Source organism: Stegodyphus dumicola, chromosome 9 (assembly GCF_044657685.1).
Source record: "Stegodyphus dumicola isolate Sdum_Otavi_A_Nest chromosome 9, ASM4465768v1".
NCBI lineage: Eukaryota > Metazoa > Arthropoda > Arachnida > Araneae > Eresidae > Stegodyphus > Stegodyphus dumicola.
In genome coordinates, this window is record NC_140776.1 from 5,948,772 (window position 1) to 6,237,129 (window position 288,358).

General features: G+C 33.3%; 3 protein-coding genes across 3 annotated transcripts; 1 reads left to right on the plus strand and 2 right to left on the minus strand.

The window, feature by feature from the left end:
- Nucleotides 1–38,245: 38,245 nt before the first annotated feature.
- LOC118181477 (uncharacterized) lies at nucleotides 38,246–39,230 on the minus strand. The gene has a single exon (XM_035350624.2). It carries the CDS (start codon nucleotides 39,228–39,230, stop codon nucleotides 38,403–38,405), a length of 828 nt encoding a protein of 275 aa, XP_035206515.2. The 3' UTR covers nucleotides 38,246–38,402.
- A 57,969-nt stretch (nucleotides 39,231–97,199) lies between these two features.
- retm (real-time) lies at nucleotides 97,200–208,668 on the minus strand. The gene is made up of 15 exons (XM_085823176.1): nucleotides 208,591–208,668; nucleotides 207,646–207,903; nucleotides 203,550–203,699; nucleotides 202,606–202,737; nucleotides 198,807–198,935; nucleotides 188,128–188,335; nucleotides 179,596–179,714; nucleotides 172,827–173,016; nucleotides 167,934–168,022; nucleotides 154,137–154,207; nucleotides 151,840–152,146; nucleotides 145,250–145,393; nucleotides 136,274–136,558; nucleotides 125,641–125,789; nucleotides 97,200–105,461 (listed from the first exon to the last, which is right to left on the minus strand). The coding sequence occupies exons 2-15, from the start codon at nucleotides 207,706–207,708 to the stop codon at nucleotides 105,368–105,370; spliced, it is 2,130 nt and encodes a 709-aa protein (XP_085679302.1). The 5' UTR covers nucleotides 207,709–207,903; nucleotides 208,591–208,668; the 3' UTR covers nucleotides 97,200–105,367.
- A 333-nt stretch (nucleotides 208,669–209,001) lies between these two features.
- Nucleotides 209,002–230,656, plus strand: LOC118181476 (uncharacterized). The gene is made up of 3 exons (XM_035350623.2): nucleotides 209,002–209,160; nucleotides 220,082–220,329; nucleotides 230,245–230,656. Exons 2-3 carry the CDS (start codon nucleotides 220,089–220,091, stop codon nucleotides 230,460–230,462), a joined length of 459 nt encoding a protein of 152 aa, XP_035206514.1. The 5' UTR covers nucleotides 209,002–209,160; nucleotides 220,082–220,088; the 3' UTR covers nucleotides 230,463–230,656.
- Nucleotides 230,657–288,358: the final 57,702 nt, after the last annotated feature.

A 288,358-nucleotide genomic window follows, 5' to 3' on the forward strand; every position in this document is an offset into this window, starting at 1 on the left:
AGCATCATATAGCGTTATATTTTCTGGGGACACCGTAGCTTCAAAAAGAAATAATTTATGCCGACCAACTTGCGTTTACCTGGCCTATATTGCTTTGTTTCGGGTAAGCCGCACACCTCGATTTGTCCGATTAAAATTACCAAAAAATAAATCTGCGCTTGGTATTCGTGAACATACGGTATATAAAAGCATTTCAAATTTAGATTATTTTTTATTTACTTCATAAATTAAGCAAAACGAAAGGCATAGAAAATGCTGATAAATACCAAAACTTGATAAAAAGTCTTTTATACCCATAAACTGTAACTAAATACTTAACAGCTAAGTAAAAGACTGATCGCATTTCCCCATGAAGCTATGAAATTCCTCCTAGGGGAGAATTGCCTCCCCTACTTCTCCTGCTGCAGAACTTCATTTGGGACTAAAAATAACGAGCAACATATACCTGCGCGGCAACGATTTTTACAGATGTAATAAATTGAAGCCCTTATGTGCTTAATCTAATTTAATGAAAAATTAAATTTATAGAATATTAATTGTTACTGCTGTCTTCCTCTGTTTCTCAATAAATATGGCATATTAACCGACTCATCGTTAGAATGGGGATTAGCACTTATTGTGTGAACAGAAAATTTAACGTGAATTGCCTGTAATACTGCGGAAAGGCATAGGATGTTTAACTGTACAAATAATTGTCAGAATTGTGTAAATATAGAAAATAGACTTCGAATTTCGAAAGGGTAATCTAATGTAAATAAAATGCCTAATCTTCTTGTAATTTATATTAAGGATAAATTGTTGTAATTTATATGAATTACAAAACTGCAACCTGCTTGTTCAAATGAAAGAGTTTACTGAAATTTAATTATTTAACATATTAAATAATTGTTCAAAGACTTCATTGCTAAATTTTCTCGCTTTATTACAACGTTAAGAAAGCCATCCATCCCAAAAGCTAAGCGTGCTTTTACAAAATATATGAGAAATATTTGAAGGATTTTCCTCTTCGGCAGGCGAAATTTCCAAAAGATTAAACAAATAAACAAACTTTCAAATAAGTGGCATGCTAATGCTTGCCAGAATTTCCGACATTTTACCATACTAGTTTATTAATGATAGTTAATTTTCCTAAACTAATGTATCGAATTTTAATAAATGATATATTGAAGATTTCTCCTTTTCTTGCTTGGAATAATTTAAACTAAAATTCCCTAAGTTTATAACATAAAAGCTTTGTAAATAACGAATAAAAGCTTTCGCTTCTTCCCAAAAATCTATTTTGAAGCCTTTACTATTGTTTCAAAATTTCTCGTAAATGCGTTATATTTTATTAAATTTCAGCATCCGTTTGTAATTTTGTAAAGCACTGACTTCATGAACCACCTGTCTATGATGAATCGTTAATTTGCTCAAAAACATTTTAATAACTAATATTTATTCGAATGCTTGTAATTTAACTTATTCTCGCTTATCAAAATATCAACAACAGTAATGATTATTGTAGAATAAATACCTATGAGCATTATGAGAAATGAATGTGGTTAAAATATTTTTCTTTAAAATTAGTTTATTTCAGATGGTAAAATAATAAGTTTTTCATAAAAGGTATTGGCTTTAAATCTGTGCCCTACGTATTTTTTTCCTAAAGTTAATAAATGTATTACTTTAAACGTTGAAAGGAAGTTTTCTAGTGGTTGGTTGTGCTAAAAGTATGAATAAGATTTGTAGGAGATTTCTGCTACATCTAGAAGATTTTATTTTCTGCAGACATTAACTAGACTGGAAGCTAGTTACCGCTTAGCCTAAAACAAATCAGTCTAAAGAACCCTTTTTAGTTTAAAATGGACAGAAAACACTGCTTGTGCAACAGGCTAGCCTTCTCTACTTGCGGGAATTTAAATTAACATAACATAACGTTAAATTCAAAGGTAGATAACATAGTCTCAGACTAAAACACAAAATACATTACTTAACTAGCTCAAGATATTTGGCGGTGCATATTCTTAAACGTCCGCTAACAAGATGCTAAAACCGTAAACTTAGCAGAACTGGCGATACTAAGCAACAGAAAGACGAGGCTGCGGAAAGACACAATTAAAATATTCAAACCCTCAGGTTAAATAACCAAACAATTAGTTTGCATTTTGAAAAAAAGATATTATAGTAAAAGTTCAAATCATAACAACTGGCTAATTAACGTAAAATCTTATACACTAGGAAAATAAAAAGAGCTTATCAAAAAAAAAAAAGCAAATCTACCTTTCTAACATGCCTAAAATTTAGGACTGTATTTAATTTTCATCCACTTTTTACATATTATTTAATTTGTATTAATTCATTAATAATCATGTATTCGTCAGAATTAGCTTCATTTTAATTTAACAATCTGGAATTCTAATATGAAATCTGTCTTACCATTTCATGTTGTCAAATATATCTCCAGGTCATTTGAATAGAAATTTAACTGTAGGATCACAGTCAAGATAAGCATACATTTCTTTCATCAGTATATCTGAACATATTTTGAAATATACACTCGTGTGAAATATTAAGAGAGTTTCAAATTATGTCTATTTTTACGAAAAGTATTGAACCAAAGGTACTAATTATACCGCCGGAAGAACTATGCTAATATTAGAATAAGTAAGACAACGTGGAAACGTTTTTAAGACACTGAATCTATATCGAGAAGACTCGAATAATGCCGACCAAGATCCACAACAACGAATGAGGATCATTATTTGGCATATTCATCGAGGCGGCACAAGCTGCTGCAGCTTCACAGCTCTAACATAAGACGTATGCTTTATGAATTATGTCTTCTTGAGATAAGACTATGTCAGAAGACGTTTTGTTTGCGTCCTGCTCATTGTAGCATATAAGAAAGCATGTTGAGCGTAACATATGTGCCTTGGACCAGACTTTAGTGGAGCACTGTGCTTTTTACAGATAAAGTAGAGATTCAACCTAGACATTGATATCGGCTTACCTGTATCTGGAGAGAGCCTGGAATACAACACAATCCCTCCTTCATCAGGATAAGGATCATTACGATAGTGGAGGTGTAACTGTTTGGGCAGGCACTATGTTGGATGGTCGCACACTTCTTCATGTGTTTGACAAACGTTTCCTAACTGCTATGACATAGAGAGAGGAGATCTTAGAACCTAATTTCGACTTTTCAGAGGCGCAACTTGTCCTGGGTTCCTGTTAATTGACGAAAACGCTCTTCCACATACGGCTCAGCTAGTCGACGATTACCTGGAAAATGAGGATATTCGCTGGGCGGATTGAAAGTTTCAAATGTTAATATTTTATGTGACGACATTTCTAGGCAAATTGTTAGGGAAAATAGTGAACAGTATATGCATATATATATATATTCCCCAAAAGGAGATCTTATTCACAGAATCTTAGAGAATTCGCGTTTTAGAAAACACTGGCAGGCTTAGTGTTTACACGTAGCCAAGTCGTAATGTTACTAAGGCTGGTCTCACATTTTTATGTTTTAAATGTTCTGTTTGATAACCCTTATTCTTCACTATACCTTAATTTCCAAATAAAGCCTTTTGTAGTATCAGGAGAGGTATTCTATCCCATTGCTCTCGAACAGCTTTCCAAAGTCTAAGGAGGTTATAGGTCGACGTTTGGAGAAACCGCTTTTTAAAAGTCTAAAAGCGCAAAAATTCATTGGTGATATAGCAGGATATTAGGGATATGAGTGAAGGGATACCCGTTTCTTGTTCCATTTTTTTTCCACGAAATTAACAGCAGATTTTTTATGTGTGGCTGCTTGCTTTGTTTTGATGCGTTACTACTGCTTGATCATACTGTGTGTAAAGAGAAGGTATTTCGTATTTGAAAATTGAGTATAAAATATGTTTTTAATAGTATGCGGAGTTGATCTTTAAATTTTTCTTCACACTGTTTTTAATTTGGCCTTATGTGAAAAGCCAGCAATTTCACAAATCCCTTAGAAAAACTTCCTTTAAATTTCTTGAACCATGTTTTAAGATATTTTCCCTCCTCTTTGATGATAATAAGTAGATCTCTTTTTACAGTCATTTAAGTACACCCAAGATTCGTCTATAATGAAAACATTTTTCTGTTTTTACCCGGAAAAGTGGAATTCTGCAGCGCGTTCTGCGTTTGGCGATATGTCTTGAAGAAAGAAGTTGCACAGTATGTTTTTTCGTCTTTTTAAAATTCAAACCGGCATTAATCACTTTGCTTACAGTTTACACTGAGCATTTTAATGATTTTTCAACTGGGATTTTCTTAAGATCTTCCCTCTGCAACATTCGACCTTTGATATGTATTTGGAACAATTTTTCCACTTGAAGTTAATTTTGACGTTTTTTTCCTTTGTTGTTGACAACATTATAAAGTATAGCTCCCGCCTTCTTGGCATGCCTTCGTGATGTGGTGGTCTGCACGCTGATTCTATACATCCGCGGTTCGATTCTCGGTGATGGCATTGCTCATTTTTAATGTCTTCTGTTTCCAAATAACCTAATGTTTCTACAACATTACCTTTCACAACTTTAGACATCGAAAACCCATGACGTTTACAGTTTCTTAATAACTAGATATGAATAATTTTCCTCAGACAGAACACAATCAAATACAAACACTTCCATTCACTGCTTCTTTAAAAGCGACATTTGCATGAAAACAAAACTGTCAAGTAGCAGACAATAATTTACACTTTCAAAAATATAGTTGCACCTAAAAGATGCAGCAGAAGATTTTTTTACAGTGAAGCAAAATTTTCTAAATATCTGATGTGTACACCACATGACTTCCTTGTACGGAATATTAAATTATACGCATTTTTCTTGCATGTCATTTAAGCTTATTGGATTGAATTAAATCTACTTCTCGATAGCGCATAAGATTCAATAGAATAAATGCACTCTTTAAAATTCACTGTACTATATGTGCTTACCATAGCGACACTCTGGCGCTAGGCTCGCTTAACAGCGTTATATTTCTTTCATATTATAACTCAGAATGCACAAAATTTATACCATTTGAAGAATTATCTAATCGTTGTCACATGTTCTATTCAAATACTATAATAAATCTAAAATGATGTATAAAAGAAATTAAGCAAACAAAACAAAAAAGAAAGAGTTTTTCACAGACGATTCAGTACTTCTCATTCAATTAATTCAGTTCTCACTTCGCGACAAGGCAAAAATACATAAAAACTCAAAATATCTATATTAAAAATTACGAAGTAAATCTTAAACACTTATCTCCTCGAAAAAATTCCAGAAAGCATTAAGCATGATTTAATCCGCAATAATAAATGAAGGCGTTATCTTTGTTGTTGGCCTAGTCTCTCTAGATTGGCAATAAATCTACTATTCTGCTGTTTCAAATGTAGACAAACATGTCCGCCATGTTATTTAAAAGTTAGGCTTAACTGCAATTAAACAGCTTTTAAATTGTTGACTAATTCTGGAAATATTGCTTGACATTTCCTAAAGGCTGGTTTCCTAAAGGCCCTTGTTCCTAAGGGCTGTTAGCTTATGTTATTGTATGTCAGTTACTATTTACCCTAAAAATATTTTTAAAACTTTATCTTTCTGTTGTCGTTTACTATTTTAAAATATCTATCTTGCCGTGAATACGCGCTTGAAAGCGAGTGAGGTTACAAACTCCCCTTTCTGGTTCGAACGACGTCTAGGCGAAGAGAACGCAATGTATTTGACATTCTTCTGTAAGAGGAGTAAATCAGGAGTCTTTTGATGACGACTTTGGACGCTCCTTCTATGGATTAACTATAGGGGCTTGTTTAAAACCTGCATTTTGATCACCATCACAATATCTTTCGTACAACTTCTCTTGTCCCTATTGAACACTTGAAATCATTTAAAAGAATTCGTATAATAGTAGTAGGAATCTGTACTTTGCTTTGCGTATGCAATCAACCGTATGTTAAAAATTTGTTCTTTAAATAGAATTTCGTAAGAAAACTCTTCGTTCTCTAATTTTTCTCTCGATGAGAATTCCGGTTTTAAAGAAATTGACAGTTCAACTTTAAACAGCACAGAATCAAAATGATTCTCTTCAAACTTAATTCAATCGGGATGATTCTGAAAACTTACTATACGGGGTTGAGTCTCCCTGTGGTTCGAATCAACTCTTTATTATTTTTTAGAAATTTGTAAACACCGATTATTATTTAACTGGATAAATCATTCGGGTCCCTTGTTGTGCTACCAGTTTATAACCAGGAGACAATACATCTAAGCATATTAGCTTCTATTATTTCATGTCAGTTACCGTTTTATCTAAAAATATATTTAAACCTTTATCTTCCTGATGCCATTTAACATTTAAAAAAATCTTTCTTACCGTGACTATGTGATTGATAGCCGTGAGGTTTTCTGGGAGGAAAAAATGCAAAGAAAATTCATCGCAGCTCTGAAACATAATGCTCGAAAGCATATTGGTAGAAAATATAGCGTATTTCATATTTTTGTGTTAATTAATAGATTTTTACTGAAAAAGCAAGAAAGAAACTTCATAATTCATTATTATTTAATATTAACTTCATTTTTATAATCGTATTATTAAATTTTCAAGAAACCCCATAGCATAAAAAAGATTAGGAAGAAGATACATAAGTTTAAAATTCTATGAAATGGATATATGTAACATTAATTTTTACTAATTTCCTGATTTTGAATACTTCTAGCTCTTTTAGTAAACATTTATTGCTTAGTACAAAAATATTAAATAATGCGGTAAAAATATTATTTAATTCTCCTCGTTCTCACAATCATTATGCGAAAATTTACTTGAAATACACGTCTGACGTTATCACCATGGGATAAGTTGTAGATGCTTTATTTCTTACCCCATATGTTTTAAAATCTCCAAAGATTTTGCACAGCTTCATTTTCTCCCACGATGTTTTAGAACTGAGATATTTGTACTTGCTTCTTTTTCTTCTATGATGTGTATATACATCGTGACGACGCCTTCCCCTTGCGTTGCTTTATCCGCAACGTTTTCGTTCGCAAAATGTCTTCCGTGAGGTTTTCACCTGTAATTGAATAGATTGAGAATATGGAGATCAGTGTCAACGTGGGCTATTATTCTCGTCCAACAGCCACGAAAAACAGCATTATATCTGTGGATCGGTGCCCCGCAATCAAAAAAGAGGCATCACTTTGGATATCACAGTTGTAGCAGAGAATCACTTCGTTCATGATGATAGAATTTCAATATGAGACTGATTAAATTCTGCATTTAATCATCACTTCATGTGAGAGGTAGGTATACTTCTGAATGTTCCGAAACGAAGATGAGATTCAGTGAGTGTTGCGTAAGTGACTTCACATACGTCAGAAGAAATTATTTCACGGCATTAATCACACTCTTTTCAAGCGCTAGCTTAAAAGCATTAAACTGTATAAGAACTTATGTTTAATTCTAGAAATTAAATTATTTTAATTTTTTTAACTGATACAGTTCAAAGAAAAAAACAGTTTTACATTAAACCGCTGTAGCTCCAACTACATGATTAGTATTTTTCAATCCTCGATTTTATAATAAGCAAGCCAAGAACTGTAAAACTATTTCATTACGTCCAAACTATTTAACCAGGTTTATCATGATCCATTATAGTCTCATTAAAATTATGGTTCTTTTTCAGTTTCATTTAAGCAGCTTTCTGGACAATCTAACATAGAAGAAATAAGATGGAACTGGGCAAGTCTGTCAAAAAAGAACGAAATGTTAGAAAAATAAAAATAAAAGGCATACTTTATCTTTTCAGAGGAACAACAGATAAAGGATCCCGGGATTCTTCTTTGTTGGAAAAAGAAAAATCTCATAAATCAACTATTTCAAAGCAATGCCATTTTTTAATTCCGTCAGCTTTCGCTTTTTGCTTAAAGCTTTCTTTCTTGTCAAATCAGAATTCTAAAAATAAAACAAATCTTAAATGCTGGGAGAAGCTTGACTGTTTTCTAGACATTTCTGGTTTGTGAAAATATATGAATGGAAATCAAATTTGGAAGCTTTTTTAAAAGCCATTTGATGCATCTGGAAAATCTTTGTTGTGGATGTCTGCTTAAAAATGCATAAGATAAAATTAAAACAAGTTGGGATTGTGCTCGAAAGAAAACCTGAAGTTAAAATGTTTAGCAAACAAAATAAAAATCATTGCTTAAACGAGGTTTTGTAACCTTATTAAAAATTTGGAACCTATTTTATAACCTGTTATAAAGTTTCGAAACGTCCTTATTCTTTTAATGGATAGTAAATATTTGCACGCGGCTTTTTACAGAAAATACATAGCAAAAGGAATCACAAATTATAATGATAAATGCTACTTCATTTGATGATTAATTTGTCCAGAACACATGCTGGTAGAGTTTTGAAATAGATTACAAGTTAATATACTAAAGAATTCCTCTTATATATTAATAAATCTATTTTCTGAAAGGTTATGATTTATTTTTAAAGGCCTCATTATCAAAATCAGGAAAGCATATTTAGAAATTTAGAAGCACTGTAGTAAAATTTCAAAATTTCGTAGCTCAAAACACGAAGGTATCAGCTTATATTTCGCGCAACATCTTTATAATTATTGCCATAATTGCTACATAGTGTATTAAAGTTTGATTATGCAGCTTAACATGATTTCATATATGTTAAACATTCTTCTTTCACTGCCTATTCGATTTAAAAATCATTATTTGTACACAACTTGTTACGTTATAGAAGCAAATTTCCCGCAGATTATGATTAAATACAGAGATACGTCATAAACGGTGGCTATTCTATTTTCACTCATTTTATTATAATATAGAATAGATGTATTTCGAAACTTAAATGTGGCCAATTTCTTTCAATCTGTGTAAGCATATAATATTAAATATTATACATTTTTAAGCTTTCTATTGAGAAAGAGGTTCAGACTGAAAGTTTAGCTAAAGGAGAATAACAAGAGCAAGCATTAGACATATCAGTTAAACCTGGCCAAGTTAATTGAATGTAGAAAGAATGTAAATCTAATTTATTTGAAGAATTTGTTTTAGTAACTTCAGCTGAACAAAATTAATCAAATGTTTATAAATCTATGATCAGATAAAAATTTCATAAGCTATATTCTTCTTTCAGAAAATAGAAATCAATCATTAAAGAATCTCTTCTTGTTCTTCAACATAAAAATATTGTTTAAATTTTGCATCTACTTTTAAATTAGCAAATTTGGAAAAAAATCGATTTTGGGGTCAAAACATTTGAGGAACTAAATCTTCTTTAAAGACAGAACTACTGATCTTATTAATTGAACAAATAATTAAATAAATAATAATTTCGAAGTTTAATTTATTACTTAAATAGGTAACTAATAATTTCGAAGCTGGATCTAGTAATTATTTAATTACTAGCTTTAGCTTCTAAATTATTGATCAATGAATAAAAAAGGAACATCTTCGAAGTTGAATCTATAGCAAATCACGATAATTTTGCCACTGATAAATAAGAATGTTTACCTAAATATGACGAGATTACAGGTAGGATTAAGCAAGCTATAATAGTTCTTTTACAACTATAAATCATACACTACCATGATTTAAAAGAAAATATAGCACAGTGAATCGAAATTTTTTAGTAGCTTGATCAAACAAAGGAGAGAGATTTCTCTTAAAAACAAAATCCCTAAAATAATTTAATTTTCTAGGGAGTCAAAGAATAACTGAATTTTCTAACGGAAATCGAAGCAAACTTTTTTCTCATAAAGAAAAAGAATAAAATAGAATAATAGAGAGTTTTTAACAGACTGAGAAGCAAGTAAATAAAAAAACAATTTCTATCCATATAAAATTATAAAATGCAGTTGCAAAACGTATTATTAATGTATTTTCTTTTGATTACTGAGGCTTCCCTAAACTGGTTTCTGCCCACTTAAAACGCAAATTTTGATTTTTCGTTGAATTTCACTTTACAGCAGCCAGCAATCAACTACACACAATAAGAATCTCAGTCGCTTTGACCAGGTTTCATGATTTCAGCCAATAAGCGTTCAATTTTGATCCTGAAATCAAAGCCAGGCACAGAATATAATGGTGTGATTTTCAAAAAAGTCCTAATTTATCTGTCCTTTCTAGTATTGTTAATGTTATGAACATAGCTTAAGACATTTGAAAAATAATAAATTTAAATTGAGAATCAAAATGAATTTAGTTTTAATCTGCATTTCAAAAACTTAAACTTTTCGATCTCAAATAAAATTTTTTATTGAGTATATTTTATTTCTTGATTAAAAATTTATTTTCTCTTTTCAAAGACACTATTACATAATACGACTTTTGCTTTTTAGGTATTACATATATATGTCAAATATTATATACGTATATCGGCGTAAATGTCAAGTTAATGTTTAGTTTTGCTTTTAGAATCAAAAGAGCGATTTCTGTTCAATTCTCCATTCTAAGTGCTTCCTTACTCCTGAAATGCAGGATTATTGCGATTCCCAAATCAATAATTGGTTTAACTATCGGGAGTCATTTTGAGAATATTGATCATTTAACCATGCTGTATTTAAATTCTTTATCAGCCAACGAATGGCATGTAGCAATAAGTTTTTAGAAATCCTATTAATTTGAATTGGCAAGTATCGATTAAATTTACTTTTCCTTGCTTCTAGGCAATTTAGTTAATTTAGTTAATACACTGGTGGACAGTTGCTAAGGATTAACAACAGTAGCAGCTTTAGCAGCCATAAAATGGAAGCCAGGAACATGTGGAAATTAGCATAAGTGCGGGACACAGTTCGACATGTTGTGCGGGTGCAAAGTTTAGATTGCCGAACCTGTTCATTCCGTGATAGCTCTGATAAGAGATATAAAGGATTTGACGCGCATCCACCATTGTTATTCAAAAGCAAAATTTAAGGGGAAACAATCAGTTGATGAACTTGCAATTTTCTGTATATCATTCCAACATCATTTAGATGATTCTGCGCGTGGCCGTAATACTAGCAGAATTGAAAATGGCGAAAAATAATAGATGTTGCTAGGGGATTCGACGTAAGCTACAGTGTTGTTTCAAGACTTTGGAAATCATTTTAAGCAAATGGAATGTGTACTAAATGAAACGGGAGAGGTCGTGTTTGCGGTACGACGCGTTCATAAGATAGGTGTATAGTGCTGTCGACAAAAAGGAACCGGAGCAGCACAGCTGCTGAGGTAAATAATCAGTAGCTTGCTGTTATTGGCAAGCGAAATCTGACAAAAAAATTGTAGCCAGAGGTCTGCATCGAGGAGGACTATATGCCCGCCGTCCTGCTGTATGCATTCCATTGTCTAGACACCACCGTTCCGCCTGTTTGCAATGGCGTGGTCAACGCAATATGTCATTAAATAGTCGCTGTCCAGAAGTGCCTAGTGAGCTAGGATATTCAACGTTTCGTATAGCCAGGATGTTCTCCAGACCTGAATCTCATTGAAAATATTTAGGATGCTCTGGGGAGAAGATTTGCTGGTCGACAATGCCTTCCAATAAACAAGAACACCCTCATCTGTGCACTGACAGGGGAACGGGTTTTACATATTCAGCACAAAATGACCATTTTGTCCCTTGAAAACTTTTCAAAGCCTTCTGGATTTCAAAACACAATAAATAAATAATCTTTATTATTATGTCCTAAACTTCTGGCATTATTTTATTTCACTTAACATCCAAATTCACTTACTTTTTTATGCGCTATATAGCCGTCTGTGATCCGGTATTAGCAACTGTCCTCCAGTATAATCCAAAACCAAAAGTAGCAAGAAAAGACCCTAAAGCATCAAGACACCAAAAACTTAATACCAAAAGAGAGACTGGCAATCATATAAATTTCTTTGCAGAAATTTCTAAGAGAGAGCCCTCACTTTCAAGCTTTTGCTGCATTCTTAGTAGATGTTTCCAATGCCACTACTACAAATTAATTGGTTTCATGTGAAGAGATTTTAGGTTTTTCGTAGCGGGAGTCTTAATAAAAGTCTTGCTCTCTGTAATTCCAAATGTAGATACTTAATACAATGTCCAATAACTTGACGTATTACCACTTTCACCACAAGAACATACATAGGAGATGATGTAATTCCTTATAAATTAAATAGTTTGTAATCGCTTAAGCTATAGAGTTTGCTGCTTTAAATCACCTCCAGAATTTTTCTTTAAACTGCATGCAAAAAATCAAAAGAGTTGGCTATCTGATTAGAGACAAAGAAGATAGAAATTCCCTAAGAAACTCTATACTGCAAACCAAAAGTAGGTTTGAAGAGCTTTATTACCATGATTAAAGGATTCTTGGGAAATCACAAGAGAAAACTCCATACCTACTTACAGAAAAATCAGTCAAAAGTCTACTCTGAAAATAGCTTTTTAAGGTAAATAATTAAATTTTTTAATTTATGTTTAACATTTTTTAATAATTATAATTTTTAATTTATGTCGAAAATTTTTTAATAATTATGTTTTTGGATTTATGTCGAAATTCTTTTAATAATTATATTTTTAATGCATGTTGAAATTCTTTTAATTCATGATAAAAATTTTTAAATGAATGAAATATTAAAAAACTGCTATAGAATATGATAAACAATTAGTGTTTTTGAGTATTAAATATAGAAATTAACACAGATAAGTAACATGGAAATGCTGTAAGCGACTGTTACAATTAATGAATAATTCCCATAGAATATATTAAGAGAAAACTTTAAAGGCTCTCACCTTTTTTCATAGGATTAGTTCCATTTTTTCATTTTATAGAGCGGTTTTTTTTTTTTTTTTTTTTTTTTTTTTTATGTAATGGAATGTTTTAGTGCAGTTCACAAAGTCGAGTTGGCTTTAAACAAAGAAAGGAGTTTTTTTAAAAGTAACTGTCTAGCATCCCTTGGCCATTGATGACTATTCTTACATCAGTTTTTTTAAATGGATTTGCCCATAAGATGGATGTATCTGTATCTCAGAGGAAGCTCTGAGATCTTTCAATTTGTAAAAAATAAGTGAATTAGATATGTTTTAATAATAATAAATGGAATAATTTCAGTAAAACAACTTTAAGTTATGTTAAACGGAATGAAAATTAAATATATTAAGAAATTTTGAAATTTGTTGTGATTATGTATTAACTGTGTATGTTAACGGATGTGTTCAAAATTTTTATACTGGATGAAAACTTTAAAAAGGCCTTCCCTAAACAAATATCATAATGAAAAATTTAAATCTTAATTGTGACAATTCTAGCCGAAATTTGATACTTTATATCAATCTTGTTTCTTTCTATCTAAAAGTTTTTTCTTTGAAATATTACTGTAGGATAATGTAAAATTATGTTTACTAAATTTCTAAGACATAAATTGGCTATAGAAGTTAGTCGTCTTAAGTTGAATTTAAATTCTTGTACATTTATTTTTTATTACAAGTACGTTTTATAAAGAATTTTATGGTCATACAAAGTAAATACAAACTTTGAAGTTTTTAGTGTATATTTTTATATAGCATGCTAAGAACTAGTTATCTTACTAATTCAGAAATCAAACAACAAAAATCAGCGTTATATTTACAAAGTTTTCACAGGACTACTTTCGATGGTTTTACCGAACCACCATCTTCAGCTGCAAAACCGCAAATGAACAAGATAGGAAATAATGATTAGATAAGATAAGAAAGCCTGGACAAGAATAAGCAAGTGGCGCCATCTGTTGGTAAAACCAGAACTAAAACATAATTTCTTTAAAGGCCGAAGGCAAATTTGGATTGGAATTAGGATCGTTAACTAGAACAGAAAGATTTTTATGAATGTGAAATGCCTCTAGAAAATCCAGTTCTCCAATGGAAGATGTTTTTTGAATAATTTTGGCAGCAGAAAAACTGAAAGTGTGGTTTTCGGACCAACAATGTTGAGCAACAGAAGACTTCTGTGTTTCCTTTTTTCTAACATATGCCTCATGTTCCTTGACGCGAAATTTTAAGGCTCTTTTAGTTTGGCCAATGTAAATTAAACCACACTGGCAAGGAATCCTATAAATACCCCAGGAATTCATATCCGGAATGGGGTCCTTGAGTATGGAACTCGGAATTTTATTGATGGGAGAATAAACAACCCGAAAGTTAAATTTCTGCAAAATATATGCAACTTTATAGCTAATTGATGGAAAGAAGGGAATGACAACAGAATTTTTATAATCTCCTAAAACAAGATTGTGCCTTTTAGTGTGTTGAGATGAGAATTTTTTAACTGCTTGATTAATAATGTTGGGTGGAAAGCCCCTGTCAATAGCTATTGCTTTTAAATACTTTAGTTCTTCATCAAGGGCTAGTTTGGAGGAGCAAACTTGAAGAGCACGGAAAACATAGGAATAAAATGAAGCTAACTTTTGTTTAGTCGGATGACATGATTTAAAGTGTGGTGGAAGGCAAACCGATGAAGGTTTACGGTAAACAGTAGTACTGAAGTTGGATGTGTTACGTGTGACCAGAATGTCGAGAAACGGAAGAGAATTGCAAGTCTCAAGTTCAAAAGTGAACTGAATAGCAGGATCAATAGAATTCACTGTTGAAAGAACTTTATTTAAATCATCTTTATTACCTTCAAACAGAGTAAAAGTATCGTCTACGTAGCGGAACCATGCCGGGAAGTTTAAAGTTTCAAACAATTTTGATTCATAATAATGCATGTAGATATCAGCCAGGATGGGACTGAGGGGGCTTCCCATGGCTAATCCCTCAGTTTGCTTGTAATATTTATTTTGGAAAACAAAATGTGTTTGTTTCAAACAGAGTTGAGTGAGAGAAATTAGCTCATCAATTTCGATGCAAGAGAAATGAAATTCGCGAAGTCTGGTTTCTAGACATCTTAATACACCCTCCACTGGGACATTGGTGAATAATGATTTTACATCAAAAGAAACCATGAGTAAATTACTAGGAGAAATGTTTTTAACTTTTTTTACAAACTCTATTGAATTTTTTATGGTGTAAATATTATTGTCTAATAGAGTTGAAAATCTAGAAACTAAATATTTAGCTAATGGATACGAGGCAGTACCTAAATTTGATACAATAGGGCGGAAAGGAATACCACTTTTATGAATTTTGGGAAAAGCATATAATCTGGCACAATTCGCAACAGATGGGATAAGTGAATGTTTTAAGTTGGCTGAAATGATTTGTGAAGATTTGATCGCAGTTTTTATTTTTGACAAATCCGAAGGTGAAGGATCTTTAGGGATCGGATTATATGGTCCTTCGTTTAAGAGTTCAGTGACACCATCGATGTAAGTGTTCCTATCCATGACGACTATCTGGCCACCTTTGTCGGCCTTTGAAATAATAATATCCGGGTTAGAATGAATTTCACGCAATGTAGCTCTTTCTCTCGCAGTTAGATTTGGTTTCAAATGTTTATTATTGAATTTCACATTATGAGCGATAAGATGCCTAATCATTTCTTTCTGTGAATCTGAAACTTTACTGAACTTGAAAGCTTTTTCGATAGGAGCTAAAATCTTTGGAATCGAGGGTTTACAGGTTTGTGAGAAGTTAAAATTATATTTTAGAATTCTCTCTTGTTCTTCTGAAAGACTAACATTAGAAATATTAACTATTGGCTTGATGTTTACAATGGGAAGATTTTTTGAACTACTTGAACTGGAAGATTGTAAAAGAAGTTTTTCGAATTTAACTGCAAGGGTGTTTTTATGACGGTTAACTGCATTCTCCGTTCTAGACCAAGACTTTTGTTCAAGGGCAGTGAATTTTGGATATGATTTAGCGAGTTCCAGATGAAGCTTATAGAGTTCACGTTCAATTTTGGACAATTGTTGACGTGTATCCCTTATGACGGACCGAAGTAAGGCAAGCTTGCAATTTAACAGAATTCTTGAAACGCGACTCGAAGGTTTTTGATTAGATTTGATTTGAATAAAATTGGGGATCAATTTTCTACATTTACATTTAAGTAAAAAGTCAAGATGATTCAGAAATTTTTGCCGTTTCAGGCGTAATTTAGTGAAACGATTAACGGAAGAAGGCATGATAAACAATACAGAAAATCAAACTAAATTAACTAAACAATAATAAAGCACACACAAAACAGCAGAAAAATCCCTCACTGAAATTAATAGAAAACAAAACGTTTGTAAGCAAAATGCATGAAATCAGACAAGCAAAGCACAATATCCAAATATACAAAATATAAACATAACTTGAAAATTGCAAAAAAGTACTTACCGAAACTCATGCAATCACAAAATGGCGGCCACACCACGTGCAAAAAAGAAAGCAAAAAGTAAGCCTGTTTGGGGCTTCTATAATTAAGACACAATAACACGCCGAATAAATACTAATTCAGAAATCAAACAACAAAAATCAGCGTTATATTTACAAAGTCGAGTTTCGAGTCGCGTTTCAAGAATTCTGTTAAATTGCAAGCTTGCCTTACTTCGGTCCGTCATAAGGGATACACGTCAACAATTGTCCAAAATTGAACGTGAACTCTATAAGCTTCATCTGGAACTCGCTAAATTATATCCAAAATTCACTGCCCTTGAACAAAAGTCTTGGTCTAGAACGGAGAATGCAGTTAACCGTCATAAAAACACCCTTGCAGTTAAATTCGAAAAACTTCTTTTACAATCTTCCAGTTCAAATAGTTCAAAAAATCTTCCCATTGTAAACATCAAGCCAATAGTTAATATTTCTAATGTTAGTCTTTCAGAAGAACAAGAGAGAATTCTAAAATATAATTTTAACTTCTCACAAACCTGTAAACCCTCGATTCCAAAGATTTTGGCTCCTATCGAAAAAGCTTTCAAGTTCAGTAAAGTTTCAGATTCACAGAAAGAAATGATTAGGCATCTTTTCGCTCATAATGTGAAATTCAATAATAAACCTTTGAAACCAAATCTAACTGCGAGAGAAAGAGCTACAATGCGCGAGATTCATTCTAACCCGGATATTGTCATTTCAAAGGCCGACAAAGGTGGCCAGATAGTCGTCATGGATAGGAACACTTACATCGATGGTGTCACTGAACTCTTAAACGAAGGACCATATAATCCGATCCCTAAAGATCCTTCACCTTCGGATTTGTCAAAAATAAAAACTGCGATCAAATCTTCACAAATCATTTCAGCCAACTTAAAACATTCACTTATCCCATCTGTTGCGAATTGTGCCAGATCATATGCTCTTCCCAAAATTCATAAAAGTGGTATTCCTTTCTGCCCTATTGTATCAAATTTAGGTACTGCCTCGTATCCATTAGCTAAATATTTAGTTTCTAGATTTTCAACTCTATTAGACAATAACATTTACACCATAAAAAATTCAATAGAGTTTGTAAAAAAAGTTAAAAACATTTCTCCTAGTAATTTACTCATGGTTTCTTTTGATGTAAAATCATTATTCACCAATGTCCCAGTGGAGGGTGCATTAAGATGTCTAGAAACCAGACTTCGCGAATTTCATTTCTCTTGCATCGAAATTGATGAGCTAATTTCTCTCACCCAACTCTGTTTGAAACAAACACATTTTGTTTTCCAAAATAAATATTACAAGCAAACTGAGGGATTAGCCATGGGAAGCCCCCTCAGTCCCATCCTGGCTGATATCTACATGCATTATTATGAATCAAAATTGTTTGAAACTTTAAACTTCCCGGCATGGTTCCGCTACGTAGACGATACTTTTACTCTGTTTGAAGGTAATAAAGATGATTTAAATAAAGTTCTTTCAACAGTGAATTCTATTGATCCTGCTATTCAGTTCACTTTTGAACTTGAGACTTGCAATTCTCTTCCGTTTCTCGACATTCTGGTCACACGTAACACATCCAACTTCAGTACTACTGTTTACCGTAAACCTTCATCGGTTTGCCTTCCACCACACTTTAAATCATGTCATCCGACTAAACAAAAGTTAGCTTCATTTTATTCCTATGTTTTCCGTGCTCTTCAAGTTTGCTCCTCCAAACTAGCCCTTGATGAAGAACTAAAGTATTTAAAAGCAATAGCTATTGACAGGGGCTTTCCACCCAACATTATTAATCAAGCAGTTAAAAAATTCTCATCTCAACACACTAAAAGGCACAATCTTGTTTTAGGAGATTATAAAAATTCTGTTGTCATTCCCTTCTTTCCATCAATTAGCTATAAAGTTGCATATATTTTGCAGAAATTTAACTTTCGGGTTGTTTATTCTCCCATCAATAAAATTCCGAGTTCCATACTCAAGGACCCCATTCCGGATATGAATTCCTGGGGTATTTATAGGATTCCTTGCCAGTGTGGTTTAATTTACATTGGCCAAACTAAGAGAGCCTTAAAATTTCGCGTCAAGGAACATGAGGCATATGTTAGAAAAAAGGAAACACAGAAGTCTTCTGTTGCTCAACATTGTTGGTCCGAAAACCACACTTTCAGTTTTTCTGCTGCCAAAATTATTCAAAAAACATCTTCCATTGGAGAACTGGATTTTCTAGAGGCATTTCACATTCATAAAAATCTTTCTGTTCTAGTTAACGATCCTAATTCCAATCCAAATTTGCCTTCGGCCTTTAAAGAAATTATGTTTTAGTTCTGGTTTTACCAACAGATGGCGCCACTTGCTTACTCTTGTCCAGGCTTTCTTATCTTATCTAATCATTATTTCCTATCTTGTTCATTTGCGGTTTTGCAGCTGAAGATGGTGGTTCGGTAAAACCATCGAAACTAGTCCTGTGAAAACTTTGTAAATATAACGCTGATTTTTGTTGTTTGATTTCTGAATTATTATTTATTCGGCGTGTTATTGTGTCTTAACTAGTTATCTTGTATAAGAAACGGAATATTTTATGTCAGTTATATTTAAACATCCCATAGCTATCAGCAAGTAGCTGCGCTGATTCGATTTGTGAGGACCCTGCCCTCCAAAACGCCTTTGATCTTAATCAAAGCCCACTTGCCCTTTTGATGCCTCTTGAACCTTTAATTTTAATCCTAGTTTGATATTATAATATAATGTGTTTTTTAATTTTCTGTGTATTAATTATTACATTGCTCTACAATAATAAAATCTTTTTTTTTTTTTTTGTAATAAGTATTAACTTTAACAGAATTTTATAACTATACACTAGAAACATTTGGATTTTACATCGATAACAATATTTACTTTTCATGAAAGATTGTCACAAGACTGCAAGAATTTCTTTTGTGATCTTCCAACCATCTCAAGAAATTTACAAATTTATGTTTTAGACTCTCTCAAACTGCAATCTAAATTTAGTTTACTGATTGATATTTTCTTCTAGTATTTATAAATTGCATCTTGAAGCGATTTATTTGTTTTCTTATTGAAATTATAAATATTGTAAAAACTTTTTCTTTCATCACTGACACTATAATTTTTTTGTCAAAAGGCTTTACTGTGGCCAAGCCTTTTTCTCTTTGGAAGGAATATGTAAAACCTAAAATATTAAATGTACTTAACTGGCAATAGATCTTTAAATTTCTGTTTTGGCATTTAAGTAGATTTCTCTTTTGAGCAACGCCCAAACCACAAAGAGGAATTAAACAGCTATTGGTAATTGAAAGTATAATTCAGAGTTATATATTTCTTATCTCGCATATATATTTACATTAGCTAATGACAAATGCAAACAAAAAAGGGCGTGCACAGCATACAAAGCATAGCAATCCCTCATACAAAATTTCAAGATCCTACGCGTAATCATTTTTGAATTATGCGAAATGCATGCATATATATATATGTATATATATATATATATATATATATAATGTTGTATGAACTTAAATCCATTTAGTGCGAATACAAGTTATTATTACTTGCGCAATTGCTGCAAAGTTAGTTAATAATAATTTATTTCCTAAACAGTATTGATTAATTGATTATATTATCTCCTAAGTTTAATTAAAGTAGAATTATTTTAAAAGTGTGCATCCATACTGGTAAGTTATATTTTGAAAGATGTTTTGAAGTAATTTGAAAGCAAAATGTTAATAATGTTTTAACGGGGACTGGAGTTAAATCATCACGAAGAATAATATTTCAATTGTAAAAGGAAAAATTAAAACATGTAATTATTGTCATTGATCGGAAATTAGTTGACTTTTCAAGGGGAACAAACCAACTCCCGTTCAATGAACAATAATTGATAAAAATACGTAAATATGAAAGTGTTTCGTCTTTACTCGAGTTATAAGTTAAAGCCAAACCCGCAATTCTAGTCAGGCCAAATATTTCCGCGAATAGTTGCTACTCAAAGAACTTATTCTCATGAAGCATTTTAGTCAATTCAATTTGGAGTAAAAATCAATTACTGTAGAGAAATCCTGTAAAACTCGAGTAACCGTCCCCGACACTATCATCTTTATGTATTTGAGTACTATATTATTTGTAGAAATTAAACATTGGAAATTGTGATCATGAAATCGAATTCAAAGTAAAGTTGAAATAAACATAGAAGATTATAAAAAAGATAAATAATGCAAACTTTGTAAAAACAAATCAAAGAAAACATAAAAATAATATAAAAATAATATAGAAAATAATATAAATAAGATCAGTGAATGTACATGAAGATATAAAGGCCAGAAAGGTATTAAGTAACTTACATTCTTTCTAGTGGGGGAGTTGGCAAAGTGTTCTCTTCGTGTCTGACTCAGAAGTGTAGGGTGTCCGAAAATTCTTAGCGGCAGTAGGGGCTTTGAATAATATCAGTCGGTAAGACTTGGGTGAAGTAATTTATGGTAGTGGGTGGGACTTGGAATTCTTGAGGGATGTATTTTGTGGAGTTCTTATCTGAGAGAGACCGTCTGTTAAGATTTTTTTGAAAATACTAGTGAATGGAAATTAATTAATTTCTGGCTAATTGTCGTGTCGCAATGATTAAGAATTTAAGAAAGGAAAAAGGCATTTTCGCTGTCCAAGAGCTAATAGACAGTCTAAAGGCAGGAAATAGGCCCATTTTTTTAGTAACAGTATATGTCTGAAGACAATTAGCTTTTTACAATATATACAATATTCGCGGAAATATTTGGCATGACTAGAATTTCCGGTTTGGCTTTAACTTATAACTCGAGTAAAGACGAAACACTTTCATATTTACGTATTTTTATCAATTATTGTTCATTGAACGGGAGTTGGTTTGTTCCCCTTGAAAGGTCAACTAATTTCCGATCAATGACAATAAGTACATGTTTTAATTTTTCCTTTTACAATTGAAATATTATTCTTCGTGATGATTTAACTCCAGTCCCCGTTAAAACATTATTAACATTTTGCTTTCAAATTACTTCAAAACATCTTTCAAAATATAACTTACCAGTATGGATGCACACTTTTAAAATAATTCTACTTTAATTAAACTTAGGAGATAATATAATCAATTAATCAATACTGTTTAGGAAATAAATTATATATATATATATATATATATATATACGTATGTACGTACAGAAGTCATGGAAAAATCCATTTTGAATCTATTCTATAATCCGTGTTGGGAAAATGTCCTTTATTCTGTTCGTACAGACAAATGCCACTCAAACAATTTGTCCAAATGGATACAGGAACGTTCAAAATTGATATTCCCGTTAAACTATCATACGCGAAATTTTTTTGCCATTAGAATACTTCCTTTACTTCTTACAAGGAAGTAAAAATAATGGATGTGCCTCAAGAAAACAAGATCAACCTTTCCATCAGGGTATCGTTATTAAATATATATATATATATATATATTAATAATATATAAAAGAATAACAAAACGAATAACATATAATAGGATAAAAAAACGAAAGTATGAAGAGAATCTACCTTTTGGGCGTGAGGTTTGACATAAAAGTTATTTATACTACTAGCGTAAAGTTCGAAATTGTTTTAAAAAAAAATCTTACGTATCCATTGCTAGAGGAAATCTGTTAATAATAAAAGTTTTAAAAATAAGCTTGTGTTAGCTGCTTCATTTTAGTCATTATCAATATACATTCTCATTTCTAGTATCCTTACATCAACGTAGCAACTAAAGGTTACCCAAATTTCATTTTAACAAGGTAAATATATGTTTGCATCATCCGGGTAGACAGAATAATTGTTATTTTCTCCGATTCTTAGATTCGAGTAACAAAGCTACTGAGAAACAAGAAAAAGTTCAAATTTCCTTCCTGGTCTTAGTACTGATGATTGCATTGTCTCAAACAGCCTATATCCAAGTAAATAAAGTGTTCACATAGATTTTAATAATGTAACAAAACTTAAATCAGTAATAAACAGAAAACAATAAGTTTTTCAAAAAAATAATTTCATATCTTTCTGTCATGATTTATTTTCATTTCCTCTTTCTAATTATTTAGCTTATTTATTAAAATTTTTAGATTGTTATGTAACATATCATATATTCTTGAACAATTTTTAATTCTCGGGAGAAATCTCAAACACTTAACAGTTTAAATAAAGAAAACCTTTCTTCACTTTATATGTAAAATTATTTGTAGTTTGCTTTGTAGAAAGTTTCCTTAATACTATTTTACCATTAAGTTAATGCTTAACCTTGCTTTCACATGAAATTAAATAAAATAGATTAAAACTATTGAAAAAGACAAAAAAATGCATTTTTCTTCCTGTTTAAAAATAACGCTCTGAAGACATTTTAGAAAATGCTTTTGGTTTTCTATTTCACGTCTAGTAAAAATTCCTTTTCTACATAATAAACTTAGCTATCTTCAATGGAGGACAACCTCAAGTCTTATCTTCTGCGTCTAAGTAAACTAATCTAGTATCATTAAATGCTTTTATGGGTTCAATTATTTGTTTCTTTTATCTAAGCCCTATCGCTTAAATCCTGTCAGGAAGAAAAATAGCAAAATTTAATCAATCAGACTGAATCTCATTGATTTCTTTTCAGATATTTTAGGACTTTTTCAGATAATGAAATCTCTCCAAGAAAGCTGCAATAGAAATAATTCCACTAAATATAGAAAACCGGAAGTTATGGAGTTCTTTTTTTACACAAAGCCTTTTACCTCATTGCTTAACAGAATGACTATATTAACATAGACTGCTGTAACTTTTCTGATTCTTTTATTTGACTGTAAGGTCTGATGATTATAATATAAGGTATTTCTCCCACTTCCCTAGCGTGCCTTCGTGGTGTAACGGTAGCACGCTGGGCCGGTATTCCAGAGGTCCGTGGTTCGATTCCCGGCGAAGGCGGTTGCTAATTTTTCATCTCTCTGGCTTCCAAAAAAAACCTAATGTCTCTACAATATTACTATACATTTATTTTTACTTAATAATTTATTATTTATTTTCTATGGTATAATTTTTTATAACAAGTTATATGCTTCTTTTTCTTAATTTATGTGTACTAATGAGACATTTAAATGTTTAATTAGTTCATTACGTGTGCGTATTTTAAATTAAGTGCGGGTATGCTTAGGAATTTTATAAACAACTTGAATAAAGCCGCAAACATTGCTTGGTAAAATCTTCGGGAATCTGGCGATAAATTTGTTGCTAAGTGAACAACATTTTGATAAATCTTGCCAAGTTTGGCCGTATTTTGGACTTTCCAGAAAAGATGTTTCTTGAATGTATAAGCAGTTCAAGGCATTCCGCTGGAAAAAAAGAAAAATCATATTCTTCTACATCGCCGTCTGGAGACACGGGTGAGCTCATTTTAGATTTACTCAGTAAATACACAGCGAAGTATTATGTTAAAACAGTTGCCACTTTATTACGTTCAAAACGCTCGACGTTATAAATTTTAGACAGAAGATATGGATATTTATGGTATTGTACTTTTAGTATTAGAACTGTACTTTTTGAACGAATTGTGATATTGTTCCTGTGTTAAGGAGAATTTTGGATGATAACTTTCATTGCTGCTAGAGTTATTACACTACTATACTCTACTGTTTTCTTCATCTATGCTGATCATTATCGCTTAGAGTTGATATAAAGCATTAAAGTTTTTATGTGTGTGTGTTCTGCATATTAATGCAAATCGTCTTAACATGTGACAAAATGCAATTTTGATGAATATCAGATTCTAAATATTTTTCTACGCCATTAATGCTATTGTAGTCCTATGGTTCCAAGATTTACGATCGCTTAGTTGTATCAGGCAGAACGTTTCAGGCGAAGTGCCATCAACGGAAGATACCATCATGCGGCATCTTAGGTACGTGGTTGATTCATAAAGATTTAATACAGCAGTGCAGAGGTTGTTATATGACTTGAAAGTCACGAATAGGCCATATAGGAGGGGTATAGGACACGCATGGCCCCAAGTTTAATCCTAAACTATTTCGTAACCGAAATTCTCAAATAATCCTTCAAGAATATGGAGACGTCGTTGTCCTCAAATAGTGGCAATAGCTGTTGCTGCAGGCAGATAATCTGCTGAAGGTGGCGCATATGGAAGACGTTCTCTATCGATCAGAATTAGGCAAAAAATTGGGGAAGTGTAACAGAATTCTCAAAAGAACATCCTCAAACGAATAAAAGTATTTTTCAAAGAAAACGAATCAGCTCTGTCTCCATGATAATGATCCTGAGCATCACTTCCTTCTTACGCAATTTAAGTGTATAATGCATGGAACGACAGTCTTGCTCATCTTTATAGTCCCCTTTATAATGAGTTGTTTCGATTCAATCTAAGAAGTATCAACTATATGGGAGAAATTTCACGTCGTCAGAGGAGATTATTGCCATTGGGGGCCATGTCGTTGATATTAACACATAATTCCAGAAATCTTTCTTGCAGTTGAATGGACGCTGGCAATACGGCATTGCAATACAAAGATTTTACTTCAGATAACTAAAATGGCAATAAAGTTCCAGATATATATTTAGAAAACTCACAGCTTTAGAATTCATTATCTGTTTTAGCATATTTTTCTATTCATTGCGAAAATGTCTAAAATTTTGTAACTGATATTTGTATTTTTAGGAATTTTATTGGTCTCTAAATGGCAAAATAGGGGTTTTCTTATACATAACGTGAATACGCGGCATTTCACTTTAGAAGACTTCCATGGAAGCATTCCTCACCATTGGCAAGTTGCAGGTTTGCATTTCTGTAAACTAATAAATCCGAAACTATTCCATCCGATCGCCAAAATGAATTTACTTACGCACCATTTTTTTTTTAATTTTGTGTTTCATTCGTTATTTTTGCATATTATCATGAGGAGCACAAAAATATCATCATCATAAATACTTTTTCATTTCTTAGCTTATTCTGAATCTGCATGTTGGAGGATTGTTTTCCAATTTAAAGTGTGAATGATTGTACTCATTGTTGTGAAATACATTTTAAGTATATGGAAACCTAATTTTTTTTCGTAAGTGCTTCTGTTGCAAATATTGAAATTGGTCCCAAATAATGTCAATAATTTCGATGTTTATATGTGCTTCTTAACTCTAATTCGAATATCAATTTTAATTGGTTAAAGATTAAAGAATTTCATTTGGCAACCCAAATTTCTTTTACTACCTTCATTATGTGACTGAAAGCATTAAACATAATTAAACTACAAATATGAAGAGAAATTAATGGAATGTGTTCTTTTAAAAAGTTTAGATCCTGCACTTGTCATAGTTTCAAAATCCCATTAAGAAGATCCCCAGCATGATAACTTTAGCTCCCTTTTATGAAACATGCAATATACACTCTTCTTTAAAGCGTCTTACACACATAAAAATTTAATCGTAAATGGGCATTGGTGTTTTGAAAGCTACCGTTTTATGTTTCATTTCTAAATCATACCTTATAGACAGAGATCAGATTTAGTACATACTAATAAAAAGGTACTAACATAAATTCCATCTTCAATGCCATTACTATCAAGGATAGGTTTCGTCCAACTTTTTTCTTGTTTAAAAAAGAGATTTAGAAATGCATAAAAGGATAGGGAAGAAGTAAGCAGTGTATCCAAAAGTACTTTAAGCTTTATTGAAAGTCGAACGAAACCGTAAAGTTCATAAAAAACTATCAGTTTGTATTTTATGGATTGTCAAAGTATTGCTAAAAAACTATCGCAAGTACTTTATAGAATGAAGAAAGGAAATATTTTGTTTTAACAAAATATTTACAACGAATAAGTACATAAAAGGCTCAAAATAGCTATTGAACTGATATTTATATCAAATTGAAAATATATAGCAACTACAGTCAGTAATATTTCGAAACTAAAAATATTTTATCTATCATTTTATTCCTAATTTATCTTGTAACTCGTATTTTTGATTTTTTATGATTTAACATTTATTGCTACTACTCTTTCATCTATTGTCAGGGAAGTTTATTTCAAAATTAGGAGTTTCTCTTTCATTTTTCGTATCAGCTTACAGAGTGCTTATTGACCTCATAAAATGTTTTGTTGGAAGAAGCTGTACTACTTGAAATATCATAAACTTCGCAATGCTTCTTAACTGATTATACCTTAAATTGTTGATATGCCTTTTAAATAATGCCCAGGCAATTTCAGAACTTTTGTATCTTAAATAATATAGGAATTTGATAGTAAATTTAAATCACTAAATCTGACTGGCATTTATATCTGTTTGTTTTATAAAGTAAGATGTATTTATGCACGCACTATATTATTCCTCTGAGGCATTCAAATGAGATATTTTTATATCTGAGTTATTCAAACAGTTGCGCTGTGAAATTATAATGATATCTAATTCAGATAAATAAATCTTAGTACATTTAGAGATATTATCAAACTAGAAGAAAAAATTAGTATAATATTGTTGCGTGCGTACGGGTTCGTTATGAAATGAATGCACAAGTCCGATGAAAAATGAACAAAAATTTATTATTATCACAACAAAAATGCTTAAATTTTCACAAATTATCATGCAGTATTACAATATCTCACAGTAGTTATCTTTTAACTACTCAAATGTCCAATAGAACGTAATTCAAAACAGCTAAAGAACGCGAATTCGCTACAATCAACAAGAGCAGTTTTCTAAGCAACAACAAATTAAGCAACTACTACAAACTGAGATGTTTTCCTCCTTTTATAAGATTTTAAAATCATGCGCTAGAATTTTCCAGTACTTACTCGAAATCAAAAAGAGATATTTATTTATTTAATGCACGCGCTCTTGTATTTTCAATTTTCCGGCTTAGCTTTCTTTTAATATTCGTAACGCGCTGCACTGCGCGAGAAATAAAACCATTTAATTTATAATTGAAGTAACATTAGGTTTTTAAATACCAAATTCGTAACACTGCCCCCTTCCCAAGGACTGAACGTCCCGGGCAGTACAATCCCTGGACAAGAAGCTAAACTTACAACTGTGGCATAAATGCATTAATAAGCATTACATTACAATAATAAACAACGTGAACAATAAATAAAACAAATCAAATGCTATCAAATATAAATCAAATACTAAATGCAAATCAAATACTAAATACAAATCAAATCAAATACACATTTAAAAACAAAATGGACCATGGTCTTATACTATTTACAATTATTTACATTATGTACTATGGCCATAGTAATGAGCTAACCTGTCGTAATGAACGACTTTAGGTTTAGAGTTCAAAGACTTACGAATCCGAACCACGACGTCATTCAGCCTGTTTAGGACTGTGTACGGGCCATCCCAAGGTGACTGTAATTTCGGACAAAGTCCTTTCCGTCGAGTCGGATTCCACAACCACACCTTGTCCCCTTCATGGAATTGATGTTCAGTAGTTCTTGTGTCGTATCGGGTCTTCATCTTCTCCGTCGCCAAGTTGACTCGCTCTCGTGCAAAGTTGTGCATCACTTCAAACCGGGCCTGTAGATCTTGAATATATTCCTCAGACGATGAAGGGGCATCCGGAGGACGACCAAACAAGAGATCACAAGGCAAACGAAGGTCACGACCGAAGAGCATCTGTGATGGGGAATAGCCGGTAGTCTCGTGGACAGCACTGCGGTAAGCCAGTAAAAACAGTGGTAATTTCTTGTCCCAATCCTGTTGGTTTCTGGAAACCACTAATGAGAGGTTATTAAGGATGGTTCGATTGAACCTCTCTACCATGCCGTCCGACTGGGGATGCAATGGCGTCGTTTGAGTTTTGTCAATGCCAAGTAGTTTGCATAGTTCTTTGATTATTGCCGAGGCAAAATTCCTTCCCTGATCGGAATGTAACTGAAGAGGCACTCCGAACCTGGAGATCCAGTGCTGTATCATTACCTCAGCTACTGTGACAGCCTCTTGATCAGGAATAGAATAAGCTTCAGGCCACTTGGTGAAGTAATCAATGACAACGAGTATGTATTTGTTGCCATCAGCAGTTCGTGGCAGAGGTCCCAGGATGTCAAAGGCGATACGTTCAAAAGGCGCCCCTACGTTGTAAAGTTGCAGCTTGCCTCGGCTGCGTTTCCTCGGTCCTTTCCGACCTGCACAGGCATCGCAAGATCGGCACCACTTTTGCACGTCATCCTTTGCATTATTCCAGTAAAAGCGCTCACGAACTCTCTGTAAGGTCTTCATAATTCCAAAGTGACCTCCTGTAGGGCTGTTATGTAGTTCTTTAAGGACATCAGGAATCCGGGATCTTGGAAGTATAAGTTGCCATCGGAACGTCTTCCCATCATCCGATTCGAATTTCCGGTATAAGACGCCGTTTCGAATGTGAAGTGAATCCCAGAGTGCCCAATATTGTTTGGTTGTAGGACTACAGATAGAAATGTCTTGCCAGGTAGGTTTTCTCTTTAATGACTCCATTAAATCAATTATGGGTTTAATGTCGCGGTCTTCCAGCTGGTCTTTCCTGACTTCATCATCACTCCACGGTTCTCAATCAGCCGATGTTGATGTTGTAATTTGTCTTGCGACCGGAGTCAGCAGCTCGTATTTCGCTTCGACCCTGGAACAATATCGGCAGCTTTCCGGGCAAGGTCGTCTAGACAGGGCGTCGGCGTTCCCGTGTGATGATCCCTTACGATGACGGATAGTGATGTCATATTCTTGGAGTCTCTGTATCCACCTGGCTATTTGACCCTCAGGATTCTTGAAATTTAAAAGCCAGGCCAATGAGGCATGGTCCTTGCGGAGGAGGAATTTTCTGCCGTATAGATAATGATGGAAATGTTCTACAGCTTTGACTATGGCTAGCAACTCTTTCCTGGTGACACAGTAATTCCTCTCCGGTTTAGACAGGCACTTGCTCCAGTACGCCACTATACGTTCTTGGCCGTCTATTTCTTGGGACAAAACAGCACCGACACTTTCATTGCTCGCGTCGGTGTCGAGAATAAATGGTCTGTCGAGCTGAGGATATGTCAGGATTGGAGCAGATGTTAAAGCTTCCTTTAAGTTGTTAAATGCATCCTCGCATTCTTTTGTCCACAAGAACGTTCGCTTGCTCTCTGTCAGCTTGTGAAGTGGTCTTGCGATGGAAGAAAAGTTCTTCACGAATCTCCTATAGTAGGTGCAAAGCCCTAGGAAGCTTCTCAGCTGATCGACATTTTCGGGACGCGTCCAGGATTTAACCGCTGATACATTTTCAGGATCCGTGCGCACACCTTCTGCAGAGATGACATGTCCCAGGTAAGTCACTTCCTTTCGAAACAATTTGCATTTAGCGGGAGTCAGCTTCAGATTGGCCTCTTTCAGTTTCTGAAAGAGGCCAATCTCTTTCAGTTTCCTTTCTAAGATTTTCTAGATGCTCTTCAAAACTCTTTCCGACGATGATGATATCGTCCAGGTATATCAGACAGGCTTCGTAGGAAAGGCCTTTCAAAACAGTCTCCATAAGACATTCGAATGTTGCCGGCGCATTACACAGTCCAAACGGCATCAATTTGAACTGCCAAATTCCTTGTCCCGTAGTAAATGCCGTCTTTTCTCGGTCATCAGGATGGATTTCTACCTGCCAATACCCACTCTTTAAATCAAGTGTTGAGAACCACTTGCTTCCAGAAAGAGTGTCTAGAATATCATCAATTCTAGGAAGAGGGTAACTGTCTTTCTTCGTAACCTCATTCAACCGGCGATAGTCAACGCAAAATCTTGTTGAGCCGTCTTTCTTTCTGACGAGAACGATGGGAGATGCCCATGGACTCGCTGAAGGCTCGATGACATCGCCTTCTTCCATATCTTTTAACAGTGTTCGCACCTCTTCCTGTTTAGCAAACGGTAGACGTCTTGGATGTTGCTTGATCGGGGGATGATCGCCAGTATCTATTCTATGTTGTGTCAAACTAGTTCGACCCACGTCAGAAGACGAGCGGGAGAAAACAACTTGAAGATCTTTAATGACGCGATCAGCAGCATTTTTCTCTTTATCGTTTAATTATGCATTCTGCAATAACTCCGATGTAATGCTTTCTGAGGACACGGATTCTGGGATGTTACTCTTTCTTTCAACGCTGGTTACTGGAGTACATGTTGCAACCACTTCAGCTTTCTTAATAACTCTAGACTTTTCAGTTACATTGACGACTCTCACCGGGATAACCGTTCTGGATAGGTCAACGAGTGTTGAGGCTACTAGTACTCCTTTTGGGATATTACAGTTATTAGGATATTCTATGATGCCATAGCGGAAATTTGGATCCAGGAAGTAAAATTTCTGTTCTTGCCGGTATTGTGATATTGTCTTGTGCTATGATTTTATGGACAGATTTAACTTCTTCATCATTAACTAGAAATAACGCTATGTCCTCAGATGTAGAATGCAATTCGTTATTTTTAAAATCCAAGGAAAAATTGTATTTCCTTAGAAAGTCCAATCCGAGTATGCAAGAATCAGTGATCTCTGCTACATATGCCGTGTGATGGTAAGCGGCACTTCCAAACGTGATGTTAACATTTACTTTTCCGTCGATGTCGATCTTCTCACCGGACACAGTCTGGAGGGTAACGCAGGGCGGCGTCCAGATAAGTTTGTTTCCTAGTTGTTGAGCAAAATCTTTTCGAATGATGGTAACGTTGGGTCCTGTATCTATAGTCATATTGCACGCAACTCCATTAATATGTCCTATTATGAAAAGTCCATTACTGCCGCCTCTCACTGCAGAAATCTGAAGCGCTTTGAACGGGGGCTTTTCATTATCTGACAACCTCCGCCCCGCGAGATGGCCACTAATTAGTTTCCCTGCTGCTTGTTAGAAGCGGTCTTAACATCCGTACCCTGGGGTATTCTGCAGTTTCGTCGTATGTGTCCTTCAGCACCGCAGTTCCAGCACTTAACGGTCGGTTTCTTCTTACCAATATTCCGTCTCAAGGCGTTCAGTTGTCTAGTTAAATCGTCTAGACGAGCGGTGACTTGATCCCTTGGCTCCTGGACTTGAGCAGCTATGACTGGGTGGCGGTCTCGACGAGTGGCTTGCTGGGCTGCCTCGAATTTCATGGCGTACACTAGAGCGCTTTTTGAATCTTTTACATCCGCCATTCGTAGAGCTTTCTGTATTTCAGTATCCCGGATGCCGTCGATAAAGTATTGCAAGAACAGGATTTCCCTTGTTTCTGTCGGGCATTCCGAAAAGGCGAGATGGGACAGCCTTTCAACATCCGTGGTGAGCTCCTGAAGTGTTTCGGTAGGCTTCTGTTGACGAGATTTTAATTGGAGCCTGCTGTAGTCTTTTAAACACTTCTCCCCAAAGCGCAGCTCCAAGGCGTCGAACAGAGCTTCGAAATCTAACCTTTTGTTTTCGGGAAGAGTCTGAAAGATATCCGCTGCGTCGGCTCTTAAAGAGATGACAGGCCTTAGCTTGGGAATCCCATCCATTCGCATCCGCAACGATTGAAAATTGTGTTTTATACACCTGCCAGAAGGTCTTCCCATCATATGTAGATAACTTCAGAGAGGGACGAGCAGGCATGGGTAGAAATTTAAAACCATCACTATTGTTCCCTGCCGTAGCTACGAATTTCTTTAAAATATCCACTTCTTTGGCTACTGCAGAAACCCTATCATGAATTTGTTGTTCGATTTGGTGTTGGACGGCACAAACTCTTCCTTCAATTCGTTCTTTCACAGCAGAAACTCTCCCTTCTATGTGTTCTTTAACGGAGGACACTCTTTCTTCAATTTCTCCAAGCTTACTTTCGACAGAGTCTATTCTACCATCTATAGCCTCGAATTTGTTTTCTATTACGCAGGTAATTTCTCTTTTCATTTCCTCTTGACCTGCTTTCATCTCGTCTTTAATATATTTCATCTCGTTTTTAACGGATTCCTGTCCCGCTTCAATCTTTTCCTGATTGGATTTCATCTCCTCTTTCATTTCTTCTTGACCTGTTTTCATTTCCTCTTCAAATGCAGCAAAGGCTGATATCAGCTGTCTTAACTGCTCTTTCATCGCTCTTGTGATTGGCATTCAAATCCCACCGCTGCCACCAAAAATTGTTGCGTGCGTACGGGTTCGTTATGAAATGAATGCACAAGTCCGATGAAAAATGAACAAAAATTTATTATTATCACAACAAAAATGCTTAAATTTTCACAAATTATCATGCAGTATTACAATATCTCACAGTAGTTATCTTTTAACTACTCAAATGTCCAATAGAACGTAATTCAAAGCAGCTAAAGAACGCGAATTCGCTACAATCAACAAGAGCAGTTTTCTAAACAACAACAAACTAAGCAACTACTACGAACTGAGATGTTTTCCTCCTTTTATAACATTTTAAAATCACGCGCTAGAATTTTCCAGTACTTTCTCGAAATGAAAAAGACTTATTTATTTATTTAATGCACGCGCTCTTGTATTTTCAATTTTCCGGCTTAGCTTTCTTTTAATATTCGTCACGCGCTGCACTACGCGAGAAATAAAACCATTTAATTTATAATTGAAGTAGCATTAGGTTTTTAAATACCAAATTCGTAACAATATATTGCGCAACAATAAAAGATGCTTCTGGGTTCATGCCATGCTTTCCAAAATGATGATTAAACTTCCTTCATAAATTTTGATTTTTTGCTCTTAAAAGAGGTACTTTTAATTTATCGTACTTCTTATTAAATCGAATGCGCGAGAAATGATTCCGTAGAGAAATTAATTTTTTACCATAAGGTAGTTAATAATATTTACTTAAGAACTAAAGAATTCCTTTAGTTTATACAGGTGTTCGGAAAATGTATCAGTAGGTTTTATTTCCTTATTCATTAATCCTAGACATGTTCCTACAACATTTCTCAAAATACGAAAAGGAGGCAGTTTTATTTTTATAGTAATAATACATTTACTTTTTGTAAATATAAATTTTGTTATATGAGTACCTTGAAAGAAGTAAATTAATTACACTATTTATGAAGGAAAAAATTAAAACAGGGATTCCCAACCCTTTTCTTGTATCAACCAATTTTAAAAAATAGTTTTCTTCACCGACCTTCTTACATTATCCTCTATAATATGCAGCATAAAATTTATGATACCAATAGTCACACAGAAATAACATAAAGATAGGAATTAAATTACTATAAGTTTTGAAAAAAAAGATTGATTAGTTTTATGTTTTATTATTTTTTGTATTATAGTTATTTTACAAATATAAGTAATTTTTCAGAAAAAAAATCACAGATTTTAATTATGCTTAAGTTCTATTCAATTAACTTGATGGCTGATGTATTCATGCAAGTTTTTTATATTTGGCATTATACAGCTTACCTTAATTCTTGCACTATTTCGTTCAAAAGTAGTCCATCTCTTTATCGTTTTCTGTAATAAATTATTGACGTGACTAAAGCCTGATTTCATTACGTAAAAAACTCTGAAGTGTACACCATATGACTTCCTTGTACGAAATATTAAATTATACTCATTTTTGCTGCATTTCGTTTAAACTTATTTCCTCGAATTTCATTAGAAATATATTTCTCATTCAAGTAATTCAGTTCTCACTTCGCGGCAAGGCAAAAATACATAAAACCTCAAAATATATTTAAAAAATTGAAAATTGTAGAAAAATATAAAACATAATTACCGTTAAAATAATTTAAAGAACAATTTTTACTATTAAAATTAGAGTTCCTACGCAAAAACAAATAATCGGAGATCGGGCAAGAAGGCAGGTTTTTCAGAGCACAAAACTAAATGTTTACTTTTTGGCCTCACGCAGCAAAAAGACACGGAAGGCGTAGAAACTGATTTAATTTTTTGTGGACACTATGCTGAGTCAATGTATAGGATAATTTAATAACTTAAATGATAATTCCAGAATGAATTAAACATGATTTAATTCTCAATAAAAGAAGACGTTACCTTTGTTGAAGCAAAGCTTAGTTTCTCTAGATTGGCAACAAATCCACTATTCTGCTAAGTTTCAAATGTAAACAAATATGGTTGCTGTGTCAAAAAAATTAGGCTTAGCCGCACTTAAACAACTTTTAAATTGTTGATAAATCTACAACTATAGCATGCAGGTTAACTAAAGGCATAAAAACCTTAACCGGAAGATACGAACAACATAATTAAATCATTTTTAAAGCAAAAAAGAGTTCTTTATTCTGTCCTTACGTACAGATGGCACGCAAAAACTTCGTTAATTTGCATTTGATAGCGGTCAAAATGAATATTTTCGTTAGAATAGGATACTCGGAATTTTTAGTGATTACAATACTTCCTTTAATTCGTACAAAGAAGTAAAAGAGAAATATCAATAATGTTTATTCGAAGAAAATTTTTATTTTGGGTTATTTCTATGAAATGCTTTTTAATTTCCAAAACTTAGTGTACCTATGTGTTTGAATATGACTCGTACTTAAACATATTGAAATAATAATTGACAGATGTCAAATACGCACCTCACTATGAAAATCTTTTAATCGCAAAATAGGTATAAATATTTCTTATTTTTATTTCTTTTCAGTCAAACAAGTTACTTCTAACTTCATTTTCTTAATAAATGCTATTGTTACGGTTCTAGGGTTTATATTTATTTTAATAAACATTTATTTTAAGCTATCTTTCCTGTCAAGCCTTTACTTTCCCCTAGAATTGCCAATGCCAGAGTATGTAAATTTTAGTAGAACGCGCAGAGTATTCAAATTTAGCAGAAGTAAGTTGAGTTTAAATAGAAGGGAAACGAGATTGTAAGTGTGCTTCTTGAATCGCGAGCGTGAAGGTTGCTAGGTAGAAATTTTAAGAACCGCGCGTTTCGGCCTGTGTGCCTTTCTCGGCAGTTCGTTGAATCTTTCAACTTCTTAAACAGTAAGTTTGCTGAATCTCAGCTGTATCTTAGAACGCGGTTAAGTTAGTTACGATTATAGAGCCTCGTAGATAGTGACTTCGTTATTTATTCATCCTGTCATTTATTTTTAGTTGTACTTTTCTATTTTTGCTTAACCGCCGGGTCGGCGTAGTTTGTGAGCGTCAAGTGAACTCATCTGTGATTTCTAAAGTGGAATAAAAAGGGATTTAAACTCTTCTTACGAGTTTGTGTAATTTCCAGTTCATAGCAGTCAATACTGTTGCGGACAAGTTGGGGCCACGCAACATCATACGGTGAAACACCGAAATCTAGAGAATGTCGACTTTCACTGGTGAATGTCAACATTCACATAGTCGCTTGGTGTATGTCCGAAATATTTTCCAAATACTCTTATTTCTGACTTACACTGGTAAATGTCGACATCCACCATGTACTAATGGTGAATGTTGAACATATAAGAATATTATATTTTCTTCTCCGTAATTCAGTCGCGAAAAAAAGCACTTGAGACTTAAAATAAGAACTTAAAACACACAATGCATTCAAAATGAGAAAGGAAAATATTTAAAGTTAAAAACTTACTTAATTACACAGTACGTTCTAAATGAGAAAATAAAATAATACTAATAAAAAACTTACTAAATTATGTGATTCAAATCTTATTTATTGCAACAACTTAAACTATTATGACACTTTATGACCTCTCTTTTCGACCTACACCTTAACATATCTGTGATTGTCGACATACACCGGTGAGGGTCCGAATATATAAGAATGTAATGCAATATTCGATCTCTCACCGACATATTTGGTGAATGTTTACATTCTCCGGTGAAAGTCGACATTCTTCAATTTCGGTGTTTCACGGTAACACTATAATGTTAAGTTAAAGAAAGATACTTTTATCTCGACAGAACTTCTCTACTACCTTTCTTTTGAGTTATTATTTTACGTAAAATGTATTCTTACATGCAAAGGCTCACACGCCACAAAAAATCTCTTCTGAATCCATTTTAAATCAATTTTATAATTCTTTCGTGGTAAAAGAGTTCTTTAATCTCTCCTTATGTATAGATGTCGTGCAAAAACATCGTTAAATTGCATTCGATAGCGGCCAGAATGAATATTTTCTTTGAAATATGGTACTCGGAATTTTTCGTGATTACAATACTTCCTTTATTTCGTACAAGGAAGTAAAAATCTGAAAGGTTTTTAGATTTTAACGGTCGCCTAAAAGGATCTGATAAGGTTTTTTAAGTTCTCGTTGAGCTTGCAGTCTAACAGTCTGCCGTTGCACTGACTGCCCCCTTTACTATTTTCCTTTTTGGTCTTTTTTAGCTACTTAAGCATTGTTTTCTTTAAATTTATGCCATATAAAATTCAACAGCAAAATCACAATAATTTTAAAAGCAGCCTAGCGGCATGCGTTTAGAATTCCCGATGTAGTGTTAAGAATTGGCATACATTTTTCTATTATTTTCAGTCTTTTCACCGTTTGCCATATCAATGTTCAGTCTTCTTAGTAAGATTGCTTAAAAAACTTTTATTTTTCTTTATATTATTAACGTTTAGTGTGGTAAATTTATTTATTAAATATCACATTCTTCGCACTTTCGTCACATAAAATTGAATTCAACAGCAAAATTACAAAATACTTAAAAACAACATATCTTTAGAATTTCCGATATATAGTCTCGCTCGCTGGAAATAAAAATTTTTATTTCGTACAGTGTTACCATTGAAAGATTTTGCCATCAAATTGTTACCGTTTTCATATCATTGAGTTTGTTAATCAAAATTCCTTAAAATTTTAAAAAATGTGAAATAAGTAAATAATAAAATAAATCCGAAATTCGGGCTTCCAGTTTCACATATTCATTATTTAATTTATTTAAAAATGATAGAGGGCGATAATGTTTGGTGGGAACAATTTGATTTGTGTACGGCGTTTACAGTGAACTGAAGCAGAATCCCATTTCAAAACTAATACCCCCTTTTGGGCTAATATATAAATATGATGCATCAATAATATTATGATACGTACATGGGGAAGTACAAAAAATATCAATATTTAATTGGAAACGAAATTTGAACCTGAAATAGCACTAATGAAACTGTTTCTGTTTTCCTATACTGCATCCGAATTCTCTGTAGGCTGCCGAATAGCTTAAGATCAACCTAATTAGGAAGAGTGTATTAAGCACAAAGTGCTTGTTTCCTCCAAACAATACGAATCTACAACTTTTAAGAGTTATATATTTAAAAATATGTTGCTAACTATTAATGGTGTAATTGAAGGAAATATGCTAAATCAGGTACAGAGTTATGCACCTTAAAATCTACTTAGAAACAGTTGTTTAAGATGCATCATATAAGTCATTTATAAAGTCATTTGATAACATGTAAAAAAAGACAATTTTTTTATTCTAGTATAGTAAACTGAAAATTTCAGTAACACACTTCACTCGTCTTTTCATTGAGAAAACATTAAAATAACTCCTATTGAGTAGATTTAATCCTAGAAAGCATTTGTGCAGACTCGTACCACAACGTAAAAATTGATCATTCGCCCTTTTGCCGTTTCGAGGCTACGACTTAGGAATAGTATTAGAAATGTCATTTTCTTAAAATTTTTAATTAAAGCTTTTTATGGTCCAGCAAAGATGGCGTATTCAAAATACATCAGTAGGCAGCATAGTACTTGCGGATATAAGTTAGAGAAAACCTGGATTAGAAATTATTGAAATGTTTGTTATTTATGAAATAAATTAGGAGTGAACTTGTAATTCTTAATATAAAAAACTACTTTCATTGCATATTATAAAAACTGCTTGAATAAAATTTTAAAGAGCAGAAAAACAGTCCCGAAATGTCTAATCCTTTCAGGATACAGCTACGGAAGCTTTCATTTACACAGCAGAACCAAGAAAACTGGCTAATTGAGGAGAAGCCATAGTTTGTCTGAATTTCAGCAATAAAACAGAAAACTAATTTTTTTTGCAGAAGCTTTATTAGCTACTGCCAGTTTATTTCGGTTAATTTTTAATATACACATTTATGAATACCAAATTGTTATTTAATTGCATATGTTATTTTGTCTATGCAAAAGCAAAAAAATAATAAAAGGATTTTATTTACAAATATTTAGCCGAAAATGTCCGTGCAAAATACACACTGTTAAATTTTACATTGTTAGTTGCGAATTAAATTTCTAATGTATACCCATCATGCCCAATATCATCATATCCTGTTCTTTTGAAACTCAATGCTATATCACTGACTCCTTTTCCGCCTTTCGTGCCACCATACCTAAAGACGTTGCCTAATCCTAGACCTTTAACTCCCCCGCCATAACCTGACCTACCATGAAGGCTTTTCATTCTATTTCCATATTCAATACCGTCACCATATCCTAGACCTTTTAATCCAGTTCCATATCCAAAATCATTATTAAATGCATGACCTTTCATTCCTCCATTTCCATATCCAAAACCAGCATCAAAACTTTGGCCTTTTATTCCTCCAATTCCATACCCAAATCCATTACCAAATCCTTTATCCATTATTCCTTCAGCTCCATACCCGAAACCATTACTATATCCAAGACCTTTCATTCCTTTGTGACCCAAATAGGTACCCAGTTCCTGGCCTTTCGTTCCATCTTCATATCCTAATCCATCGTCGAAGCCTTGCTTTATTCCTGCAAATTTTCCAACACTAGTTTTTCCTGCATCTTTCTTACTTCCACCAGCTCCATCTCCAAATTCGTATCCGATGCCAAAGTAGGGATGTGCTGAAGATATCATCTGAACAGCAGCTGGATTTTGACTAGCTGTACCAGGCTCATTAGTCTTCACTTCAGCTCTGAATCCATCTTTGTCTGCAATATAGTCTACCTGACGATGCAGACGTTGAGAATCTTGGTAACCATAGCTACCCTTGATAAATTTCTGTCCATCTCCAGTCTCTTGCCTATGCTGATCACCAAATTTATCCTTTACGGTATAACCGAATGAATAAGGATGAATCATATAGGGCTGAAATTAAAAAAATATAGATTATTGTTAAATGAAATGAATTTCATATCTAAACTAGTCAAAGCTAAAAAGTTGATATAATAATAAAAAAAGTGCACAAAAATAGTGAAATTAAAAATAATGTAATTTGTAGTTCACTTTTCATATATTTCATATATTATTTAATGTTGGTTATTTGCTTAATATCAAATTTTAACCTATGGCATCAGAAATATACTTCATTCCCTTAAACTGCTTAAAGGCGATACAAGTTTCTTAGATAGTGCATAATTGTTTTTTCCTTAAAAGAATTTTCACACTAAGTTATAATTTAAAGCTTCAAAAAACATTCACACTTCCAAGAAAATTGTAGACCAAGATATAATGCCGATTATCATGCAACGAGCAAACTTCTTAAATCATCATTTTTATACAAGTATTTTTCAAATTTTGAGTAATTAATATTTGCTTTTAAACTAAAATAGTAGTTCCTCCTCTGACTATTAAAGATGTTTTAACTACGACAACTCCGTAACTATTTACTACCTTATATCGCAGTGAGTAGATAAAGAGCACATATTTAATATAAGAAATTAAGGAAAATGGCTTCACAGCATCAAATCATGAATATAACTCCAGACTGTGAATAAAAGATCAAATATGCAGCGTTTCCAATGGTACTATTTTTAAAAGAAATACGAGTATTTAAGTTGCATTCTTATGCATAATGGTTAGTAAAAAAGAGCTCTTTAGCTTTTACAGACTATAACAAGGCAAACAAAGAAGCATAATGCGAAACTTTCCATTACTCATGTTTTAGATTACATAACGTTTTTTTAGCAATTTCGTCTATTCTTAACTACTATAAAGAAAGAACATATTTTCCTACTTTCCACTCAAATTTACTAAATAAAAATATAAAATCTGAAAAATGAGAAGGTGCACTTATTTTATAACATTATTTGCTGAAACTGCAGTCAATTATTCTAATTTTGTACCAATATCTTGAGTGAGCATACATACCTTTGAATTGTAGTTTTTGGTCTGAAATTATAAGCTGAGTATTCTACATTACTAATTATTTTCGCTCATAAATCATTACATATATAGAAGGAGACTAATCAGTTGCTGTCTCTTTCACTTTAAATGGCTATATTAATTCTTTTGTTTGAAATAGTTCTCTTCTTTAACACTTTTTCTTTTTAATTCTATATTTATATATTTTATGTATTGTATATAAATGTTAATTAATACAATTTATTTTTTGTTTTTGAAATAATAAAAAATAAAAAAGAATGAAACAAGCAAGAAACTTTCAAAACAAAAGAGATTACGGTCAAAAGTGGTGAATCTTTATTTTAGAGATGCCATATTACCCGATTGTATAATCGCAAAATGGCGCAAGATTTGAAGGGTGGGAGGAATTATTGAATACTAACGGAAAAAATGCGTATAGTAATTCTGTAATTATATCAAATAATTCAACTCATAGATAAATACATTTTTTTCATAGTTTCATCATATCTAGTTCAGCTTTCTTTTTTAAATCATCCTTATAGCCAGTTAGATCTTTTCAAATAAAGCTCGAATGTACTTCATTCCCCTTCTATTTTTTTTTAAATCTATCCTAGAATATGAATGTTTATTATTGCTCCAGTGTTGTAGCTTAAGATTTCTTCAGGCAATTTAGCAGCTGTATCTATTGTTCCCTCGGCCTGGCATCAAGTAATTTTGGTTGAGCTTGACGCTAAGTAAATGTTAGTTGGTAACGTTTCGTTTCTACTGATACTTGAGGATTCGACGTCTTCGAATTATGGCCTCGTCGCCTGATTTGCTCATTTTCATCACTTTCAATTTATTCAATGATTTCATTTTCTGAAAGAGTGATTAATGAATTCTTTGTATCAAGGTTCTTTTGTATTAAACTGCACTTGAAAGTTCTTGATGCTACGTTCAAAACATTAATAAATTTTGCTCAAATAAATTGCCTCGTTTATATTTAATGCTTTGAATTACTCCTTGATCCATAGTTGGATCAAAGTTGTTACATTCGATGGATACAGTAGTGTTTGTTGCTGGGATTTAAGAGGCCATAGAATATGCTGATGGCTTTTAAAATTTATTTTAAGCAACTGGTAATAAATGGTGCGAAAACTGCTTTTCGAATAACTCTGTTGTTATTGAAGTGTTTGACTGAACTTTATAATTTATGTACAAACCAAAGAGATCCTTAAGCATGAAACTGCTCCAAGAAATTGGTGTAGCATTACTAGACGGCATAATGAACAATAAAACAAACACACATGTATTACGACCATCACATCGCGAAAGACCAAATGAGTCGGAAGAATGTGCAATGGAGACATCACGCTAATAACGGGTATGATACTCTCTAGCTGAAATGCATGCTTGACTACGCTGAGGCAATCTAGCAATAGTGTAATTGATCGCTTACTACAGCAGTAGTGCTCATTCTTGTAGTAATGCATGTCGGAGCTCGTGAAGTGTGCCTGACGACACACTTTGACCTGATATTCGCCGTTCCAACACGTCCCGCACATGCTTTATGAGATTCAGGTCCGGTGATCTAGCAGGCCACGGCAGATGTTTTCACTTTCCATATATCTCCGCACCACTCGAACTCTATGCGGGCGGGCGTTATCGTCCATAAGTATCCCGTCGGTACTCAGTGCAGCGATAAAAGGACGCACAAGAGAGTTTAGAATTTCATCACGATATCGCGCGGCTCTGTTGGAATCACGTAGAGGTCGGTGCGGCCATTCATTGTTATCCCAGCCAATACAAGTAAGCCTCCTTCTCTGCAGTGATCTCGTTCGACGACATTTAGCTCCCGATATTGTGCCCCTAGCTCTCCCAACATGATTGCCTTTCGGAGATCGCCCTGTGTGTTAAATCTACACTTATCCATAAAGATTACGTGGCCCCACTGCTCTGGTGCCCAAATGCGATGTGCATGGGCCAATTTATCCATGTTGTGACATTCGCTGAGGACAGAGGAACAGAAACCACAGGTCGTCGGGTGTATAGTAAACCTAATAATTTCAAACATCTTATACTTAATCCGCTGTCATTTCAAGTGAACACTTCAAGGAGGTCAAGTTTTCTAATTCATGCAAAATCCGCTACAAGAAAAAGGATCTGCAAAATTAAACCAAAAAAATAAATCTGCTTATTTCTAGTTTTCGTTCTCTTCCCTTAACTCATGTATAAATACAATAAATCTTTCCTAAATTGGTATATGCAGTTGTAGAATTCAGTAATTAAAATAAATACAAGACTCACTACGCTAGTGATTGTTTAAGGATATTGAAATATGCGTATTATCTTATAAATCGCTGTGCTGTATATATTTTTTACATGTTTATGCCTCATAAACTGAAGAAAAAGATAGCAAATTCAACTAAACTGCTTATTATATAAACTATGCAAACTGTTGTGTTGCATAATCCTTAGCAACATAATCCTTAGCATTTCGTTCGTTAAATATTCTGTAATTCTTCTTATTCTTTCAATAAATTGCCAGTTTCCTCCTAATTTAATGCAATCACATTGAATTGTTAAATATTTTGCACTTTTATGTTAATACAGTCAATTCCTATAAATTGCTTAAATAATAACAACATCATAAGGAATTATTGTCTTCTCTTCATTTGGGCTCTCGATGTAAGTCGTAACACTTCCGGCGCCCAGTCGGAAGATCCGTAGCTCAACACTCGGCTGAGATACAGATGATTTTTAGTGTTTCATGCTATGAAGAACCAAATAATTCTACAACCTAGTCAGTTGAAAGTATTTTTAAAAACAGTACTACAGAATTATTAAATCAGTTGAATCTTAGCACTTTATATGTATCTAAATTTCGAATATTACTATGATATGGATAAATCTGGATCCTCGGTTCCATTTATTATGCATAAAATTACACTTAAAAAACGTTTGGCTCCACTGAATAGCTAAGTCACACTCTTTTCCTATTGCCGGGACATCCTCTGGCAGTTTCTTGTTATGTGATTAATTTCTCCATAATACAGAGAAGACTCGTCGCTACTTCTTTGATTTACTGAACAGTTGTCATTATTTAAGTCAAGCAAATCATTTCCATAAATACTAAGTCTTTCAGTTATTTGTTATGTTCCATTGATGGTAAACAATATTTTACACTTCATAGAAAAGAAACAATTTTATTAAATCAAACGTAATGATTAATAGTGTTTAAAAAGCATGCAACTAATACATTAACTTTCTCTGCAAAATAATTAGCCCAAATGGGAGTTAGCCCAGATGGCGTTAGCCCTTTCGTTTCGGCATTTTGTGTTAGTTCACTATTTCACTTTTCAAATTGTTGCCACCAAATATTAGAGCCCTGAATTATATATAAAGAAATTAAATAATGAAGAATCTGCATAAATGTATGCCTGTTTCTGGCACTGTGAAAAGACATCGATACATAGAGACATCAACTTTTGAATAACATAGTCTTCCACTCGAATATGAGCATATGGAAGCCCGAATTTGGAATTTGTTTTATTATCTACTAGCAGAAGTATCCGATGACAGTTAAGTTAAATTGAGAATAATGTATCTGACAACAGAGAGAACGATACCGCGGTAATCCATCTCTAATAACGATCAAAAATACTATTCATAGTCATACATTTTTCAGTCTGATGCGACATGGGACTCACATAAAATATTTCGATAAAAAAAAAGCTAATTCTCTCTCATTATATCAGCAACAATGGCACGCAGTTTTTAATGATTTTCGTCTTTCTAATCAAATGGTCGTAAAAGCCCAAGTTCCATCCAATATTTCACTTATATTCAACTAATGTATATTAAATGTAGGAAACATTTATCATAATTGATCATAAATCAATAACGCGAACAAACAAACATACAAACAGACATTTTTTTATATGTATAGATGTTGTAAAACTTAGAAATTTTTGATTAACAAACTCTACAATTTGAAAGCGAGCAGTAGCAACACTTTTCGAAATAAAGCATTTTTATCTCCAATGCGCGAGACAGTTGCCACTCGGAAAAATGAGTGCGAAAGTTAGCGCTTTCAGAGTTTTTAATTAATATATCGGCTGATTAAAGTCGTAAAAAGATGGAAATAGTCTAAATGGCTTCCCACGAATTTTTGGAATCGAGAATAATGTATTTGATGTTTGGCAATGATATTTTTACTTCATCATAAAACTTAGAAAACTTAGCATTTTTTTAAAGGGGGACCTTGACCTTTTCCAGGATCTAGAAAAGAACTGTAGAAAGTTAGGTGACGATAGCCATAGAAGTGACTGAGTTATTAACGAACAGACTTTCTTCTTTATATATATATATATATATATATATATATATATTACATTTTGTAAAACTTTTACGAATTTTTGATTAACAACCTCAACGATTTCAAAGCGTTGCATTAACATTAACATCGCGTGCAACCTTCAGACACGGATATTTTATGCGCAAGGTTTCATTACATTTCTTACTGATATTATGTTGGTAGCGTAACAGCGCAGACAATATCTAACGGTATTTTGCGTCGAATGACTTTGAATGTCTGTATCACTTTTCAAATCCCCTCTTGAATCCTCGGTGAATAAAACGCCCCTTTGGGCATAATATAAAATTTGAAAGCTTTCAGACGTTTTTATTATTTTATAGTAAGTTAATTTGACTCGAATTGTAATATGAGATGTATAGTAAACACTAATTTAGAAAATGCAGTTATTTTTAATTTACAAAATTTCTAATCAAAAATTTAACTAAAATTTTTATTGTAAACCCCGTATAAAGATGTATACTTTTTAAGGAAACGAATTAATCAGCATTTTTAATTATTATTAGAATTGACTTTAGAGAAATGGAAATGGTTTTCATATTATAAACCGTCAATGGAAAATCGATGTGATGTGTATTTTAAAACTTTCAAAAATACAGGCTACAGTAAATATCTTGTACAGTTAAATCAAATGCTAGTCTATCTTTGACTGCCAGTCTACTTTCTAATTTGAATTTAATTGTTATTTTAGTTACATTGCGTAAGTGCTGGTTGATGCTGTTATCACAAGAAGTGCATTTATGTCGAAAGCTTGTGTTTAAATAAAAAGATTCTTTTAAAACCCTTTCAAAACTTTATAATTAATTTCACACACAACGATAATTCGCTTATCATCTTATTAGGGTTTGGAAGTAGGGTATGCTCACAGAGCAAGCCAAACTCTGTGATATTAAGTAAGAATATGAGTTACAATAAGACATGGGCAGCTTAAATGCAATTGTACTGAACAGCTATTGCTCTATAAAGTTTCGCGTTTCCAGTTACCATATCGAACAGATTTTCAGAAATTTAATAAGTATTTTTTCTCTTTTTGTCGAACCAAAATAGCATATTATTACAATTTCTACAAATCGCCGATCATTCAGTTTGAGTAATGGTATTTTGTGAAGAATGAACTCACGATGAGGTTGCTTTGGCAGATTTTATTCTGTTGTGAACTAGTTTGGCATGATAACTACCACATCAAATAGTACTGACATAACAACTTTAGTACTTTTTTATCATTAGTTCCTGTCCATAATCTCATTAATTTTTCCATAAACTGCTAACATATTATTCTTTCTGTTTAAAAAAATATCAACATTTTTTGGGCTAGAGAGCATTACAATTTCTGAATAGTTGATATATGCTCTTTATCCATTTAACTTGATATTTTGATCTTTAAAGTGGAAAACATACAAAACAATATCAAGTAATTATTTCATATTTTAATGCCATGGCAACGCTATTATGAGCAAAAACAGGTATGAGTGATTCAGGCAGATCTTAAAGCAGGACATTTATATTTTGATATTTAGAAATGTCTATAGTCAAATCTTTCCATTTTCGTGACTTATTACGTTCGCAGCGTGCATTACCCTGCAGTACCAAGAAATATTCATTCACCTTCCTTGGTTAGTTGTTAGTTCTCGCATTTGTTATTAGCCTTAAAGCAGATCATCTTTGAATTTGTTACTAGCCTTAAAGCAGATCATCATATGCTTTCTCACCTCTGAATTGCGAATTTTAGCAGTTCTTTTCTAGCTAGAGCTTGATTGGTTGATTTAATTATGGCAAAGCACTCTAAGATTATCTGCCTAAAGGGAAGCATACCTTCGTGGAGGACTTCCTGTGGAAAAGTGGCTCGTATACATGTAACACATGGGCCTCCTAGCTAACGGAAAAGACTAAAGTATAGTGAAGATTTTTAAATAGATTCACATTAATTAAGACACAATAACACGCCGAATAAATACTGATTCAGAAGTCAAACAACAAAAATCAGCGTTAATTCACAAAATTTTCACAGGACTAGTTTCGATGGTTTTACCGAACCATCATCTCCAGCTGCAAAACCGCAAATGAAAAACCGCAAATTTTTCATTTGCGGTTTTGCAGCTGGAGATGATGGTTCGGTAAAACCATCGAAACTAGTCCTGTGAAAATTTTGTGAATTAACGCTGATTTTTGTTGTTTGACTTCTGAATCAGATTCACATTATTTACGATCAGATAGAACTAACAACACTGCAATTTTTGCTTTGATTTAATTCGGCCTTAAAAAAATGTTTAGCTTGTGTATAAAATGTAAATTCGTAACTAAAATAAATAACGCTGTTCCATCCGTCAAAGAACAACTAATCATATTATTTTTAAATATCCATTTTAATAAAATTTCTGTGTAGTTAGTTATAGTGATATAATTATATATACTTTTTATTGAAAAAGAAATATTTTATGCAAAATACTTACACTCATAGAAACTTGAGCAAAAGAGAAATTTATAATAATAGTAAGGCCTGCCATCTGAAATTTAAAAAGTATGCTGTAAGAATAAATATAAATGCGTATTTTTTATAAAACCAACGCAATGAACTTAAATGAATATTTAGAAACACTGCAACTAAACTTTTGTAGATGCATTAAGGGCAATGGAAATGGATCAAAGATTTTAAGGTTCATTTTCAGTTTCAGTAATATTTTATATTACAGGGTAAATACGTAATTCAGACTGCATTAAAGTTAAGAACTTTTATTTATCGATAAATTTTAAATATCAAGTTTAAACTTAATGTAGTTAAACTGCTGAAAATCTAGACTGTTTTTTATAAAATAAGAAATAAATTCCAAAATAATGTTTTTATTATTTCCAAAATAAAAAAACAATTAATTAAAAGATATATGTTTTATGAATATTCTCATTAAAATGCTCTTAATTAAAGTATTCGGATTCTTAAGGAACTATGCTTAATCGTTCTTACATTTTTCATTAACGAACGTTAATAATTTCTCCGCAAAATTTCCTTTAACTTATTTAAACAATGAGATACATTCCGATGACCTCATTGATCACGTGACTTACGTACACCTTTTGTAAACAAACAATGTGCAGATGACCTCAGAAACCACGTGACTTATGTACAGCTTATGCAAACAAGCAAGGTCATTCTTCCTCTTCTTCTCTTGCGGAATGTATCTCATTACGTAGTATAAATATTTGGTACTTTTCCGTTTTGCCGGCGCAAGCGATAAAGTCGCCAATAATGGTACAACCGATGCCAAGCGGAATTTTCTCGCTGGTAACCTTTTAAGCTTCATTTTCAAAACAAGTCGCAGCTCTTTCTTATCAGATTGATTGTTTCCTTCAATACTGGCATATAATTACATAGAATTTTTATCAGATAGTTCAGTTTTATGCCTAAGGCCATTTTCGATAATTAAGTCAATTAGGATGCAATCACAGCGCTTACCCGAAGCCGAAAATATAGAAAAGGTAAAGTCAAGGGTTAAATTCATCAATTCTAACGAGAATGCATTAGCGAAGTAAAGCTCTGCAATTTTACATAATTTCTGAGTAAGCTATTCGTACGAATTGAAATATTTCTTGCATTTAAACTTATGTTCCAAATTAAGATTTAACTTGAAATTAATGTAGATAATTACTGAGAGCATTAGATTTTTGTAAAGTAGTTTACGTGAGATGAGATCGCTTGGTGTCACGTGATATAAACCGGCGAATCAGGATGTTGAACCAAGAAAGCATAGTAAATTCTTAAATTGTCTTTTTACAAATTTATTGTCTTTATTTACTGGCTTTTTATAAAATTTTGAGCGGTATGAAAATGTTTATGCCTTCAAAAAGGAATTCTTAGAACTAACATTTTTTTAATATTTTTTATGTGTATATTGTATGTTGTCGCCAATAAAGTCTGCTTGGCGAGATTTGCGCCGGCGAAACGGAAAAGTACCAAATATTTCCGTTTTTAATTAAAAACATAAATATTTTAAATGATTTTATTAAATGTTTCATTGGAGTCATTTCATAGACTAAGTAATTAATTACGCTTAATAGTAGCTCCGTATAATTATCCCTTCCTTTTTTCGCTGCTAGTTTGCATGTCATTCCTAGTTTTGAAATCTACAGATTTCTATTCTCAAAATAAAAGCATTCTGTTATTTTTCTCAGTCGTTAATATGGACCGATTCTCAGTAAATTACATCGATTAACTTGTTTACTAATACTGGTTATACTAGCACATGAAAACAAATTAAATGTCTCCTATTACATGAAATAAAATACGAAACTTAATTTCTGAACAAAAATGTAAAAATTTGGAAAATTTTAATTGATATTTTGCTTTGACTTTATAAAAAAAATGTTTTATCTACTTCAAAGAAGTATGGCACAGTGTTTGAGGATAAGTAAACTTCTTTAAAACAAATTTTAATCTGAAGTCTTAAATGAGCAAATATTGAATTCATTATAACATAATTTTGGAAAATATTCTTAAATTTTACTATACAAATTCTAAACTATTCATATATATTCTACGATTTCATTATACGTACCAGGGGACTACTTCCAAAGCAATATTTATAAGTTTTATGAACTGAAAATGAAATAAACTATAAATTTAATGTATAAATACTGTAAAATGAACTATTCATTTAATGTACTGTATACAAAGCTGCTAGCTGCGACCAAATAAAAATTTATGAATTCTATGTACACCTGAAAATAAAGCTCACAAAAACATTTCAGTATGAATGAAGTCAATTCATTCTTTCCAAGCAATAACCAATTCGTAAATATTTTTTTGGGGGGGTGCCAAATCAGGAAACTAAAACTATGGACACTTGAAGTTAAAACGTATGACGTCATGATTTAAATTTATTGGAATATAACAACTTTTTCTCAATATCGATAAAGGAATTAGAGTGGCAATAACATACCGTGTCAATTATCTTAATCTGAAACAAAAATGTTGCCAACAGCAGTTATTTATTTAAAATGCTGACATTAACAAATATTTTCGACATACAGTGACGTCACATGAAATCGCGTGAATATCAGAATATGGCTTTATGTAGTAATAATTTATTTAGTGTTTGGCAGTGCTATTTTTATTTCATATTTTGTAAAAAGTTCTTTATTAATAAACTCTACAATTTGAAAGCGAGCAGTGGTAACACTTTTCGAAATAAAGCAAATTTTTGTCTCCACCGAACGAGACTGTTGCCACTTGGAAAAATGAGGCAAAAATTAGCGTTTTCAGAGTTTTAATTAATATCTACTCTGATTAAAATCGTACGAGGATAAGAATGGTCGGAATGGCTTATCACGAAATTTTGGAATCCAGGGTTACCTCTCTCGAAACTCAACTCCCTGCCTTCCGGAGGAGATAATGCCACAAAAAACGGACAGTCACGAACAGATTTTAATAGTATAGATTCCAGAATATTTTCCCTTTTTGAATAAATGAACTTCTGTCACAAAATTCTGTAAAGCAAACGAATTTTCAAACCCAAAGCCAACCTAAAGGCTATATGCAAAGTTATAAAATAATGTGATTGTAGACATCGGAAGATGTTAACTAGCTTTTAAATAAGCAATTAATTGAAAACTGATCAAATTGATTTCTTCAAATATATATATGAATTGCAAGCAATAGTTTCTTTAAAGGTGTTTTTCTTAAAGATGTTTCTTTCTCCTTCCATGCTTATATTAAAATTTAGAAATTTAAATTCCGTAGATTAGAATTCACAACAAATCTATATCACATCAAATTCTTCTCATAAATTGTATCATAAGCATATTTTTGAAGTTTCAAAGTGCGATAAAATAGAAACTAAACTTACCAAAGGCATCATTTTTGCTATCCTTAATCGTTTTATAGACCAGTAAATTCTATGATTTACTGCAAAATCTTTGAAATGTTTGATTCTTATATATATATATATATTTAACTATTGCTTCATCACAGAATTTCAGGACTCGTTGCATTCAGATGAATGAACTCATTCTTTGTTCATTTATTTGAACACAATAAAACATTAAATCTGTAAATATGTGGAATTTTTAGACTAGGAAACATAAAAAATAAAAATGTGTTGTAAAAGTTGAAAACAAATCAGTAATAATAATAAATTTCAAGATAATAATAAATGGCAAATTTTGTTAAATGAATTAATTTGGGTGTAACTCTAACTTCTTTGTTATGTCATTTAGCTAAGAAACCCATAAACTCTGGGAACACTGAAAACGCATAAAATTAAGAAAGTGGCTAATGGCTTTCTTTACGGTTCATTGGCGTTACACTTTCCGTTGAATTTAAAAAACAAATAAAATTTTACTGTAAGTTTTCATTGTTTCCCAAAGTTAGAAAAAACCGCCTTGTGAAAATTCGTTCGAGTGGGAACAATTAATCACTTTGCTCGGAACACTGGCAATCTGAAAAGTTTCCCAGCACAATTTTGTAGCATATGCACAATCAAAATTCTTTAAAAATAAGTTCGGATTACATGCATAGTCTTACAATATTATTATATTAATTACTGGTTTAAATTTTTTCAAGTCGATTTTCTAAGTAATACATTAAATTGAGTGTTGAAAGTAATTTAACAAGCAGCCTAAAATATTTCAGCAAATGAGTTTCAATAATTAGCTCTTTAAAACATTCTTGTGGTCATCCTCAGGCTCATGGGATTTTTCAATGATACCTACGATGGTTGAAAGACCTACGATAACACCCACGATGGTTGCTGATGTAATTTTATTTCCTTAAAGTATATTTTCACGATTTTGTTATGTGCTTTCTGAACATTGGAATATTGCTTTTGGTGGTTATCGTGATTAAAATTATGAACGGATGCAACTATGGATTTCCCTTTCCCTTTTCTTTCTTTCCTTTAATCGATAGTATAGTGCAAAAAGATCAAGGAATCAAACAGAACTTTTATTTGGATTATCTATGCTTTATTCATACTAAACTTCTGCACTTACACAGCACTGTAAAATTATCTGTTATCTTATAATGATTTGTTATCATATAACAAATTTCTGATATTGTATATCAACGTGAATTCAATTCGCTTCATTTCTGATATCATTTGTAAGCTATAGAATAAAATTTAGCCTTTTACGTATATCAAAGTAAAAGTCTGATGTGAACATCACATTACTTCTTTGTACGTCCTATTAAAATTTATTAAATGTAGTAATAATAATAAATCCAGAATTGTGCAATAAATCCTGATTCCAGTTCGCAACAACCATGAGGTGTCATAAAGCCCATTGGAAATTATAATAATTGTTATACAATATGTTATTTAAAATTTGAGCATCAATGACCCCACGAGTGGTATTTTTATGGCCAGGTTTTATGTTACATAGCTAAAATTATTTAAACATGCAAAAGATAATTAATACTAATAATTTTTAAAATATTGAATAAAAAACATATATGTAAATAGTCAAAATTCCAGCTTTAAAGAAATGTCAGATAATTTTTATACCTTTCTTGGCGCTTTCTGATTACTCGCACCCCCACGATAAGTTGGCTATATGATTTAATGATATGAATTAAAGAAAAATATTTGTTAAGCTATCTTACAACTATTATATACTACTCATAAATAATTTAAGAAAAAAAAATTTTTAAGAGAAAGAAATTTTTTGCAAAAAAATAAAAAAATCTGTATTATTACAGCTATTTATATTTTTTCAGCTGCATATTCTGTTCAGTTTAATCAAAGAGTGCAAATCCACGTGAACCAAGACACGTGTAGGTGTAGGATATGCTCATGTGGAATTGTATGTTGTCTCGTGTATACCATGGAGGTAAGACTAAAAGAAACTGAACTAGTTCTTAACTTCCTAACTTAATAGGTACGGTGTACACTCGAAAATACATCAGGAACAGAGCAGTCCTAGTGAATGTCGAAACCGGAGAGCAGTTAATTAGAAAGTACTTATTTCAATTTACTAATTTTACATGTGCACATTTATTTGAAATTTTAATATATGCAGCATAATGGTTGCGATTAATATTTACTCAGAATGAAAGGAAAAGATGTTATCAGATAAGGGGAAAATATCATTAATAGTTTTTATAAATTATCAGTAATGAAATTCTTGCTCGGGATAATTAAATAATTCTACAACTATAGCATGCAGGTTAACTAAAGGCATAAAAACCTTAACCGGAAGATAATAACACCGTAATTCAATCATTTTTAAAGCAAAAAATGCACAATTCACAAACATATAAGAATAAAGAAACTGAGCTCACTGCGAGCCGAGCAACAGAGTGGACATATTTATATTGGTGCGGCCGATTTCAAGCAAAATAGGAGGTGCACATGTACATGTCATAGCAGCCCTAGGTACAGAATTTCAACGTTCTGAGGCTACTCGTTGAGTTATGCGAGATACATAAATACCTACATACGAACGTACGTATTTACAGACGACACAAAAAAAAATCTCTCTCTGAATCTATTTTAAATCGGTTTTATAACGTTTTTGTGGAAAATGAGTGCTTTAGTCTGTCCTTACGTACAGATGTCATGCAAAAACATCGTTAAACTGCATTCCGTAACGGTCAAAATGGATATTTTCCTTGAAATGTGATACCCGAAATTTTTTCGCAGTTACAATACTTTCTTTTCTCTTCGTACAAGGAAGTAAAAAATGAAAAATATATAATATTTATATTTAAAATCAAAATAATATTGATTTGTTTATTTTCTGTATAAGCAGAACTGTATATTTTACTAAGTTACCTGAATATTTTAAATGAAAAACCTTCCAAACAGGAAAGCGCATTTGAAATAATATAAATTCGGTTATCCAAAACGAAATAATTGTTGTAACAGTAATAAATTTGTTCTCATCTCTACTGTAAGAATTTTCTTATCATCAAGAGAATTTTATATGCCTTTCACGCACTCCAATTACATCGGAGTGATGGAGAACTGCACTTTCGAATCAATAGAGGAAACATACAGGTTTGCATTGGGTCATCAGTTTTCCTCGGGGAAAGATAACAAAGGCGGAACAATATATGTCAGAGAGAAGATATAACCAGCAATAACTAGAAAAGTAAACTCTAATTATCAATCAGCATTTCCCTCAAGGCACCACACAGATGAGATCAGACTCACATAAAAATAAAACCAAAAGGGTAAATTTATTATTATTGCTTACGTACAGACAGATCGCTTTGAATCACTCCAAATTCAAATGAAATAGAATTGTTAAAAGGAAAGGAAGTTAATATATAAATTTAACTTCTGAGTACAGTACGTAGTTCTTTAAACAATAGCTCGTATTTTTTATTTTTTTATCCAGCATGTGTACACTAGTTAGACTTTCTAAAAAAAGTTTATAAAAGACACAAAAATAGAGGATCAAACAATGTGTAAAACAACTGAATATATGCAGAATGTTCGAAAACAGTTGCTACAGGTTTTATTTTCTTGAGCAATACAGTTTTGATTTGAAAGCTATAGCAATCAAATGGCAATATCTCTAAAAACTCACAAATCTGCATGACTGCGTGGATGATAAGTTCACTATGATATTCCTTGCAAAAGGTAAAGCTTACCAGGTTGCATGAATGATCTCGATAATGTGTTGTAGCGTAGCGTAATGGATGGTACTCGAAGTTGGAAAAATTAATTAACAGACTTTTCTAATATGACAATCTCGAAAAAGTATTTTTAGGAAAATAAACCAGCCTGAAATCTAACCACATTTACTTAGCTGAAATCAAGCCATCTCAGGTATGCAAAGTACTGCTTAATTATGCTATCTAATTGTGTCTTACGTATTTTAAGGAAAGAATATTACTTGCTGATTTCTGGATTTTAGGTCTGATTTCACTGAAAATTGTTTCTTATTATGATTTCGAATTGTCATTTGGAGGAGTTGTTGTGATTACAACTGGCGTGATAGCGTCCGTATTTTTTAAATACATAATTTTACATAAATGTAATTGTTTGATTGCTTTTGTCCTATCAATAAGAGCACTCTGTTTAAATCTGTATCAGGATACCACACTCTGTTGGTGCTAACATTGTTTACTTGCATACTCATATTGTTGTGCGGTAATGGTTCATAAAGATTGAATAAACACGCGAAATGAAGAGAAAAACTGAATCTTCACCGTAGCCTTAAGCGATAATAATTTTTAAAAGTACAGAAAAATAGCTACCATACGCTTTCGAATATAAGCCGAGAGGGCGTGTTTTCTTCGAAAATTTACCCGAAATTCAAAACCCGTATATAAACTGAAAAAAAAGGGAGGGACAATCTGAAAGCTTTCAGGTGTTATATTACTCCCAAGGAGGCGTTTTTTCATTTACACACATGTGCAAGTTTCGAGAGCTGTTCTATTTTAACTAACGTCGCTTTGGGTTAAAAACAGAATTTCCAAAAAACAGTCTCGCGCTGGAGATATTAATGTTTTATTCCGTAGAGTGTTGCCACTGCTCGCTTTGAAATCTTTGAGTATTTTAGTCAAAATTTCATTCAAATTTTACAAAATATGAAATAAATAATAAAACAAATTCGAAATTCAAAATTCGGGCTTCCATGTGCCCATATTCGGGTGGAGGACTACGTTGTTCAAAATTTGATGGCTCTGGAAACGTCGTTTTTTCACAATGCGAGAAACATGCATATTTTCATTCAGATTCTTCATTTTAAATTTTTTTAATATAACACAGGGTGATAATATTTGGTGGCAACAATTCGAAAAGTGATTCATCTTTTTTAGTGATTCGACGCAAAAAGCCGCTTCTAGACTAATAGCACTTCTGGGCTAAAAATACTAGAACATTCAAATATGTTTCCATAAGGGCGAAAATGTTGCCAAACATGTAAAACGGATGGAATATTTTTCAATCAAATGGCTGTGAAGTAAAATGTCAGACGCTAATGACGATAATTTTAACTCTGGTAACCCTATCTGAAGTTAGCACATTTTTCCATTGATCTGCTCTCATGTATTTCGTACATGATATGCGGTATCTGAACTAGTATTATTTTCTGCGTCATTTTATTTGTTGTCTGGAACATGAGCGGCAAGAGTAATCCTTTTACAGCAAATTCCAAACTACAGATAATCGCATTTGATGAAAATTCTAATAAGAGTACGATTGCTCGACATTTCTCCGTAAATGAAAAACATGTTCGAGAGCAGAGGTAGACGACCGCAAATTTCACCAATATCAGATTTTTCGTTTTGGCTATAACGCATCAAACTAGAATTATAAACAATTTCGAAAATGAAAAAGCTCGTTTTCATAAAAAGAATAACTTAGTTAATTTTTTTTCATAATCTTAAGAAATATGAACCAAAAAAAGTGCTGGGATAGTTGGGGTTTTAACGCTTGCCGGCTAATGGAAAAGTACTCAGGTTTTTTGCTGAATTAGCGAATATGCATATAAGCCGACCACCCGTAGTTTATTAAAGTTCCAAGGACTCTCGGTTTATACACGGAAATATACGGTGGTGATATTTCAAGCCAAATCAGAGAATTATTGATTTATTCTGCTTAAGGATATTGCAAATTAATAAACCATTCGCACAGTGAAGACTAAAACCATCCAATACTTAACAGCAGTTCATTCAATACCCTTTGACAGATTCCGGAGACCACCAGCGGCCGAGCGCTAAGTCACTGGTACGTATTTTATAACCAAGATAATCTTCGTCATCTGAGAGCATGATCATAGGCCACAATTTATGCCCACAACGAAGAGAAATAATTTCCTTTACAACTTTCTATCAAGGGCTAAAGTACGTCTGGCGCCTTTCAGTGTGACTTATTTGTGAAAATCATGGATTTTACTTTCTAAGTTTGCACATCGAAGCGTAAAAAGTATCTTTATTTTTAATTAATTCCTTGATTCACTGGGTGGATTATTGGCTTGTTACGTTGGACGGCAAAAAAACTAACATATATATTTTCCATACATTTAAATCTTCAAATTGTTAGCGAATTATACATATTTTTTATCTCATACGTCTTGACTTCGGATTTAAATTTAAATTTAAACCTCTAAACTGTCGTTATTTTGATATCGCCAGTAACGAGAGATTTTACTGTATTTTGAAACAGTGGCTTGAAACTGCGACTGTGAACTAAAGTGAATCAAAGCAGTTGTGAAACATTAAATTTACCAAAACATGCTGCAACTTCAAATTTTCGAAACAGTTCTTTAGAAGCTGCAGAGACGTTAGGTTATTTCGAAGCGAGAGACGAAAAATGAGCAATGCCCTCGTAGGGAATCGAACCATGGACCTCTTGCATACACGCCTCTATACCACGAAGGCATGTTAAGAAGGCGGCAGAAATACCTTATAAAATAATTTTGTGAAATGTACACCTATAATATGATTTTGAACTGCATGTCCGCGCATACCCTTAGAAACTTGATCAGTCATAAGTGTGATATTTCGCATTCAATTGTCAGTTTATTGTATAATTACCAAAGGTAATCTGATTTAAAATTTGAATTTTATTTTAATCTTAACAGACTTTAACACCATACGAATGTCTTAATAATTACAGTGTATTCTTCACCTATTAATTTTCAAGGAAATGGAAAGAAATGATGAATGCTCGAAAATAATTTAACTAAAAAACTGTTAGCAATACTAATTCGCGATATAAAGTACGCTGCATTAAAAAATTACTTTTTAACAAAAACAATGTTGGGTAGGGTCTTTCTCTTCTTGGTTGTATTTTACCTTGAATACAACCTAGAACACAACCATATTTTTACCTTAAGCAGTAAAAATATGATTTTTCGAGAATTAAAAAGATTTTCACAGCTCGCTTTACTCTAAACTCATTATCACTTTGCGCGCTGGAAAATACTTTAACTTTTCGTAAAGTTTTTCAAATCTTGTTCTTCATCTGCTCCTGTTCGTTTTTATCTCCTTCACACTTTCCTGCCTTCCTACTATTTGTTATTCAAAATAAAATTAATATTGAAAGCTTTGAGAACTAAAAGGAATAAACTAATAAAATCTTATAAAAACAAATTCACTGCAACTTGCAATGAAATAGCATTTGGAAATGGCGATAAAACGCGGAAGCTGAATTAAGGGCAGATGAAAGCGTTACTGCATTATATTATTGCCAGGTTTGCGTCCAAATGGGAAGGTTACCTAAATGATTAATATACACATCACTTCAAAAACATTTCTTTGGAAGATCCATATAAGAAATCCTACGACAAGCAAATAACAAATGGTTAATTCACAAACAAACGATTAGTGTGGTGAAACGGTATCTTGGGAACAATGGACGTGGGAACAAATTTAATTCGCATAGAATTTCATTCGAAACAAGAAAGGGCGAATGATAGATAAGAAAAAACCATCTCTGCGAGAACGCTAAATCGAAATTCTACTATATTATTTTCATTTCATTTATGTTGAGAGGAAAGGAGAGAAAGGGAAAACAGGATTGTTCTGTTACTGTGGTTAGTTTTGCTGTTAATACAATGGTTTCTCAACCAAAGGGGAATTTTGCAGCTTCGGGGGGGGCGGGTGCAGGAATGAGATCAATCTTTTATTTACCTGTTATGTATTTAGTTTATGGATATAAAAACTAATTTTCTTCAAGTTTTGCTATTTATCAACATTTTCTATATTTTTTCTTATTAAATTTATAAACGCATTAAAAAATAATTTGAATTTTAATAAATGTATATTTATTTTTCAAGTTTTGAAAAGAAAGTAGGCCAGTGGATGTTTGTGGTGAAAATGAAAGTCAATAGTAAAAGGAATGCATGAGGCAATAAAGTTTGAGAACCACTTTGTTAGCACATGCAAAGGTACTAAAATTGAAGTACATATCGTTACGAGTTTTGTACATATGTAATTAATTTTATTAAAATTATATGCGAAATTGTAGTAATTTTTGCATATTGTAATATGAAATGATTGAAAGAGAAGATATTCTGCTGGAAAAATAACAGAACAAGGGCAAGTCTATTTAACATTCAGTAAATGGCTATCGCGATAAACTGGCGAGAAATCGCCAGAAGTTACCAAACTGTGATACCATTTTGGTCTGATGCGCATATAACTGTAATGGTTATTGTAACTGAGCAATTGTAATTCAAACTATATGTAACTGTAACCGCATCCGGTCATCATATGCCTTTGAGTAATTTCTAGAAGTGGAAGGTATTAAAGATTTCTCGTATTTGCAATATCGCCGCAAGTAAGATATTTTCTCATACACGTTAATTTAGGGTAAAGATTAATTATGCTGCTGGGGCCATTGTTAGCTACATATCCATTACTTTTTTTAAAGTGTGGTTAGATAATTAAATTATTTACGTTGCTCACATGTAGTACAATATTGAATAATATTAAAAAAGTAAATAGCTAAAACATTTCAAATTCCTTTTTTTCCCGTATTTAAAAGTCTAATTTCTCCTTTTCAATTTTTACTTTTTTTATTATTTACCCGATTAACCGATTAGTTAGTTTTATGCAATTTTTGACAATTACCAGATTAGCCGATTAGATAAATTTTGCTAGGCACAGTAATTTATTTAAATATCAAACGTAATTTTTATTGATAATGAAATCTTACTCGATATGATAAGAGAATCAACAATCGAGGAAAACATCTTTTTACAATTTTTATGTCGATATGCTTGTTATTACGACCTCTCGCATTCAACAGAAAAAGGCCGTTATTACGTGTGGCCATTAGAGCAAAAATTGTTTTAATCTATCGGGGGTTTTTTGTACCGGAATAATCGATACGGGTATCGACTATGCATTTTATGGACTAGCAGTCACAACGACTATCGACTCCAAATATTTCCAGAATACCGGTCTTCGAATCAAAATACAAAGATATCGTCCAAAATTAGGTAAGTTCAACAATCAACTATTTAAATAAACATTGTAGGTTTCCCTAATATTGAATAGACTGAAGAAATATTTTTTAAATCGAATAATTCATATTTATGCAAATATTAATATCTTTAGAATTTTTACATGATAGCATAGCTTAGAAGAAATTAACACTACTTAGGGCAATATTCACGAATATTTAGAGAATTTCATTTAATAATTTATTGGCTGCATGGTTAATATTAATCCGAAATCAAAGTTTGATATTTTTAAATTAATGAAAAATTATAACAAATATTTTCAGAAAGAAATGCGAGTTCCGTAAATGGGATGGAAATATTTTATTTCGTTTTTTATTAGTTATGATCATAAAAATTTTCGAAAATGTTAAAGTTTCTCCGATTTTCCTTGAGTAAAATGTAAGTACTAATTAAATCTTGAAATTAAAAGCATATTCAAGCAATCAAATAATCGCTAAATTAAAAGCATTTTCAACAGATCGCTAAATTAAAAGCATTTTCAACAGATCGCTAAATTAAAAGCATCTTCCAGACAATCAAATAATTTCCCTCTTCTAATACTACTCTATTTGAGAACTTCTGAATATGTTCTGAGAATTTTATGTTAAATCAAAATCAAGTAGCTCAATTATTTTCGAATCTTACATTTTATTTAGTTAATTTTAACTAATGTTATTGATTTTTATAATTCAAAACGTTTACACATATAATACCATTTTACTGAAGCAAGTCGAGGAAAACTATATGTTTCACAACATAATTGTTTTTGGTTTGATTTTTTTTATTATGGCAAAGCCTCGAGGGCTATCTGTCTAAGAGGAGAGATGCCTTCGTGGAGGACTCTCTAAGGGACTGCCTCGTATACGAGTTACACATGAGGAAAACCACAAAAACTCCCATGCAGCCATCCCGGTCGCAGGATTCGAAACTCGAACCAAACTTCCAGTGTTCAGCGACTTTACCGCTCGGCCTCCGGTGGGTTCACAAGATAATTGAAATTCTTATGTACACTGCGGAAAGAAAAAGGGGCGTTCTATATCACCCGTTCTACTGGGCCGATTGATGAAATTCAACTTGCGTTTTTCACGTCTCTAAAGCGTGGCTAGGATATATATTACATTTATATAAAGCGTTATTCTAATATAGTATTTTGGCACAAAAGTCGAGCTTTCTCTAAAATGACATGCCAATGTTTTTTTATAGTTTGATTCTACGACTCAAATTATGCCTAAATATTAAATTTTGTAAAGTCTGGTGCGAAATTTACGGAAAAACTTAAAATTTTATCTTGACACTTTTTTTTCCCAGTTTCCGCTGAGAGTAATTTGCTCCTCGAACGGATAAATGTCGGTTCACTTTTCAAACTGTTGCCATAAAATGTTAGAGTCCTGCATTATATTTGAAGAAATTAAATAATGAAAATCTGCGTAAATGTATGTATATTTCTCACATTGTCATAAAATAACGGTACATAGAGTCATCGAATTTTGAATAACGTAATCCTCCAACGAATATGAGCATGTGGAAGACCAAATTTGAAATTTGTTTTATGATCGATTTCCTATTTTTTAAAACTTTGACGAATTTTTGATTAACAAACTCAAGGATTTCAAAGCGAGCAATGGCAACGTTGTGCAGAAAAAACATTTTTATCTCCAGCGCGTGAGTCTCTGTATCGGAAATTCTAAAGATATGCTCGTTTTAAAACTATTTTGCAATATTGCTGTTGCACTGGATCTTATGGTTTAAGTGCGAGGAACATGATATTTAATAAAGAAAGGTAACACATAAAATGTAAAAAAACGCCCCTTTGGACGTAATTTAAAATCTGAAACATTTCAGATTTTTTTTTTTTTTTTTGATTGATGGACGAGCGGAAAAAAGCTCCATCATTCATTCTTTCAAATAATTCTAACAAAGTGAGTAAACCATATTTTCGTTATTATCACTTATAATAAATATGCCAAATTTCTAACGCGCCAAAATGTAAATTCACGTATATCTTAGGAAATTTTGAATCAATAACCGAAATTTTTTGCAGGTATGCTTAGAAACGCATATACTTTATGATGGTAAAAATTTTATACTTTATAATTCAAACCGTTTTTCGAAAAATTTATAAAAATTATTTAAAAATACAAATTTTAAAAATAAATTGTAAAAATGGGCGAATTTTGTTTGGAATGATCCTAAATTTTTAAATGTAAAATTAAAAATCAAGTAAGTTTAATAAATAAGGAGATATTAATAAATACTATATTCCAAATTCAATTAACATATAGGAGCTAAAATTTTGAGAGCTAACTTTTTAGAAGCTACTTATATTTGTTCTAAGATTAGACAATACATCTTTTTAAGTTCAAGAACTTATATTCATTTTTATTTTTTTAAATGTAAACTTTTAAAGTTCGTATTTGTTAGTTAAATGAATTAAGGTGCCATCATTTCTTTTTGTATGAGTTTGTTTTACATCATTTCTTTTTGTATCTTTCTTATTATGCTATTTGTTTCTTAATCCGTAATTTAACCAGTCATTTATTTATTTCTTAAAAATAGTAAATAAAAATAATTATGATAAAGAAACCTTAGATTGTGCAAATTTCAGGTAAAATTCAAAATAAAATTTTATATAAAATCTGTTCATCTAGGGCTTCTTTCTTTAACCCTGCGTTTCGCATACTTTCAATTCTGTATTTTACATATAATGCTTCTTTTCTCTATAGAATTATTTATTTGTCCTAACCATTCATTTATTTATTTATTTGTAATCTATTTATACATTCCTGACGAATGGAAAATCTTATAAAAATCTGATCTCTCAAGGCAACAAAACTGGATCAAACCCAACTTTCACTCTTTGTTGACCTAAAAATCAAAAAACAGAAAAGAGAGGGAGGGACACTTCATAATTTTCTTGAAAACAATTTTTTATGCCCTTTTCCACCTCGGTATACTATTATATGCGAGCTTATAGCAAATATAGCTTGATTTTTGTTCCAAAAAAAATGGAAGAAAAATCAAGCGAATCACGGAAACAAAAATCATGAGAAGTGGGACCCAAAAATCTGTTTGTGCATAGGGGCCTACGAACTCTACTTATGCCACTGGCGATATGCCTGCTGTTTGTTTTTATGGTTACATTACTATTGCCTTTCGATGAGGTATCATATAAAACAGAAGATTAACTTGTTTTATTTTTAAGATAGCGTAATTTATTTTCAATGGATGATTTAACAATATTTATATACTGTTATGTTTTTCATCTTACGTTCGTACGGGGTTCGTGGATTTGGAGCGAATAACGACGACACTTGATGAAGTATCGAAACACAATTTATTAGCCAGTATTATTCAAGACAGCTTCAGTAACACGTTTACAGTCGTCGAAGAACTTCTATAATCACGCTGAAACAATCAGCGACACAGCCTTCAGGCTATCAGGCTATAACTGTGAAGACAGCTTCATGGCAAAGCACCAGAGTACACACATTTTTTATCGATTCGGTCGATCTAAGAACTCTACGCAAAGAATCTCTAAGTGATTCTTTGCTCTACGTACTCTCGACAAAGAATCTCTAAGGAGAAGAATGAAAGCTTCCATAGACGCAATGTAAACCTATTTCGCCTCTGTGCCGCTGTACCGAAGAGCCACGGCTATACAGTGAAACACCAGCGCAGGGTGAAATTTAAATAGCGCCGTCCGAGGAGATAGTAATTTTTTTACTTTGAAATAACTCAAAATGTTTTATTTTCATACATTTCTGAGTTTTATGAGCAAAATGATGTTAGTTGGAATTTTGGGTGAATTATAGAAATCCTATCCAAGTTTTACTTTCAATTTAAACAGCGAGCCATACGAAGACAAAATTTAAATGAAATAAATTTCTTAATACTTAACAGGATTCAGGGACTTTTGTTTTAGATAAATTGTGAAGTTGATATTTCATGTTCTTATCTTTAATTGTTTCGCATGGAACATCCTAAAGTTCAATTGCAAAATGAATTTTAAAAAAAAATAAATAAATTTTATATTTTTATATGCCTTATTTTCCCCCCTTAACCCTTCTTTCTGTAAATCCACATAATTGTTTTTCATTTGATATAATATCCAGCATTAATTTATAACTAACATCAGAATTAATAGAAAACAAAATTAACTACGGCTGTGATGTTAAATTTCTAACAAATCTGCAATTAATTACATAAATAACGCTATTTTGCAATTCTTTTCATATCAAGCATATTATTAAATATTAAAATAAAGAATAACGCATTTTAAGTAAAACAATGATATTTATTGAAATTTCTCAAGTTTCATAATATAGGTATGCAAAATAATTTTAAGCATCTTCGCAAATACCAAGGAATTTTTTAGACAATTATTTGGAATGACAATTATGAAAACCATGAGCAATGTTTGCAGCCAAAAGCATATCACTTAAATTAACAAATACAAAATTACACTTAAAAGGTCTTTTAAAGAATTTCACATAAATTATTAAAATAACTGATTTCATTCTTTTTTCGTAAAACATTAAATATTTCTTACATTTATTAATATAAGATTAAACACTTAACTTGAAAATCAAACCTATAGGTATTATTAAAACCTGGGAAGAAATTTTGTAAATAATTTACTGAATCAAATAAATATTGCTATATCAAACAAATATTGTAGCCATTGGGACAAAAATTATTTCAAATTATAAAATTAGGAATAAATTTTTTTAAATAAAAATTACAAAAAATGATTTTCTTTGATGATACAATTTTCTACTTTCGCTATACAACTAATAATTGTAAAATTGCTGTATGGCATGGATTTTTCATAATTTTAATTTTCAAAAAATCTATTTAATCCAAAATTATTCAACAAATGAGTACATTTAATTCGGTAAACTTAAAAAGGGGGTAAAAATACATGCCATACAATAGGTAATAAATTTTTATGAATCCATAGTTAAAATTTTACATTGAAATTTTAAAAGCAAAATTTGCATATAACTAACTGAAACAGAAAAGATAATTAAAGACAATTAAAAGCACCCCAAAATAAACTGAAAAAACTGAAATACATTATAATTATCCGACAACAACTTAAAAAAAAAAATTACCGTGCAAAGTTTTAGACAATTATTTGGAATGACCATTATGAAAACCAAGAGCAAAGTTTGCACCCAATAGGGGAAACCATTTCACTTAACAGCATTACATTTAAAAAGTCTTTTAAAGAATTTCACATAACTAAAACCAAGTACCTCTGACTACAGCAACAAAGAACCTTTTCGAACAACGCGGTAAAAGATTGCTAATATGGCCGACGGCATACTGGATGTTATTTCGCACATGCGCAGTGAGGTACGGAGGGTGGATGGATTTCCCCTTTAAAATAAGCTTCAGGGATATACATAATGTGTCTCTTCGGTCTGACGGAGCCACATTTGCCTCGAGGAACCTTTACTTCTTCTCCTAGAAATTCTTTGCTCTCGAGACTCTTCATGCTACAACTCGCGATGCACTCGACGATACACTAGAGTACAGCTCTCGACTCGGTTCAGTCGTTCTCGGAGCTCAGCACACACTAAGATGAAACTCCACGATGCACTAATTCGCGATACACTAAGAGACTCTCTCGATGCACTCGATGACCAACTCGACACTAGACTGCGAGGCACTCACTGACTCAACTAGGCACTCACGGACCGACTATCAACTCGATGGACTAGACACTGACTGACTCTCCGCGTACCAGCAGGGTTTTTATAGCTTTTGGCTTGTGTTCGAGAACATTCTGAACGAAACTAGTAAGAATTCGTTCCAGAAGGTTCTCCATCCGTCTACGGCATGTCGCCAATTTATCGTCAAAAGGACGATTTCTCGCCAAATGTGAAAAGCTTACATTCCCTTGCCATTTTCTGGCAACCCTAAATCTGCTTTGCAGGGAAGCTATCTTACCGCAGCTGGAATTTTGTAACAATATTAAGGATTCTACTAAATACTACTGAATACTACTGAAATTTATGTTTTCAGTTCAATTAAATAACATACTGGTTACGAATAGAACAACACCCAAATATTGTGACATCGTTTGCTATCACTGCTATCTTACACAATTTTCCTTTTTTAATTTAGTTTTAATCTGAAGATATGTGACAATTTTTCCATAGTTACACAATAAGCAAAGTTTTCTTTTAGTCCAAAGGACCAATTTGCACAGGACTATTAAGTTTCGTTTTCGCATTTTGCGTCGATTCCTGATAAGCGCTGTTTCATTTTTCAAATTGTTGCCACCAAATATCACCGCCCTGTATTATATTTAAAGAAAGTAAATAATGAAGAATCTGCATGAATGTATGTATATTTCTCGCATTGTGATAAAACAACGGTACCTAGAGCCACCAAAATTTGAATAACGTAATCTTCCATAGAATATGGTCATGTAGAAGCCCTAATTTGCATTTGAAATTTGTTTTATTATCGATTTCATATTTTGTAACACTTCAAGGAATTTTTGATTAAAAAACTAAATGATTTCAAAGTGAGCAATGGCAACACTGTACGAAAGAAAAAAAAAATTATCTCTAACGCGCAAGACTCTGTATAGGAAATTCTAAAGATATGCTCACTTTAAAACTATTTTGCGATATTGCCGTTGAACTGAATTTTAGGGTTTGAGTACGTAGAACATGATATTTAACAAATAAAGGTAACACACAAAACTAAAAAAAAAAAAAAAAACTTTGGAATTAATTTAAAATCTGAAATCTTTCGGATTTTTTTAAGACAGTTTTTTTTTAGCCCGGTTAATCTGCCTTCGGATAACCGGGAACTCACTGTTTATTTCTTTAGTTTCGAAATTTATCCTTCTGAAAAATTAAGCTCTTTGATTTGTTGCGTAATAGTTATACCTCTGCTCTGGACTTCTTTAAGGATAATCCTTTGTTTAAGCTCAATACGCAGCTTTACACTTTATTTGGCCGTCCAACCGGGAAAGCGGTTAGCGACTCTGACTACCGTACCGAAGGCCCCGATTTCGAATCCCGGAGAAGGCACTGATGATTGTAACTGTATAGTATATGTGCTGCATGAGGGCACTCTAAATATGCGGCGAGCCGAAAGTCCTCTTGAGAGGTTGTGGTAGGGGAAGAGGGATGAGAACCCTCGAACCTGCCTCCCTCCGAGTTGCTGTCATTCAAAATTGGGGGCGGAACTAAGCAAAGTCGTCCTGACACTGTATGGTGCTTAAGGCTATTGCCAACGACAGGCGCAATCTTGCACTTCTTGCCAAGATGAAATTCCGTGGCCTTGCTCTGATGTTGCTATCAGACAAGTGAGATATGTCACAGCAAGCACACTTCTTTTGCGAATGACTGACTACAAATGTGAACAAAATGACATTCTTTCATTGCTGTATAACTCTTATACTGCAGCATTCGCATCAATATAACAAGTACACGGTGAAAAGAAAGAAGACTGTTTTATGACAGACTAAAGACATGGAAAAGGCCTCAACGCATAAAGAAAAAAGACCAATTTTCCTCGCAAAAATAAAGAAGAAACTATGTGGTCAGAAAGAACTTCAGTGCCAAGACAAAAAAGTAAATAAAAGATACGAATAAGAGAATGATGGATGGTTTTCCCTACTCTTTGCAAGAGAGCATTTAGCTGTTTTGATTGCAGCAAAGATTAAAGGTGTTTAATTAGTATTCTGTCAATCATTCTTGCTGTCTATTTCTCGCTGTTATTTTCGCGAAATATTCCAGTCTCTAAATCCCAGCTTTTCAACTACTTCTTGTTATATATATATATATATATATATGTGTGTGTGTGTGTGTATGGCTGCATTTTTTAATAAGAATTATGTTTGTGCTTTATTCAACGCATAAAGCTAGAATATTAATTTCTAAATTTTGCTTTTAAGCAAATTCAATTTCGTAACTGGTAACCCATAAAATAAACGCACACATGCATGAAAGCAGTTTGATCGTTCTCATTTTTTTAATTATCATAGAACTGTTACCAAAAGTAAGCAAAAGTTAATAAATTGTAAATCCTTTCATTCCATTTATGTAGGAAACCTTTGCTGAAATGAATAGGAATTATAAAAGTGGCTAGATTGAAACACAAATGTTGCATATTAAGAATCCATAAATACCGGTTATTTAAAAAAGTCCCTTGAATAAGATATGCATAGAATCAAATTAAAATAGATCCTCCCCCCCCTCCTGTAAATTTTAAATGGCATATCAGTTTTCTAACAAAAATTTTAGAAGTACCTCTAACTATAAAATAACTTTTAGGAATTAAAGAAGAAAATTCTGCAGTCGAAGTGCATAAATATTCATGCAGAAAATATTTTTTAAATACTTTAATTGCATAATTAGTTAAAATTTTATTTATCTTGTTCTCGTTCAAATGTGTCTAGTTCAATTTATTTAAGCTGAACAACGCTTAATCAGTTTAATTATTTTAATTTTACTAACAAAATTAATAGTTCCGTGCTACCATGAATTATTTTAACAAGCTTACGAACTAGCAGAATTTCTTTTTCCCCATGCGCATTGATGATTATAAACATTTTATTGCCGATATTCATAATACATGAATGGACATTTTTTAACCTAAAAAAATTAATATTATTTCTACGTTTATTTCTACGTATAGCAATGAAATCAGCTCAAAGAAAAACTAGTTTAAGCCAGGGGTGAGCAACCCGCGATCCGGCTCACTTTTCATGCTGAAACTCAGGAACTCATGCCATAAAAACTCAAGCTTGGCAGAGTCTTAGTAGTATTAAGTTCCTGTGTTTAGAGCAGAAACACCGACGGGTATTTAAAATCGAATTAATAGACAAAGCTTAAAAATTATTTTTTATTCTTCAACACTTGCCTCGTTAGCTAATGACAGTCTTACTTATAAATGTCAAAATCTAAACCTTCTATCCGCAATGCCTTAAAATACGTCATCCATGATACGGATTACGTTATTTGGGTACCGCCCATACCTTATCTTCGGTAATTATGTTCCATCAACTGAAAGTACCGCGCTACTCAACTCAAAGAGATATGACACTTCATCATACAAGCTAATCGTCTTTCTCAGCAAGTTAGCCATCTAATTTCCCATGAATCCTCACAAATAATTTTCTGCAGATGTCCCGCAAGAATTAGATTTGAAATAACCTCCATAAAGTCGGCTGTGATCGCATATCGTACGCGGACCATGACCATATACCAACGAGAAGAGACTTATTTGTCATAAGAACATTATGGAACACTGATCTTTTTTCTGTACACTCTATTCCAAAAGTTTATAGACTCAAGTGCATAACATGTTTAAGAAAAATCGAAATGTATAAAATTACCCAATTAAAAAATGTTTATTTAAAACACATGTGCCTTGAATTCGAGCAAATATTTAACAAAAATATAATTTGTCCTTTCGAAAAATAAAAATTAAAAAAAAACGTGTGTCCCAAAAGTTTAGAAGCAAATATAATTTTATGCAAACTGGTTGGCAACAATCATAATGGGAAACTTGAGCCTTTTATATGATAATGCCGTCTCAACTCTCCAGTTTAAAAAGAGAAAAGATCATTTGAACTGCGTTTAAGTATGCCTGTATGTCGATCTGTAATCATGGTTTATTGTGCAATATCTTGTGAAATGCCACATCATTCAAATCACGCTCAGGAATACCTGGAGTGCCGGATAGTCGCAGCGATAGGAGAATACAAAGAATGTCTTCGATACAGAAAATTTCGGTTCACCAAATTATAAGGACTTGTGGATTGCAAATATCTAAAAACACTGTTCATAGGCTAATCAAGGAATCTTGTTATATGATTCACATAAAAATGACTCGACCATTACCGCTCTCAACAGAGCTGTAGCTATGGTTTTCAGCGCCCTATGACAGCTGAAGATTTTGAGTCCCCCTCCTGTTTGCTAAGAATGGAAAAATTATAAAATGTCTTAACATCAGTTTGACGCCTCCTGGGTGCTGCGCCTGGGGACAGAGGTGCCTCCTTGCTCCCCCTAGGGACAGAGGTGCCCCCTTGCTCCCCCTAGCTATGCTTCTGACTCTCGAAGCTTCACAAATGAATGAGATTGCAATGCCATGCAAATTGAAATTGGATCATGTGGCCTGTAACCACATAATATATGGTGAAAATGGATCTCTGTAATTTTCAATGATGGAAAAAAAATGGAATCTAGATGTCCTGAAAGGTGTTTATATTACTGGCTTATAATGAAAAGAACCTCGGAGCTATTTCAGTAGAAACAGGGGAGGTGAATCTATTATGATGTGGACAGCCTTCGTTCTCAATGGGGAAGTGGATTTCACCTTTCTTAGATGGTCAACAAGATTCGTCTAAATACATAGAAACGCTAAGAGGCCATTTTATGCCATTTGCAGAAAACGTCGGAGGACAGAATTGGGGGTACCAACATGACAATGCTCCCATTCATACCTCTAATGCTACAAAAAACTAGTTAGACGTGGAAAATGTCACTGTTCTTGAGTGGCCACCAATGAGCCCCGATCTTAACCCGATAGAGAATGTGTGGGGTATTATGTCTCGGAGATTTCACGAAAATAGATGGCAGTTTTCTCCTGTGAATGCCTTAAAAGCAGCCATCGAGAATGCATGGTAAAACGTGGAACCAGAGTTATTACAAAACTCAGTTCTCTCGATGGAGAAACGCACATTCGAAGTCATACGAAATAATGGGGTGACTTTGAAATATTAAGTAATTTGAAATTGATCACCATAAGTGATTAAAATAATCTATAAACTTTTGGGACGCATATTCTTCTGCGTTTTTATGTTTCCGCGTCATTGTTATAAAAAAGATAAGCGATATTTCAAAATTTAAAAACTAATTCTGTCGCTAGAAAATTAATGTTCTTGGGATTTTTTATAAATACTTACCCTATTTTTACAATTAGAAAAATGTCCGTGAAACAAACAAACAAAAAGAAAAGAAAAGAAAAGTTGGTGATGAAGACATAAGTTTTAATGAAAAATGGAAATTGGATTATTTTCTAGTCTTGCAAAAAACAAAGCGATTTGGCTTTTATGCTCGGATTCAATACCCATATTAAAAGAATATTTATTAAACGGCATGATGAGATGAAACATGACACAAACCATAAAACATCCAATGCCAAATACGGAGAGATAAATCAAATGAATTGGAGAACATCGAAATATTGCTACAAATTTTCTACTTATATGTAAATAATTTTAGTGAAATTGCAGTATCTTTTGTGAAATGTAACATGAAAAGTCTAAAGAGACGAAGTTCTGCCGAAAAAATAAGGTTACAGGAGCAAGTCTATTTAGCATTGAGTAAATGACACTAAATTGGCGGGGTATCGCCAAGCGGGCTATGATTTTTACGACTAATTTTTGAAGCCAAATTTGGCGAGAAATCTCTGAAAGTTGCCAAGCTTGTTGATTATTCGGCGACATTGTGTTCCAATCCCTGTATAACTGTAATTGGTTGCTATGTGTAACTGCAACCGTATCCGGCCCTTATGTGTAGCTTTAACCGTATATGCCTCCCAGTAATTTTCAGAAACGGACCCATATAGCACACTTAGTTGCTGTGACGTTGCAGCGACATCCCAATGTTACATTTTCTTCACATTACATTTGTGACCACGGCACAACGTCGCAGAAATGTCACATTATAATGTGGATGTGAATGTCGCACGAATGTCACATACGTGTCACAGAAAACATTTAATATTACCACAAGAAATTTTTCAGTCTCCCCCACCCTGAAATTTCTTGACCTTGCTTACGTAATTCTTCTTTAATTGGAGTTATTCTGGCGCGCTGACCTTGCCCTCCTAATTCATTTTTAAATGTTTCAGTAAACCTTTCTAATGAAGTTATTTTTATGCTAATTGCTTGCAATCTTAATTATTTCTTTTTTATTAAAAAATCGACAGTTTATAGAGTATTTTTACTGTTGTGATACTTATAAATCGTTGAACTATATTTTGTGGTAAATAAATTCACATTCTACCGTATCCAGTGTTATCAAGAGAGGCTGACCAAAGAGTTTGTCGTCCGCATAGCGTTTATTTGTCTTGAGGATTTTAGCGAGAGTTTTTTTTAGTTCTGTTCCTTCTGTTCGCCGACCATATTGTCAGTGCTACATTTTCAGGTAAGCATAGTTTATTGTAAATTGGTGTGAATGATATCAGTAATAATTAATATAAAGGGTGTCCTAAAATTAACGCAAGATTTGAATTTGCCACTGTTCGTGCAGTAAAGTTTTGGCAACCCTATTAAAAATACCATTTGACAGCTGAAAGGGTTAGTAGAAAAGAAGCATTACATGATAGTACAAACGTGTTTTCATTGCTGAAAATTATCTCAAAAACAATGAAATCTGGCGGCCACAGTTCGTAAATTTCGATGAAGCCCATCTTCACCTTGATGGCTTTGTTAATCGTCAATACTGCTGCATTTGGGATTCAGAGAACCCACATGTGATTGTCGTAAAACAAATGTATCCTTAACATGTCACTGTTGGATGCGGATTTTCGGCTAGAGGCATCATTGGGCCATAATGCTAGTCAAGCATTGAAGTTACTGGTGCTCGATATAGCGACACGATAACACAGTTCTTTTTGTTTGAATTGGATGATATTGATGTGGACGACACGTGGTTTCAACAAGACGGTGCCACATGCCATATTGCCCGTGAAACAATTCAATTACTGCATGAGAAATTTTCTGGCCGTATACTCTCTCATTTTGGTGATGAAAATTGGTCCCCTAGATCGTGTGATTTAACACCATTAGATTTCTGCTTATGGGGTTATTTATAAGTCAAAGGTTTATGCCAACAGGCCGACAAGCACGCGTGCACTGAAGGATAAAATTGAACGCTGCATCAACGAAATTCAGCCATATTTATGCGAAATGGTCATGGAAAATTTCGACAAAAGGGTGAGTATGTGACAGCAAAGCCGTTGAGGCCATTTGCCCGTTTGTTATTCCATACATAACCCTATCCTGTGTACTCTACGATTCAATAGAAAATATCAATTTAAAGAGAAAAAACTGTGTTTTTTACTTAATTCAAATCTTACGTTAATTTTGGGACACCCTTTATAATGATAAAATCGTAATTTAAATGCTATAAACAAAAAGAAATAATGAACTGACAATCGATTAAATTTTATTTGTATCACAAAGAGTGCAGAAGCAAGGGCATTATCAAAAGTTTACTCATTTTTGTCTCATTGCTTAGAAATTTTGATTTAGGCGGTCAGTTTTATTATATTTTATATAATTCACCTTTTGTTGATTTTAATGTTAAGATAATGTAAAAAAGGAATTTAGTTTATGCATTTTATTGCAATACTTTCATCGCGCTCTGCTATTTTTCGAAATTATTCACAAAATAATTATTTACTTCCGTGCATGGTACTTAGCATCACATTATAAATGATGCCATACTTCCATAACCACGTTCTAGTTATATAGAATAAGTGTTTCAATTATTACAACTTTGCAAATGGCGTATTACTTTACAACACTGAACTTTTCTACATGTTTCCTTTATGTAAATTTTTGAGATTATTTTTATACTTCATTATATTAGATCATTTCTTTCCGCAATTTATGTCACACTTTTATGTATAATATATTTATGTTATGTTGTTAAAGTAACCCAATTTCCTCACCAAGAGATTTAGTTAGAGAAAAATATTTCCTAGCTTAGGTTAGTTTATTTTAATATGGCAAAATAAATGAGGGCTGCCTACCTAAGAAAAGGGATGCCTTTGTGGAGGACTTTCTAAGGTAGATTAGCTCGTATTCACTTTACATGTCAAGAAAAGCGTGCATTGCATTATTCAAAAGTATTTCTTACTTGAGAGATTAAGATAATATAATTATGGTATTAATTTTTAAATAGATACATAAATTCAAAATCGCAATAACAACCTTGTATTTGGCATACTTATATGTACGCCAAATACAAGGTTGTTATTGCGATTTTGATTGTCACATTGGCGTGCTTCTCGTCTATTCTAGATATATAAATTATTTAAACGATAACAATATAAAAATAAGGAAATCACGCTTCATCGTTACTTATATATGAAGTTAAAATCTCACTTGTGACAAAAGAGTGTAAATTAATATTAATTTGCCTCCAAAAGTACAAGTTACTTCACTTTATAAAGAAACCGAATTTCAAATTGTATTAAGAAACCTATTGCAGAAAATTTTATAAATGTAATGAAAATTACTATAAATCGAAATGTATAGTTGAGCGTCACCGATAAACTTTATTTGAAATAATAATTTTATTTTAAATTAATGTATTTCACTTCTGCAAAAAAAACTCTATTTTTGTTATTAGAAATTTAAAAATTACATCTGACCCTCTAATTACATCTAATTTAAATATCTAATCTAATTGCATCTAGTTTTGCTTTAACGTATCACTTGAAGAAATAGACGGTGAAAAAATATTTGAAATCGCATTTAAAAAGCTTAGAAAAATTAAGAAAGGAAGGCATCTGAAATATCTCTAATATCTAATACTAATTTCATAACTACTTCTTCTAAACATTTTTATTACCTTCTAAATCCTTATTTATGTATCTTCTAAATCTCTAAATCCTTATTTATCTAATCTTCTAAATCCTTATTTATGTAGTATTTGTGCCTCATTACTGACAAATGCCTAAAAACGGTACGGCTCTGTGTTATACAGATTCATTTAGATTAAATGAACAACTTTTTGAAAGTATGCATTGTAAGATGTATCTTTGTATTATTTAAATCAAATAAAAACACTGAATCATGGTTATATTAAACGAGGAGAATAGCAAGAATGTGTATATCTCATGTTACTTTACCTTTACATCAAAACACATTTTCCGAATCCTCATCTTTGCTCTTAATATCATATCAAAACAATACTAAATACCCAAATCAAAACATGCTTCTAATTTCACTCTGTGTTTGCAGAACTTTGTAGATAGCATAGAATCTTCATTGATTTATCTCGTGTTTCTATAAAGTTCATGCATCTCTGGTACTTTTCTCGTTGATAATCGCTTCATTCTTAATAATAATTTTTAATTTTCACTTCAATTATTATATATTAATTATTACTGCTACTATCATTCATTCAAGTCAATATGCAGTAAGTCTTATTTACTCCTCATATGTGTTGATTAAACAAAGGAACTTGTGAAATTTCCCACATAAATAGCTGAGTTCATTCATTTTACCATATGAGCTAATAACAGTATTTAAGCATTGATATTGTTACAGATTTGGTATTTAAATAGCTTATGTTAGTTGAATTGTAAATTAAATAGTTTTATTTCCCGCGCAGTGCAGCGCGTGACGAATATTAAAAGAAAGCTAAGCCGGAAAATTGAAAATACAAGAGCGCGTGCATGTAAAATTTAATAAATATCTCTTTTTGATTTCGAGAAAGTACTAGAAAATTCTCGTACGCGATTTTAAAATCTTATAAAAGGAGGAAAACCTCTCAGTTCGTGGTAGTTACTTAGTTTGTTGTTGTTTAGAAAACTGCTCTTGTTGACTGTAGCGAATTCGCGGATTAGCTTTCTTTAGCTGTTTTGAATTAAGTTCTATTGAACGTTTAAGTAGTTAAAAGATAACTACTGTGAGATATTGTAATACTGCACGAATACTTTAGGAAATTTAAGCATATTTGTTGTGATAATAATAATTTTTTTTTTTCATTTTTCATCGGACTTCTGCATTTATTTCGTAACGAACCCGTACGCACGCAACAATTTTTGGTGTCAGGAGTGGGGTTTGAATGCCAATAACAAGAACTATGGAAGAATAATTGAGGCAGCTCATCAGTGCTTTTGCTGCGTTCCAAGAAAAGATGAAAGCTGGCCAAACATCTTTTAAAGAAGAAATTAAAGAGGAGATGAAATCTGGTCAGAAAAAGATTGAAGCAGGTCAAGAAAAGATTGAAGCAGGTCAAGAAAAGATTGAAGCAGAAAAGGAAGAGATGAAAAGGGAAATAAAATAAATTTGAGACTATGGAAGGCAGAATAGACGCGGTTGAAAGCAAAGTTGGGCAAATTGAAGAAAACGTTTCTTCTGTCAAACAACATCCTGTGCTACTCTTCAGACTGCGTCTGGTGACAAGATCGAGATAGCTAGGAAGTTAAACGTGAACATGATGGCTCGTTTAGATGATTTAGCTAAGATGATTTCCAAACGTGATTGAGCATCACGTTTGGAAGTGCCGCCTACCATCACACGGCATATGTGGCGGATATTACAGATCCATGCATACTCGGATTGGACTTTTTAAGGAAGTATAATTTTTCCTTAGACTTCAAAAACAACAAACTGCTTTCAGCATCTGATGACATGACTATCCACCTTCAAAAGGGATCATCGCCTGGAAACGCCGACGCCTTGTTTGAAAGACCCAGCTCAGAAAGCTGCCGAAATCATACTAGGGTCGGAAAGAAACATTAGACTATCAGCTATTCTCCATCCCAGATGCTCTTCGGTCGAGACCTTCGTCAGCCTTGTGACAGCCTGTTTGGTCGCCTTACGGATGCGCCTTCATCGCCTGAGGAATACATCCAAGATGCCCAGGCCCGGTTTGAAGTGATGCACCGTTCCGCCCGAAAGCGAGTCAACTTTGCGACGGAGAAAGTGAAGACCAGATACAAAACGAGAGCTACTGGACATAGTTGCAACAGAGGAGACAAGGTGTGGTTGTGGAACCCGATTCGACGAAAAGGAGTCAGGCCTGAATTACAGTGACCTTGGGATGGTCCGTACACAGTCCTAAACAGGCTGAATGACGTCGTGGTTCGGATCCGTAAGTCTTCGAACTCTAAATCTAAAGTCGTTCATTCGGACAGGTTAGCTCATTACTATGACCATAATATCTAATGTAAATAGTGTAAGACCATGGTCCTTTTTGTTTCTAAATGTGTATTTAGTATTTGATTTGTATTTGGTAGCATTTGATTTGTTTTATCTATTGCATTTATTGTTCATGTTGTTTATTATTGTAATGTAATGCTTATTATTGCATTTATGCCACAGTTGTAAGTTTGGCTTCCTGTCCAGGGATTGTACTGCCCGGGACGTTCAGTCCTTGGGAAGGGGGCAGTGCTACGGATTTGGTATTTAAATAGCTTATGTTAGTCGAATTGTAAATTAAATGGTTTTATTTCCCGCTCAGTGCAGCGCGTGACGAATATTAAAACAAAGCCGGAAAATTGAAAGTACAAGAGCGCGTGCATGTAAAATTTAATAAATATCTCTTTTTGATTTCGAGAACGTACCAGAAAATTGTCGCATGCAATTTTAAAATCTTATAAAAGGAGGAAAACCTCTTAGTTCGTGGTAGTTACTTAGTTTGTTGTTGTTTAGAAAACTGCTCTAGTTGACTGCAGCGAATTCGCGGATTAGCTTTCTTTGCGAATTCGCGGATTAGCTTTCTTTAGCTGTTTTGAATTAAGTTCTATTGAACGTTTAAGTAGTTAAAAGATAAATACTGTGAGATATTGTAATACTGCACGAATACTTTAGGAAATTTAAGCATATTTTCTGCGATAATAATAAATTTTTGTTCATTTTTCATCGGACTTGTGCATTTATTTCGTAACGAACCCTTACGCACGCAACAATATGAAGGTTATAGTATAGTGCGGTACTACTTTGGTAGACGGTTGCACGGATTTTTGGCGATTTACATTGGTGCAATTGTTGGCGCGGATTTTACAGTCGTCAGCCATCTTGAAAAATGCTGTTTTTACGTATTTTACGCATATAGTAAAGTATTCGAAACTTTAAAAAAATAAATATCTTTAAAAATAATGGATTAATTTTTTGTTGAAAACATTGTTTTTTAAGATGGCTGGCAAATGTAAATAAATACATTTACTAAGACTATAAAATGCTAAAGTAAGGTTAAATTATTCCTTTCATATAATAGAATAAAAACACTGCTATAAAAACATTGCGCAACATTTAATTGGATTAAAATATTACTTAAATTGAATATCGAATTAAAAACACCATGCCAACTTTTAAAAGAATTAAAATATTACTTAAATACTTCAAAATAAGTTTTATAAGATTTAATTTTTTAACATTAAAACATATGCGGCAATAAATATCTCAGGAATTTTTTAAAACATTGTATTAATTTTTTTTAAAAAATTGAAGTATACAATTATGAGGTAAAAGAAAATTATGTACTCACATTTTTTAACCTGTCGTATATTGATAAGTACCACGAAAAAAAAAACGGTCCGCTAACTATAGAAAATTATGTACTCACATTTTTTAACCTGTCGTATATTGATAAGTACCACGAAAAAAAAACCGGTCCGCTAACTATCTTCATCTGTGTGATCCGCATCTCTCACACTTCATTGAAGAAGCAATTAGCCAGGTTTTCTCCAAAAATTTAAAATAAATTTCCTCTAACGCTATTAATTTATAAATAAATCTTTGATTAGGAAAGCAAGGTTTGCCAAAATAAGGTCTCAAACGGCATTTTTTTTTATTCCGATACCAATAATCTTGCTAATTACCAATAAAAACATTCATATTCGAAACGGACACATCCATTCGGTAATTTTAAATTAATTAATTTTAAAATGGCGCGGTAATACACAAATATTCAGTAACCAATCAAGGAGCTGATTACATCACGCATAGAATTAAAATTATTTAAATAAACATTCATAATAAAATCATATTTTATAAAAATGCAAAATTAAATTGTATTTTAACATTTAACACCCATAAATAGTGCTTAAAACATTAGATTAAATTTATAGATATTAAAACCAATTACTTTTAAAATAATGTGACGTCATTCAATACATCATTCACAACATAAAATTCCATAAAATATCATAAACAATAAAATTTTTATTTCAAATAAAAATGCAAAATTAAATTCGGCTAAATCGCAGAATAGGCTGCATCAGCTGTGTTTACTTCTCTTATGCTTGGACACGCCTTTTTATGACGTAATATTGGTTACGCCTCTCCTTAAAAACAAGTTATAAGTATGCTATAGATTCGTATTTAAAGAAAACTTAAATGAAGTTTTAACTGAGTTTGAAATGGTAGATTAATGTTCTGCGCGAGATTTTTTTAAATTATAAATCTACTTTTGTGTGTTGTGTGGTAGTGTTAGCATTTAACGCAACGAATTATCTCTGACAAATGTATTATTAGGATACCAAACGATTGAAAACGATCATTACCAAACGATTGAAAATATTGAATGCATGAGTTAAAAATTATAATCGTAACTTCTGAAAATACAGAAAAGAATTCTTTTGCTTAAAGAATGTTTTGATTATTGACGAGTGTGTCAAAATTGGTGCTTACTGCAGAATGGATGAGTATCTGAATCTGGATTTTTTTAATCAGTTGGAGCGAAGAGGCAAAAAGAGCGTTATTGAGTGGTGTATGGAGAACGGTTTGACTGCAATATCGTATAAGTGCCCAATTTGTGGAACAAATATGAAACTAGTAGGGAGACGGTTTTCAGACGTATAGACGATTTTGAGTGGTGCGCAATGCCGAGTTGGTGCAACTCTGAGATGTTTTTTTAAGTGAAAATTGATCGATGTGCACATGTGCAAAGCCAATGCTGTGCGCGATGCCGAGTTTGTGCAATTCTGAGATGTTTTTTTAAGTGAAAATAGATCGATGTGCACATGGGCAAAGCCAGTGTGGTGCGCAATGCCGAGTTTGTGCAATTCTGGGATATTTTAAGTGAAAATAGATCGATGTGTACATGGGCAAAGACAATGTGGTACGCAATGCCAAGGTTCTTCGCGATGCCGAGTTTGTGCAATTCTGGGATTTTTTTAAGTGAAAATAGATCAATGTGCAAAAGGGCAAAGCTAATGTGGTGCGCAATGCCGAGGTTGTGCGTGATGCCGAGTTTGTGCAATTCTGGGATTTTTTTAAGTGAAAATTGATCGATGTGCACATGGGCAAAACCAATGCTGTGCGCGAAGCCGAGTTTGTGCAATTCTGGGATTTTTTTAAGTGAAAATAGATCGATGTGCACATGGGCAAAGCCAGTGTGCTGCGCAATGCCGAGTTGTGCAATTCTGGGATTTTTTAAGTGAAAATAGATCGATGTGTACATGGGCAAAGCCAATGTGGTGCGCAATGCCGAGTTTGTGCAATTCTGGGATGTTTTTTTAAGTGAAAATAGATCGATGTGCACATGGACAAAGTCAATGTGGTGCGCAATGCCGAGTTTGAGCAATTCTCTGATTTTTCTTTAAGTGAAAATAAATGGATGAGCACATAGACACCGAGTTTGTGGAATTCTTTGATGTTTTTCGAGCGAATACTGATCGTTGTGTAGAAGAGAAAACGAGGTTGTGTGTGCCGAGCAGTAATGTAACTTTATTTATGTGCAATGTTTAACATATCGTTAGCGTATTTTAAATTTGTATTGTTGTTTTAATTATGAATTATATTTAAGACGTCATTTTTCATTTAAATTGTATTTTTAATTTTTTGGCTTTGATATGTTTATAACGCTTTCCGACTTACGACATATATCGATAGCCCGATTATCTACTCAACAGTAGCAAAATTGTTAACTTTAACTCTTGAAGTAATGTTTACCTCATATTTTAATACGTAGTGTTTGGTATCGTAATTGCACTTGATAATATGAGTTCATTGATAATATGTGTGTGTGTGCGTATGTGAAGCATTGCTTAGTGTTCCAAGTTTGTAGTATTTATTTTATTATATTACTTTCTTTCATTCTGAGAAATTAGATTTTTTTATTTATTAATGCGTAGAATTCTAGCATGCCTACACAGAATATGACGTGATTTAGGAATTTTAGAAACTGATATGAAAGCTGTGTAATGATGTTCATATGCAATAAAAAATATTCTTTTTTTTTATTAATGTAAAGTTTAAAATTTTTAGAAATAATGAAAATTGTCTAATTATTGGTGTGTAAGGAATTATGTCGTTACGTAGCAAGAAGGTAATTTTTAAAAATGAAAAAATTGAAATTTTCCACAATATGAATTTAAATTTTAAAAATATTTTATTTGTATAAATAAAAAATTAATAAAAAAAATAATAATAATTTAATAAAAATCTTTGAAAATATTGAAGCTCTACAAGTATTAGAGACTGCGACGTTGTTTATCGTTTTAATAATTGGTAGAATTCGCTCACTGTATCATGGTAATTTTAAATATAAACAATTTATTATACTTATTATCAGTAACGCCTAAGCTTAAATGTTATAAATGTAAATTAAAAGTAAAGAATTTGATATTAATTTACAATAATAAACAATTTATTATTGTTATTTCTAAGAGAAAATAGAAAGTACACGTAGTGTAAATGCGAGACTACCATGATATGTTCCATGAGACTGTCCATGGAGACTACATTGTGACGTCATAAGCTTAGTCCCACCCATTTAATGACGTCACGCAGCTCCTCCTACTGAACTTTGTTGATGCAGCCTATTCTGCGCTTTTACCTTAAATTCATTTTTATTATTTTGAAGTCATAAATAATATTTAAAACACGGAATTTATGCATAATAAAACGCATTATTTTTTAAATAAAATGACAACAAAGTACAATTTGTCTAGCAATGGGTTTACGATAAGTCGTATTGATCGCCAAAAAAATCGCCAAAAAATAGCCGAAATCCGTGCAACCGTCTACCAAAGTAGCACCTATAGTGCATATTCTCAGAAGTGAGTAATACAGATTTCCTTAATTCAGCTTAACAATAATTGTTTTGTGAATTGAAATTTTTAATTCATGCAAATCTGCTATGCTTTTGCATAATAATCTGCATGAAACTATATTAAATTTAATCTTTAATTATTATGAGAACAGAAAAGTGCGTTTAGGAAATGCGAAAATATTTAAAACACGTGATTCACATTAACCATAAAATGAAACAAATTATACAATATTTCCCCTTAATGCAATTATTTAAAGATATGGAAGCTGTGCAGTGTAAGAGAGTTTATTTAAATTTATAGCTTAAAAATCTCATAAAATTGTAATTTGTCAATGGAGAAGTAATGGTGAAAGAGAATGCCCGTTTTGTATAACTAATATAATTAAATGTAGATATATATTTTCTGTAATTTAGTTTCCATGACTACGTTTTCCAGCAACTGATTTTTGTACTCATAACTGTTCGCTAAGTACTACAGATTAAGCAACAAATCGCTAATTTGAAAACTAAGATTGTAGTTAACTAATTTGGAAACAATGATTGTATTTATTTACAAATGCTTTTAATTCAAAACGAAAAATTTCGTTATATAACAAAATATTCATATAGTTAAATGTCCTATAAATATGAATATAATATTAAAAATAATATAAATATAATATTAAAACAGTTTTTTTTTTTTTTTTCATCAAATTATCAAAATAATTTAGCTCTTTTTCTGGAAGAAAAGCAATTAAGGAAGGAAAAAATGGAGAACGCTAAACAGTATTAAAAACTAAACAATTTAAAAAATCTTCCAAGCCAAAGAGAATTTTAAGTATTTCTACATAGAATGAGGGGGAAAAGGTGTTAAATTAAGAAATATAGTTAAACTTTTAATAAGTTATAATAAGAATTCAGATTTTTAATACAATTTAGAAATTTTGGAACGATACGAAGGGCCTTTAAATATTAATTTTCTAAAGATTGAAAGCAAATTTATGTAGCTTCTGGACAGGTAATAATACTCAAAAGTATTTGCAATATAATACGCTTAGGAAATGTTCATATGATGACATTTGCATAATGTATACTACGTCCTTCATTTTCTGTACACTATAGTTCATACATATCTGTAATAAACATTAATCGATTACAGTTATATAAACCTAATATGGTAAGATACAACCTTAGTACGATGAGAAAATTTTAAATGATTATATTGAATATTTTCAATAATTAAAAATTCCGAATATTAAAAAGACATTTTAATACCCTGAAGAGTATAATTCTTTACTGGATCACTAAAACATTGTTCTTGATATCTGTTCACTAAAATAGGAGTACATCACGCTAATCATTTAGAACGTAGTCTTGTGTTGCGTGACATGCATTTGCATCTTTAGTGACATTACATGGCACTTTATTAGGTTACATTCATGTCACTCTATGGTGTTATAATATTAAAGTCACAATATATTGTTACATGAATGTCGTAGTGTGACTTCACAACAATACCACAGTGCAACTTCGCAACAACGTCGCAGCATGACTACGCATCAACGTCACAGTGTGACTTCACATCAACGTCCCAATGTGACGTCACAAAAAGCGGACATTAAACCATACCTACAACGTTATTGCGACACTGAGATCGTCACAGTGTGTCACGTTTGCAATGTCATAGCGACGTCACCGTGCTCTTGGGGAAAGGTACTAGAGCTTGCTACTCAGCGGCCGGGGTCAAACTATCTTAAGCTCGGAGACAGCATCAATTCTCCAGTTTTTCAGTTCACAGTCGTCATCGGAATATTGAGATATCTCCAAGTGAACTTCGCTGTTTAGATGCGCTTTGCACTGCGTTGCGTTTAACATTCTTAGTAGTTTGAAGTGTAACTACTGGTTGTGCTCTGTGATAGAGAAGAGGGAATGTTTCAGAAGTGAAAAGTGCGTCTTTCGGTAAAATAAATTTTATCAAGCTCTCATCGATTCTATGTGCATTCATTACGTTACGAAACCATACAATGCAACAATTTTTTATGTCAGGAGTGGGGTTAAATGCTGGTGACAACAGCGATGGAGGAGCAAATAAGACAGCTCGTGAGCTTTTAGTGCATTTAAAAAAGAGATGAATGTAGAACAAGAATCCGTTAAAGCAAACATGAAAGCTGTTAAAGAAGAGATGAAATCGAGTGAAGAAGTGATTGAAGTAAGTCAAGAAAAAAATTACTGCAATAATAAGGTACAAATTAAAGGCAAAATAGACACGGTGGAAAAGAAAATTGCAGAAACTGAAAAACAAGTTTCTGCTGTCTAACAGAACAAAGATAGATTTTCTGCTGTCAAAATTAAAAAAGCGACGATAGAATTCCTGCTGCTATTGCCAAGGAAGTTAACTGAAGACATCCACAATGACAGCTGGTCACATTTCTAACACTTTTAAATTCAAACATATCTCGTCCCAACCCTCTGTAAAGCTATCCACATATGATCGAAAGACTTTCAGGCAAGCGTACAAGAGGCAGTTCTCGATAGTGGCAAACTCATAGGGATGGAACTTACATCGGGCGTGCCTTTGCCAAAGGTATGTGTTCGGATCCAGAAAAAGTATCGGCAGTTAAAGACTGGAGAAGCCCCTAAAATGCCCATCAGCTGAGATGTTTCCTGAGGCTTTGCACCTATTATAAGAGATTTGTGAAGGACTTTTCTTGAGGAGCTGTGTCATGAGTGACACATCACAACTAGCTATATTTAAAAGAGCAATCGGTTTCAGTTTTAATAAAGCTGAAGAACCGGGTTCATTAATGCTGATGACAGGAATAACAATAGTTAAAAGTCTGTTAAATTAATAAAACAGCTGCTGAAGATGAATTATGAATTTCCATTCAAAACGATCGTCGACATACCGATGTAGCACGAGCAATGGCAAGCATGAATGTACGAGTGGCGGGAATGCTATTTAGTGATATTAAAAACTTCGCATGGAGAGCAATATTTGTTAATTATTGCATAATTTCATCAACAGAAACTTTATGCAATAGCTTTAAATATGCCAAATGTCACTATGCCTGATACAAAACTTATTGTTGCGTGCGCACGGGTTCGTAATAGATTCAATGCACAAATTTGATAATAGGTTATAAAAGTTTATTCTCATCAAAAGAAACATATCAGAACTCTGGAATTTTCTTCAGAGATATTCGTACAAGTGTTCACTATATCACACAGTAATAATCAGTAGTTATACTTCAAACTAATAAAAACATTAACTAGAACAGCGGTCGTCAAACCTTAGAACTTCACGGACCACTACATATATAATTTTATATTTGGCGGACCATTAATACGAATTTTTTAAAAAAACCCTTAAATCAGACCTTTAATCTGAGGAATTTACAATATTGATTAAATGCATTAAATTATTTTCATATTATGCAATGTTTAACAACATATTAATAGGGAAAAACAATATTCAACTTTCCAATACATTTAATTATAATTTCCATTTCTTAATTTTTCGAAACATTTGGTGTTTAGCACCATGCCCTTATGGAAACTCAGGCTACTCCCCTGATTATCAGTAACAATTAAAACACTATTAACATCTCACTGATACACAGATTTCAAATTGAAAAATGATATGAAAAGTACAAAAATCTTACCTTCTTGTACAGAAAGCTTCACATTTCCATATCACTGAAAAGGAACTTCACAAAAAGCAAGAACAGACTGGCAAACGCAAAGCAATATCGGGTAGAGTAGACTTTAAGGTACCCCTTGTATTATGGCGAAGTTGTTGTTTGATTTATCGCCAGGTTGTTGTTTCATTTATGGTAGCCTGAGTACTTGAATGTTATGGAAACCCTATTGTGACGTAATCGGGTGCATGATTCTGGGAAATTTTGAATCATGGGATGTTTTGTAAGCGTTTTGTGGTGCGTGATGGTTTTATTCTTTAGACGGTAGAATGGCCGAATGTAGTTTCTGTACGATTTGGAGCGAAAGGGGAAAAGAGCTTTAATTGACTGGTGTGTATGAAGGTTTACTTAGTAGCCATTATAAGTGTCCTGTATATAGGAAGGATATGCGTCTAGTCGAGCGTAAAAACCATTTAGATGGATTTGAATGGGTTTGTAGGAAGAAAGGTTCAGATGGTCACCATGTGAAGCGTTCGACCAGAAAGAGTACCTGGTTTGAGTAAAGTCATTTGAGTATGATTGATATTTCGAGTTTTACGTGGCACTGGGTGTATGAAGCGAACTCGAAAGCCATGGTGAGTGGTTTTGGTAGTGCTTAAATGTATAACATGTTTTTCCTTTTTTATGTTATTTTATTGTTTGGTTTAAAATGTATTTCATTGAGATTATGTATTTTTTGCTTGCCTATATTGTAGAATTTGGTGCTCTTTTGACTTTTTAAGTGAAAATATATCGATGTGTACATGGACAAAGTAAAGGGAGTATGCAATGCAAGTTTGTCCAATTCTGGGATTTTTTTTTTAAGTGAAAATAGTTCGACGTGTACATGATAAAGTTAAAAGAGTGCGCAATGCCATTTTTGTGCAATTCGGGGATTTTTTTTAAAGTGAAAATAAGTTGATGTGTACATGGATACCGAGTTTGTGCAATTGTTTGTCTTGTTATTTTGGCTTTGTGTAGCGGCGATTTTTGGCACAAAAACCGCCGCTTCGCAAGCCAAAATAACTAGTTAAAGAATTGCACAAAATTGGTATCCTAGTACCGCCAAAAATCGACAAGTTTTGCCAAGAGGTACCCTAAACTATACTTTTACCGCAATATCAATAAACTGAAAGTGTTATGCTGCCAATTTTTAGTTATTGTAAACATAAAAAGCATTGCTTACTCAGCAATAGCTCCATCGATCAGCAGTTAGACAAAACAAAAACAGAAACTTCCAGTGATGCAATTATAAACAAGAATGCAGATGGTTCTCACAAATTTCCATCAAGATGCCTATTGACACAGAGAAAAACTGTTATTAACGACTACAATAGCATATGTTTGTAATTGAAAAGGAAAGAGAATTTCAGTTCGCGTCATTATTGATAACAGCAGCATATCCATGGATGCCAACTCTCACTTTCAAATGTCGCTAGATACACCCGCAAAAGTCGCTAAATAGGAGTTTCGTTAAAAGTCTCCAAAAACACGGTTTTCGCGAATGCAAAAACCACGTTTTGAACACACAATTTAAGCTAAAAATCCGAAACAAAAACAAAAAATTTAGATAGCAAAACTGTGAAGTTTCTAACCAAAATTATTTGAGAAGAGTCCATGTACACAGCGATATGTTTTAACTTAAAAAAACATCTACGAATGGCACCATCTAGGCAACGAACGAATTTACGATCTACGCACACCTCGCTTTAATAAATTAACATAACAACAATGAATTTCAAAGAATCCATATACACAGCGTTCTGTTTCAACTTTAAAAAACATCTACGAATTGCACAATTTAGACGGTACTCAATAATCAACAAAATAACTAAAATAAATTTCAAACAATTCAAAAAAAAAAACAACAATAACGACAGAAATTCATACTAAAAAAACAATGAACATAACATTCTACAAAATAAGAACAAGAATAAAGTAAAATGCACTTACCACTAATGTTTTTTCGAACAAGAGAAATACCAATTTCAAACCGCCTTTAACATACCGCCACCTAATCACTATCGTATTTATATGACAGCCAGACACACTATCCAGAAAATTCATACTATGGTTCACAAATAAATAAAATGACAAATAATTACAAATTCCTACTTCTATCACGCACAGCCACTAAAACTAATTTCCCATACCTTCTTTCCACACCTCCAAATACCCATTTCCCCTCAACAGAATGGCCACGACGATATTTCCTTATGCCGAACTACAATTCAACAATTTTCACCATTAAATCTTTCCCCCCTAGCTTCTCAGACACAAAGCATAACGGGAACCAACGAACTCCAGCGAAAGATTTTTCAACGTCAACAGGGTTGCCATACAACACGCAATAGCGCCAAAAACCAGCGCAGAACACATATCGCCATATTTGGTGAAATTAGGGCGTATATCAGAGTTGTACCAACTGAATCTTCATAAAAATATAAATAATGCCCTATTTTTTCTGCGGACCATCAAAACGTTTTCACGGACCACCGGTTGGCGACCGTTGAAATAGAACGCAATGCACAGCGCATTTAAAGAGAAAGCTAATCCGATTTCACGCTGAATTCGCAACAATAACAACAATAACAACTGACCTTAAATTTATTAGCACAAAGGGTATTAGCCCATTATTAATTTCGTTTTGGCATTTTGCGTTGATTCACTTTTCAAATTATTGCCACCAACTATTACAGCCCTGTATTATACCTAAAGAAATTAAATAATGAAGAATCTACATAAATGTATATGCTTATGTACGCACTAATGTACACTAATCGAATCAACGAATGGCGCTGCCTACGCATCTAACTGTGAATCTAAATTTCTGCAAGCGGTGGTTCAGTTATAATTCTATGAACAAATATTCAATCTAGTTTTAAAAGATTTATTAAATACTAAACAAATTAATCTAATCTAGAATCGAATCTAATGTTACATCTCATGAGCAGCGTTCGTGCTGCGTCATAACAAATCGAAAGTCAAGTTCTCACTGTTGCCATTCCGAGGCAAAGAAAAGTTTGTTTCTAATCAAACCGGAACATCGGCATAGTGAAAGTTTCTAGTCAAGCCAGAACATCCCGGCCCCGTTGGACGATTGTCCAACATCATTTGGAAATGGGAGTGGACTGGTATTGGAGACAGCTCGACGAAGATTTTATCTGAAGTTCTGACGTCTAAGACTCGTACTAGTCCATCCGGACCAGGAAAGGTTTTCTTAATGCGAGCTAGTGTCCACTTCATGGGTGTCTTGTTTTTATCCTTTAACAAGACCAGTTGTCCTGCCTTGAAATTGGATTTCACTTGATTCCATTTTGAACGGTTCTGCAAATGATTAAGATATTCCACGCTCCAATGGTTCCAGAAGTTAGCTCTAAGTTTTTGAATTAAAGTCCATCAAGGATAAAGACAAGGTCAAAGAATCTACAGAATCATTCGGTTCTCGTATCGACAAAAGTGAAGCTCCCATTAGGAAATGACCTGGAGTCAAAGGCTGAAGATCTGTTGGATCAGCCGAAATAGGTGACAGAGATCGAGAGTTCAAGCAAGCTTCTATTTCTGTAGTTAATGTATACAGCTCTTCAAAGTTTTAAATTGTTGTTTTCGCGACCATTGTTCATTGCTTTTATATTAGCCTCCCATAATTCTCTTCATTGCATATATATTAGCCTCCCATAATCCGCTAAAATGCGGGGAAGAAGGAGGAATAAATCTCCATGTTATACCTTCTTCGGAACTAAAGCATTGAATAGGATCCGATCTACAAATTCTAAGGAGTTTATCAAGAACATTCTTCGTTCCCTTGAAGTTCGTAACATTATCACACCAAACAATGGATGGTTTGGATCGTCTAGCAATAAACCTTCTAAGACATGCTAGAAATGCTTCAGTAGACAAATCCGATACTACTTCTAGATGAATAGCTTTTGTACTAAAGCAAATAAATATCGCGATGTATGATTTTAACGTAACCCTAAATCTTTTCAAATTAGGCTTGGTGATAACTGGACCTGCAAAGTCCAGTCCAATTTTTTCGAATATTCTAGTTATTACAACTCTACCTCTAGGTAAGTCTCCCATCATTTGGTTTATGGTTTGGTTCCTTGTCCGAAAGCACGTCATGCATTTATTTACAACACGTCTAACTCTGTCTTGTCCGGAAGGTATCCAGCATAATTGTCTAATAAGAGAAAGTGTTGTTTGAACGCCCGAATGAAGAGATTTTTTTTGTGATAATAATCTATGAGTAATTCAGTGAAATGATGTCTTTTGCGTAAAAGAAGTTGATGTTTCTGGTCTTCTGAAAGACTGAAGAAACGTAGCCTCCCACCAACTCGTAAAAGTTCATCTTCATCGAGGAATACATTTAAGGATAAAGCCTTACTATTACTTGGAACTGATCGTTTCAACTGCAGGCACTTAATTTCAGGTTGAAATTCAAAATGCTGTACACATTTGACTAGCACCTTTACTGCATTCTTAGCATTCAGAAGCACTCAAAAAACTTTCTTTTCTTAATGGTGGATTGGTTTTACAGTTGTTCGCAAACCTTCACCATGCAGTAGTTCTAATCAATTTGCTAAATGATGAATACCTTTTAATGAATTCGTTCTCAATGAAATTTTCACCTGTGACTGTTGAGTTCACTACAGCTCCCCTTCGAAGGTCAAGCTCTTGAAATCTCTTACTGTTTCTGAAAGTTTAGGCCACGAATCGATGCTCTGTAATAGCCACTTAGGTCCATGCCACCACATGTCACTATTTCGTAGTTCAGATAACATTATTCCTTTCGTGGAATTTGTCTTCGTTTCTCTGGTCAGCATATCAGCCGGATTTTCATCTCCAGGGCAATAATTCCAGGACTCAGGTGATGTTTTATCTGGTATTTCCATTACTGGATGTTGGATGAATGCCTTCCATTTATTTAAATCGCCCTTTATCCAATGTAACGTCACAGAAGAGTCTGACCAAAAATATACATTCATCTGGAGTCTTTCCTCTAACTGTTCTTTCACATTTGAGGCTAATCTTGTTCCGATGAGCGCCCCCATCAGCTCTAATCTAGGAAGGGACAGCTTCTTCAGAGGAGCTACTCTGGTTTTGGAAATGCCAAAACTACTTCCTATTTCACCGTCCATCGTGACGTATCGCAGGTATATCACAGCTCCGTGTGCCTTCTGACTTGCGTCGGTAAAGCAATGCATTTGAATGTATCTCAATTCAGACTTGTTAGTCTTTCGGAAGTAATGTCACGGAATGTTTACATTCTGAATCGCTGACAGTTCATTAGTCCATTTTTTCATTCTGTTTTCGAAGTCCAATCGTAACGGATCATCTCAATCTACCCCAAGTTGCCAATTTCCTGCATTAACATTTTTGCCCTAATAGTGAATGGACTTATGAATCCAGTGGAATCGTAAAGCTTTACAATGGTTTTAAGAACTACTCTTTTTGTCATTAGCCTTGTTTTCCCTTGAGCTTAATTAGTTAGATTTTGTGATTCTATCTTCAAAAGGTCTTCCTTGTAATTCCATTTATATCCCAATACCGTCTGTTCCAGAAATTTCTGGATTTCACCATTTTCGTATTCGTCAAATACTTCCTGCAGATTCGCACAATTTGTTTTCCCTTTTCGCATGATGAAACCAGCAGTATCTTTAAAATATATCTAATATCTTCTTTAAAATAAACTTTAAAATATATCTAATATCTTCATATATGTGTTTAGCTTCGTTTTCGTCTTCATCCCCACCTATTAAATCGTCTATGTATAAACATTCGTTCAATAGTTTAAGTGCTTTCTGATTTGTTTCTTTAAAGGTAATTATGTGATGTTTGATAGTAGCGGCAAACAAAACGCGAGTCATCCTAAGTATTTTCGTGTTAGGTTTCTCATCCTTATCTGTAAGGTTATTTGCCCAGTCATTTAACTGCGTAGCTCTTTCGAGGCTTTCGATTTCTTTACGAATAAATTCCATTAATTCGTTAACGTTCCATGTTTGGTCACTGTTTCTACTGCAACTGTACTCTAATGTAATCTCTGATGGAATTAATTTTAACCATATTGGGCAAAGTAAACCACCGTAAGTTTCTGATACCACGTTCATTGACTTTAAGCATCTAATTTGAGTTTTACACTGATCATATAAATTCCTAAGATTTTCTATATCCCTTACATTTCTAACAGGGTAAAGATTAAATAGTTTATTCATATGAGCATTTATTACCAAATCTTTTCTCCCAAACCTTTTAATTAACAATTCTATAACTGAGTCGTTTATCTCATTTGTAAGCGAAAGTCCGGATACGGCATTATAAGCTACCCCACCTAGTAACGACTTTAAGTAACTGAACTTATTTACTTTCGCTAATGAGTCATTGTTATGGATAGCTGCCTCGAATTGACTCCAAAATTCCTTCCAATTGCTAGAATCACCAAAAAATTTAGAGATAGTCAATTTTGGAAGGCGAATAAATTTATTACTTTCAATTTTGGAATCTATAGCGGTTTTATTAGGAATGTTTATACTTTCCTTATCCGAATTTTCAAGTTTGTGTAATTCCCTCAATTTTTTTCTTGCTCTAAATTGCAACACTTGTATTTTTTCTTCATATTCTAGGGCGGATGAAACTTCAAGTTCAAATTCATCCTCTGCGACCTTCAAATCCCGTTCTATTTGAGTGTTTAAATCACTCAGAGATTTTGCTTTTTCGTTTAATATGTCTAAATTTTCTTCTATTACATTTATACTAACGTCATCTTTGCTTAACTCTGTCTCAATTTTATTTAGTACCTTGGACACTGCAGTCCTTAATACTTTGCGTTTCGATTTAAGCTTAGCGACAGATCTTCGATAATTACACTTGAAAATATAAAACTTATCCTACCTGTTCACACCGTGCTAATCCATACTTAAGAATCCATATTTTCGAATAACAGCCGGCTTCCCGGCCGATGCACCAAAAATGTTTATGAGCGCACTAATGTAAACTAATCAAATCAACGAATGGCGTTGCCTACGCATCTAACTGTGAATCTAAATTTCTGCAAGCGGTGGTTCAGTTATAATTCTATGATCAAATACTCAATCTAGTTTTAAAATATTTATTAAATACTAAACAAATTAATCTAATCTAGAATCTAGAATCGAATCTAATGTTACATCTCATGGTCAGCGTTCGTGCTGCGTCATAACAAATCGAAAGTCAAGTTCTCACTGTTGCCATTCCGAGGCAAAGAAAAGTTTGTTTCTAATCAAACCGGAACATCGGCAGAGTGAAAATTTCTAGTCAAGCCGAAGCAGTATATATGTTTCTCGCATTGTGATAAAACAACGGTACCTAGAGACATCAAATTTTGAATAACGTAATTCTCCAGCGAATATGGGCATCTGGAAGCCCTAATTTTGAATTTGTTTTGTTAGCGATTTCATATTTTGTCAGATGTAAAAAAAATTTGACTAAGAAACTCAACGATTTCAAAGCTAGAAATGGCAACACTGTACGGAAAAAATAAAATAAAAACATTATTATCTTTATTATAAGAATAAAAAGATTATTTGGCCAAAAACAAAACAGGCAGAAAAACGTAGAACCATTCCTCTAGGTCGTGGTGCCATCTGGTGAGCAAGGAAGATGTTGTACACAGTCACCTTTCAGTGAAGCTGAAAATAGAACAAAACTAAATGTTCAGCTTTTGAAGTAATTTAATAAACTGCAGGGCTAGCTGAAGTTTATTTTCCTGAGAGCTCAAGTGTTTAAGTAGTATCATAGCAAAATGTAAAATTTTGCGCATGAAACCAGAAAAGTTGTCCATTAAGTTTTTAAATTGCACATCAGAAAATTTATGAAAGTCCAAATTCTTAAAGTCTTTAGCCTCTTGAGCTACAGATACATCAGGAACAAGATTTGTAAATTTTTTGACAACCTTCTTATTTTCTTTCGGCAGCCGAGAGGCGGTCTTATGATCAGTTGAACTACTGCGAATTTTTGGATAAAATTCATAACCTTTATAAGAAGCAATATGCGATTTTTTTTTTTTTGCACTTTACACAGGTGGGTTTTTCTTCTTTGGATAAATTACAAATGCATGTTAAATGATCAAGCTCACAATTCGGCGCATTGTTGCAAAATAACTGAGCAAAGTCAAATCTTTGGCAGCGGACGCGCATCACGGTAAATCGAATCAGCGGATGGTAACATTTAGATTCAGAATTGTTTTCTTTATATAGATACTGCATCATTCCGCGTCAGAGACGCAAAGAAAACAGATAGATTCGTTGCAGTTTCGTTAATTTTCCGAACAAACTGAGTCACTTTCGTGATTAGAAAATCATCACTCCTGAGTTCTTTACGATTTCTTCAACATCCGAGTCTTCAAACAAACCTCTCATGACGATCTTGAGGAAAGAATCTTTCTTTTGCCGGAAAGTACTAAACTGGAAGTCATTCTTGATGAAAGTAGTTAGTGCTAATTCCCGACTAGCAGAATTCTCAATGATGATGGTAATTTTGTCCCTCGTAAGTATTCCAGTGTATCCTTTTACATCGTGTTTGATGAAAAGGGCTTTGACTTCCTTCCAGGAAACCTCTGGCCGCGGACACACGATCGGAGGAACACGTTCTTTATATTTGACCACTGAAGAGGTTGCAATATCGGCGGGGGTAGCGACGCTAACCTCATTTTGCGAATTCTCCGTAGGCGGGGATTCTCAACACAGTCCATAGTACTTTCAGCGTCAGTGTGCGCATTTAGAACTTCAAAAAATTATTTTTAACAAAAATAACAGGATTCAAGTTTGTCGTAGTATGAACATCCTTAAGCTCAACTGAAGGTTTTTAACCGGCGACACTGAACTTAGACATGACATGACATGACTTTATTATGCCGCGATTAGTTAGCTGTGTTCCGGCTCAATTTAAGTAATTGGGCCTTAATGATGCTGAAAGTAAAACAATCATGACATAAAATACATTAGATTATCATTCATTAGAATATCATCATACATTAGAAGATGAAAGTTTAGATTTCAAGCGCTTCAAAGCATATCCTTAAGAAACAGCGCAAATTGTTGCTTTTCTTCTTCCCATTTCAACTTTTTGAATTGAGCACCGAAATTAAGAAATTTGCTGATAAGTCCTGCAAATTTTGTCAGAATAATTCCAATAGAATAATCACAGGAATGGCTTCGCTCTCTGGGATTGGAGCACTCTTGTCACATGACTTCTTGCTTAACTTAGAAGCATTTTTAATAGTTTCTTTAGCTCAGAACTGGCTTAATTTCTGCAGATTTTATGCGCAATTTACGATAAAACTCGCAATTCTTTGAACTGGCAACGTGACTTTCTTTAAAATGAACACAAGTCGGTTTTCCCTTTTTTGGGAGATCAAAAGAGGTCAAATGATTTTTCCCGCACTTAAAACATCTAGGCTCGTTGTTACAAAATAATTGTCCATGGCCAAACCTTTAGGAACTGAAACACATCATAGAGCTGCAGTTTGTTCTGTATCTTCGGATTTTAACCTTAAGACCCAGAAAAACTTCTTATAAATACTGCGGCGAGCATCATTTCTAGTCAGCGACACGAAGAAAACTAGAAGCCTGACTTTATTTCCTTGAGTTTTCCGTCTAAACTGGGAAACTTTGATGACACGAAAACCTTCCGCACAAAATTCATTCTTAATATCATCGGCATTAAAATCCTCTGCGAGTCCTCTAATTGCAACTTTACGGGAAGCATCTTTCTTTGGTCTGAAGATACTGAATTGTCTCTCACTCTTCAGAAAGATAGTAAGGATGCGTTCTCTGTTGGTAAAAGAGTCAAAAATAATAGCTGTTTTATCTCTTGTCAAGACACCAGTGTAGGTAGCTGCACTGTGCTTGGAGAATAAACTTCGGATTTCTTTCCAGGTTACCTCTGGTATCGGGCAGATAGATGATCGGAGGCACTCTTTCCTTGCGCGAATCAACTACAGCATTGATAACTTCTAATTGGCTGGCTTCAGCGTTAACTTTCGTTTGGCCGTCATCTTTAGAAGAAGGTTCATCATTGCAATCCATTTCTATCTCAGTAGAGGGAACTGCATCTAAGGTTTCAAAAAATTAATTTTCCGTGGAAATATCTGGAATTACACTCGTTGAGGCAGCTTTCATTTCGGTCACGTTCATCTCCACATAGTAAGCTGTAACGCACAGAATTGTATTTAAATTATCTATCTTCGTGAATCGAGAAGAAAATTTATGTTTTCATCTGTTATTTCGATAAAAATTGCAAAGTACGTTACAGTGCACATTAATCAACTGCCTTACGTTATTGGGACACTATTTGCAAAATTTTAAAGGAAAGAAAGGTTTAGCTCATCAGGCAGAATCAGGATAATTCAGAGATTACTTTTATATAGCTCACCCTTTTACACCGATAAGCAATTGATTATTACATAGATTAAAAAAAATTATGCCTCTTTGATCATTAGTTCGCTATATTTTTTGACAATAAAAATACAATTTTGGTTTTGATAATAAATCGTTTCTTAACCGTAAGGAAAACTTCAGTTATCTCATTTAAGACCCTTTAAAATGTCAAAATCAGGCTGTACGCTTCCGAAGTATGAAGGTGGAATAAAGAACCGAAATTTAAGTTTCATTTGAGACTACTCTTTTTAATGTCCATTTGCAAAAGAATAATACTGCTGCTTATCAAGAGCAGACAATAACGAAGAAATTTTTAATGACCATGATTGGTCAATTGCTATTTCATTTATTGCCTCGATTAAGTAAAGTTTTACAGTTCAAGATGTGGTTTATAAATCTTTACATCAATGCCGAATTAAGGCTGCTGGATATAAAAGCCTCTTCTAATGAAATCTTAAATAATGTCACTTAAATTTTTATTAATAATAAAAAAAGTAACGTATTGATATAATAATAATTGAATGAGGGTTTTAATTTCTAAGTAAGGTTTAATAAAAACAAACAAGTAAATATTGTTAAAAATACCATTTTTTTTTCCTAAATACAAATCTACTTTTTTACATAATTGCCTTGTTGGTTTAAAATTTATCTTAATAAAAAACGCGTTTTTGGATGCTCACCTGATAAAATTCTGCCAGCAATGATAGCCAGTTAGCACGATCTTTTCACTCCTCTACTAGTATTTTTCATTTCTCAGAGTCATGTGCTCACATCTTCTTTGTTTGCATGAATCAAATCTAATATGCTTCCATCCAATCGACAGCGCTTACACATGGACAACTAGAGCACGATTGGATATGATAGTTTTCTCAACATTTCCTTGAAAATTCTCACTCAAAAGATAAAAATAAGCCAAAAGTGACAGTAAGGCTGTTAGTCACAAATAATCTGTTGTTTGATGGTCATCAGTATGAAATACTGCAATGAATTTAAAGATTTTTTAAAAAAAATTAAAGTGAAGGACACTGGTCCTGTTATGGTAGTTGACCACCAGTGACAATAGGCTAATGGTCACTAGGAAGCAGCCCATAGGTCACTGATGCTGGTGAATGGTGCAGTAAAATTTAACAAATTTTAAAAATAAACCAAAGGATACTGATAAAAAGGATATCAACACCCATCAATGCTGCATTGGAAACTTAAAGTTTGACAAATCCCTGACAGTCAACCCATGCATTACTGCCACAGTAAATTTTAAATGAAATTAAATCATAAGATATTAATGCCTGTTAAAGCAATAGTACTTATTGTTTATTAAGATAAATTCCAGTGCAAGAGATTTGTATGTTATAATAATCACTGGCAGTCAACCGATAGATCACAATATTGCAGTATATTTTAAACAGACTTTAAATAAATAAACAAAAATTAAATCTCCCAAATAATTCAATTTGTTATTCTGATGACGAATATACTTTCAAATTCACTTTGTTCAGCTGATGAAGAACACACTTTTGTTATGTAAACAATAAATGATAAATTTCGTGCCTCATACCCTAGCAATAATTTTGTGCTTTGCCAGAGAAAGAATTTTACTAAGCACTTCTAAAATAGACTTCACTCTTCTAGAAAGCATAATTGAATTTCAGGAATTTTAAAAAATTTTAAAATAAAATGTAACTTTCCCTCAAATAGCTGAAATTAAAAATTAATTAGTTTAATTTTTTGAAATTTAATAACATAACTAGTATTCACATTACTTCACACTTCAATTTATCGCACTTCATTTTGAATTAAAGACAATTTAATGTTTTATAATGAAAATATGAATAAAAAGGATATTTACAATCAAAACAATAAACAAAGACAATCAATCAAGAAAAATTAAAATTTTATTGTTCCCTATCAAATATAACAATACAATATCATATTTAAACAATTCACATAACTGGAAGATTATAACATCTCGCATTTCTCCGTTATTTCTCACATTTTCACATGCACTTCTCAGTTGCTTTTAAAAATTTTACAATAAAAGCCACCCCACAGGAAGACACTTTACAGAACTCTGGTTTTGATTGACTTTAAACATCACATGATTTTATTCATGCAGATGTTTTTCCAGTTTACAGGCTGAACACATTTCCTTTTTACTGAATTAACTACAGTTCAAATTTCTACAGTAAATGAAGTATAAACATGTTTGGTCTAAATATACATATGCAAATTACTCATCTAATTTAGCACTCATATCCACTATGTGCCTATGCCTATGAGCAGCTATTCAAAAAAAAAAAAAAAAAAAAAAAAAAGTGTATTCATGTATTCTAAATAATATATACAAAGCCACTGTTAAATATTAATTTCATGTACCTCAAAAATAAGTGCATTTCATACATTGACTGAAGTGTGTAAATAAAAAAAGAGGGAGCTGAAACTTTTCAAAATATGTTTTGCGGCTGTGATTACAAAATACAAAGTGCAAAAGCACATACAACTGTACAGCTTTAATATTTTAAAAAAGACATGAAGCCAAAATTCAAGATAAGTATATAAATACTAATTTTAGTATTAGTTTTCAATACAAGTTGTAAAATAAAAATTAGTTGAAAGATCTTACTTCTGTTAAAAACATGAAAGCAAACGCCCCAAAGTTAAATGACCCTTCCCCCCCTCAAAAAAAAAAAAAAAAAAAAAAAAAAAAAATAAAATAAAATAAAACAAAATTAAAATGAAATAGAGATAAATAATGCATTAAATTATTACTGTATTCATTCCATGAAAAGTTAATCTACAGCTGCTTACTATTTTTGTAGTTTCATTTAAATTTTAAAATACATCAAATAAGGATTTTAAATTAAAATGTTTTTGTCTCTTTGTTTTTAAAAACTTTAATTAGGTCACATAATGTAAAAATCACACAAAATGATAAAGCTTTACACAATGCCACAGAACAATAACATACATTTTATACAAATTGCATACTTTTATAAAGACAATGCATAACATAAAAGAATGCATTTTACATGAATAAATATTAAATTTGATGATGCTATGATAAACTTATAAATATATTATAACTTTGTACAGTCATAAGGCAAGAAAAAAATCAACACTTTGAATAAATAAAGAATTCATGTAACTATAAATTAACAATATAACAAAAAGTCATCAAAAGTTACCTTTGCTTACCAAAGTTTGCAGGCAATTATAACACACACACAAACAAAACAAAAATTATTATTATGGATACATTTTCTCTCGGTGTCTCTCTCTTACAGACACATTTCTGTATCTTTAAGAAAAATTAGTTCTTAACATCAGGTATGGTTCATACGATGTACAAAAAAAAACTAAACAAAATACACAAAAATAAACTTCAGATTTTACTCCGTCCTAGATTATTTATACTTTTCTTATATTCTATACATACAAATTTTAATTTAAAAGTAAAAAATTTCTAAAATACATTTATACAGCTTATTGTTTAAAATTTTGGTCCATTTTTAGTTTAGCACAATATTTTCACTCAAAGTTACAAAATGAAATGTTTTGATAAAATATGAAATATTTTGATTTAATAGTTTCTATAGTTTAGATTAAAAATATTAAACTATTTCTATACACACCGATTAAAATATCTTTATGAAAATTCAGTAGCAAAATAAAAAATAAAGCCAGATATTTTAAAGAAAATATTTTTGAAACATGGACAGCAATAGTTTGATCTGGATTATTTAGAAGTATGAAAGAATGACTTTTTAATATTTAAAACTCAACTTTTTCTTTTCAAATTTCCTACTGACCAACTTCTGTGAATAAACTTTTCAAAAATTAATTTTAAATGCTATTTTTTTATAACTGCACAGGTGTCACATTTATGATAAGAAAAGGACTAGAAAATTCAACCTAAATACAGTAATATATTTTTAAAAAGACAATTTCTTTTTGCTTTTTAGTATCTCATCCTATAATTTATGAACTATGAAAAGAATATTAATGCAACTTTTAGAAAGACAACCTAACTAAAAATGAAAAATGCTTAAACTTCTTTTAAAATCAATTTAGCAAAGTTAACATAAACATTTATATATTTTTGAAATAAGATCACAGTATGTTACCATAACACAAGTGCTCTGCCACACTTCTAGGGAACCTTTCTTTTTAGTTAGAACCCACACACCTGCAAGATGATCTACTCTTTTGACATACTTCAATAGGTTTCAAAACTTTCCTATTTCAAACAACATTAAAAATGCATAGAAGCACATCACAGAAATAATTCTATACAGTGCAGAAGATTCAGAGAATCAAATCCATGAAACTGCATAAAATGTTACTATCACATTAAGTGTCTTAAATTTGAAGCTCAAACTGTAAATATTGCAAAACTACTTGGGTTCCATAATGAAGGTCTCATCGCAACAGAAAAATACAGCAGATAATTAGAGAACAAGACACTTCACCTAACTGATGATAAGGCTGAATGTACAGCATTAACAATATAAAACAGGAAAAGAGGAGAAAAAAACAATTGGTCCCAATTTTGAAAGAAGCTCAAAAGCAAATAAGAGATTACAAGACCTAAATCTGCAGAAAATTTAGGAGCAGGAAAAGAAATATCATCACAAACTTCATTGCTCTTCTACAAGAAACCATTTTCACAACCATCACCAGCCATTCGCAGCCCTTCAAAGTTATTAACATTTACAACAAGACCATCTAAGAGCTTTATGGAATACTGCTACAGTAAAATAAGTCTTTGTTTGAAGTTTCTGATTATGAGAGCTGATTATCTTTTAAAGAAATAACTTTTTAAACCTTAAATAATTTAAAAAGAAGAATTTTCAGTTGCAGAAATGTGGCACCCATGTGCTATCAAATAATAAAAGCTTAATATAGTTTTTACATTTATTCATGAAGTTTTAAAAATGCAGTATATCTATAAAAAAAACTGAAGCTTTGAAATTTTTTAGAAAACTAATTCAATCTAAGCAATAAATGCTACATACTTGTAGTAGATAATGAACTAATGTGCATTCTATTTTATATGACCACAAATGTGCAAATATATTTTATGAATTCTAAAATATTATATCATTCTTTCTTCCCACCTTTCATATATTAAAGTAATGATTTTTTCCCACTATAATGCCTAATACTAATAATATATGAAAATTATTTCTATAATTAGTTAAAATTAAATTTTAATATTTCATGCAATTTTAGCTTTCTATATGTAAGATCTTCCCTGTGCCTCTTTATAAAAAAATTTTAAAAAGGGTGCAAAATCTTTGTTACACATGTAACCTCCCTCCATCTAGATTTTGAAGAAATATGTCATTTATATGAGAGGCACCATATTAAAACTATTAAGCTTCAAAATCACTATTTAGTGAAATATAATTTGCAAGCTTAAAAATTTTATGCAAAGTGAAAACAGCAAAAAATGCAGATCTGTAATCTCAATGTGATGCTTAGTTTCAGCAAGGAGGAGTGTATTTTCCTGCAGCAAGAATTCATACTTTATATGCAATAACATTTTGCAACATTTTCATCACAGCAAAAGTTCAAAACTTGCAAATGTTTTCATAACATGCTCATATTGCTGCATTAAATCTACCAATTTTTTAGCTCTTACATTTACAAAATAGATGTTGCTTCTGAAATCAACTTCATATACCTCAGCAGCGATAAACTTCTGAAATCATCCTTTAGACACATAAAAAGCCAATATATTAGGAAATATTTTATTTTACTGGATTATTTTTATTGACTTATTATTTGAAGTTTTTAGATTATAATCATTGAATAGCACCTGTGAGACAGCATATTCAAAACAATGAACAAAACATAGAAAGAAAGCTGCAACATATTCTACATTATTTTATCTAATGCCATTTATTGTGCGTCTATGTATAAATCATCAAGCTCTGAATATACTTAATATATTATCTTTCTGTATTTATAAGAGAGTAAGTGCTGTATTGAGTCTTTGTGATGCATTTCTCAAATTATATAACCTGTTATAAAGCAATTCTCAACTGATTTAATTATAATATGATCATTTCAAGCTATTTATGAAGCTATTACCAATGCTTGATTTACCGTAGTAATAACTGGGAATAATCTCCACACAAATGACTCAAAATCAATGTTAATTTAAAAAGTAATTCAAAAAAAGGGGGGAGAAGAAGAAGAAAAATCTACATTATACTTTACATAAAAGTATTATTAACAATTAAGCCAATTTGATCTAGAAAATACATTAGCAATGTTTATAGTTTGATTATACACAATTAAATTACCCCCTTCTGCAGATAAAAACAGCCATTATGACACCATCTGTTATCACTACTATTTCCTATATGATTTTTCTCCTTTTTTGTAGTTCCCAGGAAATGTTTTGTTAATTTATTTCAGACAGCAATTTTTCCACTGTTCTGCAATAAACAAACATGACTTTTTTTTTAAAAAAAGGGCTCAGCTAATTAACAGCTGTCTGCACTTCCCACATTTCATATCATGTTCTATACCTATTTTGCAGAAAAATGTTGTTATTTTCTTATAATATGAATATATAAAGCAAAAATTTGTATAAAATAAAACATACCACTGTAGATATCATACAATTCACTGAGGAGCTATATTAGATCATGTCTCATGGAGATTAATTTTTTTAACTCAAAAAACAAATGAATTCGCATCTATGTTAACATGTTTTTAAAATAAGAAAATGCATATCTTCAAAAAATTTTTAAAAATTTTCCTCACACAGATATATTGCAAAACAATAAAATATCTAATTCAATGTTCGAAATTTTAAAAAGGAATAAAAATTGCACATTTTCACTATTACTAAAATAAGTTGTCAGTCCAATTTTATTTTGTTTTCTCTATTTCCCAAAATCCTTCCCCTTTAAATGATCTATTACAGCAGCAGTGACAATATGTAAATTTAAGATGAGAAGAAAATGTAATTCAAAAATTAAATAAAAAGGGACCTTCAATAATATGCAGATAAAGCTCCACACATACATAAGAGCTGAAACAATACCATGTCATTTGGCAATTAATGATTATCTTGGCTAATTAATCTCCTTTTCTTTTGAGCTGTACTAATCATTATGTACAAAGCTGACTGCATCTTCAAAAATTAAATGTTGTAATATAATATATACTTTAAATGACAGCAAAAATTCTGGACAATCCCATTTTTCAATGGTTAAATAAATATAATTTTGGACATCACATTACACAAGTTTATCTAACACACATTTGAATAATATTGAATAATACTGGATAAAAGAAAAGTTCTATATTGCTATGAAATAACAAAGCTCATAAAATTCACATTCATGGTCTAATGCCCAAGTCTTCAACATGCACAATGATATCAAAGTGCTTTCCATGAATATGTATATATGATTCATTCTATAAATTACAATAATTATATATAAATTTAGAAGTTATTAGACTTTTTTTTATTTATTCTGCCTTTTATTTGAAAAATTAATGATATTAATATATATATATATATATATGTGTGTGTGTGTCAGATTTCATTAATTTTTCTAACTTGCATCTCAAGTTAAATTTCAGTGAAGCAAAAAAACTCTACAGGCACATTCCGTAAATGGAAGATCATACTTCTGGGAAAAAAATATGAATTTGTCCATCGTACAAAGTCCTTGGTTCATGAGCTTATTATAGATAAAGGTAAGAAAAAGATCATGGTAGACTCTTGGCACTGTGAGAAACAATCTCAGGATTCTGATATATAAGAACTTATTGATTCTTCCACTTTTCTGCAATTTAAGTATTAAATAAATATATAGAAAACAATTAGCATTAAATCACAGTCCTATTAAAATTTTTTTATAAATAAATATTTTGTTTTAAAAATTATTTTACCTTTAAAAATACTTTTATTATTAAAAATATCAAAATTTGTAATATTTAATTTAAATATTTGAATCTGAAATGAATCTATACTTTTTATCACAGTATTTTCTGATACTTACTAAACATGAAGTTTCAATGGGATTTCTTTCCCCTTTGTTCACAGACATCTGCATTTTCAAAAAATGCATTTAAGAGGAGGGGGGAAAAGAGTTTAAAAAAAGCATGTAACAATTACATAAACTCACAAATATCCAAAAGTAACATAAATATTAAGCCGAAAGAAAATAAAGATATGTATTGACAGTTCTTTCATATCAGGTGTAAAATAAAAGTATGAAAAAAGAAGGTGTTTCATTAACTCATTTTATACAGATGTATGCTCAATTATACATTCAGGCATACATAAAAAAAAATCTGCAATCATCCATCCAATCCGAGCTATTAAAAGACTCAATATTTTCACATAACAGAGTGTGAAACTTTACAATTTAAATAAGTCATTATCTGAATGCTACTGCCAATGTTATAATTTCAACACTTTTGCCTATTTGAACATTAATCTTAAAATGCTCTTTATTAAATTCATCATACATTGTTCTAAAAACATTTTTTTACCCAATTCCTCAAATAATGTAAAGTAAAATATTAAAAAAAAAAAAAAAAAAAAAAAAAAAAAAAAAAAAAAAATCACTGAATGGTGAGTATACAGAAATCTGAACATCAGTTTTTAACCCTCTGAGTGTTATAGGTTTTTGGATCTGTTGATGAAAATCTATATTGAAACTGCATTTAATACCAAAAATTTGAATAATTACTTATTTTAATCTCTATTTTCATAAACTTTCATTTATTAAGGTGATATTTACCTTAAGAGTAAGAAAGTAAGAAAGCAAAATATTTTAAATTATGAACTAATATATATAAAGACAGAAAAAACTTCCATGACCAGATAAAGGCAGTCATGCCACTCAGGGGGTTAAGTTATTTTTTCATGCATCAACTTATATCACTGCCAAATATATGGAATCAATAAACAATGAATTAATGACATGTTGAATAAAGCAGAACACAAGTACTAACAAATCCTTTGCAGGATTCAATTTATGCTTCAATAAAACATTTCTGTAATCTTACTCAAAATTAAAATCTATTCTACAAATCTGATGGATAAAATAAAAGTACAATGTTAATTTAAGCCTATGCTTTGATCAGCAGAATTGCTGAGTTCACATTTTACAACATGCTTTCTTAATGCTAAATTCTGCTTTTTAAACCATTCAGTATCTGAGTACACTTCACATGTATTACAACAATGCATTAATTCACAATTTCTAAAAAAAGAGTGTGAGGTTCACATGAAAAACTGTATATACATATATAAAGAAAAACTAAATGCAAATTCATTAAACACAGAATATATATATATATAGAGAGAGAGAATAACAAAAAAAATTTCAAGCTAAAATTATAATACTTTCATCCATCATAATATTACAGCACTCTCATCCATCCGATTATCTATAGCAAAATCAATTTGATATTATATATTGTGTTACATACACAATCAAATTTTCAAGGAGGGAAAAAAACAATGATGCAATTACCACCTTTCAGCACACAAAAAAATTCTGCCCGTCTATTTGCTAAAATGACTATTCACATAAATATCTCACACTTATATATATATTAATTTTGCTTTTAAATTCTTTTCACCGGGATTTCAGAAACTCAAAAGTTATATACTCATTTTATAATATAACTTGAAGTTGTTTTTTAAACCATTTTCTAAAGATATTAAATCATTCATTTATGCCATGAATAAAATTCTTCTACAAAATACTATCAAATCAAAATTTTGAGAAATAGCAATAATTTTGCAAAAGAATAAAGATAGGTAATAAATAAATAAAACAGGTAAACTTGCATTTTAAAGCCTCCTTTTCTTAAAGGTGTTTTTTAGTTTCATAACATGCATACTGATAGACAATCTGAAAGTCTAGCTATTATGCAAGAACATTCTAAACAGCATGGAACTTCAGTTTTGATACTAATAACCAAGAGTCTACCAAATAAATTACACATGTTTTATTGTTATAGATTTTCTTTAAAGAAAAAAAGAAAAAGTAATGTTTCATTATCATCTTGAAGGGCAAGAGCTGATCCCAGACTGCTCTCCTGTGGAAGTACAAGTTGTACCACTATGAGAGGATTGAAGGCTTGACATGGATCCCCTAAGAAATTAATTAAATATATCTTTACTATATTAGTTATGAGAACAAACATACATTTGTTACTGAAACACAGCATGTTAAATGTTTATAGCTAGCACATCATACATACTTATTGTCATGACGTGATAAACATGTGCAGTTTTAGCCGAATGGCCTGCAACGCCTCTTTCTTTCACGTGACTTACATGAGAAGAGAAGAAACTGATAGTAATGAAAGTAATACGCTGTATGTATGCCGGCGGTAATTATAAACATGGTTTCTAATTCTGTGTTACCTAGGTGTTTTGTTTGTGTGATAATTGCTTATATGATTACGATGATGTGAAAGATTTAGGTTTAAAGATTTAAGTTTGAAAAGTAAATTGAATGTAACACTTTTTTTTTTTTAAATGATAAATATTTTGTCAAAATTTTCAGTTTCATAAAAAGGCATTTCAACCAAACTATCATTAGTAATGTTTACATTTTTGCATTCAAAATTAAACTTTTGTTTATCCTCTTCAATTAACTCATTAAAAGCACTTAACGACAAAAGTAAATCATTACATAACTTACCCACCATTGCACATGTTATGAAAATAAGTAACATAAATTTATCGTCTTCAGAATACATCACTAAAGGTAGGTTAATAAGAGGAGCCTTTAAAGATTGTCCAAAAGCTGACGTGAGGATAACACTTCCATGTAGCATACAGTATTTTTCTGGTACAATGTCAGCCTTGACAATGGTTAATTGTGTGGCTGTATCTGCTACTGCATTAATTAATTTACCATCACATATAAGTTTAACAGTTGGCAAGTCATTGATTAATTCTTAACTTCTTGATTCATACTAAAATATTGGGTTGGCAACTAAGTAATTGCGGATTTCACTCATAGATGACTTCAGTTGAATATTTAGGGTTGCAGACGTAGTACAAATGTAAAACGCATTTTGTTATTTGATAAATGGGAATTCAGCTGTCAATCAGTAAAAAAAGCTTTTAGATCGGTTGCGTAATTTTCATTTGGCGTTCGTTGAAAAATGGAAAATCAAAAGGAACATTTTCGTCATATTTTGCTTTTTTATTTCCGCAAAGGGTAAAACGCATCGCAAGCTCATAAAAAGTTATGTGCTGTTTATGGTGACGAAGCCTTAAAAGAACGGCAGTGTCAAATTGGTTTGCCAAATTTTGTTCTGGTGATTTTTCACTCAAAGATGAAAAACGCTCTGGTCATCCAGTTGAAGTTGATGATGACCTAATCAAAGCAATAATCGATTCAGATCGTCACAGTACAACAAGTGAGATTGCAGAGAAGCTTCATGTATCACATACATAAATTGAAAATCACTTAAAACAACTTCACTATGTTCAAAAACTCGATACATGGGTTCCTCACGAACTGAAAGAAATGCAATGCATTAACAGCTGTGATTTGCTAAAGAAACGTAATGAAAATGATCCATTTTTAAAACGACTGATAACTGGCGATGAAAAATGGGTTGTTTACAACAATATCAAGCAGAAAAGATTGTGGAGCAGGCCAGGTGAACCAACTCAAACAACATCAAAAGCTGATATTCATCAAAAGAAGGTTTTGTTATCAGTTTGGTGGGATTACAAAGGAATTGTCTACTTTGAACTCTTACCACCCAACCGAACGATCAATTCTTATGTCTACATTGAACAACTAACGAAATTAAACAATGCAGTTGAAGAAAAGCAGCCCAAATTGACAAATCGAAAAGGTGTTGCATTCCATCATGACAATGCAAGGCCACACACATCTATGGTCACTTGGAAAAAATTATTGGAGCTTGGTTTGGATTTTGGCCACATCCACCATATAGTCCTGACCTTGCATCATCTGATTACTTTTTGTTTCGATATTTACAAAACTCCTTGAATGGTAAAAATTTCAATAATAATGATGATGTCAAATCGTACCTGATTCAGTTTTTTGCTAATAAAAACCAGAAGTTTTATGAACGTGAGATTATGATGCTGCCTGAAAAATGGCAAAAGGTCACTGATCAAAATGGGCAATACATTACAGAATAAAGTTATTTAGTTCTATGAAAAAATTGTCTTTGATTTTCTAAAAAAAATCCGCAATTACTTAGTTGCCAACCCAATATTTAGAAGAAATCTTTGCTGTTACAGTGTTAGAATTATTCTTAATTTCTTTTTTGGCAACCTTTTCCTTATCTTCATGCAACCATATATTATGATAATTAGAATTAAATTTTGAGTATTTAAATTGAGAAGGGGAACTTTTCGTTCTACGGTTCCTTTCGAAACAAAGAAAGCACTATTAGGAGCTTTTAAACTCTTTTTTTCTTTCTTCTGGGGACATAACGCATTTTTCCGAACCATGATTTCCGCTTTCACAAAATATGCAAGAAAAAATTCGAACAACTGCAATTTCGCTTACATCAGAGAAATAGCTGGAGCCAAATTTGTTGGCGTTGAATGAATTCCAAGTGTGGAAGTTGTTTCATTTTTCATTGGGTCGAGAATGCTTTTTGAGAGAATTAGAGTAATTCTTAGAATAAAATTAATTTAATGAAGTTCGTTCACAACTTTCAATTTCCCATTTTAGAAATTTCATGAGGTCTTTGACATTAAAACTTTCCTTATCTGCTTTTTGACCAGCAAAATCAAGCGTTATATTCTGAGGTATACATTTCATTAATAAAGGATACAGTGAACTTCCGTATGATTCAGTTTTGATTCCTATCGAATTTAGCGACCTCACTTGTACATTACAGGTGTCATGTAATTCTCTCATGGCATGAACGTCATTAGAACTTTCGACAGGACGTAAATTTAATAGTTTATGTATGTACGAATTAATAAGGATATCTTTTCGACCATATGTCTTTAAGAATTTTAAGTGCTTCGTCGTAGTTTTCTGGTGATAATGAAAATCCTTCTATCGTTTTTAAAGCTGCACCATTTAACAGGCTAAGCAAGTAATTAAACTTATCCACTTTAGATAGTTTTTCATTTCGATTTATTGCTCTTTCAAAAGAATTGTAACACGTCTGCCACATTTCAGCATTTCCATAAAATTTATCAATCATAATCTTTGGCAATTTACCATTATAATCAGAACTTTTATTGACACTAAAAATAGATAAATTATTAATATCATTAGAAGAACCATTAGAAACTAACGAATTATTACCATTTCTTTTTTCTTTCAATAATTTTGTGCCTCTAAAACTCCATTTCGTAATCTTTTCTTCGTATTCCAAGGCACTTTCGACTTTGATTTCAGTATCATTAATATCAGTTGATGATTTAATTTTTTCATCTAACGCTCTTAAAAAAATATCTTTAAATTGCCAATGATTCTTCTAGGTCTTCAGTGTTACCAGTTGTAATCAAGGATTCAATAGAACTTGCTACTTTGTTAATGGCTGAACAAATAACTTTCCGTTCTTTCTTAGATTTCAGTAGCTCTTCAACCATTTTGCTAACCTTGAATTTTACTTTACCACAAAATAAATTGAACAAAGCACTTCTTACCTTTCTAAAGACTCACTTACGCTTTTACTTGTGAACTTCATAGAATGATATATCCTCCATTTCTGACACCACTGTCATATGTTCTGCATGGGCAGGTTCTGGATATATATTTACTTCTTAATGCAGATGTGAACATAATTTGGACCTTCCATAAAACAGACATTTAACAACACGAAAAACTTTATTTACAAACAAAACAAAACAAGTAGGTAACACAAAATTAGAAATCACGTTTATAATTACCACCAGCATATAGCGGGTTACTTTCATTACTTCCTTACTATCAGTCTCTTCTCTTCTCATGTAAGTCACATGAGAGAGATGCGTTGCAGGCCATTCGGTTAAAACTGCACATGCGTGGTCATCATGTCATAACACTTACATTTAACAACTATATTTAACTGCAACATAAATACAAAACCACATAAATATACTAACAGAATTAAAAATATTATCAATACTAGGATAAAACATTGGAGAGTTTCATACTGTACAATAATGCCATTTCAAAACAACTCCAAAGTGGCTTAATTATAATTCAATACTTATAATGATTAACAACAGTACAAGTGGCTTATTTATGATTCAATACTTATAATGAGTAACAATAGTACAATGAGTAACAATAGCTATTGAACTATTAATTAGATATTCTAAATTTTATGTTCTCTGGCTTGTCTCATTGTGTAATTTTCTTATACATTTATCCTGAGAAATTGAGTAGGAAAGGAAAACTTTTATTTATGAAAGTATTTTTAAAAAGGATGAAAATAAAATTATTAATATAATAATAAAATAAATAAATAATTGCATGGATAAACTTAGTAATGTATTATATATTGATGTAAAACAAAACCGAATACTAATTTTAACAATGACTTAACATTGTTGAATCTTCATAAAATGTTCTACAAATGTCTACAGTAGATAAGACAAATAAGATCACAAAATCACTAAGAAAAAATTTGATATGGCCAGCACATGAACACCTGCCAATTTTGTGTTTTGACATGGAATTGGTGGAATAGCAACAAGCTACTTTATCACTTTCAATTGACTGAGTGTAAAAATCAAATTTCTTTATGGCTTAATGTCTAAAATTCTGCAATCGGCCTTTATTTTCGCAAAAGTTAGTTGTAGACATATACTTTCAATTACAGAAGTGTTTAAAATAATGAAAATATTTGTTTTTTTTTGGCAACGTCAAATTTAAAAAACAAAATTAATTTTGGACTAATAAAAAGTGTAACTTTTATTGCAATAATCTAGTTCATAAACTTGCAAGAGTTTTATACTTGTTATGAAGAAATAAAAACACAAGAAGTTTGACAGATATTTAATTTTAACAATTCCAATTTTTTATGTTATTTATTTTAAAGTTGCCTTGAAGTATTGGTTAATTAGGTTAGAATAATTCAAGGAAATAAGTTTAAACAAAATGCAGCAAAAAATGTGTGTAATTAAATAGGTGTACAAGGAAGTCATGTGGCATACATATTTTTTTCCCTTTAGCAGTGCCATTAAGTTCATGCATATTTCTTGAGCTCAAAGTCCTGCTAGTGTAAACAGACCTTTATAAAGTTCAAGTAAAATACCACTTCTGGTTGTCCAATTTTACCCAAGAGATTCTTTATATGAATGTAGAAAATTTAAATACGGAGAATGGACACTTGTGGAAGTTTCAGACAAGAGTTATCATGGATGAAAAAATCCTCACACACATACACATCATTCTAAAAATAGTAAAAATGTATAGTGGGAACCCTAATTCGCACTTATTCACTGAAAACTCGCTATTGAATTTTTGGACCAAAAACATTACCTCTCTTACCTATGTACAATGGTTGGCAGGAGGTAAAAATATGCTGAAAAACACCAGGGATGGGAAATGGAATTTCCATAATTTAAATTTCATTTGTTGCAAGGAAACATTTTCCTTAGTAAAGGCTAAAAATTAAAAACTAGTAGATTTAATGACCTACTGAGGGACCAGGAGATGTGATAAGAAATCAGGAGTCTTCTGGTAAAAATAACAGTTGGCAACTATGTATTACCTGTGTAAATACAACTTTGTAAATCTTTCTCAAAGAACACTGAAAAAGATATGAGGTTACTAATAATATTACAACTGCACAGACTAAATATAATGAATAAAGAATAATTTTCAAAAGAATTATTAGCATGGATCCAGCTAGGCTAGACTATTGCATCTATATAACTTTAAACAACTAACTAAATTGCTTTAAAATAACAGCATTTATGATTAAGCACTTCTTTAAGGTATTTTATGAATACAATAAAAAACCTCGAAGATGGATTTGCCTTTAAAAAATATGAGATATTATGAAAATTTAAAAAAGGATTTTGTATTAATAATGCACCATATTACATTAGAAAAATCTTCTATAAATTATAAAAAAACTGAAAATGTTTCATAAAAATTATTTTAAATAGGTTATGAATTAAATACACTTTCATTTAAATCAATCTCTTTAAAAAGTTTAAAACAAATGTGATTAGTAATAGCTTACTGCTTTTGAATTGCTTGGTTTGTTAATCATACACAGTCAGATTAAACTTCTGCCGATGTTGATGTAAATTAAATATCTGGTTTTAATGAAAGTTTCCCAGCACCAAAAATACTGTCTGTGCACACAGTTCACGTTGGTGTGCTTAACCATATTTCGTTAATCGATTTTTGGCATTTGAAAGAAAGAGGCTTGCTTTAGAAAACTGTAATGTGAAATTTATACAAAAAAAAAAAAAAAATGTGATGTGTACACCATATGACTTCCTTGCACAGAATATTCAATTACATGCATTTTTTCTTGCATTTTATTTAAACTTATTGGATTGAATTAAATCTACTCCGTCGATAGCGCATAAATCACAACAGAATAAATGCACTCTTTAAAATTCACTATATCTGTTTACGATAGCGACACTTTGGCGCTAGGTTCACTTAAAAGCATTACATTTCATTCATATTGTTGCGTGCGTACGGATTCGTTACTAAATGAATGCACAAGTCCGATGAAAAATGAACAAAAATTTATTATTATCACAACAAAAACGCTTAAATTTTCTCAAATTATCACGCAGTATTACAATATCTCACAGTAGTTTTCTTTTAACTACTCAAATGTCCAATAGAACGTAATTCAAAACAGCTAAAGAACGCTAATCCGCGAATTCGCTACAATCAACAACAGTAGTTTTCTAAACAACAACAAACTAAGCAACTACTACGAACTGAGATGTTTTCCTCCTTTTATAACATTTTAAAATCACGCGCTAGAATTTTCCAGTACTTTCTCGAAATGAAAAAGACTTATTTATTTATTTAATGCACGCGCTCTTGTATTTTCAATTTTCCGGCTTAGCTTTCTTTTAATATTCGTCACGCGCTGCACTACGCGAGAAATAAAACCATTTAATTTATAATTGAACTAACATTTGCTTTTTAAATACCAAATTCGTAACACTGCCCCCTTCCCAAGGACTGCACGTCCCGGGCAGTACAATCCCTGGATAGGAAGCTAAACTTACAACTGTGGCATAAATGCAACTGAGGCATAAACATTACATTACAATATCAAACAACATGAACAATAAATGCAATAACTAACTTGAACAAATCAAATGCTATTAAATACTAAATATAAAACAAATACTAAATACAAATCAAATACTAAATACAAATCAAATCAAATACACATTTAAAAACAAAAAGGACCATGGTCTTATACTATTTACAATTATTTACATTATGTACTATGGCCATAGTAATGAGCTAACCTGTCGTAATGAACGACTTTAGGTTTAGAGTTCGAAGACTTACGAATCCGAACCACGACGTCATTCAGCCTGTTTAGGACTGTGTACGGCCCATCCCAAGGTGACTGTAATTTCGGACAAAGTCCTTTCCGTCGAGTCGGATTCCACAACCACACCTTGTCTCCTTCGTGGAATTGATGTTCAGTAGCTCTTGTGTCGTATCGGGTCTTCATCTTCTCCGTCGCCAAGTTGACTCGCTCTCGTGCAAAATTGTGCATCACTTCAAACCGGGCCTGGAGATCTTGAATATATTCCTCAGACGATGAAAGAGCATCCGGAGGGCAACCAAACAATAGATCACAAGGCAGACGAAGGTCACGACCGAAGAGCATCTGTGATGGAGAATAGCCGGTAGTCTCGTGGACAGCACTGCGGTAAGCCAGTAAAAAGAGTGGTAATTTCTTGTCCCAGTCCTGTTGGTTTCTGGAAACCACTAATGAGAGGTTATTAAGGATGGTTCGATTGAACCTCTCTACCATGCCGTCCGACTGGGGATGCAATGGCGTCGTTTGAGTTTTGTCAATGCCAAGTAGTTTGCATAGTTCTTTGATTACTGCCGAGGCAAAATTCCTTCCCTGATCGGAATGTAACTGAAGAGGCACTCCGAACCTGGAAATCCAGTGCTGTATCATTACCTCAGCTACTGTGACTGCCTCTTGATCAGGAATAGGATAAGCTTCAGGCCACTTGGTGAAGTAATCAATGACAACGAGTATGTATTTGTTGCCATCAGCAGTTCGTGGCAGAGGTCCCAGGATGTCAAAGGCGATACGTTCAAAAGGCGCACCTACGTTGTAATGTTGCAGTCTGCCTCGGCTGCGTTTCCTCGGTCCTTTCCGACCTACACAGGCATCGCAAGATCGGCACCACTTTTGCACGTCATTCTTTGCATTATTCCAGTAAAAGCGCTCACGAACTCTCTGTAAGGTCTTCATAATTCCAAAGTGACCTCCTGTAGGGCTGTTATGTAGTTCTTTGAGGACATCAGGAATCCGGGATCTTGGAAGTATCAGTTGCCATCGAAACGTCTTCCCATCATCCGACTCGAATTTCCGGTATAAGACGCCGTTTCGAATGTGAAGTGAATCCCAGAGTACCCAGTATTGTTTTGTTGTAGGACTACAGATAGAAATGTCCTGCCATGTAGGTTTTCTGTTTGATGACTCTATTAAATGAAGTATGGGTTTAATGTCGCGGTCTTCCAGCTGGTCTTTCCTGACTTCATCATCACTCCACGGGTCTCGATCAGCCGATGTTGATGTTGTAATTTGTCTTGCGACCGGAGTCAGCAGCTCGTATTTCGCTTCCACCCTGGAACAATATCGGCAGCTTTCTTGGCAAGGTCTTCTAGACAGGGCGTCGGCGTTTCCGTGTGATGATCCCTTACGATGACGGATAGTGATGTCATATTCTTGGAGTCTCTGTATCCACCTGGCTATTTGACCCTCAGGATTTTTGAAATTTAAAATCCAGGCCAATGAGGCATGGTCCGTGCGGAGGAGGAATTTTCTCCCGTATAGATAATGATCGAAATGTTCCACAGCTTTGACTATGGCGAGCAAATCTTTCCTTGTGACACAGTAATTCCTCTCCGGTTTAGACAGGCACTTGCTCCAGTAAGCTACTACACGTTCTTGGCCGTCTATTTCTTGGGACAAAACAGCACCGACACTTTCATTGCTCGCGCCGGTGTCGAGAATAAATGGTCTGTCGAGCTGAGGATACGTTAGGATTAGAGCAGATGTTAAAGCTTCCTTTAAGTTGTTAAATGCATCCTCGCATTCCTTTGTCCACAAGAATCTTTGCTTACTCTCTGTCAGCTTGTGAAGTGGTCTTGCGATGGAAGAAAAGTTCTTCACGAATCTCCTATAGTAGGTGCAAAGCCCTAGGAAGCTTCTCAGCTGATGGACATTTTCGGGACGCGTCCAGGATTTAACCGCTGATACCTTTTCAGGATCCGTGCGCACACCTTCTGCAGAGATGACATGTCCCAGGTAAGTCACTTCCTTTCGAAACAATTTGCATTTAGCGGGAGTCAGCTTCAGATTGTCCTCTTTCAGTTTCTGAAGCACCTTTCTAAGATATTCTAGATGCTCTTCAAAACTCTTTCCGACGATAATGATATCGTCCAGGTATATCAGACAGGCTTCGTAAGAAAGGCCTTTCAAAACATTCTCCATAAGACGTTCGAATGTTGCCGGCGCATTACACAGTCCAAACGGCATCACTTTGAACTGCCAAAGTCCTTGTCCCGTAGTAAATGCCGTCTTTTCTCGGTCATCAGGATGGATTTCTACCTGCCAATACCCACTCTTTAAATCAAGTGTTGAGAACCACTTGCTTCCAGAAAGAGTGTCTAGAATGTCATCAATTCTAGGAAGAGGGTAACTGTCTTTCTTCGTAACCTCATTCAACCGGCGATAGTCAACGCAAAATCTTGTTGAGCCATCTTTCTTTCTGACGAGAACGATGGGAGATGCCCATGGACTCGCTGAAGGCTCGATGACATCGCCTTTTTCAATATCTTTTAACAGTGTTCGCACCTCTTCCTGTTTAGCAAACGGTAGAAGTCTTGGATGTTGCTTGATCGGGGGATGATCGCCAGTATCTATTCTATGTTGTGTCAAACTAGTTCGACCCACGTCAGAAGACGAGCGGGAGAAAACAACTTGAAGATCTTTAATGACGCGATCGGCAGCATTCTTCTCTTCATCGTTTAATTGCGCATTCTGAAGTAACTCTGATGTAATGCTTTCTGAAGACACAGATTCTTGGATGTTACTCTTTCTTTCAACGCTGGTTACTGGAGTACATGTTGCAACCACTTCACCTTTCTTAATAACTCTCGACTTTTCAGTTACATTGGCGACTCTCACCGGGATAACCGTTCTGGATAGGTCGACGAGTGTTGAGGCTACTAATACTCCTTTTGGGATATTACAGTTATTAGGATATTCTATGATGCCGTAGCGGAAATTTCTATTTTCGGCAATGGAACCAGGAAGTAAAATTTCGGTTCTTGCCGGTATTGTAATATAGTCTTGTGCTATGATTTTATAACGCTATGTCCTCAGATGTAGAATGCAATTCGTTATTTTTAAAATCCAAGGAAAAATTGTATTTCCTTAGAAAGTCCAATCCGAGTATGCAAGAATCAGTGATCTCTGCTACATATGCCGTGTGATGGTAAGCGGCACTTCCAAACGCGATGTTAACATTTACTTTTCCGTCGATGTCGATCTTCTCACCGGACACAGTCTGGAGGGTAACGCAGGGCGGCGTCCAGATAAGTTTGTTTCCTAGTTGTTGAGCAAAATCTTTTCGAATGATGGTAACGTTGGGTCCTGTATCTATAGTCATATTGCACGCAACTCCATTAATATGTCCTATTATGAAAAGTCCATTACTGCCGCCTCTCACTGCAGAAATCTGAAGCGCTTTAAACGGGGGCTTTTCATTATCTGGCAACCTCCGCCCCGCGAGATGGCCACTAATTAGTTTCCCTGCTGCTTGTTAGAAGCGGTCTTAACATCAGTACCCTGGGGTATTCTGCAGTTTCGTCGTATGTGTCCTTCAGCACCGCAGTTCCAGCACTTAACGGTCGGTTTCTTCTCACCAATATTCCGTCTCAAGGCGTTCAGTTGTCTAGTTAAATCGTCTAGACGAGCGGTGACTTGATCCCTTGGCTCCTGGACTTGAGCAGCTATGACTGGGTGGCGGTCTCGACGAGTGGCTTGCTGGGCTGCCTCGAATTTCATGGCGTACACTAGAGCGCTTTTTGAATCTTTTACATCCGCCATTCGTAGAGCTTTCTGTATTTCAGTATCCCGGATGCCGTCGATAAAGTATTGCAAGAACAGGATTTCCCTTGTTTCTGTCGGGCATTCCGAAAAGGCGAGATGGGACAGCCTTTCAACATCCGTGGTGAGCTCCTGAAGTGTTTCGGTAGGCTTCTGTTGACGAGATTTTAATTGGAACCTGCTGTAGTCTTTTAAACACTTCTCCCCAAAGCGCAGCTCCAAGGCGTCGAACAGAGCTTCGAAATCTAACCTTTTGTTTTCGGGAAGAGTCTGAAGGATATCCGCTGCGTCGGCTCTTAGAGAAGCGGCGAGATGACAGGCCTTAGCTTGGGAATCTTGGAACTGAGATGTTTTCCTCCTTTTATAACATTTTAAAATCACGCGCTAGAATTTTCCAGTACTTTCTCGAAATGAAAAAGACTTATTATTTATTTAATGCACGCGCTCTTGTATTTTCAATTTTCCGGCTTAGCTTTCTTTTAATATTCGTCACGCGCTGCACTGCGCGAGAAATAAAACCATTTAATTTATAATTGAACTAACATTTGCTTTTTAAATACCAAATTCGTAACAATATTATAACTCAGAATTCATATAAATTTATATCATTTTGAAGAATTATTTAATCATTGCCACATCTTCTATTCAAATACTATAATAAATCTAAAACCATGTATAAAAGAAATTAAGCAAACAAAACAAAAAAGACACAGTTTTTCACAGACAATTCAGTAATTCTCATTCAATTAATTCAGTTCTCACTTCGCAACAAAGCAAAAATACATAAAAATTCAAAATATCTATATTAAAAATTGCAAAGTAAATCTAAAATCTTTATCTTCCTCAGATAAATTCCAGAATGGATTAAACATGATTTAATTCGCAATAATAAAAGAAGGCATTATCTTTGTTTTTTTGAGGCTTAGTTTCTCTAGATTGGCAACAAATCCGCTATTTTGCCAAGTTTGAAATGTAAACAAACATGTCCACCATGGCAAAATTAATTACGCTTTAGCCGCACTTAAACAACTTTTAAATTATTGATAACTCCACAAATATTGAATGCAGATTTACTAGAGGTATAAAAATCTTAACCGGAAGATAAGAAAAACATAATTCAATCATTTTTATAAGGCAAAAAATACACAACTTGCAAACATATAAGAGTATGGAAACTGAGATCATTGAACCAGTTAACAGAGTGGAGATATATATATATATAGATAGACATATATTTATATATTTTTGGTGTATATATATATATACATACACATATATTTATATATGCTTGGTGCGGCCAATTGCAACCAAAATACGAGACATGTTATAGCAGTCCTATATACAAAATTTCAACGTTCTGAGGCTACTTGTTTTTGAGTTATGCAAGATACGTATGTACAGACGTCATGAAAATTTCTCTTTAGATTTCATTTTAAATCAGTTCTATAATTTTTGGGGGTAAAAGTGCAATGTTCATTAGTCGCACTACCATGCATCGCATAAACTTGACATACACGTTCAATTGTTGGGTGCCGCATAAGCTGACTCAAGCAGATATGAATAGACGAGTTTAGGGCTGCACTTATCTGCTTGAATATCAGCAAGGGGAAAAAAATTCTAGACCGGATATCACTTGGGATGAAAGGTGGATATACTTCAACTGCACAGGCCGAAAAAGACATAGGCCTTACATCTACAACACATGCTGTCTGGGCCTGGTGCATCCAGTGGCAGCGTCGCAAAGCTAAATTTGACTAACAAAAAGATGGTCCTTTGTATCTGGTGGAATTGCCATGGTATTATCCACAAAGAGTATCTGAAAAAGGTAAAACCCTCGACATTAAAGTGTGCAGTGAGATGCTAGTCTGAGTTGATGATGCTATCAAGTAAAAATGTCAAACTGAGTACTGGCACAAAAAGGTAATGTTCCATCAAGATAATGCAAGACCACACGTATCTGCATTCACGGGTTGCACTCTGTATGGGCTTGAATGGGATATTTCGCCACACCTACCATATACCCTGACATCGCTCTTTCGGACTTCTACTTTTTTTTACACAGCAACATCTTGCTGGTACTATCTTCCATTCTGCACAGGATGTCCTAAATTAGGATGATTTGTTTTTGAACTTGCGGCCACGAAGTTTCTGGCCAAAGGCTTTGAAAAACAATCAAAATGCTGGCAGAAAATCCTAGATTTGGGTGATAATTACTACCCACACTAAAGGTACTGCTTTAATATCCCCCCTAACTTTATTAAGAAAGTTTTTTTGGAAGAAAACTTTCATTATAACCAGATATATCATACTTTGCCGAATGGCAACACATCAGTTTCATGGAAGATAAAAGCCTTTATATATATATATATATATATATATAGCGGCAAATGTTGTTTTCCAGTTGTCAATCAAAATTTCATCAAGTTTGGAACAAAAACATAAAACAAAAAAACAAAACAAAATTTGGAATTTTAAATTCTAGCTTCTAGAGCTGCATGTGCACAAAATTTGCTGGCTCTAGGTGCCACTGTCTTTTCACATTATGGAACACTCAAATATCCAGGCTGATTTTCTTTTGAAAGAGCGATGTTTCTTCCAACAGACTCAAAAGGCCTCTCTTATTTGGTGGAGGCGGGTTAGAGACCCCTGATTTATACTATGGAGTATTTTCCATCCAAATTGGGGTGGAGCTGCTTAGTTTGTGTGGTTATATTATATCTGCTATCAATGGTGACATTCTAGTGCTCCACCCACTAGAATTTCACTATTGATAGAATAGAATTAGGGGGCAAGAATTAAGATTCTTCTAATTCTGTAATGTATTTCTGAAAATTAGATGGTAATGTCAGAAATAATTTATACTGAAAGATGTAGATGCCATATTAGCTTTAGCTCTTGCATGGAAGACCAAAAACCATTATAAAATAATTGGACATGTACTGGGAAAGGAGAAAGATGGCTAGGAAGAGGGGGAGGATAAAGATGCAGATGACATACACAACTTATATGAAAGTTATATGGAAGGCAGCTGATGTATGACTGTAGAACTTCATAAAGTGTATTGAGGAATGTTCATGAAGCTTCACAGTATATACAGTTAACTTTTTTGAATTGTAATGATGGTTTTGCAAGTAGACAAACATTTAAAGCTTTATGCCATTTAAAAAATTCACAATTTTTATTGCATAATAAACATGATAAATTTAAAATATTATTTACTTTTTAAATATAAAATCATGTCTTTAAATAATCTGTATGATTTTCAATGTTATTTATTTAATTGTGGCCATACATCAAAAACATGACCAACAGACTTTGCATGCTGCTGTTTCTACAGATAGCATCACAAAAACTTTAACAAGTTCTAAAAAAATACATTAAGTTCTCCAGAAAAATCTCTAGTGCACCGGTTAAAAGAGATTCTACTGTAACTGTATTTGTAATAAAGCATGCATAGGGTAAGGCAAAATGAATGTCAGGATTTCAAAGCTTTACTGTGCAGAACGTAATTACTGTATTTATATCAAAGTCGCATAGACGTAGAGGTATTATAATCAAGCATTGAATATAATCCTCACAGATATTCAACATATACTTCTTTTGTTACACGACATACATCAAATCTGTAATGCAATTATCGTCAAACTTTAACTAACCATACAATGTCTGTGTCATGCTATAGTAGCACATCAGTGTCAATGCTGATGACAGCAGCTGTAATATGGACTTTCAAATCAGTCATGACCATTGCAACTGCAGGCACATACACACAATCCTTTATGACGCCCCTAAAAAAATCATACAGGGTGGCCTAAGTGTACGGCAGATATGTGACCAATCTGAAATGATGATAATCTGTTATTCAGGTTGTTCTCCACTTCAGTGAGAAAATGTGGTGGTGCACTGTCCTGTAGCATAATAAAACAAGGCAGGTCATCTTACAGCTGTGACAAAAACATAATTGCAGCCTATTAAGATACACAACAAAGTAGTCTCTAGACCTGTCCATGGAATACTGCACAAAACACATTAACCTTCAGTGAATTACATTTGTATTGTACTGTCACACACGGACGTTCAGAACCTCAAATTCTTATGCTAAGCTTACTCACTAATATTCCCTCAGGGGGAGTTATTGGCTTATAGAATTGTGATTAAAGTGTGAATAATAGGAAAAGTAATTTATCTTTGATAAAGTTTATTTAGAAAAGCCAATAAAGAAACTTCCCAGGAGTTTGGTACCTTGTCGTGGTCTGAGGGCTCCTCCTCCTAAGGGGGGGGGGGAGAAGTTGAAATCCAAACTCCAAAAGTTCAATCGGGGAAACCCCAAAGTCCCGATTGAATTAGATCAAAAATGGATAAAGATGTTCAGACAGTGGCTGTTCCTCATAACGAACTGATAGAGGAAGCTAGGTTACTTATTAGTGATATTGAAACTTGTTTGAAAGAGGCAACTAGAGTAACAGTTCCTCTAAGAAAGAAAGTTTTTAAAGCGCAAGAAGCGCTATTTAATTTTATAGTTTCCCAAGCGCTGGAAATAGAAAATTTAAAAGGAGGATTGGATGTGGTTCAAAAACCACAAATAGTTGAAAAGTCATTTGAGGATATTATTAGAGAACAAAAAATGGAAGAAAAAGTTATATCAAACAAAGATAAAGTTAAGAGGAAAGATGAACATGTTGCTTTGATTTACCCTAAAGTGAGTGGAGTGTCTTCAGAGGAAGTAAAGATGAAAGTAGTTGAAGCTATTGATCCTGCAAAATTGAAAATAGGAATTAAAAATGTCAGAAAAATAAATAATGGTGGAATTGTCACTGAATGTTTAAATCATGAAGAAATTGATAAACTAGAAGAGGAAATCAAAACAAATGTTTTGTTAAAAGAGGATATTAAAGTCAGGGCTCCGATTAAGAAAAATCCGAAAATTATATTATATAATATTGATGTGGAAGTTGGAAAAGAGGAATTACAAGAAGCTGTTATTAAACAGAACTCTATATTTGAAGATGGTGGATTTAATCCATTATTTCAAATAAAAGGAAAGAATAATAAGGTTCATTGGATGGTTGAAATTCAACCTCAGAAATTTAAAAATGTAATTAATCAAGGAAAGTTTAATTTTAATTGGTTTCGCATAAATGTTAAATAATATTTGAATGTAGTAAGACGCTGCAAATGTCAGGAATTTGGGCATTTCCACAAAAGATGTACTAAAGAAGTAATATGTGCTAATTGTGCACAAACAGGACATAATCACTGGGACTGTAAAAACAGTCCAGTGTGCATAAATTGTGCTAATGTGAATAGCAAATATAAAATGGGGCTAGACGTGCAGCATTCTAGCTTGGACAAAGACTGTTCATGTTTGAAGAGGCAATTTGATCTATTAATAAGAAGAACAAATTATGGTCTTTAGTTCCTCAACAAAAATTAGAGGAGTTCAAATAAATCTTCACCATGCTCGTACTGCAATGTCACAACTCCAACAAAGAACTTTAGAACAAAATTATGCATTTGCTTTGGTACAAGAGCTCTATCATACTGAAAATAAAGTTAAGGGTTTTTCTTCTCAATTTAGACTTTATTTTCCCAATAATGATATCCCGTTAGCAGGGATTGTTATATTTGACAAAACAATTTCTGTGATTGAAGTTTTAATTTCAAATACATTGGTTGTTTTGAAAATAAATTTCGGAGATCAAGATTTCTTGTTAATTTCTGCCTATTGTCCTCCTAAGACAGATTTGACTTTCAGTTTGAATGATATTTCATGAGTTTTGAGTAAAGAATTTTGTAATGATTTTGTAATTGGTGCAGACATTAATAAAAGTGAAGTCTGGGGTGATCAAGAGGAAGATTCTAGAGGAGAACAAGTTTTGGAATTTATTAATTCACACGGATTTGTATATTGAATAATCCAGATTCTACTCCTACTTTTGAAGGAGCAAGCGGTTCTTCTTGAATTGATCTTACTCTTGTGCATACTTCCATTAATATTGATTGGAAAGTTATTACAGATACTTCTTGTAGTGATCATAACTACATAGAAATTGATCTTGGCGAGAAGGACCATTCTCCTATGATGAGAAAGAAGTATTCACTGAATAATTTAAATTGGATTAATTTTAAAAAAGATGCTTCAGCTCTCTTGTTGCAATTATTGATGATAGTAATTATTGATGATAAAATTTGCAATATAGTAATTATTGATGATAAAATTGCAATATAGTAATCTTGTTGCATTATATTAATCTTGTTGCAATTATTGATCTTGTTGCAATATAGTAATTATCAATGATAAAATTTGGATGATATAGTTAAAAAACTTACTGAAGATATTGTAAGCATTTGTGAAAAAAATAAAATTAAAAAGAAGTTTAATGTAAAAGGGTCCTCAGTCTGGTGGACTAAGAAATTGGATCTTTTGAGGTCTAATTTAAGGATTGCAAGAAGAAAATTCCTTCCTGCCTCTAATTTAAGGATAAATATAATAGGTTAAGAGGGATTTATAAGAAAGAAATTAATATTGCCAAAAATTATTCGTGGAATGATTTATGTATGAAAACTAACTTGGAACAACCTTATGGTACTCCATATAAAATTACTGTGGGAAAGTATAAATCTGCACTTACTTTGAGTTGGTTAAAAAGAGATGATGCCTCTGAAACAAACTCAATTACAGCTACATTGGATTAACTGGTTAAGTTTCATTTTTCGGATGATACGATTGAAGATGATTCTCAGTGGCATAAGACAAAATTCTCTGACTTATGAAAATGATTTTAAGGATTTAGATTTTACAGAGGAAGAAATTTTGAATGTGGTTGAGTCAATGAATAAGGAAAAAGCTCCAGGTTATGATGGACTTTGTTTAGATGTAATAGAAGAAATAATAAGAATTGATTCTTACTTCATTTGTAAAATATATAATACTTGTTTGAAGTATGGTATTTTTCCTAAGATTTGGAAAAATTTAGTTTTATTTAATACAGCGGGAAAAGATAAAATGGATCCCTCATCATATAAATCGATTTGTTTATTATCAATTTTTGGCAAGATATTAGATAAATTAATGATGAATAGATTCTGGTTTTATTTGAATAAAAACAAAATATTGAATCAATCTCAATATGGATTTATAGAAGGAAAGCGTACAACTTTAGCTATTTGTGATTTATTGGATAAATAAGAATTGATTGAAATTTGAAGAAGATCAAGACACAGTGTTCTAGTATTTTTAATAAATTATATGAAATAAAAGGCCTTAATAGTGATATAAAGAAAATATTTTATAAGAGAGAGATTGAAAGGAAGATATTATATTCGTGTGCAGCATGGTATAAAAATAATGTTAGAATTAACAATTTGTTAATTCAAATTCAAAGGCTTGCAATGCTAAGTATTACTGTTTCAGAACAGTTTCTAATGCTTGTTTGTTTACTTTAAGTGGTTGTGAGCCAATCTATTTGATTGCTCAAAGAGACTGTATTTTATTTGATTTAAAGTATGGTAGAAGATATGATAAGGTTTTTGATTTACAAGTGGATATTTCAAATATTGAGACTTATAAAATAGTTAATAAGGTTCATCCTGCATTACTTATTGATTACTTTTGGGATAAGAAGCTCCCTATTCGTGAAGGGCACGAAATTTTTAGAAAAATAGAAGTAAAAGTAAAAGCAAAATAGAAGATAGAATTTGCATACAGCACTTGTTACGTTAGATGTCAAGAGTGCATTCAATAGTGTATGGTGGCCTTTTGTTTTGTTTCAATTAAAAAGGTTTAATTGTCCTTTTAATCTTTTTAAGTTATTTGAACATTATCTTTATGAGCATTCCGTTTCTTTTCAAAATGGTAATCTATGTATTAAAAGATTTTATGGCAGAGGTTGTCCTCAAGGTTCTAATTCAGGACCTATATTATGGAATATTTTATGTGATTCAATGTTTGAATTGCCATTTAAGGAGAATGTGAAAGTACAAGTTTATGCGGATAATATAATTATTATTGTGTCAGCAAGTAGAAGACATACTATTGATGCTAATATTGATCACACATTGGATTTGATTAGTAACTGGTCAAAACAAGTTAAATTGAAATTTGATTATAAGAAATGTGCTATCATGGGCATAGCTAAAAGAGGTAAAATGATTACTCTTTCAAGAGGACATATTGAAGGATATTCTTTAAAGAGTGTTTGAGAATTAAATTATCTTGACATTTTAATTGATGATCAACTCACTTTCATTCCTCATTTGAAGAAGATCAAGACACAGTGTTCTAGTATTTTTAATAAATTATATGAAATAAAAGGCCTTAATAGTGATATAAAGAAAATATTTTATAAGAGAGGGATTGAAAGGAAGATATTATATTCGTGTGCAGCATGGTATAAAAATAATGTTAGAATTAACAATTTGATAATTCAAATTCAAAGGCTTGTGATGTTAATATTACTGTTTCAGAACAGTTTCTAATGCTTGTCTGTTTACTTTAAGTGGTTGTGAGCCAATCTATTTGATTGCTCAAAGAGACTGTATTTTATTTGATTTAAAGTATGGTAGAAGATCTGATAAGGTTTTTGATTTACAAGTGGATATTTCAAATATTGAGACTTATAAAATAGTTAATAAGCTTCATCCTGTATTACTTATTGATTACTTTTGGGATAAGAAGCTCCCTACTCGTGAAGGGCACGAAATTTTTACTGACGGTTCAAAGATAGATGAAAGAGTGGGTTTCTCTTTTGGAGCTTATTCAAATGGTGAAATTGGACTTATTAAAAAGTTTAGATTAAGTGATAATTCAACAGTGTTTCAGGCAAAAGTTTTTGCCATTCTTAAATCTTTGGAATGGATACTGGGGAAAGCTTCAAAAGAAGATGTTGATTTATTCTCGGATAGTCAAAGTGCATTACTGTCAAAGTACAACAAAAAATAATTAAATAAAAAAATTTATAAAAATAAAAACTAAATGAAAACAAAACCATGGTTAATATTCTAAATGTTCAAATGAAAACTACTTACTTATAGTCCTGAGATTTTAGCACCTCATAATAATACATTATCTTGGACTTATGAGAAGACAATGGAAAATCAAAGGAATGGTGATGCACATTATCTACATGCTTCCACTGCAATATGTATGTGCCTTCCATTCTAGTCACATGAGATCCCTAAAATACAAAATACATATTAATTTGATAAAAACCCATTTGATTAATTCTCATCAATGAAAAGCAAATACCTTCAACTGTTTTCCAGTTATTTAAATACCTTAATAACCATAATGAGCTATAGTTCCTACCACTAATAAACAAAACAGATATATTTAAAGTCTTAAATACTGGATTTTTAATAGATTATGTTAATAGTAACAAATATAATACAGTCACTTAATATTTAACACCTAAAATTTAGCTTAAATATAACTCAGTTCAAAGACTGCTGAATAACCAATCAATATCTTGCTACTGTTTAAATTATAAAGGACCATAATTTCATATTCTTAAATATTTCATTCCTTAATAACAGTACCTTTCAACTACCACAAAGTTGTGCAGCAAAGTAACTACTCTTCATAACAGTATTTCTCAAATAAAGTTCAGCTTAAAATCATTTATCTTATACTTCATACATAAGCACAGAAATTATAATTTTTTCTATTTAAAATTAAAATCAGATTAAATTTCACAAAGCAACCAAATACAGGCTTGCAAATTAGAATCTTTTGTAACTAGCTACATAAAATTATATCATGCTGTTTATATTCAAAATGAAATTTCACAATTTAAGCTATTTCAGATTTAAAAAGATTGTATTCTTTAACATACTGCATAAAATGCCAATAATTCCCCCTGTGATTAAAGACTTGTTTCAAGGTAAGACTGCAAGTTGATCTCTGCCTATAATTTTACTAAATTTTTGGTTGTGCTAGTCAATTAAAAATAATTCTTCTCTCAGCAAATGTTGTGTTAAAAGAACCTGAAACAATGATTTACAGAAAATGGTTCAGACTGTGGACTCATTTTGAGCTTATTTTCAAAATTATATGAGAATGAACAGTTTTTGATGAGATACAAGTTTGAGAGGGAATTAACTCAATGCAAAAAGAAAAGATAATTTTATACTTTACGGGGAGAAACTGGTGCAAGACCAATTAAAGATAAAAAAAACTAAAAACAATAATTTCAATTAAAGAATCTTTTATAGTACATTTTTAATAGATATTGCAATATGCAAGTTTATAAAAATTTACTTCCATATATAAAATATTGATGAAAACAAACTCTTTTAAGCATTTTACACTGCCTTTCTCATTTGTATACACAGAACTTAAAGACAAGAAAGTCAAATTTTTTCATCAAATCAGACTGAATACGGAGATGTACTCAACAAGCTGAATACTTAATTTATTTTTAATACTTGATTTCATCAAAAATTTACTGTGTTATTAAAAAATAAACCTATGAAACCATTTTTGTAAAAAAAAGACGTATCTATGGAAGAAAAAAGATCAGCTCCAGACATAAAAAATTAATAAAAATATTTTTTTTTTAAATCTGAAAATATTTGTTTTAAGCTTATTATTTTGTTTCAACAAAATACATATGTAATAAATATGTTATGAAAGTATATTAAATTTGCATTTGAGAAGAAAATTCTTCATGAACACCCACACACAACAACAACAACAACAAAAACAAAAACAAAAAAAAAAACGCAAGATTTTATTCATTTTCTCTTTTTGACAATAAACGAAGCATATGTTTAGATGTAACTGGAATATCACTACTATCACCAGAAATGATGCAGACATCATCATCTTTCTGTCCTAATGACAATTCTTCAGTAATCTCTTGAGCAAAATCAGCATAAGTCTCTTCTGAAGTTGATGTTTCACCAATTTTATAAAAAAATTCAGTCATTAATCGCTGAGTTCATGTTTTGATTAGGCATTATTTCCTTGTAAGAGGTTGTCAGCAACAACTAAAGTTCACACTGAAATTCCCCAGCATGTTCCTAATTAGGATTATCAATGATTGCCCAATTTCAGACATCTTTTTTATTAAATCTGCATTTGGAACTGGATCATTTTCTTCATTATCAATACGTTCTGTGGAATTATAAATCTGGTTTGTTTTCTTAGGTAATACAACAAATTTTTTGACTGACCCTCGTATTATACGTAATGTCCATTATGGTCACATGCCATATACAATATAAGTTGTTCATTTTTCAAAGGAATTAAATAAGAATTACAAAATTAAATTGGGCACACCATTTTCCATTCTGAGATCTTTCATACAGTCAAAAGTCGTTAATTCGGACACCCATAATCCGGAATGATCTATAATCCGGACCTCAAAGCTAAAAACTTTCTGTGCATGTGTCGCATTCACGCATGCGCATAAGCGTTTACGCGTGCGGGTAAGACCTTTACGGCTGTGAATATAGATGTGCGCATGCGCATAATACGTTTACGCATGTGCGTTTAATGTATAACGAATGGTATACGCTAAAATTATCTAATTATCTATTTCAGTTAATGTTGCAGATTGCAGTGTCCTTTAATCTTCGAATTGGATCCGGCTTATTATTTTTTGCAGACTGTTAGAGCAATTTTATAAAAGTAAGCTTGAACTTCCGATTATGTCAAATAGAATTTCCGATATATATTTACTAATATGTAAAGGATCTACAAAGCGAAAGTATGTTTCGAAGTCCATTAAACAGAAAGTGGAATTGCTGCAAAAAAATGGATAAAGGCATATCCTTTGATTATCTAATCATTCCGAAATATGTTTATCAATTTCACACTGCTCTGCGGGGGAAGGGAAACGACACGGCGCGCAATGAATTGGAAGTTGATCTGTCAGCACTATCCTTATCTTCAGGACAGATACAATAATATGAAACAAAGTAAAATCTATATATGAAACAAAGTAAAATCTCAATAATATTTTATAAACTCTCTTTAACTATAATGACAGAGAAAATAACACTGAAATGAAAATTTGAAAACCTTGTTATCTCTACTTTTTTTCTAACAAATTTTTTTCATTGTTTTATTCTTAAGAAATACATATTTAATTTATATTTAAAATAAGCGACTTAGTGTATGCAAAAATAATAAATTCTGATATGAATACAGTCAAAAGTCTTTAATCCGGACTCATCGGGACTTTGGCGATTCCAGATTATCGATTTTTCTGGATTATAGATCATCAGTTTAAATCTGGTACGATGGCATGCAGAAATTATAAAATTAAAAATATGAAACCGTAATTTATGAAATAAAGAGCAATTATGATCTAAAGGGTATCAAAATTTACAAAAAAAAGCTTAATATTTATTTGTTTACTTTACTAAACATTTCTTTCAATGCGTGCATGTGTAAAGCATACATTACACATAGTCGAAATTAGAAAATGGCAACCAGAAAACTATTTGATGTGCATTCGTGATATTTATAATAACGAGGAATTTGACTTAAATCATATCAAAGATGGAGTACATCGAGATGAAATACTACATTTAGTAAGGAATTATAAGCCAAATAAAATAAAAACATCTGCCCTGAAGGTAAGGATGGTGCTGACAGATCAACTTCCAGTTCATTGCGTGTTGCGACATCCCCCCCCCAGAGCAACGTGAAATTGATAAACAGATTTCGGAATGGTTAGAGAAACAAAGGATATGCCTTTATCTCTTTTTTGCACCAATTCCGCTTTTTGTTTGATAGACATTGAAACATGCTTTCGTTTTGTAGATTCTTTGGCAGCTTCAGAATCGGAAATTCTTTTTGACATAATCGAAAGTTCAAGCTTACTTTTTACAAAATTGCTCTAACAGTCTGCAAAAAATAATAAGCCGGATCCAATTAGAAGATTAAGGAAGAATGCAATCTGCAACATTAACTGAAATAGATAATTAGATAATTTTAGCTTAGCTTATACCGTCCGTTATACATTAAACGCACACGCATAAACGTATTATGTGCATGCGTACACACATAATGCGTTTGCGCATGCGCAGAATGTTTGTAGCTTTGAGGTCCGAATTATAGATCATTCCAGATTTTGGACATTCGGATTAAAGACTTTTGACTGTACCTTTAGAAAATAAGTATATATATAATGCAGTGTGCTAATTAAAATTTAACTTAAATAACTTGTGTTTTAAAAGTGTGTGTTGACTGGTGTTAAATAAGTAGACAAATTTTTGTTTGGTGTCATTGCATCAAATAAAAATTATTCATTACTTGCATAGCTATGCTTACTCACTTTACGAAAACAGGCATAATTTTTTTTTGGGGGGGGGGTCTTAACTAAACCTTCCTATTATAAAAAAAGGGTGTCACATCAGCAAAATGTTATAAAAAGGTGGATGTCATAAAAATTATATCTCCCCAATAAACAAATATTCCCTAGATAGAAACCAATACATTGCATTTTAATGATGCAATAACCCAAAATTCAACCCTTTCGTCCCTGAATATGAATAAAAAATTTTCAGCCAAAAACAAAAGCAATTTCTATTATTATAAGGTTACTCATTGTAGTTGGTTTTTTTATTGTTTATTTTAGAGGACTGCGGTTGGCGATGCATGCCATCCATGATCTGGTTGCATGCCATGCATGATTGCAGTTGGCCATGCATGTACCCAAAGCTGCATAATTGTCTTAGTCAAGGGGGAATATCCTAAATTACGGAAAGTTACTTAGAGGTTGCGTGTTTGCATAGAGGAAAGCAATTTATATTTTATATTTTACATATATATATGTACCAATCAGTATTACCAATACATATGTGTACCATTATTTATTACTGGTACATATGTGTAACATAATTTAGGAAAATAATTCTCTAGTCTGTTACATAACCACTTGTATAAATAACGAGCTTTTGTGATGCAGAAGTTTCCTTTATGCTTGCGCTACGCACCTCGCTTATGCCATCTTTCCTTTTTTAGAAATATTGATGACGCAGCATACATTTCATTGTACTTAGTTTAAATCAATATGGAATATGTAATTTGGAGAAGTTAAACCGAAATCTGCCATTCGAATGGAATAAAGGTGTGTAATTAAAAGATAAATCATTTTTAAGTCATCATTGGATTCAGCCTTACCTCTCTGCTACAGAAGAGCCTGCTATATCATCATATATATACCAGATTGAAAAAAAAAAAGATAAATAATTTCTAAACTCTTAAGGAATTCATACATACTTGATATATTATTTCCTTTCTAAACATATTATAAGTATTACAGAATAAAATTACACATAAAATCAAGTTTATTCTTGCACAGATTTACTGTAAAATGTATAATAGAGGCACTCACTGGTTTATTAACAAATATAACCTTACATTTAGTGAAATCCACATGGTGTTATATACCAGGGTGATATTGTGGTACTTAAAATTCCGTAGGGGTACACTTTTCATTTAGTTATAATGTTAAATATGTCCTGCAGGTATTTTTAAATATCAGTGGTACACATGTGTACCGCTCGTGACAAAAGGGTTAAGGAATGATTTAACCTACTGCTGGAACAAAAAATAATAACTGTGCTTACTTTATACAGCACTGCCAAATAGAAACACAACTATATTTCACATGTAATTATTTATTTACTAATAGCTATTTAGAACTGATTAGTATGTCCATGTAAAAAGATTACTAAAGAAAAAATACAAATATCTTCACCCTCTTAACAGTCCTTGTGAGTTAACACACAACATAGTCCTGCACTGAGGATTATAAAGCCATGTAGGTATCTATATTTTCATTCTCCTAAAACCTGCATTTACAAAAACTTGAAAAAGGAAAATTAGTTGAGGAAATCATTCTGCTGAAAGAATACCAGTCACTTTTCACACAGGAAGAGAGTTCTTTAGGAATGGGCTGGATATGAGATATCAGCAAGTGGTCAAAAATGGCAAAACATGGTCTCTTGGAAACATACTGACTGTTGTGATGAATAAAGTTCCTTTAATGGAATGAAGATCCTTGAAAATAATTCCCAAGTAACACGTACTATTTATTAACTAATCTCTGTCATCACAAAGTACAAGTCTGAAGAAAAACTTCACACACTATCTAAAACAGGTAGGGGAAAGAAAGAGGCTGTAGACTCCTCCATCCGTGCTGTAAGCTGTTCAAATAGAGGAAATACTGGTTCAATGACAATTTAAGAACTTGCTGCATGATGATTACATAATCGAAGTACAAATGTGAATGCTTGAGTTCACACTTCCCATCATCACTTGTTACCTTCAAATAAATGTTCCATTTTGATCCTGCACCCTCATTAGCTTATTAGCTGTGCAATAATTTTTAAGATTTTGACAAATGTAAAATATGTAGTTACTAGCGGGCAAGCCTGCCAGATGAGTGGACTGCAACCCCCTGGTAAAAAGTCATATAACAAATAATTTTTTAAGCTAGAAATTCATTGTTTCTAAAAATAAAAATTCATAAAGCGGTATATAGATTTTAACACACTGAGATGGTGCCAAATTCCTACGTCTTTTGAAACATGAAAACCTAAGAAAAAATCCCTAAAGTGGCTATTGAGTCTCATTCAAATTAGCGTTTTCAGAGTTTTTAATTAATATCTCATATGATTTAAGTCATACGAAGATGAGAATGGTATCAATGGATTCAGATAAGCTTATGGAATGAATATCACGAATTCAGACAAATATGTGTCTCGAAATTCAACTAAGCGCTGTTCCATAGATATTTGTGAAAAAAAAATTGAAGCATAGCCAAATCCCTTTAATAGAGAAAAACCAAACAAAGGAAGTGAATTTATCATTCGAAAAAGCATTTTTAATTAATAGCTTGGCTAATTAAAGTCATACCAAGATAAGAATATTCAAAATGGCTTAGCAGGAATGTTTGGAATCAACGGTGTGTTCCACTAAGCCCAGAAGTGAGCAGTTCGAGAGATGATATTACAGACAGACGTATACAGATTTTAATACACTCTTTTGCAAAAAAAACTCCAAGCACCAAGAAGGACTTTTGCGATCCTGATGAAATTTGGTATGCAAAAACATTCTGATCAAACATGCAAATGATCAAAGTTTCAAGGAAAATAAACAAGGACTGTGATCATAGTGCTCATTTGTAGTGTGCAATTTGAAAAGTATAAAACAAGTAACAGAGGCGGAAAATTTATCTTTTTTATTGCTGCCATTGTAATTCTGTAAAGGAACAACTTAAGATGCCATTACGACGATATTGAAAATCTTACAAATGACTAAACGATTAATGTGGTCGCATTGTAGGGTTGCGTGAACTTGGGTAGTCATAGCGAGCAATAAGCCACCACCTGCAGCGTACAGACACTGCTGTGCAAAGATGTTGTCAGCAATGGTTGCTACAAGGAAATTGCCAACGAAATGAACGCTCTGTAAGGCCAAGGAGCACAAATGCAAGGCAAGATAAGATGATTATTCGTCAGGCCCGAACCACCCCAAAGGTATCATTGTTGACTATTCAATGCACTACAGCCACATCTATACCTCCCGTGGTACCATCCACCATCTCAGGGCGCTTGTCTAAGACGGTGTTACGCTCACAGAGGCCTTTAAAACATTTGCCTTTGACCCCACAACATTGGCGGAGTCGTCTAGAGCAGTGTCGCAGACGATCATTATGGCTGCCATCAGACTGGCATCGTATAGTGTTCAGTGATGAAACCTGTTCCACTCTTGAAGCAGATGACCACCGTGTTCGTGTCTGGAGAGGATGGGGCCAGTGGTCCCAATCAGCCTTTGTTTTACAAAGGCATACAGCCATAACCCCTGGTGTGATGGTGTGGGGCACTATTTCTTATGACAGCAGGTCATTTTAAGTCATCCTCTGTACATCTTTAATAGCTCAACAATATGCTTATCGGCCGGTTGCATTACCTGGCGGTTCGACCAACTACTAATTTGAACACTCAATGGATGATTGTGAGCTATTGAACAGGTACTATGACATTGATTTTTTAATCATTTTTTATCTCTGTATGAGCTAGACACGTATTCAATTTCATCAAAAACAACCACTTCCTTCATCGTGCATCGATTTTTTTGCAAAAGAGTTTATATATAATTAACAACTTAACAGAAATTTTTAATATATAAGACAGGTATGTATGAAAAATTGCACCTGATCATGCAGCTGATACTTCTAATTGTCTTAGATTGAGTAAAACCAAAATTAAAATATTTGCAGCCTTACTTTAAAACAGGAGTCTCCAAACTATGTTCTGCAGTCTGGATCCACCCTATGAACACTATCAATGCCAGCCACCAAAGGCTATTTAAATAATTTTATAAAATTTAAAATAAAATAAGCAAGGTAACAAATGCATTAACTATTTTTATATCTATAAAGCCATTCCATGTCATGCATGTTCTTTATAGCATGTTTTAGCATGTTCTTTCTTCCCTGTCATACGTATTATAAACATCATACAACCATTTCTAAATTTACAGTGAATGAAATACCATAGTACTTTCCTAAAAAACTTTTAACTGTATTTTTTAGCAGAATAAAGGTTTCATGTGTTATTGTTACCTACTCTGAAATTTTCAGCAGCAGTTTTGTTTAAGTCTTAATTTTTGTTCTAATATATGTTGCAATGAATTTTAATTTTGCAGACTTTTTTCCCATTTAAAACTTGCCTAAAATATGCAATGCCTGTCAGTGAAGTTTGCACCTGATCAGAATATATATATATATATAAAAAGCTTATATATCATTGCAATAGGGAGATAAATCCACATGAAAGTAAAGTTGCTTTGCAAACTGAAGAAATCTTTCATATTATGAGACAATAATATTTTTAAGTTAAGAAAACATTTATTATTACATTTATTTAACAGTTAAGAAATTTATGTTGTGTGAAATTCCATGAAAGTGTAAAAAACAAGTCTCTTCGTGTTATCATAGCAGTATAGACCCAACTTCAAAAATCTTGCTGCCTTGTTTAAAAACATGTGTGTATTATTTATCATAATTACACCACCATGCTATGATGAATTAACTAGGTCTTGGGACCTTGAAGCTTTGTGAAATAGTCAATATAGACCACTGGCTACAAAGTTTAGAGACCGCTGCTCTTAAACATTAAACTGTAAACACTATGAAGTAAACTAAATTCATAAATATTAATGAAATCATATTTTTTTGTTTGCAGGAAAGCATGTTAAGAACTTTAAGTATGAAATAGTTTGGTAAAAATATTTTTACGGTACCCCCTGACACAAATTGACAGTACTTGTACACATCAAGCTATTTTCACTTAAAAAAAATCACAGAATTGCACAAACCAGGCATTGCGCATTCCCTTCACTTTGTCCATGTACACATCGATCTATATTCACTTAAAAAGTCAGAGGAGCAGTCAACAAAAAATATGTAATGTCAATAAACAACATTTAAATCATACAGTGAAATGACATAAAAAAGGAAATTCATCTTTGCACTACACAAAGGAAATATCCACTTACCTTATTTACGAATTAACATGTCTTCATTCAAACAAAATTCCTTAACAGCATCCAAAAACTTCCTAAAATTACCTGAACTAGAATCTGTATACTGGCATCACCATATAAATTCACAAAATAAGAGTAAAAAATATCCTCCGTAGCGACGTTCGACCGTGCACATTTCCTTCATACAAACAGAACACCTAATAATGGCTACTACGTAAACCTTCATTTACACACCAGTCAAGTAATGCTCTTTGTCCCTTTCTTTCTAAATTGTACAGAAACTTAAAATTAATCTTACCACATTCAGCGATTTTACCACAAAACAAGCAATATACTTCCTAACCAACACAAACACTACAAACCTTTATGAATTTACCGTAATCATGCAACTGATTACATCATAATAGGGTTTCCATAGCATTCAACTACTCATGCTACCATAAATGAAACAACAACTTCGCAATAATACAAAGGGTACCCTTCTCTCTATTCTAACCAATATAAATGGAATATAGTTTAAATGGAAATATCTCCCCAGCTGCAAAAACAAAAAGCAATGTTTAATTGCTTCAGGTTGCTTTAGACTTCCTTTTATAAATTTTCCTTTTTTATCTTTCCTTTTATAATTTGATATAGTATGCATCAAACAGTGACAAAATATAGTTGCCAAATGGCTTAACAAAAAGATCTAAAGAAGATATCTCACCATTTCAATTACAATAAATGTGTAAGTCTATTCTAATGGTGATATAAAAATGCATTGTAATAAATACACTTATTTCTTACTTCAGTCACTAAAAATAGTTATCAATAGTGTTCGATTCAGGAGGGAAAATTTTCTACAGTGGCGGTGCCCTAACTACTTTGAATACACAGAATTCTCGTACAACTATTTATACATACAACTTATATCTCAAATTTTACGAATCCATACTAATAATAAATTAGTAATCCATACTATACTAATTTTAATTGGGCTAGAAATTTATCCCATCCATTCCAGTAAATACGAACGATTATAGAATATATCAAAAATACATGGTGAAAAATAAAGATTACCTTACTTTCATATGCAAAATAAACTGATAGTTTTGCTTCTGGCAATATAAAAAAGGAAAAGAAAAAAAATAATAAAACAGAAACATACGATACCTGAACGCTCTCACCATCTTTACAAGTGATCACAGTTTCAACAATGTGATAATCCTTTCCAAGCACCCACTGCTTTGGTATCACACTCTGAACAGGAGCATCTAAGGTGAGCATACCAAGAGGCAATGAAGGATGGCCGCAACCTTGCATTTCCTCTTCATTTTGCTCCTTTTCAGGCTGTGGCAAGGGTTGCTGAGTTCGATATACACTGAAAGTAACATCATCCTTCATAACATCAAAATCCCAACAGATAACACTGCCTTTGTCTGTGATAGAAAGCACAACCTGTAAAATTATTGAAAAGTTCTTAAGACATACACATAAAAGACTTGCACATAAAATCCATGCTTATACAACTTAATGTTTCAATTCATAATTTAAAGCAAAAAATCAAAAATTACTTTTACACACTGTAAGCTAATTCAGTAAATGCATATTAAGAACACACTGAGAAAATTAGACATTAATTGTCCAGCACAGAACTGTCATTTTCATTTCTCATTTTTCAAACTGGGAAAATAAATATATTTTGCATAACAAAAAAATCTGAACCATTATTATTTGTTTCACAGTCATACAAATAAACATTTCCAACAAAAATGGTATTATTCAGTAGACATATTTTGTAATTTGGCAATATTTTGCTAAAGGTTAGAAAATTGGTATGCAAATTAGTGACGACTTAATAATCCACTACATACCAGGTTGTTCAATAAGTTTGCGGAACGGAAATGAAGAAACCAATTTTTATTTGTAAAAATGACTTTATTTTTCAATGTAGTTTCCCTCAACTTCAATACACTTATTCCAACGGTCTTCTAATTTATGGATCCCTTGACTGTAGTGGTTTTTCGGCAGCTCTGCAAAATATCCCTCCACAGCAGCTATTACTCTTCGTTTGAAGAAAATCGTTTTCCACGGAGACATTGTTTGAGATGTGGGAAGAGCCAGAACTCGGAGGGAGCTAAATCTGGCAAATAGGCTGGATGTTGCAACAATTCGTACTTAAATTCAGTTATTTTAGCAATGGTTTTTTGAGCTGCGTGTGCAGGTGCGTTATCTTGGTGGAAAATGATTTTCTTTCTCCTGTAATCCGGGTCTTCTTTCACGAATTTTTTCGTCTAGTTGATTCAGAAGGTTACAATAATAATCCGAATTAATTGTTTTGCCACTTTGAAGGAAATCTATAAACAAAATTCCTTTCGCATCCCAAAAAACTTATGCTAACACCTTCTTGGCTGATTTTTGCACACAAACTCGCTTCGGCGCCGAAGAGCTGGGTTCACACCACTCCTTAGCCTCCTGTTTTGATTCAGGATCATGATGGTAGACCCTAGTCTCAACCATTGTGATAAATCGACAGATAAAGTCACTTTTATTCTTCTTAAAACGCTTCAAATGTTGCTGGCAAAGTCGCATCCGAATGTGTTTTTGATCCATCGTTAGAGAATGCGGCACCCATTTTGCACAGAGTTTTCTGAAACCCAAATTAACACTCAAAATATTGCTTACTGTGCCCAATGAAATGCCTAAAGCCTCTGTTAAATCTCTTTCAGTCAATCGACGGTCTTCCAATACCATATCTTGTATTTTTCCGATGATTTATGGTGTCGATGCAGTTTTTGGACGTCCCTCTCGCGGATCATCTTCAAGGCTGGTACGACCACTTTTGAATAAACTAGCCCACTTGCAAACCATTGTTTTTGAAGGAGCAGATTCACCCAACACATTCACCATTTCGGTATGAATTTCCATTGCCTTTAAACCCTTCTTTACAAAGAATTTGATAACTGCACATTGCTCAATTTTATCCATACCTGAAAAAAGGCACAACACATTAGATATAAAGGGCGGTTAAACAATGAATAAATTAACAGATCAAAATGAAACTTTTGACGTGTTCCTAAGAAAGAACAAATATGAAAATGGCAATGAAGTTTTAGGTCTAATATTGACGAATAGATGGCGTTCCGCGAACTTATTGAACAACCTTGTATAATTCTTATCTTCAAAAAAATTCCAAGACCTATAATTTGGAAATTAAAATACAGCATTACATCACATAACAAATTCTAACCCAATGTCTTTGTGGAAGTAGTTACCTGCTTTATAACTTGCTATTTACAGCATCCAAAACATACTTTAAAAAAGGGGGAATTTATAAAATCAAGCTTTTGCTGCTCAGCTGTTCAAATTCAATACATCATAACATAATACAGCAAATATTTATAGAAAAAAAATCTAAATTTTAGATATTGCAAGAAAGGCACTTACATAACAGTACAATCTTACTATTTATGGCGACATTTTGCAACATCAGCTTTTGTACTTTGTATAAAACTTAAGACAAAAACTGATGTATCAAATTAATTAATTTATAAATTTGCTTTTCTTAATGCATATCAAATGCACAAAAAAAAAAAGCTTGTTTTCTAGCAAGATAACTTTCTTTGATTATAAATGCCATGAAGATTTAAGTTTTAGTGCTGCTGATAATTTTCATGTGCAAAGACAAGCACACTGAAATGGTTCCCATTTAAAATGGACGTTTTGAAATTTTTTACAATATATATTTACAAACCTCATTATTACCTTACCAGGAAAGAATATATCAAGCAAAGGAATTATTCAAAAAAAATAATACTAATAAATTTAGATCGAGACTGTGCAAAATTACAGAATGCTAGAATCATTCAATACTAGTACTCTTGTTATTTACCATTAGAACTAAAATTACTTTCCAGTATTATTATTCCCAACTAACTATGATTCTAACTGTCACCAATGAACTGAATATCAATACAAACATCATATGCTCCCAAATCTAGCTCAAAATTAAATTATTTATCACAAATTACTTTAACCTTTTGGGAAGGGTTGTTTGCAGCTGTAAGAGGCTTGAAAGGATGGGAATCTTGAACCTAATGCTTTTTGCCCTTTAAGTGTTTCGCGCCGGCACACCTTTGTTTAAGATGCTCATGCAGCAGGGAAGGGAACCGAAGGCAGTCACCGTACAGGGCGGGGGTTTTGCATCGCTAAGCCAAATTTCATTAAAAAAATCAGAAAAAAAAAATTTCGCTTCTAGCATTGTAATTTAGATTATTACTTGAAGGCAGTCACGATACAGGACGGGGGTTTTGCATCGCTAAGCCAAATTTTATTTAAAAAAATCAGAAAAAAAATTTTTACTTCTAACATCGTAATTTAGATTATTACTTGAGCTCTTATATATGTTAAAATTAGCACTTAATAACCTTTTTTTCTTTATTTTACGTGAAACTATACTTAAAAAATTGCTTATCTTGTAAAATAATTTTCGGAAGTGCTATTCAAGTTATTCCAAAGTTTTAATTGATAAAGTCCATCAATAAAGTTTAAAATTAATAAAACAACACAATAAAGATTATTTACAGTAAGAAGTAACAAATTTAAAATGAAGACTGAGAGTGGTAAATCTTGAAGCACAGAGAAATATCACTTTCTAACTCTTTAGAAAATGAATCATCACTCTCAACTGTGTTAGTAAATAGTTCAATAGCTATACTAGGGTATTCTTACTCTGATAAATAGTGCCTTCTCACCATAATAGACTGGAAGTGAGCCTTTTCAAAATAAAAAGAAAAGAAACCAAAATATAGCTGAAGGCAATGCAAAACGTAACAGAACTCCACATAGTAACCCTAAAAGACCTACATAGTAGAGGGGAAAAATAGAATAAAAAAAGGAATTGGAAATAAATCAGACATGCGAATGTTTATATTAGCACTCTGCCATTTAAAGAGCCCACCTCTGTTTACGCTTTCCCTCCCCCCACTCCATCCTCGCAACAGGTGATGAGTAAAATACCAAAGTCAGGCAGAATATATCAAACTCAAGGTCAGGAACCTAAAACAATGTTCATTTCAAAAGTAATGGACATAGGATGCCATCTAATGGTCCTCAGAAAAACGTTTCAGTTTAAAAATGCTTATATGCATCACTCATCCTCTGAATGCAATTTCTAGTGATGCGTGGATGGGACGCCCAGCTGTAAGAGACATTCTTACAGGGTTCGTACACATTCTGTACATGGAAATTAAGTACTTTTAAGGACTTTTAACCCCTTCGAGCCGGGTAGCGAAAACGCGCGCTTATCGCGGAGGCCGGCAGTGTCTTCCGCGAGCGTCTCTCCAGGGCCGGGGGCTTTTTTGCTACTAAGCCTAAATCCATGAAATTTCTGAAGTATCAACGCATTGTTTAATAATGCTCTATAGAGTACTTAAATGGCTTATGCTTTATAGATATTTTTATATATATACTTTAATTACCTTATTTTTTGTTTAAATGCATATTTTACACATTTTATTTTAATTACTCACCATTTTATGACTTATAACATTATACATCTGAAAACTAAATATATTACTTAAAATTCTCTTTTCGTATGAAAAATTTTAAAACAGGGATCTACACACAGTCCTACGTTACATTCCTTGAACTTGTAATAACTCATTTGCCGTTTTCGAAGATTTTTCCGGGAATGTGAACAAACGAAGCATCGTCGTCTCATTTTCTTATCAGTCTCTTCTGAACAAAGTTTTGGAAAATGTCTTTCAGTTAATCTTTCAGAATCAATATCAGAATATCAGAATTTCAGAATCAATATCTGAAATATTTTGCATCATTTCTGCTATTTCATGCTCTGTTAAACATTTTCGACGCTTCGACATTGAAACGGTAAAAACAGAAAGAATTCACGTCTAACAAGATCTAATTATTTTCTAAAAACTGAACTGTAAACCGAAATACTCAACGCTTTAGCGCATATAAAACTTCTACTTACAATAAACAACTATCACGTGCGAATAAAGTGCGATTTAAAGAGACGTCATAAATCACGCCTTTCGGAAACATTTAGTTCCCTATTTGTTTATATAATCAAAAACATGTGTATGTGAGTCATGCTTCTTTCATTTCGAGAAGAAGGCCTAATGTACGTGTATCTGAAACCATATGGGCATACAGTGCCATCTTGTGGCAGAAATTATAGTTTGAAAAACGTTCCAAGGTACTGGCACAAATACGTGACAGTCGGTAGAAAACGCAACAATGCTCTGGCACGCCTGCGTGTCGGCCGGCAGATAAGTGTGTTTGTTGCTGGCACGTATACGTGACAGCCGGCGCGAAGGGGTTAAGAACCGTTAATGAAAAAAATTAAGGACCTATGAGCAAATGGGAACTGAGTAAATTCAATTGAAAATATTATCTATGCCTGAATTTCCCTTTTGCAATACAATCCTAAAAATAAAATAGATCCCTAATTATTGCTAAACATGAATTAATTAACATAACTGTTAATAAGTTTGAGAATAAAATAAACTTTATGCAATTTATCAAGTAGTATAAATATTTTACACTTATAATTGTTGGTCATATTTGAAAGAAGATAAGCGACATTTACGTTTTACTAAAAGTTAGCTTTATGTTGATTTTTGTTACGTCTCATTTTGTCACATACTTGGTCAGTCTACAGGTTTAGTAAACAGCAGGTAGATTCTTTGTCAAACTGCATAGGTTAAAATGAGAAATAAGATCATAAGCAGCATGATTCATAACCAAAAGACTGAATGTTGTCATTGCTGCTGCTTGTCTAGAGAGAGACCTGCTGATTAGAACGAACCTGAAAGGCCTGATGTAGGCAAGGTTGACAAGTGTTGAAAAGTTAGTCAGGTTCTGTTTTATGCAGTTAGTGTCGTAGCTTCATGTACAGTTCCAGGGGTTGTAACCCAGTTACTTTAAGGTTCCAATAAGCCATTAAAGCATCAGAGGTGATAAGTTGTTTTGTATTATTTTAAGTCTAAGTAGATGCATAGAATATGTTTTACTTGAATTTTTACATTTTTATAATTTATCTTGTGACCACAGAGAGTATTAATGAAAGGCAATAACTTGCTTTAATATGTAGAAATTATTTTTAAGGGTAAGCAGTTAGTTATAAATAATTAAATTAGATAGTTTGATAACCATTATGGATTTACATGACCACCATTAAATTTTATTTTTTAACAATATTTGTTAAAAAAGCCCTATTTAAATCAAAATTTAATAAAATTTCACAGTTTAAAATATATGTAATTAAAGTATAAGTTTAAAGTTTCTTAAACGATATTAAGATAATTACGCATTAAAAGCTACAAAACATCTATGTTTTGAAACAACAACAGTCAACAAAATATTTATCCGTCATTTTAATTTGAAGCCTTCCCAGACATTTTGACTAGTTTATATCGATTTCCTTCTCTTTAAGCATCTTTTCTAACAATTAAAGATTTGTCTCAATATGCAAATCAATACTGTCGCTAGTTTCTGCATCTTTATCTCCTAACTTGTCAACCTCTCCACAATAAACCTATGCGGGTTTAATTGATCTGGTAAAAGTTAAATTGTCCAAAACTCCCGACAGGCGTGAAGCATATTATCGTTATTAAAATAAATATTTAAATAAACTTCTTATTTAAAAAGAGCTCAGAACATAAAGGCATGTTCTAATGCTAACAAAATCAATTACATCTCACGGTGACGTAATTAAACAAGAACAGTCAAATTCAAACTAATAATGTGGACTAGTGGTGAAAGATTATACAACTTAATTTTAATTTAATCTGGCTCAATAACTCTATCATATGAGGAAATAGAAATGGGGAATTATAGTAAAGGTTGAAATCATAAACAATTGGGTAATTTACATAATAATAACTGCACATATCTTTGAAGAATAATTTCCTTTATGTATTCAGTTTCTTTCTTCAACACGTTTCCTTTTCCTTTTAGAATTTTTTTATTTAATTAAGGATTTATGTTATTCTAAAAAACACTAAATGCATTTAGAATGTACAGAAAAAGCAGCTAATTTTATTTCTTTAGTAATAAGAACATTCAAAAGCAATATGAAATATATATAGTAAAGGCAAGTTAGAGCTGATTTATCAGAATTTCTAGAATTGAGTGACATACTGAATAACAAAATCTAGAAATGGCAAAACGTTTAGGATTTATAGCAGGCATTCGAATGTGTATGATGCATTAAGAAATATTAGATGAATCTTTTAAATTGTAAGTTTTCAATTTCTTTATTAATAAAAAAATCCCTTTCTATAATGCCTGGCCATGTGATAAAATCAGAAGCATTTTTGATATTTTCCACGTATCTGTCTAGTAAAAAGTAGAGAAAATAAAGAAAAGATAAATATGTTAAGATTATAGTTTCAGAAGTAAAACATTTAAATATTATGTTTTCATTGTTCTTCCACATGTTCTCCAAAAATTAAGACATTCATTGCAAACCTTTCCGTAAAATACATCCATTACATGTTGATACCATGGAGACATTTGCCAGAAATATTTTGGGAAAAAAATAGGAGGGAAAAAGTATAAAATTAATTTTATAGAGAAAACTGATGCACATTCTGAGAATTTTGAATATTCTGAGACAGTTACATGGGAAAACCTCTTACTATGAAAAAATTAAAATGAAGACATTTTTTAATTAATTACATAGCTAATTTTGCTTTTGCTAAGAGCTGTTTCATAAATTGTGCTTTATAGCATCATACCTTGTTTATTTTTCAGATTTAAAATATTGTGTAATAAGTTGCCAAAATAAAACTTTATAATATTACAGCGAAAAATAAAAATGTCTTATTTCAATGTTATTTTTTAAATATAATTTCAATATATTACCATTATTTTAATGAAATTTATTAATGTTACGATGTTTTACAAAAAATCATCGAAAAATTCTCAGATCTCGGAATTAAAAAGTTTCTATAGAAATTAATCTTAAAATCGCCAAAATGTTGAAAAGTCACCAAATTTAGAACCATTTAATAAAAGAATTGACATCCCCAAAAGCAAAAAGTTGTTTAAGAGCTCTTTACTAGAAAAAAATGAATTTCAAAAGGCTTATGTTTCACTTCTTGCTTAGAAACTCGAGTATCCTATCATTTATATTAGAAATAGAAACAAATTATAACTCATGAACCCATTCAAAAGATAATCATATATACAGCAGTGAATCGCCAAAAGTATTCCTCAAAATACTAATTCACGCTCAAAATGACAGTCATAAAAACAGACAGAAATTTCAGATGATTAAAATTAAGGACCTTCTGCTGATTTTGGCCAAAATTAAGGACTTTTAAGGACCAAAAATCGATTCCAAAAAATCTAAAGGCTTTTAAGGACTCTTAAGGGCCGTACGAACCCTGTCTTAGGGAATGCGTATATGGGACAACCGTCTTGAAAAGGTTAAGAAATCACTCCCTTCTTGCAACAGAGATCCTTGTGTGTTGTTTAATGGATTCTCAGTGGGATGAATTTCTTACACAAAAAGAAAGGAAATGTAGGGATTAGTGACTAGGTTTTTAGATGCTTTTCCTCAATGAGAGAAAATTTATATAATAAAAAGAAATACAAAGGCCTTTAAAAGAGGTACGTGGTTAAGACTCCATGGACATCAACTTTGAAATTTTATCCCAATATTTTAGTTTGGAAAGGAGGGAAAAAAACATGACGATTAAAGTGAACACAACTGACAATATAGTGGCCACCCATCCCGAAAAAGTTAAAAAAATTTTAATCCAGTACCTATTCTGTTATCACTGACCCAGTCAACAATGATCCTGCTGTATGTAGCCCCACTTTTACTACTTCTTGAGTATTCAACAGTAACAATCAATAGCGTCGTTTATCTTTTAGATAATAAGCATCAGTTCTTGACTCAAATAAACAAACCGAGAAGTAAATAATACCGAATAAAGCTGAACAAAGCACAATACTACATGAAAAGGCATTGTTTAATGATAGCAAAAATATTTTAATCGATTCTAGAATAACAAAAACAGAACATATTTTTTTTTTTTTTTTTTTTTTTTAAGTACTAAAAAAGTACCACGGTATGTTTCCATAATTTCTACCATTCATGAGAAAAAAACTTACTTCATGAAATTGGCCTTTAGCCAGACTGATAACATGGTACATGGAATCATCAAACAGGTGATGCCCCTCCGCTTTCTCTTTTTCATATTCTTCAACTGACATGTAAAAAGACTTGGGCACTAGACCACCTTCAGATATTTTGGTCTAAAAATAATTATGTGAGATTAAAATCTAATAGCATTTTTATCCTTCATACAAAATACTTTAGGTGAAATTTTCAAGATAATTTATTTAAAATATTCATTTATATATGTAATTTAACAGTCAGGAATAAAACTCAAATATAAAATACAAAAAAGTTCATATTCATTCAAATACAGTACAAAGTCCAAAATCCGGACGTCCATTATCCGGAATGATAAAAAATCCAGACCTCAAAACTACCAACAACATTTTTTGTTTTGTTACGAATTCTTTTATTCTCCTCTCCACGCATAATAAAATATCTGGAGAGTTCCAATTCTTTATTTCACTTCTACACTAAATAAAATGCCTTGTTATTGAAGATACAATCATTTTACCATAAATTTTTATGATCAGTAATTTGGCTCCATTTCTGCGTATCTGCTTTGGCACACATCTCAAACCGAAGCATTCAACATAGATACATCGTTCATCTGATGCTAACCTAGTGAATCATTATTTATTATACTTTCCTTTCATCACCACATGTTTATCAAAACATGAGAACTTGAGTAATGACTCATGTAGCGTTGCCTAAACAATTTTGTTTATGTTAGTAATTGAGTAATAAATGAGTATGGTAACCTTTTATGTTGACATTACGCTTGGCGATGATTACAGATTTAAGTTAAATGTGCTAAAAAATGTTGACAAGGAAAATTTAACAAAAATTTCTTTCCATATGCTAATAAAATATGCTAAAATTAAATTCTGTTAATGCTACCCATAGACCCAAAGATTACATTTAGTATATGTGGAATTTATTTAATCAGAACTCTAATAAGACTTAAGCATGTGCAAGATATAGACTTGTACAATAAATAACTAAACTAATACAATTTAGGCTTAACCATTTGCCCTAAAAAGAAGTGCCAAGCATGTCGAGATGCTTTTGTCTCAAACCGCACGCAAAAATGGAAATAACGTGCTGCATATTTCGCCTAACAACGAGATTGTTTATTTCTCGAGTTACAGCTCTGGATTGCACTCGCAGATGCAGAGCGGAGTAAATGAGACACTTTACCACTTGTTATATTGTAGCCCACGGTACAGCAACCATGAAGTAGCGTAAGTAGTTAATTGTCTCAGTGTGCAATTGAAGCAAGATAAAATTTAATGGAACAACTTGTCGTTAGTCGCCACGCTCGTGATGCATAGCCAAATATGTATACTTAAGGCTAGCTAAATTTGATGATGATAGCCGCTAATTTTAAAGGTTTTTGGATATCGCAAAACAAAGGTGAAATTTTCCAGTTATGGATTTTGTGGTTGGATCTAGCAGAAACCACACCCTTGGCACGCCCACTTATATGGTGCATATCAATGTGTACATGGACAAAGGGAATGTGCAATGGCAAGTTTGTGCAATTCTCTCGTTTTTTTTTTTTTTTTTAAAGCGAAAATAGGTTGATGTGTACATGGATACCGAGTTTGTGCAATTCTTTGACTTGTTATTTTCAAGTTGGCGAATTTGAGAAATGCACGAAACCACAGGTGATTCTGCACTTTCCCAGTTTGTCGCCAAGGGTATGGGCTCTACTAGGATTTCACCGGTTTTGTCAAGAGATGTGGAAAAGCGGTAATAAATGAAGATGATATAAAAGGAAGTTTTTCATTGTGATGACAATGCTTCGCAATCATAAATCATTAATGAATGGCAAAATCTGTAGTATGGTTCTAGATCCAGAAAATACTGCTACCAATAGTGAAGAAAGTGACAGAGAAGGTACTGAAAACGAGAAAATTTCCATTGACAGATTAGTCGGAATTCTCGAAACAGCAGTTACAGTACTTTAAGATTATGTCTGTCTACAGAATTAACCCATTAACTGCCAAAATTACAAGGAATATTTCTTTTCTCATGAAAATAATAACAAATATTAAATTAAGCATTTATAACATAAATTGACATAAGCATTTATAACATAAATTGACATTGAAAATTTAAAAAATGCTCTTACTTGTGGAAAAAGCGAGTGTTGCGTTCGCGCAACGTCAACAGAATAAGACTACGGATGTTTAGTGAGTAGGATTGTACTCGTGTGATGTTTCTTTTGAATGAAGCGCAGGATTACTTTTTAGCTGTATAACGTTTTATAAATCTACAAATCACTTTACTTGTTATTAATTTAATATTAAAATATACTTTGCATTTCTTTTACAAATACAGATTATTTCAACTGAACAATTCAAGCATGAAAAGCTTGATTACAATCATGATGTAAAGCTACATTACCAGAAAGGATAACATTACATATTTTGCATCTGTAAACAGTCTGGCTATGATACTCTTTACAACAAAGTCTTTTGTCATCAACGGACTTTACGATAAAATGTCTACCATCTCCATACAATGGTTTTTGAATGCTGAATTTACTAGGTCTTCCTGTTGCTGATCTATTTCTGGCTAATTTTACACTCTCAATAGGACTTTGCAAAAGGAATACAGTCAAAAGTCGTTAATTCGGACACCCATAATTCAGAATGATCTATAATCCGGACCTCAAAACTAAAAACTTTCTGCGCAAGCGCCGCGTTGACACATGCGCATAGGCTTTTGCGCGTGCGCGTAAGACCTTTTACGACTGCGCATATGAGTGTGCGCAAGTGCAGAATACGTTTTCGCGTGCGCGTTTTATGTATAATGGACGTATAAGCTAAAATTATCTAATTATCTATTTCAGTTAATGTTGATGATTGCGTTGTTCCTTAATTTTCGAATTGGATCCGGCTTATTATTTTTTGCAGACTGTAAGAGCAATTTTATAAAAGTAAGCTTAAACTTTCGATTATATCAAATAGAATTTCCGATATATATTTGTTAATATGTAAAGGATCTAAAGCGAAAGAATGTTTTGAAATCCGAAATCTGTTTATCAATTTCACGCTGCTCGGCAGGGGGAACGCCATGACGTAATGAATTGGAAGTTGATCTGTCAACACTATCCTTATCTTCAGCGCAGATGTTTTTATTTTATTTGGCTTATAATTTCTTTACCAAATGTAGTATTTCATCTCGATATGCTCCGTCTTTGATATGATTTAAAACAAGTTCCTCGTCATTATAATTCGCTTCCGATAGCGAAGAAAAGTGACAGAGGTTATTGAAAACGAAAAAATTTCAATTGACAAATTAGTCGGTGTTCTTGACACAGCAATTATAGGACTTGAACAGCGGAACTTTGTAACTGAACAAGAAATTATGTCTCTTTAATAGAATTAAAGAGAAAGTATTATCACATGAAACGAAGCAAAACTTAAACAACTTACACTGAAAGAAATGTTTAATAAAGTAAACAAATAAATATTAAGCTTTTTCTTTTTGCAAATTTTGATACCCTTTAGATCATAATTGTTCTTTATTTCATAAATTACGGTTTCATATTTTTAATTTTAGAATTTCTGCATGCCATCTTACGAGATTTAAACTGATGATCTATAATCCGGAAAAATCGATAATCCGGAATCGCCGAAGTCCCGACGAGTCCGGATTAACGACTTTTGACTGTAATGCATTCTCGTGTCTGAAATCTAAAAGACACTTTATATTTCCAGTACTAAAAAGTGGTGATATTTAGTAAGTTTAGATACAGTCTCACCTCATATAAATTTATCAGTATTGTCAATTTGACTATTGCCAAATGCAAATTCTGCTTCATATTCCTGTACTGCAAACGTGATATTGATTCTCGTACAACAGGAATAGAAATGTCCTTATCAAAAGAAGAATACATTTTTTCTTGAGGTAAAAAATGATATCCTATAAGCAATAATATTCCAATAAATCTTCTCATATAGGCTTCAGATGCAAAAAGAAAATCGAAAATCTGTGCACTAGTTTTACCTTGTATTTTGTCTTTTATAATTTCTATTCTATCTCTTTCTTCATGTTCTTCCTGAGACATAACTAACAGTTCTTTTTTTATCCACTTCAAGATTTCAATCTTCTGCCTTTTTAAACTTTTTAGTATGACTATAACTGCTTTTAGAAGGCTGAAACTTACTTCTTACGTGAATTTTAACTTCCCCAGGAGTATCATTTGGTAAAATATCATTATCTTTATTTAAAACATTGCCATTCCTTTCTTCTTTGTCACTAGCTTCTGCAATTTCTGGGGGAACAACAACAATATCAGTTTCATTCTGGTCATTATTAACATTATCATCATCTGTTTCTTCATCAAAAAATCTTTGAAGGGCTTCTTCTAATGTAAGATACCTTGTTCTAGGCATTTTTAAATAACCAGAACATGAACCAGAACATCGAAAGGAATGAGTGAAAAAGGAGACTGACTACCCGTTTCCTGCTGACGTAGCGTCAGCGCAACACCTGTTTTCCCTTCCTTCCCAACACAAAAATAAACATCTAACTGATGTAATGTTCTGATAAATGGTGACCTTGACTAAAAATAGATTACTTATAAAGATGGCAATTCTTTCGTTAAATATTTTCAGCAAAAATACCCGGTCGAAAATTTTGCTTAAAGTATAAGATTAATTATTATAAACAAAATGATTGTTGAAGGCAAATATTTTTTTACAGAAATAATCTTCATAATATTCCCTACACAAAATCATCTGCTGCTATAAAATATCTTAGGTAGTTATATTTATATACCCATTTATTTTGACCGTTGCGTCAACGCAACACCAGCGACTAATGGGTTAAAGAGAAAGTATTAGCACAAAAAACGAAGCAACTTAAACAATTAACATTGAAAGAAATGTTTGATAAGGTAAACAAATAAATATTAAGCTTTTTTTTTTTTTTTTTTTGTAAATTTTGACACCCTTTAGATCATAAATACTTCATTATTTCATAAATCATGATTTCATATTTTTAATTTTACAATTTCTACATGCCTTCTTACTAGATGTAAACTGATGATCTAATATCTGGAAAAATCCCAAATCCGGAATCGCCGATGTCCTGACAAGTCCGGATTTCAGACTTTGTACTATATTTAAAATTTTAAAAGCATGTTTTATTCACATGACTTTTTTAGTTATAAATGCTTTAAAATGTAGAACTGTGTTAAAGGTTATAATTTTGTTCTGTGATGCTTAAAGTATAAAAGAAAACTAGACAGACTTCTAAGCACAAATCTGTAAATATTTTGTTAAATGACTATCTTCATCAGTTCTCCGGCATTTGTTATATCAATATCTGACTATAATTTCATATATAGCAATTTCTATCTGTTTCATAAAATGGTAAATGCCCATTATATGAAACATTTAACCTTTTTACTACAATTTCAATTGATGTAATTACTCATTCAGAATAAAAAATACTTCAGTCATCATTACTTTACACATTTTTTTTTTTTTTTTTTTTTTAAATCAGAAAACTTTACAAAGCCATACATGATTTTCCTCTCATAACAGTAATATGGCATAAGTTTAGCAGAAAATACTAGCAAAATCCATTTAACAAACCAAATTTGCTTGAAATTTTAAAAACTGGATAAAAATATATAAATAAATGTAAAAGAATAAAGATATTAAAAGCAAATGCAATTTTTGAGTGTTGTGGCCAAAACGTCATATAATTATTTTATTCCATACTTTTTAGAGTGAATCAACCTAACAGAAATAGCCTTCAGATTAATTTTTTTTTTTTATATTTTTTTTAAAGCTTTTCCATGTTGAAATTTATGAAGCACTGCTTTCTGTATTTATGTTTATTATTTCTGTGCAGGCCACTAGCCACCAATCAACAGTAAATGGTTCTGGTCCATACAAACCGATGTGATAATCAGATTTTAATTCTGATGATGTGAATGAAACTAAATTTAATTAGTATAATTTAGGTAATTCTGCAGCAGTATTAACGTGCATGTTCCATTGCTTGTCAGCGGATGTGTCAAGCCACACGTGCTGACATCACTCTGGCTGCTGCATTTCCTGGTTCGAAACATCATCGCCACAGCTGGTGCACTGTGGATGCATCCAGGTGTCAGCTGAGATTTGCCATATGAACCAACCTGCCCTTCTCAGTCCTATCACCATGTCCCTTGTTAAAAGTGTCTGTCTGCTAGAACTACCTTCATTGATGAGAGCCTGGAATTCTCTGCTATTACACGCGTCCTCTGACACAAGAATAAATTTTCTACAATGATTTCCCTAGCAGAAATAACAACATGAAAAATGAACATTCTGCAAGTTTCTACCCTTATATCTTCTTCAATGTGCGATGGAGAACTGCGAATTTCACATCCTTGGTGATGTGTGTCTACACTGAAATTTGCATAATTTTTGGGTCACTCCTTCTTGGTGCAGCATTTTCAATGTCGGGTAGTGTATATTTAAATGTGTGGTGAATAATGAAATTATTGTAAATGTTTTCATTATTGACTATACATTTCCATAAAATGTTACACTTCATAAAAAGTGAAAATAGTTACCTCACTCTCACCACCTAAGAAGTCTGGCAAGTATTTTTTTTCAACAAAATCAAGTAATCCACCTGGTCCTAAGTAGTTATTACCACCGTAAAATATAAACTTTGAACGGGTATTGTCATTAATGAATGTACTGACAAGTGTCCACAAAATAGGAAACACACGAGGAGCACGGATTATCAGAACTCTGCCCATTGTTTCAGGGTAATTTGCTTCCACAATCTCAATGATGTGCAAAAGTGCCTTGACACCGGGCCTCCACAAATGGCGCATGTTAAGGCCTTCTAAATCTAGTAAGCACGTCCATGAACTGAAAAGGAAAAGAAAAAAATGTATTTATTATTTTTACATAATTTTCTTCCTATACATCATATGCTAAAAAAAAATGCAATATAAATCTTCATATTTATAATTATTATTTAAAGATTTCACCAGAAAGGATAACATTATTATAAAACATATTTTCCACACGATACAGCTATATTCCTAAAATTGGAATATCATTTCAAATTACTTAATACTCGTTTAAATACATAATTAATTAAAAAAGTGACTTTTAAAGATTTATAATAAATTCTTTAATTTTAAATCAATTTCATATGACTATTTACCAATACTTCTAATGAATTAAAGACTGAAACTACAGTAACTGAAATTCAGACAAGAAAATAAGTGCACATTTGTTTTTCAGTTTTGGAAACTAATTTAATGCATCAAAAATTACTTTTTTGGCTTTATAAAACATGATTTATTCTAATCGTTTATCTAATGTTCTTCAAAAGACAATTAAATAGGATCAAAAATTGAAAATGAATGACCAATGCATTAAAAATAGCAATGACATTAAGTGTGTACCAGCACACACTTTAAGTAAAGCAGCAAAATGTATGTAAACTATAATTATGCAATTAAGAAATTTCACAAAAAATCTATAGCAGTTGAAAGGACTGGATAAATGTGGCAACTCAGTGCGTCTAATGTTTGTACAAGACAGACAGCCTTCCTATACTTTGTCATACTTCATTAATCATCAACCATTCATGCACATCATTTTTGATTGCCTTAAAACAGGGGTTCCCATTCTTATACTTGCAGGTGCCTGCCAATCGTTTAATGTGTGCCCACCGCTACGCAATCACAATAAAAATATTTTAGTTATCAATAAAATTCGATGTGAAAGATTTCTCATTTTTAATGAAATAGAAATTGGGTCCAACACAGATACCAGAACAAAGCGAAATGCAACCAATCTCTTTTTTTATGTGCATGTATTAACTCTATTCAACTATAAATTAACCTTGACAAAGTAAATGGTGCCCAGCTTCCAACAGATAATCTGGAATGTGCTCTTAGGGACAAAAAGGTTGGAAAACCCTGCCTCAGATCATTTCATTCGGCCACTCGGGCACAGTGTTTTAATTCGTCTAGTATGGCATACTGTTGCCGACCTTACACAAATTTGAAATCTTTCACCAATCTTACACCAATATGAAATAATCGAAAATGCCAATCTTATACCAAAATTGTCGATCTTACACAAATTTGAAATAATGAATGTCCAGAATTTAAAAATTTCTTAGTTTATGATTTCTTTTAACTCTTTTCATAATTTCATCAGTGTTTACTGTTCACATAAAAAAATTATCTTGCAACTCTTTCTTGCTGATTAGCCAACTTTTCAATACTTGTCATTCTAAACAGATTACATGGCTTGTTAAAAAAAATTACATGGGAAAACACATAAACAGACATACACACATAAAAAATACTGTTAATTAAATAATTATGTAATATCTATTATTAATCATTCTGGTAGCAGAGAATATCACCTTATTCTATCATCAAGTTGGCCTTCTGTTTTGAATTAAAATTTCCTCTATTTACATAGCACAATTTTGTTTTTATGCTGTCTTTATTTAGCTATAAACTTTTAAGAAATGAAAATAGTTTACCACAGTTAATTGCATTAAATTTATCATAAAATACATGATTCCATTATTCCCCATCCACCAATAAAGAACTTAGAAGTGCTCAAATTTAAAAAATACATATTTTCCAAAACGTTTCTTAATTTTGGCCATTGATGCATATTAATTTACAGACATAGATCATAAAACTACTATTTATTTTAAATTTCATCAACAAATTAAATTCTTGGCTATTTGATTCCCAATTAATGGCACAGTTTCAAAACAATTTTCATTTCTTTACATTGAAAGAATAAAGTAAAATACAATGCATGCCTTAATTTACCAGAGTGACATATGAATAAATTTCAGTTTTCTACTATATCAACACACCTCACAGGTTTACCAGTTTCCCTCGTGGCTTCCTCAACTCTTTTCAGTCCTTCTTCACAAACATGTAAAGTCTGAGGAAGGAAATATAATAAGATTAATTATAAATTTATTATGGAAAACAAAAATTTCTTATATTATTCTAACCAAAACAACACCCTTTTATCCATATATGTACTCTTTCACGACAATATTGTAATAAGAAATTACATAATTTTAATTTCACATATGGTAAAAACAAAGTCTGTCAGTATTACATAAATCACAAAATTTCACATCAATCTATTTAACAAAAGCTGAATTATTTTGAGATACACTGACCGGCCAAAATACTATAACCACACTCCTAATAAAAAAACTGCTCCGTCTTTGGTATTCAAAGCATCTGTGGCTCATCACAGAACATATTAAATCTTTGGTAAGATTCCAGAGAAAAATTATACTAGATCTGCAAACAGAGGTCATGCAACTCTTGTTGATTAGATGGACAGATTTATGAGCTCTGAACTGGCACTTAACCCTTTGAAGGGCACTGGTATATTTTGTTAATTTTTTAGCTTCTAAAAAATGCTAGTTTTTCTACACCAAAAGATATAATATTAAGTTTCTAGTGTTTCCTTTTGATTCTAAATGGCAGCACCACCTTATGAATGCTCAATATTTTGCAGTTACGGAATTAATATACCTCGTTCCAAGGTATCCTGTTTGAAGATTGATAAATTCTATTGGAAGGGAAGAAAAAATTCAAAATCTGCAAATATATGATGTGCACATGCTGAAGCTTATATATTTACTTCATTTCAGTAAGAAGTGATACTTAATAGATTATTAATACGATTTTAAAACCGGTATATAATATATATACCACCGCCTACAGTGAGGGTACCATGCCACATAGAAGGCAGAACCAGTCTTGTCCTTTCCTATTCGGTGACATTACAGAATTTCTTAATATTATAACAGTTTATGATGTAATAATTTTTTTACAAATAATTTATAAGTTGTTTAGGATTAAATATTATGTTCATCAAGGGATGGGAAGTTTACTGACCCTGCACTAGAATTGAATACAAGTATATTAGTTTCTTTTTATTCTTTGTTTACTCCACTCGAGTTTTCGTCTCTTTTAAGCTAAAATTTTTATTTCAGCACTTCACCTTTTCCCAAGAGAAAGACTCGTTGATTTCAAAATTGCCATCTGGAGTCAAAACTTTACACAATTGTAAGGGTTAAATGTGGCTTGTTAACTCCCAAAAGACAACTGCTGCTTCGTGTTTTCCAAAATCCTAAAATGCAGTGAAAATGAAAAGAGGTGATTGACAACTAATTTGTCATTCAGGAGTCCTGCCTTCTTCCCTTTGTGTTTCCCTTTGTGTGGTGTGATTAAGATCACACAAAGGAAAGCTTAAAAATACGGGAAATGGAAATGCACTTAAGGTCCATCTCTTAGTGCAGGGATGGGCAAGCTATGAGAATTTTAATTTGCAGGTCCGAGGCAAATTAAAAGAAATATATATTTATATATCTATCTCCTTTTCTACTTTGTTTAAATATTATTTTTTTTTCCTTCTTTTTTTTTAAAGGGCTGATGATCTTTTTACTGTATCTATTTTTGTTCTACAAAACACAAATCGATGGAAATTAGACAGCTTTCAATCGGTAAAGTGTTAAAAGCAGAAGTTCTTTGTTAGTGATAAATGTAGATTGGCACCAATAAGCATTATCTTTTTCTTTATGGGAATCCAATATAGGCGAATTATACCTCACATATGGCAGACTGTGCATTTTAAGCTCCAGCCAGCGGCTTGTTCTTTTGGAGCGAGTTTTAATATTATTGATTGTGTATGGAAAGATTGCAAACATATAGCAAATTATTAAAAGTATAACGAAGTTAGTGCTTGTTTTAGGTTATTCATAAAAAATTTCAACCACAAAATGGCTAATAAAAAATGAAAAGTTGCTTCAGAGTGCTATGCTTTTAATGATGAACGGACCTGGAAATATTTTTACAGATGCAAAAGATAAACCAGTGTGTCTCATCTGCAGTGAAGCTACAACAGTGTTCAAATAATATAACATTTTCTGTCATTTCACATCTAAGCATAAGAATTCCAATTACGAAGCAATGTCCGAATATGAAAGGAAACGAAATGCAAAACATCTTTGTAAAAAATTATCAGGCCGACAATATTTTTTCGAGAAGGTGAACAGTATCCAAGAAGCAGCTACACATGCAAGCTACATTGTAGCATACAATATTGCTAAAAATAATAAAGCTCTCAGTGATGGGGAGTTCATTAAACAATGCATGCTTTAAGTTTGTGATGTTTTATGTCTACACAAGAAAAATAATTTTCAGACTGTAAGCTTATCTTGACAAACGGTAACTTCTAGAATCGAAGACATTGATAAAAATTTGACATCACAATTAGAATCAAAGATTGGCTAATTTAAATTTTGCTCCGTAGATATGGATGAAAGAACTGATATAATTGATACTGTTCAATTAGTATTATTTATAAGAGATATTGATGAGAACTTTACCAAGGAACTACCGTACATGCATTCTTTAAAGGGAATTACAATGGGATGTGATATTTTTTGTGAATTTCAGGAAGGGCTTTTAACTTTGAAAGTGCCTATAACAAATATATGTAATATTATAACCAATGGAGCACCAATATGTCAGGGAAATAATCTGGATTTTTTGGGATTCTTTAATCAAAACTATCTAGGGAACAATGTTGTTTTTCTACGTCGTGTTGCACATCAAGATGCTCTGTGTAAATCTGCAGTGAATATGAAACCCATGCTTGATGCATTCGGGAATATTGTAAATACTATTCATTCTAATGGACTTACTCACAGGCACTTTCGAGATTTTTTTCAGTTCGTGCCATCTGAATACGCTAATGTACTGTATTATATGAAATTAAGTGGCTTAGTGCAGGATGTGTTTTCAAGTGAGTTTGGCAGTTGAAAGATGACACTGTGTCGTTCTTTCATAAGAAACAGTGTTTTGCAGAGTGCAAAATGTTAGAAGATACAGAATGGCTTTCGGACTTTGCATTTTTCATAGATCTTCGTTGTCATATGATCAACCTGAATGCAAAGGGAAAATCAATTTATCAACGATATTTGGGCCCATCTCAAACCTTTTAAACTAAAACATAATATGCTTGCCAGGCAAATACTTAAGAACAACTTGTTGCATTTCCCAAGTTTAAATTCAATACCCTTAGTAAATAAAGAGAAGCTTAAGAATTACGAAGATGGCTTGAAAAAACAACATTTTGAATTCGAACGCAGATTTCAAGATTTCAGTGCCATTCAAATACAATAGGATAACTTTACTATGCCTTTCAACGTAAATTGTGAAGCATTGAGGTCAGACTTTTCAGCTTGAATTAATTTAGTTGCAATCTAACAATCATTTCAAGCAGTTGTTTCTAAATATGCCAAAGTTAAGAGTTTTACAAATCATTATTGAAAGTAAGTTTCCCAAATTTAATATCTCACGCCCAGAAAATCAGCACTATGTTTGCTTCATCTTATATATGTGAAGAAGTGTTTTTAACTATGAACCTTAGAAATAATTACTTCAGAAGTAGACTGACAGATCAGCATTTAGCCTCATTCCTTAGAATCAGTACATCTCACTTCAAACCCAGGCGTGAAAGTGCAAGTTGGTAAAAAGAAAGCTGAACAACACACAGACACAAAATTACACAAAAACTAAATGCGCACGTGCGACCAAAAAAAAAAAAAAAAAATTTTTAATAAAATATCAAACTTTTAATATAAAACGTATTAAACATATACATATAATTAAACTAAAATTATACTTGTACTCTATTTTGCTATTAATTTTATTTTCCACTTGTAGGAAAAAAAAAAAAATCAGTAAATCACCACGACATTGTAATGAATTAACCTTCTTTAAGATGCTCTTTATGTAACTTAATTTAACAGTTTATACATGAATACTGTACACAACATTACAACACACTAATATACATATTTATATATTTATGTTATATATTACTGCCCATTTTCAGGCAATGACAAGTTTTAGAGATAAAATATACACTCATGTCCATAAATTAAGGATAATTCAGAGTCACGCAGAAATCGAACTCTAAAATAAATATATCACCTGTAAAATCCCTACACACATCTTCAAAAATCCAGGGTTCGTAGCCACAGTTTAGTTAAAAAAATAAGCACCTATAGGCACTTTTTAAGCACATTTTAAGGAAAAAATAAGCACCTGTCTAATTACATTATATATAACTGCATAATCTTAAAAGAAAAATTAGACTTGTAATTTAAAATATGAGCAATGCAATATTTATTAAGAGAATGAGCATTGAAATTTCAGTTCAAAATATAGAAAATAAATAATAATAAGCCATATTAATTGTATTCGTTTTGCACCTAACAATAAATACAATTTATTTTCCCACTCATATTAATATTTAAATAACTTAAATCAAAATTCTGAACATTTTATAAATTTTCATTGCATAACAGTTTTCCCTTAACATATATTCCAAGCAAAGTAAATTAAGTAAAAAAAGAGGCACATTTCTGAAATCAGAAGATGAGAAATTGCTTCATGCAGTCATCCTTTAACACGGGGTTCATACGGTCCTTAGGAGTCCTTAAATTTCTTGGAATCGATTTTTGGTCCTTAAAAGTGCTTAATTTTGGTCAAAATCAACAGAAGGTCCTTAATTTTAATCATCTAAAATTTCTGTCTGTTTTTACGACTGTCATTTTGAGTGTGAATTAGCATTTTGAAGAATATTTTTGGCAATTCACTGCCGTATATATGGTAATATTTTGAATGGGTTCATGAGTTGTAATTCATTTCTATTTCTAATATAAATGATGGGATACTCGAGTTTCTAAGCAAGAAGCGAAACATAAGCATTTCGAAATTCATTTTTTCTAGTAAAGAGCTCTTAAACAACTTTTTGCTTTTGGGGATGTGAATTCTTTTATGAAATGGTTCTAAATTTGGCGATTTTAAGATTAGTTTCTATAGAAACTTTTTAATTCCAAAATCTGAGAATTTTTCGATGATTTTTTTAAAACATCGTAACATTGATAAATTTTATTAAATTAATGGTAGTATATTGAAATTATATTTAAAAAATAACATTGAAATAAGACATTTTTATTTTTCGCTGTAATATTATAAAGTTTCATTTTGGCAACTTATTATACAATATTTTGAATCTGAAAAATAAACAAGGTATAATGCTTTAAAGCACAATTTAAGAAACAGCTCTTAGCAAAAGCAAAATTAGCTATGTAATTAATTAAAAATGTCTTCTTTTTAATTTTTTCATAGTAAGAGTTTTTCCCATGTAATTATCTCAGAATATTCAAAATTCTCAAAATGTGCATCAGTTTTCTCTATAAAATTAATTTTATACTTTCCCCTACTTTTTTTTCCCAAAATATTTCTGGCTTTTTTCTGTTACAGAAATGGTAGGAATAATTTTTCTTTAGGATTTTAGACATTGCAGCTCAAAAAGTTTAGAAGGATTTGAAGGCAAGATTTATAGACCTAGATTCTAGAAGATTCGAGAAATATGTGACAAAATGAAAAATGTCTCCATGGTATCAACACGTAGTGGATGTATTTTACAGAAAGTTTGCAATGAATTTCTTCATTTTGGGAGAACATCTGGAATATTTGAATGTATTACTTCTGATACTAGAATCTTAACATGTTTATCTTCTCTTTATTTTCTCTACTTTTCATTAGACAGAAGCATGGAAAATATCAAAAATGCTTCTGATCTTATCACATGGGCAGGCATTATAGAAAGGGATTTTTTTTATTAATAAAGAAATTGAAAACTTACAGTTTAAAAGATTCATCTAATATTTCTTAATGCATCATACACATAGCTGGCAATAGGCATTTTCCCACCTAATGCAATCTCTGTGGATCCTAAATTCTGCTGCCTACTGCCTTTCTAAATTCTGCTTCCAGTGCTTGCTTTAAATTCTAAAAGTTTTGCCATTTCTAGATTTAGTTGTTGGTGTGTTACTAAATTCTAGAAATTCTGCCACATCAACTCTGTAACCGTCCTTTACTATATATATTTCATATTGCTTCTGAATGTTCATATTACTAAAGAAATAAAATTAGCCGCTTTTTCTGTACTTTCTAAATGCATTTAATGTTTTTAGAATAACGGAAATCCTTAATTAAATCCAAAAAGTCTAAAATGAAAAGGAAACGTGTTGAAGAAAGAAACTGAGTACATAAAGGAAAATCTTCTTCAAAGATATGTGCAGTTATTATTATGTAAATTACCCAATTGTTTGGTTTCAACCTTTACTATAATTTCCAATTTCTATTTCCTCATATGACAGAGTTATTCAGCCAGATTAAATTACAATTAAATTGTATAATCTTTTACCACTAGTCCACATTATTAGTTTGAATTTGACTGTTCTTGTTTAATTACATCACCGTGAGCTGTAATTGATTTTGTTAGCATCAGAACATGCCTTTATGTTCGAAGTTCTTTTTAAATAAGAGGCTTACTTAAACCTATGTCTGATATTGTAGTTAATTTCAGACATAGCGATAATATGCTTCACGTCTGTCAGGGGTTTTGGACTATTTAACTTTTACCAGATCAATTAAACCCTCATAGGTACATTATGGAGAGATTGATAAGTTAGGAGATGAAGCACGCAGAAACTAGTGAGAGCATTGGTTTGCATATTGAGACAAATCTCTAATTGTTCGAAAAGATGCTTAAAAGAGAAGGAAATCGATATAAACGTTAAAATATGACCAACTATCATAAGTGTAAAATATTTAATGCTACTTGATAAATTTGCATAATTTATTTTATTCTCAAACTTATTAACAATTATGTTAATTAATTCAAGATTAGTAATAATGCATACTACATAAAGATCTATTTTATTTTTAAGATGGTATTATAAAAGTGAAATTCAGGCATAGATAATATCTTCAATTGAATTTATTCAGTTCCCGTTTCCTCATAGGTCCTTAATTTTTTTCATTAATGGCCCTTAAAAGTACTTAATTTCCGTGTGCAGAAATACGTGCAAACCCTGTAACAGTAAAAGCTTAACTAACCCGCACACTCGGAAATTGCCGAATATTCCGGATAGTAACTGGAAAAAGAGGAATGCGGGAGATTGTAGCCGTTCTTTAGATTTCTCAGTTAAATAAATGATTTTGACATTTCGATATGTGCATCATATAAAAATAGACCAACAGAACTGAGAAATATTCTGCTTAGAAAGCACAGTAAAACTCTTTTAAGTGTTCATAAACAAATCTCGGACTGAACATCAAAATTAATTATCTCTGCAAAATACCGCATTAAATATCTCTGCAAACATTATTGCGCACTACGTGCGGTGTAATTCTTCCACATGTGATATTATGCAATCAGAATCAACAGCTGACGGTATTCTGAGAATAAAGAACTAAATAAAGGAAAAGAAAGAGACTTACTAATCTGGGGTGTTTCTGATTCTAATTTTCAACAGACTGAGTTAAATTTCTGGAATAGAATCAATCTTCGCTTAGGCTGGGTAGACCGCAAAAACTTTTAGTCCTATTCAATCCAGATTGGACAGTGACAGAAAAAAAAGACCACTGTTTCAATATTAGAGATTTTGCGGAGAAAGGGGAGAACCTCAAAACCTCCGTACTGTATAATAATGTATAGGCAAAAAAAAAATATATATATATATATATATTGACTATTCGATTACTTTCCTTTTATTTAAACCATTCCGAATATTATTCCTTAAAAAGCTAATCTGTGTAAAAACGCACCCATTTTTGGAAGTTTATCTATACTTCAGCAGTTACTGCAACTATATTATTATAAATATACATTCATATGCTCATAATATAAGCATAACGATCATAATAAACACGAATATGAACTGACCACGCAGAACGAGAATGTAAATTATTAAAATCTTGATAGAAATTCAAACGTGTGTAGTATTTGGGTGGGAGGAAAAGAATACCAAATGTACTGGAATTTTCTACCGTTTTCGCAATTCTTTGACCAATAGAACGACATGCACCTGTCTGTACTTTCGCGCGCACCATAAGTTACGTTAATGCAGAGAAAGGGGGGGAAAGCAATTTCCAGGAGTATGATTCACCATCTGATTTTGCATATAAGGAAGAAAAGTTGTTTATTAAGTTTCGGCTTTGGTACGGGGACAAAATGCACGTTCATTAAAAAAAAGCACTAAAAGCAAAAAAATAAGCACTAAAAATAAAAAAATAAGGGCTTAAAGAAAAAGTAAGCACCTATAAGGGCCTTTATATTTTATTTCCAAATATAAGGACTTATAAGCACTTGTAAGGACCGCTACGAACCCTGGAATCATATGCAAATTTCAGGAAGTAACCAGATAACACCGATGGTACGTCACAATGACGAGAGTGTAAGAGAGTGATATATAAGAAATACGAGCAAAGAAGTAAAATTGTTCGCAGGCTTTTTATAAGCATTTCGGTGCAATAACCGAATAGTTATGACACAAAGGATGCATTTGCATGATTTTTTACGTGGTAGAATTATCGGCCGTCTGGAATGTGGGCATACCCAACTGGAAATATCAGACGAACTTGGAAATGCCCAGAGTGTCATCTCCAGGCTTTGGCAACGATTTCAAGATGATGGTAATGTGAGTAGACGTTACAGCACAGGTCGCCCAGAGTTACTGCCAAAAGAAACAGGCGGAGCATAGCCTCAGACCTGTCTCGTCAGCTCTCTTCAGCCACTGCTACGACAATTTCAAGGCAGACCGTGTACAGACGCTTAGGGAAGATTGGTCTATATGCTCGTAGACCTGTCAGATGTGTTCCACTTACTGCAACTCACTGTCGCCTGTGGTTAGCCTGGAGTAGAGAGCATGCATTGTGGACACCGCAACAGTGGACTCGTGTGATGTTTTCCGACGAGTCCAGGTTTAGCTTGCAGTCTGATTCTCGCTGGACTTTCATATGAAGAGCTCCAGGTACCCGTTACCACCAAAAAAACATCATTGAACGACACCGTTACGGTGGTGCAGGAGTGCTCGTTTGGGGTGAAATTATTCTGGGTTCTAGAACTGACCTGCATGTTCAAATTGGAACCATGACAAGCCAAATCTATCGGGACGTCATTCTGGAACAACATGTAAGTCTGTTTTGGGGCACCATGGGCGCACAATTTGTGTTTATGGATGACAACACCCGTCCTCACCGTGCAAAGATCGTATGCGAATGTCTTCAATCGGAGGATATCACCCGTATGGACTGGCCAGCATTCTCACCAGACTTGAATCCAGTAGAGCACGTGTGGGACATGCTTGGCCGACGAGTTGTAGCCTGTCAACCTCCTCCTACATGTCTACCGGAACTTCGGAGAGCGTTGCTTTTTGAGTGGTGTAATATCCCCCAAGATCAGATCGATAATTTGATACTCAGCATGCCTAGGCATTGTACGGACTGTATTGCATCGTCTGGGAGACATACAATGTATTAACAATCATACCAACCATGTAATATTGTTTTTTTTTTTTTTTTTTTTTTTTTTTGTAAATAGGTTTTTTTTTTTTTTTTTTTTTTTTTTTTTTTTGTAATTTGCTCCAGGGAGAAAAAAACGCTATTTTTTTTTTAATAATATTAAATATATAGCATCTTTTTTTGCTCTTTACCTTTTGTTTAATAAATAAGCTTTACAAATAAGTCAATTTTTTTTTTTTTTTTTGCTTCTAACTCTTTCTTTGCCTGATTTTGCATTATCCTTAATTTATGGACATGAGTGTATATATATATATATATATATATATATATATAACTGTTACTATATTTATTATCTTCACTTTTAGTTCAATAAATAGTACTTTATATAACACCAGAAAAAGTAGTCATGTGAAATGATATAGTTACAAAATAACATATAGTTTAAGGAGGAATATAAAAAATAACTATTTTGTCTCCGTCTCACTCGATTCTAATTAAAAAATTTTAGGGAAAAAGCTTTCTTTTTTGCTACTTTTGCAGCCAACTTTTCTAATTTCCGTTTACAAGCTAGTCTCAATTTCTTTTCAGCAGCTTTTATACAATCCATTGATACTTTTTTATTTTCTTCTTTATTTTCTGCAATGTTTAATTGCTTTTTTTTAGATCCTTGCTCCTCCTTTTTTATCTCTAGCTCTTCTTTGTACAGTTTATGAGCATTCCTTAAATTTTTACATAGGGCTTTTTTACTGGAGAATGCAAGTGGTTATCCGTATGTCTGACAGATGGCGCCAGCACCGATCGCTGAAATTATTGAAGTCAGCTCTCGTTTGACGATTGCTTGCTCTTCTTTGATTCGATATTCGTACGCATTTAGTTCCGCCTTTCCACATAAGGCCCATCTACTTCACGTTAATGTGAAACAACATATTTCGCGATCTCTGGCACGATGTAAAGTTTTTTTTACAAAGAAAAGAGGAAGAGAGAGAGCGTGTCCTCCATTTATCCCCTCCCACACACACACACATTTTCTGGTCGCGTTTTCTCAACAGTTCTGCATCCATCTCAGAAACAGCCCGGGTGACGTTAAAAAAAGCGGAATTCCGCGAAAACGCAGAAAACTTTCATGTAGAACCTCAATATAAGGAACTTTTAAAAATGAAACCGCGATTTCACTCATCTCATTAACATATTTAAATTGTAATATTTTTATAATGTTTTTAAAATTTTAGAAAAATATATCTTAACCCGCCCAACTTTTTTTTTCCCAATTTTTGGCCAGAACTGAAAAAGTTTGCCTATCCCTGTTTTAGTGTAATCACAAAAACTACTGATTTGAAAGCATGCTTTTATTCTTTAGGGAAATTCTTATTAATTCTTTGTTAATTTCAGATGAAAGACTAGGGAACGCAAGACAAATTTGCCCCCCTGGGTTAGGATACAAATAGGTTGTTTTCAAAATGAATTTTCACAGTTTGTGAAAGGAGGGAAAATATTTCTAAGGCCTGTTTTAGATGCAAACTAAAATTTATTCAAAAGTTGAAAAGGAGCCTCTAGGAAGCCAAAGGAGTCAAAAATCGAAATAAGAGCTTTGAGGTGCATCAAATAATAAAATTGCTTAACGGCGTTTCTTCCTGAACAGAAATATATATTACAACCTATATTTACCAAACAAAGGGGGGGACCTTACGGTTCTCGATAATCGTAAGTGTGTGTGCAAGTGGGGCGATTCTTGGCATCATAGCATGAAGCATGGTTTTTTTTTTATATATTATCTAAAGCATAAAATATAACTTCAAAAATGCAACAGACTTTCTCAGCTGAGTCGTAGTCGGCTGAGTTACATTTCCTTGTAATATTACACTAGTTCAGTTACAGCATAATACGATTTACATGTGCAATGTTATATTTGCTAATTCTTTTATAAAATAATAATATTGAATTAAAATGAAGTTCAAAAGCTTTTTATCCATATTTTACATAAGTATGTTCAGGTGGGTTGCATCACCAAAGTGCATAAAAACATAAATTCTATTTTTTAAATTTTTAATTTCTACTGAAATCTTAAAAGTTTTGGTCTTCAGACTTACATAACTGTATTCAAGCACCCATCTCTAAAGCATCATCAAACGCAAAATTCAAGCATCATCAAACGCACATCAAAAGTATGCAAAATTAACTTAAAAACCAAAAATTAACAATTGGCAGCTACCTGGAAAAAAATGTCTTAGAGGGGCACCAGTATAAAATATATACTGGCTCTCTAAATTTGCTCTAGATTTTTTTTAAGTTTCAATTTTGTGTCCTTAGGGTTCATAAGTTATAGTTCATGCAAAATTTTACCACAATTTAAATTATTTTATATACCACCCCTAAGGCTTAACTCTTTGAAGGGCAGTAGTTACCTACAGTAACCACCTTTTCTATTGAACTTCTTACTCACTCGTGTGAGTGGTTTTCAAGACTGACCGTTTCTGAAGTTCCCTTGTAACTCACTAGATGGCAATCAAGAAACGTAAGCCAGTAGTTGATGCAGGAATTCATCTTCAAGAAAATAAGCATAGTCATCGAAGACAACATCACGACGGTGTGCACTCTGCAGCACCATGAAAACAGCTTGTAAGAACAGTGTGGGAAAGCAGCACATGTAAAAGCACTCTGCTTGAAAAATAAAAAGTTTCCATGGTTACCATAGAGACTGATTTGTAGGGATGTGTTCTGTGGACAGTGGTCACTGACACTAACCACCAGAAGTGGTTATTTTTTTCAGGCGTCTTTGACATAATATGCATAATTATCAAAAATATTTTCATTGCAACACCATTTTTAGTAAATAACACAAGAATTTTGCTGAAAAAGTTAATTACCTTTTCCTTCCCCTCAAAAAGTTAAGAAAATTTTAAATTTTCAAAGTTGTTTCAACTTGACAGGTTAGTTTTAAAATTAACTGAGATGTTTGACTACCAAATTTTAGTGCTCACAGCCTTTTTATCCCTTTGATTGCCAGATGTTTTCTCACAATACAAATCATTTGTATCTTTTGCATAAATAACCTATAAAAAAAATAATGGTACTTTTCCATTTTGCCGACGCAGGCGATAAACTCACCAATAATGATACAACTGATGCAAAACAGAATATCCTCAATGGTAACCTTTAACGCCTCATTTTCAAAACAAGTCACAGCCATTTCTTATCAAATTGATTGTTTCTTTCAATATTGGCACAAAATTACATAGAATTTTTACAAAATAGTTCAATTTTATGCCCTAAGGCCATTTGCGGTAATTAAGTCAATCGGGATGCAATCACACCGCTCACCCGAATGCAAAAATATAGAAAAGGCATATTAATAAGGGGTCAAGGGTTAAATTTATCAATTCTAATTGAGAATGCACTAGCAAAATAAAGCACTGCAGTTTTACATAATTTCTGAGTAAGCTATTCGTATGAATTGAAATAATTCTTGCATTTAAACTTGTATTCCAAATTAAGATTTAACTTGAAATTAATGTAGATAATTACTGAGAGAATTAGATTTTTGTAGCGTAGTTTAGATGAGATGAGATTACTTGGGGTCACATGATATGAACCGGCGAATCAGGATGATGAACCATGAAAGCATAGTAAATTCTTAAATTAATGTCTTTTTACAAATTTATTGTCTTTATTTATTGGCTTTCTACAAAATTTTAAAGGATATTAAAATGTTTATGCCTTCAAAATAAACAATTCTTACAACTAACATTTTTAACGTGTATACTGTTATATTGGCAAGATTTGCGCCAGTGAAACGGAAAAGTGCCAAAATAACATCTGCATTGCATAAAAGAAAATTACCTTTGATATGAATGAATATAGGATTATAAATGAATATAGGATTTTAAATGAAATTTCTTTAATCAGCGGTAAAGTGATATCAAATTAAGCTGAACTTATTCTGAAGCAAAGAATAAGATTTTGATATTACATAAACAAACATAATGAACAAATAATCAAAAGGGAAAAGAGACAAAGATAACATGAAGTTTAAAACATGAAGAGGGGAGGAATCAATGACTGAAGAAGAAAAATAAAAATTCAAAGAAATATTCATCTAAAATATTCTGATTATATATACCATTTTTGCAAAATATAATTCATTATAAAACAAATACAGAAGTTTAAAAAAATTATACAATGTCAATAACTAAAATTCTTAAATTCTACCTACCAGCACACATAGTTTTTTATGCAAAGAAAAAGAAATGTTTACATACCACTTTCATTAACCCCTCCTCACCAATAGATTTTATAAAGCCTTTCACATCCATCTGTCCCAGCCGTAAAATATACATTGGTCTACCATCTTCATGGATGCAGAAAATAAAAATATTATTCAAACATACAAAAATTATCATTTACTAAAATCAATATGCAAAAAATAAATATACTAATTCGATATTTATCCTAAATTATTTTTTTAAATGCTAAAACAGAATTAAAATACTTCAAAATAATTTTTAAGCACACATTATCTGAACCAAGTCAGAAAGGCACAAGTCGGTCATCAGCCCTGAACATAAAAAATATTGAAAAGCCTAGCAATTCTCCAAATTTTAGCTTCATATTAACCTGAATTTTTGTAACCGATTTCTATAATATATACATCTAACTTTTTATCTGCTAAGGTGAATTATTAAAACTTTAGGATGTCTCCATACAAAGAGGAGGACATCATATATATTTGATGTATAAAAAGTTAAAAATCTACTTAAATACAGCAATATTTCATCATGTAAAATCTACTTAATCAAAATAGCAAAGAAATCTAACCCTAAATCAATATACTTCATTAAAAGGTGTCTCCAGTTATTTTAAATCAAGTCTCCCACCTCCATTTAAAAGTAAATGCGTATAAAGGTTAGGTTAGGTCATTTGAATATGGCAAAACGCACAAGGCTGTTTCCCTAGAGGGAAGGATGCCTTCATTGAGTGCTTCCTAAGGGAAACTGGCTTGTATTCATGATACACATTGGGAAAATATTAGCCAGGTGATTCACCCTGGATCGAACTCGCAACATTCAGCAGTCCATTCATTTAGCACTGGTGGGGCTTATTTTTATAATATAAACAAGGAATTAGCACACTGTATGCAAATTTAGTGGCCTTTGAAATCCCTGCTTAAGATATGACCTTTAAAACCTATGTATGGTTCATTAATGAATTATGCCAATTAAAATTTGTGCCATACTAAGAGATTTTTTTAAGATTATTTAAAAATAATAATAATAATAATTCCTTCAATTATATCCTCCCCCCAAAAAACTTGGATTACTTTCCAAGTGAATTTTTGCTCTTCTATGATGAAATAAGTCAGACAAGAACCAATGATGTAAATTATATCCCTAAAGGGGCTTTCTGAAATTCAAATTTAATAATTATAATGGTATATCATGAATTTTAAATTGTTTTCTATATAAATAGTATTTTTATAAATATTTATGCATTTAAATTACATTAAGATTGATTTACATTGTATGTTCCTAAATGTCATTATGATTAATAGTTCAAAAGTGATAATTGTTACAAAAATTCAGCATTTTTTTTTATAATTACAGATGTATATTATTTTATTTATTCAATTCGTATAATACATAAACAATTTAAAATCGAAACTCTGAAATTTATTTGATTCAAAATGTATTCAGAAATAACATAGAAAATTATGTGTATAAAAATAAATCACTTCTATTTTTTTAAAAACAATCCTGACAAGAGGCAACTAAGTAAAAGTGTTGCTTAAAAATAGTTTAGTCATAATTAATTCAGATAAATAGCATTCTACTATACATTTTTTTTAAATGAAGCACGATATCATGCAATTGCCTAAATACGCTGCCCTCCAAAAGTTAAGGAACAGCATGTTTTTGAAGGCTTACCATTACAAAAATGACAATAACATTTGCATTCACAGTTTATATGCATGACAGCAATGACGATTACGAAAATATAGGCAAAAACAATAGCTACCACTTTTATTTTTATAGAAAGGACTACTTATATAGGAGTTGGAGAAAAAAGGCAAAATTTCTAAGTTTTGTTCACAAGTGTTGATCTTCAATTTCATTACAATATCCAGGAGAGTCTATCAGTGTCCACAAGAAGTCGTTTGCACATTTCATTGAGGTGGCGGGCGATCGGATGGATGGAAATGGGATGTCACAAGCTGATGCTGCTACATGTTTCAGTGTCTCTCACAATGTGGTTCACCTCTCATGGAATCAGTTTGAATCCCAGGATTGTGTTTCTAGATATACATGTTTCAGGCAGACCTAGAATTACAACTCCTACGGCAGAATGTTATTTAGCTCTTTCAGCCCGAAGAAGGAATAGCATTACTATGCCTCAGCTCATGGTAGATCGTTCAGCGACAACAAGAACAAGAATCTCAGCTACTATAGTGTGTAGATGCCTGCACAATATAGGTTTGAATGTGATACGACCTGTTGTTTGTGTCCCCTTGACCCAAAGACACGGAGGTGCCTGTTTATGTTGGGTAAGAGAACACGTCTCCTGGACTAGTCAACAATAAGCATCTCTTCTCTTCACAGACGAGTCCATGTTCACATTGGAGAATGAGATCAGCTGATCTGGAGGGGAAAATGCATCAGATATAACCAATTCTACATTGTGGAAAGACACAGTAACAGAGATGGTGGAATAACAGTTTGGGCTGGAAACTCTCTTGGTGGTCATCACACTGGCCTGCATGTGTTCCATGGAAGAACTTTGACCAGTGTGAGACATCAAGATGAGATCCTTGATCAATATGTCTGCCCATATACTGCTGCTATTGGTCCTGGATTTCTTCTGATAGAGGATAACACTCGACCACACCAAGCTCACGTTGATGAAAAATATCTTGAGGGTCATGGTATGGAGCAGATAGAATGGCCAGCTTAATCCCCAGACCTGAACCCGATAGAGCATCTTTGGGATTAACTTGGGAGACAGGTTGCTGCTTTAAGTCCTCCTGCAAGGTTGTTAGATAGGCTTGAACAAGTTTATCCCATGTCTGGTCATTTCTTCCCATTTCACTGACCGACAACTTAATTGACAGCATGGAACATTGCTGCCACCAATGTATTGCAGCTATGGGTGGACACATTCCTTATTAGAACCCATTTTTGTAATGTTACCACCCCATTTTTCCTCAAAAAACTGTGATATACTGTTTCTCCAAAACTAGATTTCTCTGCAAAGAGTATAATTTTTTGTTGTAATTCATGTCTGTGTTGAACTTTCTATATTGTATTCATTAAAGAACTGTTTAGTGAACATGCACTCTAAATTTTAAGTTTCTATGTTGCTTCATTCTCAAATTAGACACAAAAAAAACATGATGTTTCTTAACTTTTGGAGGGCGGTGTATGCTAGTACATAGTTTTAGCTGAACCTACATTTATATACATAACTACTGAAGGTAGCACTTAATGTAATCACATTTGCGCATGACTATTTTGACAACATTACGCAATAAGAAAAATATTCTTCAAACTTATCAATGGACTATCAAAACTAGTATACAAATAATTACTTTCACTATATTTTAATTAGGAAAAGTAATTAATAGTTCATTATCTCGAAACATTATGCAAATGTTCATTTATGAAGTGTTCATATTCATAATATTTCTAGAAATTGGTTGCAGAAAGCTGCAGACGAATTTCTTCTTCTGACATTAATGCTGGAACTTATGTTTCTTTTCATCAATACTCACCCAAGCATTTAATTCCTCAGAATTCATGACATTTTTTAGTTAAACATTTTTTGTTCCTTTTTTTTCATTTTTACTTCCTTTATTTTATCATTTATTAAAATGTTTACAATAATTCTTTATTATCTTTGCTGAGACGCAGTTCCCAGACTTAAATGTTGTCTTAAATCAAAACCATGACCCTTGGCAACTAATTCCTTACTCTTTGTTATTTGAAAATTTCTATAGTATACTTTGACTTTATTCAGCAATTTTATCTTTTATCTGGCAACATTATTTCAGTTTAAAAAATTTATTCCGTCATATTTTCATAACATTAACCGAATTGCTGATCACAATTAGCGATGCACAGTAGAGTCATTAGGTTATTTTGAATGGGAAGACGTGAAAAAATGTATAATGCCTTCGCCAGAACTCGAACCTGGACCTCTTGAACATGCGCCAAGTATGCTAACCATTACACCACGAAAGCATGCTAGAAGGAAAGAGAAAATTTTCATGTTTCCGTATACAAATGGGCCTAACTTTGGATAATTCTAAAGCAATATCTGAATGATAACACTAACATCTATTGCATTAAGTGGTGCCTACTGTATTCATCATTATCAGGTATCAATAAGAATTATCATTTGCTGATAGCAAAAGTGTCAGTATACATATTCAGCTTGCATTATTGCATGATTGCTCTTTAAAAGTTGTCATCCTAGGTCTATTGTTATGGATGCTCTGCTGGAATCACTGGTAATAACTTTCCAACAGCACCTGTTTTTACCCTCATGTTAGGCATTCTTTGGTATGGCCAACTTATTTCCCTAAATTAGGTGACACAACCAATCTGTCAAACTCATCTATCACTTGTCAGATTGGCCTTTGGTGGTCTTCTCAATGGCTAATGCTAACAACACTATTACATAAGCAGTCCAACTTGATAAAATGACTGAGAAATATATACATTTTATGTGTTACGCATACATATTTCCCATGTGCTTAGACATGTACGTACATTAGCTCTATATATAAGTGCATTGGCTGCACATTTTCTAGCTCTGCAATTCTGATTAAGAATTTTTAATGGTAATTTTGATGGCAGTGATGATGATGTACTCTGATGGCAGCATGCCCAAAAAAAAACTGTCTTTTTCCCCTCATTTTCATTTACATGTATTTTGTAGCTTATTTTTTTATGTTTCACATCAGGCCAAAAGGCAAATATGTACCTGTTGGATAAACCTTTAGAAATTACTGTGTAAATGCCATAAAAACTAAACATGCTCCAAACCTTTATGCAGACTTTTTCTCAAAAAGGTTTTTACAAATTCATAATTTTGCCATGGTGCTGACACACATATAACAAAAGCAAAATCAAGTTAAATAATTTTGTAATTCTACTAACCTCGATCAAAGTGATGCCAGCCTCCAGGAAAATATTGTTTTATGACAGGAGGAGGGTCATATGTGGAGAGTATTCTATCTACTTGGTATTTCTTGCGCCAAACAAGAGAATGGCACAACATTTCTCGAGCTTTCTCTAAATTATAATCTTGAGCTTGTAAGAAACGCATTAATGTCTGATCACTTGGAACCTGAAATATTTTCAAATGATATAGTTTGTGGGGTTCAGCTTCCCTTCAGAAAGAGACAATTTACTTTTTCCATGTTTACAAATTGCAATAAAATATTTTTTCAATATTTTATTCTTAATAAATGTTTTATTTATAAATATTTATTGAAAATAAAATGCTGAAATAAAGTATTTAGTTATCAATAAATATGTTATTTAAATAAGTATTTTTAATATCGCACACCCATACGCAAGTAAAATTATATGCAATAAGAATCCCAGCACAACTTGAATTTAGTTCTGAAAAAGATATTCCACAATAATAAATATTTTAAATAAAAGATCATAGTACAAACAAATAAAAAAATTAATGTTATTAATAAAACTCTCATATTTCTTCCAAGGACTTTTCATAAATTGAGCATTGAGTAATTATTAATAAATAATAACACTTTCACAAAATACAACATTCATAAATAATGCATAAAATATCTCACATCACTAAAACACTAACTAAATCACTAAACTAAATACAGAAGATGGTAACACATTTTTAGAACAATATTGATAAAGAATTAAAAAAAAAAAAAAAAAAAAAAAAAGATAAATTTGAAAGCTTTCAGATTTTAAATTATGCCCAAAGAGGCTTTTTTTTTTAATGCTTTGTGTGTTACACTTATTTATTAAATATCACTTGCACTTTGCACTTAAACCATAAAATTCACTTCAACAGCAATATTGCAAAATAATTTTTTAAAATGAACATATCTTTAGAATTTCAGATACAGTCTCGTGCGCTGGAGACAAATTCCCCACCTGCACAGTGTTGGCATTGCTTGTTTTGAAATCGTTGAGTTTGTTAATTAAAAATTTGTTTAAGTCTTACAAAATATGAAATCGATAACAAAACAAATTCCCAATTCGGGCTTCCAGATGCCCATATTTGGTGGAAGAATTACGTTATTCAAAATTTGATGCTCTAGGTACCTTGTTTTATCACAATGCGAGAAACATATATACATTTATGCAGATTCTTCATTAGTTATTTTCTTCAAACATAGCACAGGGTGATGATATTTGGTGGCAACAATTTGAAATGTGATTTGATGTTATGGTGAATGGACACAAAATGCCAAAACAAAATTAATAGCTCTTCTGGGCTAATGCCCTTTGGGCTTAAAGTGTTCTGGAATAAAAATTTATAAAAACCAATTATTATTTGAAATGGGAAATATGATCTCTCATTTTTAATATGTTCCTTCTTTCATATTGTTGCATGTAATCAAGTTGTGGATATTTCTATTCCATAATTCTAAAACGTCCTGGAATGCATGTTATTGAAATTCCTAAGAGCAAAATAAGTAAAATTATTAACTGGAAAGAGAAATTATTTCATTATTTCTACATGAAATTTCTATTATTTCATTATTTCTGTCATTATTTCTACATGAAAAGAAGACTCCAAACAAATACCTGTTCTAATGTTTCTTTAGTCAAGTTAAATCGTTAGTCATAACAGAAAATCCAAGGTAGAAATCAATTGCAAAGTTTTTAAACATATCTGTAGCAACAATAAATAAAATAATACATGAAGGTTTACAATTTAAAAAAGTGAAACATAATTTTTGCTAGATTTTGCCGAGGCATGGGATTCAACGCAGAGCAATTTGTAGAAACCTGTTTGAAAAATGTTTAGCAGGGAAATAAATAGAAACATACTGTGACTCTTGATAAAGCATGGATTTCCCAAAATGATTGCAACAAAAAAAAAAAAAATTATTATTATTTTTATTATTGAAAATGAAAAGTAAAAAATATACAAACCTGGTTCCATCAATGCAAAGAAAGTTTCAGAAGGTAATTTATGATTGTTACATGCTTCTCTTACAATGGGAAATTAAAAATAAGAAGAGTGGGGAGGGATGTTAAAATCATCTCAGTGTACTATCAAGAGAAATTTTAAGTCTGATATTTACAGAAGAAATTCCATTTCTTTATCCCAATGAGTGAAAAAAGTGAAACTTCATATTAAGTATATATATTCATATTATTTCTTAAGTATATATTCATATTATTTATTCTTCATATTATTTTCTTTTAAAGAGTGAAACTTCATCAAGAACAAACCAGTCATATATCAAAAAGTACCACAGCATTCTTTAAAAAAAAATGATGACTAAAACAGGTACTGCATTATACCTTTTCAAAGAATTCATGCAAATTCCTCTGATGTTCCACCTAATGACTTTTGTGACTTTGGTCTCTTGTAAATAGCTCTTTTTAAGTGTAAACCCATCATGATTGATGGGCTCTAGAAATGTAGTGAAAGAGGAATGGAAATCAATACTCCTAGAAATTTTATGAAAAGCCCTTCTGTCATGGAAACTACAATGCAGACTTTAGTCCACAAAAAAGTTATCAGACCAAACATTTAAAAAAAAATACTCTTTACATGTTAAACATTGATTTAATGGCTTCAAAATTGTTCTAAAAATGTGTAAACATTCTCTGTAGTCAGCAACCACATATCAATATATAATTTTAAGTGCATTTGTTTTAAAACATTTAGAAAAAAAATTTTTGAACACACTTTAAAACAATTCAATAAAAATTATTTGGTACAACTCTGATATACGCCCTAATTTCACCAAATGTGGCGATATGTGTTCTGTGCTGGTTTTTGGCACGATTGCGTGTTATATGGTAACACTGTTGACGTTGAAAAATCTTTCACTGGAGTTCATTGGTTCGCGTCATGCTCGTTCGTTCCTGTCTATGTCTGAGAAAATAGGGGGGAAAGATAAAATGGTGGAAGTTGTTGAATTGAAGTTCGGCAAAAGGAAATATCATAGTGGCCATCCTGTTGAGGGGCAGTGGGTATTTGGAGATGTGGAAAGAGGGTCTGGGAGATTATTTTTAGTGGCTGTGCATGATAGAAGTAGGGATTTGTGATTATTTGTAAACCATAGTATGAATTTTCTGGATAGTGTGTATGGCTGTTATATAAATACGATAGTGATTATGTGGCGGTATGAAATTGGTATTTCTGCTGCTCGAAAAAGCATTAATTCATGGTAAGTGCATTTTACTTAATTCTTGTTCTTATTTTGTAGAATGTTATGTTAATTATTTTAGTATGAATTTCTTTAGTTATTGTTGTTGTTTTTTAATTGTTTGAAATTTATTTTAGTTATTTTAGTTTATTTTGCTGATTAGTGCATAGTGCTTAAATTGTGGAATTAGTAGACGTTTTTTTAAGTTGAAACAAAACGCTGTGTACATGGTATTCTTTGAAATTTATTGTTGTTAGGTTAATTTATTAAAGCAAGGTGTGCGTAGTTCGTAGATTTGTTCGTGGCCTAAATTGTGCAATTTATAGATTTTTTTTTATGTTTAAACAGGATGTACATGGTATTCTTTGAAATTTATTGTTGTTATGTTAATTTATTAAAGCAAGGTGTGCGTAGTTCATAGATTCTGCCATTCGTAGATGTTTTTTTAAGTTAAAACATATCGCCGTGTACATGTATTCTTGTCAAATATTTTTGGTTAGAAACTTTACGTTTTTGCTATCTAAATGTTTTGTTTTTGTTTTGGATTTTTAGCTTAAATTGTGTGTTCAAAATGTACTTTCTGCACGTGCGAAAACCGCGTTTTTGAAGACATTTTAGGCTTATAGTTTGAAATGTAGACAAAATTTTAGACAGTAATATGGCAGCATGGAGTTTCTCGCCAAAAATGTTTGGCGACTTGAGGGCGCATATCAGAGTAGTTCCAATTATTTTATGAACAGGAAAATCAATTTTACAAGAACATCAATTATGTTAAGTAAGTTACTAAAATGTCAGTCAGTCAAGTCACAATTTATAAGTACATCAATTAAGTAAAAAGTTAATTAAGTAAGTCAATTAGCCAGCTAACTAATTACTAACTACGATCTAAAACTAACTAGGTAAGTCCTAAGTTTAACTTAGTTTTAATTTAGTTTAGTTAAATTAGGTAGTTAGGTAAGCAGGTAGGTAGTTAATTAGTTAGCATGTGGGGGGTGTTGCAATCATTTAGATAAATAATGCTTCATTAGGGGTTATACTGTATTTCTATTACTCTTTTAATACAGGATTCTACAATACTCGTATAGGTTCATACAGGATTCTACAATATTTTTTTTAAGTTCATCTTCCTGCCTAGGTAATCGACACTAAATATTTTTTTGCCTTTTTTTTAAGGTTTAAATCTTTATCTATTATTTTGCTTACTGTTGCTACAATTGTACAAAGACTCCCCAACTGGTTTTTTACATTAGTAGATTTTTTTTTTTTTTTATATTACTACAGATTTCATTTTAAACAGGATGCACCTTTCTATGCATTTTCATATAAAGGGTATGATTATTAGTTTTTCCTACGCAGATTAATAACACATTTATTTTGTACTTAGAAATTTCAATAAAAAGTACTTTATAGAGATTTTGAATTGTGAAATAAGAATATCTCTCAACAAAAATAATAAAAACAGATCCTTCAATCTACAGTTAGCCACATTTTGGTAAAATAAGTTTAAGGTAGCAGATAGTTTATCATTTCAAATTATACGCTGTTTCTAGGCATTTTTACTCCACAGCAATTTTTTTTTTTTTCCCTTCATTTTTACAAAAATCACACTAAAAATATAACGACATCTTTTACATTTTATCATTTGTTATCATAAAATAACTTAAAATCTGCTATAAAAATTTTAAATATTTAGCACACAAAATATTTTCAACCAAAAAAAGATTCAGAAACTTCAGATGATGCCATTTACATGTAACTAAATATAAAATTATTATTAAATTATTATTATTAAATATAAAATTATTGTTCTTGGTTATTTTTTATTTTCACTGTATTATACTAAAATACAGTGAAAATGAAAAATAACCAAGAACTGTGCCAAGTGCAAGAAATTTTCACTTTATTGCAATAAATTTGCAGCCTTCTATTGTTGTAAGTACTGCAGTAAGCTCAGGTATTGAGAGTACCTACTTAGTATCAACATAATACTGACCATAACCACATTAGACTTATAAATTAAGCAAGACAAAAATATATTGCACAGTTCTTGGTTATTTTTCATTTTCACTGTATTTTAGTATAATACTGCAAATTTTAAATAATGCAGTACATCCCACACAAAATCTTGTGATGGAATTTCTTCAAATAAGTATAAAGCCAAGACATTCAAAGGAAAAAAACCTGAATAGCTTAATTCATAATTTATTGAGCATAACTTTTTCTCATAGTTTTCTTTATGCAATGTATAATTTTAATGCAATATTTCTCAGTCTGTTATAAATACCGATATAAAATTGTATTTAATAAAAAATTTTAAGATAACTGTGATAATTCTTTAATGTTTAGGCTAGCAGTTACACTGAGGTGACAAAAGGAATTGGATATAAATATGCAAAGATATATATGGCAGTAGCATTGCATATAAAATGTACAAATGGGCAGGGCTTTCATTTGTATTTAAGTTATTCAGGCGAAAAATTCTTTGACATAATTACGGCCACGCAATGGGAATTAATAGACTTTGAATGTGGAATGGTAGTTGCTGCTAGACGGACGGGACATTCCATTTCGGAGATCATTAGGGAGTTCAACGTATGGACAACGCAGTGGTCGATCGCCTGCTCTTAATGACCGAGACCGGTAATACATGTGCAGAATTGTGTGTTAAAGGACAAGCAACAGTGCATGAAAATAACCACAGAAATCAATTGGAATGTATGACAGGCATGTCTAGTAGGACAGTGCAGCAAAATTTAGCTTTAATGGGCTATGGCAGCAGAGTTCTCACTGAGTTTATTGTCTCAGGAAGACTGAGTTCAGTGCCTTTACTAACAGAACAACATCGCCTGCAGCGTTTCTCATGGGCTCGTGACCATGTCACCCGATCACAACAGTTGGCAATTGGTTTGAAGAACATTCTGGGCAGTTCCAGCAAATGATTTGGCCATCTAGATTGCTCAACATGAATCCTATCGAACATTTATGGGACATAACCAAGAGATCAGTTCATGCACAAAATCCTGACTCACGACACTTTCGCAATTACGGATGTCTATAAGAAGCAATATGGCTCGATATATTTGCAAGAGACTTCCAACGACTTGCCGAGTCCATGTCACATTGAGTTGGTGCCCTTTGCCAGGCAAAATGAATCCGACACAATATTAGCGGATATCCCACGACTCTTGCCACCTCAGTTTATACTGCCTATGTTTTGTTATAGTCTTCGATTAAATAAAGCATAACTTTTTCTCATAGTTTTCTTTATTTAACTTTTAATTTATTTATTTATTTATTTATTTTTTTTAAATTTCTATGGTTAATAATATGCATAACATCCACTCCCAGTCCTTCTTCTTCACCCTCCCATTACAATTTCAATACAGATGCATTGAATTATAAATGTAAGCTCTAGACTGCAAAAATTTCAGGAAATCAAAGCTATCGTTTTGACAGTTTTCTTTCATTCGTAAATATTAGTAAATACAGCAGAGTAAAGATTTTTCATTATAGTTTTGAAGAATGAAGACAGAAATCAATAAACTAACTTTCCCTTGATGAGCTTCTGCCATCCATTTCTTTAACTGCACAAGACATGATTCTTGAAATGGTGTTAGCTCTCCAAGACATCTTTTTATGTATTCAGATTCAATTTTAAAATTAGCATCTAAAAAAATATTAATATTGATTAATTAAGTGATATTTTTCAGTAACATGAAAAAATAAAAATGTGATTATGAAACACACAGCTCCTTCACAACAGCAATCATATCTCTCCTACAACATCACAACATATATGCATATCAATTCATGGTAATATATTTAGCAACAAGAAAATATGAACCTTTAGCTAGATTATCAAAAACAATCAAATGTACAAAATGCTAATTCTTAACAAATATAGTTAATTCTCAATATAAATTATTATAAAATGAAGTTCAAATTTGTTTTTATAACTCAAATTTTTCTCTCAACCAGCTACTGCTTAGGGTCAACTAGATGGTGGCAACCTTAACGATAGATAAAGCTTCATACGTAAAGAATATGACAGATATGTTTAACGTGCAGCACTTGGGTTGTGCACGATGCTGAACTTATACAATTATCTTATTTGTTTTTAATGAAAAACTGATTGCTATGTACATGGTAAAAACAAAACTCCTGTTCTCCCTATGTATATAGCAATTTATTTTTGCTTAAAAGAACATCAGAGAATTGCACAAATTTAATATTGAGCATAGTTTCGACACTGACACATGAACTATGTTATCTTTGCGCAGCTGTTTATGAAGCAATATAAGTAGGCTACCACATTTAGCACTTTGACACATATTTGGCAAATGGCAACCTATTAACAGAAAAATATCAAATTTTTTTATAACTAAAACTAGCAGAGAAATTGATGCTCCCAACAACTTTAATAGGTTTAAATTTTTGCTCAAATGATACAGCTTTTGCCAGAATGTTAGAGCTACATAATTATGAATTTTTAACCTCAAAACTACAATTACAATTATTGCAAAAGAAACTTACAAAATTAGCATTTATTATTATAGCCATTACAGTGGTACCTTGATATGCGAGTGCCCTAATATACGAGTGTTTTGAGATACAAGCCGCCGAGCGAGCGATATTTTCCTTTGAGATGAGAGCAAGATTTGAGGTACGAGGAATTGCACACTACTCTGCTGCACATGACCACAACATGTGCACACATGTTGGTGTTGTGTGCAGTGTCTAACAGTTTCAAGTTGTGCACCAAGCACATTTTCCGGTGCTGCTTTGAGGTAATGGAGAACACAAACTTTACCCTTCGAGAGTTCTGGAAGGACAACTTTAACATTCTGAAAGGTTCCCTTTAAAATGCTTAAGAATTATTGATCAGGCCTGGCTGGGTATTACAACAAGGACCTTAACCCCTGCATGGAAGAAGCTGTGGTCTGAGGCTGCAGCTGAAAGGGCCTTTGAAGGATTGGAACCCGAAGTGTCAGTGATAGAAGAGATTGTTTCTCTGGGAAAATCCATAGGTCTGGAGGTGGATGAGAGAGATGTGAACGAACTCTTCGAGGAACAATCTTCAGGAGCTGACAACCGAGGAGTTACACGATCTACATTCGCAGCAGCATACAGTGATTCATCGAAAAATTAATTTTGAAGAGGAGCCGGAGATGGAGGAGGTTATCCCTAAAAGAGATATAAAGGAGATCTTGAGAATGTCGGAGAAAAATGTAGAGTTTGTGGATAAATTCACCCCGAAAAAGTTGCAACTGGTTGTGCATCGGAGTTGTTCAACAAAACTTGCCTAACTCATTTCCACAATATCCTGAAAAGGAGGAAGAAACAAACTTCCTTGGACAGCTTTTTTAAATGATCTGCAGGTGAAAATGAGCAAAGCGTGACGAAAAAAGACCAGTGATGAAAATTAAGCACTTCCGTAAGCACTCCACTTTTTCTTTTAATTATGTTTTTATAGAATATGTATTTGTTCTTTATAAATGTTTCTTCTTGTAAATACGTTTTTCTTATTAAAAACACTTAACAAAAACCACTGAGGTGGTGTTGGGAGCTGGAACGGATTAATGTCATTTCAATTAATTTCAATGGGGTAAATTGCTTTGAGATACGAGCAATTTGACATACGAGCAAGACTGTGGAACGAATTAAACTCGTATGTCAAGGTACCACTGTATATACATTATATATATATACATAGTAACTTTATTAAAGGTTGTGTGTATTGAGGAAGGAAAAAGACATTATATATATGTGTGTGAGAGAGAGAGATAAGAGATGAAAATTTTATTCGTTGCAGATAATTTGATATTAGACAAGTGCCGAACTAGGGCAGATACCAATTATTCTGCAGTCGAGGGTGTATTGAAGTTAGATCACTAAAATATTGATTAATCAATTATAAAGTAGAATAGGCACAGATCTATAAAAATCACCTGATCATCCAAACATGTGTTTATTATTTGTTGATTACTCTTAGGCATGACACACCAAGGGACAATCTGCACTACACAGTTTTGATTATGACACATCACATTTTTAACAATGATCAGAAGCAGCCAAGTAAGCAATGCCCTTTAGCTAGCAAGCGTAAGCAGCAAATGAGAAGGCATAGTTAGTTGCAGTACTATTTATAAGCTTGGAAATTCTTTATATTAGTTCTGAATAGCAAATGGGCAAAATTTTACAGCAATGTGGATACTGAAAGGACAAAGTGTGGAAGTGAAGGGGTATTGCACTTATATTTAAATCAGAAATTCAAAGGTCTATTGTCAATTTGCCCAATTCAGTTTTAATTTTGTAATAAATTTTCCTTCATATTTTGATGCATGATTATTTTACTTTTTAGTTCATTCTGTGATTTAAATGTTTACACCAACGTTTGAATATTTTCATTTTCTTTTACAAAATTTTGGTTTTGAACTTTAGCTACAAATATTGTCACTTTTACTATAATGACGCCATAAATAAGGCTTTTTTCCTCAGTTAGGATAATAAATTTAAAAAATCATTTCTTTTTTAACCCAAACATATGTATATATATATATATATACGAGGGTTGGAACTTTAATAGTGGCAACACAGCTGAAAAAATGCTACGCAACAAAACCAATGAATATCGCGTATACCACACGTAAACTACATACCTACCTTACCTCTCAGCAAAAAGACTCGTCCTGCCTACGTCACGCGCATGCGGAGTGACGCGAAGAACGAATCCTTGTATTAGCTCGGGGTCTAAAGTAAGTGTTGTCAGGGTGTTTTCAAAACAAGAACAACAATGTTGGATAAAAATTGAATATGCCAGAGGTCGTACAGCACGACAGTGTCATCAAGGGCTTCAAGAGGCTTGCGGGAAATCTGCATTGCCTTACGGAACAGTAGTAAGTTGGGTGAAAGCATTCAATGAAGGACGCCAAAACGTGGCAGACATGCTGTGGCCAGGTCGTCCAAGTGTCAGCGATGCAGATGTGCAAGCTGTTGCCGCACTAATGGACAGTGATCGCCGCCAAACGATTCGTCAGCTGGTCACACAAACAGGATTAGCGCATACGACTGTGCTGCACATTCTGAAGGAACACCTGTCCATGAGAAAAATTGCTTCACAATGGGTTCCACATCAATTAATGGAAATGCAGAAATGGCTACGATACGATGCTGCCCGAACCCACTTGGAGTGCTATGAGCACGAAGAGATGCTTTTTTACGCCGTACCATTACGCTGGATGAGACTTGGGCCTGATCGTACCAGCCAGAACTGAAACGCCAATCAAACGAATGGCATTATCACGGGTCACCACAACGTTCAAAATTTCGTCAGAACCCCAGCAATGTGAAAGTTATGGTGATTCTTGTGTACGACTGTGATGGTGTCATCCTAGCGCATACTGTTCCCCCACAGCAGACCGTCACTGCGCAGTTTTACTGCTCATTTTTGGAGCATCTATGACCAGCTTTGAGAAAAAACGGCGACACTTTCTGCAGAACGCTCCTCTCATTTTGCATGACAATGCTCGGCCGCATGCAGCGGAAGCTGTGACTCAAGCGATGGGGCTGGGAAGTGCTTTACCATCCACCATACTCCCCAGATCTAAGCCCTTGTGACTATGACTTAATTCCTAAGATGAAGGAACCACTTCGTGGCACTCGCTTCCAAACTGTTCCTGAGATTCTTGCGGCAGTAGACTGGTCTATTCAAACTATAAACAAAACAGGCGCTGCTACAGGTATTCTGCGACTTCCACATCGTTGGAAATGTGTTGTACACAATGCTGGCGACTTTATTGAAGGACTGTAAAACATGGTGACATGAATCACTTTTGTATTCCTTGTAAATAAATAGTTGCCACTATTAAAGTTCCAACCTTCGTATATATACATACATTTGAAAATTTTGCTTTTGTATTAGATTAATAGGAATGACACACTTCCTCTTCTGATTTACTCAGGGGGTATAATAATGGGTACTTCCTTATCATAGCGGCCCCCAAAATTTAATCGCTAAATCAATCAAGATGTTACATACAGCGAGATATAAGAACATATGGCAAGATACATCAGTTGATAAGTGATTTCATCTCGGGGGCCACTATAATAAGGAAGTACCAAAAAAAACTCTATAAATAGACCTTGATTTTTATTTACATTATATCTTGAAAACAGATATGAAGAATATATTCATAAAATTTAGAAAAAATATTTACACTTTATTCCTAAACTATAAATTTTTTTAATTTTATTTTTATATTTCTATAAATGTAAAATCACAACATATTTTAACAGTGTGCCTAATAAAATTTTATTTCAATTTCTTATAACCTAATATCAAATCTGAGTTTCTTATCCTAGGAGTCGACAGTATTAAGACATATATTTTAATAAAATTATTTTTTGATAATTTTTCATCACTTTGATCAGTTGGATCAAATGTTTAAGTTCGACTATCTGAGAATTTATTGTAAAAAACTGCTTAATAAGAATATTCATGAATTTGGATATATTTAAGCATGGAAAGGAAGCATTTTGTTATTTTGGAATCTTTATCATTTCTTCCCATTTTCATGATCTCTTCTTAATGGCAGACTTATCTACTAAGTTAGAAAGGAAACATGTTAATGTATTATTTTACTGAATCATCAGTCTATCATTATTTAATCGAACAGAGCTTGAATCAAATGCCTGCACATCAGTATTTGATTACAATATATACATTATGAAAATTTGATTTTACTTTTTATATTTTAAACTATTGTTATCATTTTGAATTGACTTCTTCAATCAGCATTTAACTTACTTACTTTATTAGATATGTCTAATAAATTTAAATAAATATTTGTAATCAAACAATAATTTTAAAAAGCCTAAGAACCTTAAGTTATTAAAAGTATATTGAAGAAGACTGAACTTCTTGTTTAAAAAGTTTATTTAAGAAAGAAAATGTTGACTTCCATATAGAAACCACTGCTTCATATACTATTTGATTTAGAATGTATCTAAATAAATATCACAGTTCAGCTGATGATGATTGATATAAATGACTGAAAATATATATTGAATGTTAGAATACAGTCTGTAATATAAATATGGTCAGCAATATTTCATATGCTGCAGTCACTAATACAGCTATCAAAATCAGGATAGTGAATTAAGTCATTTGCTAATACTTAATCATTTAAGACTGCTCAAATTAATATGTCAGAAAGCTCAAAATTTATACTTTCAAAATTTTTGAAATTGTGATTTTTATCATTTACAGCTTCTGGATAATGCACATTATCACTGAGGGTGAACTATTCTCCCCCCCCCCAGGTTTTATACGCATTATATTTCTTAACGAATGGATGAAATTTAGAAAAGTAAATTCTGCATGGCTAGCGGCACCGAAAAGAAGCAGAAGTCAGGAGCAAAGAAGAGAGAGTTGTGAAGCAATTGACCTTTTTATAGCGAATTCCATTTCAGATCATATGACAATTTAATGTCCAGATTTTGGGGTTCAGATTTCATCGGTAAGTGCACATCAGAACTGCAGGAGTTAGAAAAATTTATTGCTATTATTTTTAGAATGAAAATGGAAGTTAAAGGGCTATTATTAATTTATCAATTGAAAGATAGATACTTTATATTTTACATATTCCCCCCTTCAAGAAGAAAATAGTTTCGTGAGAGAAAAGGTATTTTAGACAGAAAGTGCTAAAGCAGTAGCATACGAATAGAAATAATTTGAAAAAATACAAATTGTGAAATTTTAAGCAAAATATAAACTTAAATAATATATTAGAGTTCTATTAAAACTTTAAGTTGAACAGTCTTTGTGCTTTAGAGTCCCCGTAATTAGATTTTTCCAGGCAAGGCTTTGCATACAATATTAGTTTTTTGGCACACACATTACTTATTTTGAATAATCACAACAAATTTCAAAATTTTCAAAACATAACTAATTTTCAATATTATAACTTATATTTTAACATCATAAATTTTATAATATTATTACTAAAATTATGGTTTTTACTGTTACATTTCTAATTTTCTTATTTTACACAAAACTACAAGACCCTACAGCTTTCTCTAATGCAAACATTTCCATCTATTGGGTAAACCACTTAAAATTGACTCATGATATAATGCGAGTTCGTTGAAATATGCTGCCTGAAACTTTTCGCGATTACAATACTTCCTTTTTACTTCGTACAAGGAAGTAAAAAACCAGTTGCAATCTTTAATTCCGGATGGTTACAAAACACAATCTTCTCTTCTCTACATATAATAAAAGAAAGAATCTGTCTGTGTGTGTGTCTTTCGTTCGCGCTGCACGTAAGCTAATAGACCTACGACTACGAAATTTGGTATATACATAGGTGCATCTAGACAAGCGCCAGTGCACCTCAGAGCGATTTTTTCGAAATTCGAATTCGAATTTTTTTTATTTTATGTTTTGTGACGACATCGCGTCATTTTGAGATATAATGGGCTATAGGAAAGTGGGATTTTACCCTACACACTCCATTTTCACATCGTCATGAAGCATTGGCACTTAGCTATTTTATGAACTTAAAATAAATTTCGTGTTTCAATAAATCGATTAAATACGAATTTATTTAACAAAGGGAGCTTAACACCTTTTCAATGGAATTTTTTCTAAAAGGTTTATTTTTAAAAATATACAGTTTATTTTTCTTTGATTTTTGGACACGTTAAACTTTCATCCTTGCGACTGCTTTTACAAAAGAAATTTTTGGAAAAATGATAATATTTTGTATTTTAAAAAAAATTTTTAAATGAAGCTTCCGAGTACACTTCTCACATATCACATCTTTAAAAATGTGATTTTGGCAACAATTTTCCTGTCTTATTGTTGTTGATATATTTTTGATGAAATTGCATCATTTTGAATAGTTTCATTCTTTTAGAAATATGGGTTTGGCAACAATTTTCATCGTATTTCTTATGTCACTGTTTTTAGGGATATAGCTTATTTCATTGTAATTTTTTTCTCTTGAAAATATAAGATAAAATATCATTAATTATACTTTGCTTTTCAGAATTTTTTGTTTTTTGTATTCTTTTATGTTATTTATTGCTCATTTCACTGTTTTTAAGATACTGAAAAGTTTTGAGTGATTATTTTAGGAAACAAAGTTTTTAACCTCCTTTATACCATTTGAGTTCTTAAGATTTTGCAAAGGGAAATTGGTTAATTTATTTATTAGGATAATTAATATTTGTATTAAGGGATATTGCTTATTTCATTGTAATTTTGTTATACGTAATAACTTTTTTTATGAAGTTATTCTGCAGACTAAAATTCTATGCAGTTTTTAAATTTAATGTTTGGTGTTTCCTTCAGTCATTTTTCTGGTACATTTATAAGCCAGACGAAGGCTGGCAGAGAAGCTGCTTATAGCACTACTGCCAGTAGTGCTATAAGCCTAAACTCTGTCATTCAAATTAATTATGCGATCCTACATAACACTTAATGCAGATACATCTTGCCCAATCAAATAATTGTAAACCAAAAATTTTTAACTCAGAACTAAAACTTTTTGACTCCCTTCCTTCTTCCTCTGAATCGTCCTTTTTCACGTATGCTTTCGTACTGGCAGGACGCTCCTCATTCCCACTGTTGCTTGCTTGCCTGGCATAATATCATATTCTAAAACTCGTGAACATGGAAATTATTGTATTCAACTAGATTGAAAAATATCTTGTCTACAGAAAGATGATCTGATGTGAACTATCCTGCAATAAAATTATGTTTCGAAATGGCCATATCTGGAAATTTTTGGTTTATGCATTCATCCTTCCAACTATGCAATAAAGTTTCTTCGGAGGCCAGCTATTAAAGTACCAGATTCCTTCATCTACGCATTAAAACATGACAAATACACACACACACACAGTGAGACAGAGCTTAGCCAGCTGAAGAGTAGATAAGAGTTATAAATTCTTTAAAATATTTCTTCAATCTTTGATATTTTCAAAGCATTGTAATTCCAAATTTAACCTACACTATCTGTCAGAGATACTACATTACTGCACAACAATAAAACTAAGAAACAATCAGTAATAACCTGTTGGATGCCCTTCCTGCAAAATAGGTGTTGTTACAGATGAATGAGCCTGCGTCAAGCTATTATTCCGGGAAGAATTAACACCACAAGCCCCTTCTTGCTCACTTACTTCCACAGCTGGAACACCCTCTTTGTCTTGAAAAGGTGGAATGTGTGTGATGCCCTCAGAAGCAAGTTCATTGATGTAATAATCAATTATTTCTTTACCCTATAATAATAAAAGTTATTATTATAATGCAATAATTAATGAAAAAAATTACAGCAGATAAAAATGAAAATTTTTAGTTTCAACACAAATCAGAATTTAAAAAAATTAATATACATAGATATAATAAATATATTTAATTATGGATTTTAATGCACTGAAACACTTTAGAAAAATGAAAAGTATTTGTTTTGAAACATGGATTTTCTTTATAAAGCATTATTCACAGGAAAGCAAAATTTAGTATGTAACTTGAATGATGCTTTAAGCAACTTTCTCATAAAAGATAAAAATGTTTTCAGTACAATGACATACAAAAAACAGTTTTGGGTGAATAAGAATTTTAATTTTTCATGAGAAATGTCAGTCAGATAGTTTACACCTAAACATGGATCCAAGATTCTTCAGTACTTTTTAACCTTTTATACAGCAAGCTCCCCCCCCCACACACACACTTTTCCAGACTTTTATCATTTATCACCAGTTTAGATTTGACTAAATAATGTAAGCTTTTTTCTCATGAGTTATTAGGGATATATTACTGAAATACATGCACCTTCAAAACTCGCATGTTTTTGCAACAATACAAATCTAAAAGCACCTTGTAGAAGTTTTTAAAGTTCTAGAATCAATTGTTTTAAGATGCCTTACAGTTCAAGCAGAGATATTTTCTTCAACTTTTTCATAATGAAAAATTATAATTTTTATGTAAGTGCATCAATGTAAGAAACCAATTATCAGGATACAAGATCAAGTGAATAAACGATGTGCAGAGCAATAAACTTCCATGTTCAGAGTAGAATTTAGGAAAGGAGGAGTTATCTAAAACAAAATAATTTTGAGTACCATTGAATGATTTAAAGTTGCTATTCAAAATGTATATTAAGCATTCTCACCCACCCACCCTCCCAAAAAAAGCTCCCCATCTAAATGGCTGGCCCATGGTGACCCATGGCCAAAGGTGGTGCACATTAGAAGTTCAAACCAAATTTAAATCCCAGTAAATGACTCTGCTGCAAGGGTGCTGGGTTTCCATGTGTAAATACAGATCAGTTTCCTTTACAATGCCCTAGATGAAAGCATCCCTAATTTTTAGATAGATAACTCATGTATTATGATAAACATAACCAAATAAACAATTTGCATAATTTATATAATAAAAAAGCGTAAATTATTTACAAGACCCTATACCACATGTACAAAATCATGAATTTGGTACAAACTGGTATATTTTCCTTTCTACTGCTTTTAATTTACTTTTAGCTTTTTAGACCACAATCTTCAGCAACAAAAAATTAAAATCCATTTAAATTGAAGGCAGGACAAAATAAAGGTCTTGTGATTTTTAACTGAAAATAATTAAAGCATCTGAAGGTAACACTCATATTATATCACTATAAAGAAACATTTCTTTCAAATTTAATGAGTCGTCTTTTCTTAACCTCCTCATGCACTTAACCGAGCTAACTTGGGTACACCAAACTAAATTATTTTCACACATCTGAGTAAATAGGCCCTGGAATTTTTTTTCCCAGATATGAATACAACAGAATGTAGCTGCTACATTTTTAGTTAAAATAAAGAATAAAAAAATCTGGCAGGAAAAATACCTCTTCCTGAAATTTTATTAGTACATTAAAAGATTAAATGATATTATTGAAATTTTTAGCATAATTCTTATTTTACCAAAAACTTTTATTTTATTACTTTTAAATTAAAATATTTAATATATTACATTGATAAAAGCTACAAAATTAAATTTTGTTGAAAATGTAATGGCATGAAAAGTAAATGCTAATAAAAGAATCTAAATAAAGAAATGGATTCTATATGAGCAAAGTCTCTGCAAGATGGATACCTAGAAGTGCCTCTAGATGAAAGCAATAATATTCAGTTACAGTTATCCCTTTCCCACTACTAGATAAGGATTTACAAGAAAGTGCCAAATATACCTAGCCACCAACTAGCTGCCAACCAGTGGGTCAACAATGAATGTTAGGCCCCCCAACCACACTAAAAAAAAAGGTACAGGATTGCCTGAGATTTAAAAAAAAAAAAAAAAGATTTGATACTCTTATGATTACAAGGTCAACCATAAGGAAACTAACTATGATCAAATGTGCTTGAAAACCTGGACTTCCTTCAGCAATTCAAAAATATCAGAATATTGTTTACTATGAGCAGTAGTTGCAGCTTTAGAATGCAGATCAGAATTTCTTAGTCAGTCATAACTGGTAAGAAAACAATAGTCCTATACTATAGTCTTCTAAAGAAGATGAAGAAGATGTAATCACTAGAGTGATAAAAACCAGATAAAGCACCACCACTAAGAAAAGCATAAGTAAAGCAATCAATAAAAAATATAATGGCCACTATTTTAAGGGACTGTCAAAGCATCCTCATGATAAGACTTTCAAGAAAGGAACACAAAAATGAACCTTTTTCTTGTCACGCCCCTCCTTCATACGGGCAGCCAATACAAATTTTTTCATGCCGTATCTCACACGGGATCTGCTTTTGCAATAAAAAGTCAAAAGAATACCAATTTTTACTGTGCCTGTATCAATTCTATTTACACAGACGACTCACAGATGGCAGGACAGTACTTGTAAGTTGATTATATAACGGTAGTATGTAGATTCAGAATATTTTTTTCTGTTTGAACCTGTTTTGAAAGGATTCAGTTTCAGTGCTCATCGCTTTTTCGTGTGTAATTTAAGTAGTTCAAGTGAACAAGAGGATTTAAGTCTTGAAAAAATGGGAAGTGATTCAGAAGGCAGCTTTTTTTTTCAGATGCTTTTGATTCTGAAGTATCGGATTCTAAAGATAGTGACAAGTGACAATCCCGCATAACTTTAACCAGGATGCCAATGGAACAAAATTATTGCATATGTTCCTCCATGTTTTCATTTCAAATTATTGCTTAAAGTTAATATTTCAAACCAGTTCAGGTGCTTTGCAATATTATAAGCATTTTATAAATGATGAAATAGTGGATATAATTGTAAAACAGACTAATCTTTATGCTAAGCAATCAAGTAATATTGTTGGTAAAAGAGAACTGAAAGGTAGAAGAGAAAGGAAACCTGTATCGGCACATGAAATGCATTTGTTCTTTGCACTTTCAGTTTTACAAGGTATTATAAACAAATCCGAAGAAAGCATGTATTGGACTAAGAAAACATCAGTAGAAATTCCTTTTTCCCACAAGATTATGAGATATAATCGAGATTGTGAAATAAAAAAGTATTTGTATTTTGTGAATAATGATTCTTATGCAGAAAATCATCCTAATCTGAAATGCTACAAAATTTGGCCTATGTGTGAGCATCTGAATAAAGGATATCAAACAATAATTACTCTAGGAACAGATATTACCACAGATGAAATGATGATGTTTTACACAGGACATTTATCCTGGTGCCAATACATACCCTTGAAAAAAGCAAAATTTGGTATCAAAACATACATGCTAAGTGAATCTAGTTCTGGTAATATATGGTCATTTATTATATATACCGGGAAAGTTACATTACGAAAAAAATTAGGACAGTTCTATATCTCCCATTCTACTGAGCCGATTGACGAAATTCAAATTGTGCTTTTCATGTCTCGAAAGCGCAACTTAGGATATAGATTAGATTTATATATAGCATTGTTCTAACATAAATGTTTTGACACAAAATCGGACTTTTTCTGAAATAACAAGCCAATTTTTTTTCCATATTTTGAATTTATGACTCAAATTATGCCTTAATATTAAAATTTGGTGCGAAATTTATGTTGCCGAATTTTTTGCCCCCCCCCCCAGTTGGTGCCAAGAATAATTCACTTGATGGACTTCTTAATATATGGCAACCTATTTTCCTTTCCCTTTTTACACATTGTGCATGAGCGGAAAAAAAATTACTTCATTCATACTTACTTCATTCATACTTTCAAATAATTTTAACAAAGCGCCTAAACCACATTTGATGTTATTACCACTTTCAACAAATATGCCAAATTTAGAAATGTGCCAATATATAAATTCACGTATATCTTTAGAAATTTTGAATAAAAAACTCTAAATTTTTGCAGGTATGCTTAGAAATACATCTACCGTAATTTCCGGAAGAAAGGCCGCATCAGCGTAAACGCTGCACTCGAGAAAAATGGCAGGAAAAAAATTAAAATTATACAGAAATGCCGCAATAGATTAAATTGCGCGTGACATCGTCGTGGGCCATATAGATGCGAAAACTCAACCTACCTCCACTATCTGAATTAAAAAGATTTAGTAAATCCTGATCTAAGTCTTCCAGATCGTCACATTAATCCTCTTGGTTTACAGTATCTTTATCTAAGGATATAATTTCAGCTTCTTTGAACCCTGCTATTATTGATGATGTTTCTACCGATTTCCACACACTTCCTGCCCACTTTGCAATTTCTTCAAAAGATGCTCTACGCATTTTACCGCTTTTGGTTTACGTATGCAATCCTTCACTCATCCAAAACTCCCACCGCTTTAGGACTTCAGCTTTGAAGGATTTATTACCTGACAAATCTAATGGTTGTAAGATTTTTGTCAAACCACCAGAAATTATTGCTTCGGTCGTAGACAATTTTTGACATCTGGTTTTCACCAATTCAAAGAAATGAGCACGCATGGAATCCATTATCAATAACCCCTTTGGTTGGAAAAAAGATCCCAAACAACACTGCCAAACTTTTTGTAGCCACTCATGCATGATTGTTTCGCACATCTAGCCGTTCTCGTTTGCACAAATAATTACGTCATTAGGAAAATCTCCCTTTGGAATAGTCTTTCGTTTAAAAATGATCATCAGCTTTAGCTTGTCACTGTTTGCGGCACAAGCTAACACATATGTAAATGACGTTCTTTCATGCCCCGTCATAAACACAGATACAGTTTTTGCACCAGTTTCACCAGTATCTGGCAGAATGCCAAGAAAAATCCATTCATGCTGAAGGGGAAATATGTTAGAGTTCGTTATTGCGAGGCAGGTGCAGTTGTGTCCGCCTTTGAAAAAAATTGCAGAAAAGGCAGGGGTGGGGAGAGGATGGGTCCTGGAAGATTCATCGAATGGCAGAGGAGAGAGACTATTCAAACTGATGAGAATGTTGATTTGAAAGGGGAAAGAATATTATTGTTTTGAGATCTCGTTTAGGGTGAATAAGGCATGTAGGTCTGTTCAAGGGAAAGAATGTAAACAAAATAACGTTCACAAAAAGCAACTGAGTGGTCTTTTGTGTGGGAACAGCACCAGTCTATGCACAATGACAAGGCCATCCAAACTATGTACAATGACCATCATAGGGAATATTTTATTTTTAGTGCACCTAAACGCCGCATGGGTAGAAACGGCGCACCCGCTGAAAATTTAAGTTTTAAACACGTAAACGCCGCGGCGTTTCTTCCGGAAATTACGGTACTTTAAGATGATGGTAAAACTTTTATAGATTTTGATTCAATTTTTTTTTAATTTATAAAAATTATTTTAAATTAAAAATTTTAAAAATTAATACCTTAAAAATAGGCAAACTTTATTTCGAATGAACCTAAATTTCAAAATGTGAAAGGAAGAATCAAATAAGTTTAATAAAAAGAGAGAGATTAATAAATATATGCCATTAACATTGAGGAGCTAAAATTTTTAGAGCTAATTTTTTAAAAACTACTCCTGCGACTTTCACAAAACTTGGTAGTTTGGTGTAATTTGAGTCCTAGAATCGAAATATGGAAAAAAATGGTATGTTATTTCAGAAAAAGTGCACTTTTGTCTCAAAATACCTATATTAGAACAATGCTATACATAAATCTAATACATAGACTAAGTCGCCCTTTCAAGACATGAAAAACGCAAGTTGAATTTCGTCAATCGGCCCAGTAGAACGGGAGATATAGAACTTTCCCTGCCCTTTTTTTTCCACGATGTACTTTATTTCATTCTAAATTCTAATCTCTCTCAGTACCTTCACAAGTTATGACTCTGATGATACCATTATTGAAACAAGGCTACTGCATTACCTTAGATAATTATTATACTTCACCAGAATAATGTGATATCCTTTTGACTTATCACACAGATATGGTTGGAACTGTTACCTTTAGGACTGAAAAATAAAAAATTAAAAACTGATGAAGTTATATCACTTAGATGTGGCCAAATCCTTGCTTTCAAATTGAAGGACAAAAAGCAAGTAACAATGTTATCATCTTTTCATGATTCTGAAATTGCTGAAGTAATAACCCAAAGTAAAAAACTGAAAACAAAACCAAAGGTAGTAATTAACTACAATAAAACAATGGGCGGTGTGGATCTTGGAGATCAACACCTTTCTAGTTATCAAGTAGCAAGAATCGGTGGGAAAAGATATAATAAAAAAATAATCTTTCACCTTTTAGACAAAGCCGTTTTCAATGCTTTCAAATTTTTAAAAAAGTAGGTGGAAAAAAGTCACATTTAAAGTTTAGACTGGATTTAATCGATGAAATAATTGACAAATATCACACTTTTATCCATTTTTCAAAATGAGGTCGTCCATCGAGTGAAGCGCCATCAAATTGTTTATTTGAATGACAATTTTTAGAACCTACATAACCTACTGAAAAAAAAAAAAAAAAAAAAAAAGAAAAGAAAAGAAAAGAAAACACTTCCAGAGAATGTAAAGTGTGTTCATCAAAGAAGAATGCGAAAGGAAAATGACTTGGGAGAGAAACGAGGTATTATTGTAAAGACTGCAATGTAAGACTGTGCATACCATTTTTCAAACTTTACCATATTGAAAGAAACTATTAAATTTTTGAAAAAATATCACAGCTATTATTGACATTGAATGAAAGCATTACCATTTGCACATAACAGTGTGTATTATTTAACTGTACGTGATATTTTTCTCTCCATAATTTACATGTAATCTTAATGGCCTGCATTGAAGCTTTTCTGCCTAGCTTAGGTGTAAGAGGAAAACCAAATATAAAGTAAAATAAGGAAGGTTAGTAAAAAAATTTACATACTTAAAAAAACTGTTAAATTTAAGGGGAAAAAAAAGAGTGTTTTTTGTATGAATTTATTTTGAATTTCATAAACATTAATAGAAAAATTTGATGATTTTTGAATAAATTTTGTCAAAATTTTACGATGTGTAAGGGGTTAAAGGAAGAAAATACGTAAGCTTTTTGCATGACCTTCAAAATGAAATTAAAGAGAAAATACTGAATTTCAGAATTGAATATATGGAAAGCTGAGCTGCATAATTCATCTTATCCATGAAGCCTCTTGTACATTCAGCTATTATTGCTAAAGAAGCAATTAAGAAATGTGACTTCATAATCTGGATTTATCTCAAATAATTATTACCTGTTCTCCAACCTGAAAATTTGACCTTTACAGAAGATTTAATGATGATGGCATGAAAAGAACAATTATAGAAAATTTTGAAGACAAACTTTCGGATTATCAGGAAACCTACCCTAGTACATCTCTCGTGACCAAAGGGTTAAATCTGCTGCACACTGATAATTCATGACAGGTTCGAATCTGAGTAAACACATTTGCTCTGCATGGGCATTGATTTCCGCATGTGAATATAAATTTAAAGCACCTAAGTGAAAATATCTGTATTTTAAAACAGATAACTCATGCATTATGATAAATATAATCAAACAATTTGCAAAAAGTATAATTTTATTTACAAGCTCCGTTACTTTGTGCGAAATCTTCACCAAATCATATAGATTTGCTCATCTAACAATGTAACAAGAGTATTGAAACATATAACAATGTGACAAGAGTATTGAAGTACAAGATTATATTAAGCAATAAAGTACTTTTTTTTTTTCCTTTTCTTAGAAGAATATTAGGCCATAAACTTTCAAATCTACTTATTTATTTACTTTAAATGGTGTACAAATTTTAGAATATATAATTCAGATTTTTTTCAGAAAACGTATAAAAATGAATTAAAAGCAATTGGGGGGGGGGTAAATAAGAAAAATTTTAGGAACCTTGGATAGAGCTTAAATTTACAATTATATGAAAAGAAAATAAGAAAATTTAATTTAAAAGAATATTAACAAATATAATTGAATTCAATAAATATTAAGAAACAAAAACTATAAATGCTATTTAAAAAAATGTAATTAAAAAAATAATAAACTGCTTAAACCATTTTTTTTTTTAATACTAGGCAATTTGGCATAATTTGAAATCAAAATATGGGAGAAAACTGCCATATCATTTCAAAAAAAAGTTTGACTTTTTTGTCAAAAAACATACATTAGCATAATGCTGCATATAAATCACTATTTATATACTATTGCAATCACCTTGGTAAAAGGAAGCAAATTTCTCAGATGTGCTGAACTCTGATAAAAGCAAAACAATTCTTCATCCAACATCCCCATTTTGTATTCTTTTTGTTCTATTAAAAGTTACAGAAGTTTCTACAGACAAATCGTGATTTTTGGCTTAATCTCATTTTTAAAATGTGCCTCTTTGAGATTTGCCTGCAATGCAAGAAACAACGATAAAATTTCTGCAGGAATACACTATTTTGCTGCAAAATCACTATGGAGAACAATTGCTTTAAATCTTTCCAAAGCAGTCACAAAATTTTAATCAGAACAAGATAAATAAAAGTTCACTGTAAGTAGGTTTAGTGATTGATTTTCAAGATAAATACCTGATTAAAATGTAAAATATATATGTAATTTCAATTATAAGTTATTATTCTTTTTCCTTCTGTAAATAACCAACAAATGATGCCAAAGAGATTATGTACATATAAGTATGTATAAATCTGTACTTTAAATGGTGTTCTTGAGACATGAAAATTATAGTCTGGACAACTACAATAGAAGAAACAAAAGTTATCTTATTTTTTCAATGCACAATGCACTTTCTGTCAAAACTATCTTGATATGATATAAAATATGTTGTAATCTTTGTGGAATTTTGGCTGTTGAATTTCGTGAAGAATTTGCCAAGATCCTTGTAGTAAATGCTCATTTACAGACAATGGAAAGAAAGGTAAATGAAAGATGGAAAAGACAATTGAAAAGAAAAATATAAGACTAAAAGAGTTACTAGTCTTGAAACACAATTTTGCATTGTTTTACTTTTCATTTGAGTCTGTTACCATTCAATAAAACATAAGATATTATTCTTTCATATTTAATTTGTATGTTATTAATTAACAAACTAAGCTGTTTAAAGGCAATAGATGAATGCCTTAAAAATATTTTTTCAACACTTTGCTCTGATTTAAATAAAGGTAGATTTAATTCATATCTAATTAAAAACATTATTTATTTTTTAAAAAATTACGTATTTTTAGTCTAAATGCATATTTATCTAATATCCTATAAAATATATAGTCATTCTCAGTAAGCCATCTTTATTCATAACCCCCATTGATTAATCATATTAGGCTTTAAAAGTGCTCTTTCGGAAAAGCATTAAAATCTGAAATCTTTCAGTCTTTTATGAATGCTTTATTGCTGCTCAAATATCTTAATTTTTTAATGGTGGCATTGCCTCATGCATTTAATACGTATTAAAAATTAAGGGTGCAACACTTTGACTGATATGTGAATGATAAATCAAAACTGTCGCAGGATTTATCAGACACGCTGCCCCTTCAAACACCCTAAAATAGTGTACGGGGAAATATTCTTATATTCAGTTAGCTTCTCTTGGCAAGTGAACAGGAAAAGAAATAGTCTGGAAAATATTCTACGCTGTCTGTTCCTTCATCATGGGGAAAAATTTAATGAATTTTCATTTCTATTTTTTATTTATTTCTTCAGGAATAAGAATAAAAATGTTGCTATTTTTATTCAAAGAGACAAGTGGTTTTCTACCAGTATTATCATATGAACTTGCTGAGAATTCAGTGTTACGTTCACTCTTTGTATCAGTATTTTTTAAATATATTTTAAGTGTAACAACAACTATTTCCTAAACCATTTTTTACCTGTCTACTTCAATATTTAGTACGTCTGGGATAAACATTAATAAATGTGCTTATAACTTTAATAAATGTGCTTATAACTTAATGTTCATGCCTTACCTTAATCAACAAACACCCTTTGTCTACACATCTGCAACGATAAACCACAACTAAAAAAATTCAGCAGTGCTAGAAGGAATGTATGATGCAAATGGACAAAACTGCTTTTCATTACAAGGGGATTAAACTGTAACTTATGTGGGATCATGACATCTCTGTTAAAGATGTAAGTTCTCCTATGTAACCAATGCCCAAACATTTTATTATTATTATACAGCTTTATTTATATTACATACTGACGAGTCAAAGAAATATTTCAACTTTTTTAATAATGCTTTCCCAAATCATTTTTAGGTAATACATTTTTCATAAAATTAATCAAAAATCCTAATTAATTAAAGATCAATACAAATTTGCATATAAAAAAAAAAAAATTACAGAAAATTTCACTCACTTTCTTAATATTTAATGAGTACTGCTTCATCGCTAACTTTTCAACTGCATTCTCAAAGCCAAAAAAGGATTTTACATCCAAGCTGGCTATCTGTTCAAAGCATGTCCAATCAGGATTTTCCGGATGTACCTATCACATAAAGAAATTAGAAAAGAATGGCTATCAAATTTCTCTCAGAAACAAATTCCAGGTTTTATAAGTATAGCATACCTCACGAACAAAACATTGATCCACCTGCATATGCCTGTGTGTATATGTGTATGTATGCATATATGTGTATGTATATATACAACATATAAAATAATAAAATTAAATTGCAGGAATTTTAACTAAAACTCACAAAAAATTTAAAATCACTAAACCAGCATTAGGTTTGTTTCACTAACATAACGGTAATTCAAATACACATTGACCAAAAGAAAGTCATTTGGATAAGCATAAGGCCGTATATTACAATGCAGGATTCAGAAATGGATTAAAAGGATTTCCCACATTTCAACATGCACGAAGCAAATGACACTTGACGACCTCTGTAAATTTTCGATGCAAAACGGAAGTATCTTGCAAATGGCACTTCAAAACACTTTTCATAAACACAAACTGATGACTGGCATATTTAATCATTTTTTAGTTGATTGAAATAATGTCCTATGAGTTTAAAGCACTTAAATCATTGATGATCACACAGTATAATGTTTTTTTTTTTTTTTTTTTTTTTTAAAGACACTGGCAGAACACGAGCAAAAGATTATGAACACAGAAATTTAAATTAGTCATGGGACAAACTTGCATCAGAATTCGTTTCATCAGATATCAGCAAAAGTGATGGATGCAGCACAGGTGGAGATCCTGTCTTGACTTTGCTGTAATAGATACTGTAATAGAATGCAGGTGGTTGTATCCACTATGAACAACTAGAATTTTGATGCCATAGAATGCTAAAACACCGATCCACAAGGAATAAGAAATTTGGCAGTCTAAGTATATTTAATTCAACTTTTATTTCAGTAAGCATGCTATGGCCACAAACAAGTTGGCACATTAATTATGCCTATACCAAAAAGTTTACATTTTTGATAAATTTGTAGCAAGAAAGAAGCAGCAGACAGACAGCAGTCTAGCTAGGCCATAGCGTTGAAAGCAAGTGCATTATGTTCAGAGTAAAATCTTAATTCAGACTGAGTTAGTTTTGGTTTTCAATGCATTTTTATTGGATGATTAATATTGCTGTAAATTTACTATTGGCTGTTTGAGTTTTAGTTTCATTTCCATCATCAAAATTATGTAAGAGTCATATGACATAGATTTTTCTCGAAATGACACAGTGCAAATAGAGGTTACTATTTTTAGAATACAGAAGGGAATTAATTTTTTCTGCTAATTTAATCTTTTACACATTCTTTATTTTTCTTACATATATATACATAATCCCCAAAGCATTACTTTTATAACTATAAGGAGTTTTTTTCCCTGAAGGTTTGAGTTTAGAATCTGCCCAACCAGAATTTAAAAATGTCTTTTCTGCAGACATTTTTCAGCTAAAGGAAGAAAGGAATCTATTTAATGATATTTTTAAATAAATTTAAGTGTTTTATATTTATTTAGCAGCATACATAATAAAAAATATGCACACTAAATTTCGTGATGATAAGTCATATTACTGTTAGAATTAGTTTTATAAGTATGCCACAGAGAACTGCCCGAAATTTGAAAGTATTATTAACTAATAAAAAATAAATTTAGAAGCAAGAAGACACATTAAATAATATGAATAACATTAAAATAAATTACTTAAGGATTAAAAACTGAATTACAAAAAACGACAGTATTTTGGCAAATATAGATTAAAAGGTTAGGCTCGATGAAACTGATTATTATTTTTATTTATTTATTTATTTTATTTTACTGCAAAATGACAAATAAGCTATTTAACCCGTTCAGGACCAGCATCGTGCATACGTGAAGAGTTCCGATCAATCTCTACAGCCCAGCATAGCGGATATGTAACTTGAAAACGGAACAATTTATATGAATTTTTAAATGCTAGTAGATGGTAACGATTTTTACATCAGTTAAGCCATGTGGCTTTTGACTTTCATGTATAAGCATTAGTTTCTGTTCTGTGCTTTTGGTTTTGATAGATTTATTGGTGTAAACAAACTGGGAATCACAGCTCTTTAAGGACACCGGCATGTTTGTTTATTTCATTTTTTTGTTGTCTTTGTTTTTATTCTTTGCATTTTTCGGTATTAGAACGTGGGGAAATGCATCCAGCTCAATGTTGTTATTGTTGTTTGTGTGTGCGTGTGTGTTTGGAGAATGTGTGAAAACACATCTAGCTAAATATATAGCAGGTGTGTAACGACACCAAACTTCCGTGGTGGAAAAACTCAGTTACCCATTTTTATATTTATTTTAAAACTTAACATAGACTCTCTTGGTTAATTAAAAAGTAACTCTTTATTACAGAAGGGGAAGATATCTTTTATCTTACTTGCTCGGCAAAAAACGTGCCATTGTACTGTGTGTCGATTTTCATTTTGAATTATTCCACACACAGCAGAATTATTAAATTGGAATTTAATTGTCTACAGATAATTATTGCTTAGTTTTCTTTTACATTTCATAATTTTGTTTTCACGTATGTAGTACTTGTTTTCATGCTTATAGTTATAATTTTAATATTTTGCATGTTTCATTTTTTTCTATAAATTTTTATATTAATAATTAATATATTACGTATGTAACTTTACAAACTGAGGTCATTATATTAAAATGCTAATTTTATATGATTTTTTTTTTGTAAAAGTAGGCTTAACTGCTGAAAATGCATGGGCCGATTGCGGCGTTCCATTTCAGAGAGTTTGGTCCCGTGGCTGCAGTTGATTTTCCGTGTGCTGGTCCTCAAAGGGTTAAGAAAGAAGAAAAGGTTTAAAAAATTTTGTTTTATATGAGAATGGGGGAAATTTACTTTTCTTCAACATGCACTGTAGATGTGCATGCGCATTTCTGGAATCTCATGGTTACTGGAAACCAAAGACATGTGAAATTAGCTTTGTGTTTCTAAAAAAATAATCTGATTTGTACTGCAAAAATTGGCTCTATGCCAGCTGTCCGAATAACGCTCACGCGATACAATTCGGCAAGAAAGTGATCGCGTCTGACGCTGCCACGAAAATCTCTTTTTTGGGGATCGCAGCATGAAATTCTCCGACTTTTAGTTTTTCAGGTTTTCCAGGTAGCGTGGCAACCCTGTTATATAAATATGACATGTTGCCAATTAATTGTCTTTTATCCTGCCCCGAAAGCTACGACTTGTTTTAAAAATTAAGAGACCGTGGTTTTAAACTGCATTATAAATTATGATACACTAATGTCACATAAACATTCAGTCGCTAAATTTACTGATACACTACTTTATTAATAAAAATGTTTTGAAGCAAATTGCAATTATATTCTAAAATTAAAACTACATTTGTTGCAATACATGTAACATTTAAGGGGGCCAAACAGTTTGGTTCCAAACCTAGTACATAGTTTTAAATTGAATATCTTTGATTCATACTGCTGCTTTTAAGCTATTAAATTGAATATCTTTGATTCATACTGCTGCTTTTAAGCTATTAAATTGAATACCTTTAATCCCTTACTGATAACAAATACTAAACATTTTACTCAGTTCTCTAATTATTTCATGTAATGACCACAATTATAACAGTAATAATGATTTGCACACATTTTCTTCTTAAAAAATAATTTAACTCAGCATAACTGAATAAGTAAAGGAGTATTTACTTACAGAATACAGGCAGTTTTCATTTATAACAACTCTATTTGCAAAGCTCTCATTATAAGCCTCAATTTTCAAGGTTCTGGCACGACGATCAAGGGTATTTTTTTGAATGAAATAAACAACATCAACACCGATTATCTATGAATAAGAAACACACATTATTACAATGCTACGGCTCTGAAAAATACTTAAATTTATGATTAAAGTCTTTCCGTGAATTTCTTAAAGTTTAACACAAAGGGAAAAATACTACTTTGGAAGAATACACATGAATAATTTAACATACATGATTAATTATTACACAAAATGTTCTGAAAGTGATTAAACTTAAATATCATATAAACTTAATTATAACAGTATTAATTAATATGTATTGATAACAATACTTTACATTGATATAGATTAATAGCATAGCTAAACTACTAATACCCATGTTCAAAAACGGAAAGCTCGAAATGCTTTAATGGACATTTGGAAATTTTCTCATTAAATGTTATATAATCTTTGTTATTAAAATATTATTTAATCGATAATAATAATCTCAGAATAATCTCATGGACACTCAGGCATTTTTCTCAATAAAATTTCTGAAAACTGAATAGTATTACCAATTATTACTATTATTTATTATATATGAATACCATTATGAATTATCTATTATTTGGCAGGATTTTTTTCCCCAACATGTTTAAAAAGTAGAACTATTTAGAAAAATCTAACTTAGTCCAACCAAATTCTGTGCATTACAATATAAAGCTTGGTATCACCTGATGTAAACAGCTATTTTCACACTATAAACTATTATCAATAGAAAATTTTCCACATGAATAATTGAGAGGAAAAAAGAAAAATGGCTAAACTTTTTACTTTATTCAAGACATAAAATAGTTTTTGCTGCTTTTCTATTTTTCAGATTATACGTATCAAATTTATAAATATTTTTTCAATACCTTTTTTAAAATATATGGAGCTTCAACATTGAGCCGACATCGCCGTTCTATTATATGGACAGCACCATCCTCACTATTATACTCATATGTAGTTTCACTACCAAGGAAGACCGGAATCATTTTACAGGTTGGAAAACGTTTTTCATATGCCTGAAAAAATGGTGACATTTTCAAAATTAATAAACCATATTAATTATAACATAACATACTGTACACAAAAAAGACATAAATCAAATACAGTTTTTAAAAATGCTGAAATTTTTTGAAAGAAAACCTTTTTCTTAAAAAAAAAAAAAAAAAAAAAAACATAACTCCTATATCTGTTACTCAAAAATTTGGGGTTGTCTTATGTTCATCTGCACATCGTGCCATCTGATACCACATTGCCTTTACCATGAATTCTACTAAGTTCGAATATTATGTAGTAACTTCTATGTTCTTCTGTAATAAGTTGTGTTAATAAAGTTGATTGTTTTAGATTCATAGATTCATGTCTTGTAGTAACTATCACCATGTCACATAAAAAACTCTTATAATGGCAGTCCATCTACAGGCATTAAATTTCAAATTTAATCCAAAGTTTGGTTGTTTCAAGTGATTTCATTTTCTTCGCTTCAACTACCATTAGCAAAGATACCAACCTACAGTCCTACTGATCCTGCACTGCATGAATCAACTTTTGCTTTAGCCATACCCAAGCCTATTATGCACTCTAAAAAAATTTAACTATTGTATCGCTCACATGCTGCCGAAAATTCCTTCTTTGGTTCAAGATATCATCCTTCGAGAGCACACTGATGATACTTATCAAGACCTGAAAGCTCATTGTGAGAAAAGCAGTACCCAGAAAATTCAGAAATTAGTCCCAGGGAAGCAACCTGACAAAAAACCATCCGAACTGCTTTGTGTCTTGCAAAGGAGGGGTAGAGTAGACTTTAAGGTACCCCTTGTATTATGGCGAAGTTATTGTTTGATTTATCTCCAAGTTGTTGTTTCATTTATGGTAGCCTGAGTAGATGAATGTTATGGAAACCCTATTGTGATGTAATTGGGTGCATGATTCTGGGAAATTTTGAATCATGGGATGTTTTGTGAGCGTTTTTGTGGTGTGTGTTGATTTGATTCTTTAGACGGTAGAATGGCCGAATGTAGTAAGATTAATTTGAAGTTTCTGTATGATTTGGAGCAAAGGGGGAAAAGAGCTTCAATTGAATGGTGTGTAAATGAAGGTTTACTTAGTAGCCATTATAAGTGTCCAGTATGTAGGAAGGATATGCGTCTAGTCGAACGTAAAAACCATTTAGATGGATTTGAATGGGTTTGTAGGAAGAAAGGTTCAGATGGTCACTATGTGAAGCGTTTGATCAGAAAGAGTACCTGGTTTGAATAAAGTCATTTGAGTATGATTGATATTTCGAGTTTTACGTGGCACTGGGTGTATGAAGCGAACTCGAAAATCATGGTAAGTGGTTTTGGTAGTGCTTAAACGTATAACATGTTTTTCCTTTTTTATGTTATTTTATTGTTTGGTTTAAAATGTATTTCATTGAGATTATGTATTTTTTGTTTGCCTATATTGTAGACTTCGGTGCTCTTTTGACTTTTTAAGTGAAAATATATCGATGTGTACATGGACAAAGTAAAGGGACAATGCAAGTTTGTCCAATTCTGGGATTTTTTTCTTTAAGTGAAAATAGGTCGACGTTTACATGATAAAGTTAAAAGAGTGCGCAATGCCATTTTTGTGCAATTCGGGGATTTTTTTTTTTAAGTGAAAATAGGTTGATGTGTACATGGATAAAGTCAAAGGAGTGCGCAATGCCATTTTTGTGCAATTCGGGGATTTTTTTAAAGTGAAAATAAGTTGATGTGTACATGGATACCGAGTTTGTGCAATTGTTTGTCTTGTTATTTTGGCTTTGTGTAGCGGCGATTTTTGGCACAAAATCCTTGGAAAGGGTATATGCAAGATGAACATATAAAAGTTTGCATAGTATACATACTTTTTAGCGATCAGGTAATTTCATACATGTCCTTTTTACCGAATTCAAAGATTCACAAAAATTTCTTGCATTTTCGTGCAAATTTTTCTAATTTATGAGAAAATTATTTCCATGTTTCATATAAAAATTTGCCCTTTAAAAACAAATTTCTGTGCACGTTTGTTCCACTACTTTTCGGAAAATTCCGATCGTGATTTTAGCTAATAAGCACTTAGAAACAATTTCGCACCTAATCTTCATCATGATTAAGCGCTTTTGTTCCATAAAAGTTCTAGCATAAGCGTAATTCGGCTAGCAGATTGTTGGAAAAAATGTTCAGTACAAAAAAACATGCCTTTACTTTGTGAAAACAAAATAGCGCCTTTCCCCCCCCAAAAAAACTAGCAAGTTGCTGTAGCAGGGTTGGTCGCCAAATGTTCGCCAAAAAATCGTCAAGTTACCATAATTCGAAGATTCACCTTGGCTTGGTGTGTGTCGGATTTTGCATAAAAAGTCCGTTGTTATTTTGTGGTTTACCAGGTACAATGACTGAATATGGTAAAATTAATTTGAACTTTCTGTATGATTTGGAAAGAAAGAGAAAAAAGTATTAATTGACTGGTATGTAAATGAAGGTTTACTTAGTAGCCATTATAAGTGTCTCGTTTGCAGTAAGGAAATGCGTATGATCAAATGTCACAGGATACCGAAACTACGGAGGATATTTTTTACTCTTATTTTTGTGAATTTATGAGGTGATGCCAATAATATCCAGATTCTAGTTTAGATAATTTTAGGAAGTTTTTGGGTGCTGTTAAAGACTTTTGTTTAACTGAAGACAAGGAAATTTGTAAATAAGGTAAGTGGATATTTCCTTTGTGTAGTGCAAAGATGAATTTAATTTTTTATGTCATTTCACTGTATGATTTAAATGTTGTTTATTGACATTACATATTTTTTGTTGACTGCTCCTCTGACTTTTTAAGTGAATATAGATCGATGTGTACATGGACAAAGTGAAGGGAATGCGCAATGCCTGGTTTGTGCAATTATCTGATGTTTTTTTAAGTGAAAATAGGTGGAAGTGTACATGGATACTGAATTTGTGCAATTCTTTGACTTGTTATTCTGGATGCCAAAATCGCCAATACACAAAGTTAAAATAACAAGTCAAAGAATTGCACAAACTCGATGTCCATGTATTGGCCATAAATTACCAATTATTATCAAGGGGCACCCGTAAATATATTTTTACCAAAGCATTAATTGACTGGTGTGTAAATAAAGGTTTACTTAGTAGTCATTATAAGTGCCCTGTTTGTATGAAGGAAATGAGTATGGTCAAACGTAAAGATCATTCATGTAGCTTTGAATAGGTTTGTCATAAAAAAGGTTCATGCAAGAAATGCCACCGAGAGTCCAGCACTACGAAGGATATTTTTTTACTCTAATTTTTGTGAATTTATATGGCAACGACAGTATACAGATTCCAGTTCAGATAATTTTAGAAGGTTTTTGGATGCTGTTAAGGAATTTTATGAGCCATAGACTGAACACACAGAAATTTCTAAATAGGATAAGTCGATATTTCCTTTTTGAAGTGCATAGATGAGATAACATGTGGTTGCTTTTCTATGCTATTTCACTGTTTATTTTAAAGTGCAGTTTATTTAGATTATATTTTTTTGTTTTAATTATGTTTTGGATGACATTTTGCTGGGGAGGATGTTGGACGTAAACGGGAATGGCACCAAAAAAATCACCAATTTTCGCCAAGGGCTACGCTGAAATGTATTTTTACCAAAATCCCTATGTTTTAGATATTATTACAAAAATTACACAACATGTTGCATGTAATTTTACTCAGACATTTAAGAATGTAATGTTCTTTAGTAAAGAATTAATACTTCTACAACAGTTTTGATGAAAATTAAACAATTCTTGAGGGGTAAAATATAAACTAGTTTAAAAATTAAGATTCATTCTTACATAGTTGCAATTTTAGTTGAAATGCCTGAATACAATTAATGAATAAATATCTTAATATATTAAAAGGAAGAGAGACTCATAAAAATACATATATTCATACTTAATTTTTTTAAATGCATACTTACAGCCATTACTAGCTCAAATGGATATTTAAATATCCTAATTGGAGACTGGTACTTTTGGACCATTTTTAGTTTTTTGGATAAAGAAACAAAGGCTGGAATGTAATAGCTTTAAAGGAAGAAATTATTGCTTATCATGCTGACAATATGAAGACACGTCTACTTTTCTTTCTTTTTATGTACACCTACAAGGCACCCAAGCAACCAAAACATGAACATTTAACTCTGGCATATTCTGTAGCTTTTCAGACTCAAACATACCTAAAAAATACATTAAATTAACATAATATAAGCAAACACTGATTACAAAATAGATATAACAAATTACCTTTTAAATATTTTCTAAATAAAAGAGTTTAAAATTTGCAAAACAACTATAGTCATACAACCGGAAATTTTTAACTAAAGCCTAGTTTCTTTTCTAGCGTAGAATCAGATGCAATTTATACTATACTTTGCACCAGTTTTTATACAAGGAATCAATCAAATGATTATATATGTAAGGTAATGAAAGTAAAAAAAAAAAAAAAAAGAAATGCTTGATCAAGAACCGTCACAAGACTTAGTTGATTAGAAAAATACCCATAGAATTAAGGATAAGAGCAGTTTATAAAACACATGTAACAATATTCACGATCGACTAAAAAATATAAACGAAAAATCACCTTCCTAATAATTACAATTACAAAACTACAACTGCCATGTGAATAATAAAAATTAATAGCATGAAAGCTTTAGTTAAAATCAATTTTAGATCAGACCTTTTTAGATCTCAAATTTACAGCATACGGAAAATTACAATGTGTATATCAAGACATCGGTCAATAACTCCTCTTGTAGTGACCTAATCAAATACGTATGAAAACTTAAGTTCCTTAATTATGTTTACACTCGTGGTTCTTGACAGTTCCAGGAAATTTAGTTTAAAATAAAAAGAGAAAAACTCACAGACTTTTCCTGTTATCATCTGCAACTAAATGTTGATTCTTCGCCTTAGCTTTCATTTCACGAAAACATCTGTTGCCACCCTTGGTAATTAATGAAATAATATGGATAAAAAAAGCTACTATCAATAATGATTTTAATTAATTATAAGAGTATTAAGTAAAATTCATAGAAAGTAAATTACCGAAGGATAAGATAGTTCTAGTTCAATTTCTGATAAAAAATTTAATTTTATTCATACCGATTTTTACAAACATCTTATGCTGAAATGATTCTGTAATAGATTTTTCAGATATCTCTATGCAGAACCAGAAAAGTTAAACTAATTGAATTTTCTGAATTAGGTGTTGCTTCATGTAATATGAATCTAAAAATTATATACTTCTTTCGATTTACATGAGCAGACTCACTAGTTCTCACCTTCCGCTGCTGTCAAGTTAAGTGATTTTTAACGACGAATTTTTTCCTGTTTCTGTATAAATGTTTATCTTTCTGACTAATTGGCGTAATTATTTTTCCGGTACTTAAAGACTGAAGTATCTCGTGATTCTCCTTTTTTCTAGTTAATAACTTGTAAGTTAAAACACGTTTTCAGAGCTACTGCAGTTCTTTTTCTTTATAAAATAAATCAAAAAATATATTAATGTTACAAACCAAAACTTAATTTTACTAATATCTTATTGTGTTATTCCGATTATGTTTGCTACTGTGTAGCAATATGTGAAAGAAACTGCGGATACTTTTAGTGCGAGTTCGCCAAAAATTTCTCACTTTGAATGTAGCCTTTCATGTATTTCTTTCGAAAAAAAAATTTAGATGCATATCGTTATGTGAACATTGCCCTGAAAATTCTTACGAATAATCTGACAGTACCTATGTTTTCTGCATGTGTTTTGTAAAATATTCGCTTCTGAATATATTCATTCATTTACTCTACCCAGAAAGTATAAAATTGGTATTCATGCATTGTTAAAATAATTTGTGTCCTGAAGAGGGCACATTTACGTTAATCATTTTAGAAAACCAACTGCACACCATCTTTGAAAATTAGCAAAAGTCGTCTGTATATTGGCTGTAGTTTCAATTATTTTAAAAAAGTAGCTAGTTGTGTTTCAAGGAATTTGTAGTTTCTCTTTTCCAGACAGTATTTTTTTATTAACAAACTAAAAAGAACCACATTCTTTCTTAAAATAGTACTCTAGTCCTTTTTATATTAATATTAACTGTAGGGTAAGATTTTTATATATGTGTGTGGGAGGGGGTTGTATATGTGTTTTATCAGTGAAGTAGCTTTTAAAATAGAGTGATAAATTAGTAGTTCACCTGTTGAGCTAGAGTGATATTTTTCTCCACTTTTCATCTTGGAATTCTAAATGCGATTTTATTTGTAAAATTTTTTATAGTAAATGCCTAGTGTGATATAATAATTAAAATTTAACAAAAAAAAAAAAACAATATATATTCAGTGCTTTTTAACACTGTAAAGTTTTAAGATGTAAGCAAATGTAGTGTAAAAGACTGTAATTCAATAATTTACTATTTCTAAATTTTTTATTGAAATGTATTCGATTGTCTGAAAATTTCAGCTTGCACATAACTTAAAATAAAATATGTAAAATGTACAAATAAAAAAGTATTTAAAATAAAACTCCTTTTAATCTAGAAATTTTGATTAAGTTTTTAGTTTATACTTGATGCTTTATAGTTTATACTTAATGCTGGATGAAAGTAAATCTTACCACTGTCTTTTTATATCAAATTTAATTTTTATGATCAATGTCTTTACAATAATTTAATACATATATATATATATATATATTACATTTAAACAAGCTCAGTATTCATGGTTTGGAGAAAGTGCAGAATCGCCCACTGCTTGGCGTGTTTTTAAGAATTGCACATACTTGGTATCCATGTGCACATCGACCTATTTTTACTTTAAAAAAATATCCCAGAATTGCACAAGAATGGCATTGTGCACTTCCTTGACTTTATCTGTGTACACATCGACCTATTTTCACTTAAAAAGTCAAAGAAAATTGACAAAAATAAAATTCTTCTTACTCTTATAAAAAGCGCCAAACAAATAAGTGGGCGATTCTGCACTTAAGTGCATGTTTTTTTTTTTTTTTTTTTTTTTTTTTTTTCCAGTATGTAACTTAAATAAAATTCAGCTTCTTTCAGAAAGTCTGGGAGTAATGTAATATACAGTCTACCACTTTTGATTACTTAGTTATTTCTTAGATGATGTTACAAAAGTGCTATTTTTAAACTGTAATGGTCATTGGCTGCCAGGCTATTTACATATTTGCACTTTTCAAATTCTTAAATTTTCCAGCTAAAATCCTTGGTAGTTAAACTAGGAGGGGAAAAATTAGCAATGTTAAAATAAACAGCAGAACTGTTAAATCAACTATAGTTGACATTAGAAAATTATGTTAATAATTAAATACATCATTTGGAATCTAACATGATAGCTAAGCATCAACAATAAAAACTGAAATTATATTGCTAAAAGCCAAGGAGCAAAAGAAATATCAGTCAACTAAAATTAATGTTAGCAACTAAATAGTTTTAATTTTACCATTTTATATATTGATTATGATTAAACTTCCTTTGCCAGTAAAATTTTTAAAGGAAGTTCAGAATTATCATTATTAGTCCAGAAATAGGTGCAATATTTTTTAACTATATACAGTCAAAAGTCTTTAATCCAGACTCTTCGGGACTTCGGCGATTCCGGATTAGCGTTTTTTTTTTTTTTTTGGATTATAGATCATCAGTTTAAATCTGGTAAGATGGCATGCAGAAATTATAAAATTAAAAATATGAAACTGTAATTTATGAAATAAAGAGCAATTATGATCTAAAGGGTATCAAAATTTACAAAAAAAAAGCTTAATATTTATTTGTTTACTTTATTAAACAATTCTTTTAACGCGCGCATGCGTAAAGCATACATTACGCATAGTCGAAATTAGAAAATTGCAACCAGAAAACTGTTTGGTGTGTACTCGTGATATTTATAATGACTAGGAATGTGATTTAAATCATATCAAAGACGGAGTACATCGAGATGAAATACTATATTTAGTAAGGAATTATAAGCCGAATAAAATAAAAACATCTGTCCTGAAGATAAGGATAGTGCTGACAGATCAACTTCCAGTTCATTCATCCGCAATGTTCCCCCCTCCCCCCCACAAAGCAGCGTGAAATTGATAAACAGATTCGGAATGGTTAGAGAAACAAAGGATATGCCTTTATTCATTTTTTGCAGCAATTCCAATTTTTGGTTGATGGACATCGAAACATGCTTTCGCTTTGTAGTTCCTTTGGCAGCTCCAGAATCAAATTCTTTTTGACATAATCGAAAGTTCAAGCTTACTTTTATAAAATTGCTCTAACAGTCTGCAAAAAATAATAAGCCGTATCCAGTTAGAAGATTAAGGAACAACGCAGTCTGCAACATTAACTGAAATAGATAATTAGATAATTTTAGCTTAGCTTATACCGTCTGTTTCACATTATACGTGCATGCATAAAGGTATTATGCACATGCATAAACATATATGTGCATGCGTCAATGCGTGCGCAGAAAGTTTGTAGCTTTGAGGTCCGAATGATAGATCATTCCGGATTATGGACGTCCGGATTAAAGACCGTTGACTATATATGCTTGTTTCGATGTGCATTATTTTTAAACTTTATATACAGGGTGATTATAATTAAAGTTTAAGTTTCAAAACGCTATAAAAAAAGAACCACTCATGAAAATGACGTCAAATTTGAAAGGAATGTTATTGAAGAAGGCGGAAAGCGTATGGCAGAAGAAAAAATTTAGTTTCAAAAGTTAGCAACAGATGGCGCTGCAAGCGGAAGAAGACGTAAATTAAAATGTTAGTTAAATTTCAGTGTTATAAAGCCGTCAGGTACCAGGCTGTTCCTCATTTTGCGTCTCAGACGTTCGCCATGGGTGTTTCACTGCAGGACCGCGCTCTGCTGGTAAAGCTGTATTACAAGAATGATGATTGTGCAAGAGTAGCTCTGCAAAAATTCAGGACACTGAAGGGTATAAAAGAAGGCATTGGTCCAATGAGTGTCGTATGTCTAAAGAAAATGATGCAAAAATTTGAAGCGACAGGTTCGTTTGATGTGCAATCTGGTAGAAGGAGAAAACGAGTGCATTCGACGGTAGTTGAAGAAGTGGCCCCAGCATTACAGGAGGGGTCGGCCGGTGGTGTGCAACCGTGCAGTGCACGAGGAATTGCCTGAACATTGGACAGGCCTACGAGCACGGTGCTGAAAATTGTACGAAACATCCTGCAATGCTATCCGTACAAATTGGCTATGTGCAGGATTTGCTTCCGTCTGACCTGACAGCTAGGGAGACGTTTGCGTTAGAATTCCTGGCTCGCATGGAAATGGATAATGAATGGCCGTGGAAAATTTTGTGGATAGATGAAGCCCATTTCTATCTGACAGGATACGTGAATACCCAGAATTGTCGAATACGGGCAACAGAAAATCCATTGGCAAAGCACCCCATACCACTTCATCCTGAAAAGGTCACTGTATGGTGTGGCTTTACGGCATCATTCATCCTACAACCATATTTTTTCGAGCAGACGGGTGCTTCCGATCCTGTTACCGCAACCGTCACTGGTCAGAGGTATGCGTCTCTTTTGCGTAACCACGTGATTCCAGCTCTGCAACAGCATGGATGTGTGGATGAAATCATTTTTATGCAAGATGGCGCTCCTCCGCACATTGCACATCACGTGAAGCAGCTGCTGAGGCGCCATTTCGGAAATGCTCGAATTATCAGCCGTCATTTCCCTACAGCCTGGCCGTCCCGATCGCCTGATCTTACTCCGTGTGATTTCTGGCTGTGGGGATATCTGAAGGATGTTGTGTTCCGTGCTCCAATTGCAAATTAGCGGAATTAAAGGCACGCATTTCACAACACATTCTGAACATCACCCCAGAGACACTGCGATCCGTTGTGGAACATGCTGTTTGTCGCTTTCAACTTGTTGCACACAATGGTGGACACCATATTGAACATGTTTTGCGCCAGTCTCGTGACAGTTCCGAACTTCTTTGATGAATGGTTCTTATGTGGTACGTCGCCGCAAAACTCATGAAACCGATTTGTCCCTTTCGATGTGATATGTACAGTCATGCAAATAAAATTATTCAACAATTCTAATTTGTCAATACATTTTAATGTGTAACTTCCAACCTTAGCCGTTGTTTTACGAATCATTTCTCGTCGTGATTCGGCCGCTTACAGCGCCATCTGTGGCTAACTTTCAAAACTAAATTTTTTCTTCTGCCATACGCTTTCCGCCTTCTTCAATAACATTCCTTTCAAATTTCACATCATTTTCATCAGTGGTTCTTTTTTTTATAGCGTTTTTAAACTTAAACTTTAATTATAATCACCCTGTATATATATATATATATATATTGAACAACTAAAAGGTAAAGAAAATGTTGATAAATAGCAAAACTCAAATAAAAGTAGTTTTTTTTTTTTTTTATATTCATAAACTAAAACTAAATACTTAATAGCTAAATAAAAGGCTAACTTCATTCCCTTTCTGAGAGTATGATAGTATCTTCAGGGGGAAATTACTTCCTGGTTAAGAACCCTTGCTTTTGATATATGAGCATACTCAAGGCAGGCTTTGGAAACTTCCCCGGATCATTAAGGTATTTGTACATATCTTCCTGCCTTTTCTTGCTTCCCCCCCCCGGGGTTTGACTCAGGCAAATGCCTGAGAAGTACTGGTTAGGATCTGTACCTAGGCAGTCTCAACCACAGGGTATAATAACAGACTTCACAGAAGGCCTGAGAGCTCTCGGGACAGAGTAGGGCTCGTCAGGGACTGTACTGGTACTGCCTTGTCTGACCTTGCTCTGTTGTGTCGCCACGTTGTAGATTGAATTTTGTGTTGGCTGGCATTAATCTGAAAGGCCAATAGCCAGGGCGGAGTTGCCTCGCACTACAAGTTGCCTTTTCTTGCCATGTCTAGTGTATTCATTCTGAAATGTTTCATACAGTCAAAAGTCATTAATTCGGACACCCATAATCCGGAATGATCTATAATCCGGACTTCAAAGCTAAAAACTTTCTGCGCATGCGCCGTGTTGGCACATGCGCACAGGCATTTTACGTGTGCACGTAAGACCTTGACAACTGTGCATATGCGTGTGCGCAAGTGCAGAATACGTTTTCGCCTGCGCGTATAATGTATAACGGACGGTGTAAGCTAAAATTATCTATTTTAGTTAATGTTAATGATTGCGTTGTTCCTTAATCTTCGAATTGGATCCCGCTTATTATTTTTTGCAGACTGTAAGAGCAATTTTATAAAAGTAAACTTGAACTTTCGATTATGTCAAATAGAATTTCTGATACTAGAACTGCCAAAGGATCTACAAAATGAAAGTATGTTTCGATGTCCATCAAACAAAAAGTGGAATTGCTGCAAAAAATGGATAAAGACATGAAGAATGTGACAGAGAGGCTAGTGAAAATGAAAAAATTTCGATTGACAAGTTAGTCGGTATTCTCGGCACAGCAATTAACGGGACTTGAACAGCGAAACTTTGTAACTGAACAAGAAATTATGTCTGTTTATAGAATTAAAGAGAAAGTATTATCACATAAAATGAAGCAACTTAAACAACTTACATTGTAAGAAATGTTTAATAAAGTAAACAAATAAATATTCAGCTTTTTTTTTTTTTTTTTTTTTTTTTTTTTTGTAAATTTTGATACCCTTTAGATCATAATTGTTCTTTATTTCATAAATTACGGTTTCATATTTTTAATTTTAGAATTTCTACATGCCATCTTACGAGATTTAAACTGATAATCTATAATCCGGAATCGCCGAAGTCCCGACGAGTCCAGATTAACGACTTTTGACTGTATAACTAAAATGTTATGACTAGCCCATTCTGTGGATATGGAAACCAACTGCCAAACGATTTTATGAAATGTCTGTTCCAAAACCCAGTATGTGACAGAATTCATTGTATAGTTTTGGAAATGAATCTGGTGGTTTTTTGTATTCATTTAGAAAGCTGATTTATGCAGAGCATCTTAACTGATCGGGCATATCTCAACATATTGTTACGAATTTGCTATTTAAAAAGCTAATGTTAGTTCAATTATAAATTAAATGGTTTTATTTCTCGCGCAGTGCAGCGCGTGACGAATATTAAAAGAAAGCTAAGCCGGAAAAATTAAAAATACAAGAGCGCGTGCGTTAAATAAATAAATATCTCTTTTTGATTTCGAGAAAGTACTGGAAAATTCTAGCGCGTGATTTTAAAATCTTATAAAAGGAGGAAAACATCTCAGTTCGTAGTTGCTTGCTTAGTTTGTTGTTGTTTAGAAAACTGCTCTTGTTGATTGTAGCGAATTCGCGGATTAGCGTTCTTTAGCTGTTTTGAATTACGTTCTATTGTATATTTGAGTAGTTAAAAGATAACTACTGTGAGATATTGTAATACTGCATGATAATTTGAGAAAATTTAAGCATTTTTGTTGTGATAATAATAAATTTTTGTTCATTTTTCATCGGACTTGTGCATTCATTTCATAACGAACCCATACGCACGCAACAATGTTTGGTATCAGAAGTGGGATTTGAATGCCAATAACAAGAGGGATGGAAGAACAATTGAGACAGCTCATTACTGCTTTTGCTGCTTTCCAAGAAAAGATGGAAGCTGGCCAAACATCTTTTAAAGAAGAAATTAAAGAGAAAATGGATGCTGGTCAAAGGTCCGTTAAAGAAGAAATGAAATTGGGCCAGGAATCCCTCAAAGGAGAAATGAAATTGGGCCAGGAATCCGTTAAGGAAGAGATGGAATCTCTTAAAAATGAGATGAAAGCAGGTCAGGACGAAATGAAAAGAGAAATTACCTGCATAATAGAAAATAAATTTGAGGCTATGGAAGGCAGAATAGACGCGGTTGAAACTAAAGTTGGACATATAGAAGAGAGAGTTTCTGCCGTCGAACAACAAATTGATGATAGGGTTTCTGCTGCCGTCGCCAAAGAAGTTGACAGCCTAAAGAAGTGCATAGCGACGGTAGGAAACAATTCTGAAGGTTTCAAATTTTTATCGATGCCTGCTGAAACTATCTACATATGATGGGAAGACCTCCTGGCAGGTGTATAGGACACAATTTTCTATCGTTGCGGATGCGAATGGGTGGGATTCCCAAGATAAGGCCTGTCATCTCGCCGCTTCTCTGAGAGCAGACGCAGCGGATATCCTGCAGACGCTTCCCGAAAATCAAAGGCTAGATTTCGAAGCTCTATCCGGCGCTTTGGAGCTGCGCTTTGGCGAGAAATGTTTAAAAGACTACAGCAGGCTCCAATTAAAATCTCGTCAACAGAAGCCTACCGAAACACTTCAGGAGCTCGCCACGGATGTTGAAAGGCTGTCCCACCTCGCATTTACGGAGTGCCCGAGAGAAACGAGAGAAATTCTGTCGCTGCAATATCTCATCGATGGCATCCGAGATACTGAAATACAGAAAGCTCTTCGAATGGCAGATGTAAAGGACATAAAAAGTGCTCTGTTGTACGCCATGAAGTTCGAGGCAGCCCAGCAAGCAACTAGTAGAGATCACTACCCAGTTAGAGCTGTGCGAGTCCATGAGCCAGTGGATCAACTGATGGCTCGTTTAGATGATTTAGCCAGACAAGTCGAAGATTTGATATGGAGTAGGAGCGAGAAGAAAGTGGCTCTAAGGTGTTGGAGATGTGGTAGTGAAGGTCACCTAAGACGGAATTGCAGAACACCCCAGGGTACGGAATATAAAGCAGATGATTTTACCAGACAAGTCAGTGGCTTGAGACGGAACAGAAGTGAAAAGAAACTAATTCTAAAGTGCTGGAACTGCGGAGTTGAAGGCCACATACGAAGAAACTGCAGAACACCCCGAGGTACGGAAAATAAGACCATTTCCCAGCAACAACGCAGTAAACAAATTAGTGACCATATCGAGGAACGGAGGTTGCCAGATAGTGAAAAACCTTGTTTTAAAGCTGTTAAAATTTATGCAGTGAGTGGCAACAATAACGGACTGTCCATCAATGGGAATATCGATGGAGTTCCTTGCAGTATGATCATTGACACAGGATCTAATGTTACCATCATTAGGAAAGATTTAGCTGAACAGTTTAAAGATAAACTTATTTGGACGCCATCCTGTGTTACCCTTCAGACTGCGTCTGGTGACAAGATCGACATAACTGGGAAGTTAAACGTAAACATCACGTTTGGAAGTGCCGCCTACCATCACACGGCATATGTGGCGGATATTACAGATCCATGCATACTCGGATTGGACTTTTTAAGGAAATACAATTTTTCCTTAGACTTGAAAAACAACAAACTGCTTTCAGGATCTAAAGACATGACTATCCATCCTAAGAAGGGATCCTCACCTGGAAATGCCGACGCTTTGTCCGAAAGAACCAGCTCGAGAAACAGCCGAAATCATGCTAGGGTCGAAAAGAAACACCAGATTACCAGCTATTCTCCATCTCAGATGCTCTTCGGTCGAGACCTTCGTCTGCCTTGTGACCGCCTGTTTCATCGCCGCACGGATGCGCCTTCATCGCCTGAGGAACACATCCAAGATGTCAAGGCCCGTTTTGAAGTGATGCACCGTTCCGCACGAAAGCGAGTGAACTTGGCGACGGAGAAAGTGAAGACCAGATACAACACGAGAGCTGCTGGACATAGATCCAACGAAGGAGACAAGGTGTGGTTGTGGAACCCGATTCGACGAAAAGGAGTCAGGCCTGATTTACAGTCACCTTGGGATGGTTCGCACACAATCCTAAACAGGCTGAATGACGTCGTGGTTCGGATTCATAAGTCTTCGAACTCTAAACCTAAAGTCGTTCATTACGACAGGTTAGCTCATTACTATGGCCATAGTACGTAATGTAAATAATTGTAAATAGTATAAGACCATGGTCGATTTTGTTTTTAAATGTGTATTTGATTTGATTTGTATTTAGTATTTGATTTGCATTTAGTGTTTGATTTGTATTTGATAGCATTTGATTTGTTTTATTTATTGCATTTATTGTTCATGTTGTTTAATATTGTAATGTAATGCTTATTAATGCATTTATGCCACAGTTGTAAGTTTAGCTTCCTGTCCAGGGATTGTACTGCCCGGGACGTGCAGTCCTTGGGAAGGGGGCAGTGTTACGAATTTGCTATTTAAAAAGCTAATGTTAGTTCAATTATAAATTAAATGGTTTTATTTCTCGCGCAGTGCAGCGCGTGACGAATATTAAAAGAAAGCTAAGCCGGAAAAATTAAAAATACAAGAGCGCGTGCGTTAAATAAATAAATATCTCTTTTTGATTTCGAGAAAGTACTGGAAAATTCTAGCGCGTGATTTTAAAATCTTATAAAAGGAGGAAAACATCTCAGTTCGTAGTTGCTTGCTTAGTTTGTTGTTGTTTAGAAAACTGCTCTTGTTGATTGTAGCGAATTCGCGGATTAGCGTTCTTTAGCTGTTTTGAATTACGTTCTATTGGATATTTGAGTAGTTAAAAGATAACTACTGTGAGATATTGTAATACTGCATAATTTGAGAAAATTTAAGCATTTTTGTTGTGATAATAATAAATTTTTGTTCATTTTTCATCGGACTTGTGCATTCATTTCATAACGAACCCGTACGCACGCAACAATATGTTCAAGTTTGAGTTCAAATATAAGACTCCATACAGGACACATCATTAGACTTGTCATTTTTAACAATTTAGCTTTGTAATATTTCTGCATTTCTCAAAATCCACTTTCTCAGAAATGACTTCATCTTATGCCTAGTAGGCAGTGATCGTGGGTTTTTTTTTTTCCCCCAACCCAACAGTTAAAATGCTTGCCTATGAGAGTGGCTGTTAACTATCTTTGTCTTTATTAAGTAAATGTCTTTATTTATATACTAATGGTGTATGAATTTAATATGTATAATGTATTATTCATCATACCTGTGTGTCTGCGTAGCAATTGCTCATATTAATGAAACTTGATAACTGAAAAACTGTTTATAAAAAAATTCAAATTCTGTAGGTCAAAGAAATTTTTTAAGAATTCAAAGGGGGGGGATTTTCTAAAAATGATTTTAGCAGTTTTCATTCTTATGTTTTGTCTTCTTTGTTACAGATTTGATATTTTTAAATATTTAAATTTAAATATGATCTTTAATTTAACTATTTATATTGTACAGAAATTAAAATTTGGATTGTGTGCGGATACTGCTGATAATACAACGTTAAATATAAATGTTAGTGTCTTTGTAGTTAATTTGTGCTGTAAAATTTGCTAAAATAATTAAATGCACTTACAGTATGGCTTTGTACATTTAACTTGTCACAATTGTCATTTTCAGTTGACATTTTTTTTTCATATACTTAATTAATTTTGATTTTCAGGTTTAAGATGACAGTCGGTGAGATCAACAATCAAATAAACATATTGTTTACAAATACTGAAAATCTGGTGCAAAGCATAATAGGAAAAAAATTGTATGGTGATGTAAAGTCTTTTGCAGCATGTCATCCTTTCATATTCACTGCAATATTTGCTGTTGGCATATTTTCATCAGTCCCATTACTGTTCTTTTTGGGTTTTGTAGTAATCACGCTGTTCATTGCTTTCATATGCTTCTTATGTATTGAAGGTATGCTTAATTTTACTTTTTTTATTTTATTTTGTAAGTTTCCTGAGATATATTATTTTAATTTTTGCTGCTTTTTTTACCACTAACTATTTTTTTTATTATGTCTAGTAGGAAGAAAAATGTTTGTTCAGAATACATTAAATTATGAAAGTACTGTATTGAAATTAAATTATGAAAGTACTGTATTGAAAAAGTTATAACATCATTATGAACATTTTATTCATCAAAATGCTCTAAAATGAAAAGTAGTTATTAATTTATATGATGAAAATTTGTAAGATATCCCAAGCTCTAAAAGAAACTTTCTAATTGGGAAAGCAGTAAATAATGGTATGATAAATATATATATCACATAAAGTTAAAAACATCTATATATAGTGTAGTTTTTTATACTAGTCAGGCAAGGGAAGATGGCAAACATACTTGGAAGTTCAAATATGTTGTTTGTCTGAGTCAGTTTGAATTTAGATCAGTTTCAGGTAAGGGAATTGAGTGCTAGAGTAGAAAAGGGTGCTGTTAGGTTTGACACCAAACACCAATGCTGCTATTAGTTTTCTGGTAACCCAGAATCTACTCTTTGCTTGGTGTTATGGCAGCCATTTCATTGTTATATGCCAACGCTTTTAAGTTAATTTGTTTGGAACTTTTTAGCTTAGTGAATGAAGGCTACATGTATCACGTGCTTTAAATTATTGGAATTTTAATTGTCATTAATTGACCTTTCGTTTTTGTTTGTTGACTGATTCTGATTAATTGGCGTCTCATCACTTCCACAAAGAAGTATGTCTGTCAAAATAAATACTCTTTTTTTGGGTAGAGTAGACTTTAAGATACCCCTTGTATTATGGCGAAGTTGTTGTTTGATTTATCGCCAAGTTGTTGTTTGATTTATCGCCAAGTTGTTGTTTAATTTATGGTATCCTGAGTAGTTGAATGTTATGGAAACCCTATTGTGACGTAATCGGGTGCATGATTCTGGGAAATTTTGAATCATGGGATGTTTTGTAAGCGTTTTTGTGGTGTGTGTTAAAACCGTTTAGATGGATTTGAATGGGTTTAAAGGAAGAAAGGTTTAGATGGTCACTATGTGAAGCGTTCGATCAGAGAGAGTACCTGGTTTGAAAAAAGTCATTTGAGTATGATTGATATTTTGATTTTTACGTGGCTCTGGGTGTACGAAGAGAACTCGAAAATCACGGTAAGTGAATATTTGCTTTTGGTTGTGCTTAAATGTATAACATGTTTTTCCTTTTTTATGTTATTTTATTGTTCGGTTTAAAATGTAGTTTATTGAGATTATGTATTTTTTGTTGCCTATATTGTATATTGTAGAATTTGGTGCTACTTTGACTTTTTAACTGAAAATATATCGATGTGTACATGGACAAAGTAAAGGAAGTGCGTAATGCAAGTTTGTGCAATTCTGGAAATTTTTTTTTAAGTGAAAATAGGTCGACTTGTACATGGATAAAAATAAAAGAGTGCGCAATGCCATTTTTGTGCAATTCGGAGATTTTTTTAAGTGAAAATAGGTCGACGTGTACTTGGATAAAGTCAAAGAAGTGCGCAATGCCATTTTTGTGCAATTCAAGGATTTTTTTTTAAGTGAAAATAAGTCGATGTGTAGATGGATACCGAGTTTGTGCAATTGTTTGTCTTGTTATTTTGGCTTTGTGTAATGGCGATTTTTGGGCCAAAAATCGCCGCTTCGCAAGCCAAAATATAACGAGTCAAAGAATTGCACAAAATCTGTATCCATGTACCACCAAAAATCGCCAAGTTTTCGCCAAGGGGTACCCTAAACTATACTTTTACCCTTTTTTTTTTAATAATTTAAAGTGAAAGGGTAAGAAATTTATAACTGATTGGTGTATGAATGAAGGTTCAATTAATTCTCATTATGAATGTTAAGCTTGTACAAAAAATATGTATCTGGTCGAGCTTAAGAATTGATCAGACTGCAATGAGTGAGTTTGTTGTGAAAAAGGAAACTGGCACTTTTACCAACAAGATTGAAATCATGTGCAGCCACATTAAGTGCGAGCTTTGTAAGCAGGATCTTCAGCAGTCATCAAATGACAATTTATATCCCTACTTTGCAAAGTTTTCATGGTCTCGCCAATACCATGATCAGGAGAAGGAGGATTAATTCCGGGATTATACGATAAGCATTATGTATATGCAGCAGTCATTCAGCAATGATGATGAGACAAAGTACCATATTTGACGGCATATAAGACGCACTTTTTTTCCTAAATTTAGTCTCAAAAAACTTACCTGCGTCTTATACAGGAAAGACACAGGTTAACTTTCAATACTGAATGCTATTTTTAGCCTGGATAAAGGTCTAGACACACATAACTTTTTCAACATCTGCCATAATTATTTTGCGCATGCGTGAAATATCTGTCGCCAAAAAGCCCCAAAGCTCGAAGCTGATGTCGAAGTTCGAACAGGTTCGACGGTCACATTACGTCTATGGAGCCTTTCCTTCTTTACTTAGACTTTCTTTGACTCAGCCGACACACGTGTTGATATCGGTGCTACTCTGTATAAACTTGTCGATATCGGTGCTTAAAGCTATTTGTTTAAAAAAAATATCCTGGAAAATATGACTACAGGAAACAAGAGGTTAAGCTACACAATTCAGTATAAACTAGTAGTGTTAAACTACGCCAAAGTGCATGGAAACAGAGCAGCAGCAAGGTATTTTGGTCCACCACCTACCGAAAAAAATTATACGTACTTGGCGACTGCAGGAAGATCAACTGAAAAACTGCTAAAAAACAAAAGCATAACCTTCGATGCCCAGCTCCATCTTGGCCTGAACTTGAAAATGCTGTAAATATGTGGGTGATAGATAACAGGAAATCTGGGATATGTGTTAACCAAAATGATAATCAGTGAGGCCAAAGGATTTGCAGAAAAACATGGGAATAGAACATTTCAGGGTCTGAGGGCTGGTGCTACATGTTCATGAAAAGGCTAGGCTTATCAATGCGCACCAAAACAACTATTGCACAGAAAATGCCAGCAGATTATGAAGAAAAAATACTCGCATTTTAGAGGTTTGTTATAAATGCACGCAAGAAAACTTCTTTTGAGCTCGGTCAAATAGGAAATATGGATGAAAGAGAAAGAAACCGCATTTTAAGTTATTGTGGTACCGCCTGTAGCACGGACTATTGAAACTTTTTTCCCTTGTGTGTGGCCTTCTAAATAAGGGTGTGTCTTATATGCCGTCAAATACGGTATACACGAGGTGAGTACTTTTGTTGTTTTTTATAACATACATTTTCGGCATTGTTTTAGGTTTAGATCTTGGAAACATTGCTTTTGGTGCCATTCTTGGCATTCTAAAAATTTGTAAAATATATCAAAGAACATTCTATTGTAAACTTTTACTGGAGACTAAACTGTAGGTGAGAGAAGATGATAGTTTCAATATTTTATTTTCATTTGAAGCCATCTGGCCAGATAGGTTACTGATGTGTATAGCTGCTGCCTGCTTGTTCGAGTCAAAAGCTTAAGGTTTGGCATCTGCTGTAGCTAGTGTTGAAAGTTGGAAACATGTTAGAATGCTTGATTGCTTATCATTTTTATAGGTATTCAAAACTTCTGCAACTTCTTAGACCTATGTTATGAAATCTGGTGTTTTAGAGGTTTATGCTACAAAATAATAAGTGCTATTTTCACATTTTACTCTTTTTTATTGTTGTCTGTTTTGTAAAATTAAAAGTCATTGTTGGAATCCTCCTTTTTTTTTCCTCTTTTTAATGAAAATGAGCTCTAATGCTAATTTTTCATAAAAACAAAATGCCTTAAAGCAGATTTTTTATAGAAAGGTTGAGTCTTGTGTTTCATTCTTTTAAGAAATGTTTAAGAAATTTAAATAATGTAATATCCTTTTCAAAACTGTTATAAATTTTTACTTTAGTGTGCAGTTCAATAACTTTATACCATAGAATTTGGTTGTTTATAGTATTTTGATATAAAGTTTGTATAATATCTGCTTCCCCAAAGTTCTTGCTTACTTGTACTATAGTTAAATCTCCATGCTCTTTATTATAGAAGAAACTCTGCCGTCAGTGATAATTTTCATTAAAAAAGATTTATATCAGACTACATTCCAAATATGGTATTTCAGGATGGATTTTAGTTGAGCTGAGGAGGAGTCAGTATAGCATTTATCAAAAATGTAATTATTATTATAACAAAGATTTAAATATGGTCACAGCATCACTTGTAACTAATAACAACTGAAGATGAAAATCTAGAAATATTGTACTAATTTGAGAAAGGTGGAATTCCTTCTGTGCTACAATTTCAAAATGTTTACTATGATGTTATGTAAAAGAAGTGTATGGTAAGGGAAGCAAATTTCAAGCAGGAGATGAGGTAGTTCATCGCATCAACATGAAATGGGTGTGAACTTGGGCAAAGAAAAATTAATCACCTGGACGAAACATGAAACAATATGTGTAAAGGATATTTTGTTTTCAAAGGGATTGTAACATCACTGAACTTTCAGATATACGGAAATAATTAGACAGGTTGTCTGAATGGGTCTTTCTCTCTCAGCATTTTACAGACAAAAGCATCATTTTCTTAATCTTGCATGATGAGTAACAGATATACCACCAAAGGGGGTTGTCTTTAATGAGTCTTTCCTGATCACTTTCACTGCCCCCTTCTACCCCTTCCCCAGTGGATGGTGAGGTTTATTCTCAAGAAAACAGGAAGTTCTGTAATAACACATGTATGTATTTTGACAGAATTCAAATTGTGTGTGCAGTTGTGTCTGGGCTTTTATATCATCTCACTGGCAAACTCTTTAAAACATACCTGCAGCAGGATACTGTTTAGTAACATGGCTCAACCAATTTACTGGATGTTTCCCAGGCTGAGCTGAAAAGTTTTTCTCCTTTACTCTTATCCCAATTCGTATATAGTCTTATATAATTAATTTTCTGGTGATTACATTATTGAGTGATCTGGTGAACATGGCAAAGCCAAAATAAATGGCTAGAAAATTTGCTTCTAAGGCAGCTCTCTTCTACATAGTTAGAATCTAAAATTTGTCTAAACATTGTCAAAACATCATCGGAGCAGTAGCTACTTAACTTTCCACAAGGGTCAGTTTTGAATTTTATACAAAATATGGTATGCATTCAAGGGAACTAAAACTTTCCTAGCAACTTGATAATAATTTCAGTATCAAACATTTTCAGTTCCCTTCCTGTTGTATGTAAAATCTTTTTATTTTGTTGCAGGAACTTTTTCCTCCCCTTTTATTTGCTTTTAATATTTCCTATTGTAAACCCTTTTCAGTTAGCGACTTATTATTTATTAAGAACTGTTTATGCTGTTACTGTTAGTAGAGGTTTGCCTTATGAATCATTGACAAAGCAGTTAAAGAATTTCCTGCTTATGGTGATAAATCATATTCTATAAAACATTCTGAACAGCCATTAGTGTTGCTTGTAATATTTTGCCTTTCATGTCCTTTCTTCTCCTAATAAAGCTTTGTTTGGTTCCTAAACATCTTATTTTTAATTCAAATTTTGAGGAAATTTATATTATTCGTGTGTAAGGATTACCTTAGATAGGTCTTAACTTAAATATGAAAACTTAAATTCAGAAGAAGTTATTAAATGTCTTTGCTTTCATTGTAGATCTTTTCAATATGCATGTAAGTTTTCTTAAGTCTTCTTTCATGTAAGTCTTTAAAATTATTCAAAAAATACCTTCAATTGACGAATTAGATGTCTTTCAAATCAAACATCTAAATTTTAAAGAATGATTGAAATTTGTCTTTATCAATGAACAGTTTTAAAATACTTATTACTTCCCTCATTTCATATCAAACTTATGTCTGTAACTGGCGTTTGTTAACAATTCTATCTTTTAAGTCTTTTTTTTTTTTTTTTCTCTTGAAGTGTATCTGAACCTTTATCATTAAAATTGCAGCCAATGTTTCACAATTATACACATTGTTTCATTTTACAGGGTGACGCTTGAAATGTCATACCATGTTTCATTTTACATGGTGATGCTTGAAATGTCATACCATGTTTCATTTTACAGGGTGACGCTTGAAATGTCATACCATTCAGTCTCTTAATAAAAATTTTAATACTATATATTGAGAGTTGCAGTACAAAGTCTGAATGTGTATAATCAATAGTTTGGCTGTGCAGCCATCTTTTCCTTGGTAGCATCTCAAACCAAAATATTCTATATTTGTTGCTACTAGAAAAATTATAGCTAGCTAGAAATATTATAGCCTCTATTTATAGCTAGCTAGAAATATTGTTGATTTTATAGCTACTGAATAATTTATATCCTTGGTGCCAATTTAGTGAATCATTATTTGTTATTTTTTGTTTTCATCATTGCATAACTTTCAACACATGACAGCTTGAGAAATGACTCAAGCAGTGATAACTAAGTTTAAAAAAAAAAAAACTAGGGTACTATTCGGTTTCGAGGGCCGTAAAATAATCACCAAATTATTGTTTATGCCAATGCTGCCAAAAATAATTGCGGCAAGAAAGGAAGTATAATAGTAAATAACTATCTAAGATTGATGTTTTAATTTAGATGAAAGGTTAATTTCATATAATACTTTATTATTATTACAATTTATATGAAAAAGGCTAAATATTACTAAATGGAAGCATAAGAGTAAATAACTATTTCAGATCATTATTATAATTTATATAAAAATTGCTAAACATAACTGAATGGATGCCCACATCGCTATTTCGCTACCGATTTATCGCTAAAGCATAATTTCATCTCGTTGGTTGTTCAAACGTAATTTTCTATAACGAATGATGCCTTTTCTTTGAAAATATTCTCGGTAAAGTGCAGAATCGCTCTTATTTGTTTGCCGCTTTTTACAAGGGTAAAAACAATTGAATTTTTGTCAATTTTCTTTTACTTTTTAATTGAAAATAGGTCCATGTGTACATAGATAGTCAAGGGTGTGCGCAGTGCCATTTTTGTGCAATTCTAGGATTTTTTTTAAGTGAAAATAGGTCGATGTGCACATGGATACCGAGTATGTGCAATTCTTAAAAACGTGTCAAGCAGTGGGTGATTCTGCACTTTACCCAAAATTCTATTGCCGACTTTTCGTTATGGGCAATTCCCAAATTGTTAAATCCATAGGATATCAAAAAAGGATTTAAAATCAAAAAAGGGTTTAAAAATTAAACTAGTATGTCAATGGCGTCTTAAGAAATATAGAACTATATAAACTTACACAATCTGAAATCAACGCGTACGCTAGATTTGGCGCGCTGTTCAATGGGCATGTTTGCTAGATTTGGCACTTTTGCGCATACATTTTCGCTGCAATTTTTTACAGCCCTCAAAACCGAACAGTACCAAAACTAGTAATCGAATACCAAAGAGTATAGTATCCTTTTATGTTGACATCATGCTTGGCGATGATTACAGACTTCATCTGACTGGGCTCTGAAGTGCTGAGGAGGAGAAATTTAAGCGAAATTTCTGTCCATTAATTTAAAACAGATTTTGCAAACGATATTTATACACCAAAAGATTTCCTTTAGTGCTCTTTGAATTGAGAATAACTGATTTATTATTCAGATAAACCCAGGACGAGTGCCAGAGTTGGCATGGTCATACCAGATAGCAATGAAGGCAAAATCTTTAGAATTTAGAGAAACATTAAGCAACGAAATTAAGAGATTGCAAAATCTTTAGAATTTAGGAAAGCCACAGTGATGCAAAATTTAGAGGCAGCAAAACTTTTAGAACTTAGAGAAGTTCTAAAGAAGAAGAGAGAAGTTGGCAGAAGAATTTAGAACCTACAAACACTGTACCAGGCCACAAAACTGGATCAGATCCACCATTGGCCCTGGGTAAGCCTTAAGCATATGTGAGATTTATTTATTTGAGATTGAGATAAGACTTAAGCATGTGCAGGAAATTGGTGCAAGTATAATAAATAACTAAAATTATACAATTCAGGCTTAACTTCATCAGCATGTCATAGAAGCAAAATAAAATGCCAACAAAACAAGGTTTACTTGCACGAGGTTTTGAAACAAAAATGGTAGGCACATGGACTACATTTTGCACTATGTTTTCTATGCTCAGATAATTAACTTGCATCAGTTTTGTAATATTTTTAATGAATGTGTAATTAATTAAAAGTTGGTATGATATTTTGTGTCCTGTCCTGTATCTAGCTTTGTTTTCACTGTGTATATTTTTATGTTATTGTAAATATTTAAAATAAGAGCTGTGAGTAAAATGAAACTTAATCACTTGACATGTAATAGTAGTATTTGTAGTATGTCATATGTTTATTATACCAAAATAATTATGGACATCATAAACTTTCATTCATTTCATATTTCCTAGGAGCATATTGGAAAGGGTATAATAAGGCACTTATATGGTTGCTATATAACATATCCGCTTTAGTAATTTTTTTTTCATCGAAAGATGTTATTGTTGTAAAATATGGTTGTACAGTATAAAGTCTTCAATCTGGATGTCCATAATTCCGGAATGATCTATAATCCGGACCTCAAAGCTACAAACTTTCTGCGCATGCTTAAACGCATAATGCATTTACGCCTGCGCATATCTTTACGCATGCGCGTTTAATGTATAATGGACGGTATAAGCTAGGCTAAAATTATCTATTTATGTATTTCAGTTAATGTTGCAGATTGCGTTGTTCCGTAATCTTCTAATTGGATCCGGCTTGTTATTTTTTGTACTCTTAGAGCAATTTTATAAAAAGTAAACTTGAACTTTCGATTATGTCAAAAAGAGTTTCCAGTTCTGGAGCTGCCAAAGGATCTTCAAAGCGAAAGCATGTTTCGATGTCCATTAAACAAAAAGTGGAATTGCGCTGCAAAGAATGGATAAAGGCATGAAGAAAGTGACAGAGAGGTGATTTGTTTCTCTAACCATTCCGAAATCCGTTTATCAATTTCACGCTGCTCTGCGGTGGGGGGGGGGGGAACGTCGCGGCGTGCAATGAACTGGAAGTTGATCCGTCAGCACTATTCTCATCTTCAGGGCAGATGTTTTTATTTTATTCGGCTTATAATTCCTTACTAAATGTAGTGTTTCATCTCGATGTACTCCAATATGATTTAAATCAATTTTCTCGTCATTATAAATATCACGAATACATATCAAATAGTTTTCTGGTTGTAGTTTTCTAATTTCGACTATGCGTAATGTAAGCTTTACGCATGCGCGCGTTGAAAGAAATGTTTAATAATGTAAACAAATAAACATTAAGTTTTTTTTTTTTTTTTTTTTGTAAATTTTGATTCCCTTTATATCATAATTGCTCTTTATTTCATATTTTTAATTGTATAATTTCTGCATACCATCTTACCAGATTTAAATTGAATATCTAAAATCCGGAAAAACCTTTAATCCGGAATCGCCAAAGTCCCGACGAGTCCGGATTAAAGACTTTGTACTGTATTTATAATGTATTATTTATGATAAAATAGAGGGCAGGCATGCCAGCAAGAGAAGTGTCACCTCACAAAATATTTATATTTTCGACTGTTGTGCTACTGATCTTAGGCACAACAGTTTTATACGATGAAATGTTCATAAATATCCAAAACCTGTGTAAACTATGTCTAATACTTTAACATTTGCGTAAATGCTTTAAAAAGTATAATATACTGCAAAGTTATAAAAATTGTTGTTGTATATCTATGAATAAAAAAAAAAACTTTAACTAAATTTAAATAAATGTTGTAAACAGTAATTTTATTTGCATATCAGATAATATTTTTAAGCATATCGATTGTAATTATGTTTGTATGTTGGGTGAATTATTAGTTATTTCTTAGCAGTTGAATGCAAGCACAATCTGATAAAACTAATTTTTTTTAACAGGATCTCTCATTGCAATTGGAGGTCTTATTTTCATTGGTGTAACGTCTTTCATAGCAGCAATAGTAGTTAGCATATTGTCAGCTGTTGCTTCGGCATACTGGATAATTCAGAAAATTCGATATGTGTCAAAATCTGTAAGATGTCAGGTCATGAGTGCTCCTCAATCACCAGATAGTTCTGAAGTACCTGGAGATATAAACGATAATAAAAACTTATAATAAGAATATTAAATGCATTTATGAGGACTGCTGAATAGTTTGTCCATATGTACATTCCAGTTATATGATTAATTATTTTTGTATTCATGTTTTTACATTTTCTTAAACTTTTAATTACTAATTTTTATGAGCCAAAAAATTACATATGTAAAAAATAACTTATGTGATGCAAATAAAATACCAATGAAATGGAAGATGAATGTATTGAAATGTTTTCCAGGCTATTGTGTACAACAGTGTGCTGCCATTTTGGGTAAGGGAGTCAGCTACCACATGCTGGCCTGGGTTCGAATCCCAAAAAAGGGCACGGACATTTGTAAGTGTAAAGTGTCTCTGCAAAATAAGATCACTTAAAATATTGTTGAGTTGAAAGTTCTTTGGAAAGGAAAAAAGGGACAGGGATTCTGCTTCAAAACTGAAATGGAGCTTTTCTAAATCATGCATACTGTCACTTGTAAGTGCCTAAAGTTTAAGCATTTGATTTGTGGTATCCGGGTGCTGCAACTGGATACTTTGAGTAATTTCATGTGTGGTATGTTAAGTACATTTTACACTGGGTAAATTGTTTTCTGTTTTTACTTTTGACGATAGTGTGGCAGTGATATTGTCGATATGGTATAGCTATCTAGTATATCGGTGGAAAATTCTGCTTAATATTTGTAGCCAAAAAAAATTCGCTATTTATTTTCATGCAAACTATTCTCTACTATGCCCATTTGTTTGACTTTTGTAGCTTATCTATTTTGCTTGACTGTATTATTTTATTAGTACCGTAATTTCTTTTCATTTACAGATACGTAAAAAAATTAAAAACATTATTTTGATCCTCATCCGGCAGTTTTGTTGTTATTTCCGTCTGTAAGCGGGTCCCGCACCAGAACATGTGCAACCAGTGCGACGGCACCAAGCGCTGGAATTCGAGGGCGGCGTTTTTTTTTTTTTTTTTTTTTTTTTTTTTTTTTTTTTTTTTTAGAAAGGAACCGGGTGGCAAAATTTTGGTTTGAGAAGTCTGCACCGGACGGCAAAATGTGTAGCGCCGGTCCTGTTATGTATGCATAGGTACTTTAGTGCTACAAATGCTTAGCCAATAAACGTAATGATACTTCTTGTATGTTGCTTTTTGTTTTAACTGACGAGTAGTGATTTTTTATTATAAATACCAAATTTATTGTGTTGTTGCAACACTTAAACTCTCCTCCCGTTGTATTTTACAATAATTTTATAAAAAGTGTGTGTAATGTATCAAGTCCTTTCTGTATCATCATTCTCTTTCTATTTATCTATCATTTTCTTCTCTGACCTAGGGCCCACTAGCGGCCGAGCGGTAAAGACCCTGAACACTGGTAGTTTGGTCCGAGGTTCGAATCCCGCGAATGAGCTGGCTGCATGGGCGTTTTCGTGGTTTTCCTCATGTGTAACGTGTATGCCAGTTTCCCTTAGAAAGTCCTCCATGAAGGCATCCCTCCCTTTAGGCAGATAGCCCTCGTGTACTTTGCCATAATTGAATAATCCCTTCTCTGACCTAGTAGTAACCGAGTAAATAAATCCAGTGAACTCTAATAGTTCATCCTAACTTGCTTCCCGATGATAGAGCGAGCTGTCCACATGCGTGTAAAAAATTGTGTTCCACTCATGCGTGCTTTTATGGCGTTAATGCTTAGCAGCTCTAGTTAGCAAATGGAGCAAAAGTTTTGCGATTTCCGGAGTAGGCGGAGTAGATTTTTCTCGTTTCGCCCTCTAAAAGTGTCTAATAGTCTGTACATGTTTAAGGTAAATACAAGGTTGTTTATCGTAGATAGCATCCCTTTTAAGTCAGATAACACTTGAGTGCTTTTATCATAAGATAACCTAAGCCAACCTCTTTTTTTTTTTTTTTTTTCCTCCCAGTTGGCGAAGGTCCAAAATACAAGTATCCTTTATTTTACAAAAGTTTGCATTGTACCACTACACTTTTAAGAAGCTCTATATTAATATCTTTCTTTGATAGCATAAATAAACTCAAGGAAGGTTTGGGGGCTTTTAAGTAAGAATAATACAATATATTTGAACCTTTTTTTTAACACTATAAATGTAGAATTGACTAATTGTGGAAATTACCACTCTGCCTTTCCACTGTGCTCACTTGCAGTCTTCTCAGGATTTGATAGTGGTTTTATTTTGCCTTCGGGGAAGGGAACTTACGGAACTCTCGAGACGTTTTTCCTTATAAATTAAAGGTAGTTACTTCTCCGTTTTTTATTTCATCATTAAGCGGCAGAAACCCGTCGCATTTCATTTCTCTGTTGCGTTATGATTCGCTTATGAATGACGCAAAGTGTTTGATAACCATTAACCGAGTTGTTGCTGTTATAATTTAAGCTTAAATTCCACGGCTGATAAATACGGGATAATCATGACTATTAAAGAAACTTACTAAGGGCTAATATATATTTTTTTACGAATTGAATGTACTGTACTGATGCACGTTGTATTTTACGTGCTTTTATTTAGGTTGGTTTCTTTGGATGAAAACCTTGAAACCAATTTTTAACCCAGCTCTATACTGTTGTTTCTCTACTGTATTTTTGTAAAATTTGAGCTGTTTCTCCCTCCGGATTCTAGTTAAGCGTTTTTATCTAATGTTGTTTTTCTGACGATATCGGTATTAATGCCGGTAAAATAATTTACAGGCTACATAAAATTAAGCTAAGAAAAGGATATATTCTTATCTCCGCTATCTGAATTTTCTTTGAGCTATTTACAACTATTAATTATGATGCGTGTCTTGAATTTTTAAAATAAGTTGTCAATTTCTTCTTGTTTATCCGTGTTTATGATTTTAAAGAAATACAAATTAACCCAAAGCCCGCAACAGTACTCTATGAAATATTCAATTTTTATACATTTTATCTAATGGTCTAAATATAAAACACTGCGTTAAATTTACAATCCACAACCAATCCACATTGGAAAAAAAATGTGCCATTTTAGTGTTTTTTTATGCAGGTGCAGCCGTCTTTATGACAATTCAGCGTTAAAGGAGCAGGCTGGCAACAAAATTCAGTTTTTCATAAAGATTTCATACTCCCCTGTTTAATTAACTAATCAGTAATGCAAACAAAAGGTGGAGACTTGCATAAGGTTGCTTTTTTTTCACGTTAGAAATTGATTTTCATTAGAGTACACTCACCTTTATTACGGTGGTACCCGTATAGAGATTTCTGTTTTACGAACAGCAACCGACCTACTTAAGACTGCGAGAATCTTTCCAGTAGGCACCTTTCTGAAACTTTTCCAAAGAGTGATGTGATTTATATTCTTTCCTTGTTTAAAAATAAAGTGGAACATTTTAGCCGACTTGTCTAAGCATCTGGGCACCCATTCTTATTTGAATTTAACAGGTGGTAAGAGATACTGCAAAAGAACATAAATGAAAAATGATTTTTCTTATATAATTATTGATTTTTCATATTTTCAACTTAGTGAACTCATTCTATAACGATACTCTGCCTGTCAAACATTAGAATTTAAAAATATATAAATTCGTAATTTAACTATTAAAAGAATGAAGATTTGTTAAATATTTAATTATAATTGCATATTTTAGGTTTTGCATATGTATATGATTTTGAAAGGCATGATGCAAACACTTGAGATGCTTTCATATTTTTTGTCAAACGCTAGTATAGAATAAAATTGTCTTTCACAGCTGCAAAAGACACCTCACAATATAGAAAAAAAAAGAAAAATATTTTCATAAAAGGAAAGTTGTTTTGCTGTAGAGAAGTAAAAATCTCATGTAAAAATTCCAGCGAAACAATATATGTTTCTCTTCTCTCGGCATTCATATAGGCAAAAAAGAGGAACAAGCATAGAAAATATTGATACTCACCAAAATTAGTAAAAGAAAATTAAAAATCAAGCAGATTTTTTTTAAGGGAGTGAAAAGCAAAAGCCCGTAATACGTAATGCTCTTCAGGAATCCGATAACCGAATTTAGCTGAGAAGTAAACAAATGGCAATGTCCATATGTCTTACTAATTTGTCTCTTCAATAAATCCAGGATACAAGATCTTCCTATAAAAATATGACAGCTCGTTCCAAAAGCATAAGATTGCGACTATCTTTCGGCTATGATTTTTTTCACCCAAGAATGCAATTTAACTACACACTCAAGCATTCTACATTATATTCTATAATCATGCTCAAGCATTTATGTAAACACTAAATAGGTCATTTAATCGGATTTGCCTACACTAAGGGCCCACCAGCGGCCTAGCGGTAAAGACGCTGAACACTGGTAGTTCGGTCCGAGGTTCGAATTCCGCAAACGGGCTGGCTGCATGGGCGTTTTCGTGGTTTCCCCATGTGTAACGTGTATACGAGCCAGTTTCCCTTAGAAAGTCCTCCACGAAGGAATCCCTTCCTTTAGGCAGATAGCCCTCGTGTGCTTTGCCATAATTAAATAATCCAGTCCCTACACTAAGGAATGTCTGCTACTAAATAGGCAATGTTCTTCACCACTTTGTTAAGTCCTTTCGATTCTACTACCAGCACAGTATTATCTACACTCTTTTGCAAAAAACTCGAAGCACCAAGAAGGACTTTTGCAATTGTGACGAAATTTGGTATGCAAAAATACCTTGATTGAACATGCAAATGATCAAAGTTTCAAGGCAAATTAACAGAAATTATGATCATAGTGCGCAGTTTGCAAAGTATAAAACCAGTAACAGAAGCGTTTTTTTTTTTTTTTTTTTTTTTTTTTTTTTTTTTTGTTGCTGCTATTGTAATTGCGTAAAACAGCAACTAAAGATGCCATTACGACGATATCCAAAACCTTTACAGACAACTAAACGACTTCGAACGTGGTCGCATTGTAGGGTTGCGTGAAGCTGGGTGGTCATAGCAAGCAATAGGCTGCCACTTGCAGCATACAGACTCAGCTGTGCAAAGATGGTGGCAGCAATGGTTGCTACAAGGAAATTGCCGATGAAATGGAGGTTCTGGAAGGCCAAAGAGCACAAATGCGAGGTAAGATAGAATGATTGTTCGCCATGCCCGAATTGCCCCAACGGTATCATTGTCGACTATTCAATGCACAGCAGCCACGTCTATACCTCCCATGGTACCATGCACCATCTCAGGGCGCTTGTCTGAGACGGTGTTACGTTCACAGAAGCCTTTAAGACGTTTGCCTTTGACCCCACAACATTGGCGGAGTCGTCTGGAGTGGTGTCGCAGCCGATCATTATGGCTGCCATCAGACTGTCATCGTATAGTGTTCAGTGATGAATCCCGTTTCACTCTTGAAGCAGATGACCACCATGTTCGTGTCTGGAGAGGACGGGGCCAGCGATCCCAATCAGCCTTTGTTTTACAAAGGCATACAACCGTAAACCCTGGTGTGATGGTGTGGGGAACTCTTTCTTATGACAGAAAGTCATCCTCTACATCTTTAACAGCTCAACAATATGTTTATACCTTCCTTCGACCGGTTGCATTACCTGATAGTTCGACCAACTACTAATTTGAACACTCAATGGATGATTGTGAGCCATGAGCAGGTACTATGACCTTGATTTTTTAATCATTTTATTATCTCTGTATGAACTATACACATATTCAGTTTAATCAAAAACAACCACTTCCTTCATGGTGCTCCGATATTTTTGCAAAAGAGTTTATAAATAATTAACAACTTGACAGAAACTTTTAATATATAAGACAGGTATGTATGAAAAATTGCACCTGATCATGCAGCTGATATTTCTAATTGTCTTAGGTTGAGTAAAACCAAAATTAAAATATTTGCAGCCTTACTTTAAAACAGGAGTCTCCAAACTATGTCCTGCAGTCTGGATCCGACCTGTGAACACTATCAATGCGAGCCAGCAAAGGGGCGCCTATTTAAATAAGGGGAGTTACTCTTATATGTGCCCTCAGGTCGCCAAAAATGTTTGGCGAGAAACTCCTCGCCGCCGTATTACCTAAATTTTTTGTCTACATTTCGAATTTTAAGCCTAAAATGTCTCCAAAAACCACGTTTTGAAGAGACAATTTAAGCTAAAAATTCGAAAGAAAAACAAAAAATTTAGATAGCAAAAACGTTAAAATTTCTAACCAAAAATATTTGACAAGAATCCATGTACACAACGATATATTTTAACTTCAAAAAACATCTACGAATTGCACATTCTAGGCAGCGAAGGAATCTACGAACTACGCACACCTCGCTTCAATAAATTAACATAACAACAATAAATTTCAAAGAATACCATGTACACAGCATTCTGTTTAAACTTTAAAAAAAATTTTCGAATTGCACAATTGCGCACAAATCAACCAAATAAACTAAACTAAATTACAAACAATTCAAAAAACAACAATAACAACAAAAATTCATAGTATAAAACAATGAACATAACATTCTACAAAATAAAAACAGTAAAATAAAATGCACTTACCATAATAATACGTTCCTGAATAAAATTTCGCAAGTCGCACAACGTCTCTGAACAAAAGTGCCAGGATTTTACTATATCACATGTCTTTCTGAGATTCAAAATTTCGAAAGTAACGATAAAAACTTTCTCCAAAGTTAATTTACTACACCAAAAATCTAAATCTTAGACTCCGCTGACAGCCGCATACTTTATCAGCAACCATTTAACTGCAAATCCACACAAGAACTATCAGAGACGCCCTTCTTCGTCCGAGTTCTCACAGCAGCTCCGCATTTCGACTCCGTTTTAAAAGTCCCACAGAAATTCCAAAAATATACTTCAATCCTCATAAACACACTCGTGAACAAAACACTCGTTAACAGCTCCAACATCGTACCTTTTAATACTAAATTTACTTTCCACACAATCTAAAATACGCGACTGAAATTTTGCCACCACGTCTATCATTGCAACATAGGCCATTTCAAAAGACACACGACACGAACCAACGAGCAATTAAACCATTCCAGCAAACGATTTTTCAACGTTAACAAAGTTGCGCCAAAAACCAGCGCAGAACACATATCGCCACATTTGGTGAAATTAGGGCGCATATAAGCGTAGAGCCAAATAAGGTAACAAATGCATTAACTATTTATATTTCTACAAAGCCATTCCCTGTCATGCATGTTCTTTATAGCATGTTTTTTTGCATGTTCTTTCTTCCCTGTCATGCGTATTATAAACATCATACAACCATTTCTAAATTTACAGTGAGTGAAATACCCTAATACTCTCTTAAAAAACTTGTAACTGTACTTTTTAAGTAAATAAAGGTTTCATGTGTTATTGTTACCTACTGTGAAATTTTCAGCAGCAGTTTTGTTTAAATCTTAATTTTTGTTCTAATATATGTTGTAATGAATTTTAATTTTGCAGGCTTTTTTCCCGCTTTAAACTTGCCTAAAATATGAAATGCCTGTGAGTGAAGTTTAAATAGTCAATGTAGCCCACAGCTAGATATATAGAACCTTATCTAAGACCACAAATATGAGAGTTTTGAAATATTTCACAAGTTTATAATCGAAAACAATGTGAATTTTTCTCAGAACATTTGAAGGCTTTAAAAAAATTCAATTATTATATTACTGAAGAAATGAAAAGCTGTTAAGACAGGAACTGGATTGCGCATCCCTTAATATAATCCTACGGCAATATTACTACTGGCACATCGTCGAAAGTTGATGAAGACCTGTCCAAAAATGTATTACTAAAATTGAATTTTTTTATCGTAGTAAAATGACACAATTCTGATTGCCCATCCAACAACCTTATCCCTTCCATTGAAGCTCCTTTTTACATCTTCATGCATTTGCGAATTTGTATTTTCGGCAATGTTAGAAATAAAACCAGAAATTGCAATTGTTGAACACTTTGTGCCTGAAAATAACTCGAATTGATCTGGATTTTATTGCTATCATCATAGAAATATGTTTTGTTAAATTATATTTAATAAGAAATATTTTTTCTTCACAAAAGTTCCTTTTTGACCTATGAAACCCCTTTCCAAAAGAATGTGTCCTATTCGTCTTTGTAAAAAATCAATGCGCCCACAATAAATTGGTTAGCTATAAATTCGGTTTCTCATAAATGGATCACAATGCTTGATAGTCTGTGAACCTCTGTTCTAGATTGTTCAACGAATAGTTTCGATTCTTTAGCATTGTCAAAATTAACAAGACAGTTATCGACATAGAATGAGTGCAGTAAAATCAAAGTAGTGTCTTTAATATGTGGAGGAGCATCTCTAAATTGTGTTTTAACACGGCACTCAAACAAAAAATCTGATGTGCACACTACATGACTTCCTTGTACTGAATATTAAATTATATGCATTTTTTCCTGCATTTCATTTAAATTTATTTCCTCGAATTTTATTAGAATTTAAAATTCGATTTTTCGACTCGAAATTTAATTCCTCGAATTATTCAATTAATTCAGTTCTCACTTTGCAACAAGGCAAAATTACATAAAATTTGAAAATATCTTTAATAAAATTAAAAAATATAAAACATCAAATACAGTTAAAATAATTAAAAAACAATTTCTACGAGTAAAATTTTACGCAGCTTTTCTACGCAAAAACGAACAAATCGGCCAGCAGTCAAGAAGGCAAATTTTGATGCGCAAAACTGGAAGTTTACTTTTGGTCCCACTCCTGCAAAAAGACACTGAAGGTGCAGAAATTGACTCTATTCACAATTCTGCTAAATTTCAAATATGAAAAAATATGGTTGCTATGGTTAAAAAAAATAGGTCTAACAGCACGTAAACAACTTTTAAATTATTGATAATTCTACACTTATTGCATGCAGATTAACTAAACAGATAAAAAACTTAACCGGAAGATAAGAATAACATAATTCAATAATTTGTAAAGCAAAAATGCACAATTTACCAACATATAAAAATAAACGAAACTGAGCTCACTGAGGCGAGTAACAGAGTGGGTGTATATATATATATACCCACAAAAACACACATATTGTTTAGTTTTCAAAAGAATTATTTTCTAATTTATATATACATATATATATTAAGTAAGGAATTTAGAACTGATTTTTCTCAAAGACCAAAAATTGAAATTCTTAATCAATCAGTTTCAAATAATCCTATAAATGCAAGAAAGAAATTAAAAATGTTAAAACCAAACAATACCCCAGTTCAAAAAATTTATGAAATTTAAAGAAAAAGAACAAAACAGAAGCGGAATCCAATCAACTTCAATGTCACTTAGTCAGGGGGAAGGAACACTGAAATCAAACGAAATCTCTCTTCTACACTCATGTCCATAAATTAAGGATAATTCGGAGCCACGCGGAAATCGAACTCTAAAATAAATATATCACCTGTAAAATCACTACACACATCTTCAAGAATCATATGCAAACAAATTTCAGGAAGTAACCAGATGACACCGATGGTACGTCACAATGACGAGAGTGTGAGAGAGTGATATATAAGGAATACAGGCAAACAAGTAAAATTGCTCGCAGGCGCTTTATAAGCATTTCAGTGCAATAACCGAATAGTTATGACACAAATGACGCATTTGGGTGATTTTTTACTTGGTAGAATTATCGGCCGTCTGGAATGTGGGCGTACCCAACTGGAAGTATCAGACGAACTTGGAATTGCCCAGAGTGTCATCTCCAGGCTTTGGCAACGATTCCAAGATGATGGTAATGTGAGTAGACGTTACAGCACAGGTCGCCCCAGAGTTACAACGCCGAATGAGGACCGGTATTTGGCAGTTACTGCCAAAAGGAACAGGCGGAGCACAGCCTCAGACCTGTCTCGTCAGCTCTCTTCAGCCACTGGTACGACAACTTCAAGGCAGACCGTGTACAGACGCTTAGGGCAGATTGGTCTATATGCTCGTAGATGCGTTCCACTTACTGCAACTCAGATGCGTTCCACTTACTGCAACTCAGATGCGTTCCACTTACTGCAACTCACTGTCGCTTGCGGTTAGCCTGGAGTAAAGAGCATGCATTGTGAACACTGCAACAGTGAGCTTGTGTGATGTTTTCCGAAGAGTCCAGGTTTAGCTTGCAGTCTGATTCTCGCCGGACTTTCATAGGAGAGCTCTAGGTACCCGTTACCGCCAAGAAAACATCATTGAACGACACCGTTACGGTGGTGCAGGAGTGCTCGTTTGGGGTGGAATTATTCTGGGTTCCAGAACTGACCTGCATGTTCAAATTGGAACCATGACAAGCCAAATCTATCGAGATGTCATTCTGGAACAACATGTACGTTTGTTTCGGGGCGCCATGCGCGCACAATTTGTGTTTATGGATGACAACGCCCGTCCTCACCGTGCAAACATCGTAAGCGAATGCGTTCAATCGGAGGATATCAACCGTATGGATTGGCCAGCATTCTCACCGGACTTGAATCCAGTAGAGCACGTGTGGGACATGCTTGGCCGACTAGTTGTAGCCCATCAACCTACTCCTACATGTCTACCGGAACTTCGGAGAACGTTGCTTTTTGAGTGGTGTAATATCCCCCAAGATCAGATCGATAATTTGATACTCAGCATGCCTAGGCGTTGTACGGACTGTATTGCATCGTCTGGGAGACATACAATGTATTAACAATCATACCAACCATGTACTCGTAATATTGGTTTTTTGTAAATATGTTTTTTTTTTTTTTTTTTTTTTTTTTCATTTGCTCCAGGGAGAAAAAACCGCTAATTTTTTTAATAATATCTAACATATAGCATCTTATTTTGCTCTTTATCTTTTGTTTAATAAATAAGGTTTACAAATAAATCAAATTTGTTTTGCTTCTAATTCTTCCTTTGCCTGATTTTGCATTATCCTTAATTTATGGACATGAGTGTACAAAAATCCTTGCGTTTCTATATCCAGAATTAGCCGATGAACCATTTTAATTATAATAATTCACCTAAAAGTTCTAGTCCTTCCCCAAAACAAGGGGGGAAGTGAATTCTAATTAGAATCTTGTACCTTAAATAAAGAGAATTCCACTTTATTTAAAGAATTGAAACCGAAAGTGATAATTTAAAATACGTCAGTGAAAAATATAAATCAAAATTTTACCTTTAAACATATAGTAGATAATATAAAGAATTTTAAACTTTAGTGAAATTATAAAATTAGGTGAAAAGATTTAATTAAAACTCACAACAAGTAATTAAAAACTTTAACCACTTTCATTAGACCTCAATCGAATCTAGGAATATCACGACTATAGTGACGTACCGGTTTGCCATTCTGGCTTCATTGGCGAAACAAAAAAACCTTGGCGAGAAAGTAATTGCTCAAAAGGTAAAATTTGGAACAAAAGATAGAATTTTTAACCAAAAGAAAAACTTTAAATACTTCAATGATGTTTTTTTTTTTAATTTGACAAAGAAAAATATTACTTTTATTTATTGAATGAAATTAAAGTAAATTCTGGGTCTTTTAAAACAAAAAAGGGAATAAAGACCATTCAATGATGTAAAATCTTAACTATGTTTTAAAATCAATTATTCTTTCGATTTGCAAAAACGGAAAGAATTTCTAAATTTTTCGCTATAACTATATTAAACATTCAAACTATCTTTATCTGGAAACACAAGGAATTCATTCCAATGGGAAGTTCATATTCCATTCATATTTGTAACTTATTTCTATTTTCTAAAGAATCCAAATTCCTAAACAGCTTTTCTGCTAACGATTTCAGTAAATCTGAACACAATTATACATATACAAAGTCAGTAATCCGGACGTCCATTATCCGGAATGATCTATAATCCGGACCTCAAAGCCACAAACTTTACGCATGCGCGTAAAGAATGCGCATACATTACGCATGCGCGCATTGAAAAAAATGTTTAATAAAGTAAACAAATAAATATTAAACTTTTTTTGTAAAATTTGATACCCTTTAGATCATAATTGCTCTATATATCATAAATTACGGTTTCATATTTTTATTTGTATTATTTATGCATGCCATCTTACCAGATTTGAATTGATAACCGGAAAAACCCCTAATCTGGAATCGCCGAAGTCCAATAGAAATAATTCATCTTTTGCTATTTAACGAAGAGCTTACTTTAAAGTACTTAGCTCACTAGCGTATACTATATTGTACAGTATCAAAAGGAAAGTTATTGATTATAAAAAGTGCATGAAATGATCATTGTAATCTACCACTATTCTAAAATGTAGAAACTAAAAATAAGTAAATACATTTACATATGATCGAAAGAAATGGTGTTAGAAAACATCAGCATTACTAGTAAATACTGCAATCCATAATTATTGCACTTTTAATTGCTTGCTATTTAAAAAACGCAAATATTTTTTTATTAATTGGAAATTTTACTTATGTTACTTTCCTTTTGATATTTATACTTTCAAACACTGCTAGTTCATGTTTTTTCTTAAATAGTGCTGTCATGTATATTGTTTGTTAGGTTATTATTTTATTTTAGATATGAATATGGGAAGTTTTTTTTTTTTTTTTTTTTTTTTGTGATTAGCTTTAGGTACATTTCTGTATGAAATATTTTTGATCAGATTTGTTAACTACTTTATAGTCTTTCATTTGCATATCTTAGAGATATAGAAGTTAATGGTTATATTTTTTACTATGAAACGCGAAGAAATTTATTCTTGAGTTCAGGTAAAATACTGATTATGTTACCTTACGTTTCCTGATTTAGACAGAGGCAATTTTCATTGTCTCTGAGATTTAACAGAAATAAATGTGATAATGCTGTTATAATCAGAAACGCTCTTTTTTTACCCACATATATAGCTGTACTTTTATTTATGTCTGATTGAGTTTTATTTACTTAAAACCTACTATTATTGTCATATATTTATAATAACCACTTTCATAATTACTCTCACTTACGTACTAAAGGATAAAGACAAAAAATGGTGAAATCTTAAATAATCGTAAATTGGAATTTAAGTTATTTAAAAAATATAGTTTAAAGTACTGAAAATAATTAAGGCTATTATTAATTATGCATATTTATTCTAACGAGAAAAAATTGTATTATCTTCTGATTTTCAGGAAATGATAAAATATTTAAACTTTAGGAAAATACAAGGAATACAAAATTTTAAAAAAGAAGAAAAATAAATTAATTATTAAGCTTGTTTTTCTGCATAAATCAATATGTAACACAAGGACATAATAACCATACACTACCCGACAATGAAAATGGAACACCAAGAAGGAGTGTCCAGAAAGTGACGAAACTCAGCATACAGAGCGAGAGAGCAACGAAGCATAAGTGATCTTTATTTCGAAATGATAAGCGTAGCACAGAGTGAGAAGAACTTCGGCTCAGTAGGTTGTAGGACCACCTTGGATGGCGATGAGCGAAGCAACACATCTAGCTACAGAGACAATGAGACCGCAGATGGTGTCCTGAGGAATGGCTCTCCATTGCGTGTCAACCATTTGCCACAGTTCGTCTTCTGAACGCAGCAATGGCAGGGTCTGAAAATTGCGTCCAATCACATCTTAAATGTATTCGATTCGGGAAAGATCAGAAGAGAATGGTGGTCAGGGAAGCATCTGTACACCTTGCAGATACGTTTGCTGATGCGCGCAGTGTGTGGTCGGGCGTTATCCAACTGATAAAGGGTACTGAGCACTTCCTGAAGATAAGGGAATGTTACCAGCCTCAGCACATCATCCACGTATCGTTGGGCCGTCATAGTGCCCTTAATACGAACTAGAAGTCACCTGGAATCGTGCGCAATTGCATCCCAAACCATGATGCTGCGTTGGAGCGTCCCACAATTACTGCCGGATCGGACCTGTATTCACATGGACGACACATTCGTTCGCGGCGACTATCTTTGGAGAAACAGAAGCGTTACTCATCTGAGAAGATGACCATTGCTATTCCGTTCGCTCATCTCTCGAGCCAAGCGCCATTCCACATTGGCGTCTAAGATGTGGGGTGAATGGCAGCCTACTTAACGGACGCCACGAGTGCAGGCCACTAGCTCCCAATCGATGGCAAATGGTTCTGGTCAATATAGGAATATCCATGGTGTGTTGAACATACTGCAGAATGGAGATGGTAAAAGTGAAGATTTCAAGAAGTGATTTCGAGAAGTAAAAGTGGATTGTGGGCACGCCACTGGTTATCGGCGGATGCTCTGATTCACGCGTGCTGCCGTCACTCTGGCTGCACCGGCACCCCTCGAACTTGCCCTATTTCCTTGTTCCAACCATTGTCGCCACAGCCAGTAATTGGTGATCAGCTGAGAATCACCATGTGGATCAATCTGCCCTTCTCAGTCCGATCACCATGCCCCTTGCAAAATCGTCTGTCTCCTGGAAGTGCCTCCTTTGACGACGGACTGGCATTTTGTGCCATCGCACGCGTCCTCTGAGAAAAGAATACATTTTCTACGATGATTTTCCTATCAGAAGTAACGGTATTAAAATTCAACCTTCTGCAGGTTCCTTTTCTGATACCTTCTTCAACGTGCGCTGGAGAGCCTGCGCACTTCACATCATTCGCATAGCTCGGTGACGTGCGTCTAGCCAGAAATTTGCATAATTTTCCGGGCCACTCCTTTTTGGTGTTGCATTTTCAATGTCTTTTCATGAGGAAACGAATTAGTTGGAATAAGTTCTATGAAATTCGGATCTTTCTCAAGACATTCATTCTGAATTATCTAGTCTGCAGTATGCCCAGAGGCACATATGTAGACCTTGTAATGTTTTTCCTAAGTTTTTAACAGTTATCTTTATTTAAAGCTACTTTCCTGTCTCTCCTAATTTCAGCTTACAATTTCCTGCCAGAGTGTGTTTTTAGAATCGCAGTTAATGCAAATGAGGAAGAGTGGTATTTAAGTCGAAGTTCCAGTGACTTCGTTAGAGAGCAAGAGATTCTGACTAGAGCAAGTTTGCTATTTAATACACTCTCTCTAAGCTTTTACTACGCTCAGCCGTATATCAGGCCCTTGATAGCTTGACCTAGTTAGTTAACGTTTAGGGGCCATCTGCTTAGAATTTTGACAGCTTCGGCTATATCTTTTTAGTTAAGCATTAGTTAAGTTTGCTTTATTAGTACTCTTGAGTTCAAGCCAAAGTGGAGGCTTTTCTGTACGCTCTAAGGGAACCGTCTGTAATTTCTTATTTTGAGAAATATAGGGTATGCAACCCTTCTTGAGTTTAGGTTTCTGTTTTCTGAGCTAAAGCGATTTTTCGCTTATCAGTTCTCGCGGTTCCTCACACTCAGCTGTAAGAGAAAATGCTGGAACCCCATAACCTAATTTTCATTGTCACTGAATTATTAACTACTGCTTGATGCGGTAAGAAGCGGCTGGAGTCATTACATGCTCTTTTTCAGTTGTTCAATTATTCTATTCTTCAACCATGTTTGTAAAACTTCTTCATTAGCTTCCACGAGGAGGTTAGAAGCGAGGAGGTTAACTATTCTAGTCGCTTTTTGCTTCTAAAATGTTAGCTGTTTTCAATCACTAAATGGTAGCACGGAATATTCTTTCTGCTTAAATCTTTACTTTCAGAGAGTATGAAATGCATCCCTCAGCATTAACTTTGAGACTACGTTGAAAATGTTCAAGTGTGATTTGCTACAATTCCGCAACAGTTTGGATCTACAATACCTAAACATTATAAATTCTGCAATTCATATATATATATATAGAGAGAGAGAGAGAGAGGGCGTTTGCCGAAGGCAGAGTATGTGGGCGGCAAAATTGTTAGAATTTAGGAAAGACTAGGGTGGCAGACTTTTGGTTTCACGGCGTTTTCACCGGACGGCAAAAAGTCTAGCGCTGGATTTGTATACATATATAAGTCTGAGAGATGATTTTGTCTGCTCATACCATTCGGAGCGGAGACAGCGAGCGTGTAGGTCGCACTGAAGTTATCTCCGGCATTCGTTTTGTAACTGTCCCAGTCCTTAGGCGAACAGTGAATATTTGCTCTTAAACCTCAGTTATCTTCGAGTAAATAAAAATGTCCTTTTTTAGGACACCGGATGATCTCACTGATGATGATGGCATGGAATCCGACAGATCAAGACTCTCTACGAAATCTCTACCTTGGAAAAAATCTGACTCTATCTATAAAATCTGTAAAATCTCCGAAGCGAAAAGCAAAGAAGCAGAAAAACCCGATTGCGGACAGAGTTATGGAAAACCCTCAGATACATAAAGAACTCAGCAAGACAGAGAAGTTACAGATAGAAAAAGAAATGGGAAAAGATGAATACGTAAAGTGGAAAGTTATCAATAAAGACGCTTTAAGGCGTATTTCCAAACCCTACCCCACTTTTCGAATTTTTGACGTCACGGAAATATCGACTAGTTTCACCTGGCAAGACACCTACCCCACTTTTGACTACTACGGCGCGCTTTCGAAAGAATTGTGCTGCTGAATAGTGTGTTTGGTGCTAATTGTGAGATTTTCACAATTTAAATTATTATGAGTGGGAATTTACGCAAAATCTTTAGTGAATAGTTATTTTTTATCGCCGTAGTGTATTTGAGGAAAGAGGAGAATAATTCACTGCTGATGTATACATTAACAGTATGAAAAATCTGGAAGGTGACACTCGGCAATAAATGTGCTGCATTTTATCGCAAAATTCAGCGACGCCAATAAAACAAACGAAAGTGTTCAAAAAACTTATCCACATCTGAAGCCACTATACAAAAATTGTATGTGTGCCAATACAGCAATTTAAATAAATAAATAAATAAATAAATAAAACAATTGCAGAAAACTTAAGATCAAGGAATAAGAAAAAATTGCTGTGCCTCTATGTGCTTAAAAACTACGAAGCATTCTGCAGACTTTCGTGCCAAAATCAAGGTTGACAAATAGATTAATACATTTTATTGTTTCTTTTAGTGTTTATATTTCAAAATTATTAAAATAACTTGAACAGTTGTTTAATTCTTTAAAACAGCAATAAAGTTCATTTATAAAGATATACAAGGAACTTCATAATTCATTGCTTTGGTGAACAACTGAAATTTACTAAATTACCTAACTTTATAACATTAAATGTCTTCGTAACTGTGGTATTATGCTCTGTTTTATAAAAGCTTAACTACTTCTAAAAGCTAACTGCTAACTAAAAGCTTAGCTACTTACTATTCATTTGTTATACATTAAAATATTTTCTGATTTATTTACTAAATGCGTAATCAATTATCAGGATTACTAAATGTATTAAGAATTTCCATACATGCTTGTGCAGTGTGAATGCATGTATGTGTAATGAACTTTGATTTTCATGAACGAAAAAGAAATACAATCTCTGAATAAGTACTTTTTTGTTTTCCAGTTCCTGTGTTTAGCTGTAAAAGTAAATTCACTTCAAATATGTGTCTGTGCAATTTTGACCATGTAAATACTGAAATGTATGTATAGTAAAAACTCAACAAAAAAAATATCCGGAAAGCTCTTGAAATTTTGGATAGCTGAGCATATAAAAAATGAAATATTGTAATAAGTGAATGGAAGAATAAACTACTAGTCTAAAATCATAAAAACAGTTCATCTTATTTGTATCAACTTGACTATCAAAAGCCAATATTTAATATTATGCACGATTTTGAAAAAAAAATGTATGCTGCTGATCTTTGGAATATGATAAGGGGTGATTTTTACAATGGTTGTTATGTGGATTAAGACTGGAAGTTGAGACTTGCAGTGACTGACAGACTTGCAGTGCAGACTTGAAATATGAACAATAGTAATCTGAAAATTTGAAGTAGTAATTTTATATCCAACAATCTCTCCCAAATAACTTCCATGTTTTAAGTAATTAAAAAATATATTTTTAACCACTTATTATTAATTTTATAAAGTACATTCTATAATTTAAATTTTATTTACTTTCATCTATTTTTAATGTTTGCCATTATAAATTTCATTCTATGTACTTTTTTAACATTTCATAGTTGCTAATTAAACTTCTTTTACAATTTATTTAGTTATTCTATACATACATTTATATTTTATGTAAGAAAGAGATTTATGTGCAACAGATATACAGTGAAAATCATTTAACACAAAACTGAGGGGACTGAAATATTTTTTCGTGTTAAAGAATATTGAAAAAAAAAAAAAAAAAAAAGCATATATTCAACAAAATTAAGCTTATTAGAGTACATTTTATTTACATAGATATGTATATATGCACGTATTTAATACAAAATTTTCAAGTTTTTGAAAAACAAAACATTTATTGAGTTTTGGGAAAATAATCTGATATTTTTCTTTGCATTGTCTTTTTTAGCATCAAATTGTTCAATGTCAAACATTTTGTTATTCATTTCACCATTGGAATGTGCGTCTAAATAACTGTCCATACTTTTTATGATATTCCTAATTTCGGATGACGTGGGAACAGGAACTGCATTCATTTTATTTTCGTCATCAGAATCTGCATCAATGATATCTTTTTAGCTTTGAACAAACTCCAAAATAACTTTGTCAGCCATTATTGGGGCTATACATTATCATTAAGTACTGCAATGAATTCTTCCGATAGTACAGTAGGACAGTTCATTAATACAGAACGGGCTGGCTGCATGGGTGTTTTCGTGGTTTTCCCCATGTATAACGTGTATACGAGCCAGTTTCCCTTAGAAAGTCCTCCACGAAAGGCATCCCTCCCCTTAGGCAGATAGCCCTCGTGTGCTTTGCCATAATTAAATACACCAAACACCATTAATACAGAAACTTTCTCAAACATTTCATTGTCAGCTCAGTTTCAATATCCTACTTCTCCATTTCTTTCGGCGCCGAAGAATCTGATACTTTTGAGAATCGTGTGTAATGAAAATAATTTTCATTCATCCTTGGAGCCGCTGAATTCTATGCAGTGCAACATATGAGCCAAACTCACTAATTTTTACTCGCACTGCCATGGACTCATCACTGAATTCCAAAGCTAACTGCTGAGAGATGAGATGTTTGTGTGGCGTTTGTAGACGTGGAAGGCGAAAGTACCGTAGATAAACAAAACTGGCTCATGTCACAGTCTATTCCGAGGGCATTTGAAAGCCAAATTAGCCTCTTTTCTACGAAACGTGTGAAACCACCTCTCTTTCATTTCATACCCCGCTTAAATCTCGCCAGCGATGACAGTGTTTTCTGCATTTTGTTCATTTCCAGAAAGGATATCTTTTCATGTTAAGCGATTTTTGTTTTGTGTTAAGAGAAACAAAATGCATGAAAATACATAGCAGTTTGTCGGGACCGTTGCATTATTTTGTGTTAACCGATATTTCGCGTTAAACCTATTCCACTGTATACAGATGTGTTTGGACTATGTATATACAAATAATTTTTTAAAAGGAAAATTTATAATCCTTCCAAAAAATTTGTTGCATTATGCTGCTAAAAATTGATCAGTAAATATATAAAGAAAGAAATTTAGAACCAATTTTTCAGAAAGAATAAAAATTCAAATTCAAATTAACTTGATAAAATCCTGTTTAGACTAGTAAAATCTTTTTTAAATTGGAAGATATTTTTAATGATTTTACTCCCCCCCCCCATTCTCCTTTGCTACTGCTGTTTGATAAGAGGTTCTAGTAAAGTTTTGTGTTAAAATTATTTTGAACTTTCAAATATTTTCCACTGAAGGATTTTAATTTTTTCTACATTTTTAAGGGGATGTTTTCTGTCTTTCTTTTTTAGATTCTTTTTAGATTAGAAAAATATATTTAAATCGGAAGATATTTTCAATGATTTTCCTTCGCTTCTAGGAGGACTAGAATTTTTTTGGTGAACTATTAAGATAAAAAATATATTGAAATGGTTCATCAGCTGATTCTGGATACAGAAAAGCAAGGATTTTGTTTTAGAAGGAGAAATGTAATTAAATTCGACGTACCTCCTCTTCACGATATTATGTTAAAGTTGGTTGGATTCCTCACCTTTCTTGTTCTTTTATACTACTTTTTTGGTTTTTCTTGTGATGGTTTATTTTAACATGTTGACTGCCGTGGGGGTCATCGATGACCTGCACTCGACTTGGCTACAGCGCCGTGGGTGCCACTGGCAACGCGACCAATAGTAAAATACATAATTAGAATAAATATTGATACTGATAAATTTTTAAATAGTATCATTGTTACTATAATGGTTTGAAGAATAATACATCGTAAAAATTTAAATTATAAATCACAAAAATGGTCTACAGATGTTTGGAGGTCGTTGGTGACCCCCAGCATGAAGCACAATTATAAAACATTATGTTCTGTAGATAATATTTCGACATAATATATATCGCATAATAAAAATTCAAGTTGGCGTCATGCGCAAATCACGTAAAATGAACGCGGCAGTCAACGTGTTAATTTTTACATTTTAAATTATTCTTGTTCCACATTTATAGGATTTTCTGAAGATCATTTGAACTTCAATTTTTTAGTCTTTGTGAAAAGTTGTTTCTAAATTTCGTTATGTACTATATATAAGAACTCCTACACTCCTAGAAAAAACTAATTTATATATTTATTTATCCCAAATTTTCATTTTGAAACATTTTAATACATGCTTTTTCTCAACATTTTAAAAGTTGATTTTTTGTTGAACTGGAATATGTAATATGGAAAAATTCTAGCAAAAAACATAACTCAGAATCAAAACAGATACAATCAAAACAGGAGATAAATAGAGATAATAATAATGTGGGATATTTGATTCTCTTCCTCTAATAGTCATTTGAAACATTTTAGCGTGTTTTTCCATTCAGGTGAAACAGTAAAAATATAGAAAAATTCCCACAGAAACATAATTCGGCTGAGAAACAAAACAGGCAAAAAAATGGGTTGGCGTCAGGAAACTGATTGGTCTAAAACAGGGCTTCTTAAACTTTTTTTCTGTCATGACTCTTTTTTATCATAGATTTTTTTCACGACCCTAAAATATTTATGAAAATTTTGTGGGACCCCATAAGCATTGCGAAAATCTGACACACGCGCGAGTGAAACTGTCAATTTTTTCACTTGTATTGTAAGATAGTATTGCAGTTTTAGGTCATTATCTTTAATTTCTCATTTTTAAGACATAGAACAATGTGAAAATTTTAATTAATTAACAGACGAAATGACAGCACGTGCAAAGCAAGTAAAATGAACATTTATATTATAAACAGAATACGTTGAAACATTTTTTGTTTTTCTCTTTGTCTGTATTGTTTTATCTTTATCTATTTTCAGATACATTGTGAAAAAATATTGGGTAATTGTAAAATTATTATATTAAGTTTAAGAAATACCAAAACTACTAAAATTTTTTGCGACCCCCTGCTGTAGATGGGGGTTGCGATCTAGTGCAAATTTTGCAATTTACAGAAATATCAAGTAGCAAAATTTTTGGAATTTAGGAGTGGAAAAGTTTTTAGAATTTAGGACCTACAGAGATTGCATAGCACAACAAAATGTACCTGCTGAAGCTAGGACTCCAGTGCATGGTTATATTCTTATAAGGAGTGTATGCCTGAATGCAAAGATGCATTTTGAGTCATCATCGCTAGGTCACCAGCCTACACAGCATTGTGTGATACATCATTCATGTAAATAAGAAATAAAATTGACTGCACTTTAGTTAAGTAATTCCTTGTAAGTATTATGCAAGAGTATTGTAATTGTTGAATAAGAATACAACACTTGCTTTCTGTTCATCTGAAATGGGATAGATATTCTAGCAGTTATTCCAGCAGAAGTTTCCAAGAATGGATCATTCTGTATTTAGTGAGATAATCAAAATACACAAGCTATGAAGATAATATATTAAACCGTAATTCACTTTTCACATTGGACAGCCAATGTTTATCAATTTTCACATAAGTCGTACTTTCCTGTAAATTTGAAAATACTTTATTGTATGCTGTTCTGGTCAAGACAAGCCTGAAATAATTTTTTATTTTTTTTCAAAATGCAATTAATAACTTGTTTTTTACAAAATTTTAACCTGGGGGTCATGAACAAATTTGTGGGGGGTCACCAAATTCAAAGAAATTTATTTGACAATAAAAGATATGCGGAATTTGAAGAGAATTTTGGATGTTTTTTAACATTTGATAGGAATTTTAAATTAAACATTTCCATATTTTAATTCTGATTTTATTGCTTTCCACTTGATTTATGTGTTATGTTTGATGATTTCCCAACAGCTCGAATCAAATTTCAAAGCAACTGCATACGCGCAGCTAAGATTTAGTTTTTTCGGCTATCTTAGTAGTGTCTTGCAGGCAATTTGTAATTGTAATACGCATCATTTATAAACTATGTTTCTTATTTCTAATCAAATTTGTTGTCAAGTAAGCACATAACATTTGCTAAGCATTGGAAAATTCAGTAGTGTCTCAAAGGATAATGAAAACAATTTTGTTTTCGTTGTAATTTTGTTCATGATGGTTAAATGGCCCAAAATCTCTTGTAAGAGAAATGGGATGGATGCACCAACATCAAATAAACTTAGAAAAAAAAACTATTAATTAAAATGCAAACAAAAATGTAACCATTGGCTCTCTTTCTACTTCTAAAAAAAATTGAGTAAATATCAAGAAGAGTTTATTTTATAATGTTTTACATGTTGCATTATCAATGGAAAAAGAATATCCATTGTGTGTTAAATGCAGTGAAAACTTGACACATGGAAAGCATGAAACCTGCGAAATTAAAAATACAATTAGAAACGGTACGTTTCCCGTTTTGCCGCCGCAAACAATAAAGTCGCCAACAACGGTACTACTGATGACAAAACGGAATATCTTCACTGTCAACGTTTTACGCCTCATTTTCGAAACAAGTCGCAGCCATTTCTTATCAGATTGTTTCTTTCAATACTGGCATACAACTACATAGAATTTTTACAAGATAATTAAAATTTATGCCCCAAGACCATTCGCGGTAATTAAGACAATTAGACTGCAATCACACCACTCACCCGAAGGCAAAAATATAGAAAAGGCAAAATCAAGGGTGTTCAAATTCATCAATTCTAATGAGAATGCCGTAGCAAAGTAAAGCACCGCGGTTTTACATAATTTCTGAGTAAGCTATTTGTACGAATTGAAATAATTCTTGCATTTAAACTTGTATTCCAAATTAAGATTTAACTTGAAATTAATGTAGATAATTACTGAGAGAATTAGATTTTTGTAGCGTAGTTTACGTGAGATGAGATCACGTGGTGTTACGTGGTACGAACCGGCGAATCAGGATGTTGAAAGTAAATTCTTAATGTCTTTTTACAAATTTATTATCTTTATTTATTGGCTTTTTACAAAATTTTAAAAGATATTAAAATGTTTGTGCCTTCAAAATAAAAAAATTCTTAGAACTAACGTTTGTTAACATTTTTTATGTGTATATTGTATGTTGTCGTCAACAAAGTCTGCTTGGCGAGATTTGCGCCAGTGAAACTGAAAAGTACCTCAGAAACTAAACATAAAGATTAAGTAAATAAATCTGAAGAATTATTTTAAGGAATGAGCTGAGAGCATGAAAAATTAAAATGTATTTTTGAAAAAATATACAACAGTTCCTCAGAAGGATTTACAGGCATTCTTAAAAGTTTCATATTTAATTGCAAAAAATTTAAAACCTCATACAATTGGAAAATCGCTCATTCTTCCTTCAGCAATTAAAATGACATCATTTATGCATGCAGAAAAATATAGTAACGATTTAAAAATAGCATTAAAAAAGATACTGTGTCTCACCAAATTTTTGTCATATTAGACACTATAGAATACAACATCCAGTCTTTACTATAAAACTTCATGAAACTACCGACATTGCTAAAATGTTTCAATTCATCGTTTATGTGAGATATGTTTTTGAAAACGACGCAGTAGAATATATTTTATGTTGTAAAATTTGGGAAGGAAAAGCAACTGGAGAGAAAATATTTGAAAATATTGACATACATTTTTAAACAAATAATCTTTTTTGCTTTTAAAACTAAGCCAATACTTTGGCAAGGAGAATTGAAAAAAAAAAAAAAAAAAAAAAAAAAGCATGCTTTTCACAATTTACTAAAGAAAATAATACAAATTTCTTGTTTAAAACAACATATGATAAAATTGACAGAAATTTTTTTGAAAAATTTCCAAATAAGGAATTAGGTTGGATCTGTGACCCATTTTGCCTATGGTATTTTCAGTTCCAATGCATCTCTAAATGAAAAAGAACAATTAATTGATATTTTAAGATACGGAATACTGTGTGTTAAGTATCTAACTTGCCAAAAATTTTAGTTGATTGGAAGCTAATATGCCGATTTAAAAGGAATGAAAGTAAATGATTACGTTTCTTACATAAAATTGTACAGTAAACCTTTAGCTTATATTTAAAACTTCTAAAATGCTTATGTTACATTTTTCTGTTATATAAGCATTGAAAGTGGATTTCTCACTGAAATAGAAATAATTTGGCTATTGAATTAACATGGAGAACTTTTTTATTGAAATATTTTTTCTCTGTGACATTAGTTGCATCTACTACAAAATAAAGATTAAAGATCTGTTTTTAAAACATTTTGAATTCGTTGTCATATTGATCTATGAAGCAATAGATTAGTGAGTTTTTATTACATTATTGACAAATATAGTTTTTAAACAATCAAAAAAATTTTTAGCAGAGATAATTATTTGTCAAATATGAATGTGTTTTCAAAGAGGAAATAAATAATAAGAGATAAAAAGAAAATTCAGTTAGAACATTCACATCTCTAACAAAATAATTTGCTTTGATTTAATCTTTGTAATACAATATATTTAAAATGATAAGGCAAAATACAATGTGAAAGGTTATGCGAAGATTACGATAGTACCTAGAGTATTCAGCATTTCGTATAATCCTATAACCAGACAATAATAATATTAAAATAAATTTTATCTGAATAAAGTTTTCTTATTACAGAAACAGTAAAATTATGCAATTACATAAACGAATACACTTTCAGACAATATACTTAATATTGTTTACAAGCGCAAGCGAAAGTTCTGTTTATGTTACTTCTCGCCCTTCAGCGCATGCTAAAGAATTACCATCCAGGCGAAACTAGTCGATTTGTCCATGATGTCAAAAATTCGAAAAGTGGGGTAGGGTTTGGAAATACGCACCCCGGAAAACGGCAAAAAATATCTCAAGAAATAGAACAGATGGAAATCCCTAAAGAAAATCGGTTCGAGAAATTAAACGAAATCCAGAATGACGCAGATAACGAAGAAGTACCAAGACCGGTAGAAAATCACCCATCGTCTTCCAGCAGGCGAAAGTCGAATGGCTGACGACAGAAAATGAACTAAGAAAAATCTGTAACGAAGAAATAGAAGCCACTATGAAATCTGACTCAATTTTCGTATACGTTAAAACGATCGAAGACTATAAGAATGCTGCGAAACTGCTTCAACTCAGAGGAATTCCTTTTCATATATTTCAAATGAACGCAGAAAAACCACTTAGAGTGATATTAAAGAATCTCCCAGTTCGTAATAAGGAAGAAGCTATTTTCGACGATCTCGAACGAAGAAAATTTCCAATTAAGAAAGTAAAGCAATTCAGTAAAAGCGCAAAAATTTCCTTTGAAAAACTGCCGATTTGGCTGTTGGAGCTGAATAAGAATTAAAACAGAAATGCAATCCGCTCACTAAACAATACGTTTAGCCTGAACTTAGTTATTGAAAAGTACAATCCAAAAAAGTAGTGTTTTAGGTGTTAGGAGTGGGGATACTCCCAGCATCATCACTAACCCAATTAAATGCTGCAAATGCGAAGGACAGCATAGAAGCAATACTTGCTCATTGAAGAAAGAAGAAAAACCAACCTGCATTTTTTGTAAAAAAGATCATGTTTGTAGCTACAGAGGTTGAGAAGTTTACCGTCAAAAATTCGAAATGAAAAGAAACTCCAACAAACCTGCAGACTTCACTTGGAAAAAAAGAAGATTTTCCAGCATTAGTTTCCGAGAAAAGCAAAGAAAATTCAAGCTCCTCAAGACCTGCAAATAATACACACACACACAGAGATCGTATTTTATTCTCGAGTGTCAAGATGTAGAAACTTTTAGTCGACTTCTGATAAGAATCGGGAGGAGAAAGAGTAGGGTGGAAGGAAGTGTGGGAGGCGGAAAAAGAGAGTCAGGTCCGCGCTAGCGGCTGCGAAGAAAGGATGATAAGACGCAGAACCAGTTAAAAAAATTCCCAGAAGAAATGTCAGAAGCCATATCTTGGTTAAAAGATGCAAAAATTCAAGAATTACTCAGCAAAATTATCATAAGAAAAGTAAAGACAACGGCAGAAAAACTGGCAGCTGAATTCAAGGCAGCCATGTTTATGATGCGAGTAGCTGAAGAGAAAAATTAAACTTTTAAGATAATTCGCAGAAACGATGGATAACATGGACTTGATTTTATTTTTGAAAAAACTTCAATTTTCCTTCATTTCAAACGTTCCTGTTTCAAGATGCATCTCTCGGGTTCAGTACTTGAGTAGCCTTGACGAATCAACTTTCGACACTCAGAGAGGAGGAGCTTAAACAGAAAAGATGTCTTGCCCGGCTTCGAGGCGTTTGCCTTCACGACCATGATTCGCTCGCCCGTGGGCGCGATACTAATTGCACCTTTAGAGGCGCTGCGATCACCGAGGCAATGGTGATTATCAATTAAATTACTTTGAAATAGTATTTTTTCTACAAAACCTATACCTTTAGAAAAGAATTTCCGCTCCGATGTTGACGAGAATAAAACAGCGGACAATGTGAGGCCTGGACTACGAAAGCCTGGAATTTTAAGATAAGTACTTTTCTTTCATCTAAACTAAATCAAATTTCTATAAATAAGTGCCTTTAAATCAATAAATTTTAATTTTTCATCAGTTTTTAGCATTAAAAAATACTTGAAATTGCTCATTGCTTGTGGCTTCCTTTGTGAATCAATTCCAAAGAGACGCCAACGTTATCAGTTCACGTCTGTCACCACCTACAAAGGCCCCGAGGAATCTCGTCAGAGGGAAAATTTGGGGACTCGGGGCATCGCGCTACTTCTATCTCGGATATTCTAGTTTCTCTCTTTTTTTTTAGATTGCTTAAATATATTTTCGCCTTTAAAAAATATTATACCTCACCGATTTTTTTCTCACACTGTTCTTTGCTATATGTTAAATATCCATATGTAAGGGATGGATTATTCTTCACTGCCTTAAATAAATTCTTAGAACTATGAGCTTATATAAATTACAATGTGCTTTATTATGTTATACTAGCATTAATTAACTAGTAATAAATGATGATAGTAAAATAATTAATCTTGTAATAAATTATGATAGTTAAATTAATAAACACTATGTTTAATTTGTGTTTTATAATACATATACTCTGTAATTTACACACACACACACATATATATTATTATTATTATTATTTGTTTTTGTGTGTGTGTGCGGTTGTGGTCTTGTATTGTATATGGTTCTATGTTGTTTGTCTGCTGCTGTTTTTTGAAAAATGTATGAAAATGTTGAGAAGGAAAATAGCATAAGTTACTTTAGTTAAATTAATATATACTTTTGTTTGATGACTTTTGTTGATATTTCAGGATGCAAGCATACATATTACTTTATATTCCATGCTAAATACCTTCATACGAAGCATTTTAACACAGTCAATATTTTTTTTTCCCCAGTGACACATCTATTCACCATTACCAAACACACTCACTACACACACACACACCTGTGAGACACTATTTATTGTAAATGAAGACAGATTCTTCTCCCTTTAACGACACTTATGAACACAATCGTATTTTAGGATATTTTCTACTTCTTTTCCTTTTCTTCCTATAGGCCCTTTTTTTTTCCCTCTATAATTTTTGGGCCATTTATTTTAAATTTTATTTTGTCCCATCTTTTCTTCCTGGCCTTTTGAACTCATACAAAATGTACGAAGTTCCTTTTTACTCTCCTCAAATTACGAAATTGACCCCCTTTCTATATACTTTTCCTTCGCACCTATGCTTAATTTTTCGCCTATCGGTGCAGAAAGACTTAGCTGGTGCAAAACAAGACATCTGTCTACTTTGTCTGTCTGTCTAATGGTCGCCGCTTTTTCAGATGGTCCAGACCAAGGAGGTTAGAATAGAAGGAGGGAAGGTTCAACTCAAACGGTGAAGCTTGGCGGCCATCTTCCTGTTATCACCGTGACTTGTGCAAGGAAGTATGTCATTGCAACATTTTTTTCTTTTCTTTTTGAAGCATGTCAGCTTGTATTGCATATTAATGCACAAATAGATTCTCGAAAAAAATTCCGGGCATTATTTTTCACACGTAAGTATTAATTTTCTTTTTTTATGTAATATGACAACTATGTCAAAAATATCACAATGTCATGTGGTTTTCTTTCCAGATGTGAAAAAAAGGACTTAAAATAGGTTATTTAATATAACTATAATCAAAATATATTAAATACAATTTAATGTTTCTGTTTATAGCTGGTATCTTCGTTCCTTAAGATACAATGCTATATGGTAGGATTTAAATTGTATAATTTGAACGGTTTAGTTAATTCGTTTTATAACTTTCATGAAAAGTAAGAAATCAATTGTTACTATTTTTATTAATTGTAAAGGTGTTAAATAAAGCAATGCTTTTCTTTATATATTAATTATTATTCATTTTTTTAAGTTAAGATAAACTGTTCGGCACAGCTTTAGTATAGCCCACCTGGAATTTTAAACAAAAAAAAAAAAATATCACCAAGAGCGGCGATAAATGATATGATCTGGTAACCCATACTATTCGCCAAACGCAATGTAAACAAGAGGATGGAATTACGGTTACAGCTAATTTAGTAGTCAGTTACATTTATTCAATTTCAATACAAATTACCGACACATCCGTTTACTCAAAGTTTAATGCACGTGCCCTGTATTCTTACTTTTCCGGTATAGATTTCTCTTAAAATTTGTCTCACGCTGCGTTGCAGGAGGAAATACAACATTTTAAATTAGAATCCTACTAAAATTAATATCTAAATACACAATTCGTAACACTGTTATTGGCGATTGTTTAACGCTCAGATACCGTGAATACTATTTTGTATATATAATTTTGGCTACTTGAGGTGATATTTTTGCGTTTAGTTATTGCTTGCTCTAAAACTGCTGTTAGTGATGTTGTAATTAAATATCAGGAGATTATAAAGGAAAATTTAAGGTGGGAGTTTTCAAACAAGCGTAAAATTTTGGGAACAGATATTTTATGTATGAATTAACAATAGAGTATGAACTTTTTAGAAGATTTTTGATGGATTGTCGATTATTGAAGGATAACGTTTTCTGTGAAAAATGTAAGATACCATGCTGATTAGTTAGTCAGAAAAAGTCATCGAATGGTAGTATTTGCAAGAAATGTACGGCTGAGAAATCAATTAGGCTAGGATCTTGATTCGCCTGTAGTAAGCTCAATTTTTCTAGAAACTTTTTTTTTTTCCCCCAACGCGAATCAATGGAGTTGCTTATGCGCGAATTTCTGCAATTCTCCGATTTCTTTTAAGTGAAAGAAGATTTCTTAGTATATGAACAATGCAGAGTTTATTCAATTTCTGATTTTTAAGTAAAAAGAGATCGCTATATACATAGGCTAAGCCAAAGCGCTGCGCAATACCGAGGTTGTGCACGTGCCTAGTTTGTGCAATTCTAGGATGTTTTTTAAGTGGAAATAGATCGATGTGTACATGGGCAGAGCCAATGTAGTGCGCAATGCCGAGGTTGTGCGCGGTGTCTAGTTTGTGCAGTTCTATAATATTTTTTAAGTGAAAATAGATCGATGTGTACATGGGCAGAGCCAATGTAGTGCGCAATGCCGAGGTTGTGCGTGGTGCCTAGTTTGCGCAATTCTAGGATGTTTTTTAAGTGAAAATAGATCGATGTGTACATGGGCAAAGCCAATGTAGTGCGCAATGCCGAGGTTGTGCGCGGTGCCTAGTTTGTGCAATTCTAGGATGTTTTTTAAGTGAAAATAGATCGATGTGTACATGGGCAAAGCCAATGTAGTGCACAATGCCGAGGTTGTGCGCGGTGCCTAGTTTTTGCAATTCTAGGATTTTTTTTAAGTAAAAATAGATCGATGTGTACATGGGCACAGCCAATGTAGTGTGCAATGCCGAGGTTGTGCGCGGTGCTTAGTTTGCGCAATTCTAGGATTTTTTTAAGTGAAAATAGATTGATGTGTACATGGGCAAAGCCAATGTAGTGCGCGGTGCCTAGTTTGTGCAGTTCTAGGATGTTTTTTTAAGTGAAAATAGATCGATGTGTACATGGGCAAAGCCAATGTAGTGCACAATGCCTAGGTTGTGCGCGGTGCCTAGTTTGTGCAATTCTAGGATGTTTTTTTTAAGTGAAAATCGATCGATGTTTACATGGGCAGAGCACTACACACCAGGCTTCCGGCCTCAGGTATAACCAATCGGAATAGTGCCTGACCTGTACATGGGCAAAGCCAATGTAGTGCGCAATGCCGAGGTTGTGCGCGGTGCCTAGTTTGTGCAATTCTAGGATGTTTTTTTAAGTGAAAATAGATCGATGTTTACATGGGCAGAGCACTACAAACCAGGCTTCCGGCCTCAGGTATAACCAATCGGAATAGTGCCTGACCTGTAGAAATTATCTACTATCTACTTCCGCCACTGCCAGGGCGAGCCCCGCAAACCAGCGGCATTTATTGACTCTAAGTCAGAAGTTACCGATTCACAGTAATGGTTGTTACAATGGCACCTTTGCAGACGTTGTCTGCTACATGAAAAGATGTAAGTGCTGTACTGAGCTGAGTATTATTCATACGCGCGTGTAATTACAATTGCTCTGATTGTGTAATGTTCCATCGGCAGTAATGGGTTAAGAGCACTGCATGAAATTTAGTACATTGAGTTAGTAAGGTGTCCGGACTTCACTACAAATCGTTATTGGTGAACTTGGCTTAATCTATGCTGCGTATCTCTCCGTGTCACATACTAAAGACATACTGTACATACATACATACATAGCATGATGATATACATAGCATGAAGATTACATACATAGCATGAAGATTATACATAGCACTAAAAATTACACATAGCATCAAACATTATTACTGTTTTGCTCAATGAACAAATTATATAACTTACTATCCGCACAAATATTGTACTCGTTAGTAGCTGTGCACACAGAATATTATAAACATTAAATAGGTCCTAGCAGCCACACGTTATTTACATATTACATAATATATGCGTTTCATAATATGCGCTTACATAATATATAGGATTATAAGATAAATAATTAAATACTCGAATGCAGAACATTGCAAATTTGAATAGGTAAGTAAATGAATGATACTGAGATACATTAATAACGATTAATAGTGAGTAACTAAAGAATAGTATTTAATACTAAAGCTCATAAGTGCATAACAAAGTTCGCAAATAGTACTATAAGTTTCAAAATTTCTTAATTTAATGCAAAACATACAGCTGTGTTTCAGGAATTTTGTGCGGAAATCGAAATGATGCAACTATCTTATAACTATTAATACTAAGTAAGCGCATGATAAATTCTAGATTAGATATGCTTGCTTAGTAGGTTACACGATTTGCAATAAGGCATAATTACATAGCAGTAAAATAATAAAGAATATAGGGAAGTGCTATGGCTGACATGACTTAGTGCGCATTTTGATTACATGACACTTCTTGGTAATATGCAATAAAAACATAAGAGATAAAAATGGCAACATACTGAGATGAATGAGTACTAAGAATGAAGTTTCTGAGTACAGTAAGCAAAGCACAGAATACCATGGTACAATGATTAAACAAGCATGAAATTTTGTACAACTGGCAAAACATATTATTGATACGCATACAGGATCTTGCTTACATTACTTATGGCAATGCTTAAATATACATAATATAATACAATCTTAAGATAATTTGCTTATGAAACATGCTTATAAGAGTGTCAGTTCATTACTTAATGCTAATGAGAATGCACTTACAGTCGGTCACAAAAGTATTCGAACACCGGTACCCTATCAGAAAATGACAAGATGGCGTTTTTTTTCTCTTTCTCTCTGTGTGTCGTGTTATTCCATCCTAGGTTTTCTTCTCCCCCCCATCTTGGAAAAAACTGGAAAAAATTGGTTACGATCTCTTTTTGAATGGGGAGATGCCATTTTGAGAAAAAGCTGACGACCCTATCTTGGAGAATGAACATGACCGCTCTACACACCCTTTCTCTCTCTCTCTCTCTCTTTGAATTGGGAAGTCATTTTGGGAAAAAGCAGACGACCCTATCTTGGAGAATGGAAATGAACGCATCTCCCTCTCTCTTTGAAATGGAAAGCCATTTTGGGACCCTCTATTCTTGGGGAGGGAGAAAACTGAAGTCTGCACTTCGCTGTCTCTGAAAAGCGGACCCTCTTCTTCTGATCTTGAAGAACTGGAAATGAACGCTCTACACGATCTCTCTTTGAATTCAGAAGGTATTTTGGGACCTTCTAATTTTGGAAAACTGAAAAGAACGCTCTACGCATTTTCTCTCTCTCTCTCTTTGAGATGAGTAGCCATTTTGGAGGATTCTCCACCACCATCCTAACCTTGGAAAACTGAAATGAACGCTCTACACCTTCTCTCTCTCTCTCTCTCTTTCTCTGAAATGGGTAGTCATTTGAAAACTCCCTAACTTTGGAAAAAAACAGAAATGAACGCTCTACACCATCTCTCTTTGAAAATGGGGGGGGTGTCATTTTGAGACCTCCCTGCCCTAAACATGGAAAAAAACTGAAATGAACGCTCTACACTTTCTCTCTTTGGACATGGGTAGCCCTTTGGGGACCCTCTCCTCTTGGTATATAAAAAAAAGAACTGAAGTAAAGGCTCTACACAATCTCTCTTGGAATGGGATCCATATTTCGGGAAACGTGGATCACCTCATGCTGGAAAACTGAAGTGAACCACCAAGATTGGACTCTATATAATATTTTTTTTAATTGACATCATGACCCTCCTCCAATTTGTTATTAAAAAAGTTTTTTTTTTGTTTTGGTTTTTATCCCATTTCCGATGTGATTTCAGAAATGCAATTCCATAACAGTTCAATTTCATTCGAGGTTAAATGATCTAAACAGTCTTTGACCCACCCATCCGTATGATTATTTTCTTCTCCTTCCTGTTGCACCAAATTTTGTAAGTCCATATAATCATTCCATACGGGAAGGGCTGGATCCTCACAAGGCTGTCTTGAAACACTTGGAGTCTCTTTGGGATGAGTGGAGGGATCTAGGATGTCTGGACCCGGCTGCGATTCTACCTCCATGATTTCTGGACCCGTTGGAACTTGTTTACCCGGCTGAAATTCTACCTCTACGATTTCTGGACCCGTTGGAACTTGTGAACCCGGCTGTGATTCTGCCTCCATGATTTCTGGACCCGTTGGAACTTGTGGACCCGGCTGACATTCTACCTCTACGATGTCGGGACAGGTTGGAGGAGAAGAAGAAGAAGAGGATACTAGAAGAGGTTCTGTCTGTGAGGAGTCCAAAAGAGGTTGCCTGTTTGAACAAGTCGGGGAAGAAGAAGAAGAAGAAGAAGAAGCTTCTGGATTCTGAAGCGGATCTTGCACGCCAGGTAGGTTCCGGTAAGTCGACCGTTTTTTAAGAGGTAATTTTTTTTCTTCCTCCTCATCTTCAATTGTGATGACTTCAATTTCATTCCGTTGCCGGGTCGATTTTGTTTCGGGCCATGACGGTTTGGTCCAGCTCCTCTTATCATCTAAGGAAGGGATGGGTAAAGGTGGCGGAGGGTTTTCTTCTTTTTCTTGAAACATCATCGGCGATTGGAAAGAAATCTCCTCTTTCAATTGTTTCCAAAGCGAGTACGAGCACCGATCGACGAGAAAGAGACTCTTCTGGGTTGTGACGATGAGATATTGCGTTTTCGGGGGAACGACATAGTTTTGAAAAGGTCTTAGAATATATTTCTTATATTTCATCCTGTCGCTGACTTTAAAACTTCTTTCCTTCAGATTGGGGGACGATGATTCGTAATAGGCGAGAGGAGCGGCTGTGGTTTGAACAATATGAACTTCGTCCTCAGCCGTCGTTCTCACTCCAAACGTAAAATATAGTTTCGTGAGAAAAATATTCTTCCACCGAAAACTCGTGCGCGGATCCGTATATCGCCGGTCTGTTTGTATGGGCCGTCTCAAAGCTCGATCCATCCGATTCCAAGAGAAGGGAGATTCCTCTTTCGTTTGTTGCGATTCGAATAAATTTCTGTATATATTCTGAACGAGCAGGTTGGAGGATTCGACATCTTGGTTGAAAGAAACGATCGCTTGATGAGGTGGTAAATGCGGAATAAATGTCGCACAATGACACGCCAAAAAATTTTTCAAGTTGGAGATTTGCTTTAGCGTCTTCAAATCCTCCCCGTTCGAAATCCGTTGAGTTGGAAAAACATCTAATAGCGACATGGCTCCCAATGGAAAAGAAATGATGTCGCCCAGTACTCTCGTCTTTTTATATATAGACACACACAGACACACATAGAGGCTCTATGACGTCCGTTTTATTTGTTTTTTTTTGTTTCTCTCTCTCTCTCTTCTTTCCAAGAAATCTTATCTCCATGACCTCTTTTTCTTTTCTTAAAAGATGAATGTGTGTGGGAATGAGGAAGTGAAAGTAATAATTTAATAAAAAAAAAATTATCCAACCATGACCTTCTTTTTTTTTTTTTCAAAGTCATCCTTTCCAATCCAAGGACGTCCAGAGATAGAGGAAGCAGGGAGAGAGGAGGAGGGAAGGGAAGGTCACACTCTCTTTCTCTATATAAATAAAAGGGGAGAGCCCCAAAGTCGTATTTTTGTCCAAGTGGATCATGAGGAGGCATCCCCGGCTCACTACGTGTATTCCTATCAAATATAAATATGTTGATCTTTCCTTTTATATCATCCAAGGAATTGTTTACCTGAAAGCCTCCGATTTTTCAAAATGTGCGGGTTATCATACCGTGGGGAGTTATCAAAAGATGCGGGACGAATTTTTGTCCGACGAAAACGTGTTGATGGCTCGTGACACTCCACCTTTGGATGCACAAATTTTATTAATGAAACGAGCCAAATATTTTTACACGTCCCACTTTCTAACCGTCTCGCAAATGAATAGGATTATGGATCGTCTTGAGAAGACAAAAGGGATTCTCGTTCATTTTAGTGAATGGTTGCATAAATGTTTGCACGAACCTCTCTCGATCGAGAAGACTGGGAAGAATACCTATTATATTCTTCTCGAGGACTCTCCTCCTTCGTCTCATCTTAAAGAGGCCACGACTTTTGAAAAAATCCTCGAGCAAGAAAAAATAGAATGGTGGAACAACTACCCCATCCCTCTCCCCGAGCATCAAGAGGAGCCTGTTCAGAAGAAAAAGAAAAAACCTTTCCAAAAGCCTATCCTCATCCTCCTCGATAATGATGGGGATGAGGAGAAGCCTGTTCAGATTCCTCTCAGTTTGTCAAAACCCGTCGAGGATGAAAAACCTCTCCCTTTCTCAAAACCCCTTGAGGAAGAGAGACCCCTCGAGAAGGAGAGATCTCTCCCATTGTCAAACCTCCTCGAAGATGAAAAACCTCTCCCTTTCTCAAGACCCCTCGAGAAGGAGGGACCTCTTCCTTTATCAAACCTCCTCGAAGATGAAAAACCTCTCCATTTATCAAGACCCCTCGAAAATGAGGGACCTCTCGACTTGTCAAAACCCCTCGAGGATAAGGGAACCAAAACTTCTCTCTCTTTCGAAGAGGAGGGACCTCTCAATTTGTCAAGACCCCTCAAGAATAAGGGAACCGAAAATCCTCTCCCTTTCTCAAGACTTCTCGAGGAGGAGGAGGAGGAGAGACCGCTCCATGTCTCAAGACAGGACCCCCCTCTATCTCTTGAGGATCCGAGGGAAACGATTCCTATTGAAAAACCATCTATCGACAATCCCCAGAAAAGGTCTTCGGAGGAGATGAGACTTCCATGTAGAAAATGCATTCAAACCAATCCCTTTATAGTAACCCTTTTGATTGGAGAACCCGTGCATTAGCCTCGAAAAAAAAAATGAGATTGTAGACTGTTTCTATGACCAGAATGTTAAGCCAATAGATAGGTCTAGCTCAGAATTTTTCTTTTTAAAAGAAAATAAATAAATAATCCAAAGACTATTCGTAAATATAAATGGTAAAGTCTCGAGTCGGCTGGAAAAAAATTTTCAGAGCTGAGAAAAATTCTTCAACTCAAAAAAAAAAAAAAACTTTTTGTTAATTTTTATCATGTCTTAGACATGATAAAAATTAACGACCCCCTTCCCTTTTCGTCTGGGAATGTTGTCTCACTCTTTTGAAAATAAATCGTGATTCATTCATGGAATGATTGCCATTAGAGAAAGGATGAGTCATGATCTATTTTTAGAAAGGGTGAGACATCCTTCCCAGACAAAAAGGGAGGGTCATTAATTTTTATCATGTCTAAAGACATGATAAAAATTTTATCATGTCTAAAGACATGATAAAAATTAACCAAAAGTTTTTTTTTTTTTTTCAGCTCTGAGAAATTTTTTTTCTCCCAGCCGATTCGAGACTTTACCATTTTTTTTAAGAATGATTTCTCCCTGATCTATTATTTCAAAATTCCAAGTTTCGCTTCAGAACCATCTATGCTGTTGAAGAAGTAACGTGATATATGTATTTTTTTAATGAGTTCTGTCAAGATTGAATTGTGCAGGATCGACCTTGCGAATTTCTTCTCTGTGTCTTTAAATAATAATGATACGAACTGCTTTTTGTAGAGCGCAATGGAAAAAACCTTTTGTATGGTTAGGACAATTCATGTGTTCGATCCCATTGTATTTGAGAATCTCTTGCGTCGGTCCCGAAATGCAATAAATGGATCTTTGCAACCATTTCTCTAAAAACCGCCGTTTCATTTCTCCTCGCACCCAAATCATGGAAAAGGGTTCCGTCAACATCGTTAACACCCATGGAAAATAACTGTACGGAATTTCTCCTTCGTACCACGACAAGCCGTGATAATAATCACTTGCCCACACAGCGGTTCGTTTTTCTTTCTCGGTGAGCATTTGCCATGGAAACGGGGGTTTAAAAACAAATACCCCTCGAGAAGTACCATCCAATGTGACGTAAGCCAATTCTTTCACAATAAAGGCTCCTTGAGAATCGTAGAAACCTTCAAAGTCGAGCACGAGTTCCATGTTTTATATTTCTTTTTCTTTCCAAGGTGACCTTTATTATTATTATGATGGATGTGTATTGAGATACGCACGATATTATTCAAAAAACAAATATATATACGAATGTGACCTTTCCCAGAATTCATACGACCTGTCACGTGCAACCTTCTCTCTCTATATATAAAAGAGGAGACGGCGAGAGAACGCTATCCATTTTTTCCTTCAGGACACACAGCGAGAGAGAGAGAGAGAATTTTGTTTTCTTTTTTTCCTCAATTGAAGAAGATGGACATTTTGAGTGCCAAACCTCTCAAAGATTCCTACATTGTTCTGGACATGGAATACTTTCACTGTTATGATGCAAAGACGGGAGATATATGTTTCATCTTGAAAGAACTGGGCTACATCACTTGCGATTTAACCTTATGCGGATCCATGATTTTTCTCCCTCCTGTCCATTACGATGACTTATCGTCCCGCAATCAAGCTGTGGTCAACCAGACTACAAATAACCGACACGGCCTGCAATGGACCGAGGGTCGTCTTTCCTACGAGCATCTTCCTACGATCCTGAAAATGCTGACCGAAAATGTGGAGGTGATCTACGTCAATGGATACGATAAAGCCGAATTTTTCAGCAAGCTCTGCCAGCGATCCGTTTACGAGTTTTACATTCCAGGGAAAACCGAGTGGCGGAACAAGTCGAAATGCACGCGACACCAATATTTCCAAAAGATGATTCATTGTGCCGAGAACAAGGTGAGAAATTTTCGATACCATTTGATGGAGGGTAGTTACGTTTTCCGGAAATTACATTGTTACCCCTCCGAGAGCAAAGCTGTCGAAGACGAAGAGGAGGCGGAAGAATCTCCCCAGGAGAACTCGTGCGACGATGAGGAGGAGGAGGAGGATGAACTTTCTAATAATAATAATAAATGTCTAAGTTGGGATGCTTTAGAGACCCAAGAATATTGGTCTTAACCCTTATCTTACCTAGACCTGAAAGAGGATCCTCAAGTGTACTCTTTGTGGTCCTCTTCTAAAATTTGGTCTTCGAGAGAACCCTTGAATGTTCATGAATGAAATGGTATGTAAATCCTTAGAGAAAAAAAATAGAAAAAAAAGTTCTTTTTTTTTGTAATATGTTGATTTCTTTCCAATCCCATTTCTTTTCCATAACTCCACCCCAATCGACGAGAAGAAGAAGAATTTTCCAAGTTACACAAGACGAATCTTCCAAGTTACACAAGACGTAGAAAGATTTCACAAGGATTTATATATTACACGCTCCCACATGATATATGTATAGAGAGAAAAAGACCCTCTGTCCTCTAGCCAATACGTCAAGACTTCCCTAAACTAAGAGAGATCATGAGTACCGAGGAAACCTTAGCAGAGCAAGTGGAAAGACTTTCAAAGAGATTAGAAGAGTTAAGACGGGATAGATTTACAGTTCCGCCGACTAAAGAGGAAACTATCATCGATTTCAACAAACCGCTGTACTTTCATCCTCTACCCCAAAGAATGAGACGAGTGGACTCGCCGTTGAACAGTTCCAATGAGAAACAAAATGTCACTTATTTGAATAGTCAATTTCAACACATGAATATTTCATAAGTATTTTTTTGTTTTTTTCCCTAAAGCGTAGGGAGATCGGATCAGTAGTTTTTCCCTTTTCATCGTCGAAAAAGATTGGGAGGAAAAATCTTTCTCAGCTCTCTCAGAAAAATTTTTTAGCCTTTAAAAAAAAAAAAAAAAAAAAAAAAAAAAAAAAAAAAAAAAACTTTTTGTTAATTTTTATCATGTCTTAGACATGATAAAAATTAACTCTACCCCCCCTTTTGTCTGGGAATGTTGTCTCACACTTTCTAAAAATAGACCATCACTCCTCCTTTCCTAAAGAATAGAATTCCAAGAATGGGATCTGGTCTATTTTTAGAAACGGTGAGACCCTATTCCCAGACAAAAGGCGGGTAGAGTTAATTTTTATCATGTCTAAAGTTCAGGGTCCATCCATCTTCTTATGTGAAACGGTGACCCTGACGAGATCGAGATAAACAAGTCCTGTGAGTTGTTTTGTAATCTTGACGCGATCCAAGAAAGACTTTTTATTTTTTTTTTGGAAATAGGCGGGGGGTGGGGAGAGAAAATGTTCTCACGACCCTCAGATATCTTTTCATAAATATATTTTTTATCAAAGTGTTTCTTTCATTCCGATCCTTTTAAGAGGTTGGAATGACCCTGACATTTAGATGGGGTCGCGATCCCGACAGATGTCGCGCGAGTATAAAAGTGTGTGTCCTCCGCGAGATTTCTTCAGAGAACAGAAGAAGACGTGAACTGAGCTGGTAAGTCCCTTTGGTCCTATGAATATGGTTTAATCATAACTTCATTTAAAAAGACCTTTGAAACTTTGAAACTTCTTAACCCTTTGAAAAGAAAAATGTCTCTTTCAAGACGACGACTCTAAAACGTTTTATTGTTTTTTTTTTCCTTTCTAGATCTTCCCTGTTATACATATATACCTTTTCGATTCTCTTTTTTTGCTCCTGTTTGTGGGAGACATCACCGTATTCATCGCCATGGCGTGTTGAGAAAACTTTATCGTGCTCGATCTAGAGGGTTTCCAGTCCTACAACCACAAGAAGGGTGAATTTACCTACGTTTTAAAAGAATTGGGCTATGCGACAAAAGATTTTTTGACCGTGGGATCGTTGACGTTTGCTCCTCCCCACCCCTTCCACCAACTGAATGAAAAAAACCAAAAGACGAATGCCTGGCTGACGAGAAACCGGCACGGACTTCGTTGGAACGAGGGTCATATTCCCTACAACCATTTAGGACGCATTCTCCAATCGCTCACTCACAGCTTCTCCACGATTTATGTGGTGGGATGTCAGAAAGCTAAATTCTTTGCTAAAGCCTTGGATTATGAAAAACCCGTGACGGAAATTTATGTGCCAGATGGAATCATTTGGAAGTATCGGGAAAAATGTGCCCGACATCATCAAAGGAGGAAATATTTCCATTGTGCCGAAAACAAAGTGCGCAACTATCGATGGCATATTACGGAAGGAGATTTTCATATCAATCACGTCTATCCAGACGGAACGGAGAAAGAGGAGAGGATTCAGGAGGAAGCAGACAATCCTCTGCAAGCTTTTGATAAGGCCTACGATCAGTTAGAGAAGGATCCGTCCGCAAAAGCGTACGATAACCTCATCCAGAAATGGGATAATCTGTCCTGTTTCCAAGTGATGGAACATCCGGATGAGCATACGCCTTTAAACTTGATGGGCTCTTCTACTTCTTCTTCTTTGTCGTCAACTTCCTCCAATAACTCGAGGAAGACGGAGGGTTGGGGAGACATACCTGAAAATATTCCCCATTACGATCCAGCAGCCTGTTGGGACGAACCTTCCAAAGAATCTCATGAGACCCCCAAAATATCTTCAGAGGATCCAAAGACAAAATCCACTGAGTGTTGGGACGATGAACGGACGACTCATGCTCTAAAATCCACTAAGACTATGTCCACTGAGTGTTGGGACAATGAACGGACGACTCATGCTCCAAAATCTACTGAGACTATGTCCACTGAATGTTGGGACAATGAACGGACGACCCATGCTCCAAAATCTACTGAGACTATATCCACTGAGTGTTGAGACGATGAAACCGAAAAGACGACAGAGAATTGGGATGACCGTTCTCAAAAGTATTTCAATTGATATATACATAAACTCAGGAGAAAAAAAAAAGAAAAGATTTTTAGAAATAAATATAGGGAAAGGTTCTTCGCTTTCCCTATATTTATGGAAATGGACTGAGAAGAGAGAGAGAGATGAATCAGGAGACCAAAAAAAAATGGGTCTTGGAAGGAATGAGTGCAAATGCATTCGATTCCTTCCGAGACCCATTTTTTTGGGTCCCTCTCTCATCCAATCTTGGAAAAGAACTTTGTCCTATTTTTCTAGGTCCATTCAAAAAGAAATGAATCTATCCATAAATTTTCTTAAAAGAAAAAAAAAACAAAAAGATCCTTTACCTCTTGACGGTCCAAAGTCGAGAATCTTGGAAAAAGTCATCCACTCTCCATCCAGTCAAGCTTCTCTGTAGAAAATCTAGTAGGTACATCTGCATTCTTGAACACGGGGCAGTTATTATTGGACGCGAAACGTCGAATGCTGAAATAGTTAACAGTGAGCCCATTCTTAAAGAAACGGGGATGTTTTATTCATCCAGTCGAGTGCGGAAAAATTTCTGAGAGCCGGAGAAAAATTTCTCTGGCTGAAAAAAAAAAAAAAAAAAAAAATACCCCCCTTTTAGTCCGAAAATTGATGTCTTCAATTTTTCAAAAATTGAAGACATCAATTTTCAAATTTTCAGACTAAAAAGGGGGTAATTTATTTTTCAGAAACTTTTCCCAGCCGACTCGATGTGAATAAAACTTTACTGTTTGTTAAGAATGTTATTTAATGGATCGATTTCAACCTATCGAGTTTCGCTTGAGTTCCGGCCGTGCTGTGGGCCCACCTGGATACAAGTTTTTCCCTGTTGGAATAGAATAAAACTTTACTGTTTTTTAAGAATGTTATTTAATGGATCGATTTCAACCTATCAAGTTTCGCTTGAGTTCCGGCCGTGCTGTGGGCCCACCTGGATACAAGTTTTCCTCTTTTGGAATGGAATTTTCGTCAAGGTAGGCTACTTTTCGTCTTTTTGCATTTTTCATGTCATTTCATTTGTATTACAATATACTGAAAACGGGCGTTCGAACTGATTTCTAGGCTATTTCTATACAAATAGAGCTCGATCCAAGAAAGAAATGATGTCTTTTTTTTTATTTTGTGGACTGCCAATTTGTATTGGAATATACTGAAAACGGGTGTTTGAGTCGGTTTTCAGTATATTTCAATACAAATAGAGCTCGATCCAAGAAAGAAATGATGTCTTTTTTTTATTTTGTGGACTGCCAATTTGTATTGGAATATACTGAAAACGGGTGTTTGAGTCGGTTTTCAGTATATTTCAATACAAATAGAGCTCGATCCAAGAAAGAAATGATGTCTTTTTTTTTATTTTGTGGACTGCCAATTTGTATTGGAATATACTGAAAACGGGTGTTTGAGTCGGTTTTCAGTATATTTCAATACAAATAGAGCTCGATCCAAGAAAGAAATGATGTCTTTTTTTTTATTTTGTGGACTGCCAATTTGTATTGGAATATACTGAAAACGGGCGTTCACGTCGGTTTTCAGTATATTTCAATACAAATGGAGCTCGATCCAAGAAAGAAATGATGTCTTTTTTTTATTTTGTGGACAACCAATTTTGTATTGGAATATACTGAAAACGGGTGTTTGAGTCGGTTTTCAGTATATTTCAATACAAATGGAGCTCGATCCAAGAAAGAAATGATGTCTTTTTTTTATTTTGTGGACAACCAATTTTGTATTGGAATATACTGAAAACGGGCATTCACGTCGGTTTTCAGTATATTTCAATACAAATGGAGCTCGATCCAAGAAAGAAATGGTGTCTTTTTTTTATTTTGTGGACAGCCAATTTTGTATTGGAATATACTGAAAACGGGCGTTCACGTCGGTTTTCAGTATATTCCAATACAAGTGGAGCTCGATCCAAGAAAAAAATGATGTCTTTTTTATTTTGTGGACAGCCAATTTTGTATTGGAATATACTGAAAACGGGCGTTCACGTTGGTTTTCAGTATATTTCAATACAAATGTAGCTCCATCCAAGAAAAAAATGATGTCTTTTTTTATTTTGTGGACTGCCAATTTGTATTGGAATATACTGAAAACGGGTGTTTGAGTCGGTTTTCAGTATATTTCAATACAAATAGGAGCTCGATCCAAGAAAAAAATGATGTCTTTTTTTATTTTGTGGACAGCCAATTTTGTATTGGAATATACTGAAAACGGGCGTTCACGTTGGTTTTCAGTATATTTCAATACAAATGGAGCTCCATCCAAGAAAAAACTTATGTTTTTTTTATTTTGTGGACTGCTAATTTGCATTGGAATATACTGAAAACGGGTGTTTGAGTCGGTTTTCAGTATATTTCAATACAAATAGAGCTCGGAAAGTCGAAAAACGAAATGAGATCGGTTGGCAAAATATTTTCAGAGCTCAGAAAAAAATTCTAGGATGTAAAAAAAAAAAAAAAAAAAAAAAAAAAAAAACTTTTTGTTAATTTTTATCATGTCTTCTAGACATCATAAAAATTAACTCACCCCCCTTTTGTCTGGGTATGTTGTCTCACCGCTTCTAAAAATAGACCAGAACCCAGTCTTTTCTTGGATTCTATTCTTTAAAAGGATGAGTCATGGTCAATTTTTAGGAAGTGGGAGACAATTTCCCAGACAAAAGGGGGGTGAGTTAATTTTTATCATGTCTAGAAGACATGATAAAAATTAACAAAATTTTTTTTTTTTTTTTTTTTTTTACATTTCAGAATTTTTTTCTAAACTCTGAGAAATTTTTCCTAGCCGATCCCATTTCGTTTTTCGACTTTCACTTTCAACTCTTCGAAGGCCGCTTCATTCGAAGTGAGGACAATCTGGTTCGGTTGACCCCATTCTTTGGAGTAGTTGTCCAAATCGCCTAGTCGAAGAAAATGGTGTCGATTAGGAAAAAAGACTTGGAGAACACTCGTCGTATGCGAGACGTTCGTAGGCAAGAGAGTCAAGATATCTTTGGCATTCCAGTACAGGAATCCTAGATCCACATACGCGTGCACGTAATAGTCATCGTTATATTCCAGTTTGAGCAGCATGGCTTTTGTATTTTTTTTTCCGTTCTCAAGGCGAAACACTCGTCTGATATGAACAAGAGCTCGCTGGCGATCCGTTTATATAGACTCCTCAGAGAGAGAGAGAGAGAGAGAGGGGAGGAGGAACAAGGTTGATGAATTCTAAAATAAAAAAATGATAAAACATGAGTGTTTGTGAAGGTCATAGAGAGATGATTATAAAGTTGTTTTATTTTTTATTTTCTCAAAAGAAAAAAACAAAAGGGTCCCATTCCATACGACATGGCCTTTGAGAAGGTGACGGGGTCATGTGTCTACAAAGTTGATAAACTCTAGAATAAAAAAAAAGCTGTCATCACGTAGCTCTCGAGAAGAAAATGACAGGGGTCTCTAGGAGAAGGTCATAGGTAGTATACAAAGGATGGTTGTTTTTTTCTTTCGTTCCTCTCAATCCCATGACTTTTGAAAAGGTGACGGGGTGTCCTTTAGGAAAAAAAATAGAAGGTTATAGAGAGAGAGGTAGACAAAGTTGATTTTTTTTTCTATAAGTCAACCGTCACGTCGCCCATCACGTGGTCTTCTCGTATATATAGAGAGGCGAGTGGAAGACAGACTCTATTTCCCAGAGAGAGAGACTGCTGTGCGTATCCATATTTCTACTCAAGATGATGATCCGCATCTTATATAATGAGTTTGTGAGCATTCGCTGTTATGTGGATGACGGTAGATTGTTTTGGAACGCTACGGACATTTTGCCTCTGATTCATACTTCCAGTAAAAGAACCTGGGACATTCTCTCCGTGTTTTTCGACGAACACCACGTCTTCAGGAAAATAAAAGATCTTGAGAGTCTCGGCAGTTCTCAAGAGGGATATGTCCTCTCCAGCGAAGAAATGTTACATCTGGCCGAAAATAATCCTAAAAATAATCAGCTTCTGGCCTGGGTGTATAGCATTTTAACTCAGCCGCTGGTTCGAGTTGTACCCAATCAACCCGTTTACCGACTGCTCTATCCGGGGGAGAAATTTCCCTTCATCACCCTCTTTAATCTGGGAGTGCGCTACATACCGCCTCATCCAGGCATGACGGATTCTTCTACTTAGCCTAAACAATATGCCAGCGCTTATTGCCAGACAGACCCCCGTCAAGAAAAGGTCGTCGAGACTCAAACGGATCCTCTGGTGGTCTCTTTTAATGTCACTAAAGTTATCACCTTCTAAAAAAAACAACCACCACCACTCAAAAAAAAATTTGCTCCTCCTCCAAATTTTTTTTATCTTCTCGAAAGAAAAAAAAAGAAACTTTTCCATCTAGCCTCTTTCTTTCAATCCCTCTTAAGAGAGAGAGGGAGGAGAAAAGAAAGAGAGTTCTGAGGAGGCAAAAGAAATGGGTCTGGAAGGAAACGGGTGCATTGCGAGAAAAAGAGGGTCCTCTTTTTTTTGTCGAAATGCACTCTTTTCCTTCCAGACCCATTTTTTTTATCACTTCTTCAAGCCAATCTTGGAAAGGGGGGACACAATAAATTGTGCGTAAAGTCCATTTCGATCAAGACTGGATTTTGTTTTTGGAAAGAAAACATAATGTTATATATAGATAGCTAAATCTTTATCATGATATTCTTTAAGAATTTCTTAGCCATTTGTCAAAGAAGGGGACTGTAATTGAAAAATTTATGAATTTGGGAACATGTCACCCATGGCAAATCTAAAATCTTGGAAGTGGATACTGGAAAGCCCCGCTCTGATTATAATTCTGAGTTCTAGCATGGGACGTTTTTTAGATCAATAAGTTAACTATTTTTCTAGTCTCATATTCTCTCGTGACTAGGGTTTCAGGTTTGGGTAGAGAGAGACACTGTTCTGAACAGAAACGTGGAATGCTTTTAGCTTTTATAGAAAAGTGAAGAGTTGAAAGTGAAAGTCGAAAAACGAAATGGGATCGGCTAGGAAAAATTTCTCAGAGCTCAGAAAAAAATTCTGAGATTAAAAAAAAAAAAATAACTTTTTGGTAATTTTTATCATGTCTTCTAGACATGATAAAAGGAGTTTCTCTAAGAATTCCAAGAAAAGACTGGGTTCTGGTCTATTTTTAGAAACGGTGAGACAACATACCCAGACAAAAGGGGGATGAGTTAATTTTTATCATGTCTAAGACATGATAAAAATTAACAAAAAGTTTTTTTTTTTTTTTACATCTCAGAATTTTTTTCTGAGCTCTGAAAATATTTTGCCAGCCGATCTCATTTCGTTATCATTTTTTTTATTTTAGAATTCATCAACCTTGTTCCTTCTCCCCTCTCCCTCTCTCTCTCTCTCTGAGGAGTCTATATAAACGGATCGCCAGCGAGCTCTTGTTCATATCAGACGAGTGTTTCGCCTTGAGAACGGAAAAAAAAAATACAAAAGCCATGCTGCTCAAACTGGAATATAACGATGACTATTACGTGCACGCGTATGTGGATCTAGGATTCCTGTACTGGAATGCCAAAGATATCTTGACTCTCTTGCCTACGAACGTCTCGCATACGACGAGTGTTCTCCAAGTTTTTTTTCCTAATCGACACCATTTTCTTCGACTAGGCGATTTGGACAACTACTCCAAAGAATGGGGTTAACCGAACCAGATTGTCCTCACTTCGAATGAAGCGGCCTTCGTCGCTTCGAAATCCCTGCATAACAAGTCGCTGTTCCCTTGGATGTGTAAAATATTCATGAGACCTCTGACGAAAATTGAGGAGGACGGGGAAACGTATATCACCCTCCGAGAGACTGTGCAAGACGAACAAGAAAGGAAAAAGAGTCCTCTCTTTTTCATCACTCAATTCGGGATCCATCATCTCCCCAAAATAATCCAGAGACATCAAGCCTTCGTTGAAAAGTATCAGAAAGAGGATGATGGTGATGATGATGATGATGATGCGATATGGTCTCCAGTCGCTTAAAGAAGGGGAAACGTTCTCCGCTTTCCCTACACCATAGACTGGAGAGTTGAATCAGGAGACCAAAAAAATGGGTCTTGGAAGGAATGAGTGCATTTCAAAATGCATTCGATTCCTTCCGAGACCCATTTTTTTGGGCCACTCTCTCCTCCAATCTTGGGAGAGGCAAATCTAAAATCTTGGAAGTGGATACTGGAAAGCCCGCTCTGATTATAATTCTGAGTTCTAGCATGGGACATTTTTTAGATCAATAAGCTAAACTATTTTTTTCTAGTCTCATATTCTCTCGTGACTAGGGTTCCAGATTTGGGTAGAGAGAGACACTGTTCTGAACAGAAACGTGGAATGCTTTTATAGAAAAGTGAAGAGTTGAAAGTGAAAGTCGAAAAACGAAATGGGATCGGCTAGGAAAAATTTCTCAGAGCTCAGAAAAAAATTCTGAAATGTAAAAAAAAAAAAAAAAAAAAAAAAAAAAAAAAAAACTTTTTTTTAATTTCTATCATGTCTTCTAGACATGATAAAAATTAACTAAACCCCCTTTTGTCTGGGAATGTTGTCTCCCACTTTCTAAAAATAGACCATGACTCATCATTTTAAAGAATAGAATCCAAGAAAAGACTGGGTTCTGGTCTATTTTTAGAAACGGTGAGACAACATACCCAGACAAAAGGGGGGTGAGTTAATTTTTATCATGTCTAGAAGACATGATAAAAATTAACAAAAAGTTTTTTTTTTTTTTTTTTTTACATCCTAGAATTTTTTTCTGAGCTCTGAAAATATTTTGCCAGCCGATCTCATTTCGTTTTTCGACTTTCCGAGCTCTATTTGTATTGAAATATACTGAAAACCGACTCAAACACCCGTTTTCAGTATATTCCAATACAAATTGGCAGTCCACAAAATAAAAGAAGACATCATTTTTTTCTTGGATCGAGCTCTATTTGTATTGAAATATACTGAAAACCGACTCAAACACCCGTTTTCAGTATATTCCAATACAAATTGGCAGTCCACAAAATAAAAAAAGACATTTTTTTTCTTGGATGGAGCTACATTTGTATTGAAATATACTGAAAACCAACGTGAACGCCCGTTTTCAGTATATTCCAATACAAAATTGGCTGTCCACAAAATAAAAAAAGACATCATTTTTTTCTTGGATCGAGCTCCACTTGTATTGGAATATAGTGAAAACCGACGTGAACGCCCGTTTTCAGTATATTCCAATTCAAAATTGGTTGTCCACAAAATAAAAAAGACATCATTTTTTTCTTGGATCGAGCTCCATTTGTATTGGAATATACTGAAAACCAACGTGAACGCCCGTTTTCAGTATATTCCAATACAAATTGGCAGTCCACAAAATAAAAAAAAGACATCATTTCTTTCTTGGATCGAGCTCTATTTGTATTGAAATATACTGAAAACCGACTCAAACACCCGTTTTCAGTATATTCCAATACAAATTGGCAGTCCACAAAATAAAAAAAGACATCATTTTTTCTTGGATGGAGCTACATTTGTATTGAAATATACTGAAAACCAACGTGAACGCCCGTTTTCAGTATATTCCAATACAAAATTGGCTGTCCACAAAATAAAAAAAAACATCATTTTTTTCTTGGATCGAGCTCCACTTGTATTGGAATATAGTGAAAACCGACGTGAACGCCCGTTTTCAGTATATTCCAATACAAATTGGCAGTCCACAAAATAAAAAAAAAGACATCATTTCTTTCTTGGATCGAGCTCTATTTGTATTGAAATATACTGAAAACCGACTCAAACACCCGTTTTCAGTATATTCCAATACAAATTGGCAGTCCACAAAATAAAAAAAAGACATCATTTCTTTCTTGGATCGAGCTCCATTTGTATAGAAATAGCCTAGAAATCAGTTCGAACGCCCGTTTTCAGTATATTGTAATACAAATGAAATGACATGAAAAATGCAAAAAGAGGAAAAGTAGCCTACCTTGACAAAAATTCTATTCCAAAAGAGGAAAACTTGTATCCAGGTGGGCCCACAGCACGGCCGGAACTCAAGCGAAACTCGATAGGTTGAAATCGATCCATTAAATAACATTCTTAAAAAACAGTAAAGTTTTATTCTATTCCAAAAGGGGAAAACTTGTATCCAGGTGGGCCCACAGCACGGCCGGAACTCAAGCGAAACTCGATAGGTTGAAATCGATCCATTAAATAACATTCTTAACAAACAGTAAAGTTTTATTCACATCGAGTCGGCTGGGAAAAGTTTCTGAAAAATAAATTACCCCCCTTTTTAGTCTGAAAATCAATTTTCAGACTAAAAGGGGGGTATTTTTTTTTTTTTTTTTATTTTTATTTTTTTTTTTTTTTTTTCAGCCAGAGAAATTTTTCTCCGGCTCTCAGAAATTTTTCCGCACTCGACTGGATGAATAAAACATCCCCGTTTCTTTAAGAATGGGCTCACTGTTAACTATTCCAGCATTCGACGTTTCGCGTCCAATAATAACTGCCGGGTGTTCAAGAATGCAGATGTACCTACTAGATTTTCTACAGAGAAGCTTGACTGGATGGAGAGTGGATGACTTTTTCCAAGATTCTCGACTTTGGACCGTCAAGAGGTAAAGGATCTTTTTGTTTCTTTTTTTCTTTTAAGAAAATTTATGGATAGATTCATTTCTTTTTGAATGGACCTAGAAAAATAGGACAAAGTTCTTTTCCAAGATTGGATGAGAGAGGGACCCAAAAAAAATGGGTCTCGGAAGGAATCGAATGCATTTGCACTCATTCCTTCCAAGACCCATTTTTTTTGGTCTCCTGATTCATCTCTCTCTCTCTTCTCAGTCCATTTCCATAAATATAGGGAAAGCGAAGAACCTTTCCCTATATTTATTTCTAAAAATCTTTTCTTTTTTTTTCTCCTGAGTTTATGTATATATCAATTGAAATACTTTTGAGAACGGTCATCCCAATTCTCTGTCGTCTTTTCGGTTTCATCGTCTCAACACTCAGTGGATATAGTCTCAGTAGATTTTGGAGCATGGGTCGTCCGTTCATTGTCCCAACATTCAGTGGACATAGTCTCAGTAGATTTTGGAGCATGAGTCGTCCGTTCATTGTCCCAACACTCAGTGGACATAGTCTTAGTGGATTTTAGAGCATGAGTCGTCCGTTCATCGTCCCAACACTCAGTGGATTTTGTCTTTGGATCCTCTGAAGATATTTTGGGGGTCTCATGAGATTCTTTGGAAGGTTCGTCCCAACAGGCTGCTGGATCGTAATGGGGAATATTTTCAGGTATGTCTCCCCAACCCTCCGTCTTCCTCGAGTTATTGGAGGAAGTTGACGACAAAGAAGAAGAAGTAGAAGAGCCCATCAAGTTTAAAGGCGTATGCTCATCCGGATGTTCCATCACTTGGAAACAGGACAGATTATCCCATTTCTGGATGAGGTTATCGTACGCTTTTGCGGACGGATCCTTCTCTAACTGATCGTAGGCCTTATCAAAAGCTTGCAGAGGATTGTCTGCTTCCTCCTGAATCCTCTCCTCTTTCTCCGTTCCGTCTGGATAGACGTGATTGATATGAAAATCTCCTTCCGTAATATGCCATCGATAGTTGCGCACTTTGTTTTCGGCACAATGGAAATATTTCCTCCTTTGATGATGTCGGGCACATTTTTCCCGATACTTCCAAATGATTCCATCTGGCACATAAATTTCCGTCACGGGTTTTTCATAATCCAAGGCTTTAGCAAAGAATTTAGCTTTCTGACATCCCACCACATAAATCGTGGAGAAGCTGTGAGTGAGCGATTGGAGAATGCGTCCTAAATGGTTGTAGGGAATATGACCCTCGTTCCAACGAAGTCCGTGCCGGTTTCTCGTCAGCCAGGCATTCGTCTTTTGGTTTTTTTCATTCAGTTGGTGGAAGGGGTGGGGAGGAGCAAACGTCAACGATCCCACGGTCAAAAAATCTTTTGTCGCATAGCCCAATTCTTTTAAAACGTAGGTAAATTCACCCTTCTTGTGGTTGTAGGACTGGAAACCCTCTAGATCGAGCACGATAAAGTTTTCTGAACACGCCATGGCGATGAATACGGTGATGTCTCCCACAAACAGGAGCAAAAAAAGAGAATCGAAAAGGTATATATGTATAACAGGGAAGATCTAGAAAGGAAAAAAAAAAACAATAAAACGTTTTAGAGTCGTCGTCTTGAAAGAGACATTTTTCTTTTCAAAGGGTTAAGAAGTTTCAAAGTTTCAAAGGTCTTTTTAAATGAAGTTATGATTAAACCATATTCATAGGACCAAAGGGACATAGCAGCTCAGTTCACGTCTTCTTCTGTTCTCTGAAGAAATCTCGCGGAGGACACACACTTTTATACTCGCGCGACATCTGTCGGGATCGCGACCCCATCTAAATGTCAGGGTCATTCCAACCTCTTAAAAGGATCGGAATGAAAGAAACACTTTGATAAAAAATATATTTATGAAAAGATATCTGAGGGTCGTGAGAACATTTTCTCTCCCCACCCCCCGCCTATTTCCAAAAAAAAAAATAAAAAGTCTTTCTTGGATCGCGTCAAGATTACAAAACAACTCACAGGACTTGTTTATCTCGATCTCGTCAGGGTCACCGTTTCACATAAGAAGATGGATGGACCCTGAACTTTAGACATGATAAAAATTAACTCTACCCGCCTTTTGTCTGGGAATAGGGTCTCACCGTTTCTAAAAATAGACCAGATCCCATTCTTGGAATTCTATTCTTTAGGAAAGGAGGAGTGATGGTCTATTTTTAGAAAGTGTGAGACAACATTCCCAGACAAAAGGGGGGGTAGAGTTAATTTTTATCATGTCTAAGACATGATAAAAATTAACAAAAAGTTTTTTTTTTTTTTTTTTTTTTTTTTTTTAAAGGCTGAAAAATTTTTCTGAGAGAGCTGAGAAAGATTTTTCCTCCCAATCTTTTTCGACGATGAAAAGGGAAAAACTACTGATCCGATCTCCCTACGCTTTAGGGAAAAAAACAAAAAAATACTTATGAAATATTCATGTGTTGAAATTGACTATTCAAATAAGTGACATTTTGTTTCTCATTGGAACTGTTCAACGGCGAGTCCACTCGTCTCATTCTTTGGGGTAGAGGATGAAAGTACAGCGGTTTGTTGAAATCGATGATAGTTTCCTCTTTAGTCGGCGGAACTGTAAATCTATCCCGTCTTAACTCTTCTAATCTCTTTGAAAGTCTTTCCACTTGCTCTGCTAAGGTTTCCTCGGTACTCATGATCTCTCTTAGTTTAGGGAAGTCTTGACGTATTGGCTAGAGAACAGAGGGTCTTTTTCTCTCTATACATATATCATGTGGGAGCGTGTAATATATAAATCCTTGTGAAATCTTTCTACGTCTTGTGTAACTTGGAAGATTCGTCTTGTGTAACTTGGAAAATTCTTCTTCTTCTCGTCGATTGGGGTGGAGTTATGGAAAAGAAATGGGATTGGAAAGAAATCAACATATTACAAAAAAAAGAACTTTTTTTTCTATTTTTTTTCTCTAAGGATTTACATACCATTTCATTCATGAACATTCAAGGGTTCTCTCGAAGACCAAATTTTAGAAGAGGACCACAAAGAGTACACTTGAGGATCCTCTTTCAGGTCTAGGTAAGATAAGGGTTAAGACCAATATTCTTGGGTCTCTAAAGCATCCCAACTTAGACATTTATTATTATTATTAGAAAGTTCATCCTCCTCCTCCTCCTCATCGTCGCACGAGTTCTCCTGGGGAGATTCTTCCGCCTCCTCTTCGTCTTCGACAGCTTTGCTCTCGGAGGGGTAACAATGTAATTTCCGGAAAACGTAACTACCCTCCATCAAATGGTATCGAAAATTTCTCACCTTGTTCTCGGCACAATGAATCATCTTTTGGAAATATTGGTGTCGCGTGCATTTCGACTTCTTCTGCCACTCGGTTTTCCCTGGAATGTAAAACTCGTAAACGGATCGCTGGCAGAGCTTGCTGAAAAATTCGGCTTTATCGTATCCATTGACGTAGATCACCTCCACATTTTCGGTCAGCATTTTCAGGATCGTAGGAAGATGCTCGTAGGAAAGACGACCCTTGGTCCATTGCAGGCCGTGTCGGTTATTTGTAGTCTGGTTGACCACAGCTTGATTGCGGGACGATAAGTCATCGTAATGGACAGGAGGGAGAAAAATCATGGATCCGCATAAGGTTAAATCGCAAGTGATGTAGCCCAGTTCTTTCAAGATGAAACATATATCTCCCGTCTTTGCATCATAACAGTGAAAGTATTCCATGTCCAGAACAATGTAGGAATCTTTGAGAGGTTTGGCACTCAAAATGTCCATCTTCTTCAATTGAGGAAAAAAAGAAAACAAAATTCTCTCTCTCTCTCTCGCTGTGTGTCCTGAAGGAAAAAATGGATAGCGTTCTCTCGCCGTCTCCTCTTTTATATATAGAGAGAGAAGGTTGCACGTGACAGGTCGTATGAATTCTGGGAAAGGTCACATTCGTATATATATTTGTTTTTTGAATAATATCGTGCGTATCTCAATACACATCCATCATCATAATAATAATAATAATAAAGGTCACCTTGGAAAGAAAAAGAAATAAAAAACATGGAACTCGTGCTCGACTTTGAAGGTTTCTACGATTCTCAAGGAGCCTTTATTGTGAAAGAATTGGCTTACGTCACATTGGACGGTACTTCTCGAGGGGTATTTGTTTTTAAACCCCCGTTTCCATGGCAAATGCTCACCGAGAAAGAAAAACGAACCGCTGTGTGGGCGAGTGATTATTATCACGGCTTGTCGTGGTACGAAGGTATGTCGTGGTATTCCGTACAGTTATTTTCCATGGGTGTTAACGATGTTGACGGAACCTTTTTCCATGATTTGGTTGCGAGGAGAAATGAAACGGCGGTTTTTAGAGAAATGGTTGCAAAGATCCATTTATTGCATTTCGGGATCGACGCAAGAGATTCTCAAATACAATGGGATCGAACACATGAATTGTCCTAACCATACAAAAGGTTTTTTCCATTGCGCTCTACAAAAAGCAGTTCGGTATCATTATTATTTAAAGACACAGAGAAGAAATTCGCAAGGTCAATCCTGCACAATTCAATATTGACAGAACTCATTAAAAAAAATACATATATCACGTTACTTCTTCAACAGCATAGATGGTTCTGAAGCGAAACTTGGAATTTTGAAATAATAGATCAGGGAGAAATCATTCTTAAAAAAAATGGTAAAGTCTCGAATCGGCTGGGAGAAAAAAAATTTCTCAGAGCTGAAAAAAAGTTTTTTTTTTTTTTTTTTTTTTTTGAGTTGAAGAATTTTTCTCAGCTCTGAAAATTTTTTTCCAGCCGACTCGAGACTTTACCATTTATATTTACGAATAGTCTTTGGATTATTTATTTATTTTCTTTTAAAAAGAAAAATTCTGAGCTAGACCTATCTATTGGCTTAACATTCTGGTCATAGAAACAGTCTACAATCTCATTTTTTTTCGAGGCTAATGCACGGGTTCTCCAATCAAAAGGGTTACTATAAAGGGATTGGTTTGAATGCATTTATCTGCAAATGTTGTAGGATTCTGTTGTTGAGAAGGGGGTATATTATTATTATTATTATTATTATTATTATTATTATTATTATTATGATGATGATGATGATGATGATTGTGGCAGATTCGTTTTCTACATGGAAGTCTAATCTCCTCCGAAGACCTTTTCTGGGGATTGTCGATAGATGGTTTTTCAATAGGAATCGTTTCCCTCGGATCCTCAAGAGATAGAGGGGGGTCCTGTCTTGAGACATGGAGCGGTCTCTCCTCCTCCTCCTCCTCGAGAAGTCTTGAGAAAGGGAGAGGATTTTCGGTTCCCTTATTCTTGAGGGGTCTTGACAAATTGAGAGGTCCCTCCTCTTCGAAAGAAAGAGAAGTTTTGGTTCCCTTATCCTCGAGGGGTTTTGACAAATCGAGAGGTCCCTCATTTTCGAGGGGTCTTGATAAATGGAGAGGTTTTTCATCTTCGAGGAGGTTTGATAAAGGAAGAGGTCCCTCCTTCTCGAGGGGTCTTGAGAAAGGGAGAGGTTTTTCATCTTCGAGGAGGTTTGACAATGGGAGAGATCTCTCCTTCTCGAGGGGTCTCTCTTCCTCAAGGGGTTTTGAGAAAGGGAGAGGTTTTTCATCCTCGACGGGTTTTGACAAACTGAGAGGAATCTGAACAGGCTTCTCCTCATCCCCATCATTATCGAAGAGGATGAGGATAGGCTTTTGGAAAGGTTTTTTCTTTTCTTCTGAACAGGCTCCTCTTGATGCTCGGGGAGAGGGATGGGGTAGTTGTTCCACCATTCTATTTTTTCTTGCTCGAGGATTTTTTCAAAAGTCGTGGCCTCTTTAAGATGAGATGAAGGAGGAGAGTCCTCGAGAAGAATATAATAGGTATTCTTCCCAGTCTTCTCGATCGAGAGAGGTTCGTGCAAACATTTATGCAACCATTCACTAAAATGAACGAGAATCCCTTTTGTCTTCTCAAGACGATCCATAATCCTATTCATTTGCGAGACGGTTAGAAAGTGGGACGTGTAAAAATATTTGGCTCGTTTCATTAACAAAATTTGTGCATCCAAAGGTGGAATGTCACGAGCCATCAACACGTTTTCGTCGGACAAAACTTCGTCCCGCATCTTTTGATAACTCCCCACGGTATGATAACCCGCACATTTTGAAAAATCGGAGGCTTTCAGGTAAACAACTCCTTGGATGATATAAAAGGAAAGATCAACATATTTATATTTGAAAGGAATACACGTAGTGAGCCGGGGATGCCTCCTCATGATCCACTTGGACAAAAATACGACTTTGGGGCTCTCCCCTTTTATTTATAGAGAGAAAGAGAGTGTGACCTTCCCTTCCCTCCTCCTCTCTCCCTGCTTCCTCTATCTCTGGACGTCCTTGGATTGGAAAGAATGACTTTGAAAAAAAAAAGAAGGTCATGGTTGGATAATTTTTTGTTTATTAAATTATTACTTTCACTTCCTCATTCCCACACACATTCATCTTTTAAAAAAAGAAAAAGAGGTCATGGAGATAAGATTTCTTGGAAAGAAGAGAGAGAGAGAGAAACAAAAAAAAACAAATAAAACGGACGTCATAGAGCCTCTATGTGTGTCTGTGTGTGTCTATATATAAAAAGACGAGAGTACTGGGCGACATCATTTCTTTTCCATTGGGAGCCATGTCGCTATTAGATGTTTTTCCAACTCAACGGATTTCGAACGGGGAGGATTTGAAGACGCTAAAGCAAATCTCCAACTTGAAAATTTTTTGGCGTGTCATTGTGCGACATTTATTCCGCATTTACCACCTCATCAAGCGATCGTTTCTTTCAACCAAGATGTCGAATCCTCCAACCTGCTCGTTCAGAATATATACAGAAATTTATTCGAATCGCAACAAACGAAAGAGGAATCTTCCTTCTCTTGGAATCGGATGGATCGAGCTTTGAGACGGCCCATTCAAACAGACCGGCGATATACGGATCCGCGCACGAGTTTTCGGTGGAAGAATGTTTTTCTCACGAAACTATATTTTACGTTTGGAGTGAGAACGACGGCTGAGGACGAAGTTCATATTGTTCAAACCACAGCCGCTCCTCTCGCCTATTACGAATCATCGTCCCCCAATCTGAAGGAAAGAAGTTTTAAAGTCAGCGACAGGATGAAATATAAGAAATATATTCTAAGACCTTTTCAAAACTAAGTCGTTCCCCCGAAAACGCAATATCTCATCGTCACAACCCAGAAGAGTCTCTTTCTCGTCGATCGGTGCTCGTACTCGCTTTGGAAACAATTGAAAGAGGAGATTTCTTTCCAATCGCCGATGATGTTTCAAGAAAAAGAAGAAAACCCTCCGCCACCTTTACCCATCCCTTCCTTAGATGATAAGAGGAGCTGGACCAAACCGTCATGGCCCGAAACAAAATCGACCCGGCAACGGAATGAAATTGAAGTCATCACAATTGAAGATGAGGAGGAAGAAAAAAAATTACCTCTTAAAAAACGGTCGACTTACCGGAACCTACCTGGCGTGCAAGATCCGCTTCAGAATCCAGAAGCTTCTTCTTCTTCTTCTTCTTCTTCCCCGACTTGTTCAAACAGGCAACCTCTTTTGGACTCCTCACAGACAGAACCTCTTCTAGTATCCTCTTCTTCTTCTTCTCCTCCAACCTGTCCCGACATCGTAGAGGTAGAATGTCAGCCGGGTCCACAAGTTCCAACGGGTCCAGAAATCATGGAGGCAGAATCACAGCCGGGTTCACAAGTTCCAACGGGTCCAGAAATCGTAGAGGTAGAATTTCAGCCGGGTAAACAAGTTCCAACGGGTCCAGAAATCATGGAGGTAGAATCGCAGCCGGGTCCAGACATCCTAGATCCCTCCACTCATCCCAAAGAGACTCCAAGTGTTTCAAGACAGCCTTGTGAGGATCCAGCCCTTCCCGTATGGAATGATTATATGGACTTACAAAATTTGGTGCAACAGGAAGGAGAAGAAAATAATCATACGGATGGGTGGGTCAAAGACTGTTTAGATCATTTAACCTCGAATGAAATTGAACTGTTATGGAATTGCATTTCTGAAATCACATCGGAAATGGGATAAAAACCAAAACAAAAAAAAACTTTTTTAATAACAAATTGGAGGAGGGTCATGATGTCAATTAAAAAAAATATTATATAGAGTCCAATCTTGGTGGTTCACTTCAGTTTTCCAGCATGAGGTGATCCACGTTTCCCGAAATATGGATCCCATTCCAAGAGAGATTGTGTAGAGCCTTTACTTCAGTTCTTTTTTTTATATACCAAGAGGAGAGGGTCCCCAAAGGGCTACCCATGTCCAAAGAGAGAAAGTGTA

What these genes read in the sequence shown, in the direction of transcription:
- LOC118181477 (XM_035350624.2), bottom strand. Translation starts at nt 39,230, where the DNA reads ATGATTCATCCTTATTCATTCGGTTATACCGTAAAGGATAAATTTGGT.
- retm (XM_085823176.1), bottom strand. Translation starts at nt 207,708, where the DNA reads ATGGTCCAAAAGTACCAGTCTCCAATTAGGATATTTAAATATCCATTT. An exon ending in ACTCATTAAATATTAAGAAA is followed by an intron (nt 188,336 to 198,806) that starts GTGAGTGAAATT and finishes TTATTATTATAG; the next exon opens with GGTAAAGAAATAATTGATTA. An exon ending in CTAAAGGCCAATTTCATGAA is followed by an intron (nt 136,559 to 145,249) that starts GTAAGTTTTTTT and finishes ATAATTTTACAG; the next exon opens with GTTGTGCTTTCTATCACAGA.
- LOC118181476 (XM_035350623.2), top strand. Translation starts at nt 220,089, where the DNA reads ATGACAGTCGGTGAGATCAACAATCAAATAAACATATTGTTTACAAAT. An exon ending in ATGCTTCTTATGTATTGAAG is followed by an intron (nt 220,330 to 230,244) that starts GTATGCTTAATT and finishes TTTTTTTAACAG; the next exon opens with GATCTCTCATTGCAATTGGA.